At 34.4% G+C, this 279915-nt stretch overlaps 33 protein-coding genes, 4 non-coding genes and 1 pseudogene across 57 annotated transcripts; 11 read left to right on the top strand and 27 right to left on the bottom strand.

The window, feature by feature from the left end:
* Positions 1 to 6051: 6051 nt before the first annotated feature.
* On the bottom strand, positions 6052 to 12144 carry LOC100241114 (cellulose synthase-like protein G3). Its single transcript, XM_010661292.3, has 6 exons — positions 11456 to 12144; positions 8263 to 8412; positions 8009 to 8134; positions 7232 to 7660; positions 6750 to 7097; positions 6052 to 6680 (listed from the first exon to the last, which is right to left on the bottom strand). The coding sequence occupies exons 1-6, from the start codon at positions 12032 to 12034 to the stop codon at positions 6132 to 6134; spliced, it is 2181 nt and encodes a 726-aa protein (XP_010659594.1). The 5' UTR covers positions 12035 to 12144; the 3' UTR covers positions 6052 to 6131.
* Positions 12145 to 16430: 4286 nt separating this feature from the next.
* Positions 16431 to 20462, bottom strand: LOC100258251 (cellulose synthase-like protein G3). Its single transcript, XM_002265049.5, has 6 exons — positions 19685 to 20462; positions 19432 to 19581; positions 18557 to 18682; positions 18043 to 18471; positions 17228 to 17575; positions 16431 to 17128 (listed from the first exon to the last, which is right to left on the bottom strand). The coding sequence occupies exons 1-6, from the start codon at positions 20321 to 20323 to the stop codon at positions 16586 to 16588; spliced, it is 2235 nt and encodes a 744-aa protein (XP_002265085.3). The 5' UTR covers positions 20324 to 20462; the 3' UTR covers positions 16431 to 16585.
* Positions 20463 to 21042: 580 nt separating this feature from the next.
* On the bottom strand, positions 21043 to 24577 carry LOC100853540 (cellulose synthase-like protein G1). Its single transcript, XM_003631330.4, has 3 exons — positions 24047 to 24577; positions 23296 to 23426; positions 21043 to 21483 (listed from the first exon to the last, which is right to left on the bottom strand). Exons 1-3 carry the CDS (start codon positions 24162 to 24164, stop codon positions 21298 to 21300), a joined length of 435 nt encoding a protein of 144 aa, XP_003631378.2. The 5' UTR covers positions 24165 to 24577; the 3' UTR covers positions 21043 to 21297.
* A 2793-nt stretch (positions 24578 to 27370) lies between these two features.
* LOC100253121 (cellulose synthase-like protein G3) lies at positions 27371 to 31594 on the bottom strand. The gene is made up of 6 exons (XM_002265090.5): positions 30948 to 31594; positions 29448 to 29597; positions 29214 to 29339; positions 28642 to 29085; positions 28207 to 28554; positions 27371 to 28096 (listed from the first exon to the last, which is right to left on the bottom strand). The coding sequence occupies exons 1-6, from the start codon at positions 31551 to 31553 to the stop codon at positions 27545 to 27547; spliced, it is 2226 nt and encodes a 741-aa protein (XP_002265126.1). The 5' UTR covers positions 31554 to 31594; the 3' UTR covers positions 27371 to 27544.
* A 5100-nt stretch (positions 31595 to 36694) lies between these two features.
* On the bottom strand, positions 36695 to 40902 carry LOC100247833 (auxin response factor 9). Its single transcript, XM_010661218.3, has 14 exons — positions 40649 to 40902; positions 40441 to 40562; positions 40253 to 40348; positions 39797 to 39853; positions 39536 to 39688; positions 39338 to 39422; positions 39128 to 39218; positions 38880 to 39044; positions 38648 to 38761; positions 38498 to 38570; positions 38262 to 38412; positions 37569 to 38173; positions 37272 to 37459; positions 36695 to 37176 (listed from the first exon to the last, which is right to left on the bottom strand). Exons 1-14 carry the CDS (start codon positions 40662 to 40664, stop codon positions 37038 to 37040), a joined length of 2055 nt encoding a protein of 684 aa, XP_010659520.1. The 5' UTR covers positions 40665 to 40902; the 3' UTR covers positions 36695 to 37037.
* Positions 40903 to 47620: 6718 nt separating this feature from the next.
* On the bottom strand, positions 47621 to 50901 carry LOC100242694 (3-oxoacyl-[acyl-carrier-protein] synthase I, chloroplastic). The gene is made up of 8 exons (XM_002265171.4): positions 50447 to 50901; positions 49517 to 49875; positions 48992 to 49423; positions 48684 to 48857; positions 48486 to 48599; positions 48187 to 48288; positions 47989 to 48055; positions 47621 to 47908 (listed from the first exon to the last, which is right to left on the bottom strand). Exons 1-8 carry the CDS (start codon positions 50595 to 50597, stop codon positions 47841 to 47843), a joined length of 1467 nt encoding a protein of 488 aa, XP_002265207.2. The 5' UTR covers positions 50598 to 50901; the 3' UTR covers positions 47621 to 47840.
* A 2803-nt stretch (positions 50902 to 53704) lies between these two features.
* LOC100252953 (DCD domain-containing protein NRP-B) lies at positions 53705 to 56538 on the top strand. 2 transcript variants are annotated; one of them, XM_002266352.3, is made up of 5 exons: positions 53705 to 54840; positions 55267 to 55367; positions 55511 to 55594; positions 55956 to 56066; positions 56162 to 56538. In XM_002266352.3, the coding sequence occupies exons 1-5, from the start codon at positions 54009 to 54011 to the stop codon at positions 56201 to 56203; spliced, it is 1170 nt and encodes a 389-aa protein (XP_002266388.1). In that variant the 5' UTR covers positions 53705 to 54008; the 3' UTR covers positions 56204 to 56538. The 2 variants fall into 2 exon arrangements, with proteins under 2 accessions (XP_002266388.1, XP_059598545.1); XM_059742562.1 differs by having other exon boundaries at positions 55956 to 56538.
* An 8069-nt stretch (positions 56539 to 64607) lies between these two features.
* LOC100247840 (uncharacterized) lies at positions 64608 to 66045 on the bottom strand. Its single transcript, XM_002266869.5, has one exon. The coding sequence runs from the start codon at positions 65856 to 65858 to the stop codon at positions 64743 to 64745; it is 1116 nt and encodes a 371-aa protein (XP_002266905.1). The 5' UTR covers positions 65859 to 66045; the 3' UTR covers positions 64608 to 64742.
* Positions 66046 to 66522: 477 nt separating this feature from the next.
* LOC100242702 (RNA polymerase II transcriptional coactivator KELP) lies at positions 66523 to 70419 on the bottom strand. Of its 2 annotated transcripts, XM_002266962.4 has the most exons (4): positions 70108 to 70419; positions 69630 to 70008; positions 68808 to 68913; positions 66523 to 66906 (listed from the first exon to the last, which is right to left on the bottom strand). In XM_002266962.4, exons 1-4 carry the CDS (start codon positions 70134 to 70136, stop codon positions 66812 to 66814), a joined length of 609 nt encoding a protein of 202 aa, XP_002266998.2. In that variant the 5' UTR covers positions 70137 to 70419; the 3' UTR covers positions 66523 to 66811. The 2 variants fall into 2 exon arrangements, with proteins under 2 accessions (XP_002266998.2, XP_059598543.1); XM_059742560.1 differs by having other exon boundaries at positions 69630 to 70419.
* Positions 70420 to 70536: 117 nt separating this feature from the next.
* Positions 70537 to 76578, bottom strand: LOC100264984 (uncharacterized). The gene is made up of 3 exons (XM_002267007.4): positions 76261 to 76578; positions 70895 to 71137; positions 70537 to 70793 (listed from the first exon to the last, which is right to left on the bottom strand). The coding sequence occupies exons 1-3, from the start codon at positions 76488 to 76490 to the stop codon at positions 70763 to 70765; spliced, it is 504 nt and encodes a 167-aa protein (XP_002267043.1). The 5' UTR covers positions 76491 to 76578; the 3' UTR covers positions 70537 to 70762.
* TRNAQ-CUG (transfer RNA glutamine (anticodon CUG)) lies at positions 74355 to 74426 on the bottom strand. The gene has a single exon. It is a non-coding gene; the product is annotated as a tRNA-Gln (tRNA).
* Positions 75597 to 75668, bottom strand: TRNAQ-CUG (transfer RNA glutamine (anticodon CUG)). Its single transcript has one exon. It is a non-coding gene; the product is annotated as a tRNA-Gln (tRNA).
* A 6-nt stretch (positions 76579 to 76584) lies between the features above and the next one.
* Positions 76585 to 76656, bottom strand: TRNAQ-CUG (transfer RNA glutamine (anticodon CUG)). The gene has a single exon. It is a non-coding gene; the product is annotated as a tRNA-Gln (tRNA).
* A 2633-nt stretch (positions 76657 to 79289) lies between these two features.
* Positions 79290 to 83362, bottom strand: LOC100264977 (F-box protein SKIP8). Its single transcript, XM_002265210.4, has 3 exons — positions 82633 to 83362; positions 80451 to 80647; positions 79290 to 79787 (listed from the first exon to the last, which is right to left on the bottom strand). Exons 1-3 carry the CDS (start codon positions 83101 to 83103, stop codon positions 79532 to 79534), a joined length of 924 nt encoding a protein of 307 aa, XP_002265246.1. The 5' UTR covers positions 83104 to 83362; the 3' UTR covers positions 79290 to 79531.
* Positions 83363 to 84964: 1602 nt separating this feature from the next.
* On the bottom strand, positions 84965 to 89895 carry LOC100259778 (SUN domain-containing protein 5). 2 transcript variants are annotated; one of them, XM_010661140.3, is made up of 4 exons: positions 89242 to 89895; positions 87016 to 88349; positions 86847 to 86932; positions 84965 to 85328 (listed from the first exon to the last, which is right to left on the bottom strand). In XM_010661140.3, the coding sequence occupies exons 1-4, from the start codon at positions 89396 to 89398 to the stop codon at positions 85094 to 85096; spliced, it is 1812 nt and encodes a 603-aa protein (XP_010659442.1). In that variant the 5' UTR covers positions 89399 to 89895; the 3' UTR covers positions 84965 to 85093. The 2 variants fall into 2 exon arrangements, with proteins under 2 accessions (XP_010659442.1, XP_019080454.1); XM_019224909.2 differs by lacking the exon at positions 84965 to 85328 and adding an exon at positions 85341 to 85825 and having other exon boundaries at positions 89242 to 89842.
* Positions 89896 to 93718: 3823 nt separating this feature from the next.
* On the top strand, positions 93719 to 99392 carry LOC100233084 (SINA1p). Of its 2 annotated transcripts, NM_001281113.1 has the most exon segments (4): positions 93742 to 94213; positions 97924 to 98310; positions 98828 to 99082; positions 99085 to 99392. In NM_001281113.1, coding segments are annotated over 4 exon segments (945 nt in total). In that variant the 5' UTR covers positions 93742 to 94012; the 3' UTR covers positions 99187 to 99392.
* Positions 99393 to 99810: 418 nt separating this feature from the next.
* Positions 99811 to 109145, bottom strand: LOC100254675 (uncharacterized protein At4g10930). 6 transcript variants are annotated; one of them, XM_010661107.3, is made up of 15 exons: positions 108800 to 109145; positions 108572 to 108677; positions 107864 to 107949; positions 107504 to 107594; positions 107204 to 107253; positions 106708 to 106777; positions 105956 to 106065; positions 105577 to 105642; positions 104214 to 104764; positions 103960 to 104076; positions 103717 to 103789; positions 102089 to 103364; positions 101907 to 101981; positions 100415 to 101494; positions 99811 to 100289 (listed from the first exon to the last, which is right to left on the bottom strand). In XM_010661107.3, the coding sequence occupies exons 2-15, from the start codon at positions 108635 to 108637 to the stop codon at positions 100086 to 100088; spliced, it is 3915 nt and encodes a 1304-aa protein (XP_010659409.1). In that variant the 5' UTR covers positions 108638 to 108677; positions 108800 to 109145; the 3' UTR covers positions 99811 to 100085. The 6 variants fall into 6 exon arrangements, with proteins under 6 accessions (XP_010659409.1, XP_002265315.1, XP_010659436.1 ...); XM_002265279.4 differs by having other exon boundaries at positions 108572 to 108647; positions 108800 to 109111; XM_010661134.3 differs by lacking the exons at positions 106708 to 106777; positions 107204 to 107253; positions 107504 to 107594; ... (1 more) ...; positions 108572 to 108677; positions 108800 to 109145 and adding exons at positions 106158 to 106245; positions 106361 to 106448.
* Positions 109146 to 111213: 2068 nt separating this feature from the next.
* CBL08 (calcineurin B-like protein 08) lies at positions 111214 to 115197 on the top strand. Of its 3 annotated transcripts, none has more exons than XM_010659810.3 (9): positions 111214 to 111503; positions 112426 to 112520; positions 113007 to 113089; positions 113252 to 113311; positions 113746 to 113854; positions 114028 to 114080; positions 114253 to 114333; positions 114418 to 114530; positions 114924 to 115197. In XM_010659810.3, the coding sequence occupies exons 2-9, from the start codon at positions 112430 to 112432 to the stop codon at positions 114991 to 114993; spliced, it is 660 nt and encodes a 219-aa protein (XP_010658112.1). In that variant the 5' UTR covers positions 111214 to 111503; positions 112426 to 112429; the 3' UTR covers positions 114994 to 115197. The 3 variants fall into 3 exon arrangements, with proteins under 3 accessions (XP_010658112.1, XP_059596986.1, NP_001268184.1); XM_059741003.1 differs by having other exon boundaries at positions 111214 to 111504; positions 112409 to 112520; NM_001281255.1 differs by lacking the exon at positions 111214 to 111503 and having other exon boundaries at positions 112430 to 112520; positions 114924 to 114993.
* A 1509-nt stretch (positions 115198 to 116706) lies between these two features.
* On the top strand, positions 116707 to 118144 carry CBL05 (calcineurin B-like protein 05). Its single transcript, NM_001281257.1, has 8 exons — positions 116707 to 116776; positions 116926 to 117008; positions 117170 to 117229; positions 117367 to 117475; positions 117554 to 117606; positions 117703 to 117783; positions 117872 to 117984; positions 118090 to 118144. Exons 1-8 carry the CDS (start codon positions 116707 to 116709, stop codon positions 118142 to 118144), a joined length of 624 nt encoding a protein of 207 aa, NP_001268186.1.
* A 75-nt stretch (positions 118145 to 118219) lies between these two features.
* On the bottom strand, positions 118220 to 120548 carry LOC100244404 (GDSL esterase/lipase 7). Its single transcript, XM_002265368.4, has 5 exons — positions 120176 to 120548; positions 119445 to 119572; positions 119074 to 119313; positions 118706 to 118961; positions 118220 to 118625 (listed from the first exon to the last, which is right to left on the bottom strand). Exons 1-5 carry the CDS (start codon positions 120540 to 120542, stop codon positions 118393 to 118395), a joined length of 1224 nt encoding a protein of 407 aa, XP_002265404.1. The 5' UTR covers positions 120543 to 120548; the 3' UTR covers positions 118220 to 118392.
* A 10616-nt stretch (positions 120549 to 131164) lies between these two features.
* LOC100249570 (phosphatidylinositol 4-kinase gamma 2) lies at positions 131165 to 134394 on the top strand. The gene is made up of 3 exons (XM_010661095.2): positions 131165 to 131455; positions 131550 to 133278; positions 133780 to 134394. The coding sequence occupies exons 2-3, from the start codon at positions 131905 to 131907 to the stop codon at positions 134155 to 134157; spliced, it is 1752 nt and encodes a 583-aa protein (XP_010659397.1). The 5' UTR covers positions 131165 to 131455; positions 131550 to 131904; the 3' UTR covers positions 134158 to 134394.
* Positions 134395 to 143930: 9536 nt separating this feature from the next.
* Positions 143931 to 150987, bottom strand: LOC100853245 (ATPase 11, plasma membrane-type-like; annotated as a pseudogene).
* Positions 150988 to 153654: 2667 nt separating this feature from the next.
* On the top strand, positions 153655 to 154516 carry LOC100244412 (uncharacterized). The gene has a single exon (XM_002268102.4). It carries the CDS (start codon positions 153812 to 153814, stop codon positions 154394 to 154396), a length of 585 nt encoding a protein of 194 aa, XP_002268138.1. The 5' UTR covers positions 153655 to 153811; the 3' UTR covers positions 154397 to 154516.
* Positions 154517 to 158095: 3579 nt separating this feature from the next.
* LOC100266730 (GDSL esterase/lipase At4g10955) lies at positions 158096 to 161821 on the bottom strand. 3 transcript variants are annotated; one of them, XM_002268187.5, is made up of 4 exons: positions 161640 to 161821; positions 160368 to 160459; positions 159627 to 159740; positions 158096 to 159278 (listed from the first exon to the last, which is right to left on the bottom strand). In XM_002268187.5, exons 3-4 carry the CDS (start codon positions 159686 to 159688, stop codon positions 158306 to 158308), a joined length of 1035 nt encoding a protein of 344 aa, XP_002268223.1. In that variant the 5' UTR covers positions 159689 to 159740; positions 160368 to 160459; positions 161640 to 161821; the 3' UTR covers positions 158096 to 158305. The 3 variants fall into 3 exon arrangements, with proteins under 3 accessions (XP_002268223.1, XP_010659350.1, XP_010659371.1); XM_010661048.3 differs by lacking the exon at positions 160368 to 160459 and having other exon boundaries at positions 161640 to 161713; XM_010661069.3 differs by lacking the exons at positions 160368 to 160459; positions 161640 to 161821 and adding an exon at positions 161203 to 161591.
* Positions 161822 to 166241: 4420 nt separating this feature from the next.
* LOC100261533 (UDP-glucose 4-epimerase GEPI48) lies at positions 166242 to 171949 on the top strand. The gene is made up of 9 exons (XM_010661042.3): positions 166242 to 166563; positions 167229 to 167278; positions 167763 to 167898; positions 168248 to 168349; positions 168499 to 168726; positions 169300 to 169378; positions 169741 to 169823; positions 170555 to 170646; positions 171638 to 171949. Exons 1-9 carry the CDS (start codon positions 166381 to 166383, stop codon positions 171729 to 171731), a joined length of 1047 nt encoding a protein of 348 aa, XP_010659344.1. The 5' UTR covers positions 166242 to 166380; the 3' UTR covers positions 171732 to 171949.
* Positions 171950 to 175114: 3165 nt separating this feature from the next.
* On the top strand, positions 175115 to 184604 carry LOC100256446 (dynamin-related protein 5A). Its single transcript, XM_002268492.5, has 16 exons — positions 175115 to 175604; positions 176042 to 176105; positions 176201 to 176305; positions 176589 to 176690; positions 177257 to 177307; positions 177426 to 177487; positions 179989 to 180079; positions 180377 to 180441; positions 180884 to 181078; positions 181207 to 181326; positions 181528 to 181598; positions 181739 to 181964; positions 182666 to 182716; positions 183700 to 183928; positions 184041 to 184180; positions 184275 to 184604. The coding sequence occupies exons 1-16, from the start codon at positions 175476 to 175478 to the stop codon at positions 184401 to 184403; spliced, it is 1830 nt and encodes a 609-aa protein (XP_002268528.1). The 5' UTR covers positions 175115 to 175475; the 3' UTR covers positions 184404 to 184604.
* A 2967-nt stretch (positions 184605 to 187571) lies between these two features.
* Positions 187572 to 192983, bottom strand: LOC100251292 (UDP-glucose 4-epimerase GEPI48). Of its 2 annotated transcripts, none has more exons than XM_010661033.3 (9): positions 192678 to 192983; positions 192188 to 192237; positions 191592 to 191727; positions 191119 to 191220; positions 190674 to 190901; positions 189835 to 189913; positions 189467 to 189552; positions 188756 to 188847; positions 187572 to 187891 (listed from the first exon to the last, which is right to left on the bottom strand). In XM_010661033.3, the coding sequence occupies exons 1-9, from the start codon at positions 192858 to 192860 to the stop codon at positions 187798 to 187800; spliced, it is 1050 nt and encodes a 349-aa protein (XP_010659335.1). In that variant the 5' UTR covers positions 192861 to 192983; the 3' UTR covers positions 187572 to 187797. The 2 variants fall into 2 exon arrangements, with proteins under 2 accessions (XP_010659335.1, XP_010659336.1); XM_010661034.3 differs by having other exon boundaries at positions 189467 to 189549; positions 192678 to 192980.
* A 12349-nt stretch (positions 192984 to 205332) lies between these two features.
* On the bottom strand, positions 205333 to 207139 carry LOC100241034 (probable protein phosphatase 2C 8). Its single transcript, XM_019226632.2, has 3 exons — positions 206354 to 207139; positions 205942 to 206047; positions 205333 to 205846 (listed from the first exon to the last, which is right to left on the bottom strand). The coding sequence occupies exons 1-3, from the start codon at positions 207008 to 207010 to the stop codon at positions 205509 to 205511; spliced, it is 1101 nt and encodes a 366-aa protein (XP_019082177.1). The 5' UTR covers positions 207011 to 207139; the 3' UTR covers positions 205333 to 205508.
* A 3509-nt stretch (positions 207140 to 210648) lies between these two features.
* On the bottom strand, positions 210649 to 211349 carry LOC104881918 (protein phosphatase 2C 51-like). Its single transcript, XM_059741710.1, has 2 exons — positions 211229 to 211349; positions 210649 to 211108 (listed from the first exon to the last, which is right to left on the bottom strand). Exons 1-2 carry the CDS (start codon positions 211347 to 211349, stop codon positions 210690 to 210692), a joined length of 540 nt encoding a protein of 179 aa, XP_059597693.1. The 3' UTR covers positions 210649 to 210689.
* An 8219-nt stretch (positions 211350 to 219568) lies between these two features.
* On the bottom strand, positions 219569 to 221321 carry LOC100253033 (cytochrome b561 and DOMON domain-containing protein At3g61750). The gene is made up of 4 exons (XM_059741698.1): positions 221109 to 221321; positions 220568 to 221024; positions 219974 to 220269; positions 219569 to 219891 (listed from the first exon to the last, which is right to left on the bottom strand). Exons 1-4 carry the CDS (start codon positions 221319 to 221321, stop codon positions 219622 to 219624), a joined length of 1236 nt encoding a protein of 411 aa, XP_059597681.1. The 3' UTR covers positions 219569 to 219621.
* Positions 221322 to 221703: 382 nt separating this feature from the next.
* TRNAA-CGC (transfer RNA alanine (anticodon CGC)) lies at positions 221704 to 221776 on the top strand. Its single transcript has one exon. It is a non-coding gene; the product is annotated as a tRNA-Ala (tRNA).
* Positions 221777 to 221952: 176 nt separating this feature from the next.
* LOC100246151 (uncharacterized) lies at positions 221953 to 229827 on the top strand. Of its 6 annotated transcripts, XM_010661020.3 has the most exons (13): positions 221953 to 222492; positions 223120 to 223283; positions 223932 to 224009; positions 225520 to 225599; positions 225965 to 226049; positions 226993 to 227211; positions 227335 to 227412; positions 227816 to 227923; positions 228665 to 228732; positions 228881 to 228968; positions 229068 to 229139; positions 229250 to 229303; positions 229409 to 229827. In XM_010661020.3, exons 1-13 carry the CDS (start codon positions 222114 to 222116, stop codon positions 229487 to 229489), a joined length of 1554 nt encoding a protein of 517 aa, XP_010659322.1. In that variant the 5' UTR covers positions 221953 to 222113; the 3' UTR covers positions 229490 to 229827. The 6 variants fall into 6 exon arrangements, with proteins under 6 accessions (XP_010659322.1, XP_059598487.1, XP_002269028.1 ...); XM_059742504.1 differs by having other exon boundaries at positions 229250 to 229827; XM_002268992.5 differs by having other exon boundaries at positions 226993 to 227412.
* Positions 229828 to 230034: 207 nt separating this feature from the next.
* Positions 230035 to 234660, bottom strand: LOC100241044 (uncharacterized). The gene is made up of 7 exons (XM_002269242.5): positions 234390 to 234660; positions 233598 to 233664; positions 233454 to 233512; positions 233282 to 233371; positions 233033 to 233172; positions 230877 to 230925; positions 230035 to 230483 (listed from the first exon to the last, which is right to left on the bottom strand). Exons 2-7 carry the CDS (start codon positions 233662 to 233664, stop codon positions 230253 to 230255), a joined length of 636 nt encoding a protein of 211 aa, XP_002269278.1. The 5' UTR covers positions 234390 to 234660; the 3' UTR covers positions 230035 to 230252.
* Positions 234661 to 235974: 1314 nt separating this feature from the next.
* On the bottom strand, positions 235975 to 255303 carry LOC100263310 (uncharacterized). The gene is made up of 15 exons (XM_010661003.3): positions 255103 to 255303; positions 253415 to 253574; positions 253202 to 253313; positions 253045 to 253127; positions 252254 to 252317; positions 252027 to 252144; positions 251559 to 251713; positions 249515 to 249566; positions 239741 to 239806; positions 238981 to 239112; positions 237742 to 237779; positions 237582 to 237632; positions 237246 to 237413; positions 237060 to 237172; positions 235975 to 236296 (listed from the first exon to the last, which is right to left on the bottom strand). The coding sequence occupies exons 1-15, from the start codon at positions 255293 to 255295 to the stop codon at positions 236173 to 236175; spliced, it is 1629 nt and encodes a 542-aa protein (XP_010659305.2). The 5' UTR covers positions 255296 to 255303; the 3' UTR covers positions 235975 to 236172.
* LOC100258173 (26S proteasome non-ATPase regulatory subunit 7 homolog A) lies at positions 242304 to 248178 on the bottom strand. The gene is made up of 11 exons (XM_002269632.5): positions 247962 to 248178; positions 247001 to 247273; positions 246552 to 246644; positions 246388 to 246469; positions 245948 to 246044; positions 245720 to 245795; positions 245512 to 245570; positions 245238 to 245360; positions 243678 to 243735; positions 243499 to 243584; positions 242304 to 242671 (listed from the first exon to the last, which is right to left on the bottom strand). Exons 2-11 carry the CDS (start codon positions 247185 to 247187, stop codon positions 242600 to 242602), a joined length of 933 nt encoding a protein of 310 aa, XP_002269668.1. The 5' UTR covers positions 247188 to 247273; positions 247962 to 248178; the 3' UTR covers positions 242304 to 242599.
* A 2469-nt stretch (positions 255304 to 257772) lies between the features above and the next one.
* LOC100265054 (uncharacterized) lies at positions 257773 to 266167 on the bottom strand. The gene is made up of 5 exons (XM_010660986.3): positions 265029 to 266167; positions 262242 to 262941; positions 259393 to 260764; positions 259225 to 259308; positions 257773 to 258508 (listed from the first exon to the last, which is right to left on the bottom strand). The coding sequence occupies exons 1-5, from the start codon at positions 265738 to 265740 to the stop codon at positions 257840 to 257842; spliced, it is 3537 nt and encodes a 1178-aa protein (XP_010659288.1). The 5' UTR covers positions 265741 to 266167; the 3' UTR covers positions 257773 to 257839.
* A 3155-nt stretch (positions 266168 to 269322) lies between these two features.
* LOC100253040 (NAD(P)H-quinone oxidoreductase subunit S, chloroplastic) lies at positions 269323 to 270324 on the top strand. Its single transcript, XM_002269876.4, has 2 exons — positions 269323 to 269991; positions 270091 to 270324. Exons 1-2 carry the CDS (start codon positions 269517 to 269519, stop codon positions 270210 to 270212), a joined length of 597 nt encoding a protein of 198 aa, XP_002269912.1. The 5' UTR covers positions 269323 to 269516; the 3' UTR covers positions 270213 to 270324.
* Positions 270325 to 270585: 261 nt separating this feature from the next.
* Positions 270586 to 273127, bottom strand: LOC100259868 (uncharacterized). Of its 2 annotated transcripts, XM_002269949.5 has the most exons (3): positions 272926 to 273127; positions 271770 to 271936; positions 270586 to 270874 (listed from the first exon to the last, which is right to left on the bottom strand). In XM_002269949.5, exons 1-3 carry the CDS (start codon positions 272993 to 272995, stop codon positions 270857 to 270859), a joined length of 255 nt encoding a protein of 84 aa, XP_002269985.1. In that variant the 5' UTR covers positions 272996 to 273127; the 3' UTR covers positions 270586 to 270856. The 2 variants fall into 2 exon arrangements, with proteins under 2 accessions (XP_002269985.1, XP_059598475.1); XM_059742492.1 differs by having other exon boundaries at positions 270586 to 271936.
* Between the last annotated feature and the right edge of the window lie 6788 nt (positions 273128 to 279915).

The following is a 279915-nucleotide window of genomic DNA, read 5'->3' as shown; positions in this document are numbered from 1 at the left end:
ACATATACTGTAAACTCATTGAAGCTAGTGATTGTTGTCAGGGTTGAACTGTACTAGCTCATCTTATATCAGAAGCTTTGGGTGGGAGTGGCCGGCGTGATTCACCTTGGACCAAGTCATCTTCATCATTTGCCCAGCAGCTGTGAGCTTTGAGAATAGCACACCCAAAGGTGGCCATGCACTTTCATGTGGAAGTGGGACTCGGGGGGAAGACAGGCGTGTGTACTTCTTCGTCTTGGACACAGAGTCTCCTCGCGAATAGGCTCAATACCTTAGGACACAACACAATCACACTAAACCTAGAATGACTTACAGTCCAGCTTTCTTACTTGTGCCCGCCAATTCTCCGTGTTTTGATGAAATCAGGCTTTATTTTAGAGCATTCACCCAACTCCCAGCTTCTAAGTAGACCTCAACTCCTGGTGTCCACAAATTTCAAAGTAGACATTGATCCGCATGTGATCATGGTGATGTGAGATCTAGGTGAGAAAAAACTGCATCTGGAGGAGTATTCTGCCGAGATGTTGACAATGGGTCTGAGCTGGGCACAGACTTCCATGGCTCCACGCACAGGATCAGAGAGGGAAAGTTACTGATGAGGTCTTGATTAAGGGGAACACCATTATTCACTATCATCAATGCCTGTTTCCTTTTCGTGAAAAACGATCTCACTCTAAACTTCAATTTCTCATTCTGAATTTGCATCAACAACAGAAGGCTGAGTGGCTTCCATTAAAAAAAAAAAAATCAAGGCCAGTTGTGACAGCCGTTTGATCAATTAAATCATCAACCCCTGGCATTGGAGCTATCTTTAGATGCTTTTGTACAGAAGTTGGGGGTTCTGTTGTGGGCTGTCTTCTAGCTCTACAAGAGATGCTAACAGCGGTGAGAATGCTGAAAGGTTGTTTCTTGGTAATACATGCAGTGTAGGATATTCAAACTCAAAAGATTGCGATGGTCCGACATATCGGGGATGGTGGCGATCTCATAATGGATTCATCATAGGTTTAAGAGGCAAAGGACGGCTTGGTCGGCTATGGCAATGTTTCCACGCATTCTTTGACAAAATTGTAAGGCCTCCTCGCTGCAACCATTTTGAGTATGTCCTAAAATTGAAATTTCAAATATGCTTTGTCCCCTGTAGCAGTTCCTGAACCATTCGGAAGACCATAATGAATCAAACCATTCCCAATAACATCATTAGGATAACTCACCTTTGCCATACCCGTGTTCATGCTTTCCTGCGGATTAATTTTCAACTCCATGCCTCTTGGCACTTTCATCTGGTAACAGCATTCGCATTCTTTTCATCAATCTCTTAAGAACAAAGGAGCGATTGGAATCGACTCATCATCGATAGGGTCTTCTCCATCACCAAGTTTTCTTTCAAATCACCCATTGGGAGCAGGTTTCTGAAAGGTATTCAGTGAATTACTTCACTAGCATTGTGATTAGAGACTAGCTCCTATTAGGGGAATATAGGCGAACTCCAACTGATTCCTCGTACTGTGAACATGCAGAACATATAGACATCTCATGATCCTCCGAGCATACTGCTTAGAACAAATGCTTATATCCTACATCTTGATGACCCACTGGTTAGTTTGCATCATTAGGCTCCAAATAAAACTGCAAATATGTAGCAGCTCCCTTGCAGAGTACAAATAACTCTCCACTAGACTTACAAATCTTTAGCAGTAAATTGAAACACGCAGCCTCTTTCCTCGGGCATACCAAAGCACAAACGAGACATTCAGAGCAAACCCCAAAGATGTGACCCAGAAACAAAGACAAGGATTGAGATACCAAATACAGAGATGAACGACCCCAAATAGAGTACGTTCAAAATGACAAACAAACAAACAAAAGACTCAATATGTGGGAACCCATTTCATGCTGAAATCAAAGGGCTTCATGGTCGGTGGCATGACTCGAACCATATCCAAATATCTTTGAGTGAATGCCAAGAGAAGGTAACAAAGAAAACAGAGCAATAATATACCCAAGTAACAAATGAAAGCCAAAAACGACCAGATAAATGCATGAAGACTGATATAATAAGAAAGATGAATAGGAAATCCACAATGCTAATACCTGGAAGTCTCTTCCCCGTGCAAGATGTGCTCGTCTTCAAGCACTCATCTTTCCTCGGCCACCAGCCAAAGCCCCCTGTGTCTCCCTCTGCAGCACGTCCAGATGGCCCTATTCCAGTTTTATGTGTTGTGGAGATGCTCATCCCTTTCCTTTTTCCTCTCGTTTCCCTCCTGCCCAAGCCTTTTTATCACCAAAAACCAAGAACCCCTCTGATCTCTTCCCCTCCTCTCCTCATGGTGTCTGATATTATTCTTTATGATCATGCCTGCTATAGCAGAGTGGAGGCCTTCCTTTTTCATGGCACGACTGCCTTTTTTTGTGGAGACTCTAAAGGTCTCCTCTAGATGGTCCCAAATCTACCCGTTTCCAAAACTGTCTATGCTTCTTGTGTTTTCCCATATATATATATAGCATGTGGAACCTTTCCTTTCCAAAAATAATTCGTGAATCTTCCAAAAAAAAATTGCGTTCATAAAACTAGATCTCTTAGTTGTTTTAATAGTTTTCACTTGTTTTTACCAACGGTTTTAAAAAATAATCATACAAATATGAAAATTAATTAAAAATAAAATAATATATATAAATGTTGTTTTTAAAACATATTTAAAAAATATAGAAAGTAGGTTAAAAACATTTAAGATTCTCAAAAGGGTTTTTGTTTTACAAACCATCAAATAAATTTTTAAAAACTAGTTTTCATAACTGTTTTCAAAAACACTTTTCACACAATGCTGAAAAATAAAGTATTCTACTAATCCACAGTAGATAATCCAGCAGAACTCTTCCCTTCTTTTAATATTATCTAGAATTAAAATAACCAACAAGCTTACTTCAGCACCCCATTTGGTTTGCTTCTCAAAATTGCAGTCTGCAACACGGTGTGCCATTGCTAAAACTTCTTTGGAATTGATTGACTTGTTCACTAGATGATCCTGGTTCAGTTCTGGGGTTTCTAATGGCCCACCAAAGAAGACTCCACGCCAGTGGGTGATTTGATCTAAAATAAGCCTCGGGACACCTCTCCGTAACCATATTCTTCCTACAGTAAGGCAGCCAGTGGGTGGCAAACCTAGCAGCCTCCATGAAAGCGAAGAGATTTAGCTTGGACCCTCCATCATCTGATACATATACCGACAACTTCTCTATTGGATAATCATATGCCTTCACAGATACGGCAGTGTTCACCACAGACATGGGTGGCTCCTTGTATGGATCAGCAGTGCATATAAACACATCTAACCTCGGATACTCGCTCTCCTCGGCGTAATGCTGAAAGTGTTCAATGAAAACCAGACACATGCGGCAGGCCTATGAAGCCAAGCACATGAAGGCCAGTACTGCATCAACCAGAAGAAGGAAGATGGAGACCATGGAGGTGGAATGAAGTAGATGAATAAAGTGATGATACAGTAAAGCTAACATGGCACACAAGTATACAAACGCAAAAACCCTGTTTGCCCAAGCGTGGGGCATCAAAACCCTTGTGTGGAGTGGAAGACTTTGTTTGGTGGCGCCATTGCCCTTCTTCTCAATTACACTCACAGCTTCCATTCCTTTGGTGTTGGAGGTTGAGAATGGTCCTCTTCTTATATGCATGTCTTTATACGGATACATAACAAGTTCTCTTTAGTCTTTAGTAAAAATCTTTGTTCATTGTGATTTAATATACTTCCAATTCAAACTCACACATGGATTAAATTTTAGGGTCAATTTCACTCATCTTTTTTGAGTTTTAGTTAAATACAACTAATCCTCGTTGATTTGAAAATTCGTCAAATACCTCCTTTATTTTGAATTAGAGATGAGATAAATAAAAAATCAAATAAAAAATATATATAAGTCATTTGATAAAATTTTAAATCATTGAGAGTATGTGCATTTATTCAAACTCTCAAGGCTAATAAAATTAACCATCCTTTTAGACTTTGCTTCTTGTTAAATGTGAATAAAGACATCAGCTAGGTACAAATGCTCTTTCTTAAAAAGACAAAGGTCACTATAACATACAAATTAATTATCATAAATTTTTATGGTAATTTTGTGCTCTAATTTTTTTTCTATTTTGGGAAAATTTTGATTTTTTTTTTCCTTTTGCACGGTTGTAACTCAATTTAAAAGGAATTCTGGTACTAATTATTATCTAACAATCCTTATTTTTTTAATATTTCAATGCATATGTAAACCAAATTAACACATCTAACAGAATTTTGGCTATACAATACTTGTGTGTTTCCTATCGAAATACAAAGAAGAGAACCATGAAATACGCCTGCTGAGTCCTGAGCATGCAGTAATATTTCTCCTTCTGATCATGGTGGGTTGCTTCAAAACCCTTCTCGTGTATGAAAGATTGATATACTATGTAATTCGAATTAACCTGTTGTATTGTTTTTGCCTTCTAATTTGTTTTTTAACTAATCTTGATTAAATTTTTTATTGGTTATTTGTGTTAAATTGCTGTGGATTTCTACAAGTATTTTGAAGAATAATTGAAGATGAATTTCACCTAAGGGGGGTGGATAGGTGTTTTTGCAATAATTAGAGATGATATCTCACAAATGCTTATAATTCCCTTATTTTTCTTTTATAAATTAATCTTCTTTTTCAACCCTATGAACAAAAAAACAAATCACAAACAACAATAAATGCACAAATACTCTTTCAAACAAATTATTCAATACAAGTCACATACAAATGGAACAACACTATGCAAACAGATATATAAGATATACATCAAAACAAACACTCATTTTCACATGTCGAGTGACATCGATCAACAAAAACTGATATATATATATATATATATATATATATATATATATATATATATATATATATATATATATACTCCAATTAAATATCAAATTATCAATGCTTCAATTAAATATTAGATTATCAATGCTCCAATTAAATATCAGATTATCAAAGCTCCAATTATATATATCAATCAAAGCTCCAATAGAAAATATCAAATTATGCTCTATTAAATATTATTCGATATAACTTAATGAAAATATCATAAACTAATGAAATGCTAATCAAAAGAGAAGATAAAATTAAGAGACAATAACACCAATTTTTTTAACATAGAAAACCTCTAAAGATATAAAAAAAACCACTAGCTAGTTTCAAGCAATCAAATAATCTACTATGAAGAAAAATTAATTAAATATAAAGTTTTACCTAGTTCAAGCCTTCCATCCTCTTCCGAACCACTTGCCTAGAATCTTCAAACTTTAGCTTCGACTTTTCCTCTTTCAGGAAATACTTAGAATCCACTCCAAACTTTAATCTCCACCTCTTCTTTAGTCCATACAAGAAGAAACTTAGGTTTTACCCCCAATATGTTGAATATGAGAATAATATGAGAGTAAGGATGAATAACTCAATGAATCAACCCATTTGGGACAAAAATTTCTCATTCAAAAATAGATTTTCAACTCAATCTCAAATGATTTTCTCTCAAGACAAACACTTCCTAATTTGGTAAGAAAAACTTGAAGCTCAAAAACAGGGTTTCCACTCGCAATCATCCTCTACACTTTTGGAAAAAGGGCTTAAGCATTAGGGTTTTGAAACTCATCCAACAACTGAGATTTATTTAGAAAATCATGAAAATTCAGAAGTGTGATCAAAGTCTAATCAGTCAAACAAGATTGAAAAAAAAACCTGAGTGAAACATAAACTGTTACCCTTTGATTTGATCGATTAGAAATAAATCCAAATGTTTTAAACACAATGTTTTACACTTTTAAACTTCAATTTCATTTACCAATAATAATATAAAAATTTAAAATAATGTTAATCAATGTTTGTCATCATCCGCCTCAAATGTACTTACCCACTCTAGCCATCTTCAAATACGAACAATTTGGAAAAGACAAATATCCAACGGAGGATTTGAAGAGTAGAAACTAAGAGACACAATGGAAATTTTGACCCCGAATTATCAATACACAATAATTATATTTTTATATTTATGTGGGACAAAGTCAACTAAATAAATGTACTAATACATAGCAAAGCTCCGAATTATATCATATTTTTGGACTGACAGAAACAATTATGCAAAGAGCCCAAGCCAAGAATATGGAAATAATAGTAGTTCTGGTGGGCATCCTTCCTCTATCAGTTCTCAAGACCATGGCTTCATATATTGGCCAGCAGTTCACCATCACAAAACCAGCTAACAACATCTGCAAAAGCATGCCTTCCAGGTTTTTCTTCTTGAAGATTAGTACCATGCCCCATAGGAATGAGACCAAGTTCATTATGGCTGCTGTTGTTAGCGGCAAGAACAAGGGTGATGAGACTCCAAACTCGAAAATCCCTTGCTTGTACCGCTTGCTTTGTTCCTTGTCAACCACCTTGCTTGTCACATTGAATCCGAATTGGGAAATGCCAATGCATTTGAGCAAGTATTCGACTAAAGAGAATGAGAAACTTGAGACCCCCCTCATCATCCACACCCTCTGGGTGCTCCACCACCTCTGGATTGTAGCTCCAGATAATAAGAAGTCTAGACAATCTTGTGTGTATGCTCCAACGAAAAGGAATATGTATAAGAAAAACCTAGGTTCTGAGACCTGTAAATTAAACCACATTTAAGTGTATAATCTGAAACCTATAATGCTCATGGATGAATGGACACATACCTTGGGGAAGATTGAGACACCTTTGAGTAGAGCTAGCTGGGGGAGAAAGGCATAGATGGTGATTGGAATGGACCAGAGGGGCCTGAAGGCATAGTTTGCGTAACATAGACCCATGAGAGGGCCTATCTCCATTAAGCCGAAGACGATTGGGCTATGCTTGCAAAACCCAACCTCAAGGAGGCCAACCCCCCACCGCTTGGATTGATTCAGACAGACATTGAGGTTAATCGGTGCCCTCCCCAGAAATGCAGGCCTCTTAGGATTGCAAAAAATGGACTTCCATCCTTCACAATGCAGCCGATAGCCCGTGCAGTAGTCCTCACACAATGACCCATATCTGTATCCCATCTACACAATTTGGAAATACCGATAATTAGTATGTTATATTCTTGTTTAATTAATTGGATCTGGTTCGTTTTCCTTTATTCCTGATTTCATAAACTCAAACTAGTACTAACAAAAGAGCTTATACATATAATCACCTTGGTGCCCCAATTGGTTTGATTCTCATAATTCCATGCTGAAACATGATGTGCTGATGCTAAAACTTCTTTGTTCCCGATTGACTTGCTCACGAGATGATCTGAGCTCTGTCCGGGGGTTCTGGATGGGCCACCAGAGAAGACTTCTCGCCGGAAAAAACATCCAGTCCCTACATGCATGGGGCCTGCTAGGCCGTCCATTCCAATGGGATGAATTTGATACACATGTATACACTCACCAGCGTAAATATCATTCTTGTTGATCCCATGGAAGGCTTGAGGAAACTGAACGAACCCGAGATTTGGATCCATATCAGGGTCCAAGAGATAACACAGGGCGCGAAGAGGTGTTTGAGGATCATTTGAGTGCATGTCGCTGTCGAGAGTCAGGACTACTCGTGCATTGGTCATGGTGGCTGACACTCGAATCTGGAAGACAAAAACAGAATAATATCATTGAATTATTTTATCAGATATTTGGCCTCTAAGATTAAGAAAGCTTGTTATCAATCAGATAAAAAAATATTCTACCTTGTGAAGGAGAATTTTTCAATTTTTATCTCTTAGTCTCTCATGGATCCTAATAGAAGCTTTTAGACTATGAGATAATTACTTCAATAATAATCACCAACACCCTAAAAGATTGATTTTCTTTCATTTTTTGTTCTCATTTTGAAATGGGTATAAGGGGTTTGCAACGCTTCTAAAGATTCCAACATGTATAAAGTTACAAACATGGAAATTTAACAAGTCTTGAGGATGGTTGGTTTTGCTTACCAGGACATTAAGGGCACCAGCCTTGAAATGGTGGGGTGAACCGGGCCTTTTCTCTCTGGATACATAGACGAGGTTGGGCATTGTATGGCCAGTGATGTCCATGTCCTTGTTACCCTCCAACAGAACCTGATCTCAACCTACCTATTCATTAGTGGTTGCACATTTTTCCCCCAAAAATAAAAATAATAAAACGCAATGAAGAGTAATGCCAGATTTTATGGGATTAGGAGTTTAGGAGTTGCATTGAAGCAAACCTGAACCACAGCAGGGTGATTTGCTTGTGTAAACTCATCAGTCCATCTGCTGAAAGCTTGTTTTTCCTGCTCATTGGTGAAATGATCATGGGGAATGGTCCCTTTCTCAACAACGCTCTCCACCTTAATTTTCATGGTCTCGTACATCAGCTGCAACATAGCATTTGATTCAAAACATCATTCCTGTTAATATAGCCTAATTTTGGGCATACAGTACTTTGGTTACATCAAGCTTGGTGAGACTCTTGCCTTCTAATAAAATTCTAAGAAGGATGAGAAGAAGATTGTCCAAAAGAGATTTGTTAGTGTTTAATTAATATATGTTTATAGAACTTTGAACCACAATAATTTTGAGATAAAAAAATAAATAAATGTAAAATATTATGGGAAAAGTGGGATCTGATTCACTAATATGAAAATATATGATAAAAAGAATCTCAGATATTCTAAATTAGTATTATCTTCATTTATTTAAAAATAATTTAAAATATATGTACTTTTTAATGAGTTATACAATTATTTACAAAAATATCATTTTACTTACCATGTCATTCAATAAATTGACAACTAGACTACTTTACGTAAATGTTTCCATTTTTTTCAAAATATTGTATTATTATTTTATTATTTTATTATTTTATTATTTGAGATTTTTTTTTTCTCTAGAAACAAACACCATTATTTTTTTATTTCCTAAAATTTTAAGAGGAAATATTATCAAACAAATCTTATTTAATCATAATTACCAATTCAAAAGGTAATAAGGTTGTTTGTTAAATAATATATAATTATTTTAATTATCATTAATTTATTTAATATAAAATAATTATTTATTTATTTATTTATTTGTATACTATATATCAAAGTACAATCATATTGTAAAATATTTTATATCTGAAAAACTCTTACAATAAATTTTCTTTGTTATTAAATTAAACAATTATTAATATTATATAATAAATACAAATTTATTATTGGTTTATTTATTATCAAGAATATGAATTTATTTTTAACTTATTAATACTTTAATAAACTCTCTCTTTTTCAAATTCTTACTTTATAATGTTCCTAAAGAAAAAAAAAATTCTCAAATAAAATAATAATAATAAAATATCTAAAAAGAATGGAAATATCTATATGAAATAGTCTAATTGTCAATTTATTTGAATGACATGGTAAGTAAATAGACATTTTTTGGAATAATTGAATGACTCATTAAAAAATGTATATATTTCAAATTATTTTTAAATAGATGAAGATAATACTAATTTAAAATATTTGAGATTTTTTTTCTACATATTTTCATATTAGTGAATCAAAACTTACTTTTCCCAGATACTATGATACAAATAGTGACCATAATCTAACTCAAAATTTAGGTCTTTAAAGTGTAAGAATATTTTATGCAGTCATGTTCTATTGGAGAAAGGGCAAATGAAGAAAACGGCATTATGCAAATCAAGGAGTCCTAGGTTTGGATTGAGAGTTGGTTGATTCAGAATGGGACTTTTAAACTAAATGCAATCTTTGCATCCATTTGCAGGAAAAATTAAAAAAAAATGCCATATTGTACAAATTAAGCTTAATGTAATATTTCAAGTACAACTACTGTGAATTTCTTATTCAGCAAAGCATATTCTTTTTCATATCTAAGGTGGAAACTAACCACACCATGTATATTTAAAGTGAGTGGACTAATTCTCAGCATCCTCCTTGCATGGCTCTTAACCAAACTAATCATGTTAAGAAAAGGAAAAAGATTTATTTGTCAAAGACATTAGTGGATACTCATACTGGTTCCTAAGTTTGTTTCAGTGGATGAAGTCTCAGCATCCTCCACACAAAAAGTTCTTTTCAACTTTTAATTACGTGTCGTGTAAGGAAGTCTGAGTTCTTTGCACGCAACAATTAATGAGCATAGCACTTGTGGGGTATATCAAAATTCATGCATTAAGATGTGTAAGAGAGTTGAATTATATTAACTAATGGTAACAAGAAGAGGTTCACCTAATCATATATAGTGTAATAACCTTAGTGATCAGAAAACCCAAATCAATTAATTGAGTTTAGACATCATGCGTCATGTATCCAAGACATCGATGGAGTCCAAAACCTATCTAGCTATTATAAATAGGAAATACTTCTCCTCTCCAATTTTGTTACTATATAATTTACGGTTTTTATCGATCCATCACTTATAATCGTATTAAGATGATAACAAAATGGTCAAACCCACGAAAAGAATAATATTGCTCTTACAAGTAAATGTTGTTATTATTGATAAAGTGGGTGTTTGGTGTATATATATTAATTTAATGATTTAATGACTTAAATTTAAGTCAGATAAAATAACTTAATATTACATTTTAAAGTAAAAATAATTTTAAATATTAAATCAAAATAGTTAATTTATTTTTAATCTTAAATTTTTTTTTATCTTATTTATTCATATTTAGTGAGAGTATAATTTATAACTATGACTTCATATTTACAATATTCATTTTTTATAATAATTATTTTTGCAGTTATCTTATATATTTCTAATACTTTAAATACGATATTTAATAAACAAATTTATTTTTTAAGATTAGTAAAAATATAAAAATTAGTTAAAATTAATAAGATAAATATATTGATAATTTAAAATAAATTTTAAATTAATTTTATCAAATAATTTAATACTTAAATAAAAAATAAATAATAAGTTTTAAACTAATAATTTAAAAATAATTTTATTTAAAATTAACTTAAATTATAAAATAATAAATATTAAGTCATCAAACACTCAAATTACGTCTTATAAATCAACATCGAATCAAGACTTTAATCCGGGTGGAGCATGGAACAAAGGAACAAGCAAGAAGGCAAAGGGCAAAATATATACATGAGCAGATGCCTTCAACTTGACTCCAAGCAAAGGTATATATCAAAAGAGACATAGGACAAAGGGCCAAAAAGAAGTGTGAGAGAAAAGTAAGAAAAAACTTTGTAGATGTTTGACCTTTTTGACAGAAGAGAAACCACCTAGCCCACAGAAATAAACCAATACATCATTACAGTTGAAGAAATAATTCAAAAGATCAATAAGCATTTCCGAGACTCAATGTGAATGGGTGGTTAACTATTGAAATTAAAGACAAAAAAAAAATAAAAAGGAAGTAATATAGATAGATGAAGTTGGGTATTGTTTTACCTTAATCTGATCAGTCTCTGGAAACCATGATGAGGGGTTGGATCCGAAATAAGCCTCCGGACACCTCTCTACAACCTTATTCTTCCTACAAAAAGGTAGCCAGTGGGTAGCAAACCTAGCAGCCTCCATGAAAGCAAAGAGGGTGAGCTTGGAACCTCCATCATCGGATACATAGACCGACAACTTCGCTGTCGGATAATCATATGCCATCATAGATAGAGCAGTGTTCACCACACCCATAGGTGGCTCCTTGTGTAGATCAGCGGTGCATATAAGCACATCCAGCCCCGGATAATCACTCTCCTTGACATAATGCTCAAGGTGTTCGATGAAGACCCGACGATCCGTCGGACACATGTGAAAGCCCTGCGAGGATGCCCACAAGAAACTAAACAATACATCAGCCAGAAGAATGAAGAAGGAGAGTGTATTTGGGGAGTGGAGTAGATGAATGAGATGGTGATATAGCAAAGCTAAGATGGCAAACGAGTAGAAGATGGCGAACACTCGGTATGCAGAGGTTCGGCGCATGAGAACTCGGGTGTGAAGAGGAGGACGGAATTGGAATGGATTCGCCATTACTGCTCTTCTTTCTTCTCCGTATACGAAATATGAAGCTGTCTTTTGTGCTTAATATTTCCCAATTGTATGGCTCATGAGTCATGACTTATAATATGATCCAACAAAATGCTTTTATATGTATTGATTCGTTTTAATAATTGAAATACTTTTTGAAAATACTTTCATTTAAATAATAATAATAATACTTTATATAACATCAATTAAAAGTTTTTTTTTTTTACGAAGAAATAACTTCAATTTAAATATAAAAAATATCTTTTTAAAATTCAATTAAAATTATTTCTTCAAAAGATAAATATTAATTAAATTTTTTGACAATATCATAAATTTAAAAATAATTTTAAATTTTAAAATTTTAAAAGTAGAAACCCTCTACTTTTCCCACTGTGACACAATGTTAAAAGTAAATTTTATTTTATCAAAATTTTAAAAATAAAAAACTTAATATTATTTTTAATAAAAGTAATTAAAAATAATTACATAATAAAAATAAAAAATAAAAATTGCATAATAAAAATAATTACTTCCACTTCTAAAAATAGAGGTTAAAACTATGTCCAATTCCATGGACAAACAAGATAGGATATATCCAATTGTGCACCTCCTAAATTTTTTCAATGGGACCACAAAAGCATAGACTTGGAGGAAGACTTAAAGGAAGACTTGGAGGAAGACTTGGTTCAATTGGGTGTGCCTTTGTTGAGCATCTTTCTTTTGTAAAGTTGTTGGGTATTCTAAAAATATTATTACAAAGAAACTCAAGTTTATTTTAAATTCAAAATAAAGTTTAAAATTATTTTATTTTTATATTCAAACAAAATATTTTAAAATAAATTTAATTAATCAAAATTACCAACATAGTCCAAGAATGGAGTAAACAAATATATTGATAAAAACCTTTACATCTGTCCATCATATGTAAAAAAATAGGTATAATTTAAACTTTATAAAAGTTAATTTCAAGATTAATTTTTGAAAGGAAAAATGGTTTTTTTAATAGCAATAAGAATTTATATATGTGTTTAATTAGTTTTGTTTTAAAAAAAAAAAAAAAAAAACTAATCACTTAAAAAATAGTTGAACATAAAAGTTAAAAAAATATTATTTCATGTAAAACCTTTATTTTAACTTATTTTAAAAATTCCTTCATGTTTAAATAGAAGTTTACAATATCAATATTTTGTTTAAAAAAATATTGTAATTTTAACTTTATTCGTAATTTATTGATAAAGTAAAAAAATAAGAAATTATTTGCAAGATTTTTTTAAAAATTTTACTTAATGAAAGAGGAAAAAGCTTAAGAGGCAAGTAAGCATGGAATGGATTCATTTCTAAGGAGAAATAATCTAAGTGGGTCTAATGTTTTGGCTTTTTTAAAAAGGAGATCGATTGATGGCTCCCATTTTGAAGGCTTGGGAGGCCTACACTTTCATATTCCCATAATCCCCATACTATATAATTAACTATTAAAAACTAGTCATTTGACAACCGTTTTAAAACCATGAGCCCAATTCTTTATGCCTCGTTTGGTTAACTGATTTTGAAAATAGTTTTCAAAAATAATTTTTAAGAAAAGTTCTTAATAAATGTTTTTAATATTTTGTAAAATAAAATTTTATTTGAAAATTTAAATGGTTTTAACCTATTTTTAAAAATACAAGATGTTTTCTAAAAATATTTTGTCTTATATTCTTAAAGCAAAAACATAAAACAATTTTTTTGAATAGCAAACATGTTTTTTTTTATCTTTCTATTCTAAAAAAAATAAAAAATCATTCTAAAAAACAGTTGTTAAATAAGACTCAAGTTTTCATCCATCATTTTCTAATTATTCAAATGTCAAACACGATTTCTTGTTGTTCTATTTTAAAAAAACGAAAAACTATTCTAAAAACTAATTACCACAAGGCCTAAGTTTTCGTCCATCATGGATTAGGGATGGCAATGGGGCGGGTCATTTCGGGTACCCGCCCCGCCCCGCCCCTAATGGGGTGGGATATTATTTTTCTAAACGGGTATGGGACGGGTTTGGGATTTTTTTTGAAACCCGGGGCGGGTTCGGGTATTGCCCCGCCCCGCCCCGCCCCGCCCCACCCCGATTATATATAAAATTAAAATTAAATTTAAATTTAATTTAAAATTTAAAATTAATTTAATTTAATTTTTATTTTATTATTTTAATATATAGATAATAATAAATTATTTTTAATAAAATAAGTTATAAAAAATATAATTATTTAATTATTTATAAAATATATTTATTTTAATATAATTAAAAAAATTTAAAAGTAATTTTTTAAAAAAATTAAAATTAAAATTAAATAAAAAGCTAAACGGGGCGGGTATGGGAATGTAGCATACCCGCCCGCCCCGCCCCGCCCCGTTTAATTTTTTAAATGGGACGGGGATGGGAATTGATTTAAATAAACGGGGCGGGGTTGGGAGGGGGGCGCCCCGCCCCGAACCCGCCCCGTTGCCATCCCTATCGGGGATGGCACTCAACCCTCGAGTGGATCATTGGTAAAAACAAATAAATCCGAGCCTTGGAAGTACTGTCCAACCCTGAAGATGCTAAAACAAGAAGTACTATACTTTTTATATAACATTAATGCATACAACATATTTAACAGTGATGCTTGGTTTCGTTTGTTTTTTCCCTTTTGTTTTAGAACTTTAATATTGCACGTTTACTGTTTTCCCTTTGGTTGCAGCAAAAACTAGGTGGCAAAAGTTAGGAAAACTGATCAATTACACTGCTCTATGTTTTAATTAAAAAGTGACCACTAAAATACAATGAATGATCTAATAAGTACAAGAGGATATATAAGATGACAGAAAATATTGTGAATATCACAATCAGGATAAATTATTTTAATTTGGATTTTATAACTCAAATCTAATTAAATAATGATTTTTTTAATGCTTTTTTTTTTCTCCCTTGAGATTACATGCATATGCTATTTTTTTTGTTCTTCACTCACTTCTGCGAAGTAAAAACACCAAGCAAAGATTCTACTATCAAATTTTCAGGGTAAAAGAAGCCGCAGTGTAAAGAGCATAGACCAAAACTGCAGAAATAATGGTAGTTTTGGTAGGTATTCTCCCTTTATCCTTCCTCATGACCATGGCCTCATAAATTGGCAAGCAATTCACCACCACAAAACCAGCAATGAACATCTCTATGAACCACTCTTCCATACTTCTTCTACCTCTGGAAATTTTAATGATCCCTCGGAGGAATGAAATTAACAGGTTGACCAAGGCCGCCATTGTTAGTGGCACAAACATGGGCGCACGAGGCGACACCAAACTCAAAGGTGCCTTGCTCGTACCTTTTTCCTTGTTCATCGTGGACTACCTTGCTGTTCTTATTGAACCCTAATGTAGAAAACCCTAAGCACTTGAATGAAAACTCTACCAACCTGAATAATTTGCTAGGTGTTTGTATGATCTTCTACATGATTCTTGCATTCCCTAGTTGTTAATAAACCTTGATTAACAATAATTTGGTTGAAGAAGAATTTTCTAGTTGTTAATTAGTTTGAATTTTGATCCATTTTAACTTATTGAAATAAGCTTAACTTAACCAATGTATTTATACAAACTTTTGTCAACCTCAATCGATTCAACAGATTTAAGAGCAACCAATTGAGTGAACAGTAACCCATGGAACTACGTCAGTCAACCTTTGGTCAAACATATAAGAAAATATAAAAAATTAATACACAAATAAAAAAATTATGCACAAATAAGCTTTTATGGCTTGAATTGTTTTGATATAAAAACTTAAGATTGACTAAAACCCTTTTTTATGATGAAAAACTTCTAAGTTTTTATCCTCGAAATAATCTATTTCATTTTTTTTATAAAAATCATTTAAAATGTATAAATAAGCTTTGTAGTTTCTACAACTTTTACATATTTAACGCAATATCTATAAGAAAATTCACTTAGATAAACTTTTTAATCCTACATGAAGAGCACCAAGCAAATGTGTAGATTTCATTTAGAAAAATTCTTCATCTAACTTAAAAAAGAATCAAACATACTTAAGCATTTAAATAATTTCAAATACTTAAATTAAAATGTAACGCAATATGAGAGTCTAGTGCATCTGCACAATAACCTTACAAAAAGATCATAGAAAAATTAACTTGAAATATCAACTCTTCTAAGTCTTCTCCATTTTAATTTCCTTTAGGAAATTTACTTGCCTAACACAATTAATTAAATATAAAACAAATCCAAACCTTGTTTATTATCATTGAAAAACCAAGATAAATCAAACATTGGTCTTAACAATTAATCTCCCCCCTTTTTTATAATGATAAAATTAAAGTTGTTAAAATGCTTCCTTTAACATATGCTCCTTTTGAGTACTTAAGAAAATATATTAAGGGTGCGCAAAAAAAAATATTATAACCAATAAAAACGTGCAAATTAGATTACAAACGCCGAAACTTAAAACAAGACTATCAATGATATATTGCACAGGCTGCGGCACAGAAAAGATCTGACAATGAGAAAATATATAGTCATGGCCATATCTTAAAATACGACGGGGGCTACCAAGTAAAGAGCCCATGCAAGAGTAATTGAGATCAATGTGATCTTCACAGGCATCTTTCCTTCATCAGTCCTCAAGACCATGGCTTCATACAGCGGCCAGCAATTCACTATTGCAAAACTGGCCAAGAGCATCTGCATAAATAGACCTTCAAGGTCTCTTTGCTTCAAAACGTGTACTATGCCCCATAGGAATGAGACCAAGTTGATTACTGCAGCTGTTGTTATGGGCAAGAACAAGGGTGATGGGACTCCAAAATCGAAAATCCCTTGATTATATCGCTTGCTTTGTTCCTCATCAACTACCTTGCTTGTAACATTAAATCCAAATGTGGAAATGCCAATGAACTTCAGCCAGTATTCAGCCAATCCAAAAATGAAACTTGAGAGTCCCCTAATTGTCCACATCCTCTGATTGTTCCACCATCTTTGGATTGATTCTCCATCTAACATAAACTCGAGACACTCTTGCCCATAGGCACCAAGGAAAAGGAATATGTACAATAAAAACCAAGGTTCCGATGCCTGCAAAACCATACAATTTGCTTATTAAGTATCAATTATATAATAGTATTTATCATGAATTCATAATTGCGATGCTAATGAATGCTTAGATGGGCATACCTTTGGGAATATTGAGGCACAATTGAGCAGAGCTAGCTGGGGGACAAAGGCATAGATGGTAATTGGAATGGACCATATTGACCAGAAGGCGTAGTGAGCATAACATAGCCCTGTAAGAGGGTTTATGGACTTGACTCCGAAAGTGATGGGACTATATCTGCAGAAGGCCACTTCAAGGAGGCCAACAGACCATCGCATAATTTGATTCAGGATGCTGTGAAGGTTGATAGGTGAATTTCCCAGAAATGCAGGCCTTTTGGGGTTGCAGAAAATGGACTTCCAACCTTTACATTGTAGCAGATAGCCGGTGTAGAAGTCCTCAACCAATGATCCATACCTTAAGCCCATCTGCAAGGTTTCAGAAACACATATTAGACAGTACTAGACCAGGAGTAGCACTGGTAATTTATATCTATTTAGTAATTATTTTTCGAAAATAGATTTCTATTTTTCATAATAATAAAATTGGAAAACACATTTGACAAGTAAAAAATAATCCATTCTTAAAAACATAAAATAGGGTTTTTATAGATAATATCTTTTCATTGTTTCAATTGTTTTATAAAAATGGTTTTAAAAAATAATTAGACAAATATGAAATATAATTAAAAATAAAATATTATATATAAACATTGTTTTTATAACATATTTAAAAATATAAAAAACAAGCTAAAAAAATTTCCGGTTCCCAAAAGGTTTTTTGTTTTACAAACCATCACAACAATTTTCAAATTCTACTAATCCACAGTAAACAATCCAGCAGAACTCTTCCATTTTTTAATATTACCTAGTAATAAAGTAACCAACAAGCTTACTTCAGTGCCCCATTTGGTTTGCTTCTCAAAATTGCAGTCTGCAACATGGTGTGCCATTGCTAAAACTTCTTTGGAATTGATTGACTCGTTCACTAGATGATCCTGGTTCAGTTCTGGGGTTTCTGATGGACCACCAAAGAAGACTCCTCGCCTGAAAAAGCATCCAGTACCTACATATGTAGGGCCAACCAATCCATCCATTCCACTGGCATCAATTTGGAACTCTAATTTGAGTTGACCTCCATAAATATCATTCTCATTGATTCCATGGAAGATCTGAGGAAACTGAACGTACCCCAGTTTGGGATCCATGCCAGGGTCCAAGAGATAACACAGCACACGAACCGGTGTTTGAGGATCATTGGAGTACATATCAGTATCTAGTGTTAGGATTACCGGTGCGTTGGTCATGGTGGCCGATACTCGTAGCTTCAAAATATAAACAAAGTACTGATTCTTTAAGCTCTTACAAAAGAATGGCTTATCAAAAAACTATAAATTTTAGCCTGCTCACCAGGACATTAAGAGCGCCCGCCTTGAAATTGTGGGGCAAATTCATGCTTTTCCCTCTGGACACATACACAAGGTTGGGCATTGTGTGGCCAGTGACGTCCTTGTCTTTGCTGTGCTCTAACAAAACCTGCTCTCAATCAATCCACCAATATTATCAGGAATTAATGTGATTGGAGTTTTTCTTGGCACTGGACATTTTCCCACTAATTAGGGATGTCATATGACTCCTTGAATGGCCCAAAATATGCAACATTATAACCCATAAATAAGCCTCGTGATTATAATATTTTAAATTTAGCTGCATGTGTCTTATTTATGAAAGTGGTGAGATGGTGTCTGTCAAGAATTTAAGACAAGAAAGAAACACAACAAAGGGGGATCGGATGGAGAAAATGAAAGTAGAATCATGGAGGAAATCTAGGAGAGTTTCTTTTTTTTTTTTCATTTTATTTAACAGGAAATGGACTCTTTCCATAATAATGTAAAGTTGTAACCTTTACTTCAATAATAATTTATTAGAATGGAAACTACAAATGGTCTCCACTTTCTCTCGTTTTGGCTTGAGTACATGTCAATGCCACCTTGGTGGGCCTCTAATTTTAGTCATCAAAGACAGACCCTAAAACTAATCTCGAAGTACTTGGTTTCTGCAAAGAAATCGAGGTGAATGGTGTTGCAAGACAACTTTTGGTTTAGTTAGAGATTCAAGTTGAACTTGCAATAAATCTTAAGTACTGGGACTATTAATATTCATAGCTAGGTTGATGATAAGGAATGAATGTATGATGATAAGGAATGAATGTAAGGAACCTTGTAAGTTTTATGGCCCAAGCCTCGGTAATCTATCAGTACCCTAGCTAGGGTGGGGAAGCAAACCTGAACTACTGGAGGATGATTCTGAGGTGTAAATTCATCTGTCCATCTGCTGAAAGCTTCACTTTCTCCTTCATTAGTCATATAATCACGGCTAATGGTCCCTTCCTGGACAACATTCTCCACCCTAACTCTCATATTCTCATACATCATCTGCAACACAATATCTCATTTGAATGAAAGAGGAACCCTTTTCTCTTTGTTTCCCCACATAAATAAATAATGTGAACGTATTTTCTACAAAGAAATATGTTACCTTGATCCGATCAGTCTCTGGAAACCATGAGTTATTGGATTTAAAATATGCATCGGGACACCTCTCTACAATCTTGTTTTTCTTGCAGTAAGGCAGCCAGTGGGTGGCAAACCTCGCAGCCTCCATGAAAGCAAAGAGGGTCAGCTTCGAACCTCCGTCATCCGATACATACACCGACAACTTCTCTGTCGGATAATCGTATGCCATCACAGACAGAGCAGTATTCACCACACACATAGGTGGCTCCTTATACGGATCAGCAGTGCAGATAAACACATCCAACCTCGGATAATCACTCTCCTTGGCATAATGTTCAAGGTTTTCGATGAAAACCCGACGTTCCACAGGACACATGCGAAAGGCCTGTGAGGTTGCCCACATGAAAGCCAGCACTGCATCAGCCAGAAGAATGAGGAGTGAGACTATGGTGAAGGAGTGGAGTAGAGCAATGCAGTGGTGATACAGCAAAGACAAGATAGCAAAGGAGTAGACTATGGCGAATAATCGGTTTGCAGAGTTTCGACTCTTAAGCACACAAGTGTGAAGAGGGACATGGATGGTGCTGCCATGGCTCTCAGTTGAACTTCCCATTTCTTTGCTGTGTATCATACGGATGAGATTGTCCAAGATCTTGTGCATTTATAAGACTGTTTGAGGAGAGACTATACTCCACAAATTTCCAGCATTAAAAATAAAATATTTTTGTGACCAACAAAAGATTCCATTCATATTGTATCGGTTCATAACGATCCTCCCCAACTGAAAAGCATGGCCATTGTTTCAACCGATAGCTTTCTCATCACTTAATCACGTTCTATTCTTATTGTATTAGCTAAAAACAATCCTTTCTGAAGCGTCTTATATTTTTTACTGATCTTACAAGGAAAAGTTATTTAAACTGGACAGAAGAAAATTTTTATTATAAATATTTCAAATCGTTAAAACAGAGGCTCAAATGGCATCCAATAAAAAAAAAGTATTGTTTCTCGAAGTCCTGATGAGTCGTTGTCATTAAATAAAAACGGAGAGTCCTTGACCAGAGGAGAAACCCCATCAACACATGCCAAAAATGGGAGAAATCAATGATCATCTTGGACTACATTGAAAATCCAAATGGGAGTACAAAATGTCAGTTAGGCCCGTGACAGACAGCTAGGCACGAGCCTAGCTAGCTGTGAAGATCTTATCTAGCTAGGTTGGTATCTACCACATCTATGAAAACAAAATAATCATTTATGTATTCTCCAATGTGAATATTGCTTTGTTTAAAAAAAATTATTTAATAATTCAATAAGATAACATGTGGTAGTTCATATTTTGTCATTTACCGAAGAATTCAATAATTAAATAGGATATCCCATTCCTCCAATGGATTGTTTGGCTTGGAAAAAATTATAATAAAAAGGTTTTGGGTATGCTTGAAAGCTGATTGATTTCAAAATTAAGAAGCTTTTTGTGGGGTCTGGATGGTCTGAGCTCAGTCCGGGGGTCTGGATGGGCCACCGGAGAAGACTTCTCGCCCAGAAAAAACATCCAGTCCCTACATGTATAGGACCTGCTAGGCCATCCATTCCAATGGTATGAATTCGATACACATGTCTACACTCGCCACCTTAAATATCATTCTTGTTGATCCCATGGAAGGTTTGAGGAAACTGAACGAACCCGAGATTTGGATCCATATCAGGGTCCAAGAGATAACACAGTGCGCGAAGTAGTGTTTGTGGATCATTTGAGTGCATGTCGCTGTCGAGAGTCAGGACTACTGGGGCATTGGTCATGGTGGCCGATACTCGAATCTGCAAGACAAAAACAGAATAATATCATTGAATTATTTTATCAGATATTTGTCTTTTAGGAATAAGAGAGCTTGTTATCAATCACAAAAATAAATAAATAAATAAAAATAAAAAAAATTATTATTACACTTTACCCTCAACTTATACCGTGTTTTGTACATTACCCCATCGAGTTCAAAATCAAACAATGTACCCTCCGAACTTTATAATTGCATACAATGTTCATTTTCTAAGTCATGACATTACATTTTTATTATAGAATGACATGCGCTCTTTAAGTGATCAAAAGTAAAACGATCATTTTTTAATAAGTGAGGATAAAAGAATCATTTCATTTTAAAACCCCAAAACCTTAACCCAACCCTCCTCCTTCTTTTGTTTTCTAGAAACCACATTTTCTCAGCAACCAAACAAGTTTGACCAAACAAATTTGCAATGCCTTAAAAAATAAACGGATTCACAAAAAAGCATAACCAAACAAGCAATTTTACCTAACAGTAGACAGGGCAAGCAAGAAACTAGAAAGGGTTCCATTGATTGTTTAATAGAAAATAGTTTTCCGAAAACCTTTCACATTCCAAAAACGTGAGCCCTTAACCAAAAAGAAAAAGGAAAAGGAAAAATCTATGGAATGTCAAAAACATTTTCTGTCAAAACAAACACAAATCCGAATGAAACTAAGAGAAATCAAAATTGTAAGAGATTATGGAAACAATGAATGAAAAACAAATAAGTCCAACAAAAACAAAGACATAACTAAAATGAACGTCAATCATTCAATAAAATAAAATAAAAAATCATTTGATGCATGAAAAAACCTTTGAAAACTATGCAAACCTACAAAGAAATAAACTAATATCGACAAATCAAATTTCCCCTAAATTTAAAAGGAAAAAAAATTTTAAATATCATAACAAACTATTGATAAGTTTCCCCAAATTTCCTCCACATTTTCCCCAACTTTTCTGAAACATCAAAACAAAACCCTATTCTAAAACAACAAACTGAAGCAATATTATATCAAAATTTTCATCTATCTTCTTCGCCGAGTTTTAAAATATAAAATCCCCAATTTTTCTCTAACTTTTCTGAAACATCAAAATGAAACCCTAATCCTAACCCTCTTTGCCAAGATTTTTCTAACCGCTTTAGAGATTACAAGACAAAAAAAAATGAATATATATATTGTTGAACTCCCTGTACTCTTTTCAATATCAACTCTTTGATGTCTACATTAGCTTCCTTGAGATTTTAAGGCTTGAACTACTTTGGAGATTCAACAAGAGGAGAGGAATGAATAACGAGGAAGAAAAGGAGGGCTAAAGGGGTTTTGTTTTGGTTATAAAATTACATTTTTGCCCTCACTTAAACAAGTCACTTGGGGAACATAAACATCTTCTATCCAAAAATATAGCACGTCATTACAAATATGTACATTGGATGTAATTATAAAGTATAGAGGGTATATTGCTCGATTTTAAACTCGATGGAGCAATATATAAAACATGTTATAGGTTAGGGGGGTAAAGTGTAATAAACTAAAAATAAATAAAAATTCTACCCTGTGGAGAATTTTTCAATATTTATCTCTTAGTCTCTCATGGATCCTAATAGACACTTTTACACTATGAAAATCGCACAATTACTTCAATACTAAATCATCAACACCCTAAAAGATTGATTTTCTTTCTTTTTTTCATTTTGAAATGGGTATAAGGGTTTGCAACGCTTCTAAAAAGTTCAACATGTATAAAGTTAAAAACGTGGAAATTTAGCAAGTCTTGACTCTTGAGGATGGTTGGTTTTGCTTACCAGGACATTAAGGGCACCAGCCTTGAAATGGTGGGGTGAACCGGGCCTTTTCTCTCTGGATACATGGACGAGGTCGGGCATTGTATTGTATGGCCAGTGATGTCCATGTCCTTGCCACCCTCCAACAGAACCTGATCAACCTACCTTACATTAGTGGTTGCACATTTTTCCCCAAAAATAAAATAATAAAAACCAATGAAGGGTAATGCTAGATTTCATAGGACACTACAAGAAAAAAGTCTTTCGTTGACAGTTTTTCACCATCAAGGTAGGGTATATCTGTCAAGGTATGTTACTATTTATATATGTCATCTATGTCAGTGTCAAGAAAAGTTTAAATCTACCTTGACATTTACATATGTCAAGGTTGTTTCTATTTCTACCAATGATCAAATCTTTGTTACTATGACATATGTCAATGTTTCTTTCACTTTTGTCAAGGTTCTCGAACTGAAATACCATTTTTCCAAACTCCAAATCCAATCTCCACTATTAGAATGAAGATCAATGCGTCCTAAACGTGCTCCTAAAATTGCAACTCAATCGGACCACGAATTGACCTCGATAAAAGCTAATGATCAAAACAATTCGAAGAGAAAAGCCCACCAAAACAAAGGTTCTATTTTTGGCCGAAAGATGACTTTCCAAAACTCTAAATCCGATCTTCACCGTTCAAATTGAAGATTAATGAGTTGTGAACCTCTCCTCCAAATTTCAGCTCGATTAGACCATGGACAAAGTGGCATCGTACCTTTGATGAAATCTGGGCATGATGTAAAAGACCTGCGTTTTTCTCTCTTCTCCTCTTTCTCTCTAATGACTGTCCGAAACTCCAAATCCAATCTCCACCGTTCATATTGAAGATACATGAGCCACGAACCTCTCCTCCAAATTTCAACTCGATCCGACCACGAACGAAGCGAGATCGGACATTTGATGAAATCTGGGTATGATGAGAAAAACCTGTGTTTTTCTCTCTTCTCCTCTTTCTTTCTAATGACTTTCCAAAACTCCAAATCCGATCCTCACCGTTCAGATTGAAGATGAATGAGTCATGAAACTTTCCTCCAAATTTTAGCTCGATCAGACCACGGATGAAGTGGGATCAGACCTTTGATGTAATCTGGGCAAGATGAAAAAAAACCTGCATTTTTCTCTTCTCTTCTTTCTCTCTAAGAACGGTGGCTCTCCCCCTTCTTTCTCTCTTCTTTCTTGTCTTCCAAAAGTTAGGGTTTTCAATGGAGAGTGAAAATTTAGGGTTTTCAGTAAAGAAAATGGTAAAGGCTTGTTGAAGTATGAAATATGTCTTTCTGTCCCTTCCTTTCTCTTTTTATAGGACTTTATAACAAATTCCAAAATACCACGCATGTCCTTTTTCAATAAATTAAAAATAGTATTCTTTATTTCATCTTCCAATAATAATTTTTATATATTAAACTCATAATGAAAATTGATATTAACATTACTAAAAAAATTTATTAAATATTAACTTCCTTAATCAAAATTGATTGTTGTCACTTCAATTTATAATACTTAGTAAGTAAATTAGATATACACATATCAAACAAATTATTATCATTATTGCTTTTATTTAAGTACCTTGAATACATTGACTTATAAATTATCTGTCAAGATTCTATTATATAAGTCATGAAAGAATTCAACAAATTTTATATATGTCATTATTGGTTTAAACAAGTTGTATATGTCATAGTTGTTCATTAAAATAACCAACATTGACACATATCACCTTAAGTCAAGATAATATATGTCAACAATGACCTTTTTTCTTATAGTGGGATTAGGAATTTAGGAGTTGCGTTGAAGCAAACCTGAACCACAGCAGGATGATTTGTTTGTGTAAACTCATCAGTCCATCTGCTGAAAGCTTGTTTTTCTTGCTCATTGGTGATATGTTCATGGGGAATGGTCCCTTTCTCAACAACACTCTCCACCTTAATTTTCATGGTCTCGTACATCAGCTGCAACATAGCATTTGATTCAAAACATCATTCTTGTAAATATAGCCTAATTTTGGGCATACTCCACAGATGTGGGCATACATATATATTTTTCTGTTACACTTATGGCTCGATGGACTTGATGGGATTCCACACATAAAAGTTCCATTTTAAGTACGTGTTGTGTAAGAAACTAAGGATGATGGGATTCCACGAATAAAAGTTCCATTTCAATTACGTGTTGTGTAAGAAACTAAGGAAGTCTTAGTTGTTTCCACGCAACAATCAGCATATAACTCGTATTAAGGGCAAAGTACAATATTCTTTTATAAAAATGCTACAAGTACATATTAAGGACACATATGATAGTGACATTATAAAGTGTTGCTATTCTTTATAATATTTAAAAGATAAAAATTTTAAAGTATTAAATTAATTAAAATTATTTTTAAACATATTTTAAAATATATATAAAAAAATTAAATTATTTTATTTAATAGTAACAATAAGATGATACATATAAAGTATAATAAATTTAATGGTAAGAAAACACAAAGCAAACAACTAAGTTTAAAGCATGTTTAACATGTTTTTAAAAAATATTTTTAGTTTAAAAAAATGTTTTAAAAAAAAATAAGTTATTTAAAAAAATTAATAAAACATCTTTAGAAATTTGAAAAACCACTTAAAAGCATTAAATAATCATTTATAATGGTTTTTTTAAAATATATATATATTTAATTTTCTTAAAAACACTTTCATTAAAATTTTAAGTAAAAATATTATTCAACACAGCATTTAAGCTTCGAGTCATGCATCAAGATATAGATGGAGTCCAAAACCTATCTATTATAAATTGGAAATGCTTCACCTCTCCAATTTTATCACTATTTTACGGTTTTTATCAATCTGTTGCTTGCAATCACATTAAGATGATAACAAAATGGTAAAATCCACGAAAAGAATAATATAATTTTTCCTACAAATATGCTACTATTATGAATAAAGTCCAGTTATAAATGAACATCAAATCAAGATTGTAATTGGAGCAGAGCAGTGATGACTAAAATACAATGGATGGTCTAATAAGTTCAAGAAGACAAAATAACACAGAAAACGTTGTGAAGATGGCAACCAAGATGTTTGGATAAAATCTATATATAACCTATTCTTTCTTTATCTATTAGAAGAGGTGCAATCTAGACATAGTTGGCCCAACACAACCTAGATGTAACTTGATATTGTTTTTTTCGATCAAGTTCAATTTGGATTATGTTTAAACCAAGGTTCATATAATCCAGTCTAACCTAAAGCCAATTTAATGCTTTTATAATAATGTATATTTTTTAATATAAAAATATTCATTTTCTTTTTAGATTTTTAAGAAAAAACTTCCAACATATTATATCATATAAAGTTTAATTCTTTTGAAAGATATATAAATTCAAATTTATTTTTTATTGTTGTGTTGAAATTTTATCATATTTACTATTTAAATTCTGATATAAAAAAAATTATATCAAAGAAGTTTTTATAAAAAATTATGAAGGGATTTTGAATTATGCAACCTAACTAACTCGAGTCCAACTGCATCAACCCAAGCTTTTAGAAATAAAGTTAGGTTTGCTTTAGATCAAATACCTCAAGTTAGAGATCAAATTGAGTTGAAGTCAAGTTGATTAATTCTTAATTTAAGTTGTATTTGGATTAGCCATCAACCCAGCCCAACCAATATGTTTAAGTTAGTACTCTAATCTAGTACATGAAAAAGTAGAAACTCTCTAGTGTTTCTCACTCTACCAAAGTGTTAAAAGTAAATTTTATTTGATCAAATTTTTAAAAATAAAAAGCTTAATGTGATTTTTAATAAAACTAATACAATCGTAAAAGCAAAAATTCAAACAATTGCATAATAAAAATAATTACTTCTACTTCTAAAAATAGATGTTAAAAACTATCCTAAACAGAAGCTTAACATGATTTAGGAATTTATCCATCTGAACTCCTTAACCTTGTCCCTTGAATCTGTTTGCTATATGCATATCATCCTAAAACTAGGCCCAATTCCATGGACTAGCAAAAATAGGATATGTCCAATTGTGGGTCCTCCAAAAAAAATTTCAACAACCTATGGAAATTCACTTTCAATAAAAATATTTGTACACACAATACAATTCAACAAACATAACATCTAAGGAGAAATCACATAATAAATCATACCCAATAAGATTACATGCATATGCTATTATTTTTGTTCTTCACTTATTTCTGCTAAGTAAAAACTACTATCAAATTTTCAGGGTAAAAGAAGCTGCAGTGTAGAGAGCATAGACCAAAACTGCGGAAATAATTGTAGTTTTGGTATGAATTCTCCCTTTATCCTTCCTCATGACCATGGCCTCATAAATTGGCCAGCAATTCACCACCACAAAACCAGCAATGAACATCTCTATGAACCACTCTTCTATACTTCTTCTACCTCTGGAAATTTCAATAATCCCTCGGAGGAACGAAAACAAGTTGACCATGGCCACCATTGTTAGTGGCACAAACATGGGCGAGGCCACGCCAAACTCAAAGGTGCCTTGCTCGTACCTCTTCCCTTGTTCATCGTCGACTACCTTGCTGGTCAGATTGAACCCTAATGTAGAAAACCCTAAGCACTTGAATGAAAACTCAACCAACCCGAATAAGTAGGATGTTACTCCCCTTATCAACCACATTCTCTGCTCATTCCACCACCTTTGGACTGTCCCACCAGCTAATACAAAGTCTATGAAGTCTTGTGTATAGGCACCAAGGAAAAGAAATGCGTACAAGATGAACCATGGGTCAGATACCTACAAATTGACATACAATTGTGTTACTCTTAAGTTCATTTTCGATTGATATTGATGAATACTAAGCAACTTGTAGATATATGATAAGTGTATATGTATATGCCGTGTACCTTGGGGAATATAGGAAGATTAATGAGAAGGGCAAGTTGAGGGAGAAAGCCATATATGGTGATGGGGACAGACCAAATGGGCCAAAATGCATAATGGGCATAAGAAAGCGCCAGGAGAGGACCCGTGGCCATGGTGCCGAAAGTTACAGGACTATACTTCGAAAAGGCCACCTCAAGGAGGCCGATGGACCATCGTTTATTTTGGCTCAGCACGTCATTAAGGCTTATCGGTATATCGCCCAGAAACGCTTCTCTATCAGGCTGGCAGAATCTGGATCTCCATCCCTCACACTGCAGACGATAACCAGTGTAATAGTCCTCCACTAGTGACCCATATCTGAACCCCACCTGCGAATTTTCAAACCCTCCCGCAATTATCGTTTGCTACGTCATATAAAAGTACATATTATTTTATTATACCATTTTGTGTTTTACCTTGGAACCCCAATTGCTCTCGTTCTCATAATTGCAGCCTGCTACATGGTGCGCCAATGCTAGAACTTCTTGGGACCTGATGGGCTTGTCAACAACATGGCCAGGGCTCAGTTCAGGAATCTCTGGAGATACCATAGATGAATGAGCTCCAAAGAAAACCCGGCGACGGAAAAAGCACCCGGTTCCGACGTAATTAGAGCCGGCCAGTCCGTCCATCCCGGCCGGATTGGTTACAAACAAAGGTTTAAACTCAGAAGCATAGATATCATTCTTGTTGAGCCCATGAAAACGCTGAGGAAACTGGATGTACCCTAATTTCGAGTCCATGTCCGGATCGGACAGGTAACATAGCACATGTTGCAGGGTCACTGGGTTGTTCGAGTACATGTCGCAGTCCAGGGTCAGGACTATTGGCGCATTGGTCATTATAGCTGATACCCGGAGCTTTAATATGTAAAAATAATAATAATAATAATAAAACATATGGTCAATCACCTTTTTCCTTTCATTTAAATAAAGAATAAATAAATAAATAAATAAAGAGCTTTCAATTAAATTAACTAGAATCTTACCAGGGTGTTCAGGGCACCAGCCTTAAACTGGTGGGGTGAAGCCCTACTTTTCTGCCTGGACACATAGATGAGGTTTGGCATCATACGGCCAGACCTGTCTTGGTCTTGGCCACTTTCTAATAGAACCTGTCATAAGAGTAACACCATCTTGATTAATATATATACATATGTATATATATATTTCTAGATGGTATTAGGCTAATCAAAGAAGATTAATGGATCAAAATGGTGAACCTGGATTACTGTAGGATGATCTTGCCGTGTAAATTTATCGGTCCATTTACTTAAAGCTTCACGCTCTTCTTCGCTAGTGACCCACTCATAACCAACTTTGCCTTGCTCCATGGTTGTCTCTATCCTCTGTTTCATGACCTCGTATTTCATCTGTAACATAATCGAAAACGCATTTTAATGTTAGAAAGTTGGTTCCATTATCTAATCTATTAGAGTATACCTTTTTGTTACTAATCAAAAACACCCTATCGGGCAATATTATTTATATTTTCATATTTAGATTTTATTTATTTATACCTTCATCCAATAATTTAAATTCCATCACATGGTCATGGTCGAATTTTTCATTTAGTAGGTGTCACTACGATATCATAGCATTTTTCTAATTTTTCAAAACAAAATTATCTGGTATTTATCTACGTAAATTGACGAATTTGGATTATGTTAGCTTAAATTTTGGATGATATTAACTTAAATTTTGGGAAGTGGTTGTGATAGAAACAGCCAAAACAGCATGATGTAGCATCCCTTAATTTCAACTTTCTGATGGTCGTAGGACCGGAGGAAAAGTAGTTATCCATGTATTGACTAGGGTTCAAGAACAGCCAAAATTCCACGTTCAGACACTTATTGCAATTAAGGTAGACAAAGGAAATGACATACAAACCCTCACATCAATTATTGGACAAAAACAAAGAGAAATAGTATGAGATCTAAAATTTGAAATAACCCCTCGATATGAGGCTACAACCTACCTTCTACACATACCCCCTTAGTCAAAAATACCTTATCATATCATAAAAAGCATATAAAATATAATTTTATATAAAATTTTAAAAAAATTACTTGACATGTCATCATATTTGCATCAACAATCTTACTATAACAAGATTACGAGGATCATGGCTTCTAAAGTTAGGATTTAATATATAGTTTTCTCAAATATATATACGGTAAAGTGTTAGATATTTTGAGATTCTATTGATATAGAACTCAGCCTTTTGTCCCATTCTGAGGTAGGTGAGATTTGACTGACTGTTGCCAGTCCTCAATCTCCCAAAAAAGAATGGTCATTCCATGTGTATATACTATCCATTATTGAGCTAGAAGATTGGCGATAATGCATTATAATAATGCACTTCATTATTTTTAATACAAAGTATGGACAGATTTGTGACACATACATTGATTAATTTTTTAAACCAAAGTTTGATGTTGATATCATTTTTTTTTTATTACTTTATGCCAAACTTTGAATTCCACACACATGGGTATCTATAAAATATATGGATTAATGAATAGTATTATTATACAAATATTTTACGAAACTAAACTAATATCTTTTGATCATAATGAATCAGAAAATTCATGTTTTGCTACCAAATTAAAGAAAATTAAATGATAAAATCCAACTTGGAAATTTTCTAAAAATGGATCTAGAACCCTAAATGTCAAAAGAACTAAAACCCTAGCTGAGTTTGAGAGCTGAAGAAGTTGTACCTTAATATTCTGAGTTTCAGAGCAGCAAGCGTAATTGGATCTGAAATAAGCTTCAGGGCACCTCTCTTCTATCTTCTTCTTCCTACAAAAGGGCAACCAGTGGGCTGCAAACTTGGCGGCCTCCATGAAAGCAAAGAGAGTGAGCTGAGACCCTCCATCATCAGAGACATAAACCGATATCTTTTCGGTCGGATACTCGTAGGCCATCACTGAAAGGGCGGTGTTCACCACTCCAAGTGGTGGCTCCTTGTAGGGATCCGCAGTGCATATGAAGACGTCCAAACGCGGAAACTCACCGGGGTTATCGAGGACTAGTTTGAGGTTTTCCGGGAACTCACGGCGCCGGACTGGACGCATGCGGAAGGACTGGGTGGTGGACCACATGAAGGCGAGAACGATGTCAGCGATGAGAAAGGAGATGCAGATAAGGAAGGAGGAGATGGAGGTGGAGCTGACGAGTGTGAGTGCATGGTGGTAGAATAGAGCTAAGATTGCAGCCAAGTAAACGGCGGCGAAGACTCGGTTGAGAGGAGTTCTCCGGAGGACCTTTACGGTGTGAAGGGGAGGATGGCCATGGCTGGTGGTGGTCTCAGTTGAACCCTTCATTTTCTCTGTGGCTCTTTGTACGTAGAGTTCACAGTGGGAGTATTTAGTATTTATACTGTTAGAGATGGACCAGATGGTCAATAACACGAGTTTGTGGACTCTGATCACAATGAGAAATTGTGTTTGAAAGTTTAAAGAAAAATATTTTTAAAGTGTAATTTTCAGTATTTTTAATAAAGTATTTTTAATGAAAATATTTTTAAAATATCGACTACAAGTGATTTTTCAATAAAAATACATTTAAGAGTGTTTCTATTTGAAACATTTTTAATGGAAGCGTCTTTTCTAAAAAAGTATTTTTAAGAGAATCACATATCAATTATTTCCCCAAAAAAATATTATAAATGATTTTTTAATAAGAATGCATTTAAGTGTGTTTTTATTCGAAATGTTTTTAATAGAGGTATTTCCTTTAAAATTGTTTTTAGGAGAGTTAGAGTATCTTTGATTACTATTTTTGAGAATAGTATTCTATTCTTCAAAATAGAGAAAAAAAAAATCAAGAAAACATGTTTAATAATAAAAAGTCTTTTTTTTTTTTTTCTTGTTCTTAGTAATAGAAGATAGGGTGTTTTCAAATACACCTTTTAGTTATATTTTACTGTTTTCACTTTTTTTTTTAGAGTTGTTCTAAAAATTAATTATATAAACATGTAAAATGATTAAAAATAAAATATTACACGTAAAAATTATTTAAATAAAACACTACATATAAAAATTATTTTTAAAACATTATAAAATATTTTAAGTTTCCAAATAAATTTTTATTTTATAAAACATTACATAATAGTAAATTATTCGAAAAAACTATTTTCGAAAATAGTTACCAAATGAACTCTTACCTATCAAGTATTTCTCCATAAAACATTAAAAATGCTTTTTCAATATTAAAAGCGATTTTTTATATTTTTAAAAGTGTTTCTTAAATTTTGTTAAATACTAATTAGGTTAAAAGTGTATTTGATAGTGATTTTAGGAAGTGTTTTTAATATTTTTAATATTTGAAAGGTAAAAAAGTTCAAATGTTAAAAATATTAAAAACACTTCATAAAATCATTGTCAAACACACTCTAAAAATATTTCTTAAAATCACTGTCAAACAAATAAATGATTTTTCGAATTTTAAAAAAATGTTTTCTAAATTTTGCCAAATATTTAATTTTATTTTTTAAAAATATTTTTTAAAATAAAAAGGCTTTATAAAATCACTATCAAACGGTTCATAAAATATCAATTATCAAATATATTTTTAGAAACCATTATAAGTTATTTTTAAATATTTTTTAATATATATATCTTTTATGTAAATACTTTCGAACGGGTACAAGTTTCCTTGCTAAACTCAAACCGATCAAAACTATTTTTTAAAGTTAAATTTAAGTTTGACAAAGCTCAAAGTTGGTGAATATATGCTAATGAATTGGACCGATACTGCTAGTGATGATGAGGGAGCCATTGGTCTCAATTTGACCCTTCGTTTCTTTTCTTGATTCAATACGTAGAATCTCCTCCGGATTCATCAGTTTGATTGGTACAGCTTTTATTATTATATATATAAATTAAATAATTTAAAATTTTATCAATTTTAAATTAATTTTAATTATATTATATTTTCTTTCGTAATTTCCATAATGAAATCAAACATAAAAAACAAATCCGAGCCAGCGGACATACACCACCCCTGGCCCTCATCAACATCAAGGTTCGAACCATTCCACTTTCAAAAAATCAATTCAAACAAGGCACCAAACTTATTATAGTTTAATTATCAATACATTAATAAAATGAATCTCATACCTACACGACACACCATGGAATCTCATACGTACACACACAAGACAAGTCGATTCAATTATAGTCTACCATAAAGGACCGTTACATTGATTGGCGACCCATAACTTAGGACAAAGGGCTCTACATCAAGGCAACCCAACTAGTCCAATTTGAATTTTGAAGGGTTTCTACTGCACCCCTTATGGCTGGGTGTCTACTATATGACCTATCAATCACCATCCGTGCCCATATAGACGCCAAAGGGATCTCGACCTTTCTTCTATTTTCTTGGATACTACCGTTTTGCACATCACTATCAGTTTGAGAAGAACTGATGATGATCCCTAACTGTGCGCATGATGGGTGGTAGATCATTGGATATGCCTTTTTGGGAAGTGAAGGGCCCGACTCAAATTTGGATGGGCTTGGCTCCTATTGTCGGTACGGACCGGCTCAGCCCATCAAGAGCAAAACGGTTAGCCCAATCATGGTTACAATGGTCAAAATCAACATAATAGCGAGCCATTCTTCATTAAGGGTGACAAAGTTTGATATAATTCATTAATATGATTTAAATCCAACATGCTCTTTACAAGTTTAGATTAAGTATAATTAAGTTTAGGTCAAATTTATGTTGACTTGTGTAACCCGTTTAATAAATAGATAGTTTTTTGGTCCATTTGTATAACACCAATTTGACCCTAAATTAGATTATCTAATAATCCTGCTAATTAACCTAGTTATAATCTTAAACTATTTAATCAGACTCATATAAATTTGTTTTTAAATAAATAGGTCAACTAAATCATAAATATATGTAATTAATGAAATATTAATCATATAAACTTATATAAGATTTAAATCAATTTTATTCTTAAATAAAAAGACCTAATTATTTAATAGGTTAAATGAATTAAACGACAAATTACATATTTAATAATTAACTAGTCAACTTTAGATTGACTTATGTAGTATAATACCTTAACTTTGACACAATATGTGTATGATCTATTAACTGACACTTTTAAGAACATACATTACGAGTTTGAAGTCGTGTTAGTTTGAAATCCTACAAACTTATCCACGGAAGGGGAGACTCATAATTTTCTTCAAATGTCATGCAAGATACAAATTTCTACGTAATTAAAATTTTCAAAAAAATCAAAATTATTCTTATTTTTAAGTAGATGTTGAAAAATACCAGCAGTCCCTTAAGAGTCATAAATAGATGTACGGATATCATGACAGAGTGTACCATCATCCAACGATCTAAATGTCATCGTAAATATTCATCGGTGATACTCGAAAGTTGGAAAGGATTGTTCGGGTAGGTTAGCATATTCGATGAATTAATTAGCAATTATATCCAAGACCCAACATCCCTAAGGAGTTGCAGTGAGGGGTCCATGTCCAGCTGCCAGATTAAAAGGAGGGAGCCGTGGGTGAGATATACTGATGTATAAGAGGTGAGAGCAGGAAGTGAATGCCCTAAAGAGGGGGATCTGTCATCTGTGCAGTGGTGTAATTTGTTGGGGGACCAGACATAAGGATGCCTGGTTCTCGGGAAATCCTTGATGGGTTGCTGTTTTGAGACTTGAATCTTGGCCCTTGGGCCAGTCTGCCATGCTGTGGCACTTTCAAATGATGGGTACCTCAGTTTAATGGCCGCCTCTCTCATCATTCTTTCTCCACAAGCATCGCTGCTCTGTTTCTGACTTCCTGTGTTTTGTCATTTTTAAGTCTTCTTCTCACTTCAAGAAGCTGAAAAAAAAATGTTACTTGCCTATTGTTTTCAAAATTAGTTTTTCTTTTCTCTTAAAAAAAAAAAGAAAGAAAAGAAAAGAAAAAGAGAGAGAGAATCAAAATATATAAACTAATTTTTTTGTTCTTAAAAATAAAAAAGATGATATTTTTCAAAAACATCTTTTAATTATTTTTATTTATTTTTTAGGATCGATTTTTTAAAAATAATTAAAAATAAAAACATTATATATAAAAATTATTTTAAAAACATAAAAATAAAACTAAAAATATTTCAAATTCCCTAACAAACTTTTGTTTTATAATATTTTATAATAAAAAATTAAAAATTATTCTCAAAAACCATTTTTTAAATTATTTTCAAAAACATTTCCTAAACAAAGCCTAAAAAACTATCATAACATTTACAAAAAATATCACTGGAATTAGGTATATAATCTTAAGTCTTATTATTAATAATCTCATTTATTTTTGTTTTTATATCTTTGTAATTTAATCTCATTTATTTGTACCTTCATTCATCAACCTAAATTTCACTATGGATATTTGGACTTCCATCAAAAATACCCTCTTTTGTGGAATAACTTGTTATTAAAGAAACTATCAAACTTTTTGGGTTAATTTCACTTACCTCCATTAAGCTTTTAGTTAAATACAATTAACTTTCACTAGTTTAGAAATTCGTTATTTACTTCCCTTAATTTGAATTGAAAAGAAGACAAGTGAAAATAATAAATGAGAAAGGATAAGATATTTGATAAAATTTCAAATCAATAAAAACTAAATATATTTAACCAAAACCTTAAAAAACCCAAACTTTTTTTCTTAAAATACAAGTCCTATCAAGGGTTTTTTTTTTTTAATATATCAAAATCCTAAAACAATATTCCATTGTTGGAGAGTGCTAAGGAAATGGGAAGAAACATTAGAAAAAAATTATTTTCTTATAGCACCGGGAAAAAACAAATAAAAAAAAAAGCCAGAAATAATTACCAAGAAAAGACAAAAAAAAATTGTTAAAATATTTTATGCTTTATTTTATAATTCTTAAGATAGAAAGTCAAACATAATTAAATTTATTAAAATATCATATAGTTTTAAATTATTTAATTTTTATATAAAAGGGTTAAATAAGTGAAAAGAATTAGAAATAATATGTAAAAACAAATGATTGGCCTTAAATTTTATTTTTTTTACTTTCTTTTTTATTTATACTTGTCTTCCAAAACCCATGACACGTCACCAAAAACATAATGAAGTCATTTATTTGAGTAAAGCCTGGGTTGTGTCAACCGAGTTCAATTTGGGTTGGGGTTTGGACATTTGGACTTTTGGTGGCTATCCAAAACCCAGGATGAGCCCAAGTTTATGGAACATCAAATAGCTTAACTTTGGCAAAGTAACATATACGATACTTGAGCTTTGACTTGATCCTAGACCCGGGGCCATGGGCCAGGGTTCCCTGAAAAAGAGAGCTTTTAATGGCTCAAGGATAAGGTGCCTTTGAAAGGTGATTGAACGCACCTGAAGAAGAGACCCACAGAAAAGGTCTGCAGAAGTTCAAAAAGTTAAAAGGGACTAGATAAGATAGAGTACACACCAGAAAGTGACTCTTAGGTAGCCTTGGTTAAAAGCGAAGCTGGCAAAAAAACACAAATATATATTTACAAAGCAACATGAAACAAAGGCATGCTTCCCCTCCAGAAATACAATTAATATTTTACAGGTTCTAAACCTAACTCAACTTTCTTTCTTTTCTTCCACTAGCCCATTGCAACCTTCCAATCTTGCACACCTACCCAGTTAACGTTTTTCTGAGTCTTGCTTTTAAGTGGTAAGCTCTAAAAATTGGGCGGCCAATTAGCCATCCTCTGCTTTTCAACTTCAAACATCATTCTCGAACATCCCAAACAACCACCAAAAGGAAATGGAAGGAAAAATTTTTGCCATCTAATTTTCGGTTGAGTCTAAGCTTATGGTAGTCCCTTCACCTTCCATGGAAGAGATGGGAAGTTTGCTTCCTGGGCTCATCTTCTTCACATCTTGGCTTGAGCAAATGAAAATTCTTCTCACCATGTTACAGAATTCCCTGCAAAACAATTAAATTAGCAACAGAGCATTAGAGGGAAACCATGGTTGTCTTTGGTAGTGACGTTAATTTCAGATGGGAACGAGGATGCTTACGGCCATGGATCATCGCCCACAAGCATCATATCCCCTTCATCATCTGTGAAGACAATTTCCCATTTATACCGTGGCCGAAGCTCTCCCTTAATTTCAAACATCTCCTCTAGTTCATCAATAAGCTCATCATACCCTTCCAATGCAGTCAAGTCCACAGCCCGACCAACGGCAATACCCTGCATTTGGACCTTCATGGCATATTTTTCCACACCAACCCCACAAATTTTTATATTAGTGACTTTCACAAGGGCCATAGAATAAATTTATCATTTAAGAGATAGGGTTTTGCTTAAGTACCTTGGTTCGACTTCTTGTATTTGAATAGCAATTCTGCTTGCTCTGAATCTCTTTAGGGGAGACATGTGACTGTCCTTGCTTCTGCTCTTTGGAAGCCTTTGACAGGTCAGACTTTTGGTCTGAATCAGTGCCGCTCGAAACACTGATTGAATGGCCATGTGCCTTCCCCACAGGAGGTGAGCTTGAGTGATTCATCAGCTCAAAGCCAAACAGCCGGCAACTTGTAGCCATCTCAGCGACGGCTTTCTTCCCATTTCCATTTGGGTCAATGATTGTATCGCTAGTGAGCTTGGATGAGTGCAGCGTTGAATAGCCTGATAGAGCAGGCCAGGCAGACACACTTTTACTATCTTCTGTTGCATCCTGAAACTGATGCTGAGAAGCACTCACGTGGGAAGAGGATAGCCAGCTCCCCTCGGTCTGAGTCCTTGATACACAGGCGGTATTGCTATTTATGAGTGGACCACCTATATCTGCCTGCTTGTGATGCCACATAACATGGTTTTCACTTCTTTTTCCTTCAGCAGTGCTACTCATTTGAGTTAAATCATGAGACTGAGTCAATCCAAGATGCCAGACAGCTGATGCAGCTGCAGATCCTGTTTCTATAATCCAGATGAGAAGGAGAAAAGTCAGGATGTTAAGAACAAAACTAATTACCAAAGCAAAACCTGTGAAGAAATTTTCCCTGACCAGGAACTGGGCTTTCATTAGATCGTGGTCTTTTGTTCTTTAGAACTCCTGGTGGAGCTAGGCCTTGTGGCACTGAAGAAACATAATGTTCTATCTCCCATGGAGAAACCTTCTCAGGTCTAGGAATGGAAGCAGGTTCATCCCATTGAACCTAGACAACAGAAAAGAGCAATTTATATCAAAAATCTAACTTAAACAATAAGGAAAGGAAATCAAAACATCCAAGAGAAATTAACCTTCAATGATCTCCATTCAGAATCTTTCCACTCTGGAGAAAAATCTTCTCCGCCAACGATTGTGCCCGAAAACCTGATCAAGAACTTGTATTATTAAGAAACCATATGCAACAAAAAACCTGAAGTAGCCATGCTTATGCATTCTTTTACCTTCTCTCAGGAGAATCCTCGCCTTCAAATCTCATCTTGAATCGCATACCAACAGCAAACCCATTGCTAACAGCTTCTAAATATTTGTTCAAGCCTATGATGAATTGACTTGTCCTGGTATTTTAATGGGAAAAGATAAAATAAAAAATAAACAAAAATATTTAGTGGGAACTATTTGGTTCAAACATCATCTTCTAGTTCAACCCATCAAACCATATAGCATATATGGTACCTTGGTTTATAATATACAATGAAGAGGGTCTGGGTTGCAACAGCATGAGATGCAGTTGCAAGCACTCCCAGGTGCATGCTCTGGCTAGAGATCACAGACGTAGGCATCGTACTCTGTTGACGGGCAAGCCGCCTAACTCCAACCCGTAATTCTCCATTGTCCCCCCTAAGTTACCAAATCTATATAAATTAGATTTAAGCCAGAAAAATAAATAAATGCTCGAAAACAAGAAGCAAAACAAGAAATACCTCAAGAATACAAAGGAATCCCCTGCAACTAATCTCTTAGAAGTAACAAATGTACTCCATCCTGTTGTAAGTAAATGCCTCCGAGGTTGACCTGTTCATTTAGTCCATTTCACGATACAAGGATCTCATGAAGCAAACAACCTCGATTTCTCAAACCATATCTTTCATTATTGAACAACACTAAAACAAAAATAGATTAAAATAAACTACCTCTGAAAATATGCTTAAATCTCCACTCATAGCCATGAAGATCCTTAGCAACCAATTCCTGCGTTGGGGTTGCCTGGTTCATGTCCTAAAGAAATAAAACCAGTAAACCGCGTGGCGATATCAATCTTGGGGAATATCTATATATTGATATCCCAAAGAAAAAGCCAACAGAAATACGGTCCATAGAGAAAATATTACCAGTTGAGGAAGGCATTCATTAGCATGTTTTCGGAGAACAGAAAAACCACCATGAGTGCTAGTATCAGAGGCAGTTAGAACCTTGCAAAATGAGTGCACCGTGGGTCTTGGAGGCTCCGGAGTACACGGATCAGGACTTCTAGGCTCAGCTTGCTACAGAAATTTAAACACAGTCCTTGTAACGTAATAATCAGGAAAAAAATGCTTTAGATTGAATAAAGAAGGATGTTGACGTTTGAAAATAAATCAATTGGCCCTTACATCTGGTTCTGGCAGTAAAGTAATTTGCGCATAAACCTCATCTGTTTCTTGTTCAGCCTACAATTAAGGGAAATCAGCAAAAATTATTGCCTAAATCAACCATTTGGACAATATAATCAATCCTCCGCTTGGTCAATGAGAAAATGTAGGAAAAGAAAACACTTCAAATATCACGAATCTGAGGAAACTGTTGGTCAGCCTTTGAAACTTATATTGACCCTTTTCAGGGGAAGAATTTGAAACCCAAAAATTGCTTTTATAAGCAATCAAGGCAGTTCTAAAATCAACCTAATACGACTAATTGGTCCAGCCGCCCCGAGTTTCCCATATTTGGAAAACAAAACAACAGGAGAAAAAACCACAAGATCCAACACTAGTATTTTCGTTTCCCTTCCTGAGTTTTCTCAGCAACCGAGCCGAACCAGAAAAGGAAAAAATAATCAGAAGCAAGCATACCCGGAGTTGAATGTGAATAACGCGACAAAGGATCTTCGAAGGAAGATTAAACAGCGGAATCCGTTGACTCAGCTCCTGATTCGTCGACGCCTCCAACTACAAGCAACGAAAAAGGCCAAACTGCCATCAACAAAAGAAAAAGGCATGAAAAAATTTTTCCCGGGAAAGTGAAGGAAAATTACACTCACTTGCTCCACGTGTCCTTGCGGAAAATAGAACACCCTCTCTCCCCGCCGAGGAACGTCAACGAGTGGGCCCGCACACGCCTTCCAGAGCTCTGCATACAGATCATCTCCCTCTCCTCCGAAACCTACCATCATCACACTACCTCAAATCAAATTACCAGCAACATTCCACAACGCTCTTCAAAGAATCAATTCCCAATCCGATTTCAACCTTTAGGATTCGCCATTAGAACCAAAGTCCAACCATCAAATCCAAAACCTCAAACACCTCTTCTGCGCCCTCTCCCCTTCTCCAAATTCACCTCATTACGAAAACAACTCCCAACCGCTCCACTCCACCAAAACGCGGCGTTTCGAAATCCGAAACCGAAACTCAGAAGCCGATTCTGCTTCTCTGAAAATGGCCGTTAGGCTTGGAACACTTTCTCTCTCGTTTCTCTGTGGGGTGTGTTCTTCTTCTCCTCCTTCCTTCCTCTTCTATAACACTAACCGAAGTGAGTTAACCATGGTTATGATTTAACCGCGGACCACAGTTTCTCTGACGACACGCTTAACGGAAAAGCTAACTGACGACTGCTCTGCCGTCTGATCACGGCGGCGGCTTTTTAATGACAGACGGCGCATAGGGAGGCGTGTAACGAGAACCGTTAGATATTGCCGTCACCGTTAGTTGCCGTCTCTTTCCTTGTCTGCTTCGCAGCAGGCAGCAGTGTTGGCTCGAGCAAACCCGGCAGAATTTATTTATTTATTTTTTTAATTTTGTGATTTTGTGGCAAATGTTTGTCCTCTGTGTTGGAGATAATTACAAGCGTGCCATTGATAAGTGGGGCCCAGTTGCCACGTGGGAGCCTTGGGATCTCGATATGGGATCTCGATATTTTTAACGTTAGTTGCTGAGACAATGGGGTTGGGGGGTTCGGTGGTCCTCATCCGCACACGTCAGCAGCCCCCCATGTGATGGTTCCACGTGGTTAGGCTGACCTGCTTCAGTCGAGCTCCACGTGGACTATCAGCACCAAAACGGCGTCGTTTCTTCTGATACTCCGCCCACTTTTCATGGACTGACAATTTGTCATGACACATGTATTCTCGTGATTGGTGATTCCTCATTTGGCAAGTAAATTTTTTTACCGGAATCATGTATTTTTTGTCGAATTTAAATATAAAAAATGATGTCATCTTGCTAACACAACAAACTTTAAATAATATTTATAATTAAATCTGAACCGTCCATCTTAGTCCGAATAGATGGAGCAAATATCAAACAAAAATAGTAACAAATGAGATAATTATCAAGATATAAAGAAGGGTTATATCATAATTCCATTTATTTATTTATGTCTTTTTTTTTTTAACATGAAAATCCCTTTGTTTCTACTTTTATTCAAAAATTCAAAATTAATTACACATAATAATGACTCAACCCAAATATAATAATTATTTGATATTTTCATATTTTTCCTATAAAAAAAAAATACATATCCCATCACATGATTAATTTTTTTCATATTTAATTTACTATAAAAACAAAATATAATATGATTCAAATTAATTAAAAATTAAATAAACATATAAAAATAATTTATTAAATGTTTTTCCTATTTTTTTAAAAAAAATTTAAACAAATAGTATTCACGTCTGTCTTTGAATTATCTCCTATTTTTGGATTTTTGGATGATTGTGGAAATTATTTTTTCCCCTAATTTAGATTAATCCAAAATTTATTCAAATAATTAACTAATATGTGGACAAAGCTCCACCCCTAAGTCAATTTTTGTGGGAATAGTACAAGCATTAAGACAACCACATATATTTATATCAATAGAAATCAATCTTCTCACATCATTTGTACCCTTTTTTTTTTTTTTCTTTTTGGGAATTAATCATAATAATTGATGCTTTATGGTAACCCACTCCCACTCCCACTCCCACTCTCATTCAAAGTTGAATTTACCTCAAATTTAAATTCAATTCAACTTAAATTTAAAGAAAAATTATAATTGTTTACCTTTTTATTCAAACGAAATATTTAATATTAAAATTTAACTTTAAAAAAAACAAAAATAATAAATAATAAATAAATAAAAGAGGTCAATAATCATTATCATGTTTACATAGAATTGATCAAATATCACATTAATTAGCGGACCAAGTGATTGTGAAAAGTAGAATTATTGTTAGTTGGCATAGCTTTTCATAATGAAACCAATTATTGCTGAAGATGCTTAAGGCAAGCCACTTTTTTTATTTAAGTCTTAGGATGATTAGTTGACACTAAACCTAAAGGAGATTCCACATATCTTAGTCATTTTCATGGACTAAGGTCCTGAAATTTTCTTGAGAAAATCATGCTCAAAGGATAAATTAATGTTCGATTTGATATAATTCAAACAAATTTCTATTAAAAAAATCTAATCGGTCTATTTTCTACCAAGACATGTACATTTATGTATAATGTCGTGTACCTGGCCTAACGCTTCATAACAAAAAAAAAATTATTATATTTTCAAAACAAATTCTTGAAAAATTATTTTTACTTGAAGTTTTAAAAAAAAAAAAATCTTTTCTGATAAAAAAAAATTATAAAAATAGTTGTCAAACCGACCTTTTATCGTTATCTTTTCTTTCTCCTTGAAGGAAGAACAATTAAAAGGAGAAGGGATTTGTTTGAACCCCAGTTCTAGTTTATTCAAAGCACGGTTTCTATTCCAACTTTGCATCTTTTTACAGACTAAGCAACACTTTGTCCCTCTATACAAAGATGCCTTCCACATTCGCCCAGCAACATGCTATATGCTCTTCTCCCCCATTGTTTTTTGCTTTGTTTTTTCAATATATGCCCTCCGCAGTTGTTCTAAGGCCTTCTTCCCATACATCAAATCAAGAATCTTGAGTATCAGATATGACTCTGCCACTGCTAAATGCCTAGTTGCTAATAGAACAGGACACAACTGGTTCAAAGACTCCTGGATTCATACTGCAGACTCTATAGAGGAGTATGGAGTTTGGTTTATGAAGATGGGTCAATTTCAGTCGAACGAAAATCAGGTACTCAGAGAATCCGGAAGGATTTTTGGCCTCTATTAGTCCATACACAAGGTGCCTGGCTGAAAACAATGTGCACTATCTTTGTTTATACTTGTAATCTGGCCTGGTTTAGGACAAAAAATACCGGTAATTTAAGTGATAATTGTGACCCTTAAGTCATAAAATAATGCAGTGTATGTAGCTAACTTTGTCTTGGTGTGAACACATGACATTTGGGAAATGCAGTATGAGTTTGTCTGAGTCCACATCAGTATAGTTTCTTTAATAATTAACTTTTAATGGTGTGGATAAGCATCCTACACTTAGGTTTTAAACCCTTTATTAGCCTTCTTTTTTGGATGGAGAACATGGACAAGAGAAAGGGCAAGCCAATCACAGTTGGGGTTTGTGTATGTTGGTCTGTCCCTGGGAATAATTAAGCGGTAGAGAGCATTAATTATACATAGCTTTATGGCTTGACACTGGTTTATTTTGGTAACATCTGTGGTGATGAGGGATCTTAAAAATGACCCCTGCTCCCTCTGAAGAGTTAATGTCAATTCTTAATAGACATCGAGTCATGGAGATGAAAAAATTCACAGTAGAAAGGATACCCAGAAAGAGAATCAGTCATATAGAGCATAAAAGTTAAGAAAAACTTGAAAAAAAATACGAGTCAAAAAGGTATTAAAATATAACTTACTGTATTTCTCTTGAGTCCAAATGATGTATCGGCGAGGCTGGTCCCCGGACAAGTCCATCTTCTTCCACCCCACGGTTTCAAAGGGGACATGCTGCAGATTCCCCTATCAATCCTCAAAGAAGCTATGCTTTTACTGCTGTGAATGTAGACCAGAAGACAACACTTTTCTTTAGTCTTGAGGCTTGGATGATAGGCATGTTTTTACTGCATTAATTACAAGAACTTGAGACAAGAATTGTTTAATAAGAGAGAAAGAGGAGATGTATATATATTATGAATGGTAGGACTAGTGATCTTGAGTGCAGACCCCATGTGGAGACCAATTTGGCTGGTGTCTCTTGGCTGGCTTTAGCCTGCAAAAAAGGGGGTACCCCACAAATTGAAGTCCAGCCTCTCCGCTTCCCCCCTTTCTACCCACCTGGGTTTGAGCATTGCTGATGTGGGCTACCCCAAAAAAACCCCAATTTGGATTAGTTTATATGAAGTGAGTCCCTTACATACATTAAAGAAAGGAAGCATTTGGGGTTGGCATCCATGTGAAGACAATCATGGCTATTATGAATTTTTAAGTTTGTGAGTGGAGTCTACTCTTACAATTGCTTCCATGTAACCAAAATATTATAGTTAACTTAATCTATTTTAAGGGTGGGCTTAGTGGGATTTTGGTCCCCTCAGGTGGTACAAGGTATGACCCTCTTTTGACCTCACCCGACCCTTTCTCCATCGTTGGATCTGGTTACCAGGGGTTGTTTTCCAATGGATGGCTCTAAACTTGATGTCCACTTGACCTCAATTCCCCTGCTTTTGGCTGTTTCATAAGAGGAAAAGGACACAAGTCCTCTGTGGAAGTAACCCTTTGTCACATGCCAGATTCATTTGGGGACTAATCACTTCTTTCTCCTCTAGTTGTATTGAGCTCCATGTAGTTAAAGTGATTACTTAGAGGGCCATGTCCACTCCCTTAAGCAAGATTCCTCCTAGCTCATCTGCCTTAAAATAATACCCAAGAATTCATATAATGATCATAAGATTAGTCAACCTAAATAAAATAATCACTAATCTATTCACAAACACATGTTATTAGTCTCTGTTTGGTTGATTGAAACCCAATCAGTAATCAATTCAGTGCTCAAAATTAGGTCAAAACAGGACACCTGCATTGGACAATGCTGTGCATACCGTGTTTTATTCACAAATATTTTATGTGGCCAGCGGATGATTTTCAATATGTTTCTGCATAAAATTTGAATCACAATTCTGTAGTGTAGCATAAACAATATCAGCAAATCAGTAAGCATAGTCGTGGCCTATGCTATATACTTGAGAGATCATTGCATCTGGTTTGTTTTTATCGTCCTAACATGACAAGAAACCAACAAGGTATGTACCATATATTAGAAGATACCATGAAACTTAAGGCCATTGACTGTTTGGATTCCTAGAAAACCCTTATTGAGGCATAACATTAGCAAGATGTTAGTAAAGGGAGTCGCAACCAATTCTAAGGAGATTTTTCTTAATTATCTAATACTGCTTGTGTGAAGTATGATTAGTTAAAGACAAGCACTTGAGTGTTTTCTAAGTGACCTGTACAGTTTCTCGTACTGCCACATGCCTGCTTGATCAGGAGGAAATGGAGTTACCCTAATTTTCTCTGCATATTCTACTAGCTCCCAGGCTCAGATGTTAGCTCACCTACCAACAAAATAAAGAGAAAATATAATTAGTTGTTGAACCATATTAATCAGGGCAAATTTGATAACTATTTAGTCAAATTAAGATGGATGTCATTAGGAGACCAGTTGTAGATACTAAGCATTCAGCAACCGACATTGCACCTATTCTTATGATGTGCATACAAGCACAAAAATAATTAAGCCAAGACGTGACTCCAGGGGATGCCTAAGCTTTGGTTCATTTCATTCTCAATCATCAATTTTAGCTAAAACTAATGTCAAAGTTAATAGGGCCCTCATCACAAAACATAAACTATACACCTTTTAGACACACTACCGTGAGATTAGCAGAAGATAGAGAATGGAAATGAAGAAGATTCACTATGATCAGAAAAGGTCACAATCCAACAAAATTTCAACAACTAATATCATGGTTTGTGGCTTATATTGAAGTTCTAATGCCACAACCATCTTTCTTGGAAGCCATAAAATTCAAACTGTTCTACCATGTTGCTGGGGAGAGTTCAAAGACGGATCTCTCACTTTTTAAGGGAAGAGAAAATCCGATAAATGGAAGTTTTTTGTGGTAAAGGACACATCCATGGCCTCATCAACTCACAATTGGGAAGAGTGTGAATAGGAGGGAGATGTTAATTTACTGATGCGTTACTCTAGGAATCAGAGACCAAATATCTTGTTAGATTCCCATCTATCCTAAATGCTTAAGCTGCTAGAGCACAGGCCAATGAATGTATTTCAAGCTAACCTCATCAACCAATCCATACGAGCCAATATACTGATTTTAGAGGCCAGGATGCGGGATGTCTAGGACGGGCCATTGGAAGACCGATGGTTTCGATTTAGTTTCAAACCATCAGCAATTGTATGTGCAGACTCATCGAACTAAGCTTATATGTAGTTTAGTGGGTACCCCATACTGGGTGGCCATGAACCTTCCTCCTGAGGTCAAGATGTGACGGAGAAAAATCCTGCAAGTAGGGCCCTTAGGCAGGTCAGTTTGGAGATTAGGGACAGCCCTCATGGAGGAATGAGGAATCTTATTTTGGTTCATACTCTCAGGCTCAACTGGACCAAATAAAAATGAAAATCAACAGAAGCACCTTAAGCTCCTAGTGTCAACATCAAGCTAGCCATGTGGTTGGTTGTAATCAGCAACCAGTAAATTATTCAGCACTGAGCAAGTGGGCTTAATGACTTTAATGTCGGCGAAAAAGCTACATTTTCTTTAATATAGTGCTAACACTATCTACAAATTGGACCTTTAGAGTGTGATTCACTCAGCTAAATAAGCAAAATTTCTATAGACTGATTCTTCGACAGACTTTCATGACTGGCAAGTTGCAATAGTGGGCATGTCAAACGGCATCTTGCTGTGATTTCAAGGCATCTGTAAGGGAAAATTGAAACAAAGGGTTGTGGAGGAGAAAGTTGTGCACCAGATTGGCAATCCCCTTTCTGTTTCTTAATAAATTCTTTAGAAGAAGATCCTTCAGATGTCCTATTTCAGGAAATTTTCACATCCCCCAAGGCTCTGGAGAATGAGTTCCATAGTTTAACATGAAATAGAATCAAGAAAATGAAACAGGTAAAACATAACACCAACCCAACGATATACATACATACATACATATACATATGTCATTATCAGCAGGACCTTGATCCCTGATCTTCCATTGATTCTCATATTATTGGCTTTAACTCATCCATAACTGCATTCTAAGCAGTAAAACGAGATCATTGATACACAAGAACAACATAGAGACAAAGATAGGACAATTTTATTCATTCAGAAAAAACACTCATCTGACCTCCTGAAAGGATGAAAATGAAGATGGGAAAAGGCACTACATTGTCATCAAAACTCATTACACCATACATGATTCCGATACTAGTGTTCTCTCAATTATTCTTAAGACAATTATACCATCCCAAAATTACTTTTTCTTGAAGAAGAAAAGCTCATTGTTTTTGGCTATTTAGGGGTTGAAAGGAGCAAAAACAACTACAGAGTTGTGCCCACCAAAGCCAAATGAATTAGAGATACCTGCAATAAAAGGAACAATACAGTTAGTCATTGCTACACACATGCACGTGCAGACATACACACACACACAGAGCACATACCAACATGAACTTCATGCTTTTTCTTCACATTTGGAACAGTGTCAATTGTTACATCAGGCTCCAAGTTCTATGAAAAGAAAGAAATACATCAACATGAAGTCCATTAGAAAACCATAGGAAGATATCAGGAAAAAGAAATGCTAGCAATCAACTAAATCCAGCATATAAAATGGAGAAATGAGAACTGAGGTGCAATACATATTGGTTAATGGTTGGATGTATCCATCCAGTGGTGATTGCTTTTATGGTTGCTATGGCTTCCAATCCACCGGCAGCCCCAAGCCCATGTCCAATCATTGACTGAAAGAATAAGAGCAAACAATTCCAGTTATTACATGATAAGATTCACAGGTTCTCATCTTAGATTTTAAGCTAATCATATGTCAAGAAATCTCTGTCATATTCCCAAAGGTCTATAGTCATTGCATATGGAGAAATCGTATTGCAGAACTTCATTTATTTCATGCAAGCATATGTATGGGATTTAGTTCTCTTGCCTTAGTCCCGTTCATCTTTATCTCAGATGTGTCCTTGAAGACCTTCTTGATGGCATTGACCTCTGCCAAATCCCCTGCCAGAGTTGATGTTGCATGAGCATTCACATAGTTCACCTAACATAAATTTAACCGTCTCTGAGTCAGAATTCAGAAGATGGTTGTGGAAATAATTTGATTTGTCATTGTAGAGCATTTTACCTCTTCTGGTGAAACTCCAGCATCTTCCAAACTCTTGGCTATGCATGAAGAAACTCCAAGACCATCCGACCGGGGATCGGTCATATGATGAGCATCACATGTAATAGCACCTCCCAAATACTCTGCAATTATATTGGCTCCTCTTTTCATTGCATGCTCCAAGCTCTCCATAATCTTTTTGACAATGAACCGAGCTTAGTAAATATGAAGTCCCAAAATCAAATGAAAATAAGATGCAGCCTAACATAAATGAGTTGTTACAATACTAGCAAATCAAGTAATGAAGACAACATCAATTTTGTTATTACCAGCACACCAGAGCCTTCTCCCATGACAAAGCCATCACGATCTTTGTCCCATGGTCTAGAGGCTTTCTGAGGGTCCTCATTTCTTTGAGACAAAGCCCGACAAGCTATAAAGCCACCAACCCCAGTAGCCATAATGGCGGCCTCAGTCCCACCAGCTACCATGATATCTGCTTCACCTCTTCTAATGTGATTGGCAGCTGCATAAAAGCAGTAATTTGCAGTAGCACAAGCTGTTGAAATGGAGTAATTGGGCCCCATTAAGCCGGTATCTATAGCTAACAATGCTGAACCCATATTGGTGATGGAGTACGGGATGAAAAATGGAGTTATCTTCTTATATCCCTTTTGGATAAGAGCTTCTACTCCATTGCTAAATGCTGTTAAGCCTCCCATGCCTGATCCCACTAGAACACCAATTCTCGACCTGTCCATCTATAGAGACATTCAGATAGACAACTCTAGTTACATTTTGGCTTAATAAGAGCTGAACTACAAACAATTTGGAAGCAGTTAGCTATGACTTACAGTTTCAAGGACTTCGGTTCCAAGGCTGGCATTGTCAAGGGCTCTCCTGCCAGCAACTAAACAGTACCTCCAGCAATCATCAAGACGCCGATCATTTTTCCCATCAATGTAGCCTTTGGAAGAGAAATCACGAATCTGACCGCCAAACCGGACAGAAAAGTTTGAAGCATCAAACCTGTCAATTAGGCTAATCCCACTCACTCCTTGGAGGAGTTTATCATAGAATGTATCAATGTCACTGCCAAAAACTGAAACAAGGCCCATTCCTGTTATGACAATTCGCTTCTTGGGATCTTTTTCCCTCTTGGGAGCAGAAACAGTTGGAGAAGCCACTGCCCTGATTGTTCTGCATTTCCGAGCTGAGAATAGGAAACTGAATAAAAATCAAACCCCTATAAAGGAAAAGCAAAAAGAAAACAACTAAATTTCTTAACATTTAAAATAAAATCATAAGAGCCCCACAAGTATCGATGTTGAAATAAATATCTAACACAGATTCTGGAATATCTAGGAGTAGTTTCAGTGAAGAAAAAGAGTTGAAAAGGCACCAATAATACTCATTCTTGAAGAAATTCTCAGAATACCTTCTTGTGCCTATGAATAAACAGGGGAAAAGATATATCGAAGAAGGCAAAAGTACAAAAATTCAAGAATGGTTGAGCTTAACCCCACAGCAAGGAAACCAAAACCCATGAAGTTCCATTTCCATAAACACATTATCCTAGGATGTGCTTCAGAATCACATTCAAAATTTGATCCATCCTCTCTAATTTCTAGCCAGTGTTTCTAAATGGAACATGCAGAGAAAACCTCATGAACAAACTATTGACCAGAATCAACACAGAAATCTGAAACCCCGAGAAACAAACAAATAAATACCCAATGTAACATCCAGACAAGATTGAAAATGGAGGAATGAGAAAAACCCACCTGGAGATGAAATTGACCCACTTGGCCTAACCATAGCTGAAGCCATTTTCTTGCTCTCCACTGGCCTGAGCCCATGGTACTGAGCCAGAGACCCTGATTCTTTGCCTCTAAAACGCACACCAGAAGAACAAATTCCTGCAAAAGCTGCCATCCCTCCCTCCCACCGTCTACACTCTTATTTTCCTAAACAACTACACTGATTTGATAGATATAGAGAGAAATGGTGAGACTAACAGAGCTTTGGAGTATCAGTGGCAGCGGAAAAAAAAAATCAAATACAAACGGGATACTTGCAATGGAAATGGGTTGGAGAGTTCGCCCACCTATTGTGAACAAAACTGCCGATGATTCCAATGCAAAAAAAAAAATTTCTTTTCTATTCTATTTTTCCAAACAGCCATTTCCAATAATCAGCTTAACTACCCGTATCCACCTCGTGTTGTTCATCTGCTCTTGCGGCAGTTAATAACGAGAATTGCATGCCACTGCTAAGTGCCTGTTTGGGAAGCCTGTAGAGTGTGGGCCTTAACCACATGTGTCTCATGCTTTTTGAACCTGAATTTGGGTTGGTTGGCCAACCTGGCCTAAGTTTTGAATGCCAGCTTATCCTATAAGGTACGGAAATATTTTTCCTCAGATAAAAATTACATTTTTAGTGTGGTTTTAAAAATTTAGAAAATCACTAAAAGTTGTTTTCTTGACCCACGCTCAGGGCTTTCGATGTTTGACATAATTCACAAACCCAATTTGAATCCAACATGTTTTTTATGGCCTGGGCTTGGATAAGTATAAATAAATTTGAATCAAATTTACATCCACTTATATAAACTATTTAATAAATAGATAGTTTTTTTTATCAACTTGTATAATATGAATTTTATTTGAATTGACTCATCTAATAATCTCACTATCTGGATCATTTTAAATTTGTTTTAAAATAAATAAATCAATTAAGTCATAAATATATTTGATTGAAACATAAATCATATAAACATGTATAAAACCTAATTTAGTCTAATTATTAAAAAGTATGACTTGATTATTTAATAAGTTAAATTGATTATACAATTTACCTATTTTTTATAAGATTATTATTCATATTGGGTTGGTTTGAAATATGTGGTAGAAATTAAGGAATACATAGGCTTTGACACAACACCAACATAAACCACTAACACAAATTCCTACCCCCACCCATATTGATAGTGCATTTTCTACCATCTTTTTTTTTTTAAGTTACTTTTTATTTTAAGTATTTAGTCATAATAATTATTTTTTTAATCTTAAATCATTTGCTCGTACTAGTGGCAATATATTTCAGAACTATGATTTCAAATCTATTACTCATTTTTTATAATAAATATTTTACGATTATTTTATGTAACTATAATACTTTAAATATGAATGTTCTATAAATAAATTTATTGCTTAAAATTAATAAGAAAAAACTATGAGTTAAAATCAATGAGATAAATATTAGTTAATTAAAATTATCAGGGTTTCAATGTGTCATTTTGATGGTTTAAAATTAATTTTAAATTAATTTTATCAAACTTATAAGTAATATGTGTTAAACTAGCAATTTAAAAATAATTTAACTTGAAGTAAATTAAATTATTAAATAATAAATATTAAGTTTTACTAAACACCCGCTAAACCCATAACTGTCAAAAAGGTTTCAATTTTTAAAAAATTAATTAAAACAGAGTTTTAGGTTTTTAGATGTCAATCCAAACACAGAATTGAAGTGGAAAGAAAATGAAGGAAAAAGAGAATGTTAGTTAGGGAAAAGCCCAAGTTCTTTTTGGATCAGACAAAGGACAGACTAAGAGTGAAGATCTTCTCAAACTGGGTTCGGCCCAAAATCAAAAGGTTAATTGGGCCTTGAATTCAAAGCCCGTTCCTGGTTCGAGACCCAAATATGGCTTCTACTAAAGGATACATCCTAGTTTGCACTCGGATGTTGATGTGAATTTGGAGTTTGTATGGTTGAACCAAACAAAAGACCACCAAACCCAATTAATTTATGGTGGGGGTGGGGGGCGGGGAGATGTTGACTTAGCACTTGGGACTTATGTTCAACAATTATGGCCAAGTGGCAATCACACCAAAGTTGATCTAGCCCAATCTTTTACTAAATTTCTATTACTCCGTCCAACAATAGAAGTCTTCGTTGACCCCGTAAAATTAAAATTTTCTCACAATAATAATATTATAAATTTTTCATTATTGTTTTTATAAATAATTTTCATTTCATACATTAAAATATTTATTTTGTACATATTTTTAAAATTATCATCTAATCAGCTAAAGGTAGGTTACCATTTATATAAGGCAAGTTGATAAACATACTTAATTAGACCTACGTGTATGACTATCGTATCACTTATCACCACTTCAATCTATACAATAAACATGTGAGAAGTGATTTTTTTCATTATGAACATTATAATAGGTTTATTTGCCTTTTTATATAGTAGTGTGTTGACTTTTTTAGTCACAAAACACAATTTTGTCAATGCCACCCCACTGATGATCATGTAGAGATTCACGGAGATGCCATTTATTAGACGGTGGCTGAGAGATGTTTTTTTTCTTGTTGTAGGGTTGAAATGAGTTGCATCCTTCGATGATACTCGAGCGAACATTTAAAATATAAATAAATTAATAATTAAAAATATCACTATAAATAAAAGGATATACTAGCATATTTCATTTCTATTAATACACTATGTAAATGTGGTTGTATACATAGTAATATTTAACTACAAAATAATATTATTTAAATAATTTGATAATAAGGGATATTGATGGTAATTTTTTTTTTCTAATATTTAAGGTAAATTATTGTTTTTATCATATTTTTACCATTTTATACAAGAATGGTGATTGAATGCTAAAAAAAATTACATTATCACATAAATTTAATTATATTTTGAAAATAAATTCCCTTTTGATATTAAAAAATGGAAAATTAAATATGACATGATGTAAATGATAAGCTTTCATAGGCTTGTGATTAGTATAAATTAAAATAATAAAACCAAAAAGAAAAAAGGAAAAAGTAAAAGCACGTGACGGAGAAAAAAAGGCTGGGCCGAGTCAAACTCAGTACCCACGTAATGAAAACCGCTAGGACACGTGTCGGAAGGGAGTCACGCTGACTCACGTGAGTCTTCTTTCCCTTAGCATCTAAGGAAAAACCAGTGTGAACTGGATCTAGGGCCGACTGGGCCTTCTAGAAGCCTCCAGCCCACGAAAATCAAACTGGGCCCACCCACTCTCACTCTCCCCTCTCTCTGCGCTCCACGTCACTCCCTCTCTTCTCTAGAATACGCGTCTTCTGTGCCCTTCTCCCTCTCTCTATACTCTGCTTTGACAAATCTACACGCCATTGAAGAAACCAACCTCCCTTTCGGAGAAATTTCCTCAACACAAATCTACTTTTCCCTATTTATACTTTCTGCCTCTGCCCCATTTTATCCTCTCATACCATTCCTGAATTTTTCCTTTATCATTCCCTTGTTTTCCTCTGTTTTTTTTCCGAAGAATTTGTGGAGATATGGAGGGCAATCAGCAATCGTTTTGGCAGTTCAGCGATCAGCTCAGAGTGCAGACTTCGAACTTGGCGAACCTCTCGTTGAACGAATCGATTTGGAGCAGTCCGTACACGAAGAGGCAAGATGAGAGGCGGAATTTTGATATCAGGGTCGGTGGGGAGATCAATACCGGGAGCAGTTTGAAGCAGAAAGGGTTGGATTTTAATGGAGGTTACGATATGAGGGTCGGTGGGGAGATCAATTCCGGGAGCAGTTTGAAGCAGAAAGTGTTGGATTTTAATGGAGGTTACGAGATGAGGGTCGGCGGGGAGATCAATTCCGGGAGCAGTTTGAAGCAGAAAGGGTCGGATTTTAATGGGGGTTACGAGATGATGGTCGGTAGGGAGATGAATTCCGTGAATGATTTGAGGCAGAAGGGCAATGATTATAATGGGTTCAACGGTGGGTGGAAAATCGGGGTGAGTCCGTTCATGGGTGGAGCTCAGAGCAATGTTGGAGTCAATGGAGGATTCAACAAGGGCGTGTATTCAAAGCCTGGGAACTATGTCAATAGCAACATCAATGTGAAGAACGGCAACAACAAGAATGGGAATTTCAAGGGAGAGGATGAGCATGGAGTGAAGGTTGGGAAGAAGAACAAAGGCAACAAGAACAATAACAATAACAACAACAACGATGGTGATAACAATAGTAACGGTACTAAGACCGCTGCCGATAAGCGCTTCAAGACGCTTCCACCATCGGAGTCTCTCCCCAGAAATGAGACCGTTGGTGGATACATCTTTGTCTGCAACAACGATACTATGCAAGAGAATCTCAAGAGACAGCTCTTTGGTAAGCCCCCGTCTCTGTTTCTCTGATTCTATTTACCATTTTTCAGTGTCCTTCTTTGGGGTTTGATTCTGATTCTGTTTTGCGTTGGTGGGTATCTCTCAATTGCATGAGCAATCAATTCTCTGTCTTCGTCTTGTTGATACTACCACACCCCTACCCCCCACCCAAAAAAAAAAAAAAACCCATATTTAGTTGACTTTGATACAGTCATCTTCTTGATTTTCATGAGAGAAGATACCATTTCTAGTTTATTTTGATTCAGTATTTCATCAGTTTATCTACTGATGAGGAAATGATGAAACTAGTCTTGTGCAGAATTCTCTTGGAATTATCAATTTTTTTTTTTTTTGACAACAAGTTTAGATTGTTTTGACTGATTCGTGGTTTCCGATCTCTTTCTAATGTTCTCCTTTGTATCATCTCCAGGTTTGCCTCCCAGGTACCGTGATTCAGTGCGGGCTATAACCCCAGGATTACCCCTTTTCCTCTACAATTACTCCACCCACCAGCTTCATGGAGTTTTTGAGGTTTGTATTTCTTTCTAAGAATCATAAACTCTGCAGTAATTCATGTATTCTTTTGGGGTTTTCTCAAAAATATTAGATTCAATATTCAGCACTTCATGTTTTGGATTATGCACCATTACCTAATGTTATACTTGTATGTTCAGGCTGCAAGCTTTGGAGGAACAAACATTGATCCAACTGCTTGGGAGGACAAGAAGTGCCCTGGCGAATCACGCTTCCCTGCTCAGGTCTGTTCTCCAATCTTACTTGATCTGCCAAACTGTGTAGTTGGGCTACTAGTCATCAAAGGCAAATTTGGTTTGGGGTCTTTGTATATGGCCATGAATTGGTTTCCATCCACATCATGATTAGGCTTCTACGCATAAAATGAAGAAAGTTCGCTATACAAATCTGTCTAATCTAGATGACGGTCTTTCAGTTTTGGGTCTTTGTATATGGTTATGAATTGATTTCCATCTACATCAAGTTTAGGCTTCTAAGCATAAAATGAAGAAATTCCCCATACCCATCTGCTTAATCTAGATGATGGTCCATTTAATAAAAGGTCATACTGAATTGGGGTTTACCATTCTGTGGTTTTGTGAATAGGTGCGGGTGGTCACCAGGAAAATCTGTGAGCCAATGGAAGAGGATTCATTCAGGCCGGTCCTCCATCACTATGACGGCCCCAAGTTCCGCCTGGAGCTGAATGTGCCAGAGGTAAATCTCAATTCAACAAGATCAATCAATCTAGGGAGATCTCATTAAGGGAACGGCATCGGATTCTGATGTGTTTTGTTATCTGAATTTCACAGGCCCTCTCTCTGTTGGACATCTTCAATGAGAAAACCCCCTGAAGGGAACAATAGCATTGAGGCATACGGGTACACATACAAGTTAGCAAAGAAACAAGACAGAAGAAAGAAGGAATACATAAATGAAGTTCCAAAAGGTTGGGAGATAGGAAGAATAGAAGAAGGGTGTGGTATAGAAAATACAGCCTATGTGTTGTATAACCTTTTTGTTAAGGCGGTTGCTGTTGTCCCTCTAGGTTCTTTGGTTTGGGCTATATGTATAAATAATCATGAACCATGAAAACATATCCAGTTTGAACTATCTGCTCTATAAGTGTATGGAACATATATGGCAGATTGGATCCTTCATATTTAAACTAAATTTCACCTTCTTGTCACATTTTACTGGCATCAAATATCCTTAAACCCTTTCTTCTTGTGGAAAACCCTGATTATCTGATCTGCAGTTCATGAAAGTTGCTCAAGGATCAACAAAAGGGTAGTATCAATTTGACCTCTAATATGGTTTACAACCTTAATAATACCTTGTCTGACAAGGAGCCTACATGGGTAGGATTCAAACATGTGGCCTGGCCTCTCACATTCAGATGTCAAAGCTTGAGGTAACAGAATTAATGTCTCCCTACAAATGGCTATTTTATTAGAATTGGAGTCTTTGTCAAGGAAATAAATAGATAGTGAGAGGGTGGGTTAAGAATTTGGACACATCAGCCATTTTTTGATGTGGGTGGGAGAAAGGTCTGATTCCAAAGGGAACCCATTAGCGATTTGCTGGAACAGGGTGTCTTTATCGACAAAGTGGACAAAATTTAACAATAAGAGGAGTGGTTAGGAAAGGGGGGCACCCAATAAAGATCTAACCAACCATTCAAAATAGTGAGGTACATGGCATAATGGGTGGTTAGTCTTATGAGATAAAGAGCCAACAACCACTTCCAGAAATGGAGTAAAATAATGTGTTCACACCATGAAGTTACTGGCTGGTGTGCCATCTTTTTCAAGATGTATTCACCTCCTGCAAATTCTAGAGTCCTCTTGGCGTGTTGTTGACTGGGCTCACGAGAGGGCAAAGCTGATATTCTAAAAGCTTTATAGGCCTTTGATCATTAAGATGTGGACAGCCCACAGTGCCACACACGGTTTGAAGAAAGTGAAAGGACATTTGATCCCCTTGATGATAGGCTTGGATCGGTGAATTTTTCAAAGTGTTTGAATACAAAAAGGAGCGTATGAGAATGAGTCTTGTACGTGAATTTTTTAGTTCAACTAACAATCCAATCATTCATAGACATATACGAGTGTATAAGAATGAGTCTTGTATGTGAAATTTTCTGTTCAACCAACCATCCAATTATTCATTAAAACAGATAAGCTGACCATACTGTTTAGCAATATCTTAGAAAATGGTGTGAAAGCTTAAAATTAGGGTCACTTAAGACCATGATTTAGGTTTCAGCATGTATTTTGATCCACATCACTACATAGACATATAAAGTTTTTAATCTTCAAAGCATGTGTTTGTTGGGATTCATTTTGGTGGTCTTGACACTTTAGATGATCATTCTTGCCTGCCAAAATAACCCTCCACTTGGAAGGTAACTTCTTGTTTCAAAACTAATGAAATATTTGGTTAATATCGTGATAAGACTTTTATTTTATTGTAGACTCACCATCATCGTCTTTGAATAGGCCTAGAATTCTTCTTTGTCTCATGGCTTTTTTTCTTTCTCTGTTTTTTCTTTTTCTTTTTAAATTTGCATATGTAATAGATGGAAGATAAATGAATGGTTATGTTAGAAATATTATGCTAATCCAACCTATAGTAATCATCCAGGAGGGGGGGTGAATAGGGTGATGGTCTCTTTTTGTAAATTTTTATTATGTGAATGTAAGAGACAATTATATACAAGTATATAATAAACAATATAAAGACAATTGCATATAAATTAAAAGAGTAAGAAAGAGAGAATACAAACACAAGATTTTATAGTAGTTCGGCGCAACCCGGCCTACATCCACTCTTCTCTAACTTCAATCACAAACTTGAGGTTCCACTAATTCAAGCCTTCAAGCAATACAATTGGATTATAGTTCCAATTCACCCTCTTAGACTTTTGGCTCCAAGCACCCTTTACACTTCTCAAGAGATATCCCACTCTTGAACAATTTCCTTTCAAAGATTTATAAATAAATGATCTCACAAAATCCTAGTACAAAAACTTTAAGCTCGAATGATATAAGAAAACTAGGATTGAAAGGTACACTAAGGATATGCAAATTTTAGAACAATGGTGCACTCAAAAACACTCTTCCAAGGCTCAAATATATTCAAGAAAGGTTTGGGAATGTTAAACTATTTAAACAATGAAGATTGGAGCCTTTTTATAGAAGAGAAAAGTCAAACTAGCCGTTTGGGGGTTCGACCGATCGAGATAGGGGTCGACCGGTTGACTAGCCATTAGCATTTAATGCTTGGCAGGTGACCGTTGGACCTCAACCAGTTGAGGTTCAACTTTGACCGGTTGAACAACCGTTCTAGAAGAAAAAGAAATTTTTTTGCACCCTCGACCGGTTGAGCTTGCGGTCGACCGGTTCCTCATCCGGTTCAACCGGTTGAGCCGTTTTTTGGTTCAATAACCAACTTTTTCAACTTAAAACCTTTTAATGTAAGTTTGAAAAACATTTAACACAAGGTTTTAGTTGAAAACATGAAATCATCCAATTCTTAAAATATTTAAAACAAAATAACTCTTAGATGATTTTGGTGCATAAGTAAAGAATGTAATACATGGAAATCTTAGTACACCAACAACCTTACAAAGAGATCTTATGAAGCTTGGGTCTTGAAAAACGCTTCTCTTTGAGGTGGTCTTCTTCTTCATGGTTTCTCATTGGCTTGATTTGTCTTTGTGATTGCCACTTTGGAAATCGTCTTACCTAATTACACTTGAAATATAATCATTAATTCTAAACCTTATTTTGTTATTATCAAAATCAAAATTAACAAAACTTTGGTTTCACAAGTTAGATTCTCAATCGTGACCCAACAGGTTAAGATAGTTGTAACGCCCGAGTTTTTTTTTTAGGGGCAATTTAGGAAAATATTAATAATATTAAATTAATTAATTAATTAATTTAATAGAATGGAAGAGATGTGAAAATGTAATTTTACGATTAAATACCTTAGGTATAACTTAGAATTTTGTTCCTCTTATTCTTTTCTGAATCGCATTTTTATTCGTAGAGAGTTCCTGAGAATGTAAGGTTGGAGTCGGATTTCAGGGTTTGAAAAACAAATCTCTATAAGTAAGATTCTAACCTCTAGATTAATATTTTAAATTCATTAGTTAATTTCAAACACATTAGATATTTTTTGGAAAATCCAAATCTAGGTTAGGGTTTGTTTATTTAACTTTTAGATCAAAATGTTTGAAAATTTGCAAATATAGGTTGATTTATTGATGAAGATAGGAAATTTTCAAAAATTTCAATAGAATAGAAAAATAAATAAATAAATTTAAAATGAAAAAAAATATCAGAGGAAAAAAAAGAAATTTTAAATTTATATAATAAATAAATAAGTCATGTGTGGATGCGCTAGATTGAAAGGAAAATAAATAAATAATAGGAAGAATTACATGATTTTTGGATTTTGGAGGGTTGATATAGATACTTGTATTTCTTGTATTGAGGCATTGTAGTTGTGTGCACATTGCTGGAAAAATAAAAAAATAATTTAAAAAAAAACAAAAAAAATAAAAAATGTGTCAGGGTTAAAGAAAAAAAAAAGAGGCAGTGTGCATTGGATGTAAGGGTTTCCAAAAAGCCCGCGGCTCGCGGCCTGCTTTAGGCCCGGCCCGAGCCCGTTTATGGGCGGGTCGGGCCGCGGGCCTAAATTTAGGCCTGGAGGGCCGGCCCGGCCCGTAGGCCCGCCCGCCCCTTTAAAAAAAACTACAAAAATAAAAAGTATTAAAAAAAATATTCAATTAATAAGCATAAAAGGAATGTAGCTCAGTTGGTTAGAACCTTGAAATTTAAACACGAGGGGAGGGGTTCGAATCCCCCCCTCTCCCTTCCCTTTTTTGAAAGCCATTTTGGCTTATTTAAAAAAGCCCGCCCAGGCCGCGGGCCTAGCATTTTAGCATGGCCCGGCCCGGCCCGCCCGTTAGAGACCCCTAATTGGATGAAAGGAAGGCCTTGGAAAAAAAAAACAAAACAAAATATATATATATATATATATATATATATATAACGAATCATCATAATAATGACGATAGCAATGAGAAGTATTTACTTTGCTTTATTGGTTTTGTGTGTACCCAGACAAGTGGGGAATGGTTTGGGTGGCTATTGAATTTGATAATTAATAAAATAATAGTATTTAGTTTTAAATTAATAAATAAGATAATGATAATAATGGTTTATTGTAATAAATAGAATGAGAGATTTAGTAAAAAAAAAATTATATACAATTTTTATAATGAAATAAAATTGCAATTTAATTAAATTAGTAATGTGTTATTAGAAACAAATTGGGAATTTATTAATTTTATTTAAATAAGGAATAAATTAGTTAAATTAAAGATAAATAATAATAGTTACTTTTCTTATGTTATATTAGGTGGAGAGTAGATTTTCCAGAATTATTTTTCTCCTAAGTTTTCGAGGACTTTTTTGAGGTAAGGGAAATTAATGCAGTTATTTTTTTTTTTTAGAAACAAATTTTTATATACATCTTTTGAAAATATTTTGAATTAATATTCGTTTTATGCATGGATTAAATATGTTTTGTATGAAAAATATATTAAAACTTTATATTTTGTTTACAACAGAGAAATGTAGAGATATTATGTTTTGGAAATTCGAATAATTGAAATAAGTGTTTGACTCTGGTTTGTTTGGCCCTTATCAACGGGATATAATAGTTGACTTATGACTTTTTGGTCATTGTCAACGGGATATAATAGTTGACCTTTACATTTCTTGGTGGGGAATGTAATTGATTTGGACCCCAACCTCTAGGGGTTTGGTTAGAGGTTACTAGTACTAGTAGTGTTTGGTTCCGTCCACCTTAAAGGAACAATTTGAGGCTAGTCACCTATTTGAAAAGTCTCACCTAACTGGGCACTATTTGATGTTTGATGACCAAAGTAAATAAATGATTTGAATGTTATGACTGAATTTGATATGAAAATGTTTGAATCAGAAATGAAAGTATACAATTAAAAGTTTTAAGTGTGTTGGCAAAACTGACTCAAAGGTTTATGAAAATAATTAGTTATAATATCTCCTATTTTGCAAATGAACTTGAAATATTTGATCTATGGACTGCATTAATGTTCCTTATTGAGCTTTGAATTCATTCCTATTTGTTGATTACTTTTTAGGCACCCTTAACTCAAGCAAGGAGTGATGGCTAGGTCGGGGAATGGCCATCATTAGGATTTTGCTTAGGATGTTATTTGGACATTATTAGCTTATGAGTTTATGTTCCTTTGGATTATTTGGTTTTTGGAAGCTATTTAGATATTGAGCTTTTAAATTTTTTTTTTTTGATAAGTTTGAAGTTGAAATTTGGAGATTATGGAAATTTGTTAACACTTGATTTATTTGAGTTTGCAATCTATTTGGATAATGGATTTTGGTTGATGGATATTTAGTTTTAAAGTTAAGTTTAAAGATTTTAAAATTTTGTTCTGCTACTCTGAACAGGTTTTTGGTAATTGGTTACTTCCAGTTACAATATGATTGTTTGGATCAGGTACACTTTAAGCCTTCGGATTTGAGGTGTGAAATAATCGTCATGCCCTTAAAGAGGGTCTTGGGGCCACAGATAATAATTGCTTGAGTGGGGAAAATTGAAACCTGGCATTGGAACCACTAGGGTATTAGCATGCATGTCCTCTTACTCGTACACTTATTTTCATATTCAAGAATCTCATATATGGAGCACTTGCCATACTATTCTTCTTAGAAAATTAGGTCTCAAAGAGTGGAACTAAGCTAGAATCGACCAAACCCAAAACAACAAAACAGGAAGAAAAAAAAAAAAATCGAATCAAGGCTCTTATTTGCCCTCCTCAAGTATCAAACTCAGTGCAAAAGGGAACCAGCAGCTAACCTCCAGGATTCAACAGTCAACAACCTTATTTTTGGTGCACACCTTCAACAAAGAATAGTGTAATTAGGATGCAGCAAAGGGTCGGGATATGACCGGGAGGCTGCAACAAAACATAGTCAGAATGGAGAGACAAATGCAATAATAGTAGAAGAAGACTGTAAGGCTGCTATATATGGGCACTACAGCTACAATCGCAGTCAGGAAAGGATAACTTGCAGTGCTTATTAAATAGAGCAGAGGAGAGCAGTTTGGGAGAGAGATAGGCTGAGCAAGGAAAGAGCGAGAAAGCTTGATGATGAGAGGCTCAGAGGGGTTCTCAATTTATAAGCAAAAATCTCTTAAATACTCACAGGTCATTAAAGGCCAAACGGAAGCAAAAATTAAATAGGATCTGAAACGACCAAAATAATAAAGCAAAGGGGTCCGTGCGGACAAGCCACCCGAATTCCCATTTGAATAGGTTTAGGCCCCTAAGCGCACGAGGCTCCCTCTTCTCACTCCACAAGCTCATGAGACCGAGGGATTGGCCACTAAAAGTCTCTTTAAAAACACTCGCACACACACTCTTACTATATACTTCAGATTTTGAATGCAATTGCCATAGACTTCACAGCAGTTACATCCCAAGTGATAAAGGTTCCACCTTTCTAATAAAAATAAGTTTTCGTATTATATTGATTAATAGAAGTCGAAATTAAAATCATAATTTTTAAAAGACAAAATTGACATTATAAAAACTTCATTAAAAATGAAATAATATTTTATAAAAAAGAAAACAAAACTTATATAAAAAGTATATTTTCTAGACCATTATAATTTGATCTAAATGCACCAATTCGTAATGTTTTTATATCGGTTAACATCTACATCTTCACGTCTTCGATGCAACATGTCATGTTTCTTAATAAATTATCCAAATTTTATACGTCACATCCTTTTACTTAAAAGATATCCAAGATATACTCTTGAAAGAATTTCGAGAGTTACAGATTTTAAGATAAGGAAATAAGTATTATTACAATACATGCTTTATCGTAAAAGTTTGAAGATTAATGTGATGTTTATTTTTTTACTTAATTTTAAATAAAAGTTAAGAGGTATTAAATTATTTTATTTTTTTAATATTTTGTTTTTATTAAGCATTAAGGAAAAAAAATCAATAGTTTCATTTTAGTTATATTCAATTCATTTTTAGCATTAAAAAAATGACAAATATTTTAATTTTTTCTATTTAATAAAAAAAATTAAAAAATGGGACATCACCTAGGTTTCCATATGAAAATTCTAGGTAGTTTATTAAAAGCTTAGGAGAGAGAAAATTACCAAAAAGTTCATTTTAGAACCCAAGAATTACAAAACCAGGTCACAAAATGCTTGAAAGTTCAAATGGTCCATAGTGGGCATTAGAACCTTGCAATTAGAAATCAATTAGATGATCATTAATAAGACAAATCCTTTAATCAAACCATAGCAATACTAAACTATTTATATCATATATGCAAATATCATTAAGATCAGTGTTCATGTGAATAAGGGGCATCGTATTTCAATCATCCTCGAATCACTCCTCAGTATTGGGCTTAATAGTAGTAAACCAAAATCAATGAAAAGCCCATCATTTTCAAAAGCCCATTCATATGGCCCATCTACTAAGGAGACAGATGATAAAACATAGAGAATATTTAAGGGTATGTTTGGCATGTGTGTTAGAGCCTAGAGGGGACCTTACGTCAAATCCGTACACTCTGTGGACTTATCAAATTGTCTATTGTGAACGTTTCCATGGCTCAAAACCACCTCTATAATAATTCACTATGCAAAACAATTTTTTAATTTATTCTTGGCCAAGAAAATTCTAAATTTTTTTATTTATTTTCCATTCATTTATATACATATAAAGTTTTCAAAATATTTTTTTATAATTTTATTTATTTTTTCAAAAAAAAAAACTTTCAAAACACTTTGAGAGAGAGAGAGAGAGAAACGTCATCTATTTTTTTTTTTTTCCCACTTGTCTTTGTATGATATATAAAATGTTGTGATATCTGGCTGATATTGAATAAATAATATATACGAATAAAAATTGACAAATACTGGAGTGGAATTACGGCACAAACGATAGGTTCGGGGGTGCAGGGCAATGTCCTTACGATTCATGGGTATTTTTAAAATTTTAATACTTAATGATAGTATAATAAAAGTCTTTCTTTCTTATAGATAATTTGTCAAACCACGTTAAATTTATATATATTTTTTTGCTTTTCTTTGATTTCTTCACAAGGAATCGTGACAAGAAAATCAACATATAACAGTTGCAGTACCATCTCTCACAAATCATATGGAATTTCAACTACACATATTTTGATATTAGAGGCAAAAGCAACTAGGTTTCATATACTGCATACACCCATGCATCCAATTGTGTGATTGAACAAATAGGGGAGTGGGTACTGTTAAATCTCAGAGACAAGCTGGACACTGCACTAACCCATTTTCATTGCACTCGGAGCACCTCTCCTTCGTCTCCCCCACCATCACTTTACAGCTTCCTCCACATTCCAGGCATGGCACGAACCTTGCTCCTCCGCACCCTTCACACCCTTGCCTCCCTACTCCTCTCTCCACTTTCGCGCAGTTCAGCAGTTTTCCCAGTCGTCCCCACTCGTTCAGCTCCACCACCTCCTCCACGCCCCCCACGTACCTTCCCTTTACAAAGAGCCTCGGCACACTCGATTCTTCTCCCAGGAGCTCTCTCAGCTCCTTCAAGAACTCGCCGTGCAGGGACACGTCACGCTCGTCGAACACCACCCTGTGGCTCTCCAGCACCGATCTCAGGCGGTTGCAGTCCTCGTACGTCCTCCTCACGCCTCCCAACGACGTCGTGTAGAGGACGAGAGAGTCGGCGCCGCCCGGAGGGCATTTCTCCGGGTACTCGCTCAGTGGGTCCCTCCTGCTCATCATTTTATCAAAGTTCGCCGATTTTCCTTCTCTTTCTCTCTCCAGTCTGTCTCTTAGTATGAACATGTTGTCCTTCACCGGCCTCATCCCCTCAGACACTACCACCGCCGGCGCCACCTTCGCAGCTGCCGCGTCCCGTGACTCGGGTTTCTTCGAGTTAATCCTTATCGACTCGGTCTTCTTCAATTCAGTCCTCGTCGACTCTGTCGGCTTCGAAGATAGCTTGGTGTCGAGTTCTGCCACCGTGTGGAAGGAGAGGCTCTTCCGGGTAGCTTGAGGCTTGAGGGTGGGGCTATCTTGCGCCGGGGGTTGAGGCTGAGGCTGAGGGGGCTTGTCGGCATCGGTTACAGCGGGTGCAGGGGAGTGGAGCGTGGGCTTGAGGTCTTCAAGAGCTCTACTGACTTCGTCCCACGAACGAGGGCCCTCCTCCAAGGCGTTGAGCTTCTCCAGTATGAGAGGCGGCAAGTGCGTGGGCTTTTCTTGGTGGTGCTCCGGCGCATGGTCCACCTTGAGCCACGGCTCTTCGATGGTGTTGATGTCGAATACAGCGAAACTCGCCGGCGCCGGACGGTAGACATCCACTGTGGCCTCGATTCGCTTTGAAGAAGAACACCCCATATTTTTTTTCTTTTATTCTCTTTTTTTCTTTTTTCTGATTTCTGATTTGAAGATATGGGTGAGGTGTAGCCTTTTTATGAAAACGACACACGTGTGGGAAGTGCAGCACGTGTGCGAGTGGGACAGGAGGAAAATCGTGTGGCTTTGAGACGTGGGTCTATCTAATTTTAGAATTGTGGTATTTCGTTGTTAGCCTTAGATTGAAATGTGGTGTTTGGATTAACCAGGTGGAGGTCTAGCAGATTGCCACGTGGACATAGACCACTCGGGAGAAGTGGATAGAAAATTCGCACGTTGACAGCTAGTGACTTCCGAGACTATGAGAATGGTGGTATGCAGCGTTTGGGCCAAAGCCCAAAATCCTAAACAGGGTCAGGCCTCATTTGATTATTGGGCTAGAAGTATCCGAAATAATGAGGCCCTTCCATTTGTTTTCGTACGACTAAACAATTTTGGGAGTGTGTTCTCATTTTCGACGTTCGTCTGGTATATCTTATAATGCATAGATGATAGGATACAATTCGAGATATAACGCTATAATGTTCCTTTTAACTATTTTTTATATTGTTTCTTTTTAAAAATTATTATATTTACTATTTAAAATGTCGACAATTTATAAATTGAGAGAAAAATAAAATAATATATATGTTCCACAAATTATAAATTAAAAGAAAAATAAAAAATGCGTTTTTTAATTTTTTACTATATAAAAAACCTCCGATATAATATACCATACACAATACCAAATCGAAAAGCATATACTGTTTCAAGATAGTCCACATTGACTCCCGTGGGTTCGTCTGCAGTGACCAAAAAACATGGCAGCAGATCTACAGGAAAATCTGCTGACATCCAGAGATGAAATAACAAGCTGTCAGACCCAGATCAGATTGTTAAACCATGAGTCAAGGTTCAAAAGATCAGAGCTCCAGGCGGCCCCAAACATGATGTTCTCACATCAACCTTGACTCCATCTTTTGGATGGCTTCCTCTATTGCGGGTACATTCTTCTTGAAGGCTGACCACTGTTCTGCTGTCAAGCTTATTCCTGAGAACACAAAATGCCAGTTACTATTGGATAAGAAGGAAAAACTTGGAACACATACAATTAGATATGGGCTAGAGGAAGAGAAAACAAGAAGCATGTGTATGTGGTACATTTCTTCTTAGCCTTGTGCAAATGGATGCTATCGAATCAAGCATAGAGGGGATGAGCAAATGTGAAGTAGAGATAAACCCATTTAAGTATTATATACACACATAAGACTGACAGTGTAGGCAAAATGAAAGGGTTAACCAACAAGATGACCCTAACTTGCACAGACCGTTCAAAGATATTTTGATGAGGTTGACCTGGGGGAGGGCGGTTGAAGTCTCACGATTGGAGAACGTTTGCAATAGCCTAGCAGTTCTCTTCTATATGAGAGGATGAAATATGCTATTTACACATCAGGGCATATGGGCCAGATGTCTTAAAACATAAAAGTTAAAACACAACAAAGTTATTAAATATACTAGAATGGGAAGCTCACCCACTTCTTGGGTTGTTCCCTTCCCAATTGCAAAAATCTTGCAGTAATCCATTTACACAAGGAATAATCAAGTGAGAGTTATATCAGTCTCTTTAACTCACAGCCAAGGACAACTAACCCCAATTTCTCAATCACGCTTAACCATAACTACCTCTTTCCCTTTTCAGAGCTAGCTCAATCTCTATTAAGCATTCTATTAAGGTGCGAGGGGCAATCTGACTCTTGGATACACTGAGGATGTATTTTAAACGAAGTACAAAATCTCAAGGCACATGATCCAACAGGGAAAGAACCCTAAATTGAGTGCAACGCAAATGGAATATGTAGAGCCTACGTAACTAGTTGGATTTCGAGCCTTGCTGAGTTGAACCAGCGGAAAATCAAACCTGTGAAAGAAAATAGGAAAATAAAAAAGGACTCTCACACCACCATGCAGAACTAACTAGCCACGTAGAGTAAACAAAGCCATGAGAGCAGGTCAACAAAGCACCCTAGGTTCAAGTGTGAGCCTATGGAAGCAATAGCAGGCATGACTTGTCACCAACATTAAGCATAGCAATACCTCCCTCCCTTTCACACACAACCACCAAGATTCAATGCCTCAATTGAGCTAATAAGGTTTAAATTTGATTATTGCACAGACTTGGGCTCTAAATCATCAATATGTAAGCATCACAATTTCATTCATCAAGCAATACTTTGACTACTATAATAGAGGGCTAAACAAGAACACGTATGAATTCAACTAAAACATCAAGTAAAATTTCAAGGGTCCTGACATGAAAAAGTGGGATTGTATGTAAATGTTTAGAAAGCACTAGCAAACGTTAAACCAGATTAACAAAACATATAGATGTAAAATTTCACAACCAGCATATTCTTTCTAATGAATCACCAAACCAAATTTCTATTTATAGATCCAAAACCTCATCTTTCAATTCCTTTTTTCTTATTTAACTTCAAATTTTCACTTTCCCCTATCAATGAATTCATTAAGGTTATATTTGGTCCTCCAAAAATACTAAAGAAAGAAAAAAATACTAAGGAAAATAATTTTCTCATATTTGGTTATCCTATGGGAAATACCAAAGAAAATAAAATATAATTAAAACTAGTTAAAAACTTATAAATTTTTAACTTATTTAATCTTTATATCGATGAGTTAAAATAAGTAAAAGAAGTTCGAAGTGGCAAATAAAAATAATTTATTAATTTTAAATCTTTTTTTTTTTCCTTTCACTTTTTCTTTCCTTCTTTTTTTTCTCTCTATTTTCTTACCATTGCATTTTCCCTCAAATTTTCCGAGAACTAAAAATAATCTAAAATTTGTTTTACATGTGCATTGAGGCTATAAGCACAACAAAACATATACACAAGCCAACAAACATAAGGGAAGTAAAGTTTCCATATTAATTACCTTTAGAGGAAGGAAGCTCTTTGCCATCTTTTCTATAGAATTCTCTGATTGAAACCAGCGTTTTCCCTCTGAAATCTTGAATTGTCACCCTTCTCCTATCAGATAGCTGTATAACCACGTATAAATAACAGGAATCCAATCATTAGAAGATTAAAAAATAAAAATTAAAATTAAAAACAAATTTAAAATGGCTCTATTTGGTTCAAAGAAAATATAGGAAAGATAGGAACCTTGAGAACCGAGAAAAACAAACCCTCCCCTCAGCTGAACCCTATAGACCTATTGAGTCATTGATATATTACTTTTCGTTTTCTTCAGTTCTCTTAGAAACTAAACAGACCCTAACATTGAATTATATAATGTAAGATAATGCACAATAACATTTCATTTTCCATTTCCCTCAGTTTTCCCGGCAACCAATCCGAGCCTAAGGCTAAGCCTGCAGCCATGTAACATGATTAACATCACACAAACATTTCTTCAATTTTTGTTTCCTCATTTTTCTCGGAAATTAAACAGACCCTAACATCAAGTCTATAGCAATGTAAAGAAATGAACAACAAAATTTCAGTTTCCGTTGTCCTCACTTTTCTCCAAACCCAAACAAAGCCTAATCCTAAGTCCGTAGCCGTGCAAAACCACACGCAACCAGCCCAGCTCAACCCGGCTAAGCTCCACAACCTCTTAAAAACAAAATAACACGAAAAAAAATAAATCACACTACCTCAAAGGTTAGGGTTTACTCACTCTCCAAAACCAGTCCTCAAAACACAAACAAACCAAATCCATTTCAAAGAAAGCATTAAAAACTCGATAACTCACCCTACAGATAATGAGATCGCCGTCATCGTCGTACTCCTTAACACCACTACTCTTTCCTCGATCCTCCTCCACCTCCTCTTCCTCCTCCTCTTCTGTCGGTTCTCGTTCAGCTGCTTCGGTGTTTGCCTTCTTCCGATCGGGTTCCGGTTCCGGTTCCGGTTCCCGTCCAGGTTCTTCGGTGGACTGAAGGAAGGTCTCGACGACCTGGCGGACGAAGCGCTTATAGTCCGGGGCGGAGAGGTTGATTCCAAGTTTGTCGGAAGCTAGTTTTCGAACTTTGAACTCGGTCATCTCGTCCATGTCCGCGCTTTTGAGGATCTCGAGCACTGTTTTCTCGATTCTGCGTCTGGTTTCTGGTTCCATTTTCTCGCAACAGAAACTTTTATTTTTGGAAGCAAAAAACAGTGAAACTTTGTGTGTTTTCTGATTCCAGTCGAGGTCCGAGGAAAGAAAAAGAGAACAGAGAACTTCCGCATACCTTGTGAGTTCCACCTGGACAAATACCATTGGCCTTTCGAAAATCAGAGAGGCATCTTGATCGGCATCAGACGGTCATGAGACACTTCGGACAGAGATGAACGAGGCCACCCGTTAGATTTTCATTGGACCGCTAGAATTTTTCATATATATTTTTCTTCTTGGTTGCTTCTGAATTATTTCCTAAAAAATTATATTAATTTAAAACACTTTAGTTACATTTTTAAAAAAATAATTTAATAATTAAAAGAATTGAACACATATGGATTCAACAATTAAAACTTGATTTTAGCATCTGAAAAAATAGGGACATTATAAGTGGGGACAGGGCCCAAATGTACTTCCTAGTCGTAGTGATATATCAAAAATTGATATTTTTTCCCTTTTTTTTTTCCTTGGACCAGATAGGTCTTGAAGCTTCAGCAGCAAATAGAAGAAGGCAGGAAAGACTGGAGATTTTGAGAAGTATTACAGAAACATGGCACAAACCCACCTGAATACATTTGAAAGATTGAAATTCTTTCTAAATTTTTTTGGTGGATTAAAGTAGCAGATGGAGCCTATGATACATGGGTTGGATATAAATCAACCTCCATTACAGCAACTGGCTCCACACAGTCTGTGCATTGTGCATCCCAGCACAATGCACCTACCTTTTAAATCTCCTTGGGTCTTTTCTTTTTCTGCCTGGAAGAGTTGAGGAGAATGCATGAGATACTTAATATTCAAGCCAGAGAAGGGCTATGGAGTGTAAGAAATGGAATAAAAAAATGCCTCTTAAGTTCTACCTTGATTGTACATCCTCGTCGCTTGCCATGGATGCTCCTTTTCCCCCCCTTCCAAAGGCAACCTCATCCATGCTTTGCCCACGGCGTCTATACCTACCACCGGATGCCACAAACCCAGGGCAAGGCCTGTAAGCCTTTATTGGCCACCAACCAAACCCTGGAACTGTACCAATCCCACCTTGGATCCTTCCCTCACCATTACACCCCTTCTCCATTTCCTCTCTCCCACATGCCTTACAACCCCTGTAGACAAGTTGGTTAAAAGGAGCAGAAAATGAGTTTTCTTTCTCTATCATGTCAGCAATCTGATTAAAAACGAAGATAACAAACAGAGATAAAACAGTAATTATTGACACTAGTCAATGAAGAATCTCAGTTTGCTTACACAAGATTCAAGCAAAAGCATTTCAATTCCCATCAAAATTCAAAAAGGATGATGTATTTGGACTTACATTCACTCCTGAGAAATAACTCAGTGGATAAAAAGTCCACAAGATCACATGACAAAATGCCTCTTATATCCATCAGCAAAATTAGAATTTTTGTAAATTCAAAACCGACAGAAACCACATATTCTGTTAAAATATGAGAATCTAAACCCAGTTTCCACCCTTGGCCTTAATCTTCTTTATTCACCCATATTGGCTTTCTTTTCATTTTATCAAATTTTCAGTGACTCAGAATTTGCCCAAACATGCCTATCCCTAATCTGAGCTTGCCAAATCTTCTGGCTAATCTAGCACCATATAGACATCTATAATACACACTTCTTTATGAAAAATACTCTCCATAATGGTCTTTCCAGAATATTGGTTCACCGTGTTTGAATAATTCATCCTGAACAATGCTTCCAAATTGTTGGAACTTTCAATTCCATTTTTGCCTCAACCAAGTGCAGTTTGATAAACTGTAAAAGGAAAGAAGAAAGAATGATGAATAAAGTGGTTGAAACCTAGAATTGGTTCCCTTCTCTCCAGAAGTTCTTTCTATTTCTACATATGCTTCTTCCTCACTTTCCCCCCTTGATTGAAACCAAGGGATGAAGGAAAGGGCGCCTTTGGTGGAAGAGGAAAGGCCAGAACCCCCTAGTATTTGAAAGCATCTTCTTTGCCAATTACTCGACCAAAGGAGAAAGGTCACTTGGGTTTTGAGTGCCTTATGCCCCATCACCTTTTTTTTTCTCATTTCAAGGGGGCTTCTCTTTCCTTTTTAAACCAATTAAGACATAAAATTCCAGAATTTGGTAAAGTTGGTAAAATATCATAATAATTTATTAGACAATTAGACCCAAGAAAGAAGGCTTCAAATAGGAAGGGAGCAATATCAGATGGAAAAGGACCTGATTCTGCTTCTATAACAGAAACAGAAGAAGAAGAGAGAGGCTTGAGAATAAATGCTAATATGGATGAAAATCTAAGGAAAGCGGTTGATGGGTGGTGCCACCATAAGTTCCTGCTGATGTGTAGTGTTGTAACTGGGACAAGCGTTGCAGATGGAGAGAGGAGAAATGAAAACAAAACAAGGTTCCACCAAGATTTGAACTCGGGTTACTGAATTCAGAGTCCAATGTCCTGACGACTAGACCATGGAACCTTACAGTATATGATGATCTCAAATTTTCCTACTAGTCCATAGTTTATTTACAAGCCTTACAGCACCTACAGACAAATTTGTCTATGAAAGCCGAAATGAGCATTTTTCTAGTTCACACCAGCAATCCATGTGCAATGAAGGCAACAGAAAGATAAAAATTGAATCAACAAAAATATACATCAATCAATATAAAATTTACGTTAATCTCATCATACAAGTTCAAGGATATTATGAAACCTTATCCAGTAAAATGATAATTATGAGCACAATCCACAAAGAACCTCATTTTGCTTAGACAGGATTCAATCAGAAGCATTACAATTTCCACCCAAAAAAAGCATGATGTACATGTTCTTACCCTACAGTAAGTCCCTTCATTCAATCTTCAACAAGTAACACACAAAAAATCCACAACCTAGACTAGCAAAAGCCACATATTCTGCTAAAATATGGGAATAAATCTATTTTTCCCACTCATTTAAGCCTCTTCAACTTGCATAATAAACCAATTCTTCCTAGTGACTCCTGTTTCCTCACCCATATCAGTTTTCCCTTAATTTTATTGGTTGCTCACTACCTCTTAGTAATTCTCCAAACAGAGTCATCTCTAATATGATCTTTCCTACCTTCTATTGCTAATCCAACCATATGCAATCATCTCTTATATAGCATCCTTTACCATAAAAACACTCCCCAATGATGGTCTAATGAACACATTCAATCTTAAAATCTTGTCAACATTTCTAATTTTGTTTCAATTTCCAATTAGGTAGTTTAAATCCTTTCAGTTTTAGTTCAACAAATTAAAGCATTAAATTCAATAACAACCATATGCAATCATCTATTATATATTGTCCTTTACCAAAAAAAACTCCCCAATACTGGTCTAGTGAACCAATTCAATCTTAAAATCTTGTCCACATTTCCAATTTGGTTTCAATTTTCAATTAGGCAGTTTAAATCCTTTCAATTTTAGTTCATTAAAGCATTAAATCCATAAACAACATCCAGTTTTATGTGAGCTTGACCCATTCATAAGATTGCCATGAAGCATTTAAGTGCAAATCATTCAAATCCAGAAAAATAATTCATCCATTCATTCAGAAATTCATAAGCTCTTCTCCAAATCATGTTTTAAAATGGAATTGTTAAATTATAGTATCCAAGAATTTGGTAAAGTTGGTCAAATATCAGAAAATTAATTACGAACTAAATCAGATGATATCAAAATTAGGTGATGAAATGGGGAAGCATATCAGAGAAGTGGATTTCAGATTAGACTGGAAGCTGCAAAAGAACTGAGAGGCTCATCTTCTGCCTCAACAGCAGAAACAGAAGAGGAACATGGAGAAGAACAGGGAGGCCTAAGTTTAGATGCTTATAATGGTAGAAATCTGATGAGGGTTGTCCATGGGGTACCACTATAAGTTACTGCCGAGGTAAGAACAGGGAGAAGAACAGAGGCCTAAACTTAGATGCTAATAATGGTAGAAATATGATGAGGGTTGTCAATTGGGGGTGCCACTATAAGTTACTGCCAATGTAAGAACAGGAAGAAGAACAGAGAGGCCTAAACTTAGATGCTAATAATGGTAGAAATATGATGAGGGTTGTCAATGGGGGTGCCACTATAAGTTACAGCCGATGTGAGGTGTTGTCGCTGAGACAAATGTGATACTGATAATGATGGAAACCTAATAACGGTCACCGGGTCATCCATGGTAGCTGTGTTGTCAATAGGTCATCGGGTCATCCATGGTAGCTGAGTTGTCAATGGTGGTGCCACCATGAGTTACTGCTGATGTGTGGTCTTGAAATTGAGACAAGTGTGATAGTCAGAGAGGAAGAGGAAATAAAAAATAAAATGAGGTTCCACCGAGATTTGAACTCGGGTTACTGGATTCAGAGTCCAATGTCCTGACCACTAGACCATGGAACCTTACAGTATGGCCTCTCTCATTTTCCTATTTGTCGAAATTTATTCACAGGCCTTGCAAACAAGTTTGTTTATAAAAGTAGAAATAAGCATTTCTCTCATTCACAACAGAAAGAAAGATTTCAATCATCCAAATGAAGTTAACATAAAGAAAGAATGTAATCATCCATAAATATACATTAATGATACCAAATTTATATCAACCCCATTATAAAAGTTCGACGATATTACAAGAACCCATTCAGTAAAACAATAATTATGAGGACACAATTACTAATCCACAAAGAAACCCATTTTCCTCAAACAGGATTCAAACAGAAGCATTTCAAATTCCATCAAAATTCAAACAAGTCATGATGTATATGAACTTATCCTTCAACAAATCCCTTCATTCAATCCTCAAACAAATAACTCATTGACCAGCATAAAAATTCTGCAAATCCAGACCGACAAAAAGTACATAATCAGTTAAACTACGGGAATTCCAATCTTTTCTCTCCAACCCATTTTAGCCTCTTCAACTTTTACACATCTTGCCAATTCTCCTCAGTGCCACCCATAGCTTGATTTCTGTCTCCTCACCCCTATCACTTTTCCCTCAATTTTATCCAAAGATTCACTCTCTTGGAATTTTCCCAAATAGTGTACTATGTAATATGATCTTTCTAACCCTTCTATTGCTCATCCAACTTGACAACAAGAAAAAAGAAAAAAAAAAAAATCATTTATGACATACACCCACTTACCCAAAAAAAAAAAGCCCAATTAACATCTTGTTAATTCCAATTCTCTTTAATTTTATTCAGCAAATAGGAAGCATTAAATATAAATACAACACAGAATTTTATTCAGAAACTATGATTCAGCTCAGAAACTGAATAAAGGAGGTTGAATATAAGAATAGTTGAGTAGAAAAAAGGGAAGAAGGGGATACCCAAAAATAGGATCTTGGGATTGGAGAAGAGCTGCTGCACTAGAAGAAGGGGGCCTCCCCTACTTCTCCTTCTTCAACAACAGAGACAGATGTGGAAGAAGAAGAAGAAGAGAGAGGCCTGAGCTTAGATGGCGGAAACCTAATGATTGTTGATAATGGGCCACACCACCATGGGTTAGTGGCGGAGTGAGGTGGCAGAATTGCGAAGATTGTGGTGGTAGTGGTTATCAAAAAAATGAAGGTTCCACCGAGATTTGAACTCGGGTTACTGGATTCAGAGTCCAATGTCCTCACCACTAGACCATGGAACCTTACCATATGACCACCTCTCATTTTCCTATTTGTCGATATTTTATTCACAGGCCTTACAACCCCCTGCTGTCAAGCCTTGTTTATAAAAGTAGAAATAAGCATTTCTCTCATTCACATCAGCAATCCACTCAACAAAAAGAAAGAGTTTAATCATCCAAATGAAGTTAACATCAAGAAAGAATGTAATCATCCAAAAATATACATCAACGGGAATTCCAATCTTTTCTCTCCAACCCATTTTAGCCTCTTCAACTTTTGCACATCTAACCAATTCTCCTCAGTGCCACCCATAGCCTGATTTGTGTCTCCTCACCCCTATCAATTTTCCCTCAACTTGTAATCTTCTAACCCCTTCTATTGCTCATCCAAATTGACAAACAGAAGGAAAAAAAAAAAATCATCTATGACATACACCCATTTACCAAAAAAAAAAAAATTGCTAATAAAGATCTTGTTGATTCCAATTCTCTTTTAATTTTATTCAGCAAATACAAAGCATTAAATACAAATATAACATAATTTTATTCAGAAACTGAATAGAGGAGGCTGAATATAAGAATAGTTGAGTAGAAAACGGGGAAGAAGGGGTACCCGAGAGGAGGATCTTGGGATTGGAGAGGAGCTGCTGCATCAGAAGGAAGAGGAGGCGCTTCTTCTTCTCCTTCTTCAACAACAGAGACAGAAGTGGAAGGAGAAGAAGAGAGAGGCCTCAGCTTAGATGGCGGAAACCTAATGATGGTTGATGATGGGCCGCGCCACCATGGGTTAGCGGCGGAGTGAGTTGGCGGAATTGCGACGATTGTGGTGGTGGTGGTTATCATTCCCGCTCTCGTCTCTGGACTCTGGAGAAAAAGAAGCGGATAATGAAAGGAGAGAAGGGAAAGAATTATAAAAATTTAAATGACCAAAAAGCTGAGGTTCCACCGAGATTTGAACTCGGGTTACTGGATTCAGAGTCCAATGTCCTGACCACTAGACCATGGAACCCTCTGCTTGTAGAGCTCGTCACTTATTATTTTAATAAGTAAAGTTAATTTTTTGAATTCAGCTTAAATTTTAATCACTGAGTTAACTCAATTTGAAAATTGAGTTGAGACAATCTCAAAAGTTTTTCTCACATCAAAAATTATATGATAATAATTCATTGAAAAATATTATCTATTACATATAAAGAATTTTTACCTAGACAACTTTTATATTAGTTATATCAATAAGGCAAATTTTCACCTTTATCAACAAGATAGGAATTTTTTGACATAAACTATCCACAAGACAACCTTTCACTTTACTCATTCACTAGGCAATTTTTTAATTTTTTTTTAACTATTTACCATGCAAATTTTTTTCTTTAACCATCTACTTGGAAATTTTTTGGTAGCATATATCTTGGAATCATCTGAGTACACGCTAAATAATGTGATTTTGATATTTTCTTATGAAATTAGTTTTCTTATAGAACAAAGATGATTATTAAAATGCTTTATAAATATTATGGGCTATAAGGGGAAGGTTATGAAATGAAAATGAGCATGTAAGTTTTGACATAATTTATAAAAATTGAATTGATTTTTTGTTCACTTATGTGCATAAAGATGTTTTGGAAATTACACAAGATTGCATAACACAGAAGTTAATGAACTGTATATCTAGATTGAACTATAATTAATTAACCGGAGTCCTGTTGGGTTAATTAATCAATTAAGATTCTTTTTGTATTACATTAAATGACTTAAGCTCAAGATATGAATATGACTAAAGTTGTTATAGCTAAAATATGAGAAGTATATGATTTTTCTACTTAAGCCATCTATTCACTTTGTGGATTATCTGAGAAGGTTGTTTGTCCGAATTGATGCTAAACATTAAATTTCTATATTTTTCTTTTTTTTAACAAACATATGTGTTATCTCAAAAAATATTATGGTCAACTCAAAGAATATTGAGATTGACTTTGCTAACATGTTGATCATTATAAGCAAGATGGAAAGGTTTTGCACAATGTCGCATCAATACATCATTCCTTTATGACAATATCATCATATGTTGAAAGTAGATCATATGATCAATCAAAGCTTCTATTCCACGTACATTTGGAATTTAGGGAAGACAAATCCGATTGAAACTTCAAATAAAAAGATGTGATGTTCGATTCAAAAACCAATTGGTTCTCACTTCTCATACAAATTATGACATGCCTTTTGAATGACAATATTTTTTGTACGGAAAGAAGATTTATTGAATGACCCAAAAAGCTTTTAAGTAATTTACTACAAGCATGATGACAGATTATTATTCTCCAACTAAGTTAATGTATTCTTTTTTTATATAATATTCCATGTTTTTAATGTTTAGACCATTTTCAACCTATTTGTGGGCGAAGTCAAGTAATGATTTAATTTCTTAAGACCAAACTATAGGGAGTGGAAATTGTAGAATGAGTGGATTGTTTTTGAGAAAGAGTAAGATGGTGTTTATTTTTTTTAGCTTTTAACTAAAAATAATTTATTTTTAAAATTTAGGTTATTTGTTTTTCTATTTTTTCATGATTTATTATAAATTTTTTACTAAACAGAAAAAACCAAAATATGTAACTTTTTTTAAATAGAAAAAATAACATATTGATTTTTTTTATCTTTTAATACTTAATAGAAATAAAATACTATAAAAACAAACTACCTAATATTTAATATTATTAAGCATTAAGATTCTATTTAGAATTAAGTAAAAAACAAATACCTCATAATTTAATATTTTTTTTCAAAAAAAAAATAAAAAGCAAGAAATCTTTTTATTAATGTTGCCAAATAAATAGGAAATTGCTTAGCTTTTGTAACATCATGACTACGAAAGCTGACACCTAAGCGGTTTTTTTTCTATTATGAGCAAGGAACAGACAAGATAACACCTTTGATTATTTTGATTTTTGGTAATTATTAGAAATGACATAAAAAAAATAATAATAATAATACTTGCCAACATAGATTACAAAAGTGTCAAAATATCACACTGGATTCTGATTGCATGGACAACACCAATCCTCAAAAATCCAAACCACCCCATCAGTTTGGAGTAGTAACTAACACTATAGTCTCATCTGAGATAGAATTTAACTCCATATATTTGATAATAGAAAAAAATAAAAACAGAAATAATAATTACAATGATGTTCAAAAATTATATTTTAGAAATAGTTTAGTTCAAAATAAAATAATTATAATATTTTTTAATTTTAATTCATTAAAATAAAAATAATTAAATAAAAACAAAATCATTAACACTCACCCATACCATTTGTCCATTAGAAAGATGTAATTCAACAAAAATATCATTTTCCACAAAGATGGAATATCCAATGGATTGAAATTTTCGAAGGTGCTGCAATAGAGGCCCATGGGTATTTTTCCTACGGCTGTGGCCCTGCCAAAACTAAGCCCACAGTCAATCGGAGGCCTTCCGCTTCACTTTCATTGTCCCATTCACATGTATGTGTGTACTATGTACCAATGAAATGAAATAAATTATAAAAAAAAATTGAAAAAAAATTATAAAAAAGAAAAAAAAAAAAAAAAAAAAAAAAGGAGAAAAATACAAAAGACGAAAACAAAATTTACAAAAAAATCGATAAGAAAAAGGCACCCTCTTTTTACCACAAAGCAGCCAAAACTGGAGGTTGGAGGGACTACAAGGGATTCTTCCAAAGAAATGATAAGAGATATTTCTGGGTGACTCACTCCTAACAACAAATAGTACTATGCTTTTTGTAACTATTATTGTTCTTTTTAATCATCATATTGTTATTGGCTCTTTTCCTCTTCCCCCCCAACTTTTTTTCTTTTTTCTTTTTTTTCACTTTTTCTTTCTTCTACCCATTCACAATCTGTTGATCCACCTCTCCATCAATGAGCACAGAACTATGATGGTGCACCATGAACCAGCGGCCATTATGGAACTCAAAAACATTTGTTACGTTAAATGGCCCAGTTTCCATGTCAACGAAAGTTTTCATTGTGACCCAAGCCATGTCTGTAAGCACCCGAGCCCTTACATCCCGCACCTGGAAGTCGACACCTTGGTCCCAGTTGAAGGCAAGCTGCCAGCTCTCTATTACTGCATTGTACCTGAAGAAAGAGAAAGATTACTCTGAGACAACTTCAACATGGACTTAAATAGAGAATGGAGGCTTACTTTACTATAAGCATTCTCGCAATACATGTTATGTTGTGACCTTGGGCGACCCCAGAGCACAAGTACAACCTTAAATGTTAATTATATCCGCACTCTATTTTCAAAAGTTAGTCGGCTCACTTCAGAAATATTGATGCCATCTCTTCATATTCCTTATTTGACCATACACGGATGTGTGAGTGTATGTAGGAAAAGCTAACCTCTGTAGGGCGAGGGGCCTTAATCAGTGGTTGTTAAGTAAACTTCTCATCAAGTGTCAGGATAAAAACCCACCTAAGGTCTAGTAAATCAATAATTTCCGATTGATTGCACATCATGTTTAAGAGCACATGAAACACATTTGTCTGATATGGTGGCAAGTACCATGCAGTCTTGATGTATAAACTCAAAGATATAATCAGTACCCAATAATCCACTGTAACTACCCAAACAGGCCTAACCAAGAACAGTAACTGAGAAAGATGGAAAGTACTCCAGGTAAGTTTCTTTTTGATGGACTCAATCAAGTCAAGTATTTTTGCATCGTGTAATATACTTTACTACCAAGAAATAGATATAATCTGCCTCATTAAATTAATAGTATAAAAGTGTTATACCCTGTGAAAAGCTCTCCTGAGGCGTGAACACACTTCACATAATCTGCATTAAACCAAAGACGACTCATCGATGTAATTGATCTTTCTCTGATGATGTTAAAGAATTCCGCATTGATATTCACAATGGCTCTTGTAGCTGCATAGTAAGCCTTCCATCCATTGGTTGGTGTCACACTGTCTTGTTCCAATGTGAAATCCTAAAAACAAAATATAGAAAAGGTTTATACATGCACAGAAGAAAATCTAGAAGATAACTCATAATAGTGGGTCATATAGAGAAAGAACCATGAATGAAGGAAATCTAATTGCTAATCTCTCTATAAGACTAGAAATTAATTTATTTTTTTTCAAATGGATAAAACATTACACCAATTTTCTAGTAGTATGGTGGCTTGGTAAATGAATAAAGAAAATTCTATGTATAACAAAAAAATGACATGACAAGGAGTGTAAGTAGAATGACAAAGTTCTGAAGCACAACAGGATCACTTCAGAAGAAGCTCTAAATTTAAACATGTTAAATAGCCTATAAAACTAGAGAACAAGGACAAGTTAAAACCTAAACAATCCAACACCCCACAGACAGAATGAAAATCAAAACTGAAACAACACCCCTCCCTCTTTCCCCCCTTCCTTTATCAGAAAGAACACGATGAGGTACAAGACACAAAAAGAAAGATAAGACCTCATATATGAAACAGAAAAGCCCAAATTGTTTTATAGGGAATATAGAAAACAGAGGCTAAATCAGTTGGGCAGTAGCTCCAAAAGTCTTGAATCTTTTCTCCATATGAACCAGCGCAAAGCAAAGGAGAGCTGCTAAAATAATTTTCCTTAGGGACCAAAAGCCTTAAGATTTCATCCTACCAAAAGGCTGTCAAGGGAAAACCAAACAAAATACCGAACTTCATATCAAGCACAGAATGAGGATCATACCACCCAACAACAAGGAGCAACAGATGAGAAAAGAACCGCTGTCTCCAATCTGAGGCTTACCAAGAACAATATATTTTTTTTAAACAAAAAGGTTGAGCAACTTCATTTTTACTAAACTTCTATGAGGAATCTATCTTGAAAAAGCATATATATTAAGGATTTTTTTATTTTTAATGGGAATACAAAAATATTATTAACAATGCCTAACAAAAAGCACACCAAAGTAGGTAAATCGTATACAAAGGGCACCATCCCTAAGTAAAATGAAGGGAGAGAGAGAGAAAAAACTACCTCCCCTAATTAATACCTTAACACTAAGGAAATTTTAGGACAAAAATGGTTTCAGACTTGTTTGGGAAACACTGATTTACCAATGGTACTGAACTAAAAAAAGCTTTAGCATAGAAACACTCTTACATGTGGATGACTGATGACAGCAACTCACACATGGAATCCATGGACAACCTAAAGTAAATCAACCCACAATTATTTCCCAATTAATCACACCCCTACTAAAGCAACAGGTTTAAGACTACAAACTAGAAAACGGGTGAAATATTGGAGGAAAAGAGCATTTTATAAGCAGAATTGGGAACTAAATAGAGGAAAATTTTAAAATGCTCCTCCCTACATCACCAATCTATCCGAAACTACACATACTCTCTCTTCCCCCTCTACAAACACTGATCTTAAATCTAAAAGTGCAAACACAGCCCCAATTTGCCTTACAATAATCCAACCCACAAGACCAAAGAAACATATCAATAAGTCCTATATTACACTGACATACATGACAATTGACAAAATGAACCTTTCCCAAAGAATCCTGGAATGAAACTAAATCTCCAAAATTATTTTGCTAAAAAAAATTCCTTCTTATAATAAATTAAGTAAACAGATATAAGAAGTTGCTTTTGTATAATGGTTCAACCAAACCAAATTGTTGAATTAGCCTAGTTCTACAGAGGAATTTGTCTCTTCAGGCTCCAAATATTAAAAATCCGAGATTCAAAATTTCCTTTTCCACAGCCTATCAAAGCAAAAAAAGAAGGTATATGCATTCTTTTTCCTCAGTTTCTCAACAACCAAAGAAAAAAGAATCAAGATTACAAGCGCTTCAAATCTTGGAGTGAGATGATTGCAGATAAATTAGTTGAATAAAACCACAAGAAACTCGAAATTCAACAGAAACAAACATAAATAAGTTCAAAATACAAACATGCATGGCAAAGAACAAAGAAATCACCTTGTGATATAGCGCTTTCCATGCATTATCATCATTCGCAGCCTTCCGCATTAACGAATTGGTCATCGAAAGCCGGCACAGACTCGGATAATCCAAGTAACTCAGCGCATGAGTCGTAATCTCCGGCACCAACTGCTCCATCATCGAGGCCCCCGTCTGCCGCTCCGATACCACCAGGGCCCTATCTAGCATCTCCTCTGCACCACCGTTCAAGTACGCCGCCGCAGCCGCCGTCGCCGTCGCCGGTCCTGACTCCGCACTCCTACACAAACAATCACAAGAACACGCCTTTCTCAATGAACCCCCACTCCCGCCCCCGTCCGATTCCACTGATCTCGATTTCCGGCCAAACGACGCCGGAGAAAATCGGACGGCGAACAGAGCGCACACCAAACAGAGTCCGGACACCACTAGCGCTACTAAAAACTGCAAAAATGAGAAATCGCCTGCAAAGCTAGAGGCAATCTCCATTCATAAGACATCAAAACGTCGCAGAACATGAAACCCTAGGAATCTAGTGCCACGCGAGTACACGATATCAGCACTGCTCCGTCGCCGTAGAAGTAGGGCCTTGCAGTCGCTTCTCCGTTTCGAAACCCTAGAAAGACTCTCTTCTCATTCGAATTCGCATTCCACAGAGAAAGAGAGAGAGAGAGAGAGAGAGAGGGAGAGAGAGAAGGGGGGCCTAGTTGTAAAATATGAGGACTTGTTGTAACTGAATGTGCTTGTGTCGAATCTGGAAGGTGTACTGGGTCAAATTCGAAATAAACCAAAAGTTTCCGGGTAATTTCGTGATATCGTTTTCCTCAAACGACGTCGTACGGAGGGCGGCTGAGTCGACGAACATATTCAGACGACGTCGTCTTTCAACCAAATCTTCGGGGTAATTTCGTGATATCGTGTTTACGAAACGACGTCGTACAGGAGGCAAATTGTGCCGAGCTGATGAAGCATTCCAACGACGTCGTATAATGGCGCCATAGAAGGGCCTCTCCCTTTCCCTCTATTGTCATGTGTTTGAAGATGTACTTTTTATTTATTAATTATTAATTATTGATTATTGAATTTAATTTATTCCTTCCTTTATATTTTAATTTCTTTCTTATAATAAAAATAAAATAAGATTATAACTATAAAACATGAATTATTTAAAAAAAAAAATTATTTCATAACAGATAATAATAATTTTATCATAATTATAACTATCTACACTCAATCGTGTAGATATTATCCACTCTAGGCTTAAAATAAATTTTCACATATTTAAAACACGTCTATTTAAGTAAGAAAAACTCGTTATAAAGTCGTAAGAGTCCCTGTATACTCAAAACATGTAATATTTACACGAATACAAATCATTATAATAATTATCAATTTTTTTATATTAGAAATATTTTCCTATATCTATATTATTTAAATTAATACCTTATATTATAATTTTCAGAATTTTACATCCAAACCTATTAAGAAAATTAGAAAGAAAATATATTAAATTTACCATTTTTGAGTCAGACCCTTTACTCATGCACATTTTTCATGTTCATGTGCCATCACCTCTAAATCTCTCTCTCTCTCTTTTCTTTTTCTTTTTTTCAACTTTAATTTTATTATAGAGCAATTATTTCTTAGCTTTACAAAATGGTCACTTAAATATGAAATATCAATACTTAATTTAAATATTGTTCAGCATATGTATTTCTTTTAAAGATATTCATTATTCTTTTTTCATGTATAGAATAAGATTGTATTTCTTCTAAAGATATTCAATATTCCTTTTATATATATATAAAATAAGATTATGAAAAGGGAAGAATAAACTATATTTGGTAATTTTTTTTTACAATAGTTTTTTCATTACACAAAACAAAAAAATAAAAACATACATATTAAAACAAAAAAAATTGGTTTTTACTTTTAAAAACAAAAATAGTGTTTTAAGATAATATCTTTAAATTTTTTTATTTGATTTGTTTTCTTTTATTTTTTTTACAACAGTTTATAGAAAATGATTAAAAATAAGCCACAAGGAGTTAAAAATATTTCATAATAACAATCTTTAAAAACTATTTTTCAAAACAATTATCAAATTTTCAACCATTGGTATAACTGAAATATGTTTTGTGTTTTATATTTTTAAAAACTATTTTTGTTTTCCATTTGTCAAATGTGTTTTCATATTTTTTATATTTGAAAATGAAAAAATGCTTTTTCAAAAAGCAACTTCCAAAATACCCTTATTTTTTCCTTTAGATACCTATAAGCCAATAAAACTCCTTTCACATTTGAGTTTTCAAACAAAATTTAACTAAAAAGTAAAAACAATTAAAAATTATTTTTAAACAACAAATATGAATTTCTGCAAAATTTTTAATTTTCTACAAAAGCTACAATTACATATATAGGCTAGATGACAACAATGGCTCTGGTTTTCTATGGCTACAAAATGGTAAAAAGGGAGAAGCTAACTACAAAGAAAGGTGATGAATATCATCATGCTGCTGCTAACAAGTATCAAAACCCAACCTCTACTTTTCTGGCCAACCTCGCCGGACTGAGCCGCCCCAAAAAGTGTCAAAACCCGGTCTGAAACCAGCTTCAGAACTGCTACACATGCAATGGAGAAGCTTACTGCAACAACGGCCAGTTCTTTGTTCTCCAGACTACTCTGCTCGGTTACTACCTTCTTAACATCCAGCCTGTGGCAACAAAAAGGAAAAGGTAAGTGAAATGAATGAAGCCCATAAGAAACAACTATATGGGTATGGCAGAGGATTCTGTATGGTGGCATGAGAAACAACATTGCCAGAGAATGGCTCCGGGAAAAGCTGATATCAAACCCTAGTCTAGAATTTGTCGAGAAAATCATTATGAAAAAGCAGCTTTTGAGAACCGTTCTTAAAAATTGTTCTTAACTGTTTTAAAGAATAAAATTATATTTAGAAACTCAAAAATAAGAATAGTTTTCTCAACTTATCGTCCATGGAGGAACTGTGCTGTCAGCTACAATGGAAAGTCCTGGAAAAGCACTTATAATTGTCCAAAAAATACTTCAAAGAGAAAGCACTTCCAATAAAAAAACACTCCTGAACGCAGTCTTAACCCTTGCTCTTAACTTCTGCAGAAGCTCTAGTCCCTAAATGCAGAAAATGTATGGAAGTGATTTGGACCCTCAAAACTTGACAGCTAGGAAGCCCTAAATGTAAGAAGCAGCAGCATAAGTTGAATAACAAATAGGTAGAATGTAAAATCATAAAAGGTAAGAAACAGTAACGGAAAAGAACTTCCTCCAGGAAACTCAACAGTTAGATTTTCAAAATTGATAGATTACCTAAGTGAAAGAAAATCTAATGAGTATATATGTGTGAAGATCTTGAAATACCATCAAGATATACAAAAATCGAACACTCATTTCAACTCAAAAAAGCTTTAATGGAATCTCTTTAGATAACCATAACTTGAAGGAAAAGAAAAGTTAACAACAAGAAATAAATCAATTTCCTACCAAGACTTGGACTGTGTTTGTTTCAATGGAAAACAGAACCAGGATGTTGCTAGTGTGTCCATGCTGTTGAATTTTGGGACAAAGCTTCATATCTTTGAAGGATTGTAAAACATTGGATGAATAATAAAAAGGAGACCACCACCAAATACCATTTCTACATTTACTTTTCCCAAACACCAAATGAAGTATAGGACTCCTGGAATTTCCCGAATTTGAAGTTCAATTCCTTGTGTAGCAGAAGTTAGAAACATAAAATATAACAATATGATACATTCTTTTATAGCTACAAATATATTAAAACATCCACACAATATGAATGTTCCTTGATATTTTTCGAAGTTTAGGATAATTCCATTCTAACTACATGAAGTTTCCATAACAAAATGTGTTAATCCCATGACAAATGGGATTTTGATCGCCGGTCGCCTCTCGGACAAACAAAAGTCATTGGAGTATACCACCCACCAATCAGAATAATTCTTTCCCTACTTTCTACTTCTATTCTATATGTTCAACAAGCTCAACTCTCAAGGGGCTTTATTTGTCCAGTTTTGGGGCTAAACTCATCTAAAACTGGCTATTTGAACAGTCCACTCAAGTAATAGGCAGAGTAAAAAGAGCCTGGCAACTTAAACCAATCCAAAAGAGCATCCATTTGAAAAAGGAATAAGGGATAGAGGAAATTTGGTGATAAGATAGGCATAGCCCTTACCTTAACATGTCATTTTCTCTGGCCAATTCCTGCACTTGAGATGAGACAGCAGTTTTCCATGATTCAAGATCCGTAATTCCTTTCTCCTGTAAGAGAAAAAAACGCCAAAGGGTTATGTATGCATAGAAAGATCCTTTCCTTTGATAAAATTCAGCAGTCACACAAGTACCGTAATCTCCTTCCATTCCAAGAGATCCTTTATTTCTGCTCTGCTCTTCTCCAAAAGCAACGAGATTCTAGATAGCTCTTTATCAAGCTCTGGCAAAACGTTCCCCTCTCTTCGGTTCAGTTCTTTGATATACTCCTCCAACACAGACAAGTTCAGCTCAAGTGACCTCACTTTCTGCATCAAGATCTTGAGAACAGTGTCACCAGGTATTCTACCAGTTGGCATCTGTCTAACTTCCACTACAGGGTCAGGAATCTTATGCATGGCCGCTGGATCCTTCGTCATGCCTACTCTAGCAATTGGTGCATCACCAGTGTTCTCTGTACCTTTACCAACCCCAATTTGCAATTCACCTTTAATTTTCCTGTCAATTGGTTCTGAAGAAGGCATTGAACTTGAATTAGGATTCACAAATTTCCCTGGAGTGGGGTCTTCATTAGCCACAATGAGATCTTCTAGCATCCGCTCGATTGCATCAACTCCATACACCTCGAAAACACTCAGTATACAGTAAAATTCAGATCCATAATGAGTGATTAAATTCAGTTTCAAGTACCTAACCCATTTCGGTTCAGGCAACTTAAAGCTTTGAGCATGCTTGACATTTGCTGCAACAAAATTACCAAGTAGGAACCATTTTTCAGTTGGATAACTTAAACTACCAGACAACGTAAATTCCTTTACATTTGATGAATAATGTTCAAAATTCGCAATTTTGATTGCATCAACCAACGTTTCCTCAGCAAGTTCAACCACAACAAACTTCTCGCCAACAGAACAAGCATTTCTCAGGTATTTATCATGATCCTTCCCCAATATGTTACTTGCTCCTTTTGCTTCCTTGTTATGAGCCACCACCTTTGCACCTTTCGATACAGAGGCATAGTTATACTCTGTTCCATCAGGCTCAAGGTGGTGGGTAATATTCACAAGCTGACTAGGCATGCTCCAGCTTCTTTCCTGCCTTGTTGTGTTTCGAAACTCATCAAGATTTATATAAGTGGAGTGAGTTCTTTCACTGGGTATTTGTTCTGCTATATGTTTCTTCTGTTCTTCTAGTGGCTGTAGCTGTACTTCACAGACTAAAGCAGTGTAACCTAGAATACTCCAGACTAATTCCTCTAAGCTACTTGTCTCCTTAAGTGAGAACTCCAGATTTTCAGAGTCACGAGGAATGGCGGATTCATTTCTGTGCATAGAAATATTAAACTCTAGCAGTGTCCCGTTCATATGATTACTGCTTCCATTTGCAACATATGAGTATGCACTGTTGCAAAGTTCACCATTGCAAACAGTAGAATAAGGCATGCTTCTGTTGTCAGGATGTGAATTTGCTGAAAGAAAATACACAGATCAGTCCAATATAAGGAATAAATAACTAAATAAACAGCAACATTGCGTGACTAAAGCATCTTTTCTATTTAGTCATCTGAATTTCTCCAACTATTGGGCTTAGTTTTATTATCCTTTTGAACAAAATGGCCTGGCATAAGTCCAAATTGAATTTCCCTTACTTCTCACTGCATTTTCTCAGTAACCAAACACAGCAAATAAAAAAGCTGGTACACTTTTATACTCGATAGTAAATGAAATATTGCAACAAGAACAAAGGCATGGTCCCATATCATAAAAGCCTCAAACACAAGCAACTTATATTTACTGAAAAAAGAAATTTATCTTTTGGAAAATGATTAATGGCAGATTGAAGTTGAAATTCATGAATAAGATACAAAATATTGCTGTTAAAAATTAAAACCCCTTAAAGTCAACCCAAAAGTAACTAAAATGGGACTTTCTTTGTGCTCTGTTTGATTGCCTAGAAAGTCCAAATCTTACCGAATGTTCATTTCTCAAGAAAATTGAACCCTTAAAAGCGAGAAATGGTTTTGCCAGAGAAAAAAAACTAGGAATATAAGCAAGAAAAAGACAACTCGCAAAAGGGGGAAAATGGGTTTTCAAAAAATCCAAACTGAGAAATGGGCAAGAAAAAGAACTAGAAAAAACCCACAGAAACGAGAAGGGTCAGCTCAGCAGAAAAACAAAGTAGGTGTATGCAAGGGGAAAACGAACACCCCAACGAAACTCAAAAGATCAGCTCCAAATCCAGAAAAATAAAATAAAATAAAATAAAATAAAAATAGAACAAACACAGATACGAAAACCGAAAAACAAAATGGCTGAGAAAAAAATAAAAACCCAGAAAAAAATGCATAGGATTCCACTTACCTCCATTTCCATGGCTGAGGCCACGCTTAGAGTAGAACAAGAACACAAGGCACCACAGTGAGAAGATCAGAGACAAAGAGAGTTCGAAGAAGCTCTTCCTATTCTCACTGTTGCCACAAAATTTTGTATTTATGGAGCCATTTCGAGGTTTCTTCATCTCTCTTACGTAGAGTGAAGAAGAGGACGAAGAGAGAGAGAAAGAGAGGGATTGAGAATCTGAAGGGTCAGGTCAGACAAAAGCCTCACTGGTTCATCTCAGGACTTCCCTCAGAAATCGGTCTGTTTGGGTCGTTGTGTGGCCAATTACTCCCAATTACGCGGAAACCGCTTCCCACCATTTGTGAATCGCGTGGACTTCGGATTTGGATGACCAAAAATTTCTACTTCAATTCTGCCTTCTATGTGGAGAGTGTTCAACGGCTAATGCAAAAGCTATTCTCGAGAAACAAACAGCGGCTGCTTGGCTCCAAGTCTCCGTGATTAATTCCCTTTTCGGGAGTAAAATTAAAATCAGTGGCTTAAAGTCTCAGCCATTCGCAATTATGGAAAATTTTAAGCCATGAAATTGGAAACCATCCTTCCAAGACATTACTATCAGCCATGTGAATCACTTGCTGGTTTCCTATCATTTATGGAGGAAAGTACCCACCATCTTCCGCAAGGGTCCAAAAAGCCGTGCTTCATTTATGATCGAAGTAAAAAAAATTAATGTTTTGATAATGAAAAATTCAACAAAATCAAACTTATTTGATTTGATTCAATTTAGACGATGGATTATATGGGAATTGATTTAGATTTTTTTTTTTTATTGCAATGAAGTTTTAAACGGTCTAAAGTTAAAATACATTTAAAATTTTTATATATGTATTTAAAAAAAAATTTATATCAATTAATTACTTTTATAAAATTTATAAAATATCTATATGATGATAAATATAAAAAAATTATCCAATAATCAATAATTATAAATTACAAGAGATGTAAATCATAAAATATTTGTCTTTGTTTTTTGTGTTTGTTTTTATCGATGTTCCCTTAAACTATACAAACAACTATCAACCTTTGATATTTAATAGTAAATATATATTATAAACACAAGAGAAAGTGCTTCCCTTTAACTATATAGATATTGGCTCTTAGCGCTAAATGTATGTTATACATACGAGAGAAGGTAGGTCGTTATAATATTATAGTATCAAAGTTATTCGTCATTTTTATGGCATTAATTCACGCTATTTGTATTTTATTTGATGATATTTATAAATGTCCAAGTGAACTGGAGGTAAGGTTGGGGAAGAGCATAAGTTTTTTGGTTAATAAATTTGCTAGCCTAAGATTTGCCTTAGTGATATTTTGATAATTACAAAATAAGGTTAAAGTAGTTGATAATATCTATTATTTAAGAAAATTAAACAAGTCGATACTAAATTGAGGATCAAGAAGATATCACAAGGATATCGACACGATAAATACTCCTTAAGACCTTTTCATGTAAGGTGGAATTGATGTAATAGGAGTCCATAGCATTTCATTTGTGTGAAAGCACTTTATATATTCATCTATAGTGAACTTAAATTGTTTTTCTTTGTTTTTTAAAAGTTAGACGAAAATTAATTTAAGGGATAAAACATTGAACTTGATCAAAGTTATTTTTGAAAAGGTTTTTCGAAGTGTTTTATGAGTTGAATAGTTAGATAATTTCATTGTTTTTGAACTTAAACTTGTCAAAATTTTAAATCTTTTGAAGAAAAAGAGATATTGTTTAACTAATTGATCATATTTTGACACTAACCACTGACCTAGTTCAATCGATCAAGCTATCGGTCGATTGTCTAGGTTAATTGATTGAGCTTTGCAAACATTGGATTACATACTATACCTTTTTATCATCAATGGTTAGTGTAATGAGCGATCGCCTAAGTCAATCAAACAAAGGAAACTATGTCCAAACAACTATTTCCTTATGCATCTCTTACCTAAATACTTCATTTATTTTCTAGGAAAGCGTCTTGAATTTACTTTCTATAAGATTTTATTTAAAATATAAAGTCATAATTTCCTTCTATAAAAGAGGAAGAGATTAAAATCTTGGTATTATACCTTTTATTATTGCTTAACTAAAAGGCAAGTGATGTTTACTTTTGCAACATTCTATGAGATTTTATGAGTTTATTGATATTCATGAGATTTTATCAGTTTACCATTCTAAGATAACTAAGACATAATCTTTTTATTTTTAAAAGGATTTTCATTTTTATGAAAAAAAAACACACATTGAAGAAATATTATACAACGATCTTATTTTCTTTTGGGTTTTTCACTTCTTGGGCAACAATATTTTGGATAGGTTTTCCACACAGTCATAAAAGGAGACATTGTTACGAGCCAGCGATTGGAATTGTATCTTGAAGCGACTATTATTCATTAACATCGCGTATAGGAAGCATCTTGAGGACGATGTTCTACATCATCAAATTAGGTCAACTCTTCTTTAACTTTGATTCAATTGTAATTTTTTTTAATATATATTTTCTTATTTCCAAGAAAGAACTTTAGAAGAAGAAAAAAAAATGGAGAACATAGAAGAATACTCGATTTTTTATTACACTTTTATTATCCTAATCGCTATTACATTACCTTTCAAATACAGATTCAACAAAAACTTACATATTTTAGTATGAATTTGGGATCAAAATGGCATTTTCAACCAAATAAAATATATGATTTAGAAACTTTTGTTTAAATTAATTTCTTTCTCTTTCGTATTTTATTTTTTCTTTATAGTATATAAAGAAAATGACTAGTTTGAAAAGAACATTGAAATGTATATTTTGTTTGGGAAAAATGCTAATTTGACCTAAAATTCTCGTGGTGCATCATTTTCAATCTTAACTTATTATTGTATTTCTTTATCTTTTTAATCTTAACTTATTATTGTACTTTTTATTTTTATTTTAAATATAATTATTTTTAATTCATAATAGATAAATTTATATTAAATGATTCAAATGTGACGTGACTTTCAAAAATTGGATAGGCTCAATGCCATATCATGACTTGACCATTTACGCGCCCATCACCACGGCCCAACTCCATATCCAACTAAGGAAATTTGTCTCATTCCCATTTTGACCCATTTGCAAACCAATTCAAGCACCAAAAATGAATGAATAAATAAATAAATAAATAAAATAAAAATGATAATGAAAGTCTTCATCTTGCCTTATAAACATAGTGCCATGTCATCAAATTTTGCATACATTTTTTTATTAAAAAAAAATTGATTGAAGTAGGATGGAGCATCACCCATTGACCTTCATAATTGGAAGCTTATTAGCTAAGAAAACCTAGGGTCATAATGAAATTATTAAATATTTTTCATTGATTTATGTAAAAATATTCAAATAAAAAGCATATTTTTATTGATTGTAATAAAAATAATTGTAGACTCAATTTCAATTATTTTTTAACAAATAAAAAATAGAGTGGGTAGAGAAGTAAAACAAACATCAAAATTTTATTTTGACCAACTCTTTGTCACATTCTTAAATGTTAGGCCACCAATACCAATGATTGAGCTATATTATAAACTCTTAAGACTCATACCTTAAACCCCTCTCTCTCTCTCTCTCTCTCTCTAAAAAAACACAAATCTTCCCCATTATTTCTTTCTTTCTTTTTTTTTTTTCCAAAGAAAAATAGTAGCCTTATCTTTCTCTAAACCCACTCTTGGAATAAATTCTCCAACTAATTAATCATCATGAAAAGGACACTCCACCACCTATTTTAAATCATACTAATAAGGAGAAACTAAAAATGCCACAAAAAATTAGTAAAAAAAACATGATAGTTTCACTTAATAATTTATTTATTCCAATAATATGATTCAAATGATTGAATTTGTTGAAAATGTTATTATTAGAGTTCGAATTCACAAATATATTATTATTTGTGTTGAAAAATATTGATTCTATTTTTTTATTTTTTTTGTAATTCCAACGTTTCGTTTGGATCACGAAAAATATCAAGAAAATTTGAATGAATTTGCATTCATAAATTTTATAATTTCGTTGGGTTTATAAAAGTATTATATAAAAGGGTTTTTTTTTTCTATTTGTTTTATTATGAAAATAAAAAAATCAAATATTAAGAAATTAATTAAAAGTACATTTTCAAATTTGAGAAATAAATTTTGTGAAACATGTAAAAAAAAATTTAATATATATATATATATAATCAATGAAGAAAAGGAAATCCAACCCCCACCCACAAAAAACAAGAAAAAGAAAGAAAGAAAAATCAATGAAGAATAAAAAACGAAAAATTATGGATTGGATTCATTCAATTAATCTCTCTTTCTCTCTCTCTCAAAAATTATTAGGACCATTAGGATAGTCTAGAAATGAAAAAATAATTTCTAAAAATAAAAATAAAAATTCATTTTGTAGGAATATATTGAAATTTTAACATGAGGGAGGGCATATGGGGTCCTTGTAGTGAGTGGGAAGTGCCTTGGCAGAATAGGATAATGGTATTTTTGGCAACTACGACGATGACCCCTGTGTCTTTCCCAGCAAACCCAGCCAAGAAAAGCATCTTCTCTCTCTTGCTTCTTCTTCTACTCCTTCCCTATTACCACTCTTCACTTGTGGAAGGCTTCAACTAGATTACACAGAGGCCAAAAATTCATAAAAAAACAAAGCAGAAAAGGCCAATAAGGGGGAAAGGGAGCCTCAATTTGGGTCAGTTTCTGATTCAATTTTTGGCAGTGATGGAAATTGACAGCATTGAATGCGTGTCGTCTACAGATGGGATCTATGAGGAAGAGATCCACCACCACCACCATCAGTTCTCGTCGTCCTCCAAGCCCCATAGCAATGTGGTGTCTCCGGCGATCTCTCCGGCCACCAGCGTCCACGAACTCCTCGAGTGCCCAGTTTGTACTAATTCCATGTACCCTCCAATTCACCAGGTTGGTTGTTTCTTTCGTTTTCGTTGGTGGGTTCTTCGTTTTTGAGAGATTTTGTTGGTGGGTTGTTTTTTTTGGTTTTGATATATATTTATATTTTTTGCGGGATTTTGTTGGTGGGGTTCGGTTTTCTGGAACTGGGATTGGAGGGGGTTTCTTGGATTTTCATTCTCAGTGATGGGTTTGGAATTGAATTGGGATTACATAAACCCTTAAAACTGGCAGAACTTTGGCAACAAAAGAAATATGCAAGATTTCTGAATTTCATGGAATTCAAAGTCCAAATCAAGTTCAATTTTGTGGGAACAAATGAAGGATGAGGGCATTTATTGGTATGGAGTTGTTGATTTGGTGGTTTGGATTGGGATTTGTTGCTGGGTTGGGTTCAAATGTTCAGTTGTGATTATGAGTTAAAAGGATTATGTGATTGTTGCATATTTGCTAATCATGGGATGCTTATTTTTATTGAGAATTCATACGTGGTCGTGAATCATATTAACCGGGTCGATAATTGCCAATATTTTAAGTTTTGATTAGATTCATTAGTTTGGGAGATCAAAATGTTCATCGATATTTTCCAATCAAAAAAAAAAAAAATGTTCATCGATATTAATGGTCACTTTAGGTTAAGTGGCAAGTTGCCTACTTGTAGAATTGAAGTCTATGGGATTTTAAAGGCATTATCAAATTAGAATTTTATCATAATTGATTCATATTCATTGTACAGTCACCCACCCTTAAGTGTAGAGTAACTAGAATGATGGAAACAACTACAATTATAAGAGCCAATAATGAGCTTAAACTTACTCCAGTTGGGAATGTTTCAGGTTTTATTTGGAATGAAGATGACAGATTCTCTTGTTTTGTGCTTAAATTTTATAAATGCTGATCTGCTGATAGTGTTCCTGAAAACATTTTTCTTATTGAGAAACAGAGAGCACCCTCTGAACAAGAATAATCTGCCCAAAAATTGTTCTCAACATGTGTTAGTCGATGAATAATCTTAAATAAAATAGCATTGAAAGTGAACAAACTAATCCTTGAATATTGAGGTGGAGACCTTTAAGGGAAACCTAGGATGCAGAAACTAACCACTGAAGTGGAATAGACTTGTTCACAATTGGATCGAACTTCTGAGCAACATGATAGGTATAGGGAGGGCAGTGTTTTCCCCTCTTTAGCAAAGATAGAGGGTCAATAGGTTTTGCAAGGTAGATCAAAAAGGCAAATATGAATGGTTTAAGCCTTTTAGGTTTGAATTGGAACTTTCCAGGGATCTGAGTAAAAAATTTTCAGGTCATCTGCATGCCTCATTTCTATGGTTGGATTCTTATCTTCAATTGATGGATTAATTTGACTTATTCCATGCATGGACAGCACTGGAGTGAGACAGTGTCCATATCATTTTGAAACTACGAGTAAATAGAAACTTTTTCCTTGGTAATAGAATAGTTTTTCACAGTTATTCCTATATATACTATTCTATCTCATTTGAGTTTCCTTGATTTTTTTCATGTAAGGTTCATTTCACCGTAAATAGCACTTTATTCTTTAGATTGGACTATGGAGCATCATGGCAACTCCAAGGAATTTCGTATTCCTTCATAAGGGTTAGTGGTGGTCCTTACACAAATTTCTCCATTACCTTGGAAAATGAGGACATGAATTACTGTTCTGAGTATTCCCAAACTCTCATTGTCATTTGTATATCCAAACTCATTATGATCCAAAGTCTTATCAGAAAACCATAGCATTTACCTTAGCTTTACAGTGAAGATATTATTGTGGACTTTTTAAACATTAAGGTGGTTGGTTTAAGTTACATTGTTCAATATGATATCATTTGCTTCTTCTCATTACATTACATCTTTGACTTCCCCTTCTGATTTTTTGCTAGGCATCTTCTTGAAGGATGTGAACCTTTGTTTGGAGATTTTCTGCAAGGTGCACCTTTCAGAATAGTCTAAACAGTGCTTTTGTGGTTTTGATTCCCAAAAAAAAAAGGTCGAGCCAAAGATTTATAGGAGTTTAGACCTGTTAGCCTTGTGGGCAATTTGTACAAAAATTTTAGCTAAAGCTTTGGTTAATCGATTCAAGAAAGTGATTGGGAAAGTGGTGTTGGAGTCTCAAAATGTGTTTGTGGAAGGGAGACAAATCCTAGATGCGGTTGTAATTGCTAATGAAGCTACAAACTTGAGATTGAGCCTGAAAAATGGGCTAAAATTCAAATGGAATGAGCCAAAACTAAGGATAAAAGTGGGCTTGAAAATTTAAAATAAAAATGGCGCTAAGGCCAGTTTTGGGGTCCATAGATGGGTCAAGGGAGTTATGATGTTTGGTCCAATGATATTCCCGTAAAGGATGCTTTTCCATCTATGTTTTTTTTTTTTTTCTTTTTTTTCTTTTTTGATAGCTAAATGTTTGTCGCCATTGGGACTTGAACCTGAAACCTTCCATAAACCCTCCCTATCCATTTATCACTTGAGCCAAGCCTCAAGGGCCTTTTCCATCTATGTTCTCCTTGAGGGAATGATTTTCGGGAGGTAAAAAGCAAGATGATCATGGGGAACTCATGCTTCTTAAGACATTTTCAAGATTGAGAAATAGATAATGTTGAGACGTTTCTTCAGAAGTTACACGTGCCAGGAAGAAGTAGCGGAAAAGAGAATTAAAGGGTTTGGTAGGCTAGCAAAAGTGGGGAATGCTCTGTGAAGTCCTTTTAATCCGCCTTAGAATTTGAAGGTGAAGTTTTATTCCCCTCAAAGTTAGTTTGGGGCTCTTGGGCTCTTTCAAAGGGACGTGTCTTTATTTATTTCTTATTTATTTATTTATTCATGTATTTTATTTTATTTTATTTTTTTGCATGGAAAACGTCAAAAGAATCAACTTAAAAGGAGAGGATGGTTTTTGGCAAGTTATTGTTGTATGTGTAAAGATGAAGAAGAATCAGTAGACCATTTACTCATCCATTGTAGGAAAGTTAGAGAGTTATGACACTTTCTATTCTCTTTATTTGGCACTTCGTGGGTTTTTTCATATTTAGTGAAGGATTTGTTATTTGGTTGGAATGGGAGCTTTGTGGGCAAGAATAGAAGAAAAGCTTAGAGAACAAATCCTCTTTAGCTTTTTTGGACAATCTAGAAGGAACGCGATCGAAAAACCTTCAAAAGCGTGCAACACACTAACAAATCTCTAAAGGACTCCCTTATATCTAGTCAATATATATGGTCTTAGGGGTATCTTATAGTTGATAGTCAAGCTCGTCCACTATCCTTAATAGATTTTGTTAAGTGGTTGAGCTTTTCTAGATTGGGGTTGTGGTTGCAGCTTGCTTCTTTTTGTTTTCTCATATGTATGCTTCTAGTGTATTGTGCTCGCCTTTTTTTATTGGTGTTTTTAATATATATTTATTCTTATATGCCTATGAACTAGTTATCACTTTCAAAATGAAAGCCATTACAAATTTCCCTATGGTGTACCAGGGGTCCTCTCCCCTTTTTTGATTAGTGCTTGTTAATATATACTCTTTGTTTGCCAATCAGGAAAAAGAAAAAATAAATCTCTGATTTATTTCTATATAATGTCGGTGCTTCTTATATAATTTGTTATTTATTTCTATTTTTTATTTTCTTTAGTACATATAGTATATGCCTGCTAATTCCTATTTGGCTGGAAATTAATTGCTACTTGTAATAACTTGGCATTTTTTTCAGTGCCACAATGGGCACACGTTGTGTTCCACCTGCAAATCAAGGGTCCACAATCGGTGCCCCACTTGCCGCCAAGAGCTTGGAGATATCAGGTGTCTAGCATTGGAGAAGGTGGCTGAGTCTCTTGAACTTCCTTGTAAATATTGCTCCTTGGGATGCCCAGAAATCTTTCCTTACTACAGTAAACTCAAGCATGAGGCTCAATGTAACTTCAGACCATACAACTGTCCATATGCTGGATCTGAGTGTGCTGTTGTTGGGGATATACCTTTCCTGGTTTCCCATCTTAGGGATGACCACAAGGTAGACATGCACACTGGCTGCACATTCAATCACCGTTATGTCAAGTCTAATCCCCGTGAAGTAGAGAATGCAACCTGGATGCTGACAGTAAGTGTTGTCTCATTTCTTAAGTTTCGTCTTGGTCTTTCTACATTTTGCTTCCAAGAATACTCTAGGTCATTTAATGACTTTCAAGACTGTTCAATAGCATGGTGAGAACTTTCTTGTTCCTTTGATAGCTTGAAGAAATGTTCTAGGTCCTGTAGTAGCATGGTGGAATTGGGCTGCAAAGAAGCAAAGTATTTTTGGAGAATGAAGCATAAAGTTTCACTCTCAATTTATGATTTTACTATCATGCTGATGATAAATGAAGTATACAGGTTTTGTTCGGTGCTTGAAGTTATTTCCTCAAAGGAAAATGAAAAAGGAAAAAGGGCAAAAAAAGAAAAAGAAAAAGAAAAAAAGGAAAAGGACATGATACAACAGTGGCTTCAAATGAGAAGAACTGTACTGACATGCATGCACTTTAGTTGAGAAAATTTGCTATGATTGATTTATGGCTTCTATGAATTTCCTATGCTGAATATGTTTTCCTTTTTTGTTTTCTTCATTTCTAATTGGTCAGGTCTTTAACTGTTTCGGTCAGTACTTCTGCCTGCATTTTGAAGCATTCCAGCTAGGAATGGCCCCAGTTTACATGGCATTCCTTCGGTTCATGGGTGATGAGATTGAGGCCCGGAACTTCAGTTACAGCCTAGAAGTGGGTGCAAATGGTAGAAAACTAATATGGGAGGGAACCCCACGAAGTATCCGCGACAGCCACAAAAAGGTCAGGGACAGCCACGATGGCCTCATAATCCAGCGCAACATGGCACTTTTTTTCTCTGGTGGGGACAGGAAGGAGCTGAAGCTTCGGGTCACAGGACGAATATGGAAGGAACAACAAAATCCAGATGCAGGGGTGTGCATACCCAATCTTTGTAGTTGAGATATTTGGGATCGTGCATGCTCCAGTCTCTTGGCTGTTGGCTATTTTCATTTAATTTCTTCTCTCTGTGTGTTATATGCATGCCAAGTATCATTTGTGTTGTTACTGTGGATGAAGAATAGTGGGAGCCCAAAATGCATCACTAATACAGGTTTGAACCTACAAATGTCTAATAAAGTCTTTTCCTTTCTTTTCTTCTCTATGTTGTGTGGTACACAGTGCCCATCAGTGAATCTGTCTACAGTTATCCAAAAGACTTCCAGGGAATATTCCATTACTTTTTTTAGGATTTCCAACACTCCATATGTAAATCAATCTCGTGTGGATCTTAAACAGTTAATTAAGTGAATTTAATTTGTAATAAATTGGTTTTACATCCCTCAAACAATTCAGCTGTTTCCATGAGGATATGATGGGGCTGTATCAATTAGCTGCCACTGCTCATGTGGTACTTTCATGGGTAAGACTCCATCTAGCTTAGCCAGGACAAAAATTACCAGCATACACCCGGTATATATTCCAGCACTATTGTCTGGTATAGTTATCTGAATCTTTCAACTACAAATTTACTATCTGTAATCATCTTCTGTTGGTGGGTGGATCTTAAGCAGCTCTGTACATTTATGAAGCTCTCATTCATTACATTTCATGACACAGTATACAATCAGGAATACAATCACCTGGTTTTGTTACCGAATTTTGAGTCAAAACACTTCTTTAGATACCTGATCTTTACAACGATTGTATCAGTATCCATGTTGGTTTGGTTTGGATGCTACACTAAATCTACAAAAACACCAAGGTTTATATATATCTAGGGAACAAGAGGCAGCAGAAACTCTAGAGAATTGGGAAAATATCAAAAGACTGCCTTTGGGTGTAGTTGGTGCTTCTTTTACTTCTGTGCTGCCTCTACATATTGCTCTGCAAGTTTCTTCACCTTTTCACCTTCCTTGATTAGGAAATTAGCATTCTTGGCCTTGGCATGGTATTTCATAACTTTTTCAGTTGTTTTTCCCACAGCCCACCTATATTGCTCAACTGTGATCACGCCACTCTTGCACAAGGGCCTGATGTGCTCTTTGATATAGGCTTCCACCTGCAGAGAGTTTAGGACTGATCAACAGAAGTGTTTGACGATGCCATATGACAAAACAAAAATGGATTATCTTTCAAGCGAATTATGGGAAAATGTGTCATGATGAGAAATGGATCATCTAGTACCTTCCCATGCACAGAACTGCTGCTATCAGTCTGCTTATTGGTGTCAGTGTTAGATTTCTCCTTCCGGCCGTTTTCACCTGTTTGAGAAGGATTGGGTGAATTCTCTCCACCTTTTACTGCTTGATCTTCTCCATAGTTTTCATTCTTTCCAGGAACCGTGTTCTTGGCTAAAGCTTCAGTATGAAACAGTCCATATAGCTCTGTGGCCTTTTCTGGAAACCTTTGTATGAGCGGTTCTTTGTCTGGGCCGTATAATTCTTCACATTCTTCAAGAGAAGGCTCTTTTCCTCCTTCACCAAGAAAGGATTCTGGAGGAAGACATGAATGATCTGTTCCACCCTCCATGGTTGAGCTTCTGATGCATGTATCAGTATGATGCTTGAGCGAGGAAGGAGAATTCTTTGGTGCTTCAGCAATTCCCACTTTCACATGCTCTTCCAAATTCAGAACATCGTTTGATCTATCAGAGTTTAGAGTGGAGAACACCACTTTCATTTTTGACTCCCCTTCTTCCTGTACCTTAGAGGCCTTTAGAGCAGTAGCACCAATATACTCTTCGTCTTCCAAATCATACTCAAAATCACCATATATATCCAGTTCCAGGTGAGAATCCATTTCAAATACATTATCAGGTCCTTCCTCTCTGTTGTCCTTTGAGGGATCATCTTCATCATTAAGATCTTTAATTTCCTGAAGTGGGCTGTTGGGAGGGGAATCAGACAAAAGGCCTGCAGTTCTCAGAGCTTCTTCAATCTCAGGATCAGTAGAAAGTTCATTAGTAGTTGGTTCTGATCTGTCGGTAGATTCAGCAGGAGGCAAGGGATCTGATTCAATGGCTCTACTAGATTTGCTGCAATCTGAATCTGATTCCAAGGCTCTACTAGATTTGCTGCCATCTGAACGATGTAATAGCTCCTGGGAACATAGATTCACATATACTAGCTTGCTGTTTGATCTATTGGCAACCTCCCTTTCAATATTAACAGCATCTGCAACAGCTAGCTCTGTCTCTGCTGTTCTGCGAATGACAGGGAGATTTGCTTTCCTCAAGAAGTGCTCTGTCAGGCGGTAAAGCTGAGTCTGTATGACAAAAAAAATCGATGTAAAACTGATCCCAGTACATGGTAACTCAATGGCATGACAAAAAAGGAAAGAAAGAAAGAAGATAAAAGAAAGGGAAAATACACAAGCACACAGCAACAGAAGCAACAACATAACAAGTAACCTGATATTGTGCTACCAGATGTCGAGAAATTTCAAATTTCTCAACAAGAGAAGATTGTGTAGTAGAAGAATTTCAGACTCTACATTGGTGGTGGTAGTGGTGGAAGTGTGATGGTGGACATGATGATAGGAATGGATGCTGAAAGAAAAGTGGAATTCAGGGGGTTGTCTGAATTCCATTTTTGTACCTGAATTCCTTTCAATCTGCAAAACAAGCTAAAGAAAAATTACCAACACAGAAGGCGAGAGACGAGCACAGCAAACATACCTGCCTTACTGATGCAGGGATTTTATTATGCTGACTGGGTGCCAATACCGGTCTCATATCTCTTGGTAGTTGAGTCTGCTCAATATCAACCAAATAAAAGAATCAATTCAATTGCAGAATATCAAACAGAATAAGGTGATGCATTTAGGACCATTTTGAGATAAAAAAAAATCTCTACATACTAGTAAGGGGTAATTTCCTTTAAGCAGGGCATTATCCTCCTGTTTTTCCTGTGTCGTATTCTTGCTAGCAGCGGCATTTTTTCTTGCAAGAACCTCTAGGGCCCATTTCCTTTTATCAGTCTTTATATCATCAGATTTAACACCTGCCTCCTTTTGGGAATTAACCTTGGAAGCAACAGAAAGAGGAATTGATGACCCTTCTGGGCGTTTTCCTGGATGTGGTTTACCATGGGCAGTAGCATCCTTTAAGCTTGAAGCATTACTCTTATTCCCTTTATGATCATAGGGGGAAAAACCAACCTTTGATGGAATCTTACAGGTTTCTGGAGCTTTGACAGCAGGACTATGAAGAGCTGGTTTAGAAACTTTTTCCATTGAAGCATGTTCTTTATTTTGTTCAGGATTACCACTAGCTTTAAGAGCTGCCAAAGGCTTTATATCGTCTTTTCGTGGGAAAACAGATGTATCTGCCAGATACAACCGAGAAAGAATGGGATTTGTGGTCTGAGATTCAGACCCTTGCTCTGGATCTATGCACTCTGAAGTTCTTAGGAGGTCAAGAACTGACTTCAATGTCTCAATCTTTTCAGGTTTAGTAGCTCTCATGCAACGATGCTTCCAAAATTCGACTTCAAGGTCACGGTCCCATGCTCGCCTACGTTTTCCTTTGGATGTTGCATAAATTTTCTTTGTCAGATTCTCACGTATTTTTCCCTTCTGCAACATTGACTTCTTCACCTTAAGAGCTGAAGGCGATAACTTTCTGGCAGTGGTTTCAGTTATGGGTCCTGCTATGGCAGCCCTGAAGGCAGTGAGAAGTTTTGGATCAAACAGATTTGTCCCAAGCTCTATTGAGGATTTGCTTCGTACAGCTTCTCTTATTTCTTTTCTTAACTTCTGAACCAGCACAGCTGATTCCTTGTCCTCAGAAGCTCTCTTCATGATCTTTTTCACTCTCAAGCCAGTAGCATTTTCTCTCTCTCCATCGGATTTTTCAGCAAGCCCCTTCAGAGGTCTACGATCTGTCCCCTGAACTATACTCATTATATCAGAGGTGACTTCCTTTCTTTTCCGATTATGTCTTAACTCATCTCCTGTGGAAACTTCAACAGTACTGTGACCTTTTTGGGCATCAACTGAAACATGTTGTCCATTAGCTTGCTTCTCTATAGGAGCCATCTGAATCTTCCCTTCAGCTCTAACTTTCTTTGCAGAAACTTCAGTTCCAATCTCAGCTTTAACTTTCCCATTCCCAGCACTTGTTTGGACACCATCACTAATACATATCAGGAACAGAAAGAATTGGAAAAAGGTTAAGAATATATATATTTTTTCATTTCAATAAAATACTGATATTGGCTCAGGAAATTGCAACAAAGGCAAATGATCTGACTGACTAGTTTACAGGACTAATACCGTTTCTTCTATCCTAGGAGTGTAAGTAGACTACTACCCTACATACAGTGTGCATTGAGAAAATCACTGCTATTGATACTGAAAATTGTAATATCATAGTAGAGATATCAATAGCAATAACAATAGCAAAATCTGAACAAATAGTTATGAACATTAATTGCTCAAAACTAATAGAAAAATGAAACTAAAAGAGAGATTGACCGAATGGTGACCTGTAATCTGTATGCTTTCTCTTTACACCAGCAATTTTCATATCCTCATTAGCATGAGCAATGATCTTGTCAGCTGAAAAAAAAGTCCACAAACAAGTAATGAGATGAGATATGGAAATTGACTTGTCTCATCAGAACCGTGCACAACTAATACGATGAATAACATTTGCTTCTATCCTCCAGACACAGAATGGTTGATGGAAGGAGAAAAAGAAAACTGTCTTGGACCACCCATTTCCATACCTGATAATGGAGATTCTTCTGAAGGGTGTTGCTGGTGCACATCAGCAGCCACGACCTCATCAGTTCCTGTGTCTTTTGTGTTCTCGTCATCAGTTCCTCTGTCTTTCGTGCTCTCAACTAGAAACATATTATAGCGGATTATAATGAGATGAACCCGTACATGCAAAGATATAAGAATTTTTAATTGTGGCTATCATAACTATATGTCTTCAAGTTTAAGAAAATGCACAAAATATTACAACTTGCAAAATTACCAGACAAAAAGGAGCCCACAGATAAACCAAGATGAAGCCCTATACTGGATTCACTTTCAGATGGTTTGTTTTCAGAGCAAGATCCATCCAACAATTTAGTTGAAGAAATTCTTAACCCATCAAAGCCACTTGGTTCATTCACTATTTTATTGGCAGAGTTTGTCTTCAAATCATTAAGAACTGATGAATTAGAAGGTAAACTGAAGGATGTGTCTCGTGATAGAGAAAGTTCAAGTTCCTGTGCTTCCAAGTTTGGTTGCATGTTATCTCTCTCAGCAGATGGTGTTGGAGACTCCAAACAGTTAGCATCAGAAATCAAATAAGATTCAAATTTCCAGTCATTGCAGTCTTCCAGGTTTGATAAAAAGTCCTCACTTGATTCTTCCATCCATTGATTTCCTTCGACCATCGAAACAACAAGAGCCGTCTCGCCAGCATCAGCAACAGATACAGACAGCTTTCTAGAAAAACCATCTTCCAGCAAACATTCACTATTACCATCTCCTAAACCAGACACAACAGATTTTCCTGGCATTCCAGCGACTGCACATCTACACCAAAACAACATAGAAAAAAGTTAGAAAATTAACATGAAAGACCTAGAATTCTAAAAAATATGAAGGTTTTTATCAATCAAAAGCACACATCAGTTACATAGGCTGAACACATGCAAATGAGGGTATAGAAGCCACACTGATTTGGCCCCAGCTTAGTCAGAGTGTCATCCAAATGACAGGAGTAGAATAATTACGGACTTTACTTCTTTTTTTTCTTCCTTTTGCTTTTATTTTTTATTTTTTTTTGGTTGCTCAGGTACATCAGGTGGATAGCACAAAGCAGAATCCCTTGCACATAGAGCCTGTTTCGCACAACTGTAATTGCAGTGGAGTACTTTTCTGAAAAGATCAGTGCGAAAAAGAGATTGCTATTTAATATGTTTGAAAACATAAAAAAGAAAAAGAAATCACTTCCTATGAGCTCTTTGATAAAGCATCTCTTCTCTGTCTTTACTGAAATTAACTTTGAAGCCCCAAATCCCTTCCACTTTAAAGTGTGATTCGTGTAACCAGACATGTTACAAAACACATTTAACATAAAAAGGAGCTTTTAAGCAATAAAAAAAGCTGCCACACGAAGCCATAGTCTGTCTGTAAGGCATATTTCTGTTAAACAGAACTACATTAACCCTTATTCTCCTTCAATTCTCTATAGTAAGAGATCCTGAACTCTGCACATATAAGACGCATGCACATATATAGAAAAATGTCACTGCAGTTTAAAAAAAAAAATCCACAAAATTTACACAGCAAAGAAGCCAACCATACAGTACTGACCAACAAAGCGAACTTCCTTTCTAAATTACCTTGGGCATAACCATGAATCCTCAGAAGTGCCTTCAGGATCAAATCCCACACAGAACGCATGATACCTGTCTCCATACAAGTCAAGGATCAACAAGAGAAGAACTACTTCTATCGAAGAAATGAACCCTTGTTCTGGACAAGGCCAATCTGAGAATATTCAGGACAAAAACAATGCCAATAAATTCTTAATTTAGCTCAATTTGATCTATCAATTCCATGCAAATGCCGAATGCTGTATTTCAAAAACACTAGCTCACTTTCAACAAAAGGATGAGCATGATAAGTTGTTTTTGTTAACTCATGTAAACTAATCACCATTAGTATGCCTAAATCCCTACATAGCACCTTACAAGGCTAATTAAAGAAATTAAACTTTACCATATATCACATGAATCGCAAGCAATTGATGTATCAAGATTGGAATCTTCTGTAATTGTTGCAGATCCACTTCGAATTTTGCAGCCATCACCATCCAGACAGATAACTGCCTACAGAAAAAAATAAAGTAAATAATATTTAGATAGTGAAAAACATAGAAATGTAAAGATTCAGAGACCAAAATGAAATCTGGTAATAGAACCTTGGGAAATAAGAAGTATCCCCAGATTTTCTGAAAAAACATTGACCACCCCATATGTTCTTCCCTTCATTATTTTTCTTGTTTGTTTCTGTCAATAGAGGGATGATACCATCTCAAAGTATAAAACAACTGTTTCCTCTCTAATTATCATCAATTGATTGGGCAATAATTATTCTAATATTTCCCTAGTATATACAAAATACCTTGAGTATTATATCTCATCTATAGAACCAAATCTAGACCACAGCTGGAGAGGAGCATTACAGCAGAAACCACACATGGATGACCCCCCTGCATACAATAATTTTGCTACCAGTATCAACATGTGTAACCTGACTACTAGCTTTGGTGCAACGATTCTCTTCGAGAGAATGAACTCATCTCATAGAAAAAAGGATATATTTACAATTTTTTACAATTTAATTAAAACTAGCAGGGATGGTCAGCGTTTCTCCAAAAAGCTTATGAGAGCTCACTGTCCAGAAACCTCATGGACATTCAGTAATTTTCCCTAAGAACCATAGCAAGGTCAAGCATTAAATATAATTACATTTTCATCAATATAGTATGATGGAAACGAGAGAGTGTTATTCTTCCCTTCAATGGACCAATCATCGTCTCTGCATAGGTAAAAAAGAAAAGGAAAACATTAATTACCTGCTGAGGACACAAGCATAGTGAATCATTAATTTAATCACTATAATTTCTGCAGATGTAAACGTCTTGCTAGGGATATTATTTTTTCTCAATGGGCAGACTGCAGAGCTGCAGTCGTGATAAGTGGATTCTGCGGCTACATTAACTTTCATAAATGCAACAACTCTGTCCCATGCTGAAGTCAAGCAACCAACTAACAAAAAAAGGGTCTGCTATAACTACAAGAAAGCAGTGAATGAAGTAAAAGTATGAGAATTGTGAATGTTATACTAGTAAGTGTATCATAGAGAATGCCTATAAAAGGAAAAAAGTAATATCATGAAGTGGTACAAAGCCCCCAATTAGGTGGAACTAACAGCTAAAGAGACAGTACATAAACAAAGAAATACCTGGGAAATGAGTCTTCATCCACCTTGCTAGTTCCGATAGTATCATAAACCTTAATAATCAAATGAAATTCATAAATATGATTCAGTTGTGACCTTGCATTTAACGTGTTCAAGAGAATTTCAAAAACAAAGTTAGCAGAAATTTTTATCAAGAACATTCACTCAAAGTTATTGCAGGAAAGTATAAAGGCTAAGCAAAATTTTCATAGAAATGTACCAATGAAACAAGAATAACATAATACTAAAGAATTACTACAATAAAATAAAAAAATGCTGCTCCTACAGATTTGCATCACTCACTGGAACACATGTGATCAATTGAAATTCAGTCTGGCAAAGTGGGCAAAGGTTCGTGATCGTAGCCCAGTTGTCAATGCATGCAAAACAGAACCTGAAATCCACATGATTAACTCAAGTCATCTACTGAAATTTGCATTCAGCTCAAGCATTTTCTAGACATTTTTCACCGAAAATCACACCTCAACATGTGAAAAATTCATGCCTTTTCACATTAACACAGCATTGGTAGTGAAGAAACTAAACTAGAATCAAAATGATCGAATACTTCTGAATAATGTTTATGAGGAAAAAGGTGGGTGAAACAGGAAGTATTTCCAAAAGAAAGATGGCCACACTAGAAAATTTTAAAGATGTGTATACCAGTGCTGGCAGCAATCCAAAACCCCCCTATCAATGATGATATCCATGCATATCCCACATTTTTCACCCTCCAAACCCGAAGCATCCTGCATATTATAAAATATAAAGTTAAAACAGTAATAAATAGTACAATTATCTTAGTCAAATCCAAAGCCCCAAACTTCCATTGTTTTTGACAAAATTAGTTTCAGAACAAGGGCCTAGACTGGATGACAGACGATCAGTCCCTCTTGTGATTTCTCAAGCAAAGATTGAATTCACACACTCATTTCTTTGTTCACAAAACACCATTAACCCAAATGAGACTAAATTACACCCAAAAAGTTCATGGCTAGTGAAACATTTCATTCCCTAAGGTACTTCTATTGCTTTCAAGTTGCTTCCGAACGCAAGAAAGTACTCCCAAATTGCCACCAAACAAAGCCAAATTTTTCAATATTGAAAAATTCACTGAGAATCCAATTGTTGTATAAACAGAAGTTGGCAATCCAAATTCTCGCTAGACCCTCATGATACTCACACAAACATTATCAAATTAGACTAATCATAAATAACCAAAGACAGGTCCCCGTATCTCCAAACATCAAATCCAGCTTGCAAGCACTTGAAGTTTCACCATATCACCATAAATAACATCAAGATTTTGAATGCCATTATGGTTGAAAGAATACACGTCATGCTTCATGAAAAATGGGAATTAACACTTACAATATCCTCATCTACTTCATAACTATCATCCTCAGCCATGTCATTTGTAAATACTTCCACTTCCATTGTGTCAATCCTACAACCAATTCCTCCCAAAAATTAGAATCTGCAAAATAACACATACAAAACAAATTCACGTCACATTCTACACATGAGCTTATCAATCACAAAGACATCTCAAGAAAATTTATTGAACAACTGGGGTAAAAAAAAAATTCAATTTTGTACCCGGGTTTTGATTTCCAGAGATGTTTTAATTTCTGCTCCTTCACCTCTGGGAGTGTCAGAGACTCTGATTTTGAAGATTCATCTGATCAAGATCAATAAACTGAGAAATTCCAAGGGATAAATAAGGAGAAAAGAATAGGGCAATTAGGCAATTTAGAAAGGAGATTTCCCGCAACTAAGAGTGACCGCCATTTCTGTCTGTGATGGGGACAACAAAGAAGAAGAAAAAGGGCAACGTCGATTTGCAATCGCGGTTTCAGATTCATAAGGCCGTGTTTGGAAGCTTTTGTGAGAAAAAAAAAACAAACGCGTTCTCCGTGAAAAAAATTCAAGTTGTACCTTAGGTAAACATTAAAGGCTCTCCCGCTATAGCCACTTGTACATTAGATTTTATTTTTTATTTTTTAGAAAAAGGAAAAAGCAAATTCCAGAGATGTCTTATTAGTTATTAGTTATTACCATCTAATTTATAAAATCTTATCATATTCAATTTTACCGAATTATTTTCAAATTGTCTAAAAAAAAAAACCTAAAAACTAAAAAGCATGAGTTTAATTTTCGTATTTAATAAATTTTACCTATTAAATAAATAGGTAATAGCATGTTATTAATTATTAACATAGAGCAAATATTATTGTAAATTTATCAAACTTTATATTTTACACCGGCAAGTTGTTGGGCCGGATCCCAGAAGCTCTTTTAGCTCATTCCATGGACGTCCGGGGGCCCTGGGCCCGGCATAACTTGGGTCGGGCCAGGCCCAATGAACAAAATCAAGCGTGGTACTCGAGACAAGCGTTCCAAACTTGATTTAATACTTTTATAGATTTATAAATTATATTTTTATACTATAAAAGCCAGAATGCAAATTTTGTTGTAATTTTTTTACCATTTTTATCCTTATTTCTTTGAATATTTACAAAACCGTCACAACACATGTTCAAAGCATTATTCACTAGTTGACCCATTTTTGCAATTTCATCACAACTTCATGTTCCTTCCCCCGCCTCCTATCCTATCGTAGACACACGTCCTCTGCCCATACCACTTGCACCAATTTTTTATTAACCCTAATCCCAACTCTTATCATAAAAAAAAATGAGACTAGATTAAGTTTGACTTGAACACTTCAAATTAAAGTTTTAATCGAATTAAACTCAGATTGATAATTTCTTAATTCGGTTTGAACTTAAACTAGTTATCAACACACCTAAGTTAAAATCCTAAATAAGATTATTATTTTAATTTTTTAAAAAGTTTAGAAAATATTATTTTTAAGAACTTTTATTCAAACAAAATTAAGAATTTTTTGTTTCTTTATTTTTTATTTTTTACAAATATTGTCAAATAATTAATAAGGTATGTTTGTTTATTAATAATCTTAAAATTTTTGGAAATTTGAACTCATTCACTAGCTTGACAAATAATAATGTATGATTGTTTATTAAATAATAAAAAAATAAATTTAAAATAATTAATTCCTTTTAATTTGATATCTATTTTTTTTATTATAGAATAAATATATGCATATAATTGTCATGATGCTATAAAATCTTTTTAAACATAAATACCTAAAAATACTTAAAAGTAAAAAAAATTTATTTTATTTTTTATTAAATTGTTATTTTTTTAATTGAATTTTTACTTTTCGATTAAATGGGTTTCTTAAGGTTATATTAGAGGGTCATTATCAATATTTTATCATGGATGTTTTTATAAGGTGGAGACTAGAAAGTGGATCCTCTTTTGATGATCAAAGCCTCCCATAAAAAAGTGGTTACTTTGATTATATCCCATACCAAAATACCTAAATTTAGAGATTCGCACAATATTAGAAATCTTCCAACTCCACTTCACGATACTTAATTTAGGTAAGATCCAAGAAATCTCATTATAATAAAAACCACGTTTGTCCACTTAATATATATATATATATATATATATAGGGTTAATTTCATTAAAGTTTTTAAAATTGTGTGTAAATACACCTAATAATTGATTTTAAATTTCATCAATTAATACCTCTATAAATTTATTTTGTTTATAAAATTTATAATTTAGAGAGATTTTAGATTAAAAAAATTAGATAGAAATGTTTAACAATTTTCTAAAAATTAAATTTTATTTTTTTAAAAATAAAATTTATACATTTATAGGGTGTTACCTAATGGAATTTGAAAAAAGAAATGATTTAATGTATATATACTAAGCCTTATAATAATTGATTTTGGAAGAAAGACGTGGGAATATCCACTGATTCCACACAATGATTTAAAAAAATTAAAATAAGAATTTTAAATTTAATTAATTAATTAATTAATTAATTATCCAAAGGTCACGTTCCACGTGGCAGGGGAGTAATCCCCTAGATCCGGTCCGGCTGTGGTGGAGCAAAGATTCGTTGAAGAAGAGATCTGAAGACAGGGCAGCGCCGACGTTTTCAACCATTGATTCTTCGCCACGCCAAGGGTTCACGTGTCGTTATGCTGTGTCGCGATGCCAGATCAGCTGCTGTGATTGGTAGATTGCAGGGGTCGCGGAGGACGCGGCAACAGCAGAGCAAAGGGTGCCGTTGAACCGCTGTGGAAGGTGACATTGGAACAGGAAATCTATTGAAGATTTAAAAGCTGGTCATCACAGAAGAGAACAGAAGAAGAAGAAGAAGAAGAAGAAGAAGAAGAAGGAGAGTCATCAACATTCACAGGTGACTCTTCCTTTTCAGCCCATTAAGCCTGATATTTTTGCATTTGAATAAGAGTTTTTTTTTTTTTTTCTTTTTTTCTTTTTAACATGTTCATGAGTATATGGTTATGGGTTTGAGGACCCTGATTTCTTTTTGTGATTTTCATAACAATTTGAAGTGATGGAAGAAAAGGAAAATGCTGAAAATTACTTGAAATGGGTTCCCGCTTTGTTTTTTTTTTGGTAGTTGGGTTCTGATTTCATTGAAACATGTTGCTGTTAAATCGGTTGACTTTTGTTGTGGAAGCTTAACTATTGAGAAGAATCAATACCCATCTGGACGATTGAGTAATTGAAATTATGGGCTTGTACAGTTTGATTTGATCCGAACTGGGTCTTTACTAATTGATCATGAGAGAGTGACAGTTCATATGAACTGTTGGCGTCGGCATATTATCAAACAGTTTAAGCTTTTTACTAATTGGTTGTTTAACATGGTATCAGAGTTTCGGTTTTTCCTAAACTTAGTTTGAAGTTATCTTCTGTTTGTTCCCCCCACCACTCTTTTATTTTTGGGATTGGGGCAGCAAGAGAGTGAGAATGATTGTTTGATTTCAATTTCTGGTCCATTTTATAACAACTTAAGCTTTTGGGGCAAGTAGTCGTTTAATAAAAGAGATCTAGAAAGGGCATGTTAATACCGACTCGTTTCATTTTATGGAATTCAGATACGATCAAATTGTTATGCAAAACATGATTGGGGTGATGGTATTTCAAGGGGTTGTTGAAATTGAGTTGGGGAATTGTTTTGAGGAAGCTTCAAGCATATGTGTTAGTTTTTCTTTGGATGCATCCTGTTCTTTTCCATCTGATATGAGAACTGATAAGCTTTAACTTTAAATAGCATTTTTGGCATAAATGACCGGGGCATAATCTTGTATCAGAACTATGCTTGCTTTTACACGTTGCTTTTGCTTGAAGAAGGCTAAGCAGCATCCTGGGTACGAGGACCCCACTACTCTTGCTTCTGAAACACCTTGTAAGTGGACAAATTAAAAGTTGATCCAACCAGCTATTTGAATTCATTTATTTTTAATTTTTATTTTTTATAAACAATTAAATGTCTATGAATTGGACCGCTGCCAATCTCTGATAATCTTGAATTTGGGTGAGCATGGTGGGTGTGAAGTGACCATCTTGTTCAATGGTAGGCTCCAATAAAGCTGAACCTTCATATAGCTACCCAGCAGTGTGAGCATAAGAAGTTTATCAGGTCAATTGTCAACTTTTGCAAATAAAAAGCACAATTCAAGGAAAGGCAGTACTGATCCCCTAATTGATATTCCTTCACATATCCAAATATTCTAGCTTCCAAGCATCGTGTGTCCAACTGATGTCTCGCTTCTATATTTTATTCTGTTTAATTATTTTTACATTTGATTTGTGGCCGTGCAGATTTTTCGGTTTATCCTAATCTTTAGAGCTAACGTGTCAAAATCTAAGGAACTTTTCACTTGTCTTTCAGTTACTGTAAATGAGGTCGAGGCATTATACGATCTATTCAAGAAACTAAGCAGTTCCATAATTGATGATGGTTTCATACACAAGGTTGGTTTTCTTTATGAGGAGTTTAGCTTTCACGTCTCAATATGTGATCTCAACTTTAGGATCTGTTCTTAGTTTAAAGTTGATTAGGCTTTTATTTCTTTGACTGAGTTTTGAGATGTCTTATTCGCTTATGCTAATTTCTTTTAACATTTTTCCAATCAGGAAGAATTTCAGTTTGCTCTTTTCAGGAACAGAAGTAAGCAGAGTCTCTTTGCAGACAGGGTATGTATTTTTGGATTGAATTCATATGTTATGCTTAACTGTAAGTTCATGGCTATTTTTTAGATAAAACTTCCTGTATTGACCAAGAAGTTGGGTAGCTTTTATTGAATTCCTTTAAGCTGTTCAACCTTTTTCGAGATTGGCAGCCACAGTAACACAGTAAAAATTTGTACTTTGATTAAGTTGGAGTGTGTCAATCTCTGAAAGATAGATTTTGGAAATTCATTTAAAGCACAGGCAGAAAATTCTAGTCTTGTCAGGTTGATTCAGGTTTTGATAAATGATGATCAAGTCTGCAGGCCACTGACCTATAATGGCTAGTTATCTTTCATCCTCATTTTGGTTATAAATGTTTTTGGTTTAAACATTTCAAATTCTCAAGGAGCTGAGGACCAATGTCATCGTTTGTGTTATGTCATGGCAATTTATTGCAGGTGTTTGATCTTTTTGATATTAAGCATAATGGGGTCATTGAATTTGGAGAATTTGTTCGATCATTAAGCATTTTTCACCCAAATGCTCCCAACGAAGACAAAATGGAATGTAAGACCAATTTTGCAATAGTGAATAACTTCATGATCGACTTTCTCTTACAATCTCATCTATGCATTTTTCTTGTTCCAAATTAAGATGGAATTATATGTATATGATAAGCTCTTATCCACTGCAAACCAAATGCTTTTGTGAAGACTAACTTGCTGAAAATCTCTTTGCAGTTGCATTTAAATTGTATGATCTAAGGCAGACTGGCTACATTGAGCGTGAAGAGGTGAATGCCATAGCAATTTTGCTTTTGCCCTTATGTTTTCAATTTTCCATGGTATAAGTAGTCCAATTATGGATTTTTATTTATTTATTTTCCTGGAAATCTGATTCTGTTTTTTGTTTTTTGTTTTATTTTTTTTGCAACCTGCATTGTGAATTAATTATGACAACGGAAGTTGACGGAGATGGTTTCAGCTATTCTTAATGAATCGGATCTGGAAATTTCAGAAGACATTGTTGAATCAATCGTGGATAAGGTGGTGAATACAATATTCATAGCCATGTGGACTATTTCAATTGTTATTCTGTGTAGATGTTAATTTTTGTTTGTATCTATTTAGACAATGGCAGAGGCAGATTTGAAAGGAGATGGGAAGATTGATAAAGAAGAGTGGAAGGAATTTGTAGCCCGGAATCCATCAATCCTAAGAAACATGACTCTTCCATACTTAAAGTGAGTCCTGAGTTTTATCATTGACAATAGTTGGGTACATCCACCCATCGGTTTTTTTTCCTGAGTTGCCTACCATACATAGATGAATTAGAATTAGAAACATCTAGATTTGAACTGTTTAAAATACTACTCCAACTGCTATTACTACACTGAAGTACTTTTTATTTTGATTCGGGTTGGAAGGTTGAAGAGAAACAGGGGGTGCAGGTTCATGTCAAGCACTTTTCAGCCTGACATGACTCCTGAATCCACCTGTTTCAACCCTATCTTCTTCAACGAGCATATCAAACCTTCCAATTTGAAATTCTTTTGGTTCATTTCTCATCTAAAGTACAATGCCAAGTATGTGGTACTGGTTTGTTGAACTTCAACTTTGCTGCTCATTTTTTCCAGGCAGATAACTCTAGCATTTCCCAGCTTTGTGCTGAACTCTGAGGTACAAGATTCAGATATTGTAGCCTAAGAGACCTGGACTTCATCCATCTCCGTCACCGAAGGTGCTGAACACATTTAGAAGCATTCACTGTTGAGAAGTGTAACTTCAGAGTGGATCAGTGATGATAGAAGAGCCTAAAAATGTAGTTACAAATAAGATCAGGCTGATAAGTAGTGTACTTCGTCTATCAGAAAATAAATAAATAGCGTACTTCTGTTCCTTTTGTTGATCTTATATTTTCGGTGATTATGTCTTTCTATTTTCAACAATAGTACGTTTCAATGTTTCACTATGTAGGCTGCAATATACTAACAACATAAACCTGGTTTTGTAAATTGATTGTGCATTATTCGAATCCATCTCTCCACCAATCTCGCTTATTTGTGATAGTTTTCTGCATCTCCCTGCTGAATAGATCTCTTAGTTCAACCAGAATCAGGAATAAACAAAAACAGTAGCTGCCCATCTCCTTAAAATTCAATGAGATTCAACCAAACTACATTTTCTCTACGGTACCATCATCTAGAAAGTTCTGGAAAAACCCAGAAGGCAGAGCCTGCCTTTTTTCTCAATCCTCCCCTGCACTCTGATAGAACACTTCTTTTAGCTGAGTATGATATTATTCTCGAGGCTTCATCAGCTTGCAGACAGCATACATTCCTTAGATAGAACCAGTCCCAACTTTAGCTTCTTTAATTCTGAATCATGTGTACGGTATATCGTCTTTAGCCTATATTCTTTAACCAGTGATGCAATTCCCAGCCAAAAGTGAAATGCCAGAGTACCTGAAAATATTTTTTAAATCCATTAGGCAGGTCAAGAGTCACCATAGAACATGGTTGCATATCCTCCCTAGAGATTGGTTTACAACCAGAAAAATGTTAAGTTTGACTGGCTTTTCTTGTTAAAAAGCAGTGTTTCAAGAGAACTTTCCTTTCAAAGGTAAGCTCTTTGTATGGAATAATTCCCTCTCTAGCATCCTCCCATCAAAGAAGAAAGCACCAGATTCCAGACTCAAATGGACAATAATCCTCAGTTCTAAAGGAATTTGTTGTCATCTTTCATCAGGATTTATCAGGCCAAGAAGAAGCCCCATCCATTGTTGGTGGAAATGGACAACACGCTTTGCTTGTAGAACTACACTTATAGGTGATATCAAGTTTTGATACTTATGGGAAAGAATAGCATCCCCACAGCTTTGATCCTTTGTTCCACCCATTGGGTTTGGTAGCATACTAGCATCATGCCTGAATTCAAACTGAAACTACTTTAAATCCGTAAAGATCTAATATACTATGAGTTCTTCATGATCCTCTAAATCCAAAATGGGAGTGAGTACAGTTAACTTTCATATTAAAAGATTACTTTCATTTATAACAAACTCTACAAGAGAGAATGCTCTTCAAAGGGTCCAAAACCTCGGTTTAACAGGGAAAAAAAGCAAGAAAAGAAAGAAAATCAATCAAACCCAAACAAACAAAATGTTGAATTCGACCGTGCCAGTCTCTATTACAAATAGGTTATTCATTGAAGATAGAAAGCTTAGTGGTAAATCTAAAGATTCTCTGGGAAAAAAGTAACTCTCAGGAATCCTCTTTTTGGGCAGCCAACTTCACTATTAACCCTTTCCTTTTTAAATGACTCAATTTGGTTTAGATTCATACAACCCTAGTACAAATATATATATATAAAGGAAAACCATAGGATTAAGTTACTAACATATATAGAAAAGTGTTCTTGATGGGCTGTGCTTGTATGAAGCAGCGGCAGGAACGCAAAAGCGCAGTGCTTCTTGCTGCTCAAACTTGCTGTAAGCTTCATTTTCTTTGTCATTTAACTTGCTTTTTGGGTTTAAATTGGACCTTCTTTGATCCATTCTGGTTCTACTTGCATCAGTTTTGTGGTTATTTTTGGCTGCTAATTTTCTTTTATTCCATGAACTGCCTTTTGTACTTGCAGTTAAAGTGGCAGATGTGGAAGCTTTGTATGAGCTGTTCAGGAAATTAAGCAGTTCTGTGGTTGATGATGGACTTATCAGCAAAGTAACTTCCATTTTATCACTCCCATTACCCATTTAGTAAATGTATTAAACCAAGAAGTAGGATGAACCTCTAATATCAACTCAGTGGATTTGTTCACAGATTAAAGTAACTTGATATGGTTTCTGCAGTAATTATTCTGAATTTGGGTTTTGGTTTTTCAGGATGAGTTTCGGCTTGGCTTATTCAGGAACAGCAAGAAGCAGAGTCTTCTTGCAGATAGGGTCAGCATCTGTCTCTATACTTGATATTCATTTGAGAGAAAAGAACCAAAAATTGGAACACCATTAAATTAAACACTGTAATCCCATTTGATTTTTCCTTATAATAACAAGATATTGGTTTGATTCTGCTTCTAAAGATCTTCAATCTGTTCGACTTGAAACATGATGGGATGATAGAGTTTGGAGAATTCATCCGGTCTTTGAGCATTTTCCACCCAGATGCTCCCCAAGAAGAAAAAATTGCTTGTATGAAGTTCCCTTTACCCCCAGTGCAGTTCGTGTTTGTCTTATAATTGGCTTAACGCTTTGATCCTTGTATGACAGTTGCATTTCAATTATACAATACAGGACAGACAGGCTTCATCGAACATGAGGAGGTAAAGATTGCTTATTATGGACTAATCACCAAAAAGAAAGCAGATGAGTTTTACCCCAAATGAAGTGCTCATTCTTTTGAATTTACTCGGTTTTAGGTCAGGGAGATGGTTTTCGCCTTCCTGAATGAGTCAGACTTGATCCTTTCTGATGACCTTGTTGAAGCCATTATTGATAAGGTTTGCATTACTGGACGATAGGCCTTTAGAAGTTATAGTATGATCATATAATGGTTGACTGCATTACTTTTGCTTTGTATCTGTAAAGACTTTCAGTGAAGTAGATACAAAAGGAGATGGAAAGATTGATCCAGAAGAGTGGAATGAATTCATTTCTCGGAATCCATCCATACTAAAGAACATGACCATCCCATATTTGAAGTAATTCACTCTTATCCTCACTGAACTCAAAACTATCGAAAATGAAACTTTATATAGATGATTTTAGAGGTACACCACACACCTGGTGGAATTTCATTGTTGCAGGGATATCGGAACTTCATTTCCCAGTTTTGTGCTGAGATCAGACCCTGAAGATTAACAACTTGGGATAACACTGGATTACACAAGAATAAAGAGATTTATGTACCGTTATTTTATCTATGACAAAGATCAATGAACTAAACCATTGTATTTCACAATGTAAGTGATCTATCCATGAGTATTATACATTCTACTCTTGCTAATAAAAATTGCAGAGGTTCAAGTTATCAGATAGGAAAATCTGAAGATCAAATACTTAATTGGGCAATAAGCATTTGGCCCTTGCTGAGAAGCTTCTCCATCGATTCATCTGGCCTTGGCCACCAACATGTCCTGCAAGTTTGAGGGATAGCACATCCCAGTGTGCAGGCTGGACCACACATTGTCTGCCAGGATGGCGTTCACTACATCGGTTGGATGGAACTGGTCCCACCAGATATGATTTGAGGCGTTGCTGCAGGCCATTTCTGGTGAAAGGCACATGATCCAGCCCCGGTACCTGCCTAGTCCACAGCAGGCATCTGCAGTGAAATTGAAACCTGGAGGTGGAGATCAGAACTCATGGCATGAGACAAGGATCCTACCCAAAAAATGAAGGTAAAAGCTTAAATGATCTCACCATAGCGCTTGTAGTTCTTTAGTATATCCATTGAACCTTCAAACACATCACAGAAGATGATGTTGGCGTCATGGAGCTCCTCACCAAGTTCCTCAAGCATGTATCTCATCACAAAGTTGAACTCCATTATCATATCGTTTATCTCCTTCACACACTCCCCATTCTGGCTTCCATACAGCCACAGGTAGTAGGGAGAACAGCCTATAGGTGCCAACCCCATCACCACCACTTTTCGAACATTCGCATTGTACAAGTTCTGGATACCATCAACATCAATGAATTAGAGATTTTCCAGGAAAATTATCATCCTGTAGCCTGTTTTATGGATATGATTATGCTATATGAGTAAATGATATGTATATATGCACCATGATTTCTTGCTTTACTGTGGTTGCCAAGAACTGGTTGAAACTCCATGGCAGGTAAAGATTTTGAACATTCGACATATTGAGCAGATAGTAATGTATGTAGTCATTGATCCCGATTGAGATGTAGAACAACGAATTCGAGATTAGGTCGTTCGCTGCAGCCTCTCCCAGGCTCAGTATGAACTGCTGAAATGTGTCTGTAACCTGCTCAATCTGCTGTGTGAAGGAGATGTGCTGACCCTGTAGGGACAATGATATCAAAATTGCATAGACCAGAACAGCATATTTGGATTGAAAACTGACATGGTTCTAATCGGAGGTCATCAATTTCGGGATTTTTATGCAGAGTTGTTTCACATATTAAAGCCTACCAGTTCTGATCCGCTCGAGAAAATGATTCCAGCACCAGCAGAGGCATAATTCACTCCATGAATCATATCTTCTACCACTCCAGATTGCCCCAGATAACTTGGTACAAAAGGAAGACCAAGGCGTAATGCTGAGAAATGGATTCAAAACAGAAAGTGTAATGAGAAAAGGTTACACCAAATTTAATTTCATCAGAACAAAAGGTGAAGAATGTGTATGCTCTAGGTGGGAATCGAGGGTTTAGAATTGGAAAATCCCAATTCCCATTTCTCTGTTTGATCGTGTAACTGTCGGTAACTTAGAATGGAATTCAAATCCCATGTACCCCAGATTTCTAAGAATTGGGAATTCAAGCGAAATTCAAGTTTGGCTGAACAGACACAGCCCGATCAACGATTTCCATCCAAGAAGGCACAATCAAGACTAATTAAAATCAGAACAAGAAACATGTATGCTCCATTTGGTTGCTGAGAAAATGCAGGAAACCAAGGAAATTAAGATTGAATATTAAATTAAATTAAATTAAATCTCCACTTAACTGCTAATAGGAATCAAAACAAGAAGAACCATAGAAAACCCAATAGTCCATTCAGTTTTCTCGATTTTCTCAGCAGCCAAAGAAAATCAAGAAAATCACCATTATGGACCCAAGAAAACTTGAAAAAAAAAGAAGAAGCCCAAAAGCACATCCATTTTCCCAGCAACCAAACAGAATCAAGAAAGCTCAAAATACCAAGATAATCAACTGGGATTCTTCCATTGCAGAACCTCCCGGTGGGCTTGTGGGTGTCAAAATCTCTTCCATACGGAAGGTGATCCGCGCGAGCCAAGGTGCCGAGGAAGTTGTTGTTGCCGCAGTCCACAGAGGAGTCACCAATGATGAAGAAGGCTGGAACCAGAGGAGAAGAAGAAGAAGCTGAGGCTGAAGGAGAAGTCACCAATGATGAAGAAGCTGATGATCGAGGAGGCACTGGAGGGGCATTGGCATTGGAGTTTGAGAAGAGCTCTTCGGGTTCTTGAGGGTGTTGCCGAGCTTTTGGTTGAAGAAACATGGTGGAAACCAGAATGCAGTGGAGGAATATGGCAGAGTTGATCAACATTGCAGAGAGAGAACACAGAGAGAAAAAAAAAACTGAATTTGGCGGGTAAGATATACTGTTGAATTTGTGGAAAAAGTCCAAAAACACCCTTGAAAATGCAATAAGGTCAGTGTAAATTCTTTATATTACCATTATAAAAACTGTTTCGTACTTAGCCCCGATGCTACATCAAATTGGTACTACGGAAGAGTGAGACTCCTTACATTGTGTCATGTATGCATTTTTTTTTATTGCATTGATATGTATTTTAAGTTTATTTTATTCCCTTGTATTTTAATTCAATTCTTTTGTATTTGGTCCATTTATTTGCAATTGATATGACTTATTTGTATAAACTCATTATATATATTCAAAGATTAAGATACAGAATTCAATAGGTATCAATTCAACAGTGTTTTATATTTCAATTCTATTTGTTTCTGATATGATCATATCACTTAAATTTTAATATTTAAATCAAATATTAAGATTTTGATATATACGATAGTTAAGACAAGTATATCCTTATGCTACACTCCACACATGCTTGATGAAAATGGTGAGGGGGGAAATGATGCCCCTTAGGGAATAAGCGACTTTTTGGATCTCAAAAATCAATTATTTCTCTCATTTCATTTTGGTGTTAGAAATTGAAATCGACCATCTATGTTAATAACAATGTCAATGAAAACATATTAAATTGTCTTTTACCCTACCCTCGTGAGTCATCTTGTGCCACTTAGTGTTTCTCGCTCTTCTTAAGATCTTTATCTCATCTCTTTTAGAACTTTTTTCCCTTGTGACCAAGAATATTTATAAAGATATTTCCACTAACTTTCCTTATCGTATAAGAAATCTAATTATAATCACATATAAAGTTAGAAAATATTATCTATAATATTCCTTTTATAATATATATATATATATATATGACACCTTCTTAGCAATCTTCACCCTAAATCAAATTTTATTGAGATAATCTTCCATCTCTTTATAATCTATCATTTATTTGTGCGTACTGCGTATCACTCTCTTTATGTGTCACTCTTCCCTTCATGCACCATATTCTTGTCACACGCCACTATCTTCTTGTTTCATATATTATTGATAATAAAAAAATTGACTTTACTTTCAATTAAAATTCTTTATGTAATATTCTTCAATACTTTATTCCCTTTGCTTTCCATGAAATCTTCATATAAGATTCTTTGGGAGATCTTCAATCAAGGTTTCTAGGCATCTTCATCCAAGACTCTCTAGACATCTTCAACCTAGCTCTAATACCACTTAAATCGTCAATGCAAACATATTAAATGAAGAACACAAAAATAAAGCAAACCACACAAACAATACACGAAATTTTAAAGTAGTTCAATCAATCTATGTCTACCTCCAAAGATGAAAAAAAAAAAAATTCATTATATAATAGAAAATATTACAAATAATAAAAAATTAAATGTAATTATCAGATTTCTTTGTATCTCCACCATGAATCATAAACTTTTTTACTTCAAGTGTTTTTCACTTTTCTTCGTATCTACACCTTAGTGAGCCCTTTCGATTTCAGTAGTGTCTTTTGTTCTTTCTCACGTCTTTATTTTATCTCTCTCATAACTTTTTTCTCTCTAAATATAAAATATTTATAAAGATATTTCCATTAACTTTTCTTAATCCATAAATAGTATATTTTTAATAGGGGTTTGAGAAACCTTTCCAACACTCTTCACCAACCACAAAAGAAGAAGTGCTTCCCAAGTTCCCCACACCCCAGTCCAATCTAATATGGGCTTAATTCAGATGGCCGGAGAAACATCTGCTACCGGTTCTGGTCCAGCGCCCCGACAACCTCCCAAGAAGAAGTAAATGGAGGGCAACGCCGGAAGATTTGGGAAGACCCAGCTCCAGTAGAAGGGTTGGGATCTTTGAACCTCCCTTTCATGATGCTGCCAACCCCATGACACTCAATGAAAGAGAACTGCCATTAAGCAATGAAGTCGAGGTCGAGAGTTCTCCGCAAGCTGAGGGCAATGGCCGCTTTGGGGGTTGCTTTCCCCAATGTTTTAAGGCATATCATTAGAATTTTTGAATCGATTGTCGGAACGTCCTTTGAGTGTGCAGTTGCGGGCCCTTCAAGTCTCAACCCAGAAGATCGAAACAGGCTTATAGATATTCCTGTACCCGCCATGACCACTAAGGGGCTACAAATATGGTAACTTATAAGCATTTGATAGCTCCCAATTCCGCTTCTTTACTTTCAGGTCTAGTGTCCAAATTAGAAGATCGTGATTCTATTTGCCTCAACAAGGACAAGGTTATTAATGAAAAAACCCAAGAGCTTGAAAAGAAGACAGAAGCGAAGGAGGCAGAGGAAGCCTAGCTACCCTGAAAAAAAATGCAGACCTCCGAGAGAAATCTTTCGCAATAATCGGGGAAAATGAAAAGCGAAAGGAAAGAGGTCGTCTTAAAAGTGATGTCCGGAAACTTTGGGAAGGAACAATATGGCGCCCTGCCTTATCTCCGGGAAGGGTACATAGAACAACTGAAAGCACAAGTTGAGGAAGGCAAAGACGTTGGCTACGACACCGGGTATGAAGATTGCAGGGTCAAGCATGGCATTCCGTCGTCCCCGGCTACCGGAAATAGTGATAGTAAAGGGAATTTAACTCATGGCACCCTGATAAAGCAGGAAAGGATTTCTTTTTTAAACGGTAAAGGTTATGTTTGAGGAGTGGGAATGGTCATTTCGTGTCACATTGGAATTTCAATTCATCCTATTTTGATTATGTGCAAGTTATTTTTAAAAGTGATTTTAAAAAATTAAAAAATCAAAAAACATATTTGGGTAAATTATTTGTAAAAATAATGTTTCATTTGATTTTGTAAAAGACAAATTGTAAATTCAATTTATATAATATAAAATAAATTTAATTCAAGTCTTATTAAAAATAAAAATAATTTTATAATTATAAATAAATAAAAAATAGTTTTTAATAAAATATAAATAGTAATATTATAATAAAATCATAAATTATATTTTTATAGAATTATAAAAATATAAATATTAACATTTTATAAAAGCATAATTAATTATTATTTTTAAAATAATAATAATAATAATTTAAAATTATTAATTTACTATTTTTAAAAATTATTAAACTTATTACTCTATTTTTAAAAATGGTTTCTCAAAAACAACAACCAAAAAATGATATTAATTTTTAAAAATAATTTTATTTTTAAATCACAAACCCAAATAGTTTTTTTTTCTTTTTAATTTAGCAAAAGAAACTCTCAAAGATGTTATTTTTTCAAATGAAAATAACAAATTGTTTTAAAGTGTGTACAATGTCAATGTGAGAGCATTTTTTAACATAAAAATAAAATATTATTTTAAATTATATGTATAAATATTATTATCATTTTTTTTGCTTTCATTTATGTTGTTAAAATGAAAACAATTAACCATTTCAACTTTACATTCCTATATGCATATCAACGCAATAATTGAATTCATCAAATCTATTCCTATTCAAGAAGAAATAGGAGCGGAAAAAAAATTTCATTCTCATTCATCGTTCTCATGTATCAAACACGACATAAGTGTTAAGTTCTTTGTGTTAGAAAATGGGGTAAGAGATGGTGTTGGGGTTATATTTTTTGTGTCAAAACTCATATATTCAATTAAATAGATGAATTTGAATATATCGTTAATAATAATTGGGTTAAAACATCATTGAAAATATAATATAATTATTAAATAACCCATTAATTTATTTAATAATTAAGTTGAATCGGGTCTTACTTAAGTCAATATGATTTGAGAAAACAAAGGTTATGCTTAGTTAAGAAAAACACCCAAAAGAGGGGGTGAATTGGGTTTTTAAAATCTTTTCAATCACAACAAATTCAAACACAATATAAGCAAAATAAAAAAATAGAGTTTAGAGAATTCAAACTCGGGTTTATAGTGGTTCGACACTTCCTTGCCTACGTCCACTCTCTTCAATCTCCTAACCGAGTGAGGGTTCCACTAACTTGAAGTTTCAACCAAGTTTCCAATATTCTTACGCTTGGATTCCGGCTCTAATGAACTCTTACACAATCTCTTCAAGATTCAAACCTCTTGAAGGCTTTGACACTAAGATTTTTACAAGAAATGATCTCTCAACCTAACTTAAGGATAGCTCAAATACAAGACAAAGTTAGGATGACATACAAGAGTGCACTAAAGGATATGCAAGTGGTGATTTAATGCACTATGAAAGAAATGAGAGCTTTTTGATTAAGAATATGTAGGTAGGCTATTGAATGCAAGTGTTCTCTTCTCAAAAAATGAAATGGAGCTCTCAATTTATAAGTTTCTAAGCTCGGGAGTCAAAAACAGTAAAAAAGTAACCTTGTCCGGTCGAGCTATGGGTCGACCGGTTCACTAGTTGTTAGATCATTTAATGCATGATAGGTTACCGTTGGCTCAACCGGACCTCGATCAGTCCTCGACCGGAAAGAGAATCATCTCGACCGGGAAAAGAAGACTACTGGGAGAGAGAAAAAAAATTTTGTGCATCCTCAACCGATCCTCGATCGGACGAGGTCAATTGGTTGAGTCGGTTGGCCATAGCCTCGACCGGTTGAGCCTTTTTGGCCCCGAAAACCTATTTTTTTTAATTCCTTTCTTTTCTAACACTTAGGCAAGGTCTTTAGGTAAATTATTAAACCAATTATAAAACATTTTGCCTAAGGTACATTAGTTAAAAACTCGGATTTTAATGAAATCGAAGTTTTAAATAATAAACCGAGTTTTCTAAGATGCATGAAACGTGTGAAAATCCTAAGTGCACTCATGCATTCATCTTACATTAGTTTCCTATGATCACAAGTCTTCCAAGCATCTCGATCTTGTATCTATTTGGTCCTTTGATGAATTTTCGAGTTTATACTTAAGATTCTTAATCATTAAACCAATTAGTCACTTAACCATGATTTGTTATCATCAAAACCCGATTGGGAGAACCCTTGAGCTAACATGATTAATTTTAAAACTTGACATCATTACGAGTGAAATACAAGTTAAATAAGTTACTATTATAATGCAATTAATTAATATAATGGTTAAATAAGTTGGTTCAAGTCAAATTTGTATTTTATAAGTTACGACCCGAAAACGATTTGTTTATTAAACATATCATAGTAGTTAGCATGACTATGACCCAAATAAGATTTTAATTCAAACTTGTGAAAAATGTATTAAGTTCAAGTCATGTTAACGTCATAGTGGACTTTGTCACCTTTATTTAGAGTATTATTATTTGTTTTTATAAAAAATAATTATTTATTTTCTTTTTATCTTATATAAGTTGTTTGAACTTCTTAGTAGAAAACTATTCCATTCAACCTCTTTGATACATTTGAAATTAAAATAAATGAATTTGGATGACTTCCAATTTTTTTTAAAAAAATTGGGCTAATTCAAATTTTGATTATGTATATAATTAAATTAAAAAAATTAACTTAAAAATTTTATTTCCTATTGTTAAAATATATCAAAAAACTAATTATAAAAAAAAATCATAAAAGTTATGATATTTATTTATTTATGAATTTATTTAAAATTAAATGAGAAGGGTAGGGGAGTGTTTAATAAAATTTCAAATCAATGAAAAATCAGTGCATTTAGCCAAATCTAAAGGGTATATGAGGAAAATTAACTTTATTTTAAAAAATATATATTTTTAAAGTGCGAATTTTTTCAAAAGCCCCTCTTGTTGGAACTTGGAAGGACCGAACCAATTTGGTACCAATGCATCAAGACATTGAAAGTCTCATCGTTTGAATCCAATGCCTCCACGTCAAAATAAAGCTACTACACTTTCTCAAAAAATTAATCCAATAACAGATGACCACGTCAAAATATTTCAACGTGGCGATCATTTACTGGCCTGATGACCGGACGCACTGAATCCTTCCAGAGGTCGAGCGTATTTTAAAATTTCTGTAGGACCCACAGGCTGTCCCGTCTCTTTAATTTGAAAACATAGGACGGTGGACTTTTGACCATTGTGAACCAAAGCTCACGTGTCAACACCTATCAAAGAACACCACGTGTCCACTGTTTGGCCGGCCATAACGGTAATGTCTGGTAACGGCATACAAGAGCGTCCCCGATCGAGCGGACTTTTCGCCACGTGTAAAAAAGAGTTAGGAAAAGGTTCCTCCGGAGTTATGGGGGTCATGTTAATAAAGTGGATTAAATGACACTGACACGAGTGGATTTTACTCCAAATAAATTATGAAAACTAATATCAATTTTATTTTAATATTTTTTTAATTATAATTTTATTGTTTATAAAATTACATTTTTATTTTTATTTTAGAATAAAATAAAGACGTGTGTAATAATTAGACAGATATAAGTAAAAGGAAGTATTTTTTCTATTTTTTTATTTTATAATTTGGGACAAACTTTTTCATTTGACAAAGAAGAAAATTCTATGAGATCTAGTGTTAATTTTTTATTTTGAAAATTGTGTAAGGAAATTTAGGATTCAAATACTTTTAAAAATATTTTTATTTTCTATTAAAGTAAAATATTACCACTAGATACTAATATAAAATCTACAAAATTGCAAGTAATAAAATGAAATTCAAATATTAAACCTTCAATCATTACGATAAGATTCACACAAAATAGAGATTAATTGACTAATCGTTCAAACACTTGATGTTCATGAACTTATGAAACTCACGGACCTATTCTTAAAGATTAGAGACCTTTATTCCATTTCTAGAATTAATACAGTATATATGTATTCACACCTAGTAATATGTCTCACATCTTATGGTTACTTCATAAGAGATGTGACCTCATGTTTCATTTATTTTTATTTTTTTAAAATATTTTTACTTTCTATTAAAGTAAAAAATTATTACTAGACATTATTTTCAAAACCATTTTAGAATTTAATTTATAAAAATTAAAAGCTTGAAATTAGAAGTGGAACCAAATATACTCATAGTTTAGAAGTGGTGTTTGTTTGCAAAATATTTAAATTTTTATATTCAGATAAAAATAAACTATTGATATTAACCAATATAATTAAAGTAAATTTGTTGTCAATAGGTTCGATTTAATTATTTTTTTACTTAATTCTCAATAGAACTTAAAATGTTTAATAGTATTACATATTAAGTCGTTTGTTTTTTAATATTTTATTTTTATTAAGTATTAAAAAATAAAGAAAAACCAATAATTTTATAGCATTCAAAAAAAAAAATCAAATATTTTCATTTTTTTTATTTAGTAAAAAAAATTGAGAAATAAGTAATGAGTGAATAGAAGATAAAATAAATAAATTATTTGAAAGCAAATTATTTTCAACAAAAAATTAATAAATCTAAAATATTTAAAAAGACTCATAATATACTATATAAAATTTTTCTGCTAAAAAATTTTCAACATTACTTTTTAATTTCTCTCTTATGACTTGTTATGACTTATAACATAGACATGATTCCAACCATACTTTTAATTATTTGACATAAAATTCCCACAAATATAAAGTGAACAAATTCCCATAAAAATATAAGGTGGGTATACAAAAAGAATATATATATATAAATTCTTTTAAAAAGAATTTGAATCTTTAGAAAAAGTAGATATATCATATATCATGTTGACAAGACAAGCTTAGTCACTTATGACTTTGTTATTAATCAAGAACTCGACTTATGATAAGTATTTAGGCATCTTTGCAATAACAAAAGCATAGAATAAATTCAATTAGAATTTTATTTTATTTTTAATTCTATGACACTTGTGTGGTCTAAAATTCTTATCTATGTACACTTGATGATAACCCCTAATTGCATTCTATGTAAATAATAATAACAATAATAATAATGCTATCTTAAAAAAAATAAAAAAAATATTTTAGTATGTCAAAAAATATAAAAATATATATATTTAATTAAACGGGATAGGATAATCTTGAAATGGGAAATACGAAATATAAATTCACTTAAAGAAAAATATTTTTCATAAATTTTGTTATGCTCATTTCACATCAAAGAAGTAATAATAGGAAAAAGATAAAAGGAATACGGATATATAATTTATCTAGAAAAAGCAAAAAATGAATGTAGTTAAAACTACGAATTTGAAATGCTTTCGATACGAATGAATCAAGCCAACGACCTAAAACTACAATCTTGTCATCAAACCAAAAAAATCGCCGACAAGTTCAAAAATGTTTTTTCTAATTTAGAGAAAAAAATTTATAAACACATTAAAAATGGTAATCCATGTGTCAACAATGAACCCATTTTTAGACCAAGGTTGTGGGGTGTGGGAGAGGGGTGGGGAGGGGAGGGGGTCCAAACCCACATGCAAATCCCATCATAGTGGCAATGAGAATAAAGTCCCTTGTCCTTTACTCTATAATTAGAATGAATTGAATTTATCAAAAAATTTGATCCACAAAATAATGTAACCACTAAAGGGGGGAACACCTAAAGAACTTAGCCCCCACACATCACAATTCCTTTTTTCATAATGCACCTTTCCATTTAGTATATTTGGAAACTCTAACCCACCTTTGTTTTCTTTATTTGGGGTTTTCTTTTTGGGTTCTCAAGTCATTACATTTTTATCATAGAGCCTAATATTCAATGCATGTGAACCTTCCTTCCTAATTGCAAATCTCACTTGGAAATATCAATTTGTAATTAAATGATTATTTTAATCAATAAATTTTATTTAATTTTGATGAATTTAAGTTCTCAATGGGAAAGGAAGAGAGACTTGAAAGATTGTAGTGCTTTCGAGACACAATAATACACCTAAAAAAATTAGATTGAGGGGACAAGAATAACAAGTCCTCACATGGTTTTGTGAAGGCCAATACCCTTTTGCATTAGATTATTATTTTTTTAATTTTTTAATTCTAAAAAAAATATTTGAAATATAAAATTTTTAAGATGTTTGAAATACCCTTTGCATTAAATTTTAAATTAAGATGTATTGTATGAATATATAAAAATAAATAAAAAATTATTTGAAATATGAAGTCTAAATGACAATTTTTTTATTATCAATTTTTATTCATATTTCAAATAAATTTGAATCTATCATTTTGATTTTAGAAAAAAAAAAATATCATCTTAATTAGAATTAATTTTAAAAAATAAAATTTTCAATGATTTATGTCATTAATAAAAATAAGCTTGTAATATATTTTGTAGTACAAAAGGGTTTATCCATGGTGGAATGTTTCATGTAGAATATAATTAAGAATTTTTTTATATAAATTTAAATTATTTATGTAATAATTTTTACTTTAATATTTAATTACAAAAAGATTGAATTATTATTTTCAAAAAAGTTATAGTTTGACTTATAAATAAAACTTTTAAGTTATATTTCGATATTAGAAATTTTGAGGGAAAATAGGAGGGAAAGAAAATAAAGAAAAAATAAAAAATAAATTTAAAATTAATAAATTATTTTTATACCATTTTTTAAATTTATTTCATTTATTTTTTCAAAGATTAAATAATTTTAAAATTCATATATTTCTAATTAATTTTATTTATATTTCACTTTCTTTTGTATTTTTTATAGTGAAATTAAATATGAGAAAAAAAAATTTATTATTTTTTTTATTATTTTCTTAATACTTGATGAAGACCAAACATATTTCAATATTAAGAAAATGTTGGAAAAAGACAAATGGGAAAAAATGAAATTAATAAATAGGTATTTTAGGGCTATGCTAAGATCACCCCGCATGGAAGAAGAGAAATATGCGATATGTGACAATTGACGGAAACATCATCACTTACGTCCTGGCAACCTATAAACTATAAGCGCTCGGGAGAATAAAATAATAGCTTTGTACAAGGTAAATTAACCAACGGCAATATTCCTTGAAATAACCATAATACCCTTTGCCTTTTGGGAAAATCCAGGGTACTTTTTTAATAAGCCATGGTACTTTCAATTTCCACCATTGAAAGTAAACCATCAAATCTGAATCGTTAATTAATAATTTTTTTTTTTTGGTGAATATCGAAAACAAAAATCACTTTTAAAAGTTCTTGAAGAAAAAAAAGAAGAAAAAAGAGAGTATATTATTGACTTGCTTCAAATTTGTTTTATTTATTTTAATTATTAAATATAAAAATTAAATAATTTAAAAATATATAACTTTATAATAAATTTAATTTAATATTTTTATTTAATATAATTAAATATGAGAATTTTATTTTTTAAATATATATTTTTTCTTAATATTTTTAGAAAATCAAATATAACTTTGGTGAAAATGGATAAAAAAATATTTTAATTTATGAAATAGATTTTTATTCTAGGAAATATCATAGACGGTTCAAGTAAGTTTCTTATTTTATTTAATTAGTAAATTAATTTTATAACGACGTGTAATATTTCTTTTTTTTCTTTCTTTTATTCTATTTCTCCAGTAAAAAATTAAACAAAAAGTATGGTGAGGGGTATTTTCGTACATAGAATAGAAGCTTCTTGCAAGTTTCTGAGCGTACTGGTAGGAGCCTGGGAGGCAACTTCAATTTCTTTCCTTTTACTAGCAAACGGCGGTTAATTTGACCGTTAACGTCATCGTTTTTAAAATGAAATAAATTTCCGTCAGAGTAGCCAAGTCAAAGCAAATACACAGACCCAAACCAACGGCTAAAAGTCCGTCCTCGCTCAGTCACCGACGTTCAACCCGGAGGAGAAAAACTCGCCGAAGATCGCACCTGTGAATTGGTGACCAAAACGAGCCTAATTTTGGAAAAAGTGGAAAATCGGTTCGATTCATCGCCAATCAATTGCCATCTCTGCAGCACCTCTCTTTCATTTTCTTGTTCTCCAATATAAGTTCTTATCCTTCACTCTTTGGCCTCTGATTCTTCCCCTTTTGGTAAGAATCCACTCTCCATTTCCATTTCTCTAGGTTATCAAAATTTCCCAGTTCATCTCACTCTCTGAAACCCTTAATGCACATATTTTCATAGGTTTGGAAGCCCCGGGAGCTGAAATTTGTGAATTTGATATCTGGATTGTGGTTGATTTGAGTGATGCAGTTCGATTCCTGAGGCTGTTGGAGGTTTTTGAGAGTTTGAGTTGTTGAATCTTTGGAATTGTAATTCCTTTGTTGGGAATTTTAGATTTTCGCCTTTTTCCAATTTTTGATTTGTGTATAGCTTTGTATCTTTGATGTTCTGTGTATTTGGGTTTGAAGGATTCAGTGGATTTCATTGTTAATGGTCTTGTTGTATTGAATCATTCATACCTATTGATTGATGGGTACTGAAGCTTGTAATTTGAATTAGGCAAAAGAAGGTTCAGGGTTTCTGGGCTTTGAGAAAAATGTCTGTGGCTGCTGTTGCATCGAGTCCCATTCGCGGTGAATCGGTACATTCACCGGGTTTTTTCCATGGCCAACCAGAGCCTTGCTCCAGCGAATCAATCCTAGTTTATCTCACTGTCGCCGGTTCTGTGATTCCTCTGCGTGTTTTGGAGTCCGATTCGATAGCGTCAGTGAAATTTAGGATCCAGATATGTCAAGGGTTTGTAGTGAAGAAACAGAAGCTAGTTTTTGGGGGAAGAGAGTTAGCAAGAAACGATTCTCTTGTTAGGGATTACGGTGTCACCAGTGGGAATGTTCTGCATTTGGTTCTTAAGCTATCAGATCTCCTGGCCATCACCGTTAGAACCGCATGTGGGAAGGAATTCGAGTTTCATGTGGATAGATATAGTAATGTTGGGTACCTCAAGCAACGAATTGTAAAAACCAGGAAATGCTTTGTTGATCTTGAGGATCATGAATTTTTCTGCAATGGAAATAAGCTGGATGACCAGGTTCTCATTGATGATATCTGTACCAGTGATCCTATCATTCATCTGTTGGTTCAGAAATCGGCTAAGGTCAGAGCCAAGCCTGTTGACAAAGATTTTGAGCTATCAGTTGTTGCAGAAGATAGAAATGAAGGGACAAGAGATGGAGCCAATGAAGGAGAGAATCGATCTGAGGAGCAGCTTCAGGTTGTGGAGAAGGAGCCACCAGATAGAGATTTCTGGTTGGAACCTATCATTGTTAATCCGAAGCTCAAGTTCCCTTCATTTATTTGGGATTTGATCAACTCCACATTTGATGGATTGGACAGTGGGAACCACCCAATCTTATCGTCTGAGGGAACCGGAGGAACTTATTTCATGCAAGATTCGTTGGGTCTCAAGTATGTTTCTGTTTTCAAGCCCATGGATGAGGAGCCCATGGCTGTTAATAATCCTAGAGGGTTGCCTGCATCCTCAAATGGTGAAGGATTGAAAAGGGGGACAAGAGTAGGAGAAGGAGCAGTGAGGGAAGTTGCAGCATACGTACTGGATCATCCGAAGAGTGGGCCTCGATTGTTTTCAGATGAAGAGATTGGCTTTGCAGGTGTTCCACCTACTGTAATGGTTCAGTGCTTGCACAAAGGATTGAACCATCCAGAAGGGTATGAGTGCTCAGAAGAGAAGGTCAAGATTGGATCATTGCAGAAGTTCATGAACAGCCATGGAAGTTGCGAGGACATGGGCCCTGGGGCTTTCCCTGTAGAGGAGGTCCATAAGATTAGTGTTTTTGATATAAGAATGGCGAATACAGATAGGCATGCTGGGAATATTCTGGTGAACAAAGAGGGTAAAGATGGCCAGATTGTGCTTATTCCAATTGATCACGGATATTGCTTGCCTGAGAATGTGAGTCTTTTCTTCTTTCTATTCTTTATAGTTCATTCATTAACAAGCAAATATTATCTTGTTTTCACAATTATACTCGTCATGGAATGCTTCTTTTGGACCTATGGAAACTGATCTTGATTGATGAAATGCTATTAAACTGTGGCCTACTAGTTGGGAAAAGCAGAAAAAAAATATTGGGTAGTAAAAATCGACTCATGTAAGAGCTATTTGTCATATCAAGTCTTGGTACAAATCCCATATTTCAAACAACTTTTCTGTCTACAACCTGATAGGCTTTTCTGTCAAAAGGGTTGAGGTTCAATTTTTCAAAGGCATTGCATCTGTTGTGAAAACCCGGTTTTGAACTTGGATTTTGGACACCATGTCTTGCGTTGAGGCATGTTAGCCTTTAGGGCTGGAGAATGTCTTACCACACCAAAGTTTCAGTATTGGTTGCATAAGACACAACCTTTCAGATCTATTTTGACTCTTACACTCACATTGTTGCCCTCTTTGCAGTTTGAAGATTGCACTTTTGATTGGCTTTACTGGCCACAAGCCCGCCAGCCTTTCTCCCTGGACACCATTGACTACATAAACTCACTGGATGCTGAGCAAGATATCGCACTTCTGAAATTCTGTGGTTGGGAGCTTTCCCTTGAATGTGCCCGCACGCTTCGCATCTCCACCATGCTTCTGAAGAAAGGTGCACAGAGGGGTCTTACTCCTTTTGTAATTGGAAGCATCATGTGCAGAGTAACCTTGAACAAGGAATCTGTCATTGAGGAGATTGTTCAGGAAGCCCAGGATTCCTTGCTTCCTGGAATGAGTGAAGCTGCATTTCTTGAGACCATCTCCCAGCTGATTGATACCCGACTTGACAAGCTTATGAAATAATTGTCATGGGGTTTATATTATAGGTATATAACTATATATATGTATGTAGAGTTGAAATGACCAGTCCATTTTTTGGGTGGACCGCTGAGTTGTATGAAATGCCAATGGCTTCTGACCACTACACTGGTGAAGCCTTGACTTTCTTTCACTTCTGTTCTTTCCATTGTTGAGACTATTAAGAAGTTGAACAGAGGATTAAGCTTATGAATAATATCCGTTCTGTTCGGTTTTCATGTATGTAGGATTGTCTATGATATTATTGTCACGCCCCAAGAGCCACTCTAAGGGTGTGACAGTCATTTCACACCTTAAACCCGAAGGTTTAAAGTGTAACTTGACCCAAACAATCATATTGTAATTGGAAGTAACCAATTACCAAATACCTGTTTAGAGTAGCGAAACAAAATTCTAAAATCTTCAAACTTAACTTTAAAACTAAGCATCCATCAACCAAAATCCATTATCCAAATAGATTGCAAACTCAACAAATCAAGTGCTAACAAATTTTCATAATCTCCAAATCTCAACTTCAAGCTATCATAAAAAAATTGTAAGTTCAAATCTAAATAGCTTCCAAAAACCAAATAATGCAAATGAATATAACTTATAAGCTAACAATGTCCAAAATTAACTTCCTAAGCAAAAAAAAAATCCTAATGATGACCATTCCCCGACCTAACCATCACTCCTCGCCCGAACTAAGGATATTTAAAAAATTATCAACAAAATAATGAGCTCAAAGCCCAATAAGGAACATTAATGCAATCCATGAATCAAACAATAGGGGACATTATAACTAATTATTTTCATAAACCTTTGAGTCAATTTTGCCAATACATTTAAAACTTTTAATTGTACACTTTTAATTCTGATTCAAACATTTTCATATCATATTCAATCAAAATATTCAAATCATTTATTTTCTATGGTCATCAAACATCAAATAGTGCCCAGTTAGGTGAGACTTTTAAAATAGGTGGCTACCCTCAAATCGTTCATTTAAGGTGGACGGAATCAAACACTACTAGTACTAATAACCTCTAACCAAACCCTTAGAAGCTAGGGTCCAAATCAATTACATTCCCCACCAAGAAATGTAAAAGTCAACTATTATATCCTATTGACAAGGGCCAAAAATTTATAAGTCAACTATTATATCCCGTTGACAAGGACCAAACAAACCAAAACCAAACACTTATTTCAATTATTCGAATTTGCAAAACATAATATCTCCACATTTCTCTGTTGTAAACAAAATATAAAGTTCTAACATACTTTTCATACAAAACATATTTGATCTATGCATAAAACGAATATTAATTCAAAATATTTCCAAAGATGTATATAAAAATTTGTTTCAAAAAAAAAAAAATAATTGCATTAATTTCTCTTACCTCAAAAGAAGTCCTCGAAAACTTGGGAGAAAAATAATTCTAGAAAATCTACTCTTCACCTAATATAACATAAGAGAAATAACTATTACTATTTATCTTTCATTTAACTAATTTATTCCTTATTTAAATAAAATTAATAAATTCCCAATTTGTTTCTAATAACACATTACTAATTTAATTAAATTGCAATTTTATTTCATTATAAAAATTCTATATAATTTTTTTTTATACTAAATCTCTCATTCTATTTATTACAATAAACCATTATTACTATTATCTTATTTATTAATTTAAAACTAAATACTATTATTTTATTAATTATCAAATTTAATAGCCACTCAAACCATTACCCACTTCTTTCGATACACGCAAAACCAATAAAGCAAAGCAGGTACTTCCCATTGCTATCATCATTATTATGATGATTCATTAGTGAAACCAAGGTTTGGTTAATCTTGATTTCGATGATAACAAAACAAGGTTTAGAACTAATGATTATATTTCAAGTGTGATTAGGCAAGACGATTTCCAAAGTGGCAATCACAAAGACAAATTAAGGCAAGGAGAAATCATGATGAAGAAGACCACCTCAAAGAGAAGAGTTTTTCAAGATCAAAGCTTCATAAGATCTCTTTGTAAGGTTGTTGGTGCACTAGGACTTTCATGCATTTCATTCTTTACTTATGCACCAAAATCATCCAAGAATAATATTATTTTAAATATATTAAGAATTGGATGATTTCATGTTTTCAACTAAAACCTTGTGTTAAATGATTTTCAAACTTGTATTAAAAGGTTTTAAGTTGAAAAAGGCTGGGTGTTTAGCCAAAAAATGGCTCAACCGGTTCAACCGGTCAACCGGTTGTGCTCGTCCGGTCAAGGACCGATTGAAGGAGGCCAAAAAATTTATCTCTTTCCCAATGGCCTTCTCTTCCCGATCAAGGTTGAACCTCAACCGATTGAGGTCCGATCGAGGTTTGGTCAAGGTCCGGTTAAGGCCCAACGGTCACTTGCCAAACATTAAATGCTAACGGCAAGTCAACCGATCGACCCCTAGCTCGACCGATCGAACCCCCAACGGCTAGTTTAGTTTTTTTATTCTATAAAAATGCTCCAATCTTCATTGTTTCAAGAGCTTAACCTTTCCAAATCTTTCTTGATTATATTTGAGCCTTGGAAGAGTATTTTTTAGTGCACCATTATTTCAAAACTTGCATATCTTTAGTGCACCATTCAATCCTAGTTTTTCTTGTATCATTTGAGTTTAAAGTTCTTGTGTTAGGATTTTTGAGAGATCATTCATTTGTAAATCTTTGAGATGAAGTTTCTCAAGTGTGGGGTATCACTTGAGGGGTTGTTCAAGAGTGTGATATCTCTTGAGAAGTGTCAAGGGTGCTTGGAGACAAAAGTCCAAGATGGTGAATTGGAACCATAATCCAATTGTATTGTTTGAAGGCTTGGTTTGGAAGCCTTGGATTAGTGGAACCTCAAGCTCGGGATTGAAGCTAGAGAAGAATGGATGTAGGCCGGGTTACGCTGAACCACTATAAACTCTTGTGTTTGCATTCTCTCTTCCCTACTCTTTAATTTATATGCAATTGTCAATATATTGATTATTACATACTTGCATATAAGTGTCTCTTGCATTCACTTGTTTAAATTTGCGAAAAAAGACCATCAACCTATTCACCCCCCCTCTAAGGTGATTACCATAGGTTGAATTAGCCTCAAATTCCTAACAATTTATATATATATATATATATATATATATATATATATATATATATATATATATATATATATATATATATATATATATATATATTTTCCCAAGGCCTTTCTTTCATCCAATGCACACTGCCTTTTTTTTTTTTTTTCTTGACACTGACACTGTTTTTTTTTTCTTCCAGCAACATGCACACAACTACAATGTCTCAATACAATAAATACAAGTATCTATATCAGCCCTCCAAAGTCCAGAAATCATGTAATTCTTCATATTATTTATTTATTTTCCTTTCAATCTAAAGCCTCCACAAACAACTTATTTATTTATTATATAAATCTAAAATTTCTTTTCTTCCTCTGATTTTTTTTTTCATTTTAAATTTATTTATTTATTTTTCTATTCCATTGAAATTTTTGAAATTTTCCTATCTTCATCAATAAATCAACCTATACTTGCAAATTTTCAAACATTTTGATCTAAAAGTTAAATAAACAAACCCTAACCTAGATTTGGATTTTCCAAAAAATATCTAATGTGTTTGAAATTAACTAATGAATTTAAAATATTAATCTAGGGGTTAGAATCTTACCTATAGAGATCTGTTCTTCAAACCCTGAAATCCAACTCCAATTTTACGTTCTCAGGAACGCTTTATGAACAGGAACGCGATTCAGAAAAGAACAGGAAAAACAAAATTCTAATTTATACCTAGGGTATTATTCGTAAAATTACCTTTTCACCATTCTTCCATTTTATTAAATTAATTAATTACTATTATCAATTTCCTAAATTACCCCTAAAAAAACTTGGGCATTACATCCTCCCATCCTTAACAAAAGTTTAGTCCTCTAAACTTGACATACCTGAGTCTTGAAATAATTGAGGATGTTTTTATCTCATTTCTTCTTCTAACTCCCAAGTGGCATCTCGGATACTATGATTGCTCTACTAGACCTTTACCAACTTGACAATAGCATGTCGTAGTACCTTATCCATCACATTCACAATTTAGACGGGTACCTCTTCATAGGTCAAGTCCTCAGAAATTTGAATAGGCTCCAACTCCACAACATGAGAGGGATCATAAATATATTTTCTCAAGGTCAAAACATAGAATACATTATGAATCTTAGATAGACTTGGGGGCAAGGCCACTTTATAAGCCAAAGTGCCTACTCTTTCTAATACCTCAAATGGTCCCACAAAACGAGGACTGAGTTTCCCTTTTCTTCCAAATCTCATTATAGACTTCATAAGTAAAACTTTCAAGAAAACATGATCACCCACCTCAAACTCCAAATCTCATCTGCAATTATCAGCATAACTCTTCTGTCTACTTTGTGCTACTTTCAATATTTCCTTAATTAAAGAGACCTTTTCAACAATCAACTGCACAAGTTCAAGCCCCAAAAGTTTCTTCTCTCCAACATCATCCCAACAAACAGGAGATTGACATCTCCTACCATACAACGCCTCAAAAGGTGTCATCCCAATTCTAGCTTGAAAGCTATTATTATAGGCAAACTCCACTAGGGGCAAATAATCATCCCAATTACCTTTTAGGTCCAAAGCACAAGCTCTCAACAAATCTTCCAAGACTTGAATTACCCTCTCTGATTGACCATCAGTCTGCGGATGAAAAGCAATACTAAAACTCAACTTAGTACCTAATGCTTTCTGTAAACTATGCCAAAATCTGGAAGTGAAACGAGGATCTCTGTCAGATACTATAGAAATAGGTACACCATGCATTCTCACAATCTCCTTAATATAAAGAGAAGCCAAACGATCCATAGAAAAATTAACTTTCATAGGCAGAAAAATGAGCAAACTTTATCAATCAATCAACAATCACCCAAATTGCATTATTGCCCCCTAAGGTCCTTGGTAACCCAGTCACAAAATCCATAGAAATATGTTCTCATTTCCACTCGGGAATAGAAAGTGGTTGCAAAAACCTTACTGGTCATTTATGCTCAACTTTCACTTGTTGACACACCAAACACTGAGCCACAAATTGTGCAATATCTCGCTTCATACCTAACCACCAATAATTCTGTCTCAAATCTTTGTACATCTTTGTCCCTCATAGGTGGATCACAAACCTAGAATAATGAGCTTTTTCCAAAAGCTCTCTCCTTAAGTCTCCATCATTTGGGACACAAAGTCTAGTCCTAAACCTCAAAATCCCATCATCTGATAAAACAAAGTCAAGCTTACTGCCCTTTTTAACCTCTTCCACAAGTTGTACTAAATTCAAATCATTCTTTTGTAGGGCCTTAATTCTCCAAACTAAGTCTAGTTGCACTCTAAAGTTCGCCACAAGAGCTCCCGAGTCCAAAACTCTTATATGGACTTGCATACTCCTCAAATCTCCCAATAATTGCCTCTGACAACCTCTAATAATTGCTAAGGAGCCAACAGATTTCCTGGTTAAGGCGTCAACCACAACATTCGTTTTCCCTGGGTGATATTGAATAATGTAGTCATAGTCTTTAAGTAGTTCAATCCACCTCCTCTGTCTCATGTTCAACTCCTTTTGGGAAAATAAATACTTCAAGCTCTTATGATCTATGAATATCTCATAAGTTTCACTAAAAAGAAAATGTCTCCAGATCTTAAGTGCAAAAACCAATACAACTAACTCCAAATCATGAGTAGGATAATTTTGTTCATAAGGTTTCAACTACCTAGAAGCATAAGCTACAACTTTCCCATGTTGCATAAGAACACAACCCAAACCCTGATAAAAGGTATCACTATACACCACAAACCCTCCTGAGCCTGAAGGGATAGTCAAAATAAGGGTTGTCACTAATCTGTTCTTTAACTCTTGGAAACCATGTTCACAATCATTAGACCACTCAAACTTAACCCCTTTCTAAGTCAATCGGGTCAGAGGTAGGGCGATCTTAGAGAACCCCTCAATAAACCGCCTATAATAACTAACCAGTCCTAAGAAACTTCGAATTTCAGTCACAGTATTAGGTCTTCTCCAATTTGACACAACATCTACCTTTCCAAGGTCAACAGAGATGTCATCCTTGGTCACCACATGCCCAAGGAAAGAGACTTTATCTAACCAGAACTCACATTTCTTTAGTTTAGCATACAATTGCTTATCTCTGAGAGTCTGCAATACAATACTCAAATGGTGTTCATGCTCCTCCCTACTCTTCGAGTACACCAAAATATCATCTATAAAAACCACCACAAATTGATCTAGATAGGGCTTGAATACCCTATTCATTAAATCCATAAAAGCAACAGGTGTGTTAGTCAAACCAAAAGGCATAATCAAAAATTCATAATGTCCATATCTAGTTCAAAAAGCAGTCTTGGGTATATCTTCACTTCTAACCCTTACCTAATGATAACCAGACCGAAGATCAATTTTAGAGAACACATATGCACCCTGAAGTTGATCAAACAAATCATCAATCTGAGGAATGTTCCTAACCGTCACCTTATTCAACTTTCTATAATCAATGCAGAGTCTCATAGATCCATCTTTTTTCTTTACAAATAAAACAGGAGTTCCCCAAGGTGAAACACTAGGCCTAATGAAACCTTTATCTAGCAACTCCTGAAGTTGAATCTTCAACTCCTTAAGCTCCATAGGTGCCATTCTATAAGGGGCCTTAGAGATAGGAGTTGTCTTTGGTGCCAAATCAATGGTGAACTCCACCTTCTTCTCTGGTGGCAAGCCAGGTAGATCATCTGGAAAGACATCAGGATAGTCTTTTACAATGGGTATGTCTTCCAACTTTAAATCATGTTCCTCATTCACAACGTAAGCTAAAAAGCCTTGACAACCTTTCTTGAGCAAAGAACTAGCTCGCAAGGCTGAGACCATGCGTAATGGTTTGTCCACATGCTTCCCCTCAAAACTAAAATCAGGCTGACCAGGAATTCTAAACGTCACTCTTTTCCCAAAACAATCAACAAATGCATGGTATGAAGCTAACCAATCCATCCCCAAAATCACATCAAAATCCTGGAGCTCAAGAAGTACTAAATCAACTGTCATCTCTCTATACCCAATCATCACACAACAATCTCTAAGTATTTTATTAACCACAACAAAATCTCCCAAAGGAGTAGCAACAAATAAATCAAAGTTCATGTTATCAATCGATATACCTAACAAACCAACAAAAGATACAGAAACAAAAGAGTGTGTTGAACCAGGATCAATTAAGGCTCTAGCAAATAAGGTGTGAATTCGAAGAGTACCTGTCACTATATCAGACGTAGCATGAGCATCTCTATGAGTCATAGAAAATACCCGCCCTTGAGCCCTGGGCTTCTATCTATCCTTTTTATTATCCTCCTTAGGCTTTCCAAATACAAACTTCCTACTCTCTAGACAATCCCGAACCATATGTCCTTGTTTTCCACAACCAAAGCAAGTTTTTGTCTCTCTATAGCATGGTCTATCTCCATGCTTCTTGCCACAAGTAAGACAAATCCCATCTAAATTTTGTGTTGTTTTTCTTTTATTCTGATTTCTACTTGGAGTAGACCTTTTCTGTGCTTGGTTACCATGAACACCATCATTTCTATTTTTCTTCCTTTGTTGTTCCCTATACTGGTGAAGCTCTTCATTATCCTTTTCTGTAATAAGGGCTCTGTCTACCACCTCTGAATAAACACTAAGCTTCAGAATTGATATCTTATTCTTCAAATAAGGCTTTAGTCCATCCTGAAACTTTACTGTTTTTTCCTCTTCTATAGCAATCAACTGTGGGGAAAAATGTGATAGTTCGGTAAACTTAGCCTCATACTAGGCCACGATCAAATTCCCTTATTCAAAAAGAACAAACTCTCCCACCTTTTGTCGTCGAATACTGTCAGGAAAGTACTTCTTATAAAAAGCCTCCCTAAACTGACTCCAAACAATAGGTCACTAATCTTCCAAAAGCCTTTTAGTCATGCGCCACCAATGGTCTACCTCTTTGTCTAGCATAAATGCTACATAAGAGGCTTTTTGCTCCTCAGAACAATCAATGACATCAAAGAATTTCTCTATCTTCATAATCCAAGCCTCTGCCTTTGTTGGATCTGAAATACCAGAAAAGTAAAGGGGGACTAACTTCTTAAAGTCGTCAAAGGAGCTACCCCTAGTAGATGAGGATTGTCCTTGACCATTACTTCCAGTAGCTTTAGCTTAACGCTCAACCAAGCCAGTCAAAGTCCCTAAATATCTATAAAGCCCTTCAGTACTCATAGAGGGCAAAGCCTTAGGTGGAGGAGGTATATCATCATTAGCTTGACTGTTTTGGAAAGATGAAGGTCTCCTTGGTGGTATGATGTCCTATAAAGCAGCAGGTATAACTAAATTAGTCACTAAGAAGTCAAATAAGCAAATCAGAATTGTAAGGAATAAAAGGAATCAAACTAGATGAAGTTGAAACTTAAACTAATGCATCACTCATCTATTCCCAAAGGTAAACTAAACAAGTTCCCATCAAGATCACAACCTAGTGCTCTGATACCACTCTGTCACGCCCCAAGACCCACTCCAAGGGCGTGACGGTCATTTCACACCTCAAACCCAAAGGTTTAAAGTGTAACCTGACCCAAACAATCATATTGTAATTGGAAGTAACCAATTACCAAATACCTGTTCAGAGTAGCGAAACAAAATTCTAAAATCTTCAAACTTAACTTTAAAACTAAGCATCCATCAACCAAAATCCATTATCCAAATAGATTGCAAACTCAACAAATCAAGTTGTGGACCCCGCATTTCGTGCTCATGCGTTTCCCACTTGATGGCGAGCTCGAATTTTATTTGAAAAATTAATTTTATTCATTGTTTGAAAAATGACTTGGAGTCACCACTTATTTTTGTTTTATTTTTAAGAGGGTAAACAAAATAAGAAAGAAAACCCTAGGTGTGACTCCTTATTTTGGAAAAGGTGATCTACGAAAAACCGGATCAGGTTCGAGGGTTAGGTTACTTATCGGGAAGGTACGGTAAAGACCGTAGCACTCCTCTAAGTCCTTAAAGTCGGGTCTCTACTAATGAGATGAAGCAATCATGGCAATGGATGAGGGAATCAACGAATACTCAGAGTGATCATGCACATGTGAGAATCTAAACATGCATATAGAAAAACCAAAAATGGAGTGGATGCATACCTGGGCAACGATCCTCAATGCGCTATCAAGAAGTGAGGTTAGTGCACAATTAAGGAATAATTTCTAGCATGCCATAGAGTAGAATAAAATCTATCATGCATGATAATTAAATCAATCAATCAATCAATTAATCAATCGATCAGTCTCATATGTGGGGCCCCCACCAAAGCCCGTTTATTTTAGCATGAATAAATTCTGTAAATTCCATCACTCGGAATTACAGAATTCAATCCTCGCTTATTTTTAAAAACTTATTTAAAATAAAGGAGATGTAGAAATTGTTTGCCATAAGGAAAGATGGCAACAAAGTTTTATTAAAAATGGGATTCTTGAGTGATCTAAAAAAAACTCCAATGATGAAGGATGGGAAAATTGGAATTATTTGAAAATCAGAATTTGAGAAAGATATTTACAAAATAGGATTTGAGAAATCATTTTCAAAATCAAATAAGAAGGAAACCAAGAATGTCACATGGCCCAAAGGTGGCCATGCAAACCATGCATCAGGGGGTCTGGAATAGGTGGCAAATGGACTCTAGAGCCATTTTGTTTGACAAACAGCTTGCTGTTGTGGCTGCATCCATATTGACTGTACCCAAACTTGTAACGCTGACTTTGTTCTTCATCGGAATTTTCTTATTAGCATCTCTTTTACCACCAGTTATGCTCATGGACTTCAATTCAACAACCAAACAGCACTAGGCACAAGCCACAGAAGGAGATGATATTTCTCTCAACCAAACATCAAGCATGGCCTTACCAAATCGGTCAATATTCTTGTTTGTCACTTCCCATAGATTGGCAAATATAACAGGGGAACCAGCTGATAAATAGGAAAGATGAGTACCATGTGGGGTGTATTGCCCATTTAGGTTCCCGTGCTTCTTTCCCAAAATCCTTTTGTCTTGTGAAGGCGATCCTTTGCTCAATAATAAGATCCCAGGCCTTTTCACTTAAAGCATAGAGGATAATGAACTTTATGAAATCAAGTGGGATGGAGAAGATGATGTTATTGAGCCAAATTACACCAGCCCGACTCCAACCAATTCCTTCAATTACAGCAAAGCTCCAATTAGCATGGACTGCAATCAAAGTAGCAACTAGCTGAGCAACCAAGAAAGCCTCCACGAGCAACAAGCCAGGACACTCAACATAAGACCAACTTCAAGATCGGGTCACAAATATGAGAGCCTGACTGACAGTGTTCACTTGCAGGTATATTGCAGTCGCAAGCTTTCAGAAGTCCTCATGAGTTATTCTCTCAATGGTTGACACATGAAATACCCACGGGAAGAAATCTGTTTTGTATGCAACCCAAAAGAAAATGACTATCATCATTGCCAAGTAACTGCCAAGAACAATGTCAATTGTAAAAAATCTCAGCCAGCTTCTATCTGTCTGGTAGAGGAGATGGTTTCACTCTGTCCTTTGATATTGTCATAATGGTACCATCACTGAGAATCGCAATGATGAGCAGCATAAAAGGCGGGAAGTCAAACTCCCAGATGAGGACCAACAGCATGAAACCAAGCACGGTGCGAATTGTGATGGAAACCGCATATATAGTATAATTTTTCATCCTTCAGAAGATTGCTCGATCGGTCAAAACAGCACTGATGATAACACTAAGGCCAGATTCAGTGAGGGCAATATCAGAAACACTACGAGCTGCACCAGTTGCATCAGCAACAACAATACCAATGTCAGACTTCTTAAGCGCAGGAGCATCATTAATCTTGTAAATATGAGAGTCTCAATCTTCAAATTGGATGTAGAGGATTCATCACTTAGCGTTTATTTTTTATTTTTTTAAATACCAGAAATTAGTAATCCCACGTGGTCTGCCAGGCACTGAACTCTTGCTGAAGGTGATATGATACCCAACTAACAACGCCACGCAAAGCGTTGAGAAATAGACATTGCAACTGAATTTGGTACCCAGCTGGACTGAGTCGGCAGTGAAGTGGATGCCGCAACTGAGTTTGATACCCAGCTGAACTGAGTTGGCAGTGAGGTGGTGATGGTGGAGGCGTTTCGCAGCCGGCGGCTTGCCGCCGGCGTCGTTCGAGGACAACTTCTTTTTGGCTTTCTTATAAGATTTGCATCTACTACATTGGTGCTGGGGGAAACAGCATTCAGTTTTCACCTTCGCCTGATTGCATAGTCACAGAATCTCTAAGAAGCATTGATCTAAAGAATGCACCTAACGTTTCATGCCTTACAGGGAGGCCAAGCACATCAACGAAGACATCCATCACGAAGTGATCCTGATCCACCGTCTACTAGAGTGGTGACAGGGTGGAGAGGTCCACGAAGGCTACCAACGACAAGACGGTTGAAATCCTCGACTTGCTCAGCCAGATGCTCTTAAGTTGGAATCAATTTGAGCGTAAGGCAGATGAGACATATTGGTGCAGACTATGCTCGATGGATCCATGTATGAAGGGGAAGAGGGGTATGAGATAAATGTGAAGAGGTAGACAGTGGGCATGAGAATATAAAGGAAGAAGGTGTTTTAGTGGTATGATTAGATGGTAAGAAAGAAAATGGGTATGGATAGGTACAGTCCTGCATGGGATTATGGGTATGACAATATGGGGTTGATTGAAATGGGTTTAGTGGAGTGGCTTAATGGGTATGTAGAGGTGTCGACATCGTTGGTGCTATGGGTAGTGATGGGTGATGCAATCAATTAATGGAGCAATTTGCTGAGATATGTATGCGAGGGTTCATGCATGCATGTGGGAAGGGTTGAAAAGAAACCGGCCTGAAATACGTGATAGAGTAAGTGGTCCCACTCAACAATGAGATGCCTCTCTTTACTAGCTTTGAATTGGAACTTCAGCCTCAATTTGTTGCTTTAAAACCACCATCTTATTTTCAACCTTTTCCCAGCCTGCAACAGCTTCTTCAACAACTTTGGCACAATTTTCATGAACTTCATCGCCACTGGCGGCAACTTTGGATGTAACTTCTGGTGACTGAGTGCCCGGTGATGAAACCCCTTTAGGAGAAGACCCACTGAATACTTCTACACATGACTAGGCTACCAATAAATTCCAAATGGCATCCCTGAACCAACTGAGCCTTCATGGAGCTTCACGACCGAAACTCATCACCAAAACACAAACTCTTCTCCACCATATTGGCTACCTTCAAAGCTTCATCTTAGAACACATTGGCGTCACAGCATCCCAAAATCACCAACAGTCAAGTCAATCTCCAGAATGGATCAACGTGGGAGAACAGAGCCCATCAACCATTTCCCCATAATGTCAGGTCTAGCTATAACCAACTTCTTCCAAACCCGAAACCTAAAGATGATCCTCTCCAACTAGCACAACAAGAAAAATCACCAAGCCATCTTTCTTCTTCCTTTTCTGCTTGCTCTCCTCAAACCTCCAATGTCCCTCTATCACTCTCTCCGTTTCTACTTAGTTCTCCCCAGAAAAAACCCCGTCTTCTCTTCTTTTCCCTAAGAAAAACCAAACAAAAGCTCCTCCTCCCAAAAGATCTCCCCCATTGGAAAAAAAAAACTTCCTTCTCTCCAAGCTATCCCCCAGAAAACTCTCCTCCTTCTGCCAGAGAACCTCCCTGCTAAAATATCCCTCTCAATCCTCTCATATCTCTCAACAAACACGTCCCAAAAAGCAACCTCCTCCCCTGCAGCTGGCCTGCTACCGGTAACAGAATCCGCTCCCCCTGTAGAATATGCTCCTCATACGTGTCTCACCCTCATTCACTCTTCAATTCCACTACTTGATTCCTCAGCAATCAGCCCATAAACGACATGTGGCCTTATGAGATTGTGACACTTGGCAAACATAGGCTGCAAGAAAGTGAGCCCCAAATGGGGGTTTACACAAGTGCTAACAAATTTTCATAATCTCCAAATCTCAACTTCAAGCTATCATAAAAAAATTGTAAGTTCAAATCTAAATAGCTTCCAAAAACCAAATAATCCAAATGAACATAACTTATAAGCTAACAATGTCTAAAATTAACTTCCTAAGCAAAAAAAAAAAAAAAATCCTAATGATGACCATTCTCCGACCTAGCCATCACTCCTCGCCCGAACTAAGGATACCTGAAAAACTATCAACAAAAGAATGATCTCAAAGCCCAATAAGGAACATTAATGCAATCCATGGATCAAACATTTCAAAATCATTTGCAAAATAGGGAACATTATAACTAATTATTTTCATAAACCTTTAAGTCAATTTTGCCAATACATTCAAAACTTTTAACTGTATACTTTCAATTCTGATTCAAACATTTTCATATCAAATTCAATCAAAACATTCAAATCATTTATTTTCTCTGGTCATCAAACATCAAATAGTGCCCAGTTAGGTGGGACTTTCAAATAGGTGGCTAGCCTCAAATTGTTCCTTTAAGGTGGACGGAACCAAATACTACTAGTACTAATAACCTCTAACCAAACCCCTACAGGCTGGGGTCCAAATCAATTACATTTCCTACCAAGAAATGTAAAAGTCAACTATTATATCCTATTGACAAGGGCCAAATAAACCAAAGCCAAACACTTATTTCAATTATTCGAATTTGCAAAACATAATGTCTCCACATTTCTCTGTTGTAAACAAAATATAAAGTTCTAACATACTCTTCATACAAAACATATTTGATCCATGCATAAAACGAATATTAATTCAAAATATTTCCAAAGATGTATATAAAAATTTGTTTCAAAAAAAATAATAATAACTGCATTAATTTCTCTTACCTCAAAAGAAGTCCTCGAAAACTTGGGAGAAAAATAATTCTAGAAAATCTACTCTTCATCTAATATAACATAAGAGAAATAACTATTACTATTTATCTTTCATTTAACTAAATTATTCCTTATTTAAATAAAATTAATAAATTCCCAATTTGTTTCTAATAACACATTACTAATTTAATTAAATTGCAATTTTATTTCATTATAAAAATTCTATATAATTTTTTTTTTACTAAATCTCTCATTCTATTTATTACAATAAACCATTATTACTATTATCTTATTTATTAATTTAAAACTAAATATTATTATTTTATTAATTATCAAATTTAATAGCCACTCAAACCATTACCCACTTATCTCAGTACACACAAAACCAATAAAGCAAAGCAGGTACTTCTCATTGCTATCATCATTATTATGATGATTCATTATTTATTTTTATATATATTTTGTTTTTTTTTTCCAAGGCCTTCATTCCATCCGATGCACTCTGCCTCTTTTTTTTTTTCTTTCTTAACCCTGACATGGTTTTTTTTTTTTCTTCCAGCAACGTGCACACAACTACAATGTCTCAATACAATAAATACAAGTATCTATATCAGCCCTCCAAAGTCCAAAAATCATGTAATTCTTCCTATTATTTATTTATTTTCCTTTCAGTCTAAAGCCTCCACAAACGACTTATTTATTTATTATATAAATCTAAAATTTCTTTTCTTCCTCTCATTTTTTTTCATTTTAAATTTATTTATTTATTTTTCTATTCCATTGAAATTTTTAAAATTTTCCTATCTTCATCAATAAATCAACCTATACTTGCAAATTTTCAAACATTTTGATCTAAAAGTTAAATAAACAAACTCTAACCTAGATTTGGATTTTCCAAAAAATATTTAATGTGTTTGAAATTAACTAATGAATTTAAAATATTAATCTAAGAGTTAGGATCTTACCTCTAGAGATTTATTCTTCAAACTCTGAAATCCAACTCTCGGAAAAGAAAATAACAAAAAGAATAAAATTCTAATTTATACCTAAGGTATTATTCGTAAAATTATATTTTCACCCTTCTTCTATTTTATTAAAATAATTAATTATTATTAGCAATTTCTTAAATTACCCCTAAAAAAACTTGGGCGTTACAATTATAGAGCTCAAAGAGAAGCTGTGGACCCCGCATTTCGGCTCAATGCGTTTCCCACTCGATGGCGAGCTCGACTTTTGTTTGAAAAATTGATTTTATTGATTAGGAAAAATGACTTGGAGTCGCCACTTATTTTTGTTTTATTTTTAAAGGATAAACAAAATAAGAAAGAAAAACCCTAAGTGTGACTCCTTATTTTGGAAAAGGTGATCTGCGAAAAACCGGATCGGGTTCGGGGGTCAGGTTACTCATCGGGAAGGTACGGTGAAAACCGTAGCACCCCTCTAAGCCCCTAAAGTCGGGTCTCTACTAATAAAATGAAGCAATCATGACAATGGACGAGTAAGACAGTGAATACCCAGAACTATCATGCACATATGAAAATCAAAACATGCATATAAAAATACCAGAATGGGAATAGATACGTACTTGGGTGACGAGCCACAATGCGCTATCAAGAAGTGAGGTTAGCGCACAACTAAGGAATAATTTCGAGCATGTCATAGAGCAAAATAAAATCGATCATGCATGGCAATTGAATCAAATAAACAATCAATCAATCATAAGGAAATCACATATGTTGGGCCCCCACCAAAGCCCGATCGATCTTGCATGAATTAATCTCACAAATTCCATTATTCTGAAATTATGAAAGTGACATTCACGCTTATATAAAACCAAGAGGAACATGAGATTATTTGAAAACCGGAATGAAATTAAAATTGTTCGAGTGAAGACTGGATTTTTGAAATTTGTTTGAAAATTGGAGTATCGAAAATTATTTGGAAATTGGAGTTTTGGAAATTAAATTTAAGAATTGAAATTTTAGGGATTAAATTCGAATGAAAACATAATTTTGAAAATTATTTGGGAAGTAGAAACTATGAAAGTTAAATTATGAAAATTGGGACTTTAGAAATTAAATTTTGAAAGAAATTAGAATTGGAAATTATTTAAGAATTAGAAATCATGAAAATTAAATTACATATATTGGAATTTTGGAAATTATTTGAAGGTGGAATTTTTTTAAAGATAAATAACTAAAATGATGATGATAATAATATTAATAACAATAATAATAATAATAATAATAATAAATAAACGTGAATAGTGAAATTTTTGAAATTGAAAATTAAATTTGGGAGTTGGAATTTTGAAGGATTATTAAAAGATGAAATTTTAAAATGAACTTGAAAATTAGAATTTTAAAAAAATATTTGAGGAATGAGATTTCTTAAAGAATTAGATTTTGATATTGGAAGTTTTTAGGAAATTACGTGAGAATGGAAGTGAGAATATGACCATTAGAAAGTGTTAAATTAATTGAGAAAGAAACTAGATTATGCGTGGAGGATAAAATAATAACAAAATAAAAAAGAAAAAGAAAATGGGCATGCTTAGGATTGAGTGCATAGGTGGCTGCCCATTTTCTTTGATGATGGCCCTGTTATTCCTCTGACTTGCACTTTGTCCCATGATGAAATTGAATTCACCCATGGATTATATGACCAGCATGCCGACCCTTCCACCAGCATGAACCCAGATAATCACTTAGGGCTTTAAGCTTTGGCGTCGGCGTCAGTGTTGGCGGAGCGCAGCCGCGCGAGCAGGTCCTCCAGTCGGTGAGTCGACGCTGGCGTAGGCATGGTTGCCGGCGGTGTGACATGCGAACTCCACACGTGTGTCGGAAGACAAAGAGAAATGGGTATGGAGATGACGTGCTTAGTGTGATGAATGAGTTGGAATGATATCTAGAAAGCTCTCCTCAAGCCCCAAGAGTTGCTCCCCTGCCTTTTTTTTTCCTAGCTGCTGCCCCCTTTTTTAGCCGTTCCTCTCTCTCTCCTCATCTTTCCCAGATTTTTCCCCCTTAAATCTCCCGCTACTTCCCGTCCTCTCCATCACTTCCAATCTCACCCACTCCCCTAAAAAAAATAATATTTTTCCCCTCCCTCTCCCTGCCAACAAGGGGGTCTACAGAAGCCTAAAGATATCATGTACATATTTCAAAAATGGTTTTGAAGCAGATTTGATTTTCCTATCACGAATGCACTTTCGGAAAAAATACAGGAAAGGTTGTGACTGCACTCACTGGTAAAGGAAAAGATGAAGCCAAACTTGAAGAGGTAGAAAAAGTAGGGGAAAAAAAAGAAAGGGCTTGTTTTTCAAGAAGATTTAGAAAACATGTTTGACAGATTTTTTTTATTTATTTATTATTATTATTAAAAAAAAAGGTTTTATCTGCCAAAACAAGTGATTTTATCACCTGTCAGGTGTTTTGTTTGAGACACATTACAAATAAACAGACTTTATTAAAAATTATTTGTAATGTTTATTTATTTATTTATTTATTTATTTATTTTGTTTAAACAAGTTTGTCAGATAAGTGATTTATCAAAATTTTAAAAATTGATTTCTAAAATTACTGTCCAACAAACTTTAATATGAGACCTGAAGTCAAATTTAAAAAAAAAAAATCCCTTCGGAAATTGATATTAAAATAGTTTGGCTTGGAAAATATGAGGAAAGGAATTTTATTTTTATGTTTGATTTATCATGAAAACTATGAAAGTTATAAATTATTTAATTATTATATATGGGAGGAAAAATAATTTAAATAAGTTTAAAGAAATATATAAAAATAATTAATTTACTTTAATTTATATATATATATATATATATATATATATATATATATATATATATTCCTTGTATTTTTCAAAACTAGCCCCTACGCTTTGCTGAAAAATATGCTAGAAAACTATTTATAATATTTGAGTTCTCAAACATAAAAAACTAAAATTCTTTTTAACAACTATTTTGGAAAGCTAATATTTGAGAAAAATGTTGCTAAGCATATGTCTTAGATTTTCTTATTTTGGTTTCTTATAGAAATAAAATCATCTATGCATTTTTTTTAATACTTCTTTTATATATATATATAGAAGAAAAAAAATAGAAAAATAAATTTTAAAAAGTATGCAAGAAAATTCCCGAAATTAAACATATTTTTTTACTTTTCTATTTTTTTTATTTTTTTTTTATTTTAAGGGTTTGGGCCCTCCCAGCCTTTAACTTTTACTTTTCAGGTGAATAAGCAATCATTGATTTTATGTTTGCGAAAATGTTACTTACATATATTTTTCATATTTTAAAATATTTTAATTAAATAAAAATATAAGTACCATGAATTCTTGCACAATGCTTGTTTACCTTATAACTTAAGAATATTCAAAATTCCCAGATTTTAAATGATGCTCTTTTTTTTTATTAAAAATTAATTAGTTAAAAGAGATGAAATAATTTTTATATTTATAAATTTAAATTTTTGATATTTTTATTTAAAAAGCAATTTTTTTTAACAAGAATGTCCATAATTATTTCAAGTATTTATTAAAAGAAATTATTGTTTTTACGATAAAAAATAAGAGTAAAAGTTTGAATTAATTTCCTAACACTTGTGTTTCTTCTTTATCTTTTTTTTTTTTTCTTTAGAATAGCTTTCACAGATAATTTGAAAAATAAAAAATAAAAATTGGCGTTTTTCTTCTCAATCTTTTCTTTATTTTTTTTTTCTTTAGAAAAGCTTTCACAAGTAATTTGAAAAAAAAAATAGAAAATTGGAAAATGTAGACCATAGTATTAGAATTCTATTTAAAATAACTTTAAAAATTATTTTTAACTTTTAAAGATTATTTTGTCTTTGAATTTAACACACATGTTGTAATTATTATTGTTATTATTATTATAGCAAAAAATGACAAATTGAGGAGTCGATGGATGGAGTTCAATTATGTATTAATTAGTTATTATTTAATGTGAAAATAGCAAAAATGGAAATATGGATTGTAACTATTTTTTAAAATAGTTTTTTTGAAAATTGTTTTGAAAAATAAAAATATATTTGAAAATTTAAAATATTTTTTAACCTATTTTTAATATGTTTTAAAAATAATTTTTAGGTCTTATATTTTATTTTTAATTATTTTATATGTTTGTATAATTATTTTTAAAAATAAATAAAAAAAATGTTTTATAAAAACATAGAACATAAAATAGGAATTTTTTTTTTATTTGGGTAAATTTCATTTTTCTATTTCCATGGGTGGACCCACCACCTTATGAGTTATGAGTGGTGGAACTATAGAAGCATAGATCCTTTTTCCAAAACAAGCTGTCCCACCAAGTGCCCTCATAATCAAAAACCAAAATAAATAAAGGAATTTGGAAAAAAAAAAAAAACAAAAACAAAATAAAGGAAAGAAAAAAATAAAAAATAAGACAGAAAAAAGGAAAATGGCCATCAGGCCCATCACTTTCAAACCTTTGTCCCCAAAACACCTCCTTTCGCTTTCTCTTTTCCTTCCCTTTTCCGGTTTTCCCCCCTATATGCCCCACATCCCGGCATCCAAACGCTCCAATTATTAACCCCTTACTCTTACTCTTATCTATCTTCTCAGTCTCCTCTCTCTGCTCAGTCGAGCAGCTCAGCAATGGTCAAACCACAGAGGCCACCCTCTGGCCGTACGAATCTAGCTTCATGCGTTGTGGCCACAATATTCTTGATTTTCATCATCATCGTTGTGTTGATCGTCTTCTTCTCTGTGTTCAAGCCCAAAGAACCCATAATTTCAGTGAATGCAGTGCAGCTTCCGAGCTTCGCAATCTCCAATGGCACCGTCAACTTCACATTCTCGCAGTACGTGTCGGTGAAGAACCCTAACAAGGCGGAGTTCTCGCATTACGACAGCACGCTTCAGCTGCTCTACGGTGGGAATCAAGTGGGCTTCATGTTCATTCCCGCCGGGAAGATCGGCTCCGGCCGGACCCAGTACATGGCTGCCACCTTCGCGGTGGAGTCGTTCCCATTGGGGGCGGTGCCGGAGTCCGTGGGACCCACGATCACCGACGGCCTCGGAGGGTTCAGAATCGGACCCAATTTGGAGATTGAGTCGAGGATGGAAATGGCGGGCAGGGTTAGGGTTTTGCACTTCTTCACGCACCATGTGGATGCGAGAGCTGTTTGTAGGGTTTCCATTGCTGTGAGTGATGGATCTGTTTTAGGGTTTCACTGCTAGTTTAATTTTTTTTTTTTTTTTTTTTTTTTTTTTTTGTGATTTGGGTGTGGAATTCTGATGCCCAATTTGGATCCACAAGTGTAAAAATTAATTTTTGAATTAATTATTAATGTTGTGTTCCATTTTTTTTTCCCAAACTGAGATTCACTTTCTACCCTCACATGCATTTTGGGCATTGAAGTTCATCCATTTGGGTACTTGGAAAAAGACACCAAAAGTTTTCAAAAGCATTCAAAAAGCCATGAATTCAGATAGATAATTAGACGCCGCGGTGGAAAAGTACAATTAAAAAAATAATTTTTTTAAAAAGGCGGGGTTTAATTTCATGTGTCATGGTCCAAAACGACACCGTTTAGTGGAGAGTGGAAGGCAATGGAATCTGGATCATGTGGGATCTGACACGAGGTGGAACATGGCGTCTGTCTTCTTCAATGTCCATCTTCTTCCTCTTCACTCCCGCTCTGTGTGTGGGGGTCTTGAGTGGAGATGGGGCCAATGCCCTTGGGATTGGAGCTAACTTTATTGACTTGGTGGGAATGGGAAAGCTCCATTTGACACTTTTTACACTCTAATTTACCCCCGCTACTTGACCTCTCTTATTTCATTTCACACTCTACCATTCTCCCTAAGAAACAGCCACTGGTGAAGAGGGTAATTTTATTTTTTTTATTTTTTTGGGCATATTTGTAAATAGAAGAAGAGGAGTTAAAATCTTTAAATTGGTTCGTCTTCCTTGAAGAAACACATGTGACCTTGTGTGTTATTTAGGGGTGACGTTTCAAATAGGTGAGACAAGTTTGAAAATTTGTGGGGTTCGATGAAATCAAAATGGACGACATCTATACTTGAAAGTGTGGTCCTAATGTGTTACATGATGGATATTTGTGGTGGTGGTGACATGACATCGGAGTCGATTAACATTATGCAACTCAATTGAATGGGCTTTGATTTTGTGCAAGTACAACAAATTTTAAATATTTTATAAAAAAAATAATTATAATTTATGTCCAATTGAGTTTTACATGGAACTCATCCTTTCAAAATACGAGTTTATGATATATAAAGCATGGATTCATTAAAATGGTGCATTTGTTTTTTTTTAAATGGGTTTAATATAAGAAAAATGCACAAATTGTTATGGTATATAAGTTGCTCCTAATGGATGTGACTTCAAGTGATGATATCAAAAAAGCATCGTTCATTAGCTTAGTCAAACCTAAAAGAGTTAATTTCATTGACCATCTTTGTGATTTTGATTAAATATACTTAATTTTCATTAATTTAAAATTTCATTAACTATTTTTTTATTTTTTTATATGATATTTTCATTTATCTCCCCTTTAATTTAAAATAAGAGATGAAGGAATTTTTAAACTAATAAAAACTAGTTATATTTTGCTAAAATCTTAAGAGAGGTGAGTAAAATTAATCCAACTTAAAAAATAAGCTTATTTTCTTTGAAAGAGAAATTTAGAGTTCGTTTATAACTGTTTTCAAAATAATTCTAAAAAATAGTTTTTAAAAATTATTCTCTATTTTTTTTTATAACAAAAATACATTTGAAAACCTAAAATGTTTTTAACTTATTTTTAATATTTTTAAATATATTTTAAAAATAATTTTTTTATCCAATGTTTTTTTAAAATTATTCTATATATTTGTGTAATTATTTCTTAAATCACTCATAAGAGAATAATAAAAAAATAATTAAAAGATATAATCTAAAAAAATTATTTTTTATTATTTTGTTTTTAAAAATAAAAAACGAAATACAATTTTTAGTTACTAAATAAATTTTTCATGTTTTCTTGTTCTAAAAAATAAAAAATAATTCTAAAAGAACAGCTTCAAACCTCTTAAAATTAATAGGAGAGAGTAATAACTAATCAAAAGAGTTACATTTTTTATATTTATTTTTAAATGATTTTTTAGAAAAATCCCAACAATATCCGCCCCAAACAGCGGGTCATGACAAGATATGAAGGTCAATTTCTAATAAAAAAAATTTAAGAGTTTAACTTTTTCCAAAGTTTTAATCGATCAATGTCACTGTCTAGAACAGATCAGAGTCTATGAAAATGGAGCTCTTAGAGCCTGAGGAATGATTCCTGACTCACTGTAGACTGAATTTTCTCATCCACCCACCCTACCTACCTTTCAGGTTTTTCTTCCTTCCTTTTTTTTTTTTTTTTTGGGGGGTGGGGGGTTGGGTATCAGTAAAAAAATGTCATATGATATGACAAGCAAATTTTATTTCTCTGTGTTTTAGATTAAGTAGTATTCATTTTTTTTTATCATTTGATATGATTTTTTATATTTTATTTTAGTTTTACTTTTTTATATCCTGATTTATTTATTTTTTTATTTACATTGTATTTTTTTTACTAAATAAAAAAATAAAAAATTTAAATTTTTCTATTAAGTCAAAAGTAAAATATTGATATTTGACAATATAACTAAATTGAATCTATTGATAAGTTGAATAGAAAAAGTCAAATTCTCAATCAAAAAACAAATACGTCGTATATATTCTTTGTAAAAATATGTACTCTTATAAAATTAGAAAATCATTTTTTGAAAATAATGATTTTAAGAGTGTTATATTTTTTTAAAATATTTTATAAAATGGTGTTTATAAAAATATTTTTTAAAACTAATATTATTTAAATCAAAAATCCCCAAATGGGTATAGAATTTTCCTACTTTTTTAGATGAAGCTACAAAACCCAATCAGATGGTACTAACTGCAAACTGTGATTATTCCTCTTGTTTACAGAAAGAGAGTATTTGAAACTAAATTATTCCACATGGCCTATAGGATTCTGGGAACAAGATGAATATCCAATATGTAATCCACTTTTGGTAAACTATATAATAATATTTGGGATTTTGGTATGAAAAGGCAGAAGATTCAACAAGCAAAGCAAATATGTTTTGTAGTTGTTGAAAAGCAAGTGGAAGTGGGGTGTTGGTGGCAACAGGCAAAAGTGCTTTTGTTGATTGGTGGGGTAAGCGTAGAGGAATAAGTATAGAAAAGCATTCAGCTTATGAGCTGTTTAGATTCCTAGTTTTAAGCACTTTTGCAACATCATCTCAACCAATATTGAACGAGCAAACCATTTCTCCTACAGGATAAGGGTCTGTTCCTTAGCCTCACACCTCTAAAATACAAGAGAGAGAAAAAAAAAACTCAAATTCAGACCTCTAGTCCATTGCTAAATGAGATGAATCACACCAAAAGGGCTTTGGAGATTGAAACTATAGACCATTGAATTACAATAGGATGCCATATATGAAAAATAGTTTTTGGCTCTCTTAGAGAGGGCATCATATACTTACGTAAAATACAAAATTTCCCAAAATATTCTTCACATTTTTAATTATTTCCGACAACGCTACAAAAACGTCGAAAAACATTTCAAATTTGAACAAATTCTATAAAATAAAAAAATAAAAATAAAAATAAATAAAAAAAAAAAGAAAGAAAGAAAGAAAGAAAGAAAACAGTTTTCAGTCAAAAATTTGTCAAACATGCTTCATAAGTTAAAGAACTGTTTTCTGTTCTCTAGAGCAAAAAAGCAATTCTACCAATCTCCAATCTGAAAGCTACAAGAAATAGGGTACTAGTACTCCTTTAATCAATACATGGATTCCAACAGCTGAGAGATCAATGCTAGTTTTGGAGTCAATACGCAAATATACAAGCTAACAACCAGCAAAATGACATTTCCTTCTGCAAACTAAATGGAAGAAGTGTTTGGTTGGTTGGAAAATACATTGATCATATGCTAATACTATAATATCATCCTTCACATGGAGAACCAAAAAAAAAAAAAAAAAGCATTTTTCCAATGACAAACAGAAAAAAAAAAAAAAAAAAAAAAAAGTCTCAGTAGCTGTACCAAAAATTTAACTGTATTTGTAAAGTTTGGATTTCAAGTACAGTTCAGGTCCCCACCACTGGTGAATTCCATGGGCATGTTTGAAATCTGGGGAAGGAATTGAATTAATTGTTAGAACTGCTGAAGGAATGAGGTGAAGTGGTGGTTCTGACTCCTTTCCTATTGCAGTCATAAATAGACCATGGATTGAGTTCTGGGTAGCCAACCTCTCAATGCCTCCTGCTCCAATGTCCTTCATTTTTTTCCTGTGTTTGAAATACCCGATATATTCGGAGCAGATGTGATCAGCTGGATTAACAAACAAAGATGGAACCCAAGTAGACAAAGCCACAAATTGATCTTCAAACTGGTTCCTTTGGTGGGTACCTTTCACAGCAACAGCTAGCCCTGCTGTGATCAAACTGCTCGCAATTCTGATCCCTTGTTTCACTTTTTTATCCTTAATTCTCTCAATTGGGGCTGAGACGTATGGTGGATTAAAGAGAAAAGCTTCAAGAAAAATGCCCATCTTAGCCATATTCTTTCCAGCAAGCATTGCCATGGCTGAACCCAGGGAATGGCCAGCTAACCAGATATTATTTTCTTGGGTTGCAGCCACCATGTTCCGGACAGCCTGCATTGCAATCTCAAAACGAGATGTCCGGTGAAGTCCATTTTGGAGGAGCTGGAGGTCCAACTTCAAGTCCTGTGAGACAGAATGTGGCTTCCTAATGGTGCCACGGAAGGCAATGACATAATGTGGACTTTCATTTGTTGAGAGAGTACCAGGTGACGCTTGGGGTGTGAATTTATAGATGGCACCAAAAATACAGGAATCAGCATCATCCACAAGCTGGAGAACTATCTGAAATTGAAAGAACTCCCACCAAGGAGGGGCAAGAGCTTGGGACCCTTGACGTTTTTCCTGGCGGTCCCGCTCTAGAATGTAGACACCCTGAACCAAACTCGCAGCCACAGATCTTTGATGGTGCGTATTCTTCCTACATTGGGTAACATATAAGGTTTATTATGTCATCCTCTTGTCAATACGAAAGTAAAACATAAAGCACCCTTCGGAAAAGCTCAAATATAAATCATTTATACAAGGATTAGTTATTATTCCAAGATACAAGTCTTAATTTCCTAGCACAAGTTCAACATTTAACAAAGATTCTTTACAGGCATTTTTATAATTGGTGGATACATGGAACTGAACCTAGAACCTCCACGTCCCCACCTCCAAAGGGCTTGCTGCCTGAGGAAAATTAAATACATACATGCCCTACATTCTATCTTGATGAAACTCTCCTTCAGCATGGAAAGGGAAAGAATGGGGTAGAAGATCTTACCAGTCAACAGTAGTCAGGTGTAATGGTCCTGAAAGGTTGAAATTTTCCCTCTCAGATGGCATTACACCATATATTTCCTTAATTTCTTTCTTCTTGATATATTTGGAAACCGTTCTGCAAAGAAGGATAATGAAAAGCCAGTAAGTGGTTAGTAGTAAACCAACTCGATTTTACCCCCAAAAAAAAAAAAATTTGTGATTATAAAAAAAAATTCCAGAAACATAAAAACAACCGTTCTTTTTCTTAGGTTTCAGACCTTTATAAAAATAATTTAACTGCATTTATTAAATCTAATTGTTCCTTTTCTTTTATTGAAATTAAAATCTAACACCATCATTATTATTTAAGAGGTCCAACCCCCAAATCACTTTTCAGAGTGCACTCCCAACACTTGCTAGCTCTCATGCTTCATGCTTGAATAGCTTAAAAAAGAAAGCAAAATGAAGAGAGATTTGTGCATTGTTCAATACCATGGCTATTCTCTGGTGCACTTTTGTCCTCCAGGGAGGTTTTACTATGACTTGTTATAAAAACAGAACTCTCCAAAGTATAGTCATTATAAGAGCATTACACTCCCAGTACCAAGAAAAGAAAGAAAAAATGAAAGCAAAATAAAGAGATTCTAGATGCAGGATAATCCAAGAAAGAGGCAAATACACAAATTTTCGATGTTGACACCAAGTTACCAAGATTATTTAGATGAAAAATAAAACTATAAATGCACCTATATTGAAACTGTACCATATCTTCATCAGAAAATGATGACAATGGCGTGACATATACCATCTGCAACCCACTGAGAATGCCTGATACTATGTTGCTTTGCCAACTACCTAAATGTGGATTAAGTTATGACAAAACAAGTGATGGCAGCTCATAAACAAATGTGCATACAAGGCCAGGTGAATAATCCAAGTGATGCTATGCAGAACTAAACTAAAATGCATAAAAGATTCATACATGCTCTCATAAAGCTCAGTTTTGATTACATCGAATTAAAATTGACATAGCAGATGCAATTGAAGAACTACTAGAGGACTATGTGACCTGGTTCCCAAACATATTCAGAGTATACCAATAGAATGGAGCTTAGCTCATTTTGGGTTTTTCAAAAAATCTGGTTGTTCCGATATTGGAACAAATATATGCTTATCCACATCTACCAACACAAAATCATGATTAGTGCCAATTTTGCAGTTTCCCAAACTGCCCTGATCCGTAAACTTAGAACCTGATAGCTGGATCATTCGACCACCATACAGACCCACTGATCAAACACCTCTAGCATTTGGACTCGTGTCATTGAATTAAAGTAGCACTTTGAACCAAACATGAAGGAATTTGACAAGAGATACCTAGTTCCAAAACAACCCATCCTTTTTTCCCCTTTATTCCCCGTTTAATTACTGAAAAATCACACAAAAAGACAAATAAAAGCGTGGAATCTCACCAAGAATAGCCAATCCAACTTCAACCCATTACAAGATTCCAAGTCTTCTTCTCATTTCACACAATTTCTCATCAATCCAACAAAAGATTAAAAAAACAAAAAACAAATTCACAGTGAAAAATCTACCTTAGTTCGGCAAAGTAGATAAAGGATATGCACCAAAGACAAAAATCAAAATCAAACCTCCCAAAGAACAACACAAATCGTTTGATCTATTCTTCACAGAAAAAAAAAATGATGATAAAAAAAAGCGCAAAGACTTGTTTGGTAGAAGCCTCTTGAAGGTTGGTGGGCATTATTTTATGAATTTTCTATTTACAATAATTAAAAATACTCTAATCCAAAAGCTAATGGACAAACTCCAAAACAACACAGTCAAGTCAACAGTTTCAAGATCCTAATCGTAGAAGGGTTCGGATCAAGACATAGAATGACAACCCAGAATCCGCCATTTTACTGATTATAATCACCAGTTTATGGGTTTATGAACTGGGTTGGATTCGAAACAAAATAAAATAAAATTCGAATATATATATATATAAACAAAATTGAAATAAATGTACCTTGGGGAAACTACGTGAAGAACAGATCTGAGATGTTTGTTAAAGCTTTTCAGAATCAATTTGGAGTGGAAGATGAAAAATCAAAATTGTTGTTTTCATTTTCAATCTAAACCACGAAAGCTTCGTTCGTTTCGAAAGAGAAAAAGTTCGTGAAACGTCACAAAGTGACGTCGTTTTGGTTTTATCTGATGTTCGGGTGTTTCTCTCCTCTCACGTTGTTCTCGAAGGAGGACCCAAGGTAGCCAGGCCGGGCCGTTTGGGTTTGGTGGAAGTTGCAGAAACTGGGCCTATCGGTCAACTGGCCCAGAAGAGGGCGACCCTCTTTGAATCTGTTTGTGATGTGTAAAAATGGGCCAAACCCAGGGTTTGGGTCTAGTGGTTTTGGGCCAGTAGTTACATCCCTATCGAGAAAGACGACTACTATGAGGGCAAAAGTTTGGTATCGGTACCATAGTCTTTTCAATACCCTAAAGTTCCATCCAATCCAAAACATCACGTGGTGAAAAAACTCCTATCATTTTGTATCTTCATAAATGCTATCTTTTTTTTTTTTTTTTCTTAATTTCACGTATTTTATTTCAAGGGTTCAAATTTATAGCATGATATGTATATTGAGTCTGAATCATAAATTTGAATTTTTAGAAAAATTGATAATTCGATATGATATCAAAGTACGATTTTACAGAAGGTCATAAACAAAACCGCTCTTTCACGATTTGCATGTTATTTTTTCCTTTTGTTGCTCGTTATTAAATAAAAAAAATATAAAAACAATCTAATTGCAAAATAGAGAAACCCTTGCATTGTCCAAAATTAGCTTGTATTTCTCCTCATCGTTTCACTCTCTGCATTCCTTCTCCGTCTTCAAAGTTATTCTTGCTTATGCCAACACACCATCATTAACATATTTATTTTTCATTCTTCTCCCACCTTTTTCCTTCTCCTCTTTCCTTCTCTTTCACATCCTTTCCCAAGCCAAGAATCAAGAATCCCTCTCATTTTCATATTCTCCCTTTCCCATCTCTCCCTAATCCCCTTCCTCCTCAATCCTCTTCATTTCACTTCCACATAGCACTGCAGCTGCATGGCTTCTTCGAGCCTCAACCATTCCTCTCAACTTTGTCTTTGTGGTGAGTACACGAGAGTTTGAAAGAATGAAAGCTTTTAATTTTTGGGTTTCTGTTTTTTTTACTGAAGATGTTTGATTATTATTTTCTTAATGGTGAAAGCAGGGCGATTTCTCATTTCGTTCACGGAATGCTTGACTGGGTTCATGGAGTGTCTGAGGAAGCTTTTCCAGTGTCCCCAGCATAAGCCACCCATGAGAGAGGAGAATAAGGTAATTTTATTTCAGGTTTTTTCTTAATTATTATGATATATTTTCCCAACATCTTATTTGTTGTGATAATCCTAGAATGAGTTCAACACTATGTTTGGAATTGAAAGATTTAGAGAAAAGAAAAAAAAAAAAATACAAATTTTGAGACATGAATTTGTAAATGGAAATAGTCTTAGAGCCCAATCTTTGATATAGAAAAAATGGAGGAAAGCCTTAAGCTATATTTGACAACTATTTTAGTAAGTTTAGTAACTATAAAATCATTTTTTGTTTTTTGTTTTAAAAACAAAAAACAAAAGTTCTATTTATTAACTGTTTTTAAAAATTGTTATATAATATTTTATAGAACAAGAATTTGTTTGGAACCTGAAATGTTTTTAGTAAGTTTTTAATATTTTTAAATAAATTTTAAAAATAAGTTTATATTTAGAGTTTTATTTTTAATCATTATGCATATCTTTATAATAATTATTTTAAAATAATTTTTAAAAAATAAGTGAAAACAACTAAAAAATGTTATCTAAAAATACTATATTTTCTTTTTTAATAATATAAAACAATTTATGATTGTCAAACGTATTTTTCAAATTTTCTTGTTTGTTTTAAAAAGTAGTTGTCAAATAAGCTCATATTGTTTTCAAATAATATTTTTTTAGTTGTTTTCACTTTTTTTTAGATTTATTTTTTAAAATGATTAAGCAAACATTAAAAATTATTAAAAATAAAACACTAGATGTAAAAATTTATTTTTAAAAACATAAAAATTATTTTTAAAACATTATAAAAATATTAAAAATACGATAAAAATATTTTAAATTTTCAAATAAATTTTTGTTTTACAAAATATTAGAGAACAATTTTAAAAAATTGTTATTGAAAACTGTTTTCCAAAACCAATTTTGAAAATAATTACCAAATAAAACCTTATATTTTCTTAGGAAATCCAAAGATTTTATTTATGTTTATATGATTCGTGTAAAAATACATAATCACATTGTATACTTTGAAGGAAAATGAGGTTTAATTAAAACTTTTAGCTTATTGATTTGGATTAACCTTTAAAAAATCAATTTTTTTTAAAACTTAATAATAGCTTTTTCATATATACGTATAACTTTATCAAAATATTTTTTATTTTAAAGAATAGTTTAATATGAAGATTATAATAATATGTATTTTCTAGAACCTCTTTTTAGTTTATGTAGAACATTTTTTTCATATAAAATACAAAATTTTATCATACCAAAATTACCATTTTAAAATTATGAATTTAATTTTAATTTTGATTACTAACAAAAAAACCGAAAAAAAATATTTTAAATGATACCTTAATAACTTGTTTAGGATATTTTTAATTATAAATTAAGAAAATAAATTACTTTCTTTTTAATCTTCTCTAATTTATATCATAGGCCATTAGGTTATAAGGGAAGTATGTGTAGATCCTGCTCAAACCAAAGCAGGGCATGCCTAGCCTAAAATCATGCCAAATATTTTGTCTTTCAATTCTATATTTGGTGTTGTTTCTAAATTTGAATCATAAATTTGAAAGTAGTTTTTGTTTTTGTTTTTTTGGTTTTAAGAATAAAAACATTTTTTTTATTTATTGTGAAACGCTTTTTGAAAGCAAAAGATTGAATTACAAAACAGCCATCAAACAAACCCTGATATTTCACGAAGCGGCTAAAGGAGTCCCGTGATGTCAGAACTCAGAAGTGCATTCCCGAGGATAGTTGAGTACTTGAGATTTTTGGGCCCAAATTTCAGCCATATGGCAATTAGATGTCGCTCACGTGACCAGTGTTTATAGAAGCAATCCAAAACGGAGTAGGCCCAAGATCAAGTTTAGGATTCATAGTCATATAATTGGCTTTGGCCCATGGAATCATGGTCACTGACACATTCGCATCACGGCTCTGTCCTATCATGCCCTCATGCCCCATATTCTCTTCCTATTCTCCTCCACCATAGTCGTGAATTTAATTATTAAATATTCACGTCGAATAACTTTTTTGGTTTTTGATTTTTTCCTTCTTTTGGTGCGTTGTTGCAGTGAAATATTCTATTCGAATGTCCCCTTTCATTACTAAGATCACCTGAATTCACTCCATTTATAATCAGAAATTATGTATTATTAGAGATTGAGAGTAAATTTGAGAGTGATTTTTAAAAATATTTTTAATATTTAAATGATAAAAATTTTCAAATATTAAAAGTGTTTCTTAACATTATTAACAAACGTGTTATTAATAATTTTAAAAATAACTAAAAAATAAATTTTAATATCATTTTTGTATAAAAACTTAAAATCTAATAAATCTTTTAAAACTATTTTTAAAATAAAAAATCATTTAAATTGATTTAAACACTATAAAAAAAATCATTTTTTGTTATATGATTATTACATCGAAAACATTATAAAAATAAGTTTTCACGTTTTCAATACGAATCTACTAATAAAAGCACTGTAGCTTTATTTGAAATTCTTCATAATTTTAAATGCTTCACGTAACTTCTTTATCAATCTTTTTTTATTTAGTCGCTATATAAATATTCCAAGGCCCACACTAACTTTTAGCCTACTTTTCATTGAATTGATTTTATATGCCTAATTAGCTAATGATGCATTAAAATCACTACTTGCTTTTTTAAAAAGTATATAAAATTATTAAAAAATAAAAACACTAAATATAAATTTGATTTTTTTAAAATGTTAAAAACAAATTTAAATATTTTAGGTTTTCAAATATATTTTTATTCTATATAAATCAAAAAAATATTTAAAAAAATTATTTTTGAATCCAGATACTGATAATGCTTTTAGGTGCTTTTGGTAAATTAATAATATAGTCTAAGATGTTGCAATTTTTTTTGGTAGGGGTGGGGGTGGGGTGGAGTGGGGGAGTAGTTTGTTTTTAAAGAAACAAGATGAACGACAGAGGTTCTACCTAAACCACCTAACCAAACAGTTCCTAAGTAGCTGAAGACAAGTGTAAAACACTCATTACAAAGCCCAAAGCGTTCAAAGTCGTAAGTTCGTAACAGCTCTTCCTCACCAATAAGGCAATAACACCAAACTTTCTTCCGTTATCATCCAAAAATAAACCCTTTTTCGTGGTTCCACGTAACCTTCTTCCACCGCCCCTTTTTGAAAAAGCCAACAGAATATTCCACGTGATCTCGATTAAAATCAACGGCTTTGATCTCACCAATCTCGTGACCTGGCGCTAATCAGGGTTAGTTCTGTCAATTCACCATATCCGAATCTTTAAATATCAGCGGAGAGGAAGGCTTCTATAAGTGCCCTATTTTCCCTCTTCCATTCCAACTTTGTTTTGTTTTTATAATATTTATTATTTCTGGAGTTTTCTCTGTTTCTCTCAGTGTTCGGACTCGGCGATAATGGCGAAAACCATTCTGATCACCGGCGGTGCCGGATACATTGGCAGCCACACCGTTCTTCAGCTTCTGTTGGGCGGATTCAGGGCGGTCGTCGTTGACAACCTCGACAACTCCTCCGAAATCGCCATTCACCGCGTTAAAGAACTGGCTGCTGAGTTCGGCGACAACCTCGTCTTCCACAAGGTTCAGCCCTCATGAAATTTTATTTTGCCTCAATTCGAGCTTTGTTGAGTGTGTTGCGTCAATTTGAAGTTTTTGAGCCTTGGGCGTTAGTGAGTTTGTTCATCAATTTGAAAATTTTGATCGCCTTTTGGGTTTCCTTTTTGTTTCTGATTTTGTGTGCGCTTACAATTTGAGTTTTGTTGAGTGTGCCGCGGCAATTTTAAGAGTGAATATGTTACCTGTCAAAAAGAAAAAGTTGAAAAGTGAAAATGTTCATCATTTTGAAATTTTTGGGTATTAGGTGCTTTTTGAGGGGTTTTTTTTGCGGGTTTTCTTTCTTTTCTTGTCTTTTTTTTTTTTTTTTTTCATTTTCATTTTCATTTTCTGCCCCCCTCTGATTTCGTTGATTCAATTGGTGCTTCAAGGCGTGGGTTTTTGTTCTTCTTAGTTGATATAAGTGTTATTTTGTTTAGTGTATTAAAACGACGTTTCTTTCATTTGAGTAGTCTGTTGGAAAATTATCGATGAAGTTGAGCTTTTGAAATATGGCATGCTTTTAATACAATTTTCACTTTTGAAGTTTCGATGTAGAGGCAAATTGTGTTGTATAAGCGATTCATTGAACTAGAATCAGAATTTGTTTGTTGTTTGATGGCCTTATCTGGAAATTGTGCTTTCACATGCAGTTGGATCTAAGGGACAAACAAGCGCTTGAACAACTTTTTGCCTCAACAAAGTAAGCATTTTTTTTTTTTTGGTAGAAGCTCCTGCTTTGCACCATATACAGTAGAGATTAAATTGGATATACCCTCCAAGTTGTTCATCCCTGAATGTTTTGAATAGGTTTTCTTTGAGGATGGGATCGATCTTAATGCTTAGGTCCTCTCATGCTTGGGAAATCTTTTAGCTGTGACATTTTTGCTATCTGTGACATCAAAATCTTTTAGCTGGATATGCTGATCTTTATGGCATGCGAACCATCAAGTGCAAATGTCTAATGCATTGCTTGTATATCCATCGAACTCTCCATTTTTTATTCAAAATATTAAGATGGGAGGACAGAGGTTTTATTGATGATCCAGTATGGATGAGATTACGCCACAAGAACAAGTATACAGACTGAAGAATAGATTTGATGTTACATGTAGAAATTTATGCTTCTTGCTCAACTTTATGTTTTATAACTCTTTCTTACTTTGTCCACCTTGTTTCCACTGCAGTTTTGATGCTGTCATTCACTTTGCTGGGTTGAAGGCAGTTGGTGAAAGTGTGCAAAAACCATTGCTTTACTATGATAACAACCTTATTGGCACAATTACTCTATTGGAAGTCATGGCTGCCCATGGATGCAAAAAGGTATTATCTCTGGCACTGCTGCTCTATTCATATTCATAATGCATTGTTTTCATAACTCTTGCTTCTTGTTGAGTAGACACATGTAATGTCTCAGCTATTTTTCTAATTTACAGAACTTATACTCTGCCTTCTAATAGACCATGCACACTATCAATGAACTGTTTTTTTGCAACTAACAATTGATATCAGTATGAGATTATTCATTTACCAACATAAAAGCCCTCCGACTATTATGTGAAGCTGATTGAGAGATGCATGCCTTTTTTTTAGCATGTTTCTTGTGATGTTACTGTTTATATGCAACTCTGTTCAAATGTCTTCACTGATTTCTAATTTCTCAATATTTCAGCTTGTTTTTTCATCATCAGCTACTGTTTATGGTTGGCCAAAGGAGGTTCCATGTACAGAAGAGTTCCCGCTATGTGCTGCAAATCCATATGGACGAACCAAGGTATGCTTTGGGCAATGAACAGAGGCAATAGTTTCGGTTCAGGCATACTAAAGAAACAGATTGCACATAAAGGAATGGTTAGAACCTTTACAATCTGTTTCTTCTTTATTAGCATCTGTTCTAACAACTGATGAGGTTGATCCTTTCAGCTTGTTATTGAAGATATATGCCGTGATATTTACGGTTCAGATTCTGAATGGAAAATAGTGTTGCTGAGATACTTCAACCCGGTTGGTGCACATTCTAGTGGCCATATTGGTGAGGATCCTCGTGGAATCCCAAACAACCTTATGCCCTTTGTGCAGCAAGTTGCTGTTGGCAGGCGACCTGCACTTACAGTTTTTGGAAGTGACTATTCAACAAAGGATGGTACCGGGGTATGTTTTGCATTGTCAGCATATTACGTTATTCATCTCTTTGGTTATTTGCATGTGTGTCTAGATTTGCTTATGTAGTAAATATTGTGAACTATTAAATGTGATGTGGAAATGTGCTTTGAATGTTTGGACAAGGGGAAGCGTTATTCAAAGAGCCAGTGTGAAAATGATGAGAAGTATTCAGGAATCGGAATCACCTGGTTGTATTGAGTAATGGATTTTTTCCCAAGTCCTAGACAATGTGTAATATAAAAATAGTAACTGAACGCAAACATGGCTGTGGTTTCCTTTTCTGCTCTCTCTCTCTCTCTATTCACACACACACACACACACACACACAAATATATGTCTTTTCTTCATTGCCTTCTGTTCTCTGTTGTCATTATGTATCAGGTCTTATACACAGTTTTCTATGTGGTTTATGGTAGTGTCAACAGTGTGTATTGATCACCCTCTTAGAATGGAAGTTGGAGGCTTAGGTGATATAGGAATTATATTGCATTCTAGTTTTCTGCTTGTGACCTAGGTTTTGATGTCAATAATGTGTTGATGTTTACCTATTTTCACTTTCAGGTCCGTGATTACATCCATGTTGTTGATTTGGCAGATGGGCACATTGCAGCTTTGTGCAAGCTATTCAACTCAGAAATAGGTCAGTATTCTGAAATTGTTCTTTGTCCATGATTGGTTTCATGTGAAAATATCAAATTTGCTTCTTTGATTTGCTTCCAATTTGCTAAATGGTTGCATATATGAGAGTTATGCAATCCCATAAAGGACCATGTCTGTGAAAAGGACAATTGTGAGAAAGTCACTGCAAAAGTGAAAATAATTTAACTCATTTAGAGGTAAGAATTTTTATTAATAGCAGATGCAGGAGACACAGTCTTAAGTGACAACACTGCTATAAATTACTCGAGCAAATGGAAGTAAAACTTGTCGACATTGATTTTCATTTGATACCTAACTGCTAAAACTTGTAAACATTGATTTTCATTTGATATCTAACTGCAGGCTGTGAAGTGTACAACTTGGGAACAGGAAAAGGAACATCGGTTTTGGAGATGGTTGCAGCATTTGAGAAGGCATCTGGAAAGGTGTTGAACAGTTTAACATTTCCTACTTTAATTCCTCTCTTCTGGTTTTCCAACTCCCAAAGAAAAGATTGAACCTTTTTCTAAGAACTTTTTATTTCTAAGTTGAATATATGTTGTGGTTCTCCAGATTACTAAATGTTGTCCGTTATTATAATTATTCAGAACCCTGTTTTCCTCAATTGTGTGATTGCTTGGAGTACTCCATTCACTACCCCAGATTGAAAGATAAGACATGTAACTATTATAATCACTTGAGATGTCCCTTGTTTGGCGAATTAGACTGGCATGTGGGTTTGGGCCTTGAATCCCAAATACTATGTCTGGAGTTTGACTATCAGGAGAAGTAGTGTATGGGTTCTTCCCAATCCTAAATTTTATATGCTTATTCAATTGAGTTTCGCTAAGCTCAGGAGAGGGAATGTTTATTGTGCACCCAAATATGCAGTACTGAGAAGATGGGAAACCTGGCACAAAGTAAAATGAAATTCTGGTACAAAGTGCCACCTATTCCATTACCACTTCCATCACCAACCAAAGAAATTCCATAGCAGCAGAATATTCCAATTCTGCAATTTTGAAATTATCAGATATATTTGTTTCTTAATATATGAGTGCTGACCAATCTTCTGAACCTCAATCCCTAGGAAAAATACTATGCCAAGTTTCTTCTGAATATCATTAAATTGGCACTGAGGCTTTCTTCTCACCTATCCTGATGTTCCTTGTTCCAGAAAATTCCTCTAGTCATGGCCGGACGAAGACCTGGTGATGCTGAGATTGTTTATGCATCGACAGCCAAAGCAGAAAAAGAGTTAAACTGGAAGTAAGTGCTAACCTACATGCTAATGATAGAATTTTATTTATTTATTTTTTAATGCAAAATTTCAGATACCTATATGATTGTCACTTAACAAATAAATTAAATGGGTGATCACATAAGCTAGTTCCCATAAAGTTTGAGGGAAAATGTGAGGGAAAGAAAGTAAAGAGGAAAAGTAGAAGGAAATAAAAAATAGATTTAAAGTCAATATATTATTTTTATTACTTCAATCTTATTTGAAGTTATTTCACTTATTTAACTCCTTTATATAAAGATTAAATAACTTAAAAATATATAAGTTTCTTACTAATTTTAATTATATTTTGAATTTTTTTAACATTTTTTTTTCCTTAGTACTTTTCGGGATCCAAACATAGCTATAAAGTTTCCCAAACACATAATTAGAAGAGTTATTTTTTATATTACTGGTTGAGAGGATCTAATTGAATTGCACCATGATCACAACTTGAGAAATAATGGTTTAGAAATTTTCACACGCTTAGCATCCACGTCTCTTTTAATAATGGAAAGTGATGCTAGTAATAAATGTAATGGCCAGTATTATGTTCATCTCAGATGCAACTGCTCAGTTCAATGAAATTCTGACCATCAATCAGAATGTTTTACAGATCCCAAAACCACTAGAGTAGCTGAACTAATAAGATAGCAATTTCAACTAGTAATAAGTACTTGAGTATGGACTTGGAAACCTCCTATTTGCCAATTGAAAAGTTGGCCAACTTCCACTCCAGATATATTCTATTGCCCTTTCACGTTGTTGATGGAATATGATAGAACCCTCTAACAGTAGCAGGACTTCAAAAGGAATATAGTTTATAACCTCTCTCAAATTGAGCATTTGGATCTTACACACAAAAAAAAAAAAAAAAAAAGAATTAGAACATAAGTGGGAAGATTTGGTTTGAAAATCTTGGTTGTAACCATACATGAAAATGAGTCTTATGTCACTTCAATTTGTGTGATGTCCCTGCAGGGCCAAGTATGGCATCAGCGAGATGTGTCGGGACCAATGGAATTGGGCCAGCAAGAACCCCTATGGCTACGAATCGTCCCCAACACAAGACTAAAGGCTGGACACCTCTAATCCATGTATTTTTATTCATGCTTAGATTAGGGCTCTTCAACCATGTCAAACAACTTATAATGTGATGATATACTTCTGGATATAGAAGCCCGGTAATGTTGCGCTGAGTTCTCCAATTCAAGTGGCATTTAAGGGCTGGTCTCCTGTAAAGCCTGTTACCCACCACCCATTTACTTTTATGACAACTTCTTTTCAAGTGCACCAGGCTGTGTTGTGGTGTGTGATGGAGCAATGATGCTTCAATCTGATCCGTACCCATAATAAAACTGGGCTTTTATTCTTCTGGCTGAAGTAGACAAAAGGAGATAAAAAAAAAACAGCAGCCGGAAACCTTTTTTCAAGACAATTCTTAAAAAGCAGTTTTCGGAGGAACAAACTTCTATTTAAGAACAATTTTCTAGGTTTATTCTTTGTGAATATGCTATTATGCTCCTACGGACAAACATAAAAGTTGTCAAAGCATTCTTCATATTTTAGAATGCTTTACAAAAAAATGTTAAAGACATATCTTGAATTTGTTCTTAAAAATGTGTTTTAAGGATTTTTATTTTATTTTTAGTTACAAAACTATTTGTTTATATACTGAATAAATTTTGAATCGAAAATGTTTTTCCCTTTTTCTGTTTTTTATTTCGAAGTTTTTTCCTATAGAATTAAGGAAACATCTAAAAACACAAAGAATGAGTGGTGAACGTTTGCATCTCATGTAAATACAAAGTGCTCTCATAGAAAAAAGATCCTGTTTTTAAGTTTTAAATTCCATAGCTGCTGAACTTGCCATTTTTAACGTTGGATTACAAATATACGAGATAGGGATCAAAACAAATGAGAGTAGAGTTCAAACAAATGAAACCAAAGTATAAAAGAATAAGATTGAGATACAAACCAACAAGATGTAAGTACAAAGTGATACCCTAAAATTGTATATTTAGGGTTTTGACAAAAAAATAATCTTTACATGGGAAAAAAAATATAAATTATAAGTATTTTGACAAAATAATGTTCAAAGTAATCTTTTTGCAGGCGGAGTTACTTTATTTATTTATTATTATTTTATGTTGAAACCACATTTAACAAATGCAACTTCATTTTTTAATTAAATCCGTATTTACCAAATACAGTCCCATTTTTTGATTGAAATCACATTTAACAAATGGAGTTTCACTTTTGATTTTTTTTGCATTTTTAGCTTTACACTTTTACATGTTTTTTCATGATTTGGTTTTTATATTGCCTTATTTTATTCATATAACTTTATTATTTTAAAATTATTAATTTATTAATAAATAAAATAATAATTAATTGATATTTTTTCAAAATTTATTTATTTGAAGTAATACTACATTAAGTTTAAATATATAGATTTTCTTATTATTAAAACCTGTATTTTTAATTTCACTTGAGAAATAATCTTTAAGATACGCATTGAGATTTTTTTTGTCATATCTTAATTTTAGGTCTTTCCCTTTCAAAATATGCGGTCATGAAACTTCCAAAATAGGATTCAGAGGCAGTGGCGACCATGGATGGAAATCAGTCGTGACAAGAAGTCGGTCCATCAAGCTCTTTGAAAATTAGAAGAAATATTTAATATATAACTTTTACGATTAAATAAACTTTACCCCTCAATCTTTAACATGTTTTACGCTTTGTTTTCTCATATTTAAAACCTGATATTTTATCCCAAAAATTTATTAAATATCAACACTTTACCTCTAATTACAAATCCTTCATAAAAGTTATAAATGAGATTGATCTTTTTCGGCACTTTAATTCCATCATCAAGTATGAAATTTGATAAAATCAAATTTGAATCGAAAGGTCAAAGTGCCTAATATTGAATTTTTTTTTTCCTTATTGGAGGGCTATTTTAGCCCAAAACCAGTATATATGATTGGTCTACTTTCATAGTTACCAATTTTTAGTAATGTAATGGTGAAGATTCTAGTAGAGAATAATTGTTCAAAATTAATTATGAATGCTACTTTCAAAACCGGTATCAAACTTACCCCAACCTTTGTCGGTGCCCGCATTCTTAAGCCCATGGTGGGGCTGAGCCCTATGGGTGGTGCCGGGACTGAGGCCCTTGAATGTGTGGACCCTGTTAGAATTTGAGCCACAGTACTAGCACTTTGCAACTTGTATAATTAAATTAAATGCAAAAACTCCAAATCCAGGAAGACATGCCAGGAGTGTTGAGAGAAGTGGTGAACGCATCTCTATTCCAATGCTAAAACCACAAGAATGGTTTAAACCATAAAGACCCAATAAAGCTTTTGAGGTAAATGATGAAAGTTGAATTTGGCTTTGACAAATTCCCCTGCCCATCCCACACTCTTATAATTTTAAAGCTTTAGTGCCTTTATTCCACATTCTCAAGATAGTGGTCCCTGAATGATTAGAGTCTTAAATTCAAAATTTGAAGGCCCTAGACCCGTAAACCTCAAGGCTCCGTTTGGATACTTGCATATGTAGAATTAGAGACATTAATAAATGGAAGACTGAATTTTAAGAGCATATTCAAATGTCTGGGGCATGTTTGAAAACCGTTTGGATTTTTGTTTTCTGAAAAAAAGAAAAATAAAAAAGTATGTTTAATAATTAAAAAATTATTTTTAAAATAGAAAATATGATGTTTTTAAATGACATTTTCGAATTATTTTTATTTGTTTTTTAATAACTAATTTTAAAAAATAATTATATAAAAACATTTAGATATAAAATTTATTTAAAATATTAAAAATAAAATAAAAAAGATTTAGTTTTTTAAACAAAATTTTATTTTATTAAATATGGGTAACATATTTAAAAAAAAAAATATTTTATTTAAGAGTGTAAAAATTTATTGACCTATTCAAAATTTGTTCTGAAATTGAAAATCATTATCCATGTTTTAACTTTCTTCATTTTTGTCTGAACTAAAATTTATGAAGGGTTCCTTTTTCTTCGAACAAACACAAGACTAATGGACTCTGCATGTGTTAAGAATGTTGTCATCAAAACAAAGCTTCCGTAATGTTACAAAACCCCACATTTAACGTTAAAAACTAAGCCGTTGCAGGCCCCACACTATTAATTATCCAAATAAACTTGATTTTTTAAAAATTAATTTCAAAATTTAAAAATCCTATACGTCCAAAATATTTAGATACGTTTGATTGAAATTTTATTCTTTAAATTTTGTTTTTATTATAATTAAAAATTTTGAAAATCATGTTTGATAACTTTTTATTTTTATTTTTATTTTTATTTTTTGTTTTATGGTAAAAAAAAATTAAAGTTAAAAATGTTTTTTCGATTCCCAAAAATTTTTTAAATAAAATTTCAAAAGTGCATAAATTTTAAAAAATTTCCCCCTTGTTTGACCTTTCCGAGCAAATTTTCTAAAAACGTAGAATTGCAAATTTTTCCCACAGGCCAAACAGGTCCTTAGTGCTGGAAAGTGACTTTTGAACTCGAAAGTCTGGATCACATCCTCATCGCTAGAAAAAACACCGGCGTTGCAGTCTTTGTTATTTACTTATTTGTTGAGATCTCTTTGTCCAAAGCTTAAGCCACAAATATAATAAAACCCAATAAGCGGTTTGCTTCACCCACCGCCTTTCTCTCTCTCTCTTTTCTCTCACCTCAACTCTCTCTATCTCTTGTCGGCACCGCAGATCTCCGATCTTCGGCGAGAGGTGGTCGGAGCTCGACCTGAGGACGTTTTCGCCGTTACCGATCGGAGATGGAGAATTTGATCTCTTTGGTGAACAAGATACAGAGAGCTTGTACGGCTCTTGGTGACCACGGCGATGAGAGCGCATTGCCGACTCTGTGGGACTCGTTGCCGGCGATCGCGGTGGTCGGAGGCCAGGTCAGCTCGTTTTCTCTTCTCTTGTTGTGGATTTGTTTTTTTTGATCTGTTTGGTTGCTCAGAAACGGAAGGAAAGTATTGAATCAGCAAATCGCGTGAGTCTTGGACAGTGACTTAGTTGAGTCGTGCTGAGTTTGATTTTTGAGATAGGGAAAAATAAGGCCGTCGATTCCTTTACCTGTGTTTATCTTGGCAACCGAACATAGTTGATGTGATTTCAACTAATGCTTTCGTGTAGATTGGAGTTATAATATGTGTTCTATTAGGTGATCGAAGTGGATTAAGAATCAAGTTGTAAACCTAGGTTTATGCTTTTCTTTTGTGCTTTGTAGATCTTCGGTGGAACTTAGATGATCAAAATCTTGAGGATCTGTTGAGTACATTTCATTTCAATATGTTTTTCCTCAATCCTCATGCGTCTCTGTCGTGTATTGTAGAGCTCAGGAAAGTCTTCAGTGTTGGAGAGCATTGTTGGAAAGGATTTCTTGCCTCGTGGATCTGGTAATCAAGGGCAATATATGGTTCTGGCTTTACTTGTTCACTGCAATTTTTATTCTCAAAAGTTGAGAAAATGATAAATGCACATATATATGCAGGGATTGTCACTCGGCGCCCTCTTGTCTTGCAGCTTCATAAGATTGATGAAGGCAGAGAATATGCTGAGTTCCTTCACCTCCCAAGGAGAAGGTTCACTGATTTTGGTAGAGTTACTTGTCTTTATCCCAATTTTTGATTTGTTTGGATTCTTTATAGTTTGAAAAAGTGCTATATTGCCATGCAACCTTCTCTTATGTGCATGACATTATTGAACAGATTTTACCTTAACATTTTTTCCACCATATATTATTGCATCTTTTAGTCACATGATATTTTGTGTGTTATCATGATTTCTAGATAAGATGATGCTCTGGTGTGTTTTACTTACTAGTGCACGAATCCATATTAGTTCTAATACACACTTTGATCTGAACTATATTTGTGTAGCTGCTGTGAGGAAAGAGATTTCGGATGAAACTGATAGAGAGACTGGTCGCACCAAGCAAATCTCTAGCGTTCCGATTCATCTTAGTATATATTCTCCTAATGGTAAGAATTTATGGATGTGGATCTTGTGTAGCTAATGCCCTATTGATCTCACTTTTATAACAATGATGTGTTTTACTTCATGTCTTTATCCTATTTAGCATTCTATTTTTCTTTTTAGTAGGAAAGAGGCCATGGATTGATAGCAGGGGGTAAATTTTAGAAATGAATTTGTATTTTTGTGAATTTATGAATTTGGATTTTCTTGACAGTTACTGGCCCCCATTTTTGAAGCATTGTCTTTATTTTTCCACAGTGCAATCTCAACATTTGAATAAAATGCTATTATGCTCTGCTAATGGGGAAGACATTTAATTAACTCACACAGCCTTATGCACCACACATACCCTTTTCCCCATTCAAATTTTCCTTGGCCTGCATCTTCAATTTAAAATCATTCCCCTCGTGTCAAACAGTTCTTCATTTTAAAATCTTCATGTCAAATTTTGACAAACATTTCTTCATTTTAAAATCTGCATCTCACACATATACTATTGTAGTTGTTAAATTTGTTATTCTTTTCTTATGATTTCTCAATTTTCTCATGATTTACCTTTTTTACGTGGCAGTTGTCAACTTGACACTAATTGATCTTCCTGGGCTTACTAAAGTTGCTGTTGGTAAGCTATAAGTCTTCCAGTGGTTTGGCATGTCATTCATATTTCACACTCTGTCTCTTTGTGATTTTGTATTCATATCATTTAACATGACACTGACGACTTACCTTGGGCAATGTAGAGGGTCAACCTGACAGTATTGTGCAGGATATTGAGAACATGGTTCGCTCATTCATTGAAAAGGTAATTCAAAATTTAATGCTTTGGGAATGATCTATTTATTTGACAAGTTATTTTCCACCATCTGAATTCCCATAGATGGGAAACTTTACCCTCTAGGCGTCCAAAACTATGAATAAATAAGTAGATATGTCTCAAAGGATTTCTCCTCCTCCCTTCCCTTGCCTTAATTTTCTTTTCTCCCCTTATGTATCTGTTTTCCTCATTCTCAGATGCTGTTGAAAATGGAATGTTATTGTTTATTTTAACATCATATTACTTATGTAAGCATGGAGAGTGGATAGGGCTGCAACTTAGGTGGGTTAGAAGTCTAACACGTGTCAAATCCACTATCATTATGTTCAACTGTGTCAAACTTGTGGGCCACTCAATAAAATAATTATTTTAAAGTTTATTCCGTATAAACTATATTATAGAATAAAAGGTTAAAAGTTAAATGTCTCAAAACCTGAAATTATGTTTGTTAGTTATTATTTTGTCATAAATGACAATGCGCAAACTCAAATTTCAACATTCTAAAATATTTTAACAATTAAACAAAAATGATAAACCAATTAGATAATTAAAGAGTGATAAACCATAGCCTTGGATAATTAAAAGGTGAAAAATGTTAGAGTTTATTCCTTATCTTTTTTATATTTTTCATTTTGTGGTTGACCTATCTTAGCTAATGGATAAGGATGGATTGGGACATTGTGGGTACTAGGATTTTTTTCTCTGTAGGTAATGGGCGGAGGGTGAGATTTTGGAGGGATAGGTGGTGTGGGGATTCTCCTTTGAGTGTGTCATTCCCAACCTTGTTTGATTTAGCTATTGATAAGGAGGCGTGGGTGGTGGATTTTTGGGACCCCTTGGCTGAGGGAGGTTGGAACCTTTGTTTCTCAATATCCTTTAATGATTGGGAGGTTGAGGAGGCGGAAAGCTTCTTGAGGCGGCTGCATGGGAAGAAAGTATGTGATGATGTGGTGTTTTGGACTGAAACAAAGAGTGGGAAATTCTCGGTCAAATCCCTTTACAATGCTCTAGAGCTGGGCAGCTTTTCTTTGTTTCCTTCAAATTGCATTTGGAACTTGTGGGTGCAACCTAAGATTAGCTTCTTTGCTTGGGAGGCTATGTGGGGCAAAGCTTTAACTTTGGACTTAATTCAAAAAAGAGGGTGGGCCTTGGCAAATAGATGCTTTTTGTGCCATGAGAAGGAAGAGATTATAAACCACCTGCTTCTTCACTATACTAAAACAAGGGTCTTGTGGAATTTGTTCTTTACATTGGTTGGGGTGTCTTGGGTGCTACCTTCTTCAGTTAGAGGGATTCTCCTTAGTTAGCATGGTTCTTTTGTGGGCAAAAAGCAAAGAAGGCGTGGAGAGCAACTCCTCTATACATCTTTTGGACAGTTTGGAAGGCGAGAAATAGATTGACCTTCAATGATGATGTGCTTTCAATCCAGAGACTCAAATACCTTTTTGTTTTTTCTCTTTGGTCAGAGACAAAGTTATTTATAGCCGATCACCCTTTAACTTTAGTTAGTTTTTGTTATTGGGTGGGCTCTGGTTAAGGTTGTTTTTTGACCCAATTGGGTGTTTATTTTCTTGTTCTTTTTGGCTGGTTTGGCGGTGGGTGTATAGGTATTGTAGACCTTGAGTCGCTCTTTTGGCATCTCTTTTCAATAGATCTTTTCTTTACCTATAAAAAAAAAAAAAACTTTGTAAATAAAATAATAGATAATAATCATAATATAATTTAAAAATAATAGATAAATAATAATATGCAGGTTTTCAAGGTTGCCAAAAATTCAAACCCACATCCCCGCCTGACCCTACCCTATTCAAACCTTGCTCATGCCAACCCAAACCTCAGGTTGGACCGACCCAAGTTGCAGCTCTAACAGTGGAGACAATTAAATTTTCTGGTATAGCAATTTTACCAAGAGATGGAAAATTGTTGACTTCATTTTTAAAATTTTTTAGGGAAGTAACAGTTCATATTCTTTTGGAATGCACCACTTATTTTAAGATAACTAGGAACACAATGAGAGATTAATTCCAAAGAAAACCCCAAATGTTAAGGGCTCGTGATGAGGATGAATTTCCAATTAGTTGGAATTAAGAATTAAGTTAGGATTAGTATTCTTTGGAGTTGAATTTGGAGCAATTAATTATTTGAATCATAAAGGTTATAGGAGGTTAGAAGCATAAAGCTTGTTTTTAGCCTTTCTAGCACTTGAAAACAATTCTTTTTGATAAAACTTTTCAAGTGTTAGAAAGGTTAGAAGCATTTCCTAAAATCATTGTCAAATGGACTCTTAATGTTGCACAAAATATTCTTTTCTATATATAAAACAATTATTCTAGTCAATGTGGTGTAATGACTTTCTTTTCTGCTGGTCCATTTTTCAGGTAACTTAGTTTCCTACTGAATTTCAGTCTATAGTTTTCTATTATTTATACATAGATGAAAATTTTTAATTTTGCATTCTTTTATTTGCTCAAGTAAGCTTTTTTGTGCAGCCTAACTGTATTATTCTAGCAATATCACCGGCCAATCAAGATCTTGCCACGTCAGATGCCATTAAAATTTCCCGTGAAGTAGATCCTAAAGGTAACATTTGGTATCTCTTCTTCTAGGCACGACAGATGCATATCCTATTGTCTACCTTGCATTTTTTTTTTTCCTGGGCTTTAATCTTGGTTATTATCTTTTTTCCAAGAAGAGATTTCCTCTTGATGAAAGTCTCAAATTCAACCACTGGTTGTTATTACATGTTACATATTTTGAAAGTAATTTTCAACTTTTGAACTTAACGAGTGCACTCTGACAATATTGTTTTTCCCAGTTATGAGCATATTTGATGTTTTAGTTGTTTGATTCTCGGTTCAATTGGTATTGACTTTTCAGGGGAGAGGACATTTGGGGTCCTGACAAAGATTGATCTTATGGATAAGGGTACTGATGCAGTTGATGTAAGCCCACTTACTTTCTTGTTTTGATAGTGAACAAATAATAAATTTTCAGAAAACTGCTTTTCAACCAAATGTTGAGAAGATTGCTTTGGTTTCCCTAGGAAATGTTTTTGTGAGAGAAAAACTGCTCTCTGGCATTTTATTTGAGAACTAAATTCCTTCTGATTCTTCTCTCCAATGAGCTGTTCTTGTTTTTTCATATTTCCCTATATATATGTGTGTATGTGTGTGTATGTATGTATATATATTATGCCAAGTTTTAAAAACTAAAGTGAAAAGAAATCTGCCACTCTCTTGCTCCTCTGTAGGAATATGACAGCATACGGTTCATGTATTTCCTTATATTGCATTAATACATAGAGGGTTTAGATAAAAGTTGGTACATCAAAAGTGTTCAGTATTGGTACACACTTTTCTGAATCATATTTTTTGGATTGGGTAGATACTGGAAGGAAAATCTTATCGGCTTCAATTTCCTTGGATTGGTGTTGTGAACCGTTCCCAAGCAGATATTAACAAGAGTGTTGACATGATTGCTGCTCGGCGTAGAGAGCGTGAGTATTTTGCTAATACCCCAGAATATAAGCATCTTGCTCACAGAATGGGTTCTGAGCATCTAGGAAAGATGCTTTCAAAGGTATGCAAACAAATATGTGGCACTATTTGTATATATTTTTTTCAATTAGCGTGGATCAAAATCGTAATTTGCTATTTTCTGTTGTTCCTATTGCTATTATTACTTACATATAATGATAAATTTTTCAGCATCTGGAAAATGTAATCAAGTCAAGGATCCCAAGCATCCAATCCCTTATCAACAAAACAATAGTTGAACTTGAAGCTGAACTGAGTCGCCTTGGAAAGCCTATTGCTGCTGATGCTGGAGTAAGCGTACTCTTTTTGTGTTTTCCTTTTTAAGCATAGTTCATCACTCACAACCTGTAATTGCCTTGTAAGGATCAAACTGACCAAATATGCCTCCATTTTTTTTTTTAATTTCTTTTTTGTGGGGCACTTTGTTATCTGATTACCCTCAATTAATAATTCTACAAGAATTATTAATGATAGATTGCTAATTACATGCAGGGAAAGTTATACATGATCATGGAAATTTCTCGTGTCTTCGATCAGATATACAAAGAGCATCTCGATGGCGTGTATGTATCACACTTTGGTTTCCTTTCATAATTATGCAAAATGTCTCTGCCCAGCTGAGTTCAATTTTACCTCTCAGGTCTAAATCTATCCTATTAGTTTGAAAAGAATCCCTCTTTAATATGTGCATTTCCATCCACAGGCGCGCAGGTGGTGATAAAATTTACCATGTCTTTGATAACCAACTTCCTGCTGCTCTGAAAAGGTTGCAATTTGATAAGCAACTCTCAATGGAGAATGTACGAAAGCTCATTACTGAAGCTGATGGATATCAACCCCATTTAATAGCTCCTGAACAAGGATACCGTCGACTCATTGAATCTTCAATAGTTAGCATCAGAGGTCCTGCTGAGGCAGCTGTTGATGCGGTATGTTTTAAAATTTGTAAGAAATTCCTTTAGAAATTACTTTCGAACCATGTGAAGGTTGTTTGACACATTTGATGCCCCCCATAATATCTCTCGTCCTTTTATCTTCTTGTGTGTTTTGTATGTACATGGATTTTTCAAGATGGTTCCACCTTTTGTCCAACCAACAACTTGGTTTAAACCCTATGGAAGATAGATTGCAAGCAATCTGCAGATGCCAACTTTAACAGTTTTCAAGGATTTTCCTTGATCCAAAGAACCATGTTACCCCTTTCTATACCATGTTTTTGGCATCAGTTTTCTGAAATCGAGCAGTCAGTTCAAATGTTCTCACCAATGGCCAGACCTGCATGCTTATATTTTTTTCCCTTCAGTACTTGAATCAATTTTTTGCATGGACCCCAGGTAGAGAATAATGGCAGGAAATGTTGGTCTGGGCACTCAATTTCCAGCTTGAGAAAACCTGAACTCTGCTTGCTGGCTAACAGCCCTCCACCTCAACCCAGATCAATTCTGATGGTTTGGTGGATTAAGTATAGTAGTGCTACCCTTAATATTGTTTTCTCAAATTTTAGGCATCGCTTTATTTGAAAATCTTCATTTTTTTCATGGATCACACTACTTTGTGCTCACTTCTTTTGTAATGCAAAGCAAAGACCACTATTTGATCATTCTTCTCTCTCTCACTCACATGATTCCAGGTTCACGCCATATTGAAGGAGATGGTTAACAAGGCTATCAGTGAGACTGCAGTACGTTACTGACCATGCAAAATTTTTATTTTTTCTATTTTTTCCTTTTGGTTTTTTGTTTATTTGTTTTGGGCCAACACTTGTGATTTTCATTTTAACCACTGACTATTCTTGATGGCTATGGAGAAAATCTTTAGTCATTTAGGCTATGTTTGATTCTTGGAAAATTTGAGGGAAAATGAGAGAGGAAATGGAGAGGAAAAGTAGAAGGAAAGAAAAAGTGAAGAAAAAAAAAAATTGAAGTTTATAAATTATTTTTATATGTTTTTTTAAACTTATTTTACTTATTTGAACTTTTCTATTGTTTTTTATGTCGTCGTTTTGTATTTATTTATTGGGTTTGTGCTCTAGTGTTCTTCTAAATTTTGAGTGTGAAGTATTTGGTGGAAGTTTAGGGAAACAACTAAAAGTTGTAGGCAGCCATCATAAAAGCACTCTATGGACATTAGGAATGTGGATTGCATACTACTTCGGACTTGAACACCATGGGAATATTTGGAATCCAAGAAGTAACCAATAGATGATGTGAATTCTCACCCATATCCATACTTTAGAAGTCAAAACTTTACCCAATAAATAATAAAATAAAATGTTGAACTCAAGGGATGAAATCTTCTGGCACCTTGTCTTTTCTGCGAGTTCGGCTAGTAAAGTTTGTCAGTGATTGTACCATAAACCTAGGTTCAAATTTTGTCCAACTTTGGCTACCTTCTTCACTTGGCTGTCCATTTACGAAGATGACAAAACACACACAGACATGCACAAACAGAAGACCTGCATGCATTATGTTCTGCAGATCAATACCGTTTGCCCATCTTTTGGTTAGGGTTGTCATGCAATCGCTTTTTGGCTAATGAAAATCACAAACTTCTGCTGCTTTTGTTGGAAGTTAGAACTGGGTTTCTTTTGCTTCCCATTCAATTGGATATTGTTCCTCAGTTTTTTGAGCTGGTAAGATAAATTATCTCTTACTTGATTTACAGGAATTCAAGCAATACCCTGCTCTCAGAATTGAGGTTGCAAATGCAGCTTGTGATTCACTTGATAGGATGAGGGATGAAAGCAAGAAAGCAACACTTAAGCTAGTCGACATGGAGTGCAGCTACCTGACAGTTGATTTCTTCAGGAAGCTTCCTCAAGATATTGAGAAAGGCGGCAACCCGACGCATTCAATTTTTGATAGATACAATGACTCATATCTTAGGCGAATAGGTAAGTAATAGATACGCCCCATTTATAGCCTTGGAATATGTATCGAGCTTTTGCAGTGACTTAGCCTTGGTATATATATTGAGCTTTTCTTTTTCTCCCATTATTCAAACAGGAACGACAGTTTTGTCTTACGTCAATATGGTGTGTGCCACTCTTCGGAACTCCATTCCAAAGTCCATTGTTTATTGTCAAGTGCGTGAGGCCAAACGCAGCCTACTCGACCATTTCTTTACTGAGTTGGGTAAACTGGAGGTTAGAATGGATCTCCCTTTCCTATCTTTATAATTTATATTTCTGGTGAAACTTAAATCTTTGTCCTTTAAAAAAAAAAAAAAAACACTTGCAGCCCAAGCAGTTGGCATCATTATTGAACGAGGATCCAGCAGTCATGGCAAGACGCACTGCCCTGGCAAAGAGGCTCGAGTTATACAGAAGCGCTCAAGCTGAAATTGACGCAGTTGCTTGGTCTAAGTAGAAAGCCACGTATCTTACTTGGAATTTGGCTTTAGTTGGTGGCGTGATTCTTTATAATCGGTTTACCTTTATTTTGTGTACCAAATTCCAATAGCTGATTTGTCATTTTTTTCCTACCACCCGAGTGACATTTTTCATTGTCATCACATGTCACAGTTTATATATATATATTGAAGATGATATAGAAGTGTATTATTTCTGACGGTGTTCTCTTCGATCGCTCAGTGGAAGCTTGTCATATGACAAATCGATGATCCTAAACATCAGATACATGATGCATTGTGACTTTCTGAACTTTGGAGCGAGTATGAAGCCCGTATATTGAGGTATGAGGCCCGGTTTACCAACTTTTCTAAAAGTTGTGGTATAGTTGATTTAGCTTCCTTGCTGAACAATCGATTCTATAAACCTAAACTCCTAGGATTTAGGATCGCACCCATTACAGAAAAACAGAGAACACTGGTTTTTTTTTTCTCTATTTTTTTTCCTCCTCTTTTTGGCAACCAAATATGTTTCTTTAAAGAGTCCAACTGTTAAATAGGTGAAATAATCAAATCTATTCCTAATTGACGAATTGTTGAATTGGTATTGATCCAATACAATTAAGTTCTAGTGAGAGAATCAGGGCCCTCTGCCAAATCAGTTCAAAAGAAGTCTATAGATTAGAGAATTCAGGTGGGTAAAGGGTAATATAGGAAAGGAACAAACCTGGAGGGACGTCAACTTCCATGATTATTTGATCGGTACGCTAGTTCTGAAGGTTTTAAATAGGATTACCAGTCCCCCAGAGCTGAAGAGCGGCAAACTTGGACTCGAAATCCCATATAAAAGGAACCATTATTATTAGGGAGAATTGGGTTTTATACCCATTTTACTTTGATAATTAATAAAAACTCCTTCAAACACCTATAATTAATTATAAGAATATAAGATAAGAATAAACAAAAATACCCTTTTGAGTTACACCCATCATTCTTGTCTTTATATCACCACTCTTTATATATCATTTTCATAAAATTCTCCATTATTTATTTATTTTATTGTTTTTTTAAACTCCTTTAAAAATAATTGAAAATCAACATTATTTTTTTAAAAAAAATTATATTAATGATTCAAAAACTATTTTGGAAAATACTTTTGAAAAAAATAAGAATTTAAATGAATAAAAATTATCTTTTACATTTTAGAAGTAAATAGTTTAATGATTAAAACACTATTTAAAATAAATATATTTACTATTTTTTTCTTTTATACTAAAAAAGTATTTTAAAGTTTATTTTTTTACTATTATAAAATTAAAATTTTTTTTTTTTTTAATCTTCTTCATTCTTTATTTTAATAATTTTTTGAACATAGACTTTTGGTAATAAGTTATATGAAATGTTACAAATTTGTTTATTAAGGAATTTTCTTAATAATTTGACTTAATTGAAAATTTATTGAAATAAAAAAAAATGATGGATGAAGAGTTTTTATTTTAAATGTTCAATTAAAATATTATTGTATTTAGAAATAGATTATATTAATAAATAGTATAATAAATATTGAATTTTTATCATAGTTGAATGGTATATTAACCAATTTTAAATGAAAACAAGTTAAAAATTGTATATAAAGATTATGTTTGAGTTTGGTTTTAAAATATTTTTTTAGTTTTTACTTCTTTTATTTTTAAAAATAATTTTTATTTTCTATATTGTCTTTTTTTAAAATATGTTTAATTAAAAAAATAAAATTATTTTTAAAAATGAAAATTGAATACCTTGTTTAATACTATTTTTTTGTATAAAAATAATAAAAAGAATTAAATTTTATTTATTGATTATTCTTTTTTTTATTTTTTCTATTAGTTATTTTAATAATAAAATAAAAAATATAATATAATCACAATGAAATAAATGAATCAATCAATTGTATATTTTTTCACAAAAATATAATATGTTCACAAAAAAAATTGGATTTAAGTTTTCGCACTAAATGTATAAGGGGTGTAAAAGATTACCATTTGTAAAAGATTTTAATCGATTCTAAACCACTCATTTATATAGAAATTTCGATACTTTCCCCAGTAATGATGTTTGGGGAAAAAAATTTAACTCCAATTCATCCACCATTTTCTCAATTAAATCATTAGAAATATGGTTAACACATGTACGTAGACACATTACTTAAGAGGGATATATTGCGTCATTGTACAATGATATTACACTAACTGTACAAGGGAAATGTACTAAGTATATAAGGGTGTACAAAGCTACAATTTGTGAAAGATTTTAATCAATTTTGAATCATTTCTTTATTTTATTTGTTACCTACGAATTGTATATGAAATTTGCACTACTGTATAAGGGTGTTATACTTACTATACAAAGCAAATGTATAAGGAGTGTACCTCTTAACCATTTTTTTTCTTGTCACTTAAGGATTAGAGACTTTCCCCCCACACATTCCTTCACCTAAAAATTGTTATAATTTGAATTTTTAAATTTCATCATCCAAAATTTGTAATGTATGAGAAAAAAAAAATTATAATATATTTGCTTGACTTGATGACATCGTATTTTAATAATTTAAACCATGTCAAGTCCACATATATTCCATATTTAAAAGAGTATTTTAATATTTTTCAAATTATTAAATTATAATACATTATTCAATTAAAAATTAATTATCACCATTAGTTAAAAGTGACCATATTACAAAATAATATATTAAGACAATATCTATGTATTATCCATAAAATAGAGAAAATATTCAAATAATTGTTATCTTAAAGATATTTATATAAAAAATAACTTTTATATATATATATATATATATATTAGATAAAAAAAAAGAATAATACTTTTTTTAAGGTGTTTAAAAAATATTTACTTAAAAAAGGTAGTAATAATAATTTTTAACCATTGATTTGTAATATTTTTTTGAGAGACAAATAATTTGTGGAAATAGTGACATTTCCTTAACTAGGAATTAATTTATATGGTCTCATCAATTAATATTTGAGAGAAAGGTAAAGTGAATAAAGAGAGAACGAGAGAGAAGTGGGTAAGCCCATTGTTTTTTTTTTTATTTTTGACAACAAAGGGCATTTAAGAAAATTTTGAAAAATAATGTCCTTCAACTTAATTTTCATATGTCGTGGACTTAAATATAAAAGATATAATGATCTTGGCTCAATTTTCAAGCCAATTGGGTGCCTTATTATTATTATTACGATTAACAAAAGGTGGAACATCAAGGAATTCCAATGTACCCTACTACAGTACGACTGTTTATTTTCCCTGTAACAACTAACAACCACATTTGTATCCCAGATTCTTCCACCTTTCTACCGATCCATCCCTAATCTTAGAATACAACATAAGCATGAATAGAAATACATAAGAGATGTTTTAGTCTGTTGTTGGGGATGATTCGTAGCCATATGGGTTCTTGCTGGCCCAGTTCCACTGGTCCCGACACATCTCACTGATCCCGTACTTTGCCCTGCAGGGACATCACAAAAAGAATGATTTCCATGTTCATTGATATTTTTCCCACATCTTACATGGTTACACGTACAACCAAGACTTTCCAAACAAAATCATTCCACTCACGTACTAATTTTTTGTGAATGTAAGATCTAAATGATTAATTTGAAAAAGGTAACACAATATTCCTTTTGAACTTCTATTCCTGTCAGAGGGTAAATATGAATGTTCTATATCTGGTGTGGTTACTTCATTGGTTGTAACTTGTAAGTGCTACCTTATTTGGTTCAGCTACTGTATGGTTCGGGATCCATAAAAACTATTTTTTTTTCTTTTTTTTATAACCGTGGATGTTTGGGCCAGCTTACGCACACCTCAACTAATCCCATGGGACCCTGAAGTTAACGACCAGGTAAACCTCCAATGGCCTTGAGGGGACTCGAACTGGTGACCATTGGGGAGCAAACCTAAGGCTGGATCAACTGAGTTACCCCTCAGGGTTGGATCCATAAAAACTTAAGACTTAAGGATCAGAATTTCTCTGAACCGAGTAGTTGTATCTGAAATAAACATAATAATGGATATTATGATGAATTTTCCTTAATACTGGCCATTACATTTCTAGCAACACATTCCATTATAGGACATAGACATGGATGCCAAACCTCTGGAAATTTATAAACCAGGATTTCGTGAGTTGTAATTATAGTGCAACTCAATTAGACTCAATCGACCAGAGATATCCAAAATCAGACTGTTCTGATCATGAGTTTTGAGAAATTTTATGTGATCATTATTGCTCAGTGATAATCATATAGGTATCTGAAATTTTGCATTAAAAAAAAAAAATTTCAATTATTAGGGTTTAGGTAGCACTTACTTCCAGTTCAACTCCTTTTCTGCTTTGGTTGTTGATGCATAAACAATCTCAGCATCACCAGGTCTCCGTCCATCCATGACCAGAGGAATTTTCTGGAGCAAGAATATAACAAAGGGCATCCATCAGGATAATAGAGGAGAAAACCTCAGTGCCAATAAAATGATATCCAGTAAGGGAGCTGGCATAATATTTTTCCCGTGGATCGTGAGGTTCAGAAGATTGGTCAGCAGTAATCTATCCAGTTTTAAGAAACGTATATATCTGATAATTTAAAATTGCAGAATTAGAATTCAGCTGCTTGGATGGGTCTATGGCATTTCTTAGGATGGTGATGGAGGTGGTTACAGAATAGGTGCCACTTTGCACCAGAAACTCATTTTACTCTATGCCAGGTTTCCCATCTTCTCAGTAAAGCTTAGTTGAATATGCATATAACTATAGGATTGGCAAGAACCTGTACTCGACTCCCGATAGTCGAATTCCAGACATAGTATTTGGGGTTTAAGGTCCAAATGCACATGCCACTCTAATTTGCCAAACCAAGCACATCTCATCTAATTATAATAACTACATGTCTTGTCTTCCAATCTGGGGTAGTGAATGGAATACTCCAAGTAATTGTTCAAACGAAGAAAACAAAGTTTTGAATAATGACAAATGCAGATACATTCAGTAATCTGGGGAACCAAAACAGACATTCAAATATGATACCTTTCCAGATGCCTTCTCAAATGCTGCAACCATCTCCAAAACTGAAGTTCCTTTCCCAGTTCCCAAGTTGTACACTTCACACCCTGCTGTTCATAAAAATCAATACTGACAAGTTTCCTTCCCATTTACTCAAGTGATTTATGACAGTGTTGGCCTTTAAGACTGTTCTGAAACTTAAGTTCTTATTTTTTCTGCAACCACTACTAACAACAATTCTGATCTCTGGATGACTTCAATTTTTTTCACATTTCTTGCAGTTTTGCCTCACACACTTGGTCATTTTTGGGATAGTATAACTAATATATCCAGTCATTTAGCAATTTGAAAGCAGACGGATCATAAACAAAGGACAATTTCAAAACACTAACCTATTTCTGAGTTGAGTAGCTTGTGCAAGGCTGCAATGTGCCCATCTGCTAAATCCACAACATGAATGTAATCCCGTACCTGATGTGAATAGGTAAGTAAGCATCAATACATCATTGACATCAAACCTTTGATCAAAAGTGGAAAACTGGAATGCAGTATAATGCCTATATTACCAAGGCCTTCGATTTCCTTTCTAAGAGAGTGACTAGTACACACTGTTTAACATAAACTACATAAATCTGTGTAAGGCCAGTCACATAATCACAATGGAAAAAAGAAAGCAATGAGGAAAAAAGGAGAGAGAAGATTCTCCAAAGAAACAAATTTAGATCATGTAAATGAAAAAAGCGAGAAGCTATAAAGCCCATTTGCTGAATGAAGCTAGAAGGACACTACTGTAAAAACTTCTTGTTGACTAAATGGCATAATTCAAGCACTAACAAATACAAAGGCAAGAAAAGGAATCGAGTCATAAACATGGTGGCTGGGAAGCACAGCCATGTTTATGTTCAGTTACTTTTTTACCCATGCATTGGTTATGAAAAAATCCATTATTCACATCAACCATGTTCTTCGAATTCCCGATTACTTTTCATGCAATTTCACACTGGCTCTTTTTTTTTGATAGATCAATTTCAAACTGGCTCTTTGACCAACACTTCTCTCGTCTCAATATTCGGCATATTTCCACATCAAATTTCATAGTTGAAACTACTTCATATAAAAATTTGGACATAAATGCAATTATATATCAATGTGACATCTAAAAACAGACTAAAAACAGCCAACAAACAAGTAGAAGTTGAATAGAGTAACTTTCTAACAATGGAAAACATACCCCAGTACCATCCTTTGTTGAATAGTCACTTCCAAAAACTGTAAGTGCAGGTCGCCTGCCAACAGCAACTTGCTGCACAAAGGGCATAAGGTTGTTTGGGATTCCGCGAGGATCCTCACCAATATAGCCACTAGGATGTGCCCCAACTGGGTTGAAATATCTCAGCAACACAATTTTCCATTCAGAATCAGAGCGGTGGATATCACGGCATATATCTTCAATGAAAAGCTGAAAGAATCAACCTCATCAGTTGCTAGAACAGATGCTAATAAAGAGGATCCTAATCAAGAAAGTTCAAAATGAAAAGGAAGGAGTACTTTGCTAACTAAATAAAAAAAAAGAAGATATTAAAGGTTCTAGTCATTCCTTTATGTGCAATCCAACATCTGTTTCTTTAGTATGCCTGAACAGAAAATATTGCCTCTGTTCATTTCCCAAAACATACCTTAGTTCGTCCATATGGATTTGTTGCACATAGTGGGAACTCTTCTGTACATGGAACCTCCTTTGGCCAACCATAAACAGTAGCTGATGATGAAAAAACAAGCTGAAATGTTGAGAATTTAGAAGTCAGTGGAGACATTAGAACAGAGTTGCACATAAACAGTAATATCACAAGAAACGTGGTAAAAACAAAAAATAAAGGAAAGAAAGAAAGCATGCACCACTTAATCAGCTTCATATTACAATCGGAGGGCTTTTATTTTGGTAAAACAAATAATCTCATAATAATATCAAACATTAGTTGCAAAGAAACAGTTCATTGATAGTGTGCATGGTCGATTAGAAGGCAGTGTACAAGTTCTGTAAAGAAGAAAAATAGCTGAGACATTACATATGTCTACTCAACTAGAAGCAACAGTTATGGAAAACAACACATTATGAGTAATAATAGAGCAGCAGTGTAAGAGGCAATACCTTTTTGCATCCATGGGCAGCCATGACTTCCAATAGAGTAATTGTGCCAATAAGGTTGTTATCAAAGTAAAGCAAGGGTTTTTGCACACTTTCACCAACTGCCTTCAACCCAGCAAAGTGAATGACAGCATCAAAACTGCAGTGGAAACAAGGTGGACAAAGTAAGTTATAAAACATAAAGTTGAGCAAGATGCACAAATTTCTACGTGTAACATCAAATCTATTCTTCAGTCTGTATACTTGTTCTTGTGGCGTAAATCTCACTCATACTGGATTATCAATAAAACCTCTGTCCTCCCATCTTAATATTTTGAATAAAAAATGGAGAGTTAGATGGATGTGCAAGCAATGCATTAGACATTTGTACTTGATGGTTCGCATGCCATAAAGATTAGCATATCCTGCTAAAAGATTTTGATGTCACAGATGAATAAAATGACTAAGAATAAGAACACCAAGGCATTAAGATTGATCCCATCATTGAAGAAAACATATTTAATACATTCAAGATAAGCAACTTGGACGGTTTATCCTCTTCAATCTCTACTGTATACAGAGCAAAAAGGAACTTCTACCAAAGAAAAGGAAATGCTTACTTTGTTGAGGCAAAAAGTTGTTCAAGCGCTGGTTTGTCCCGTAGATCCAACTGCATGTGAAAGCACAATTACCAGATGAGGCCATCATACAACAAGCAAATTCTGACTCTAGTTAAATGCATCAACCATACAATACAATTTTCCACGACATTGAAACTTCAAAAATTGAAATTCTTACGAGATGTTTCGCTATGATTCAACGAATTCAAAGTTACAAAACCAAAAAATTTCAAATTGATGAACACACTGACGCAAAGAAACTTCAATTCGACGCAGTAAACTCAGCAAAACTCAAATTTTAACAGAAGAAAAGAATTAAAAAGAAACCTAAAAACCTAAAAACCGATCAAACACTTGAATTTGACTCTCACACTAACGCACGCCACAGCTTATTAACTTCAAACTAACGCAACACACTCAACAAAACGGAAAATTGAGATCACACAAAAAGCAAGGAAGAAAACCTAAAAAGCAACGGTGAGGTTTGAACCTTGTGGAAAAGGAGGTTGTCGCCGAACTCAGCAGCAAGTTTTTTAACACGGTGAATGGAGATTTCGGAGGAGTTGTCCAGGTTGTCGACGACTACCGCCCTGAATCCGCCCAACAGCAGCTGAAGAACGGTGTGGCTGCCAATGTATCCGGCACCGCCGGTGACCAATATGGTCTGCGCCATTATCGCCGAGCCTGAACAGTGAACAGAAACGGAGAAAACTCTACAAATAATAACAATTAAAAAAAAAAACAGGAGTTCAAATGTAACGGAGAAAATAGGACACTTTACAGAAGCCTCCACTCTCCCCTGCAATTTAAAGATATGGAGAATTGACAGAAATACCCTCCACTCAGCCACGGGTCAAAAGTCTGGTGAGATCTGAGCCGTATATTTTAATCTGGTATCACGTGGGAATCGTGGGATAACCTGTTGGCGTTTTTCAAAAGAAAGCGGCTGAAAAAGGTTAGGTGAAAAGACAAAAAGGGATTTGCTTCTAGATGATAATGAAGAAAGTTTAGTGCTTTTGGTGAGGAAGTGCCGTTTCAACTTTCAACCATTAAGGCTGTTGGTGTGCTTTGCACTTGCCTTCATCTACTGAAAGGACTGTTTGGTTCGGTGGTTTAGGTGGAAATATTTGTCATTTATTGATTCTCTTTTATTTATTAGAAACAAACTATTCATAAAACAAATAAATAACATTTATTTTATAATAAATTATATTTAATTCTATTAATTTCCCCAAAACTTCTTTCTTAATTTAAATTTTACCTGGAATTTGGGCATGAAGGCGTGATAGAAGAATATCTATACAAATAGAAGAATATCCTAAAAGAATAATTGGGCCTACTTATTTTGCTTCCTTTATTTTGTTAATCTATACAAATAGAAGAATATCCTAAAAGAATAATTAAATTAAACATTAAAAAAACATAAGAAAATATCTCAAAGGATAATGAAATATCAGAGTTTATTTGGGAATTATTTTTAAAAATATTTTTTTTAGAGTGAAGAACTTGTTTTGAAAACAGTGTCTATTTTTTACAAATATTTTAAATGTTGTTTTAAATTGTTTTTGAATATTTTAAAAAATAATTATATTAACTTGAAAAATAATTAAAAAAAAAATTATGTATAAGAGTTATTTTTATAAAATATTTAAAAATATAAAAATAAGTAAAAATGATTTCAAATTTTCAATATAACAAGTACATTTCGACGGGATAATAGTTTTGATTAAAAAATATGTTGAACAATAAGGTGTTTTTTGAAAATATATATAGTAATTGTTTTAACTTGCTTTTAAGATTGTTGTAAAATTTAATTGTATAAATTAGAAAAATGATGAAAAATGAAAAACTGTGTATAAAAGTTAATTTTAAAACAATTATCAGAAATCATTAAAAAGATTAAAAATCATGTATAAATATACAATTTCTCTAAGACTTTTATTTTAAGAAAAATAAACATCGAAAATGACTTAGGTGGTATTTGTTTTTTAAATTTTTTGCTCAAAGCAATTTACTTTCAGAATTTTGATTATTTGTTTTTTTACTTTTTTTATGACTTATTATAAATTTTTTACTAAATAAAAAAAACCAAAATATATAACTTTTTCTAAATAGAAAAAATAATAAAGCGATTTTTCTTTTCTTTTTAATACTTAATAGAAATAAAATACTACAAAAATAAACAACTTAATATTTAATATTATTAAGTATTAAAGTTCTATTTAAAATTAAGTAAAAAAACAAACATCATCTTAGAGTACGTTTTAGAGCGATTTTTTAATACTTAAATGATAAAAAAATTTAAATATTAAAAATGTTTCATAAAATTATTATCTATTTGGAACTTTCTATCCAAATTTTGTTTAATATCTTTTCCAATTCAAACTTCAATTTTACATCATAAGAAAAATGAGCCTATGAAGTGGTGGGTGATTCAGTATTTGTAAGTTTGTAACCAGGTTGCATCAACCACACTGTGTCACCTTCGCTCCACAGTCCACTCCAACTCTACACTCGTTTATTTTGCACTCTTCTGGTGTGTTTGGTGAGGGGAAAATTAGAAAGGAAGTTGAAGATCTTGTGTTTTCCAGGAATATAAACTTCCAGGGTGGTGCTACTTTTCCATGAAGTAAATGACTAACACCACAACAACTAGTGATCAGGAGAAGGTTGCACCGCAACACCGCGGCGGCATTGAACGGCTCTCAAATCGCCACAATTGGCCACCACAAGCTTCTCTGCGTCGACCACGACCACCGCTCTCGACCCCATCCACCTCACTGGCTTCGCCGTTAATCTCTCTCCCGTCTTCGATCTCCTTAGCGAGTAACTTGTGCAGCCGATAAGGCACGTGTACGCTACCTTAGCCCTGCCGTGCCCATCTTACCAGGTGAGATTTCCCGGCGTCACTGTCAGGGAGTCTTCCATCTCCCTCCTCCGGCCGAACACCGGCGCTGATCCATGTGGTAAACACGTCGAGCTCCGCTTCTCCCCTTCCTCTCCTCCCTAGCCCTCACCTACGGAGACCACTACTCCGTCCGGTGCCCCCACCGCCCTGAGACGCCTGTTTCGAAGATTCCAATGCAAAAGAATCCGATGTCGAAAGCTCTGAATTTAGCCTCTTGTCACTGTCGTCGATTTTTCGACTGTTCTTCAACAGCCTTTGAGGACGCCCAAGTGGTCACTTCTTTGATACCTGTGCGGCTCCTCTCATGCCAAGTAAGGATCTATTTCAGGCTTGATCGTCTCTATTAAACGTACCGATTCCACCAACCACCACTCATCACCGTAGCAAGCTATACGATTTCCTTCACTTTCTCGGTAATTTTCTCAGGAAACAATCAAAACACGAAAATGTCTGTGAGAGTTGGATTGCGGCCACGTGGTCCTGGATGACCAGGATCTGCGTGTGACCAAGCTTGGCCGTGTGGGAGACGTGGACCAATCTCGTCGGTTGACGTAGATGTGCCTAGTTTTGGCTAGAGTTATTAATTTTTTTTTAGTAAAATACAGGGATTGTGTAGTGCACCGCCCATCGGTATCTTTTTGCTTAGACGACAAAAAATGATAGATATTCTTATTTTGATCACCCCTCTTCGATCTAAAATACTATATCAAATATCAAGGGTTATCCTTTTCTTGATAAGGTCTATCTCTAGACTTTATTTTTTTTTAAAAAAAGTTATAATTATCAATAATTCTTTATCTATTAAATTTTGAACTTTCAATTATTTCAACCCTTTGAGAATTTTTATGCGTTTGAAAAGGTTTATCAATTACTACTATAGCTTTTTTTGTTTTTGCACTATCTTAAACTTGCTTACCTAACCTCCTTTGTGAAAAAGTAAAAAAATACTTTGTTTTCCATTATCTTAAACTTGATAACATAACCTCCTTTTTAAAAGAGTTGATAACCCTATAAAATACCCTTGTTGGCCTATTATCACTTTGAAATAATCTATCAAGTGTTATAGTAACTTTTTTACTATGGTTTTATTGTCATTTCAAGTCTCTAATATTGTCCTCTTTTTGAGAGGATGTATCAAAGATTTTTTTTTTTCTTCTCAAAGAAAGAGCCTTTGTTTACTTAAGATTAAATTTTCAAGAAAAGAATCCTATGCATCAATTTTTTCTACAATTTCAATTTTTAAGGATTCTTTCGTGGTATGGTTTCAAGTCTCAAGGATTGTCTTTTCTTTCAATGCCTCAAGGATTCTCCCGCGGCATAGTTTCAAGTCTCAAGGATTGTCTTTTCTTTCAACACCTCAAGGATTCTCGGTATAGTTTCAAGTTTCAAGGATTGTCTTTTCTTTGAAATTTCAAGGATTGTCTTTTTTTTGAAATGGTTATCCGTAACTTTTTTTTCGATAGATACAATTATCAAAGATTCTTTGTTAACTTTTTTTTTTTTTTTACTGTAGTTACAATTATCAAGGATTTTTTGTGTTAACCTTGGTTGCTTATCCTCCCTATAGAAGGGTTTGTCAAGGATTCTTTGCCTTAACCTTAGTTGTTTATCCTCCCCATGGAAGGTTTTGTCAAATACCCTTCTATAGGGTCTATCAAAGTGTCTTATCCCTGTTTTGAAAAGGTGTCTAGTGTTATTGTAATTTTTTTTTCTTTTTTAACTATAGTTTTGTAGTTATTTCAAGTCTTAAGATTGTCCTAAGAGGATTTACAATAGTTTTTTTATTATTATAGTTTCTTTCTCAAAGAAAAAATCTCTCTTTACTAAAGTTTCAAAACTTAAAAGAGAAGGGTCTCTCAAGCCGTGCATTTCAAGCATTGAAATGTGGTTTTTACTACAAGTTACTTATCAAGAATTTTCTTCTAATGGAGCTTTAATTTTTACTATAAGTTATTATCAAGAATTCTCTTTTAATAAAGTTTTCGAATGATTGTCTCCACATTAAAAGATCATTGTTGTCCATCACAAATCTCTTTAAATGATAGTTTCAATTCTCTCTTTACCATAGTTTTAGTTCTCAAGTATTCTTTCTTCACAATTTATTAGTCATATATTGCTAAGAATCCCAATCTACATTCATGAATACTTATACCTCCCTATCCGGTCTTGCCAAAATGTGAATTAGGAATATGATTATGATAAATATTAATGCTTCTCAATAAAAATAATAATATGATTTTTTTTATCCACTTTCATACTTGTTTAATGCGGAGAAACCAATATCATGAATGTGATTATTAATATTATATAAGACTAGTTCAACTAAAGAGAAGAAATCCTAGGGGTGGTAAATAATAATGTATAAATTAATTATGTTGTGATTATGGGTCTTGTTTATCTTGGGGAGTAGTTGGAATAAAAATTGTATTACTTTGAGAAATCCACATCATAATTATTAGCACATTAAAAATAATTGTTGGATTTAATATTCCATATTTAATTTGTTAGGGTTTGAAATCAGGGATGATTATATGCAATTTTAAATTACCAGGTGGTTATTAATTATAAATATTATTTTGTTAATTTGAAATGCATTACCTATTAAACATTTTCTTATTTTTGAAATAAATTATTATACTTCACAAACATTGGTTTAAACTTCGACTTTATTTGATACTGATTTTAGAAAGTATTTCTATCCCTTTTAATACTTAAAAGATAAAACTTTTTAAGTGATAGAAATATTAGAAACACAGGTTTTTAAAGTACATTTAGAAGTGATTTTGAGAGGTATTTTTAATTTTTTTTAATACTTAAAAATAAAAATTTTCAAATATTAGAAAAACTAAAAACACGTCATCAAATCACTATCCTACGCACTTTTCATTAAATTAGACAAATATTTTTCTACATCAAAATATAACATTTTGTAGAAGTGTTTGGTAATGAATTTCCAATTAATCAAACATCCTTTTCATGCAAAGGGACACCTTCTCGAGCGTCATTACTCATTTTCACGTTTATTATCTTAAAATAATTAATATTTACATAGTTATTAGTGTGATAAATGATATTGAATGTAGGAGTAAATCACTTCAAATGAAAAAAAAATCATCTCGAGGTCAGATTATAAGTGAAAATTTTCATGCAAGTTTTTTCTTAAGTATGAGTGTTATCTTCTCTTTTTAATTTAATATTTTATTTATATAATCTTTAAATAATAAATTCGAGAGCTGTCCTTCTATATTGGCCGTCAAAGCATCTCATGGGCATTATAATTTAAACCTCTATAAAAATGACTGCCTGCAACATCTGAAAACTTGATGAAGAACGAAGATATTAAAATCAAATGACTGTTCTATGACAATCGTATCTCTTCCAATAGCACAGCCGGAAGCATATCTAATTTTTTGGCATTAAAAAACAGAATGGCCAACTCAAAGATGGGAATCGGAGATTATTTCAAAACTTTTATTAGCGGGTGTTTTACAGACAATTTTTTAGACCAAAAATACAAAAACAAAAAAACAAAAACCAACGTTGAAGGAGTTGTTTGAGAACAGTGTTGTTTGAAAATATTTTAACTGAATTTTATAAGTACTAAGAAAAACATTTCAAAGCATGTGAAAAACTGCAGGCTTATTTTTGAAAGAATGTAGATATGTTTTTGAAAATATTACCGAAAAGGACTTGATTAAGAACTTTCTTTCCAAATTTCGTTGAAGATCTTTTCCAATTCAAACTTCAATTTTACATCATAAGAAAAATGAGCCCATCAAGGGCTGGGTGATTCAGTGTTTGTAACCAGGTTGCATCAACCACTGTGTCACCTTCGCTCTCAGTCCACTCCAACTCTTTATGTTGCACTTTTCAGGTGTGCTTGGTGAGAGGGAAATTAGAAAGGGAATTGAAGATCTTGTGTTTTCCAGGAATATAAACTCCCAGGGTGGTGCAACTTTTCCATGAAGAAAATGAGTAACAACACAACACCTAATGGCACCACTGGCGGGACGTCTTCCATCGCCTTCCTCTGCCCGATCAATGGCGCTGATTCATGTGGTATACACGTCCAGCTCCGCTTCTCCCTTTCCTCTCCTCCCTCGCCCTCACCTCCGGCGATCCCTTCTCCGTCCGGTGCCCCAACCGCTCTGAGATGCCTCTTTCGAAGACTCCAGTGCAAAAGAATCCGACGTTGAAAGCTCTGTATTTAGCCTCTCGGCACTGCCGTCGATTTTCGACTGTTCTTCAACAGCCTTTGAGGACTCCCAAGTGGTCACTTCTTTGATACCTGTGCGGCTCGTTTTCTGCCAAGTAAGGATCTATGTCAGGCTTAATCGTCTCTATTAAACGTACCGATTCCACCTACCACCGCTCATCACCGTTGCAAACTACACACTTTCCTTCAGTTTCTTCGTAATTTTCTCAGGAAACAATCAAAACATGAAAACCATGGCCTGCGGCCACGTGGTCCTGGATAACCATGATCTCCGAGTGACCAAGCTTGGCCGTGTGGGAGACGTGGACAAATCTCGTCGGTTGAGGTATATGTGCGCAGTTTTGGCTAGAGTTATTAATTTATTAATAAATACAGGGATTATGTAGTGCACCATCCCATCTACGGAACTTGTTGCGCATACGTATCTTTTTGCTTAGATGATAAAAATGATACACGTTCTTATTTTGATCAACCATCTCCAACCTAAAAGATTATATCAAATATAAATTATCATCCTTTCCCCTATTTCTAAAATTTATTTATTTTTACACTAAAGTTATATTTATCAAAGATTATCCATTGCTAAATTTTCAATTCTCAATGATTTCAACTCTTGAAGACTTTTATGTTTTCAAAAAGATTTATCAATTACTACCACAATTTTTCTGTTTGCCATCATCTTAAACTTGATGGCCTAATCGATCTCCTTTTGAAGAGCCAATAAGTTGGTAAAATACTCTTAGTGACCCGTTGTCCCTATGAAAAAAATCTGTCAACCGAGTTATAGTAATTTTTTTATTATGGCTTTATTGTCATTTGAGGCCTTGAGTATTGTCCTCTTCATAAAGAGGGTCTATCAAAGATTTTTTTTCTTTTCTCAATTGGGAAAAGTTCTCTATTTATTGAAGATTAAATTATCAAGAAAAGGATCTCAAGGCATCAATGTTTTCTCCAATTTAAACTATCAAGGATTCTCTTATTCATGTCTCAATGATCGTCTTTTCCTTGAAAGAATTTGAGATAATATATATATATAACTGATAGTTACAATTATCAAGTATTCTTTGTCTTAACGATGATGTCTTATCCTCCATATAAAAGGGTCTGTCAAGTACCCTTGGTAGTCCATCGTCACTTTGAAAGGTTATCTAAGAGTTTTTAGTGTTAGTGTAACATCTTTTTTTTATAATAGTTTTGCGGTCATTTCAAGTTTCAAGAATTGTCCTCTGCCCGAGAGGATTCAATAGGTTTTTATTATTATAGTTTCATTTCTCAAAGAAAGGATCTCTTTTTATTGAAGTTTAAATTCAAGGAAAGGGTCTCTCAAGCTAATGCAGTTTTTATTGCAATTTTTTCTACAAATTAATTGTCAAGAATTCTCTTTTAATAAAGTTTGATTATCATTAAGGATTCTCTTTTACTAAGTTTCATTTGTTAAGTATAGTCTCATTTTGAAAGTTCAATAATGTGCAAACTTCTTTACCATAATTTTAGTTCTCAAGGATCCTCTTTTCACAATAGTTTTAATTCCCAAGTATCCTCTCTTCATGGTTTATTGGTGGTATGTTGCTAAGAATCCCAATCTACATTCATGAATATTTTTGTCTTCATTTCAATTTTAATATACCAAAGCTTTGAAAAATGTCCACTTTTGCCATATGGTTATGATAAATATCAATTCTTTTCCAAAAATAAAAAATAAAAAATGAATGATATGTTTTTATCCACTTTCACACTTATTTAATATGAATGTGATTATTTGAGAAATCCACATCATAATTAATAATGCACTAAAAATAATTATAGGATAATGATTCAAGTATTTGAGAAATCCACATCATAATTAATAGTACACTAAAAATAGTTGTACGAATTAATGATTCTCGTTTTTAATATATTAGTATTAGGATTTGAAATTAGGGATGAAATTTACAAAATATTAATATAATGTTAGTATGGTTTAAACTTTATTCTATTAATAGAAAATATTATATTATTTTTGAAAAATAGATGATGATTTTGTAGAAGTCTTTGCTAATGAATTGGGACATCTCTTCCTATGAGTAGTGTCATTCCTTATTTTCACATTTATTATCTTATTTTAATTATATAATTAATATTGTTTTAAAAATTAATTATATAAATAGAAGAATGATAGAAAATAAAGAAGTATGTACAAAAAATTACTTTTAAAAAATATTTGAGACTCAAGTAACAAGTTCCTTAAGAGACTTCTATATTCAAAAGAATGCAGATCTGTCTTTTGAAAATATTATCGAAAAGGACTTAATTAAGAACTTTCTTTCCAAATTTTGTTTAACATCTTTTCCAATTCAAATTTAAAGTTTACATCATAAGAAAAATGGGCCCATCAAGTGGTGGGTGATTCAGTGTTTGTTACCAGGTTGCATCAACTACACTGTGTCACCTTCGCTCCACAGTCCACTCCAACTCTGCATTGCACTTTTCAGGTGTGTTTGGTGAGAGGGAAATTAGAAAGGAAGTTGAAGATCTCGTGTTTTCCAGGAAAATAAACTCCCAGGGTGGTGCAACTTTTCCATGAAGTAAAGAGTAACACCACAACACCTAATGATCACAAGACGGTTGCACCGCAACGCCGCAGCGGCACTGAACGGCTCTCAAATCGCCACAATTGGCCAACACAACCTTCTCTGCGCCGACCTCGAGCACCGCTGTCGACCCCATCCACCTCAGCAAGGAAGATGCCGACATGTCATCCACCTCACTGGCTTCGCCGCTAATCGCTCTCCCGTTTTCGATCTCCTTTGCGAGTAACTTGTGCGGCCGATAAAGACACGTGTACGCTACCTTGGCCCCGCTGCGCCCATCTTACGAGGTGAGATTTCCCGGCGCCACCGTCAGGGAGTCTTCCATCGCCCTCCTCCGGCCGATCACCGGCGCTGATCCATGTGGTATACACGTTGACCTCCGGTTCTCCCCTTGCTCTCCTCCCTCGCCGTCACCTTTGGCGACCACTTCTCCGTCCGGTGCCCCAACCGCTCTGAGACTCCTGTTTCGACGATTCCAATGCAAAAGAATCCAACGTCGAAAGCTCAGAATTTAGCCTCCCGTCACTGTCGTCGATTTTCGATTGTTTTTCAACAGCATTTGAGGACTCCCAATTCTTTGATACCTGTGCAGCTTGTCTCCTGCCAAGTAAGGATCTATTTCAGGTTTGATCTTCTGTATTTTAACGTACCAATTCCACCAACCACCACTCAACACCGTAGCAAGCTATACACTTTCCTTCACTTTCTCGGAAATTTTCTCAGGAAACAATCAAAACATGAAAACCATCGTCTGTGAGCGTTGGATTGAGGCCACGTGGCCCTGGATAACCATGACCTCCGGTTGACCAAGCTTGGCCGAGTGGGAGACGTGGACAAATCTCGTCGGTTGAGGTATATGTGCCTAGTTTTGGCTACAGTTATTAATTTATTGGTATATACAGCTATTATATAGTGCACCATGTCATCTACGTACAGCTTGTTGTGCATTGATATCTTTTTGCTTAAATGACAAAAAATGATAGATGTTCTTATTTTGATCACCCATCTTCCACCTAAAAGATTATCCTTTCCTTGATAAGTTCTATCTATAAATTTTAATTTTTTTAAATTGAAGTTATAATTATCAACAATTCCCTACCAATTGAAAAGAATATTTATGCTTTTGAAAAGGTTTATCAATTATTATCATAGATTTTTTTGTTTTCCACTATCTTAGACTTGTTGACCTAATCTTCATTTTGAAAGAGTCAAAAATACTTTATTTTCCATTATCTTAAACTTGATAATCTAACCTCTTTTTCAAAAGAGTCGATGAGTTTATAAAATACCCTTATTGGCTTGTTGTTGCTTTGAAATGGTCTATCTAGTGCTATGGTAACTTTTTTACCATGGTTTTATTGTCATTTCAAGTTTCAAGTTTCAAGTATTGTTCTCTTCCGAAGAGGATCTACCAACGATTTTTATTTATTTATTTTTTTCTCTCAAAGAAAGAGTCTCTCTTTACTTAAGATTAAATTTTCAAAAAAAGGATCTCATGCATCAATTTTTTCTGCAATTTCAACTTTCAAGGATTCTCTCGTGGTATGATTTCAAGTCTCAAGGATTGTCTTTTCCTTGAAAGGGTTTCCGATAACTTTTTTTATTTATTATATTTACGATTATCAAGGATTCTTTGTCTTAACCTTGGTTGTTTATCCTCCTTATCGAAGGGTCTGTCAAGGATTCTTTGTCTTAACGCTAGTTGCTTATCCTCCCTTTGGAAAGATCTGTGAATTGTCATTTGTAACCCATCCTCGCTTTGAAAAGGTATCTAGTGTTACTTTAACTTTTTTTTTTTTTTAATATTTAGTGTTACTTTAACTTCTTTTTTTAATTATAGTTTTGTAGTCATTTCAAGTCTCAAGATTGTCCTTAACTCGAGAGGGTTAGCATTAGTTTTTTATTATTATAGTTTCATTTCTCAAAAAAAAAAAAGAAAAATCTTTGTTTACTAAAGTGTCAAAACTCAAGAGAAAGGTCTCTCAAGCCCTACATCTCAAGCACTGAGATTTAGTTTTTACTACAATTTTTACTTCAAGTTACTCATCAAGAATTCTCTTTTAGTAAAGCTTCAATTCTTAAGGATTGTCATTTAAAATTTCAATTCTTAATGATTGACTCCACCTTAAAAGGTCAATGTTATTACTAATCTCTTTACGATAGTTTCAATTCTCTCTTTACTATAGTTTCAATTCTCAAGAATTCTCTCTTTACAGTATATTGGCTATATGTTGCTGAGGATTCTAATCTACTTTCATGATCTTCATTTCAATTTTGATATACCGAAGCTTTGAAAAATATCCACTCTTGCCAAAATGTGAATTAGGAATATGATTATGATAAATATTAATACTTCACAATAAAATGAATGATATGTTTTTATACTTTTTCACACTTGTTTAGTATGAAGATTTAATATCATGAAGGATGGCTTAAATATCTTCCGCTTTATATCTTTATCAATCAAGAAGTTTTGGTATATCATCATCTTCTGCTTTATATCTTTATCAATCAAGAAGTTTTGGTATGTCATCTCGCTTTATATATTTATCAATCAAGAAGTTTTGGTATGTCATCTCCTACCATTGGTGGGATGACAACAAGTTTTGGTATGTTGAAAGATATTATAGATATCCTTAAATGTGATTATCTGTGATTATTAATATCATATAAGTCTAGTCCACCTAAAGAAGAAATCCTACTTAAGTCAATTATTTTGTAATTATGAGTCTTGTTTATGTCGGGGAATAGTTGGAATAGAAATTATAGTACTTTAAGAAATCCGCATCATAATTAATATAGTGCATTAAATATAATCTTAGGATAATGATTCTGGTAATTTAGAAATCCGCATATTTGATATATTAATGATGATAGATGCATTTTTAAATTACCTTATTAATTGTAAATGTTATTTTTTTAATTTAAAATGCATTGCCTGTTAAACATTTTGTTATTTTTGAAATAAATCGTTATGCTTGAGTACGATTTATAATTTTTTTTTTTACTAGTATGATTTGCATCATTTAGACTTTATTTGATTAATAGAAGATATTAATTATTTTGAAAAATAGATAATGACTTAAATCCTTAAAAAATATATAAATAATGGCTAAAATAAAACAAATGATTTATTAATTTACTAGAAGATGTAAGATTTTGAGAAGAAGATTAAGATAAATAAAAATTTGATTTATATTTGTTTATTTAAAAATATTATCTCTTAGAAAGTTTTAGAGAAGCAATAAAAGATTAGAGATCGATGAGATAGATATTGAAGATATAAGTTGATCATTTTTCTCTCTAATCTTAATCTTCTCATTTACTATCAACATTTAATGGAACCTTACTTGGGCAAAGATTAGTTTGGAGAAGTCTTTGCCAATGAATTTCCAACTAAACGTCCTTTCATGCATTATGTTAGACATCAAAGGGACAACTCTTCCATGAGTAGTGCAAAACTTATCCCCTTAGATTACTAGTAGGATAGGAAGACAACATGGTTTTGACCTAGAGGTCTACAAAAAGGGGTGTGTATTGCCGCCCATGAGGCATGGAATAAGAAAAAGATCTAAGGGCTGGGAGCTTGGAGCACTGGTTTTCTTGATGATGAAATAAGAAAATGATCTAAGGGCTTGACCTATTGGGTTTCTTGAGACTGCCATGGCAGTGATGTTTCTTCAGCTGGACTACTATCACGCTGATATTGTCTTTGCTTCCTCGAGCCATAGCCAGTTCAGTTAGTATGGAAGCTGCCTCCATAGCACAACTCGCATTTGTTCCCTCTGAGAATCTCCTCCGAATTTTGCCACTGAGGTACCTCTTCACCAACTTGCAGGCAAGCTCGTTAGTAACCACATCCCATAGCCCATCAGTTGCTATTACAAGGAACTCGTCCGACTCTTTTCGTTCCCAAACTGTCACTTCTGGTTCGGAGATCACATATGGCCTGAGAAAGTAATCTCCTACACGATATATTAAAATATGTCTTTGATCAGAACACGTATTGAAAATTAATGGAGTGAAAAACAGAGAATATTCAATTACACTCTAAAAATACCTATTGATCGTGAGATAGAAAGCACTCCTAGGACGCGAAAACCATCCCAATTTATGACGTTTCCTCCGGCAGCTTCCACCCTTTCCCTTTCATCAGGTCTATCAGGCTGTTCAAAGAAGTTGAAAAAATTCATGAGATCAAGGTCCCTTTGCAAAAAATAAATAAATAAATAAATGTAAATAGTGTACTTCATTTACCATGACAGTTTCATATTCCATTTCATAGTATTGTTTGGCATAAAATGAACTCATCAACCTGTGGGTCTTCAATATTCTCTTTTACGTTGCCCTTCTCAAGTGTGTTTGGCTAGGGAGAAATTAGAAAGGAAAATGGATATCTTGTGTTTTTCAACTTTTGGTGAGCTCCATGGAGTGCAAAAAGTAATGAAGTGAATGAGTAAGAGACACATCACCTTATGATCACGAGATAATGGCACGGCAACGCCGTTGCAGCATAGGACAGCTCTCGAATCGCCACAATTGGCTATCACAAGCTTCTCTGCGCCGACCACCACCACCACGGCCGTCGACCCCATCGACCTCAGCAATGAAGATGCCGACCTGTCAGCCATCTCGCTGGCTTCGACGTTAATTTCTTCATCCATCTTCGAAAAGCTCGCCGCCATCACGTTCTCCCAATGGATTCCTCCCTCGCCATCTCTCCTGTGCTCGACCTCCTTGGCAACTAACTTGTGCAGCCGGTTACGGCACGCGTGCGCCACCTGATCCCCGCCGTGGCCGTCGTACACGGCGTAGAAATCGTACAACTCGAGCTCTCCCGGTGCCACAGTCAGGGTGTCTTCCATCGCTCTCCTACGCCCGATTACCGACACCGACCCATGAGGTATGCATGTCGAGCTCCGCTTGTCCGCCTCATCTCCCCCCTTGCTGTTACTTCCGTGGAACACTAATCCGTCCGCCTGTTTCGAGAACTCCATGGAAAAAGAATCCGACGGCGAAAGCTCTGAATTGAGCTTCACGGCACCGCTATCTATTTTAGACCGTCCTTCAGCACCGTTTGAGGAGTCGGAGTAGGTCACTTTATTCATATTTGTGTGACTCTTCTGCATCGTCTCTATCAAACATACCAATTTCCTTCACTTTCTCGGTAACTACTCGAACAACAACCTTAGCATGGAAACCATCTTCCACCGAGATGGTATAAATAGAGAGCGATATGAGCATTGGATGGCCACCATGTGATTCTGGAAACCCTGGTCTCTGTGTGACTGCTCTTGGCCCCGTGGGACACGTGGACCAATCTCATTGGTTGAGGTCCACATGTGAGGTATGCGTACCACTGGTTTTGAACAAGATTTATTAGTATAGATAGAAGCAAAACACGCTAGTCGGTCACGTTTCCACGGAGGTCAAAATAATACTAAACCAATGCTTTTACATTTTCTACCCATTAGACTAATATATTTCTATTTGCTAATCATTAGACTTTCCTCCCATGTCCCTGATTTTGGTGGCCATCATCAAATCCTAATGCAACCTTCCTTTGTTTTTTTTTTCTAAAAAGAGTTTCCCAGAGTTCAGGTGGATTGTCTCGTCCTCTTCTGCGAAAGGTGTCTCCTCACTTTTTTATTATTGTAATTTCAAGTCTCAAGAATTGTCCTTTCCTTCTCTGGATCCGCCGCAATCTTCTTTCTTTACTTTCCATTACAAAAGATTCCTCACAAATCTCTTTTTTTACGGGGCTTTGAGTATCTTTTGAAGGGTTATCAAAATTTTTATAAAGGACTTTTTTTATAAAGTGCAATCGATAGTGATTGATAGTGAAAAAAAAATGAAAATTAGAGCACGATTTTATAAAATGTTTTTAATCATTTTACTACCTATTATGTTTATCTTTTAAGTACTAAAAAATGTCAAAAATATTTTTTTAAATCATTATTTAAACACATCTTTAATTTATCTAATTTTTATTTTATATTTGATATGATATATATGATTTTAAAATATAAAATTAAAAAAATATATGAATACTATTATTAATTATATTAAATATTTTCTTAATTTTTAAATAAATGATTATATTTGACAAACAAGGTTTTGATTTATATATTTTTTTCATATAAAATAGAAGTATAATTTATATTATATTATATTCAAAAAACAAAGATTAAAAGAGACATCGATATTTGAAAAATAAAAATAATTAATAATTAAAAGAAATAAGTAATTTATTGGATTAATAGTGATAAAGAATAAAGATTACTCTATTAGTGTCGGCCAAGGGTGATGCGGGGGGTCTGCAAGTAACATCTACAAAAGAAGGCTGCTTTGCCCCATGGGCAGTAACATAGAATTAACAAAGAGATGATCAAGGCTTTGGACTAATTGTTTTAGAACAACTTTAGTTATATTCTACTGAAAAACCGAAGAAGAATCCATAGTGGAAAAATTACACATTAACGTAATTATTACTGATTCTACCATCTCCCTTTCTCTGTCAGCCTATTCAAAGTTCAAAAAACAAAAAATTCGTAAGATCAAGGTCCTTCACAAAAATATGTCAATGCCTTCAAGAATTGGAATGAAATATGTGAAACAGGGAAAGATGTTTCTCATGTGTATGAACTAATTTTAATTATGTAGATGATTTTTAAATTCGTGAAAGTTTATTAGATTTATAGTCCACAATATCAATGTGGTTGAGAGTGGTCGTTACATGTAATGACTAATTCATTTAAGATGAACATTTCATGTGATATTTTATATTAAATAAGATAAAAAAATTCTCACATTTAATCGTGTAGATGCATGTTAAAGAGCAAACATTATTCATATGGGAAGAAGCAAGTTGTTATAAAGGACATTAAAATTGATCATCTTTCTCATTGTTATAAACTATTATAAATTATATTAAAATCGATCTTTAATTTTACTATTATAAATAATATTAGAGTCGATCTCTAACTTCAATGTTATAATTTGTTATAAATGATATTAAACTAGATTTCTAATCTCCATATGTTATCTAGAAAAGAACGGGTTGTTACCATTCATATCTCATTTCATAGTATTTTTTTTGGCATAAATCCATGTTACAAGCATATCCATTTCATAGAAGAGAACTCAAACTTGAGGGTGGAGAAATTGAAGACAACAATGAAATATGCTTCAAAGTCACGTACTCTCAGTTACACTTAGAGAGAGTATAGAGAAGGTTTTTTCCAATTTTTCTTTAGGATTTTTGTCCCTGTTAACAATGACAAAACCGTAAACTCAACAAAAATGAAAGTGCTGAGACTTTGTAAACAGCATGTAGAAAGTATTTAACATTTTCTAAATAGAAAATCGCTTAAGTTTACCACAACATAGGAAAATTGAGCTCATAAACTAGTGGGTCTCGAATATCCATTTTATTTTTACTAAAAATATATTTATTTTTGTAAATGGTATATGGAATAATATGGAATTAAGGATTAACACATTTTTAAAACTAATTAATTTATTTTTCTTGGTTGTAATTCACTTTTAAATGCATTTTTATTATTACATAAATTTCTAAGTTTTTTCTTTGAATGATTGATTATGAATTCAATTTTTTTTTTGAAAAAAAATTAATCAATGAAAATTTTGAATCAATAAACCTTTTATCCAAATCATCAATTTTCTTACTTTTTCAAAATCCAATAAGTGGTGGATTTTATGATTGGAAATTATATTAAAATAAGAAAATAAACAATAAAATGAAACTGTTCTCATTTTTCAAAAGTCAAGTTAAGTTCGGATTAAACTTGAATTAATTGAGTCAAACTCAAGTTAGATGAGCGGGTTCTATGATTTAAATTCGGAATGTGCATATGAATTGAATCCACTCTTAATAACCTTTTTATTTTTATATTCTGTGTATTTATACTAAAATTTAAAAAGTAATATATAATTTTGAAATAATAAAAAGTTAACTTTATTAAAAAAAATAAAATAATAAATGATAGAATTAATTTTGACATTTATCATTTGAAAGACATGAGTGGAATAATAAGAATAATAATATCACATCATCCACCATGTTTCCCTTTTTTTCATCCTCCCCAATCCAAATTTAGCAAATTAAACGATAACCAAAAAAATTGTTTTATTATGATTAATTTGATAAACAAATTAAATATAATTGAAATTTTATATATTTTTAAATTATTAATCTACAAATAAAAGAATTAAATAAATAAAATGAGTTTGAAATAATTAATTTTAAATCTATTTTTGATTTTTTTTTCTTAAATTTTTCTATAATCAAAGATAGCTTTTTAATCAAATTAAATTTTGGTAATGTAATCACGTGAAGTGGATATGCTCAACCGTGAAGCCCCAAGATAAAAAGACAAGAATCTCTGACGGTAAGAAATACTTTGTGTAGCCTCTGATGCGCAAAGCCCAAGAGAGAAGAAAATTTTATAAGGATTCTATAAGTTTCCAGACTGAAAAAAAATCCTTTGAAACACAATATTGTACCTGCTTGAATGAAACAAAAATCTCTGTCAACTTTTCAGTCTTCGAAGAGGCAAAAGTTACTGAGAGAAGTCCTGTCCAGCTGCTCAAAGGGTCACAAGTTAAGAGGATAAAGTCCCTTTGGGAGAGGTGAAGTTTGGGAATTCTGGGAGAGATTATTTATAAAAAATTCCTATAAACATAAAAGAAGTTTTAAAAGGATAAAAAATAGCTTCAATTTATCACAACATGGAAAATGAGGTCATCAAAATTCGGTTTTTATCAGTGTGTTTGGCAAGGGAAAAATCAGAGGAAAATTGAATATCTAGTTTTACGATGCTGCGAATTCTCGTGCGAGGAGAAGCAATCGAGTAAAAGACACATCACGGCAACGCCACTGCGGCATAGAACGGCCCTCGAATGGTCACAATTGGCCACCACAAGCTTCTCTTCATCGACCACCACCACCGTCGCCGTCGATCCTATCCACCTCAACAAGGAAGATTCCGAACTGTCTTCCTCCTCACTGGCTTCGTCTTTAGTCTCTTCATCCATCTTTGAAAAGCCCGCCACCATCATATTCTCCCAATTGGTTCCTTCTACGCCATCTCTCCCGTTTTCAATCTCCTCCGCGAGTAGCTTGTGCAGCCGGTCACGGCACGCGTGCGCCACCTTAGCCCCGCCTTGGCCGTCGTACACGGCGTAGAAGTGGTACAAAGCGAGCTCTCCCGGCGCCACAGTCTAGGCGTCTTCCATCGCCCTCCTGCGCCCAATCGCCGACGCTGATCCATGAGGTATACATGTCGAGCTCCGCTTCTCCCCTTCTTCTCCCCCCTTGCTGTCACTTCCGGCGAACACTAATCCCTCCGGTGCCCCACCGCTCTGGGACGCATGTTTCGACGACTCCAGTGGAAAAGAATCCGACGTCGAAAGCTCTGAGTTCATTTTCACAGCACCGTCGTCCATTTTAGATTGTCCTTTCAACACCCTTTGAGGACTCGCAAGGTCACTTCATTCATACCTGTGTGATTACTCTTCATCGTCTCTACCTTTCTTCTTCCGTACACGGCAGGGAATCGCACCAGGCGAGCCCTCCCAGCGCCACCGTCATGGCGTCTCCCATCGCCCACCTCCACCCGATCACCGGCGCTGATCCATGTGGTATACACGTCGAGCTCCGCCTCTCCCTTGCTCTCACCTCCAGCGAACACTACTCCGCCCGGTGCCCCACCGCTCTGCGACGCCAGTTTCGACCTCTCCAGTGCAGAAGATTCGCTCGTCGAAGGCTTTGAATTCAGCTTCACGGCATCGATCTTCGACTTTTCTTCAACACTGTTTGATGTATCGCAAGAGGTCACTTCATTCATGTAAACCTCTGCGACTATTCTTCACACGGGGACCTCCTGCCAAGGAAGGATCCAGTCATCGTCTCTACTACGTACCGACTCCTCCCAAATCACAAATCGATCCACTCATCCTTGTAGCAAATCCTCAAAGGAGAGGACAACTACTGAGACTTAGAAATCCTTACAACCCTCAAGGATTTCTAAGTCTCAATAGTTTTCCTCTCAAGCTTCTCCTCTCTACGAAAGGGTAGTAGCAAATTTTTGTTTTTACCAGTTTCAACTTTCAAGGACTTTCTTTTCGGAAGTTTAAATTATTGAGAATTTTCGTATTTTTAAAAACATATCAAGCATCACTACAATTTTTATTGTAGTTTCAATTATGAATCTAGAACAATCTTAATGGATGGATTGGAATTCCTATGTAATTTGTAATTAAACCCCACTTTTTCAATCTACATTTATGAATAATTGTTTTATTTTATTTCAATTTTGAAGTACCATAGTAAATGTCTACATTTCACAAGGAATGAAAATGGGAATGAAAATAAAAAATAAATAAGTAAATTGTCAATAGTTTCCATATATCTGGTTTGAAATATTTTTTTATTAAAAAAAAATCTCGTTTGAAATAATTTTTCATTTTCATTTAAAAAAAAATCCTTGAAAGTCCTTTTTTTTTTTTTTTTTTAACTAAATACTAAAAACGTAGTTTGACATGTGGTTTAAAAACAACATTTTTTTTAAAAAAAAATTGTACCATTATTTGGTTGTTATTTTTTTAAAATAAAATAAAATAGGGAATTTTTTTCTGTGAAAAAATGAATTTAAAATTAAGTGGGATTTTGTATTGAATTTATTAATAAGTTTAACAATTTTTAAAAATAATTTAAAATTCAAATATATATAATGATGTTGTAAAACAAGGACAAATATAATGCAAATCAAAGTAGTAGAGATAAAATATATCTTACTTTGATATATAATATGGAAGAAGGAATCAAATAAGAGAATTGAGAAAGTGAAAGAGAGAGAGAGAGAATGAGAGGAAGAGCTTTCTTTCTTTCTCGGGATGCTCTTACATGGGAGGGGTAAGAAGCCTTTTATAGGCTTCACATTATGAACTCCCATTACTCATCTTTAAGATGAGTAAATGGAGTTCATAATAACCATCAATGTGGTCATTCATTACTCTTAATTTACAACACTCCCCCTTGGATGACCACCATATTAAAAGAATATGCCTCATTAAAACCTTGCTAGTAAAAAACCCTATAGGAAAAACCTAGCGAAGGAAAAAGAGTACAATATTCTTTTCTTGGTATATTAGGACTGCCTCGTTAAAAACCTTGCCAGTAAAACCCAGTAGGACAAAACCTGGACGAAGGAAAAAAAGAGTACAGTACACTAACACCCTTTTACAAGCATACTCCCCCTCATGTCAATATCCTTGAGTTGACGCATTCCAATCCTGTGTATTAACTTCTTGAATGTTGAGGTTGGCAATGATTTTGTGAATAAATCTGCTAGATTATCACTTGAGCGTATTTGTTGCACATCAATTTCACCACTCTTCTGGAGTTCATGTGTATAAAAGAATTTTGGTGAAATGTGTTTAGTTCTATCTCCTTTAATATAACCCCCTGTTATTTGTGCAATGCATGCAGCATTATCTTCAAATAATGTTGTCGGACCACCTTTGATAGAGGAGAGTCCACATGATTCCCGAATATGCTGGATCATAGATCTTAGCCATATACATTCACGACTTGCTTCATGAATTGCCAGTATTTCTGAATGATTTGATGATGTGGCTACCATTGTTTGTTTGACAGATCTCCATGAAATAGCAGTACCATTGCAATTAAACACATACCCTGTTTGTGACCTGCCTTTATGTGGATCTGAAAGATATCCTGCATCTGCATATCCAAGCAATTGTTGCTTTGATTCCCTTGACTAAAATAAACCCATATCAGTAGTTCCGCGAAGATAACGCAATATATGTTTGATACCATTCCAATGTCTTCGAGTTGGAGCGGAACTGTATCTTGCCAATAAATTGACAGAAAAAGCAATGTCTGGACGTGTACAATTGGCAAGATACATAAGTGCACCAATAGCACTAAGATATGGTACTTCAGGACTAAGTAACTCTTCATCCTTTTCGCAAGGACGAAATGGGTCTTTTTTCACATCAAGTGATCGGACAACCATTGGAGAACTTAAAGGATGCGCTTTATCCATATAAAAACGCTTCAAAACTTTCTTAATGTATGTTGATTGATGTACTAAAACTCCATTTGGAAAATGCTCGATCTGCAAGCCGAGACAAAATTTTGTTTTTCCAAGATCTTTCATCTCAAATTCCTTTTTCAAGTAATTTGTTGTTCTTGTGAGCCCTTTAGGAGTTCCAACAAGATTTAAGTCATCAACATACACTGCAATAATTGCAAATCCGGTTTCTGATTTCTTAATGAAAATGCATGGGCATATAGGGTTATTAACATACCCTTCTTTTAGCAAGTATTCGCTAAGGCGATTGTACCACATGCGTCCAGATTGCTTTAATCCATACAAGGATCGTTGTAACTTGATTGAGTACATGCTACAAGGCTTTGTATTATTTGCATCAGACAATTTAAATCCTTCGGGGATTTTCATGTATATATCATTATCCATGGGTCCGTATAAATATGCTGTAATAACATCCATGAGACGCATATCCAGTCCTTCTGAGACTGCCAAACTAATTAAGAAACGAAATGTGATTGCGTCCATGACGGGAGAATATGTTTCCTCGTAGTCAATACCAGGTCTCTGCGAGAAACCTTGTGCTACTAATCGCGTTTTATATCTTATGATCTCATTATTCTCATTGCGCTTTCGTACAAATACCCATTTGTACCCAACAGGCTTTACATCTTCAGGTGTTTGGACTACAGGTCCAAAAACTTCTCGTTTTTTTAATGAGTTTAATTCTGCCTGTATAGTTTCTTTTCATTTTGGCCAATCATTTCTATGTCAACATTCTTCCATATTTCGTGGTTCAGGATCTTCATCATTTCTTATGATATCAGAGGCCACTTGGAAAGCAAAAATATTGTTAATAACAATATTATTTCGATCCCATTTTTCTCCATTTTGTACATAACTTACTGAGATCTCACAATTTTCAGGTACCTGTGCCTCTTCAGGGGCTTCTCGTTCAATATGTGGATCTTCAGGGGTTTCTTGTTCAATATGTGCCTCTTCGGGGGCTTCTTGTTCAATATGTACCTCTTCAGGGGCTTTCTGCATTATTTGTGCCTCTTCTAGGGCTATAGATTTATCAATTTTAAACTGATCAGTCATTTTGATGGCCTCTTCTAGAGTGCCAAGTTTTTCTTGGGTTCTCCTCTTCCGGGGAGTTACATCCTTTGAGCCGACAAGTCTACCACGCTTCAGGCGTATCTTAGATTCATTTGTTAAATGTCCTATAGGGACATCAATCCGTGCTGGAGTATTTGCAGCCGGGATATGTGACTTTGTCACTTTCTTTGTATCAATGAATGCATCTGGTAATTGATTTGCAAGATTTTGCAAATGAATGATCCTTTGAACTTCTAGTTCACATTGATTTGTACAAGGATCAAGATGGGTCATAGTAGATGTCTTCCAACTAATTTCTCGTCGTTCTTCAGGAATCGACTTTTCTCTCCCTAATAATGGGAAAACACTCTCATTAAAATGACAATCCGCAAAGCGGGCTGTAAAAACATCGCCTGTCAAAGGTTCAAGATATCTTATGATAGATGGAGAATCAAAACCTACATAAACCCCCAAGTCTTCGTTGGGGACCCATTTTAGTGCGTTGTGTAGGTGCAATTGGTACATATACTGCACAACCAAAGATTCGTAAGTGAGAGATATTTGGTTGTTTTCCAAGCACAAGTTGTGAAGGGGAGTATTCATGGTAAGTTGTAGGTCGAATACGGACTAAAGCTGCAGCATGCATAATAGCATGTCCCCAGGCGGAAGTAGGTAATTTGGTTTTCATTAGTAATGGTTGAGCTATTAATTGGAGACGTTTGATGAAGGATTCTGCTAAACCATTCTGGGTATGGGTATGAGCAACAGGATGCTCAATATTTATCCCTACTGACATGCAATAGTCAATGAATGTTTGAGAAGTAAATTCACCAGCATTATCAAGACGTATTGTCTTAATTGGATAATCTGGAAATTGTGCTCGTAATCTGATTATTTGTGCAAGGAGTCTAGAAAGGAGACAAACATGTGACCACCTAGTAGAAGCATCTATTAAGATCATAAAATAACGGAATGGTCCACATGGTGGATGGATAGGCCCACATATGTCCCCATGTATTCTTTCTAAAAAGATTGGTGACTCAGATATGACTTTAGTAAAAGATAGTCTGATTATCAATTTACCTTGTGAGCAGGCAGCACATGAGTATTCATTGGGCGAAAGAATCTTCTGGTTCTTTAGTGGATGCCCATGTGAGTGTTCGATTATTCGACGCATCATTGAAGACCCTGGGTGACCTAGCCTGTCATGCCAAAGGACAAAAACTTTTGGGTCGTTGAACTTCTGGTTCACGACAACATATGATTCAATAGGCTTTATAGTTGTATGATACAACCCAGAGGAAAAGGCCGGGAGTTTTTCCATTATAAGCTTCTGGCCAGATATAATGGAAGTAATATAAAGATATTCTACATTATCTTCATTCATAGTTTCAATATGATATCCATTTCTGCGGATATCTTTAAAACTGAGCAAATTTCTTTTGGATTTGCTAGAATATAACGCGTCATTTATATGGAATCTAGTTCCATTTGGCAATGTTATGTTTGCTCTTCCAGAGCCTTCAACTAAGTTTGTAGTACCAGATATGGTACTTACATTAGCTTTTATTAATGTCAATTCGAGGAAATATCTTTTATCTCGAAGAATTGTGTGTGTGGTCGCACAGTCTGCGAGACATACATCATCCTCATTCATCTTGAGACCAAATAACACATGGATTTCAGATATAACAAAAAAAAACAAGGCATAATGTAAATAACAAAGTAAATAAGATGTAAATATAAGACATAATAATATATTATTTTATATATAGAGTAACATCAATCAATGCTAATTTTTTCATCATTTATCAAATGGTCTGTTTTTTCATTAGGACCTCCAAAGAAATCAATGTCATAGTAGGTTAGGTCCAATCCATCACCATCGGTAAAGTTCATCTCTATCTCTTTTCCTTTAGCTTTTATTGATGCTTGGTAAAGGTCGACCAAATGTTTGGGCGTACGACAGGTACGCGACCAATGCCCCTTCATACCACATCTATAACAATTATTCTCATGGTTCTTAGGAGGTTTATCTTGTAAACGCTTCCCATTTTCTTGTATTGTCTCAGTATTGTTCCACTTCTGGTGGTGCAATGAGGCTTTCATTTTCTGAGAATTATTACTATAAGAACCATGGTATCGAGGATTTCTTCCATGACCACGACCACGACCACGTCCTCGTCCACGTCCACGAGTTTGGGACGATATTGCATTCACTTCAGGGAATGGTTCAGATCCAGTTGGACGAGACTGGTGATTTCTTATCAAAAGCTCATTATTTTGTTCAGCAACAAGAAGACATGATATTAATTCAGAATATTTTGTAAATCTACGCTCTCGATATTGCTGCTGCAGGAGCACATTCGAGGCATGAAACGTAGTAAAAGTTTTCTCTAACATGTCTTCCTCTGTGATTTTTTCTCCACACAGCTTTAATTGAGAGCTGATTTTGAAAAGTGGAGAGTTGTATTCACTAACAGTTTTAAAATCTTGCAATCTTAGGTGCATCCAATCATATCGAGCTTTTGGGAGAATCACAGTTTTCTGGTGGTCATATCTTTCCTTCAAATTACTCCATAGAGTAAAAGGGTCCTTTACCGTAAGATACTCATTTTTTAAACCTTCATGGAGGTGATGACGAAGGAAAATCAATGCTTTTGCGCGATCCTGCAGGGATGCTTGATTTCCTTGTTTGATCGTAGCTCCAAGGTTCATTGCATCAAGATGTAATTCAGCATCAAGGATCCAAGATAGATAGTTCTTTCCCGAAATGTCAAGTGCCACAAATTCGAGTTTTGTGATATTCGACATTGTCAAATAACTTCATATATATGACAAAACAATATTATTAAAATCAGTTATAATAACTTGATAGCATTGGTATAACTTTGATTATAAACAAAATCAAATAATTTGTTTATAACTTTTAACAATATGTAACAAAACAAATCAACAATAATATAAATATGTAAAATTTTATTCTATATAAATAACTTCAAGTTTAAGATACGGGAATTACCTTCAGAGCAATTCGTGCTGATAACGTGTTGTAAAACAAAGACAAATATAATGCAAATCAAAGTAGTAGAGATAAAATATATCTTACTTTGATATATAATATGGAAGAAGGAATCAAATAAGAGAATTGAGAAAGTGAAAGAGAGAGAGAGAGAGAGAGAGAATGAGAGGAAGAGCTTTCTTTCTTTCTCGGGATGCTCTTACATGGGAGGGGTAAAAAGCCTTTTATAGGCTTCACATTATGAACTCCCATTACTCATCTTAAAGATGAGTAAATGGAGTTCATAATGACCATCAATGTAGTCATTCATTACTCTTAATTTACAACAAATGATTATAAAAAATAATAGTCATAATTAATGAATTAAATTCTTTAAAAAAATCTTGTATTTTTAAAAATAATTTAAAATTCAAAATACTAATTAATTAATTATAGATTAAATATAATAATTGAATGTTGCCTTTATAATTGAGTAATAAATGTATGCATATAATAAAAAAAATTGGTTCATTTATATTTTAAAAAATTAAATTTTATTTGTTTTTATATTCATTTAAAATAGAATAGTATTAGCAATTATAAATTTTGAATAATTATTCTTTACTTTTAACAAAATAAATCAATTAATGTTAATATCTATATTTTTATAATATTTATAAAAAAATATATCATTTATGATTTTATTATATTATTAATATTCATATTTTATTAAAAACTATCCATTTTTAAATTTATTTGCAATGAAAAATTTGTTTATATTTTGAATGAGACAAGAATGAAATTTAGTTTATATTATATAAATTAAGTTTACAATTTGTGTTTTTTATGAAATCAAAATAAAAAATTATTTTTAAAAACAAATTATCTAAAAAAGATAAAAATATTTTTAAAATTAACTTACACCAAAAAATCAAAATAACTCCTAATTGAAGAGAATTAAAATCTCACTTATAAATGAGATTTTATTTTCATTAAAATCACTTTTAATTTCATTATCATTACAATATAAATTATTCATCGAATGCAGAGGAAAAGGAATGAGATATTTATTCTCAATCAACGTTTTCACCTAAACAAACATGCCCTAAAATAACTATGGTACAATTTAATGATGTCTTCTCTTACAAATCAATTTGTTTCCTCTATACAACTAAAATATGATTGTTAATTTTCATTTGATTACCTATTTATTTTACAAAAGTCAATAATTTTATAAAAAAAATTAGTACAAAACTTTTAAAAAAATTATTATAAAATTAGACTAAATGAAGTAGTTCTGTTTGATATCTTCATCTTCTCATGGAGGTACTTGTTCTTCTTAACAAAAATATAAGGTTTGTCACCCATTTCAGAAGAAAGTAAATAAGGAAAAACTCATAGTTAGTGCTGATAAGCATCCAAAAAAATGTGATTTCAACAGTTATGGGAATTATCACTCTCAACAATCTATTAAAAAAAAATGTAAAGATCACATGTTAGGGTCCTAATAAAGGTGCAGTCTGCAGACACATGAACAAAAAACCTAATTGGATCCAAAAACAGGACTCGCATCTGCCTTCTTGGATCTCCCCAGCCCCAAGGACGCTTCCAAAACGGCGACTGTCAGAAGAATGAAGGTTACAAAAAACCCATATGTTATCTTCCACGAAGACCCTGCTTCTGCAACCCAAATTCCAATCACAATATTCAGACCTCCCAAGAAGAGAGCAAGTCTCCCTGCCCAGTGATGGTACAAGTTCCAGTACTTGCGCCATTTGGATGCCTTGTCCGGCCTTAGAATCAATGCCATTACCTGCGAAGAAGAAGCACTTAGTTTTCAGTATGCTTGAAGAAATATATTTAGAGGAAAGGCCCAGGCCCGAGCGAAAACAAACCTGAAGAATGCTAAGGAAAAACGCCAAGGATCCGATGGGTCTGTGAATCTTTAATCTGGGAGTGCGGTTGGAATCCAGTCCACTGTAGAGTATCGTTCCTACGAGGACAGTAGCAAGACCCAGAAGAAAACCCACTATTTGGATCGAGATATGAAGATAAAACCATTGAGGATCATGATGCTTGAAGTATCTTGGGATGATTGCCCCAAATGGAAGAAGCACGCCCCATGCAATTAGCCCCATGGCTCCATGACTCGCTTTCAAATCTCTATGTCTCTTAACACGAGAGTTATGTCCTGTGAAACACGGAACAGAAAGTTTCCGTATCAAACTTAACCCAAAAGTGAAAAATATATTCAGGAAAATGATTTTTTTGATGCTATCATTTAGTTGTTGTATACAAATATAATTAAAATTTATCATTTTTAAAAATTATTTAAATTTTATATAAATGAATTAAAATAAGGGAAATGAGTTTAAAATAATAAATAAAAATAATTTATTTATCTTTTTTCTGTTATTTTCTGGAACCAAGAAGCTCCCACTTTAGTTTCCTAGATATAAGCTGGATTAGCATGCAGGTGGGGAACAAACCTGAAGAGAAATCAACTTGCATGACTGCTTGATCGGTATGCTTTGTCAGCCGCACGAGGCGATCGGAGGGCTCTTTAGAATGAGGTGTTAGAGTAGGTTGATCACTCCCAATAGCTAATATCATATATTGTTGACCAAGAGGGGCATCAAACTTGGCTTGAAATCCCATATAAAACGAATTATTATTCCAAATAACAAAAGGAGGAGTATCAGTGAAATTAAGTTCTCCCTTAAACGATGTGACGCTTTCAATATTCTTCCCCTCCAAAAGGAATTTCGCTATCCCAGGTTCAACCTCCTCCTTGTCATTGTCGATATTCTTAACTCCGCCGGTCCATCCCACCACTGCACTTGAACCCACCATTCCCCCATCCTTCGAAAATCCAATTCCAATCCATCCCAAAAATTTGTCTTTCGATAAAACAATGGTGGTGACATTATCACCATCTTGAAAGTACTGCACCAAAAAATATATTACCACAGCGCAACAATGGAGCTTAAATCAAATAGAAAACCATTACAGGCTTACTTTAAAAGATACAGAACCCCAAGGTTGAGAACATGCGAAACCTTTCTGACGGCGGTATGGCGGTGGGAGAAAGCTAAGGATGGTGTCATGGCAAAAGGATGACTGAACCAGGGAATCATCTTCATGGATATAGGATGCGATCTTTGCCTCAGATAAGAAAATGAGAAATGGGAATATGCAGAGAAAGTTTACAGCTAGGAGCTTCAGGTTCAAAGCAGCCGCCATTGATACTGAACCTGCAAGCCAAGCCGTTCCCAATAGGATGGATGATCGGCTATGAAGAAGAAGAGGGCGAGAACTTGGAAAAAAGAAATGGATTGATGATACCTTCTGAATTTTCAAAATTGGAAAAGTGGTGAAGGGAAATATTGGGTGGAAAACTGTGTCAAACCATGTCCGCTCCTTCCTCTAACGACTATTTTTAACATTTAGAAATCTGTAATCAAAATTTTCTGATAGTTATGTAACAGTGATGGTGGAAATGAGATCCATATATGGCAAACAAGCTGTTCAAAAAAGGCTAGCGGTATCTAAGTACGGACAATCCATGTAACAAACCAGGAAAATATATTGTTTGTATAAAATTATGTTTCGGTCTTGAGTATTCGGGGGTGTAGCTCATATGGTAGAGCGCTCGCTTCGCATGCGAGAGGCACGGGGTTCGATTCCCCGCACCTCCAGGCTCTTTTTCATTTTTAGTTTCTCGACTCATCGAATGGCTGAGGATTCACAATTCCCATACGTGACATGCCATGTTGACAAAATCCCGACGGACAAATTAAGACCACCCAGGCCACTCCTCTTTTAAACTCATCCGACGGCTCACATTTCATATCCTGACACTTTTCCACGGCTCACAATTCACATCATTCCCGTACATGACAGTGCACATTATCAAAACTCCACTCCAATCCGTTTCGTACCCACAGCCTCTCATTCCTAATCCTAATCCTTTCATTCCAGTTCATCCCAGCTCTGAAAGCTCCTGGTTTCAGAGAGTGAGGGACAAGGAAAGAGATGACTCTGAACTTGACTTCGCCATGGCTCTCTCGCTTCTCTCGCCCCTCGCCTCACGTCTCCGTTCCCGAAATCTCCACCTTCAGAACCCTCACCTTCTTCGTTTCTCCCACTTCCAAGTCCTTCAGAACCAAAGCTTCCGAAAACGACGTCGCACGCGCCTCCGCTTCGAAGCTCTTGGACGATGAGCTGCTGAGTCGTGTTTCCCGTGCCAGAGACGCCGATGAAGCGCTGGAGATGATCGCGGAGAGGTGGGAGAGAAGTGGTGGCGTTGTGGACACTGCCGATTGCTGTTCCATCATATCCGCCGCCCTTGATCGGAACAATGCCGACCTGGCCTTGTCGGTTTTCTACTCCATGCGTTCGAGCTTCGATCAAGGTACCTTCTGTATTCAAAATTGATTCGTGCCGCCAACCGCATCGGAGAAACCTTCGGAGATGCTGTTAGCATCATTCTTTCAAAATTGAGATGAATTTTGGACTTTGAACTGTTTTATTTAATGAATCACTAATGCTGAATCATACTGAGTAGTTCGATGTTCACGCCATTATGCCTATTTGAAGAAGCAATTAGGAGAATTCCTTCATGTGATTTTGCAATTTCCTTACCCTTCCGATTTTGCAACTATTTACTAATCAGGCTGTGACTCTATAGTGGAACCAATTCGTGAAATCCATTTGTGATATGAAACATTTTTCTTGATTGTGATGTGTCTATGTTCTAAGAAATCTATAGGTTTTTTGTAATTTATCCATTTTTGTTGTTGCAGGTGTTATATGGGGTTTTTACATAATTGTATTGTAAGACTTAATAGATTTCATATTTTGATTTTGTCCATTGCTGCTGTTGTTAGTTAGCTATTACTTTTTTATTTGAATGTATTGTAAGAAAGTAAAAGAATTCATGTTTAGATTATGTCCGTTGCTGTTGTTGAAAGTTAACTGCTCTTGTAACATATATGGCATATTGATGTGCTGACACCGTTGCGGATTAATGCATGCACAGTTGCTAGTGGAAGTAGTGCCCTCATTGAGAGATGGAAGTGGTCTAGGCCGGATGTGCGTGTCTACACTTCATTAGTTAGGGGTCTTGCAGCGTCATTGAGAGTTTCAGAAGCTCTTAGGATGATTGCTGATGTATGTAGAGTAGGAGTATCCCCTGGCGAAGAGGTATGAAAACTTATACTTGGCCTTTTTCTGCTTGGTTCCTGACAAAAATTAGAGCACTTTTCATGATGGTTTATAGACGTTAATGGAAATTTAAACAATACATGGAACCTAGACAAATAAATACGTTGGTCATTGACTGCCTTAAACTCTTCAAGAGTAAATCATAAAGTATCATTGAAATATCAGGAACATTTATTGGATTTTGCATCACATTCCATGTTTTCTCCTAGCTACTAATGCATGCCACCTGGTCATGCATACATCTTCACAAGGTATTTTTTTAATCAGACATATTCAAAATGTTGATGGATTGTTTCATGTTGGCCATCCTCAAAGTGCAACCCTGCAACTCTTGTCCTTGAGTTGGCTTTGGATAAAGCGGAAAACCACTGACTCACACGCTTATTGTCTAATTCTGACAAGAAAGTTGAAACAGTTAATTGTAACTTGTTCAGAAGTCTAGTCGTGGTGAACCTTTACCACTTATTCTATTGCAAACTCATCTTAATTATTACTACAACCTCCTTCCAACCCCCACTGTCTAATATTCCCTTGGGTGTGGCCATTATAGTATGTCCAGGTTTAAAATTTGATATGCCTTTATGCTTGTAAAAGTCACAAATGAAACCCATCTTGGATGTTTTGCAGGTCCCTTTTGGTAAACTTGTGAGATGTCCAAGTTGTATGATTGCTGTTGCTGTTGCACAACCTCAACATGGCATTCAGGTATTCACTTTGCTAGTAATTTAGTGCTTACTCCATCTTCGGTAAAGATATAGAATTGGATATTTGAAGAGAGTAGCTATTAGTAGCACAAAATTTGGTGCACATGCTCCAAGTTGAGAGTTAGATCCACCAATTATTTTTGTTTGCTGGGAACAATTTATTTATCATACCAATTTTTATTTTTTATTTTTATAGGTAAATAAGAATTGTATTAAAAGAAAGAAAGTATACACATCGCATACGAAAAAAAGGGGCAAAAAGGTGCGAAGACACAAAAACCTGCTACTGCACCTTATCGTGAGCCTACCCAATCCACAAAATCTAACAATGATAAAGATCCATCCTCAATGTACAATCTAACTCAATCCCAAAATAAATACAAATTTGATCCATGCTTTCAAAGTTGTCAAAAGCCCTCCTATTTCTCTCCCGCCATAAAGCCCAAAACATACACAACGAAGCAGCTTTCCGAGCCTTCTTCCTCCTTTTACCCACAAAGGACCCGTGCCAACTTAGAAGGACCTCTCTAACTGAACAACTCAACACCCATTGAATACCAAAATGTGCAAGGATCAATTGCCACAACAAACGAGCTTTCGAACAATGCATGAGAATATGATCACTAGTTTCTTCCCCTCTTTTTGAATTGATCCAAAGTCAAAATTTTGGCCCAAGTTGTTTCCCAAGCAAAGAAGCTAATTCTTGAGGGCACCCGAGAATTCCAAACAATACCATGGGGGAACGGTTCCACTGAACAGAGAAAGCACCATCCTTCGTAGGCAACCATACCATGGCATCATCAGTCTCCACAGACAAGGGGTGTGTTGACAATCTCCCCAAGAAGGCTTGCACCTCCTCTAGCTCCCAATCATGCAGTTGCCTCGTACCAATCTTACATTGTAAACTTAAATTTCTTTCTTTTTGGTTTGTGGCTGTCAAAAATAATGCTCCATCAAAGGGACAGCATGAGCATAGCTTTGTTATTGACTGGCGGGCACCCTGCTAGAGATAGAACCCATTAGATGATTATGTTTCTCAACTTAACTAGGAATTTTGCTAATTCGAACTAGGTTCCCAAAGCTCACCATTCTAGGCACATGCTAACTGCCAACAAATTGGCATGCCAATTGGATTCTTTCTTTATTTTAACTCTTATGTTGATGAGAAAAAATAAGTTGGTTGATTGATTCCAGCTAGCTCATAATTAGATTGAGTTCAGATGTAAACTTGTACCTGTATACTTCTCATAATTGTGAGTTCACAATAAATTTAACTTATTGGATAGAAGTGATCTTTAGGCTTATCAAATTTCTAGAACTGTTTTGTCAAAAATTTTGACATGGGTCTGTTGAGTCATGTCTACATGTTATAGTGTCTGATTAGTTTCTTCAAATTTTAAGTTAGGGTCGCATGTTGGATTCAAGGTAACCTCATTAAAATTAACATTTTAGTATTTTTATTTTTTCTTATTTTTATTCTATTTAAGAATGCCTGCACAATACTTTTGCAGATAGTATCTTGTTCGAAGTGCCGCTACCAATATGAGCTTGTTTCTGGTGACATAGCTAGTATTGAGTCAGAGGAAATCAGGTTGGTTTACTTCCATCTCATTTGTTCTCAATCAGGCAATTAACACCTCACATTATTTTTAGTTGGTTTAGTATTAGATCCGGTTGAGGGTTTTCAACTAGTGCTTAGAATTGCTGCAAATGCACAAATTCTAGTATTTTCTACAGTTAATTCCTTCTAGATGAAAAGACCATCAGTTAAAGGTCACACAATGCCTTTCAAATCCACGTCTACAGAATTAATATTTTGGATAAAGTTAACTTGAAACATTGATGCTTTTCTTCCCCTTATTTTTAGTCTAATCTGTTCAAACAAGAATCTATTTGTGTATGGTGTTGATCCTGGGATATTCACTTTTTCTAAGGATATCCTCCTGCCGAACGCAGCATGGATGTTCCAGCATGGAAAAGGGGGCTAAGATTCCTGCAAATAATGAAGGAAAGCATTCCTGCTGCTGTTCACTCCATTGTGGTAGGTTTTATCTGTTTTGTGCATTTCTCAGTTTATCTTTTTCTTTGAAAGGATCATTTTACAAAAATCACACACCAAATCTGGTTGTGTGTGTGCCTTACATTCAATAGGACTTGTGAAAATTGTATGTGCATTATGAACATCAAAACTGGGTCTCATCTTGATTGGGGTTTAACTTTATGGTAAGTTCTCTTGGATATGATCCTCCGCATGAAAAAACACCATCTCATTGGTATGATATGGATGAATCGTTCTTTGGATTTTCTTTACAATGACCACATCAGCATCAGTATTTTTTTCCCCTGATTTTTGTTTCAATAGTAATTGCTGTAGTATAAGAGGGCAAAGGTGTAATCATTTTTCTTTAATTTTTTTGGTAATAATAACTTAAGAGCTTTATTTCAACTAATATGTTTCTAATTGCCATTTGAATGGAGATTTCACCCATGATTAACCCATCCATGATCTCTGCCAAAATATGTGGATTTTCATCATAACCACCTGGGGAACTTTAAAAACTCTCCTCATCCTTGCCCAAAGTTTTCCCAATTTTCTTAATAATTGTTGTGGGTGCTCTGAAGCTAATGTCAGAAATATTCATTCAGATATAAAATATAATCTTTCATTCTTTCTGTGTTTTCTTAACTTTTTTTTTTGTAATTGGCATAGTCCTTGTCATTTTGTTTGTAGATGTTACTCAGACATGATGTATTAATTTGGGTATCAAGTTTGTTGTTTCAATTAGTTCTTTGAACATCCAGGGATGTGGCCTCTCTCATCAATTATACTGAAATAGATTCCCATATCAACCAAAAAAAGGGTACCTAACTGATGTGACCTTTCAATCATATAATGAGGTGCCACTGTTTTTGCTTTATGCATGCAAAGATTTTTTATATACCACTTCTATTAATTAGCCAATTCTTTACAATTCCACATTCAGGTCCAGACACCTTCTGGAATGGCACGTACACACAGGTTTGCTACTAAAACAGTTGATCTCCCTGCCCAAGAAGGAGAAAGAGTTACCATTGCTCTAGCAGCTCCATCAAATGTTTATCGAGAGATAGGTCCTTTTAAAGTTAGTCCAAAAGCACCCAACTTCTACCCTGGAGAGCCTATGTGCCTAACAAACCACAAAGATGGTCGGGAATCACTACTAGTAAGAGCCCCCAGAAAAGATGGAAGCTCATCCTTACTTAATCCCTCTATTCTCTTTCCGCTTCTTGTTGTGCTGGCCGCTGGAGATGCTGCCTCTGGAATTATTGATCCCAGTTTGCCTCAGTTCCTTTCAGTTGCTGCTGTTGGATCTCTTGCTGTTGGAACTACTTTAAACACTCTGGTTTTCCCTCAAATGAATCGGGTAAGTTGATCTTTTACATTTTTCAAGGACTACTTTGGCCCACAAACTCTCTCTGCTACTGAGATTCCAAGCTATTTATTTCAAGACTATTAGTCGGCTTCTCCAAATTATTCATGGCATTGAGGTTCCAACTGTCTGACCAGTATTTATGCTATGTAGTCATGCACATTCCTAAATTTTACCTTTTTCTGTGTTGGGTATTTGGGTAAAGTGAGTTTCAGTGATTCATAAATTCTTAAATTCTTATGATATTTGATTTTCCTTCCTACTTTCCATGCTAAATCAAATAAAATAATTTAGATTCCTTCCTACTATTTCCTTTTCCAATATGGTTTTACAATCTATTAATGACTTTCATGAGGCAATACATAAATTTATTACCCTTTTTTTTCTATGGTATCAGCTTCCTCAGAGGACGGTGGATACAATCGCTATCAAGCAGCAACTTTTATCTCAATATGATATGCTTCAGTCTCGCATCAAGGACCTCAAAGGAGCTGCTGAAAAAGAGGTATGCTCACGTCAAAGTTGCTCTAGTGTGATCAACTACTTTCCAATTTAACTTTTTGGGTTGATTCACTTGATATGTGGAGGATGGCTTGAAAAGTTATCAACTTGGACCCTCTTCTGCAAGTTCAGAAAAGATATGAAGCATTTGTGCACATGGGCAGGCCTGCTAAGGGAATCTCCTCAAATTTAATTTTAATTTAAATTCTCGGTGGTAAATAGTAGTTCATTAAAGGACATAAACAAGGAACTTAACAAGGGGATATGCTTTTTCATTTGTTAAGCAAGCTGAGTAAAACTCTTTTGACTATGAATAATAACCAAAACACACATGCGCACACACAGGTTTAGATTTATTTTACAGAGTCTACCCTGATGCTTCGTTCACAAGTATTGACTGAGAGAAAATTATTTGGATTCTTTTTACAATGTCTCCTATGATGCTTTCTTCATGTATTGTATGAGATAGTTTTCTATTGGCAAATTGGCTTTACTGATCTTATTTCTTGCATATATGCTGGAAACTTTAACAATGCCGCAGGTGATTTAGTTTATATCATCTGGTGATCTCCTAAAAAGGATCAATCAGAATATATTTAGGATTTAATCAACATACCTTGCTTATATATAAAGATTATTAATATTAATTTTGTAGTCCAAAGAATGTGTGTTTTTCTTCTTCCTCTTAATCAAGGAACAGAGAGGCTTAAAGATTTATGCTAGAAGTTGCTTGTTTCTTCTGTAGGTGTGGATGTTAGCTCGGATGTGCCAATTGGAGAACAAAATTCTTGCTATTGGAGAGCCTTCTTATCGGTGAAACTCTCTTATCATTTTTATTGCTTTTTTAATGTACAGTAAATCCTGAATTATTATCAATTTATGTAGTAATTTGTAATGAAAATGTGCTTTCAAGGTCTGGTTCAAAGTTCAAATGTCTGAAAAAGCATTCCTTTGTGTTCAGTGCTCGGAAAAGTAGAGTGAAGAAGGTGCGTGAAGGCTTGGAAAATTCCCTCAAGGGGCGGATTGAATTGATCGACAGTTACGCTAGAGTACGTTTTCTATTCAAGAAGAACACCCACCATCACACAAGAAAAAGAAATAAAAAAACAAAAAAGTTAACACCATTTCTGACACCATTCATTTGCCAGATTTCTTCAATGATTGAGATTGAAGTAGAAATGGCTTCTGATGTTCTTGCTGCCGAAGCAGCAAGCAATGTGGTACGAAACAATTGATGATAAATACATATCTACCCTGGCTTTCTTTTGAAACTAGGAATGTTACAGCCCTTTTGGTGTTATTTCTTGAAACTAGTGATTCTTGTATGTAGGAGAGTATTGCTGAACAGATACAGCAAATCATGGAGCTTGAAAATCTTGAAGAGGCATGCACTTGGGACTTTTTTTTTCCTACACCGAATATAGATCTTTTTTATTCTATTTATCAAAGGAAGGTTGTTATTGATAATCATCATTCATTTATCATGCAGAGATGGAGACAAGTAGCAGAGGCAAACGATGAGGTGGAAAGGCTTCTTAGTTCTGAACTCATTCCCACGGAGCAGGTGTAGACGTGTAAATTTGGTAATTTACTTGTACAGAGAATCCCTTTTCACATAGTTTGGCATTACAATATTGGGCAGTGCATGCCAATTCCTTTTATCCTTTGATTTTTCTAATCATTGCTGTTCCCAGAGGACCCTTAATTTATCATTAAAGAGGGTAATGAGGGCTTCAAAAGTCAACGAGTCATGTCTCATTTGAAGATTGCCCTAGTGTAAACAAAGAAAGCTACCATGTAAATCAAACACAATTTTTGTTTTCGCGAGTATTCAAGTGTTAAAAAGTGCCCAAGAATTGCTTTTGAAGAATCCTCAAATGAAGTTGTATTCTTGGTCTTGGCCTACTATCTAAATTTCTTTTTTTTTTTTTTTTTTTGGAGTAAAAAGCAAAAAAGCAATCAATACAGACGTACGTTTGAAGTATTGAATCTCTCTAAAGTCGCAAAGCAAAGCACTCTATAGGGCAAAGAACAGCGATTGTTAAGGTCCCGTCTCAAGACTAGACTCAAGTAGGCCCGTAGAAATCAAATCAACTAACTGCAGCTAAAAAGGCAGAAACAAACATGTGGCGAGTAATGGTATAATCGAAGAGAGAGGCTGTACAAATGCAAAGTGCAAATGAACTCAGAATTATCCTATCAGTTCACCCATTAGACAAAGATGGGGGGGGTAAGGAAAGAAATAGAAAAGCACAAACTTAAGGAGATTAAAAGGAAAATCCCAAATTTTGCATTCCCACAAGCTAGTGCATGATCAGTTATGTAGACTAGGCCTAGTTGCCAAATCGGCCTCTTCCCCGGGGCAACCTTTGCACCCCAAATCCATTCTGACGCCCAGCATTGTTCTGGCGTGATGAAACCCTCATCCTCTGCTCCTTCATGTCTGCAAACAGTGAGTCCAGAGTCTGAGGCCTCTGCTTAGGCACTGGCTTCACCTGCTTATGTTGTTGCTGTTGCTGTTGCTGATGCTGATGCTGCTGCTGTTGCTGCTGCTGCTGTTGATACTGCCCACCATCACAAGCATTGTCAAGATTTGATTCTTTTGCAATACCTCATCATTTCAAAACGTAGCCCAAGAACAAATAATATCCAGAAAGCAAATGAATTGTTCAAAATATTTCACAAGATCAAAACTAATGGACATCTAAAAAGGTCCCCACTATGACCGATAAGTGTAAATGCTAGCTAAAGAAGTTATGCATTAAAGAAGTTGATCCCCATTATGACCAATATGGTAAACGCTAGCCAAAGATGTTGGGCAAAATAATATCAGGACCTATCCACATTACTCACTGTAGACCTTAAATCAATTAACATCCTAATTAATTTATACTATCTACAGGATTACTCTAAATTCCAGTTTTTGTTATTCAAAGGGGTAGCAAGTTAAACATTACCTTTACAGTGAAACCCCCATTTGCAACATTCCTATGAAGAGCTCCAACCCTGCATCCACAAAAGTAAAGCCATGATTGGACAGCCAGAAAAAATATTTCTTCAAAGGAATGAATCCATCCAGAATGCTTGATCCAAATTCCGTGACTTAAACATTGATGAGTCGCTGTGAAGCAAAACTGACAGTTCAGAGTACTCACCATTGAACATTCAATTTTTTTCCAAGTTAACAGAAAGACAAAACAAACCATATCAGGATGAGAAAGTCACTTGAGAAAAATGAAGATCAGCTGCATGCAGTAAAAGTTCAGCTGTTTTTTACAAGACTGGAGAAGAAAAAAGCAGCTCCTCTGATTCTTTCAGGTTCTTTTGAATCAAAACATGATCCGAATCTAAAACCTCACACGGACATGTGCCCCTTGTGCCAAGTATCAGAGAAAAGAGCATGCAGTGTAGCAGTTCTTCATCCAGTCCATTAAACCCGAGATCTTGCCTGAGCAACTTCCAAGCTTGACCTCAACCACTATGTTATAACCTCAACTCAAGCACTAAGTTAAGACTCCCAAGCAGGATACCATGAAAGCTTCAGCAAGATAATAGGTGTGCAACTTCCCAGCCATATGTGACTCAACAAATATAACAGAACTTAACAAACCGAGGATACAGCTTCCACCACTACAAAATAGCTTGAAATAAGATAATAGAAGCAAAACTTAAAATGTTGTGCTTTTATTTGACAATCTAGCATCAAAATTTCTTCTGGTTTGATTATAATAGCACAAATATTTAGTGAGGCTCTGAACGCAAACATTTTCAAGGACCAACTTTGTTTCAAATCCATCCCATGGTGCCTTAAAGCAAATGATGACACAACCATCTATGTGGTGACTGGTGAGAATGGGGAAAGTAGAAATGCTGAGAAATGCTGAATATTTCTTAGAAGGGAGCAGAGGCCATAAAAGTTCCTACAGAAATGTAACACGGTGAAAGGAGATACTCCACAGCATCATTTCCCCGATCGGAAAATAAAGTTAGGAATTCAACATCAGAAGCTTAGAGGCCAGAATGATTGAATGAATGGAAGGTCAAATCAGAATTTAAGGTCCAAACCCATCTCACTCCATGAATAATTGAGCTAACAGCTCAACCAAAAAGTAGCAGATATCACCGCACCAGATCTAAGAGTGTGTGGAAGCACAGTATGAGAATTAACACCAACCCACCCTTCAGAAAATAAAGTTTGGAATTCAACAACAGGAGCTTAAAGCCTGGAACGATTGAATGAATTTAAGGTTGGATAAAAATGGATGGTCTGAAAGAACCCATCTCATTCCAGGAGTAGTTGACCTAACAGCTCAACCAAAAAGCAGCAGATATCACCACCAGATTTAAGTGTGTGGTAGCACACCATCAGAATTAACCACCCACCTTTCAGAAAACATAAGCTCAAACCCAGGGAATTTGCATGACAATACTACACCTTCTTGCTAGCCATGACTGCAAAACAAGACGAAAATCCAAATGCATAGCAGCCACTAAAGAACTGCAAGGGAAAAGCCATCTCTTTGCAAGACCTTGGTGCTAAACACTCCAGTATAGTGATACACCTAATGCATAGTTCAATGACCATTCGCCTTAAAAATAATTCTCTTTTATCCCCAAAAAATCCAGTGCTTTCAACCAACCGATGCGATTAAAACTTCAATTCCAAAAGTGACCAACAGCTATATTTGTCACTCTGTAGTGTTTAACCAACTTGACACACCATAGTTATCAAGGCAAAAGGTGCAGTTTTCGATTCTATTTTGGATGCCATGAACTGAAACAGTTAAACACTTGGACTACTGCAAATAGGCAAGCTTTCAACTCAAAACCAATCAGACAGGGGAGTTCCACCAACACCATGGTAGTAAATATATATTAACCACAACCATATGGCATATGTCATCATTAATAGGGGAGAACCATGATTTACCTGCAACAAATACATAACCACACTTTCTATAAAAAAATGATGATAACAATAGAACTAATCAAAACAACAACAATAATAAATACTAACATCAACATAAACAAGCACTATTATTAAAAAAACAAAAACAAAAAATAGGATTTATTTTTGGAAAGAGAAATAACAAGAAATCATATTATAGAATACCTTGGCCTATTCCAATTAGGCACCCTGTTACGATTAAAAGCTCGATTTCGAATAGGAACAGCTGCAGCCTTTCTTGCAACCTCATTTGCCAAGGGAAATTGATTTGCCTGAAAATTTGACCTTCTCTGAGCAAGAACACCCTGCAAGTTGAAGAACTTACTAATATGATACCAGGTTCAATATACATAAATTGAATTGTGTTCATATTAATAGAAAACTGATTTGCTCATGTGTTGTTTGACAACAAACCTGTCTAAGTGAAGATCTGGAGTCCATAAATCGGCGCATCTTTGCTGATTTGTCTTGGGCAATACCGCTCAAAAATTTCTGACTCCTACTCTATAACCCAAAAAAGTAAAACATTTTCAGCTAAGATGTACACCAACATAATGCAGATGGTTTAGAAGTGAAGGATCATTACCACAGTCCTTGGCTTCTTATCCTTAACTGTAGTACTCTTAGACATTTTAATGATATCATCTGCAATAAGAACAACAACAAAACCATCATAATCTGTCAAGAAAAAATATTATTAACATAAAGCATGAGTAGCTCATAAGGAAACCTAATGTCATGTCCATTTTTTTCTCTGTGAGTGCAATTGCCTCGCTTGTAAGAGGTTTAGCTGCCATCTGAAAAGACAATACAATGGTAAGAATCGTGGAATATCAACACCAAATCAACAAAAACACAACAGTGGAAAAAATGACAGAAAGCAGTTGAATAGGAAACACACAAATGGTGTACTACGACAATCAAGAAATCACCACAGCGCTGGAACTATCATTTGCATAAAGCAAAAAACCAAACAAAAGAATGATTCCTCATTCTCTGAAAGCAAATATTCTGTAAATTTAAAGTCAAAGTAATGATATGCATGATTTGATATCAATCACTTAACATCTCAAAATCGCTTTCCATGTTATGCCACAAATAAACGGTATTAGCAGGAAAATAAAGAGAGTAAACAAAATAACTGAATTCAAAAGGCATTAAAAGTATGATCCTTACAGTAAACGGGGAAATTCCAAAGAAAACACATGGAAAATAAATCTTACAAACCAAGATCTGGAGAGGAAAAAAAAAACACAACTAATGGAATCTGAAACCCTAGAAAACCAAAGCCCTCATCTCAAACCGTCCTAAAATGAATCTCAGATTCGAAAACTATAAACACAAAAAAAAAAACCACAAAACCACCCAAATATTCTTTCTCTTCCTCTCGTTTTTCCTCCTCACGCATCTCCTCCGTTTTCCATAGCATACACAAGACAAACAAAAGATTCCACACAAGATCGACGCAGCAGCACTTCCTACGAAAAGAAAACAATCATCGAAGATCGGGCATAGAACTCACCGATTCAAAAAGATAATTGGAAGGGACACAGACGAGAAGGCGAATCGAAGAGATATCTCGTCGTACAATCTAGAGTTAGGGTTTCGAACGTCCGCGGTTATAAGAGAACACAAAAGGGGGCCAAAAAAATTAGCTCTCCGCGAAACACAAAGGGCTGCTTCCTTCGCACGCAACGGGAGAACGTGTGAAAAAAGAGTGGTAAGTGGTTATATTTATATGGAGCGCATGTGATCGGCGGACTTCAATCCCCAATCAAAAGCAATTTATAATATCTTTTATGATTGGGCTTGGAGTCCGACCTGGAAATAACGCGGGTGCTGCGTTTGCTGACGTGGGCTTTCCCAATCTGACACGGTTTTCGTGTTGTCCAGTTAGAGTGCGCCACGTAACCCAATTCAGGGTCTATTTGGTAAATTTATCCTAAGCGAAGTTGAACAAGGATTACACGCGTAAATAGGTGTAGTGCGATAGGCTCTATACGGCCCTCCGTATCATAACACTATCGGAATTTTATCCTCCAAACCTTTGGAGAAAGCAACCAATAACAATAAGAAACGAGGATATTAAATTTAAGGAAATAAAAACATATGAATGTTCAATAATAATTTTATAAAAAGATTTTTAAAATAAAAATTTATTTAAAAAAAAAAATTTAATAATTTTCTCAACTATTTTTCATCAATGCAATATACATTTATAAATATTCTTAAAATATTCATAATGTATTTAATTATTTCTCATTATAAACGTCCTACAGATAATAGTTTAAGCTTCTTATAAAGTGAATAATAGTTGTATAAGGATATTACATTGATTACTCACAGGCATTAGCTCTAACTCTGTGTAATATGAAAGTTTGTTTCATTGATGTTAAGAAGCTTCCAAAATAATATTTATTTTATAACATTTTGTTGAAAAGGATCAATGAATTAAAAATTAAAAAATAAAAATTTTAGAATATATATTTTGTGTACAAGTTGGTGTTTGTTTTTTTTACATTTTTTACTAAAAGTAATCCATTTTCGGACTTTAAATTATTTATTTTTTATTTTTTATATTTTTTTGTTAGATAAAAATATTTAGTTTTTTTTTAAATGAGAAAAGTTACGCATTAATTTTTCTTTACTTTCTAATTTTTATCTTTATTTTTTATAATATTAAATATTTTTTATAATTATAATTTTATAAATAAAACATAAAAATATAGTATATTAATATATAATAAAAAGGAAAAAAATATTTTAATGATATTTTGATAACAAATTTAGTAAATTTATACGATTTTTCGGTATTTATATAGTAACAATGTTTTTGGTTTAATAAATAGGTAAATATGGATGCTGAGCATTAGATCTTGTTTGGTAACAAATTTCTAACTTGAAAAACAAAAAAATAATGAAAAAATAGAAGCCACATTGGAAAATAGGAAGTAGTTGCTTAGCATAACCCCTTTAGTGAGCCCATCCAAAGAAGGGTTTGAATATCTAAAATCTCTCGAATAAATAAACAAAAATCAAAAAGGGCCAAAGTCGAGAACTTCCAAGTAATAATGAAAGATGATATGCTAGAAAAAAAATCTCCAAAATTTAGAAGGAAGATGCCACATAAATTATTGATTGGAGTTTGTGACAAGGAGGTTAAATAATAGATTATTTGGTCGCAATTGTTTGAGGCAATGTGATATTTTCTCATCCAGAGCCTCGACCAAAAACAATTTTTATTCCGATGATTTGATTAAGCCTCTAATTTCAACCCCAGCTCCTCGTATGGGGCCTCTAAAAACTCAGTTGACTCCATAGATCCATTTCTCTGCATTGCTACTGTAATTAACCAACTCCTCTGGTTTAAACCATAAGTTAATTTCATCCTTTGCAGTCTCTGGGCCATCGCTCCCATGGATGATATTTCTACATGGCAAAACAATAACCAAGGACTGATTAGAGAACACAAAACCATCAAAGCAAGCAAACATTGCAAAGAACTTGAACAGTATGTTTAGCTCCAAGAAAGTACTGAACCAAGAAAATACCAAGGAAAGAAAAAAATATTAAGAAAAATAATTTTATAATATTTGGTTTTATTATTAAAAAAATCAGAAATAAATCAAATATAATTAACTTAGAAATTTATACAATTTTTTTAATATAGGTAAAAGAGTTCTAAATTAATAGGTGTCAAAGAAGGACACACAAAGTACATAGAGAGTATACAAATGCCCTTGGAAGCAAAAAATGAAAAATGAAAAACCAAAAACAAAAAGAGAAAAGAAAAAGACACCCTCCTAAAAAGAAAGAGAGAAAAAAAAGGAACCCTCCCCTTACCGGTGGCCTGACCAATAATAAAATCAATCATGGACAAGGACCAACCCCATACCCCCTTTGGTACACTCTAAAAAGTTAATACAAAAAAAGGAAAAAAGAACTTAAGCTCTTAATCTACTAACTCAATATTTTCAAAAAGCCCTTCTATTTTCTATTATACTATTCTAAATTATTTAATATTTAAGTAGAAGATTTAAATTGAATTAAATGAGTTTCAAGTAGCATTTACATTTTTTTTTCTTCTACTTTTTGCTCTATTTTCTTTCCCTCACATTTTTGGGAACCCAACATCTGAAAATAGGGGGAAGCAATGAGCAAGGATAAAAGCTTATCAGGATGTGAAGTGTACCTTCCTACAACAACAGCTAGGTCACCTCTGATAGTTCCTGGCTCAGATTTCTGTGGATCCGTTGCTCCAATTAGTTTTCGGCCATATTTTATCACACCCTCGCCTTCCCAGACCTGTAGGAGTCAAAGTATAAGTAAGTCACAAATTGATGTGAAACAAGGAGACGAGAGTTTGAGTTCTTCTAACCATTGCAACAACAGGGCCAGAGCTGAGGAAGTCGCACAGACCATTGAAGAAAGGTCTTTCCTTGAGATCATGATAATGCTTCTGGGCAAAGTCCTTTGAGGGAACCACTATTTTAATAGCCACGAGTTTAAATCCCTTTCGCTCAAACCGTGATAAGATTTCTGCAATCTAAGAATGCATAGAAACAAACAATATCAGAAGATTAACCACCTTAATATCAAGGAAATAAGAAAAAAATCATGATTCTTTGATAAATTTGAGCAATCTATGTTCAACAAGCTGCCAGCCATGGTGGATGCTCAAGGATAAGAAGCACAAGTCTGGTTGTTATCTTACCAGCCCTCTCTGGACTCCATCAGGCTTGATTGCAATGAAAGTGCGCTCCATCTGAAAGAAGAACAAAAGATGCATAAATTGTTACCAAATGAACAAAAGGAAACCAAGAAAGACAATGTGGACATTGAGATGAAATGTAGAATCAAAATGAAAAGAGTACCTCTGTTGCATGCAACTCCTGCTCCTGCATCATGTAGGCTACAATCATAAAAGAAAAGTTATCAAGGAGAAGTGAGAATTCAGAGATAGAAGGCAAAATTCAGTGCCATACAATCATTCAGTTAAAAAATATCATAAAGATACTCTCCTCATCTTAAGTTATTTTTCTAGTCTATAGATTAAATATAAGACATTTGATTGTTCCTATGAACAACTAAGAAAATCTGCAAATGTTTGAACAAAAATTTATTTGTGAAATAGCTAATAGTAGAGGGAAGTCAGAGATCGAGGATACAAATACACAAATACTGTTAAGGATCAGTATGTTACTTGATAATTGCAAAAAATATGATGGCAGCTGACAGATGCCTACATTTTGGAAATAATTCAGACATAATGTTGGGGAAATTTGGGAAAGAATTCAAGTCTACAATAAACCTCCAAACCTATAATTTCATCCCAGCACCATGACTAGGCATGGTATCATTGCTGTAGAAGAGGTCCTGGATGCCACAATGCTTTCAACAAAGGACAAGGCCCCTCTCCACTCTCATTCCAATTCATGATCACATACCCAAGCCCAGACCTTTCACATTTTCCCACCTTGGAGAAATTTAATTATTTGGATACAACTTGTGAAGTGACTAGTAGAGAAAATAACCAGTTAAAACACATTTCATATAAACAAATATTCAAACCTAACAAACCTGCATTTTAAGAAAATTCCCAACCCATCTTGTGAAGCTAATTGTAAAGAAATCAAGCAGGTTTATGGATTACAAAAATTAAACCCATTTCCTACTTCATGCATTAAGCAAAGTCACATAAAAACAAAATAAAAATAAAAATAAAAATGAGGAATTTAAACTTACTATAGCAAGGTAAACTAGAAGAAACCTAGCTTGTTATTCCAAATAATTCTTTACCCAACTCCCAGAATAAGCGCTGGAATCTCTAGCAGTCAATATGCAAATATATAACAAACTTGCAAACAGTTTCAGAACAAAAACAAATCTTAAAAGGGAAATTATCTGGTTTTATTATTACTAAGACAAATGAGCATACACATGCGAAGATATGAACTTAATCTTCTCATTCAGATGGAGAAAAACTTGTGTTCTTGTTGTAATTTCATCTGTAAAGGCATATTGCCAGAGAGTCAAATTGGAAAATACATACAACATCCCAGTAGAAAAAGCTAGGAAGGGAAAAGTAGAAAGTAGAATTTTGCGTTACGCACCTGCTGCAGGAAGGGCAAGGACACTTGAAAGCCATCCCCTGTATGCATTTCCCGAACCAGCATTCCCAAATGATGATAGAAATGGTTTTCCTCTAGATGAAAGTGCTGCCACTGCTGCTACAGCTCGCCCTTCTGCAATTCACAAACCAATACAATTAAAACAAAAATGAACAAAAAGTAAATAACATCAAATCAATGTCAATCTTTCAACCACATTACAGAATCAGAAAACAAAAGTTCCGCTGGTCCCGATTCCGTAAAATTGTTCAGAGGGAAAAAAAGGAATTCCTCTCTTTGAAAAAAGGAGAACGTCTTACAATCCGAAATTTTTATTGGCTCAACAATTGTTATAGAAATATTCTCCATCAAAACAAACAGATTCGCAGCATGATCTCAAGATCTACGACCGAGCTCCAACGTTGACTAAACATTCCAGTCAACAGTGCATCGAGAAAACTAGGCTCCCTTTGGATCATGGAAAGTGCTAAAGTAGTAATTTATAGCAAAAGAAAATCATATATAATAAAACTTATTTAGAGATTTATACACTTTCAAATTATGTATAGAAGGGAAAAAGGAGAAATAAAGTAAGAGAAGGACGTAACAAAAACAGTGTAAACGTATGATTTATTTTCCTCACTTTTCCTTCCCGCACATTTTCCTACAAACTTTCCGTCGTCCAAACGCACCCCAATTATCACGTAAATTAAAACGTAGACAGTCAATAAGAGTGAGAAAATGAGCAAAACTGCGAACTCACCAGCCAAGAGATTCGAGCTCTTCGAAGCCGAAAGCAGAGACCTAGCAGCCCTGGAAGCCGACCTGCAGATCTGAGAGCTCATCTCCGGTAGCTGAAACTGTCTCTCGGGAAACAAACAGAAAGCGGAGGAAGGGAAGCTACGAGTGTTGTGGTCTGAGGAAGAGTGATAAGAAGTATATGATATATGTTATCTTCATGAGATTGGTGAAAAGGTTAGCAAGCGAGATTTTTGAGATGGTCAAACCCTAACCAAGCAAGCACGATCTCGTCCGTCAAACAACCTAACGGTTTTGATCGAACCCATCCCGTCAAGAGATCACCAGTAAAATCAGATAACCTCTCTGATATTGACACGTGTTCTGTTCACGTTAAATAGTAGGCCATCGATGCTTTCATTATTCTACACTTTTCCCTTCTATGATTTTAATTAATTATTAAAAAGGAAGATTTATATTGGAAGATGATGAGTCACGAGTCTAATGACAAACGAGTCAAATCAACGATCCTATTTGATTGCTGAATGGTAAGTCTGTTGGGAGACATTTGGCAATTTTTTTTGTCATTCCCCCTTTCTCATATGTTTCACTGAAGATTTTAAGTTTCTTATTTCCTTTAAGACATTTTTCAGGATCCAAACATAATTGGGACACGCCTAAATGAGGGAAAAATTAAGAAAAAAAAGTTGAAAAAAAGTTAGCGTGCTTCTTGAGCTAACCTTCTGAGATGGGCCGCTAAAATTTCTCCAACGTTACCTTCAATCCTTTTAAAATGGCCATTTGCCTATTTCTAATAGGGGGAAGGCATCAACTTTTCTTTTTATCTTTTTGCTAATAAAGGGGAGTGAATAGGGAAAGGCTTGGAGCACTTGTTCATTACTTGATAGAGACTTGAGCATATGTTCTCACTTTTGCTAGGATATCTTTCTTGTTGGTTAGATCACTCTACCTTGTGAAGTCCCCCGACGTGAAAAAACATGATGGGGTTCATCCCCAAAAGAAAAATTCATATGCTTTTTTGACATGTAACCTCCTAACTATCTGTATTTGTGGAATTTTGGCTCAAACTGGTCTTCTTTTCTAATAAATGGTAACCCATGGGCATCTTGTAGAACCAAGGCTCAAACTTCTTCTACTCAGCTGCTTGTTGAACTTTTAAAAAAGGTGTGTTTGGATGTTTGTCTAATCAAACCCCTCCGATAAGGCGATAACTAAGTTAGTTTTGGGGAATTTTTAATCGAGTTTTTGTATGAGTTAAAATGCATACATTTTCTTAATGTGTTTTCATAGTGGGTGGTCTATAACGTCGCTTGTGTCTCTACGATTATCATTTACTATAATTTTAATGTGTAACGCTTAATTATTGGTTGTCAATAATGATCAATTATTTGTATGCTACAACGATTGTCTGCCTTGCACCAAATGGGTTATGATTGCATTTATGATATTAGTGATTAGGTGTGTATTATTTAGTTAATGAGTTATGGGCAGGTACTATGTTGGATGGATGATCCATTCAGGTGAGACTATTTGGCTGGATGCCAGCTTCTAGTGCCCACAAGATACAATTTCTAAATTTACATCAAAATTCTATTTTCAAAATGCTATTTCTAGCAAATTTAAACAATATATATAAAAGATAAGGTATATAATAATAATTGAGCATTTTGAATATTTGCTTCAAAAGTGACATTTTAATGACTATGCGTCATTTAAGCCCAAATTCCTTTTTGTATGTGGAAAATGGTTTTTGCCCATTAACCAAAGAAAACAATCTCAAAATAAAATTAAACTAAATGGAGATGGAGGTTTAAAGTTGCTTAATTTAGGGGTATTAACTTGAATTGATCAATCGTGTTCATGTCATGTCAATTTACTCGACAAAGTAAGTTAATCCAAATATGACATGAAAAATAATCGAGCTAGAAAATATAAATCAAAATATGATTTAATTATTCAAGACGCAATACACCACTTAACCAAATTAATGATAAGGTCAAGTTAAGCATTTTTCAAATGGATATAATTAATCTTCCAACTTGAAATATTTCTAACTCAATTAATCTATTTATAAATTTTAAATGAATCAAAATATGAGTAAGATAACTCACAATCATAAGCAAATTAATAAACACAATCACTAAATAGAGTGATTTGAATCAAATTCATGTTCTACAAATAAACCAAAATAATACTTATTTATTAAACAAATTATCTTCGAGTTTGATCCATATTTGATTATAATCGATTCGAACATGTGAAAAATATGTTGAATTTAAATTAATTTAAATTTACAAATCGTATCTAAACTAAAAGTCTATTTAGTAATGAATCTATAAAACACTTTTAATATTTTTAATACTTAAAAATTTTCATCATTTAAGTGTTAAAAATATTAGACACGCTTTATAGAATAACTCCCGAACGCACTCTAAACCACTTATTTACAAAAGAAATTTCAGAAGTTGAAGTTAGAATTTAAAATTAAAACCGTTTAGGAGATAGTTTTTTAACTTTTATGTTTAGAAATTAGAAGTGAAAAAAGGGGAAAACAAATACCGTTACAATGCAGTTCAATTGTTTGCTTGCCAACTGTATTTTGAAATTGCATCTATCTGAGTTCAGATGCTGGATGAATAGTAACATATTATATACCAACTGACAATCTGAGATATAACGTAAAATAGGAACCAACTGGGATGATAAATATCAAGTTTAGAGCTCTGCCCTCTTTTTCCAAACAGGAGAACACAAAAGATTCTCAAGACTCAGAACCTCAGCAGTCACATTTAAAACTGGTTCCCTCCACTACCGAAAGTCTCTCTCGTGGCTGGAACTCTAGAGACCACCGAAAAGGTCATGTTCAGCTTCCAGCAATGGCTGGGACGGCTGCTGGCTTTGCATCCTCTGCTTTCTCATGTTCTTTGTTAAGCATCTGAAAACAAAATTTGAGTGTGTAAAAATGATCTAAAAAAATAAAAATAAAAAAGCATCAAAACATATATTACATAACGGGGAAAATACCAAACTACAAAACCATGACAAAATAATATGAAAACTTTAGGATTATGTTTGGTTCTCGGAAAGTATTAAGAAAAGAAGAAAAAATGCCAAGACTATGTTTGGTCACAGAAAGTATTAAAGAAAGAAAAAGAAAATATCAAGGAAAATGACTTTCTCATATTTGAGATTCCCATAAAAAATTAAATATAATTAAAATTACTTAAAAACTTGTACATTTTCAAATTGTTTAATATTTATATAAAAAAGTTAAAATAAGTAAAATGACTTTAAAGTAATATATAAAAACAATTTATTCACTTTTAAGTTTATATTTTATTTTTCTTCTAGTTTTCCTCCCTATTTTTTTATTTTTTTTTTGGCATTTTCCTTCAAATTTTTTGAGAACCAAACATAAAACGCCCACAGTTACAACTTGAGGCAATGTGTTCCATAAATTCAATGGCAAGTTCATGCAAAATGGATTAAGTGTCAGCTATTGTATGAAATGATAATATCCCTAACAAATTTCAAGTTTGACCATCACATCATTCGGGTGTTCATGGTAGTAAGGTGGTATTAACCTCACATTTTTCCTTCCAAAATGCTAGTGACTAAGCCTAAGAAACAACTTAGGTATTGGAACCGACATCATAAATTCTGATAACATTGATTTAGATATCCAACTTAAAGTCAGATAACTACAGGCCAATATGCCACTCAAGCATGAAAATACTTCTTTGTTCAAGGAGGGTATATTACCTTGTTATTGATCAAGTTGTGGAGCGCTATAACGCTTCGGGTGAGAGATGAAAGATAAATAACCAACATCATATCATTTGTTTTCACTGCAGAGAAACGGGCACATATAGATCAGAGAACTGAAAGGTTAGCCAACATGCTCAAGATACAGAAGGCAGAATATACTATCTTTGGCCTACCTGCAAAAGCCTTGATTAACTCGGCTACATTGAGATTTGGAAGCAAGTTGAATACATCCTACAATTTTGAAGAAAATGAAAACATTGGATAGAAGAACATGAAAGGACAAGGTAGGAAGAAAAAACACAAGCACATGTAAGAAGCAATATACAATTACCATTGTCCAAGACTAATCACAACCTTTAGTTTATTATGGTATTGATTTACATAAACAAAGCATTTTCTTAAGAAATTGTGTAAAATTATCATTGAACACATTCGAAGCGTAACATTTTCTTTTTTTGGTGACAAGAAACTATACTTTGCATTAAGTAATAGAAAGATTTACACATACACACGCACACAGAGGAGAGCCCATGTGTCATATAGAAAAAAAAAAAGAAACTAGGCTTGTATTACTTGTGCTTGTATACAAGGGAAGAGAGAGAAAGAGAGAGAAAAGGAGATCTCCTCACAAAACCACATCAGGGATTCCCAACCAAATGCAATGGAAAAGTAAGCTTTCTACTTTGCCAATATGGACTTCCAAGAAAAACAAAAATTGCCCAAAACTCACCCAGATCCAAAATCCTCATCCCTCCTAGACCCTCTTCAACCATGAGCCACACAAGAAAGGAGTGTCATTGAATGATCTCTCCACCATAAGATTAGAGGTACTCCATCATACTTGTACTCAAGTTGTCTAAGATGGAAACCTCTAAACAAAGTGAGCTGCTCCAAGAGTTAGTTCAAAATCTACATCTAATATACATGCTAGCTGCTGAGTCTAACACAACCTAAAAAGAAAAATGCAAAAATGCAAAAAAAAACAAAAGGATATGGAAACATGGTGGTGTAATTTGACATGATAAAAAAGAAAACATGGTACATAGGTTTATCATTGTTTTACACCTTATGGAAACACATAATAAACTAAAATACATCTTCCTCTATAATTTACACAAAAAAAAAAAAAGAACTCCCAAAAAAATGGAAAAGAAAAAGCAGTGTAGCTTTTCTTTGATATCCTCATTTACTTAAAAGTATCGAGGACACCTTCCAATCCACCCTTCCACACAAATAAATCACTAGGCCTTTGTTTAAAAAAAAAAAACTAAAAATAATGAAAAGAAATATGAGACCACACATAATCTCTTCCAGAAAGAGTACAATCTATGTAGAACTGTAGGAGCAAGGGATCCTATTTAGACCAATTGGAGAGGATGTTAATGCTTAGGAAATGCTTCTAAATTACCAATGCAGTATTGTGAGCTTTCAATCAAAAAGGAGAAAAAAAAATTAAATTAAACACTCAATTTGTGCTTCTAAACTCCCTCTTTCCCAAAACCCAAACTACACAAACCACCCCCAGGAAGGGAGGGAAAAGGAAAAAACAGCCCAATTGCTTCCAGAAAAATATACACTCACATGCAAAGGCGAAAGGGAAGCATACACAACATAAGTGGCAGGCATATACCATACTGAGAAAGCAAGATACATGATCAAGGGAGCTCTAAAGCAGAAAACTAGGGGCATCAGAAGGGACACAAATGTGCAAAAGAAAATGAAGCAAACTCTACCTGTAGATGGTAAAGAATCTCATGATTTAGGGGAAGCTTCTCATCAACCACAACATCAAGATAACCACGTATTTCTCGTAGTCGTGCATCCAAACCCTTCAAGGCTGCTAGTTTTCCAGTGACCTGTATGGGACAAAAGAGAAATAGTGATCGTTGCTTCCCTTTTCTTCATATAGTTGTGACACTCATGAAACAAGCTTCAACTTTCAGCTATTTCTATTATCAATAAAAAATTGTCAACAAATTAAAATAAGAAACTTCAAACAGACAGGACCTCAGTTGCAAGAGTGCTAATGGTTGTATCCTTCACATCCCTTAGCAAGTGCTCCACTCCTATTGGCAGGTGATGTAGGAAGTTTATCATTAAAGATTCAAAGTTAAACAATCCATATATAAATTCAATTGTGTCTTTGAGTTCAGAATAGGAAAAGGGAAAGGAACACTTCTAAGAGGAAAATAAGTAGTTTTTCAGCTTGACATACCAATTTCCTCAACTTCATGAGCAGCAATTTCAGAAGGTATGTGGACAAAAACTTTCTGGCTTTTCTGAGTGGCATTCTGTAACCATAAGCAAGCATTAGAGTAAACCACTAAGTAATATCAGTGGAGCTTCTTAAACAGTAAACTGGCCATATTCAAGCTTGGTATGATGTAACTGATCAATCATGCACCAGCTAAATGAAAAAACATTATGATATTCTTAGTTGTACCTCTTTCACCTCCTCAACAGCATAGTAAGCCTTCGTGGGAATTCCTAGCTCTTTTGGTTGGACATCAATTATGACCAAAACAGGATTGGGGACATACCTGCAATATTACGGAGAACAGACCAATCATACAGACCAGAAGAAAGGGAAACCAATTCATTAGACCAAAGCATTAAAAATGCCAGTATTTAATTGATCTGAGTTCATGCAATCGTTTATTCAATTTTATCTTTTTTACAGATGATTATTTATTCATTAACTTATAAATCCCAATAATGCTTCTCAAGAAGAAGATATAGTTTCACTAACACATAAATTGAAACAATGTTTCTCTAGAATAAGATGAAGCTTCACAAACATATCAGTTGAAAAACAGTTTTTTCCAGAATAAGATTAAGTTTCATTAACACATCATTTATAAGAATAAAAATTAATGAGCTCACTCATGGAATAGTCTGTGAATATCTAGATCATTCTCCCGCAGTTTTGGTCCTGTGCTATACCAACCAACAACATGCTCCTTGGCTGAAACAATTATTGTAAATTCCCATAAAACATTGTCCATAAAAATTGTAAAAGATACCTCATCACTTACAACCAATAATACCATTTATTCTCTTGAACATGGAAAACATTGATTCGTGGTAGTTGTGGTCAAGAAAACATATACTTGGGTCCTTGTCATCTTCTTCAAAGGGCACTGCAAACACAGCACTCTACCATTTAGCAAAAGCCATAAGAATTGACAATTTTTTTTGTCCCCTCTTAACAATGCCAGTATTATAAACCCTAATCTGTTTGATACTCAAGAAACCCAAAGAATAGAAAGGAAAATCATAAATATACCTTTCTGTGGCTGTGGTTCCAAATTAAAAATAAAATAAGAAAATCATGAAATGAAGACAAACAAGTATATAATGCACTCAACAATTCTCTGCTACATAATAAAAATCTCCACTTCTTTTATTTTCATACATTTTCTGAGCAACCAAAGGGATTATACAATGTCAGATCTAAACAGAATAAATAAGGGCAGCTGAAGATTTAGGATTATACCTGCATAACTGTTAGTCACATCAACAGTTCCTTTGAAAGAACTACCAAGTAGAACTCCAATGACTCGTTTATGAGTGTCTTTAGCAACTCGATTGTAGTTGTCAACAATGCTCAGAAGCACCAGAGGATGGACTATTACCTTCTCAATCGGCCTTGATGATATCTGTTGTGTCTTGATCACGTCCATCAGTGTTCTGAATTAACAGTGGAGATTTGTTGACGCCCAATTCTTATGTCTCTCTTTCTTCTCCTCCTCTTTCAAAAGCTCTCATGCTTTTCACCAAGACCAACACCAAATTAACAAACGCATAGCAGTGTACAAAAGAATGTAATGTAGTGGAATAGGAAATTTGCACATACTGACTAGAACTATCAAGCAACTCAGCAGAGCACTGGAACTATTATTTGCAAGAAGGAAAAAACTGAGCACAAAATGATTTTGTTTAAAGAGCCTCTTATCTGAGAATTGAAGCAAAATTGCTAGCCAAAAAAAGAAGAAATCTCTGAAAGAACCTTCTTCTACAAATTTATAGCCAGAGTAGTGACATACATGGTTTGATATTAACAGTAAATTCAACAACCCTTTCACGTCTCAAAATTGGATTCTCGAGGGCTATTAGAATTATGCCACAACCAAACAGCATTCTCAAGAAAATATTGAGAGCAAACAAAATAATCGAATTCAAAGGCCACTAAACACTAAATGGGAAAACCAATTCCACATAAAAACATGCAAAATGAATTTTACAAAATAACTATCATGATCAAACCGTTCTAAACACAAATATTTTTCTCTCCTCTCTCTCTTTTTTCCTCAACATATTTCTACTTCAATTTCCTTAGCACGCGTAAAGCAAACAAAATTAGCCAGAGATTTTAGACAAAATCAACTCAGATGCACTTTCTTAGAAACAAAAACGAAAGCAAAAGCAAAACATTCCAGATCCAGAAAAGAACTCACCGCTTCACGGAAAAAATGGATAGAAACCGATACGAGAAAGCGAATGGAGAAGAGACCTTCGAACAAGCTAGGGTTAGGTTTTCGAACACGCGCGTTTAAAGGAAGACGCAAAAAAGAACTTTCAGCATTGTACTTGGGGCTTCGAGTCCGACGTCGATAACAGAGGAAGTTGCCGACAACGGTACAGAAAATTAAATTTATAAAACAACCTAAAATTCACATACAAAGAATAGAAATTACTTAAAACTTTATAAAATTTTATTTTCATATTAGAGTTAAATTAAAAACAAAAAATTATACACAAAAAGTTAAACTTGACATTTCTTTAAATTTCACTTTTACTTATTCTTCACTACTTCTCCTCTTTTATGGTGTATATAAAATGAATTAAATAGAAAAAATCAAATATTTTTATTTTTTTTATTAAATTAAGAAAACGACATACCACTTAAATTTTTTTAATTTAAAAAAAAATATGATTAACATGAAAAAAATAAAATAAATATTTAAAATTAGTTGAAAATTTATATTTTTTTCAAAATTATTTAACCATTTTTCTATTTTTTTTTCTCCTTATTTTCGTTTTATGGTAAAAGATTTCCATAATAACCTTTTATTGGAACTAAAAACTTTTTCTTTAAAGTGAAACTAAGAAATAATTTTAAAAGAGTTGTTAATTCAAAATATTATTAACCATGACTTGTGAAGCAATTTTGAATCAAGAACAATATTTTTCTTATTTTGGTATTGAAATGATTTTAAAGTAGAATATGTTTTTTTTTTTATTTATTATAATTGCTCGCATGCTAAAATAAGCAATTTTTTATTTTTTAAAAACCAAATGATATTAAAGTTTTATTTAATAATCGTTTTCCAAAACAATTTTTTGTTTTACAAAATAAAAAACATGACAATATTTCTTATTTCATAATGAATGTTTTAAAAAATAATTGTACAAATATAAAGAATGACTAAAAATAAAAACACAACATATAAAAGTTATTTTTAAAAAAGCAAATCTAAAACCCTTCAAAAAAATTTGACAGAAATCATGTTTGGATACCTTTAAAAAAAATTGATGGTTAGCATACTTGTTTTTAAGCCATATTCAATTTCTAAAAGCCAGTTTTTTTTTTTTTTTAAAAAAAAAAAAGAGTTTACAAAAGTTAAAAAATATTATTTTAATTTTTTTTTAATATTTAATGAAAATTTTACAACATGAATATTATTATCCTTTAAAAATTGTAACTTTCGCTGCGGATAAAGCTAAAATCAGAAAGCATTCGAATTAAGTCGTTCGTCGCACTGTAAAAGGTCTGATAACGATTGTAACACGGAAAATCAGAAAGGCAAGATTTATTGCTATTCAATTACAATGCTGCCAGGTTATGTACAGAAACAAAATGAACAAATAGTCTATCAGATTTAATGTGGGGCTAAATGCAAGGTTCAGTTCTTGACCTTCAAGGCTATGTACAGCTTGCTGGTAAGTATAGATAATGTTACATGCTACTTAAATTATTGAGGGGCTATGTTCTCGGGTTCGGGTTTGGGTTCGGGTTCGATTTTGCAGTCGAGTCTTAATGCCGTCAGCCAAGAGTCCACCTGAGAAAAGAAGAAATCAGGACTTTTACCATCAATCACAAAACCTAAGAAGCCAATGAACAGAAATACAAAATGAAGAGGAATTGTTATTGAGTGGATGTTTCTTTTTTGTATTGTCTCAGGCTACAACACAACTATTTCAAGAGCTTCAGGCTGCTTGCAAACTCTTATTAAAAACACTTTCCTTTTTTGTAGTTGAAAACAGGATACGGTTTTCCAACTTAAAAAACAAGCTTGAGAGGTTTTGAATTAAAAGCAATTTTTTGAAAATTTTGTTATAGAAAAAAGAGGGTTTTTCAGAACAAAGTTGAAGTGCTAGTGTTCCAAGAAACAATTGAAAACATATAAAACAATTTTTATATTTGAGTTTATAAATAGAATTTTATCCTTGAAAATAACCTATGATAGCTTTGAAGGATTGTTTTGAAAACTATAGGTATTTTTTATAACCTTTTTGAAAACAATTCTCAAATGTAAAAAACAGTTTTCTCAACTTCTTTTTCCTTAAAGTTACTAAGAGTGTGTTTAGTAGTGATTCAAAGAAACGTTTTTAACTTTTTTAACACTTAAATGATAAATATTTTCAAATGTTAAAAATGTTAGAAACACTTTCTATAATCACTACCAAACAGACTCTAATACTATATAGTTAATACTATATAGTTATGTACAATACAAAAGTTAACAAAGTGTTTTTAATCTTTTCAATTGTTGGTCAGAATACTTTACAAAAAACAACTAGAAACACCTCAAATTATTATAAAAAATAACCTGTTTTTAGAAAAAAATTCTCAAAAAATGTTTTATAAGGAAAGTTTGTTCAACGTTCAAAAACAATTTTCAAGAACAGTTACCAAATAATCCCTAATTTTTTAGAATTGTTTTACAAAATGTTAGCAAATAGGTCCTCTCAGATTCCATATAAAAGATTTTGAAATAATTTCTCAAGGTCATAGAAACCAACTCCCAAATAAGTTTTATGGATTCTGGTAATGGTTTAGAGTACATTTGGTAGTGATTCTAAGAAGTGTTTCCAACATTTGTAATACTTGAAAATTTTTATTTTTCAAGTATTAAAAATGATAGAAACACTTCCTATAATTATTGTCAAACACAATCTTAATCTACTAGAATGGTTTACAGAATAGATGAAACCAAAGGCTCAATTTTGTACTGTCATGGTACGAATCAAATGGCAACAAAACAAAAATGAAGGGCTTGTGCATTGTCAGACACGTGTAGCCTAATTAGATAACATTCAAACTCAAACCCCCAGTTATTATTCAGCATGAAAAGGCCAAAGGTTATAAATATAGAATGTAAAATTATCAGTCAGCTTAGCTGTTGCAGGAGGCAGTCACCCGGATTTGGTTCAAGTCCCTACCAAAGCTCAATCACCTTCTTCACCCGTTCGCTTACTAAGAAACTATAAGGACTCGTTTGGCAACATTTGTGAAAACTGTATTTAAAAAACATTTTTTAAGAACAAGTCTGAAAAACAGTTCTTAATTGTTTTTAGTAACAGAATTCTTTTCAGGGGCTCAAATATAAAAAATAATTTTCTCGGCTTATTTTCCATGAAAGGTACTATATACTTATGTACAATGCAAAACTTCCAAGAATATGCTCAATTTTTTCAGTTGTTGTTCAAAAAGTTCTACGAAAAAATGCTAAAAATACCTCTAATTTGTTCCATGAAAAATCCATTTTTAGAGCAAATTCTAAAAAAAAAAACCATTTTCTAACAAAAGTCAACCAAACAAAAAACTATTTTTAAGAACCATTTCCAAACAGGTCCACATTTAATGTGTCCAAACGGGTCCTCACTTTCAGAATAAACACTCTAAAGCCATGCTGTGCATTTTAATGTGTGAACTATATTTTGAAAAATTTATGTTGCCAGCTATGGATTTTGAGATTCAAGGGAGGACAGAACCATTTATAGAAGGTTTTCTAGAGGACTTTGAGTAAACATCAAATTATAGGACATACCTGTACTTTTGAAACACTTGAGCACTCATATCGCAATCCATGAGAAGTTAAGATATAAAAGCAATATCGAATCTCCTTGTCTTCTCGTGTCAAGTTTGGCAGAGGACCGACTTCAGTAACATCAGAAAGTAGGGTAGAGTCCTGAGGACTCAAATCTGCATGACATTCTTTGAGTTCATCAGCAAGCAACTTTGTAACGATTTTATACAGTTTTGTATTAGCATGTCCTTAATCCTTATGTAACAGGAAGGCTGAGTGTGGACAGAGTATCATAAATTTGATAGACAGATCCCTTTCTGCATGAGGTGCAGACCTCCAAATTGAGATTCTACCTAACGGAAAAGGCCTGGTAAAAGAAGGTCCTTCACCTCCAAATACTGTAAGGCTGCTGACTAATGGACATAATCTAGATTCCAACAATGACAATAAGGATCAAATGTGAGAAGCCTAAAATAAAAAATCTATTACCTGTAGACAGCATATAGAAGAATAAACATGAGCCATGAAGCACAACAAAGCGGGGAAGCCAGTCGTCAACTTCAGTATCATCAATGGGAGGAGGTTCTCCTGGTAAAGCTGCCCACCTCTATAAGAAAAGATACAAGAAAACCATCAATTGGCTAGTAATGCGTGTAAAAGAGTGCATCCAAAAACTAGTACTAAGTGAGAGCAAGAGAGGTAGAGGAGGTCAGTACAGTTCGAATGTACAAGTAGCCAGATAGACGTGCGGACCGCAAAATTTCATCAACATGTTCCAACCTGTGTGGGAAAAGAGAATTTCAGCACTGGCATGCACAAAATGAAATTTGTCATCTGAAAATGCATTCTCATGGTCAATGCACAGTGAAAAATGCACACAAATGCAAGTTCAAAAAATTCCAAAACAGATTTGAGTATAACAGATTTCATGGTCTATACACAAAGTGACCAGGAACCCATTTATAGTCTTTAAATTGGCAGAGGTAAAACAAAATTGAAGAATTTTGTATTAAATACTTTTTCCATTCATTTAGGTTTTCTAAAGAGTTTAGAGTTGGCTTTCCTTGTGGAAAAGCTCAAGGAAATAAAAAATGAAAAATAATTGAGGGGCTAGAAAAGTAGAATTCGCACCCATTCCACATTTCATATGAACATTCTCAACTTATAGAAGGCTTCATGGATGTGACTTTCAAGGCCAAGAAATTTCAACGTTGGATAAGATTTACAAACACTTGAACAGGAATAGACAAATTTGATCAATAAAAAAGAAAAAGAAATAGACCATGTCAAATAAGTAAGACAACATGGTCCTAATGTTAGCATATATCAATGATAATCTTCTGATTTTACTAGTTAACCCAAGCATAACATTATTTTCATATTGCCCTGAGATCTATGACATAATCGAATAAGAAAAACAAGAATGAGAAAATGATACATGCATAAAATGTATAATAGGAGAAACGGTAAATCATAGTATCAAAGTAAAGAATCAAGTCCCCCTTACTGAGCTTTAAAGTGAGCTTCTCTCTCTTCCAAACTAGCAAGTTCTGTTCGAAGAGATTCTAATTCTGCAACAGTTAACTCAACCTGAAAAGCCAAAGTCATTGCGATGGTCAGACAAAATAGGAATTTTCCTGCTTGATAGAAACTATGCAATCAACCTTTTCCTGATCATCACTGCTTGATCCCCATGGCAACCCCCGTAGGCTAAACAAGTTCAACATTGATGCAGCACTTCTCAATTTTCTTCGAGCCCACGAGCGACTATGGGAACTATACTAATGCAGAAGAAAGAAACAAAACAGAAAATCAACCCAAAGTTATGCGGTTCATCTTTTTTTTCTTTTTTTTTTCCCTTGTCCAAGGATAAATACCTAAAAGAGTTATCAGTTCTTGAATGAGAAAAAGATTGATTTTTCTTTTCAACAGACTCTGCAATGGGCATCGAAGCATGAAAATGATCGGGGAAAACCTCTATCTTTCCAAGACCATCATCCATGAAGTTAACTTTCACTTCTAGAAGCAGGTTCAAACCTAAAATCACAATATAATGAAAATGAGAAACTTGTCAATAATTTGTTGAAACACTAATAAGATAAATGTGCATCATACAATAATTAATTTACCAAATCATAGAATCAGTTTTTATAAAAGCTAGATAAATATCTCTCCAAATTTCGATCAGTGTTTAGAAGAAAGGGAATAGAGCAAGAAGCAAGTGAGTTTTATCCTTTACCACAGGCATTAGTAGAAATTAATTTTGTCATGCTAACAACCCTGATTGTCCATCTAACAGGACAGTTCATTCTGTAATGACCATTTTTGGATTGCCAAAGAAAATATACTAGAAGTGCCTAACAAAATACGAAGGAAAAAACCAAAACTGAGAGATGAACACAAAACAACCCTGCCACCTCACCTAGAGCTCAACCAATCAATGAAGTCTAACAATAAAGAGCTATCTCCTATGTACACTCTAACCCACCCACAAAACACATACACGAAGGATTGCTTGATAGCTTGGTCCCGTTTCTCAATATTTTCAAAAGCTCTCATATTTTTTTCTTTTCAAATGGTCCAAAATAAACACAAAGGAGCAGCTTTCCAGTCTTTTTTCCTCTTCTTGATAGAAGATCCATGCCAGCCCAAAAGGGACTCTCTTCCTGTGAAGTGCATCACACATTAGGTCCCAAATAGAGCAAAAAGGAGCTGCCACAACATTCTGTAATGACTATGAAGCATTAAATTTTTCTACAAGACATAAGGCTTTTTTGCAGAGAAGAATGCTATCAGTATTCTGCAAGTATCTTCAGGAAACCCAATAACATGACCTAGTGATATAAAACAAAAACTAATCAGAAACACTTCTAGATGGGAATGAACTTATCCACAAACTGAAACTTTAAAATGGAAAATCTTCTCACCCAAATGGCAGAGAATGTCAATGCAAGGGATTAAACCCGGTAATACTGATGGATTAAGAAATTTGGGGCCAATTGCCAAAAGAAGCAGTTCTTAAATGAGTAACAATGTAGCATGAAGCAGTATCTTACAGAACATCAGTATCAGCTTTCCTTTCTCTTCACCATTTTTCTTGAAAACCAGAATCAAGAAGGGAAAAACCCATCATTCATGAGCAAATACTTTAAATTGAATAATTAAATTTCCATAGTATGGATCAGAACGCAAACTAAAATAAATAAATAAATAAATCCCATGACAAAAATTTAGAACTAGCAAATTCAAAATGCAACAACCCCATGATTCTCTGCGAAAACCCTTAAAAACCCATACGCAACCTCCCAAACAAACAACAAAAAAAGCAACCAAAAACCCAAAACAAAAACCAAAATAAAAAATAAAAAAATCAGTTGATTTAATGAAAGGCCACAAACCCCACAAAAACCCACAAACCAAAATCAGTTATCATCCCAACAAGATTGGAGAAAACAAATTCAGAACCCACAAATCTAGGAAACAAGGTGGATTTCATTCACTACAACTCCTATATAAGAATAAAACTTAGGATAAAAATATCTGAATTGAAGCATCCACAACGAACCTGTAGCGAAGAAACGGATGATAACTCCAACACAACAACTGTAAATAGCAAGGGAGCAAAATCGTACGTGAGAGAGATGGAGATTCAAGGAAGAAAAGCTGAAGGAGTTCCTTGTATTCCCTGAATAGTCTTTGACCCCATGAACACAATGATATGACTGGTTGGTGATGAAGTTTATACTTTTTATTCGCATGGCATCAAAATGACCGTTTTACCCCTCTGGTTATAAACTATGCTTATAAAATTTTCATATTTCTTTATAATATTAATAAAATTATTATTATTATTTCAAATATTCGTAATTTGTATATAATTTATTAAAAAGGCAAAATATTTGATACGATGGCATGAACGTAATTTTTAATAAAATTAAGCATTTTTATATTATATTACTGGAAGCATAATATTATTTTATCGTCAGTTTTATCATGATAATCGGGCTAGGCATCTCAAGGTCTTTTTATAATCTGAGTCCGAAAGTGGTGGGCCTCGTGCCAATTATGAATGCTCTGTTGGGTGTTTTCCTTTTTCATTTTCTAATTTTTAATTTTTAATTTTATTCTATCCTTTATAATCTGCACCACGGTTCTTCAAATATTATGAAATTAAAAATAAAAGAAAATATAAAAATTAAAAATTATATCCAAAATCAATAAACTATTTTTATTAAACTTTTTACAAATATATAAATTTCTAATTAATTTCAATTATATTTTTAAATATTTTTATTTATATAAAAATTTAAAAACTTATTTTTCTTTGATATTTTTTCCCTTCTTTTTTTTATAAAATCAAACGTAACCTTAAAATTTTTTTTAATCAGATGCAAATGCAATTATTTAATGTATAATTTAAAAAAATCGAAAATACTATAAAATATAAATAGTTGAGAAATTAGAGGATTATTTGATGCGGGGTATGTATATAAAAGAATATTTTTTTAATAATTATAAAAAAATTAATTTCTAGATTTTAAAAAATAATTTTTAAAATTTTCTCAAATATCTAATTAAAAAATTAGAGAAGGCTTTCAACATTATTAAAATGGCTCTTGAACCTTAAAATTACGGGTTAAAGTTAATCGAGCACTCTAGCTCATTGACATGTGGATTACGTCTTGGGAATAATAACCCCCTAAATCTAGTTTTATTTTCCTTCACGTAAATTATAGTAATGCTTTGGGAAGGCTGACTTAGCCCGTACGGAATGATTTGGCCAGCATGACAACACAGGGGAGAAGGATCTGCTCTATTCTCCAAATCATATAATTTTATTTTATTTTTTTATATTTTTTTTAAATTTCAGATTAAATTCTTTAAGTAAAAAACAAAAAAAATATTATTATTAAATTAAAAATCAGTCTTGCCCAACAAAAAGGCGCAAATCAAGAGGAAGGTGATTGGGAGCTGGGAATTGCAAGGATTATTGTGAGAAAATAAAAAATTGGAGAAGCAGTATTTGATTTGGCGATTTGGAGACACGAAACTTCCACCGACTTTCCTGAGCCCTTGGATGGGTTGTACAAAACAAAGGGCAACTCCCCCACAGCATAATCAATTGCGGGCGAATCCGAGTCAGTGAGCTTCGGTTTAAAATAGAATAAATTGCATAATAATGTTTTTGTAGAATTTAATCTAGATTTTAGGTGCATATTTTCAATGGTTAGGACTCATTTAGATGCATTTCCTATTTCTCAATTTTAAACACAAATATTTTTTTTTTTTTTAAAAAAAAATTGATTTATTAAACCTAACCTTTTAAATAATTTTTTAAGTGTTCCAATATTTAAAATAAAATTTATTGTTATTTTTTGTTTTTAAGAATAAAAATAAAAATATATAACCAAGATCTTAATTTACATTCTTTTTATTTTTATTTTAAAAAAAAACTCAGAGACCTTAATTTTAAATTTCTAAATTTCTAAATGTTCAAAATTCCTTTATCTTTTTCCCTTCAAACCTTAGGGAAAAATAAATAAATATATAAAATTCTGAGATCATCCATGTAACCTCCTGAATTTATATTTTGCTTGCAAAGATAACTGGGCCCATATATAGCTGGGCTCGTTTTGTGTTTTAATCCCATCTTTACACCTTTCTACCTTTCTGACTTTTCCAAATTAAAAATTTTAACATTTATATAAGGGTTGGATGATTTTCTTGTATTTTATTCAATTTTTCTATATCTTATAAAACTAAACAAGAGAATCGCCTGTACTTCCTTTTTTTTCTTTTTTCTTTTTTCTTTTTTCTTTTTTTTCTTCTTACTTATATCCTATTTCCTACTTTATCTGATCCAATAATTTTGGTGTCAGAAGAACACACTTACCACAGTGGTGTAATCCGTCACACATGACATGACACAGACCACGTCACATTCAGCATCAGCTCTACCAAAAGATGGAGCTTCCTCAAAGATCACAGCAGGTTTCAGCCTAAACAGTAAAACCATGAAGAGATGAGGGGTTTGAAAACAAAAACCTGATCTTCTAGGAAAGGTCTTCAATGGAATTGGCAGAGCAGAAACCCAAACCCCAGCAGCTGCAGACACACAAACAAGAAGAGTGGACGGTCCGAGAAATCCCGTTTATTGGGAATTGAAGACCGCATTTTGATACTTGAAACAGAAAACATCAGTAGGGGGCAATGAAGAGCAAAAGACAAGTTAATATGATAAAGGCGGCAAGATTTTCAAATATGAAAGGCAGTTAAAAAGGCTCATGGAAATAAAAATTGTCTCAATGTGTACTTTCAGGAGAATGATGTATCCGGCTTAAATTTACTGAACCAGACTCAATCAACTCCGGCATCACTGACTCACAACCCTCAGAAGGCCTATCTGAAAAAAACAAGGGATCAGACTTGGTGTCAACTAACTTCTTGTCAATGGTATCCACCGTGTCAGTAGCAGCTTGGTTTTCAACTGGACCCTTGGATGTTTCCTGATTGATTTCTGGGTCTACCTCCATTTTTGAGGTGATTGGAGCTGAAGTTGGAAGAGTCTCATCGAATATCTCAGGATCCACCTCCATTTTCACCTTGTCTGGAGAGGGAACTGGCTCCTCTAGCATCTCCAGACTGTCAGCTGCTGCAACTGGTTCGTTCACCTTTTCATTAGGGGATTCAAGGGGCACTTCAAGCTTCTGAGGGGGAATCGACATCTCCACTTTCTCCTGATCAGAGCTTGCTATAACCTCTACCTGTTGCTGGTCACAAGTTGAAACCTGCGCCACTAGCTTATCTTCATCTGGAGATGGGATTGGCATCACCGCTATGTCCTGATCCGAGGTTGGAATGTACTTAGTGTCCTCTGCATTAGTAGATGGAATTTCATCTCCATTTGGCACTGAGGGTAGAAGGATAGTTCTCGTCTCTTCTCTCTGCTTCTTGTAAAGAGACATGGCTCTCTGTATGGATAATATCAAGTATGAACTCATTAATTGATAAGAGATGAATAATAATAATAAAAGCATCAAATTTTCATGACTACAAAGAAATAACCCTAGTAAGGAAAAGAATACTCAGCACCCAAGAGAAAAAAATCAGAAATTGCAGAGCAAAGTGAACAAGATATCCAGAATTGACTTCCTTGGAAAATAACATTTTCTGGACATTGTTAACTTTAGACCTAGAAAAATTAAGAACTTCCTATATAGCTACAAACTTTTAGACTTCTTAACCAGCAATGCGAAAGGAAAAACATGAATCTTACAAATGATATTGGATAAAACAATGTTTTTTAGGACATTGTTAAGGATCATTGGATGTAAACTTATAAGCATACTTAAGAAGCTAGGACTATCACGTCACAAGAATGCACTTTAACCACTCTTGATAGGCCCTAGAAAGAACCTTACAGTCAGGAATACTAGGGAATCTAGGAGCACCTCATGAACATTGCATCAACCAAGACTATCACACTTAACAAAGAGGAGGATGCAGAATACATTTCCATGGTTAGAACTTGGTAAACCCACAAGTAATGATAGGGCAGAGATGATGTAAGGATAACTACATGGATATGAGCAAATGCAGCAATGGAATTTTCTGCATTGTTATCTATACAGGGCGGGAAGTATTTGATACATGAATTAGTGCATATGCCTCCTGACATGCATATTACCTGAAAAACAGAATCATTTATGGCAGCAAAAAGTGAAGTGCTTGACTTTCCATTCGAAATCTTTATTTTGGCTTCAATAACCTCCTGCCATACAAGATGGAAAATTATTATTAAAGCTGAAAATTTGATATGAGAGTAAGATACATTAAAATCATCAAATGCTTATACCTCTGCATATAAAACCTTGGAAGCATCTTCATCAACAGCCTTGCTTTGTTCTTTGTCCATCAAGCTCGTGCACTGATTATATAATTCAGGATAAGTAAGATCTGCTGACACATCAAGCTTTGAAAGATAAACATGCCAAAGATGGTGGTTGTCTTTTGATGTCTCAGGATTATTGGGTTTTTTCTCAGGGATGGTTTCTGGAGCTTTAGATCTCTCCTTTTCCTTGATAGTGTTCAACTGAATAGTTTCAATGTTTGCCACCTGAAGATCAGGTTGGTTCTGTTCATACCCAAACTGCTGCTGACCAGACCGACCAGCCCAAGCTTCATCTGCTGGTGTACGCATGGAATTATCATCTTTATGGGGGGCAGAAGGCAACTCCATGCTCATGCTCACACCATCATTTTGCCCCTTCCACATGTCTCCACTGGTCTCCCACCCACGACCACTTGCCAAGTTTCTATTATGGTCCCAATCTAGTCTCCCATACATGTGGGATTCATCCCCATAGATACCATTACTTGGATCCCACCCATGTAAGGGAGGGCAAGAGTCATCCACTGGATTTCTCCACCCAAATGGACGCCCATGGCTAGGAAACCTATCAGCATCAGCAATATGGTAAGGAACCCCAGCATGGTTTAATTCCATTGAAGGTCTAACACCAAACATAGGTGGAGCTGGAAACTGCTGCATCATGGGATGGAAACCAACAGGATGTGGACCATGTTGGAAAGGAATAAATCCATTAGCTACTGGGGAAGGCCAGTTTTGAACACCTTTCCAAGAATTAACTTGCATTCTTCCCATGTTAGTGTCACCAGTACGCTTATAACGATTATTAGACTTACTTCTATCTTCTTCCAAAGGGCCAGAAACTGCAGAGCTGTCAACTCCAGTTCTGAAGGGAGGTGGAGGAAGACTCTTGGAATTGCCAGGCAAGTGAATACTTTTGGCATAAGGAGAAGAAACAGAGAAATTGTCTCCATCTGCTTGGGGAAGATCATCTCCTAAAAGTGTCTCCATAGGGAACTGGCCACTTGCTTTGCCTTCGACACCAGAATAATCCTTTGCATCCTTGGACACACTGCTTGGTCCTGATTCTTCAACGTCAAGACTCTGCCTAACATCTGCTCTATTCACACGTCTTCGGTCAATACTAGTTGATGATGGAGATTTCTCCGTCATCTGCAAGGGTGAAGTCTGGGCATCTGAATTTGGACGTCTTTCAGCTGATAACACACGACTGTCATCCTTTTGAATGGCTTTCTCCATGGAACGAGACACAGAAACTTTTTCTGGTGCTCCAGAATGCCGTACTCTTTCTTCAGGCACTGAGTCCTGGTACCTTGATTCTTCATGCTTTGAATGTCTGGAATACGTCCATAAACACAAGCAATGATTAGTAGGACAATTTTGTAGTTTACTGAAATGGAATGTCATCAATCCATTGAAACATAGTTATTAAGCACCCCAACAAAGGACCCAATCTGTTAGAAAACCAAAATCCAAAATACTGGATACAGCTAATTTATATTCCCCATAAAATACTGATTTGAGGAAAATTTATAACATGAGGGTTGAAATACAAATAATACGACAGAAGGGATTATTAGGACATATAGCAAATTGATTTATTAAGTTGTGAAAATCTTGAAAAAAGGACAACTTGTGAAAAAATTGTAAACATTACAACAGAAGTCATGATCAGATGCAAAACCCTTCTTGCAGGTGCCATAGAAAGCCCACATAGCCAGACTGTAAATCATCTGACAACCTACTGTCAACATTTGTTACTACTGACAACCTGCTGCAACTCCAATAACATAAAAATGTGTGTGTTTTTTAAATTAACTTTTCCCCCCAGTTTTTCTTCGCTTCATCTTCTCCACCTCCTCATTTAATAAGACATGGAAGCTGTGTTTGTGCCCCATAGCCATACCCAGAATAATATCCCATTTCCATAGCAATGTCATGTAATCCATACAGCAGAGGCAATAAGCATAAATATACAGAAACAACTGGTGGCACCCAGGCAGTGAAGCCCAACCTAGTTAATTGGAAACTCCCTTCCTAAGAAAGAACATAATTTCCTTAAAGCCCGTTTCTTGGACCAACAAGAAACTTCTCAAAAATTAAGGGGAGCTTGATTTTTATATCCCAGGAATATTTTCTGGAAAATTGGAGAAATGGAGTACCTTCTAATAAGAAATATTCATAGAACTTCTGAAAAAAAATCCCATTGTTTTGTACAATTAAAGTCTCTTCATCATCGATTCTTCCATCATTTCCTATGTGTCTGAACCTTGTTTTTAGTGGGTTCCTCAATCATCTCATATCATCATTTGGTATTTTCTACAATTTTGTTTTTAAATTGATAACACAAGGCATAAAAGGGTACATCCACAAATCTATGTCTCAAGGTGTTGGCACATAATTTGGTGCACACAATGACGCAAGGTATCCATACTTTTTGTGTTGGGTCTTCCCAAACTGGAAAAATGTTGGTACAACACAATCAATTGTCCAAACCAATGTAAAGGGTGTTGGGTCTTTCCAAATTGGAAAACTGTGGGCATAATGCAATTCATTCCCCAACACAAGTAAAGCTAAATAACATAAATGTTGGTATCTCGGCACTGTTAAAAGATGTCCAGCAGTTTGAGACAAAATGAACTATAACATAGGTAATGGTGGATCATGAGGTCCAGTGTGCCCAACAAAGCAAAAATAAAAAATAAAAAAAAATGCTGAACTAAGAGTGTCATTAATATCTAACTGCACCTGGGTAACAATAAAACTGCATTGTCTAATATTTTACTGTATCAAGGAGATTTAAAGATAAATACCTATATTGTTCTTTAGCAACATGAGAGCTGGAGCTGGGAGAACTCCTTCTCCTGTTGTGGCCGAAAGTAGAGTCCACATCACCATGGCGTGAATGAGACCTTCCCCTATCAGTCCCTGAGTCTATTTTAGCACCACTTGTTGATTTCTTCTCCACATCAGTGCGTTGCTCCTTGGTGCTTCGGGGTCTCGTATCACTATGATCCTCTTTATCATCAGATCTTCTTTTCCCCTTATCATCTTTGTATCTGGTACTTCTATCATCATAAATTGGACTACCATCATGATTATTACTTTGAGTTCTTGATTTCCTACGACGAATTTCTGCAGCATGATTTTCATCCCTCAAGCGCTTAGTATCAGACTTATCAGTTGTGCGATCTCTTGAGGTGTATTCATCTCTGTACTTCTCATCCCGATGTCTCTTGTCCTTGTCAGCGTCTTCTCTTTGCTTGCCATCCCTGTGTCTATTTTCTCTGTCAACATCTTCCCGGTATTTATCTCCATAACTCCCATCCTTGAGCCTTTCATCCTTGTATCTTTCATCCTTGGCATGCTCACCCCTTGAAGACATTCGCCTATCATCACTTTCTCTTAAATCCTGATATTTATCCTTGTCACTAGAGCCATCTCTTCTTCGAATCCGTTTCTCAAGTTCTTTCTCTAACTCAGGATTTCGCAGCTCATCTTGTAAAGGCCACTCTGCAAAAGAGTATTGTTAATCATGATGTGAGCTAAATTTTGGTAGGAAAAGGGAACGTGAAACAACAAACCTTTACTACAAAGTAAACACAAACAATAATTAAATAGATAAATTTTCAATAAACCAAATAGCATGTTATTTTCATGTGTTAAGCCCATGTACCAAATCTGTCAGCCATAGTTTTAAAAGGCGCACCTAGGCTCAAGGCCCAACCACTCCATAGTTACAACAACTCACTTACAAAGACACATGCCTTATTGATGAGGCACACCTTATCAACTTTACACTTCCGTTTTAAACATTTTTATTCTTGAAATTTCTAATTGTATATCAAAATTTATATGATTTCATTATTTTTTTTATTGAATGCTTCCTTTATCTGTTTGGAATCTTAAATTTTTTATTGTTGGATTAAATTTTGAATCATATTTTATAAAATTGATATGCACCCCGAGTCACATTTCACTTCACTCAAGCTATGCCTTATATTGCACCTTGTGCCTAAGCTATAGGAGACTTTTATGCCTTAGGCACACCTCATGCCTTTTAAAACTATGCTGTCAGCACAGGCAAACTCAATTAGAAGTTCCCCTCAGGAAAATTTGTCACACAACACCACCAATAATGAGAAAAGGGTACATCACCTCCACAATCTGACAGGTGACCATACCACAAATGTGATCCAAATAGGAACTTAACTCCATATGAAAACACCACACCACATATGTACATATTCAAAAATTGCACTACTAAATGATGCATAACTTAAGGTACTCCAAGTGGATCAAAGCTTTTTAGCAGCACTGCATACAGGACTCGTCTTTTTTTTTTCTTTTTTTGCACCACGAACTCATATTGCAACTGAACAATTTAACAAAAGCAAACAAGTGAAACAACCTACAATTATAGTAAATAACAATGAAGTAAAATAACTGGGGGGACAAGCAAAAAAATATTTAGTAGGAGAGGAAAGCATAGCCATCCAAAATAAGTTCTAGCTACACCTGATTTTCAATGAGCATATTAGTTCTGAGAGCATACTTCTCCTGAGACTATAAATCAATCAACTTCTCATCTATATGGAAGGTATGTGGTATAATTTGCTCTGCACACATGTGGATTTTGTTGACAAGGGTAGAGAGAAAAAGTTCAAACCACATAGCAGGATAATCGAAAAGGATCAAGTACATGACATAGACAATGTACTAGAATTCCACAAAATGAAGCTTTGTTCCATATTGATGCTTAGATACAGCCCATAGATAACAAGTTGGCATGATGCCCGTAGTAAAATATTAAGATGACCCCAAGCTAAAAATTCTTGCCTCCTCCCCGACAGCATTCATGAGCCTTCATTCCACGGATGTTGAAACCATCTTCAATACCTTTACTCATCTTAACCAATGATACCTCTAGCTTCTCATGAATGCACTCTTTTCTAGCAACACCAGTCATCCATCTCAACATCATTGTTTTGGTTATACCCAATTTCTAAACACGGTTCTTCACTGCCCAGATGTTGAACACTGGGAAATAAACCGGTCAATTTCTAGGGAAAGACATTCTAAACTAAATTAATCAAGCAAAAAGCATGTAAAACAGGGTTGACAAAATATTAAACATACAACATTAAAAGAACCCTCCTAAATTTTGTCTGATTTGACACAGAATGAAACAAGCAATACAGCTTCCTAGGTCCAATATTTAACACTAAATGCTAGGAAAAAAAAAAAAAAAAACATCTTTGTCAATCCTTTAATTGACATTTAGTGAGATTCTCGTGCCTGAAATTCCACCAATCACAGTGCATTTATATAATTGCTGGCTATTTTCCTGTGCATTTAACTTTGACTTTCCATCAAACTTGCTCAAAAAGTAAAACAATCATAGAAAATAAATTAGCTGAGCCCCCGTAATTAATGACTAAGACGAATAGCCCCTCATGTTTGAGATTAACAAACATAAGATCAAACTCGAGACCATACAAAAAACTACCAATCTATAGTAACTACAGAAAAACAAAGAAAACAGTATATATCACCAGAAACAGAAAATATCACCACACCAAAACTATCCGTTACCTTACCAGTATTTTCCGTTCCCTTTTTCACTGGTCGCTCCACTCCAACATCCACCGATTCAGATTCTCGCTTCCTTTTCACTTCGCTATCCCGCACCCTTGTCTCTGAATCACGCTTGCTATCCTGAACCTTCCTATCCTTCTCCGAGCCACGCTCCTTCTCCTTCTCTTTCGCATCCTTGTACTGACTCGCCTCCTTCTGACTTGAATCCTTCTCCCCCTTCCTCTTTGCTTCAACCTTACCACTCTTACTCTCCTCTTTCTCAGCTACCAAACCCACATTGTCCTCCTTTCTCTCACTCTCATGCCTTCTACTACTTTTACTTTTGGAATCAATTGAAACCTTCGATTTGGAACCTTTCTCCGAATCCATCCGTGAACTCTTCATGCCCTTATCCACCACAGAACCATCGGCTCGCTCATCACCTCCGTCCCACCTGTCACTGCCGGCCACGTCAACCCTATCCTTTCGTCTCTTAGAAGAGACATACTCCTCCGACGCTTCACCATTGCCGTGACCAGACAGATCTTTGCCGTCCCTCAACTGCGAAGCGAGCTTTCTCTTCTCACCAGAAGACGAATCCTTTGAAACCCTAACTGAACCCTCCTCTCTCCCGTTCTTCGTCTTTACATCTTCCTCCGAGTCCGACCGCTCTCTCACGTCTCTCGAACTGTGCTTGCTCTGCTTGTGCGATTTGTGTCGTGAACTTCGCGGCATGATTACCACTCAAAAAGGCCAAAAAGAATCAACAGCAGATGTAAAATCTCAAAGAACTCGAAAACCTCGTAGTTTGAAACCCTAGGCTTAGAGTTTCAAACCAAAAACCTCAAACAACACAGACTTTGCCGCAACAACACTAACGGATTCTTCAAGATTCCGGCGCCGGCGAAGTCGCCGAGATTCGGAAACATAAACTTCAGACGTAAGAAACCAACGGATGTTTTCTAGGATTTGGAAAGATCTGATCGCCGGATGCTCGCCAGAGCAGCGAGATCGGGGTCGGTTAACTGTAGAGAGAAGCAGTTGTGGCTGAAATGTAGAGAAGACGATGAAATCTCTTTTAATAATAAGGGAGAGAAAAAGGAGAGAGAGATCGGAGGCGCGGCTGAGTTTGGTTATTGGAATTAAATTGTAAAATGTGATTGTTCTGAGACTCGGAGGATAATTTGTACTTTAAATGACAGAAACACCCTTGTTGTTTTAAGGAAACTACGGTTTGTTGTCGTGGCAGTCGTTGATTTGCCGGTTGATAGAAATAGTAGGAATGGATTAGGAATTATCTGAGAAATAAAAATGGCATGTTTTTCCAAAATAGATTTTAAATTATTTTCTTTTTAGCATATTTGGTAAGTTCTTTTAATTAAGATTTTCACAACCTTATTTAGGAAGTATAAAAAAATTCAACAAATGTGAAAATTGTCCAAATGTCTTTCAGCAAATGATTATAAAATTATATATATATATATATATATATATATATATATAATATAATTTTTATTTATGGATAATTGGGAATAATTACAAATTATTATAACAAATATAATAATGGATTGATTCAACAAAATTGCATGATGTTTTGTTGAAAAGTAAGTCTAAGGTCTAAGGTCTGTTTAATAATTATTTTTTAAAATAATTTAAAAAAATGGTTTTTGAAATCAGTTTTTAAAAATTGTTCTCTAAATTTTTATAAAACAAAAGTATGTTTAAAAACCTAAAATATTTTCAATATTTTTTTAATATTTTTAAATATGTTTTAAAAATAAATTTTATATTTAATATTTTATTTTTTACAATAATCATCAAATTGAAAACAACTTAAAGGTTTTTTCTAAAAAATATCATATTTTTTGTTTTTAAAGATATAAAATAAAAAACAATTTTTAATTATCATGTTTTTTTGTTATGAAAAACAAAAGGTTATCCTAAAAACATTTCTCAAACATACCCTACATTTTTTAATATAATATAAATGAAAATAATTTCTTTTGAAGTGTTTACTAACATGAATTGAATGTACAATTTTGTCATAATAGTTTTGTCCATTTTATTTTGAATTCTATGATTGTAATCATATTTTCTATTACTTTTAAAATAGATTTCAAGAAGAGAATTTTCATATTATTTAAAATAAAATTAAATATGTAAATATTTATTATAATTTTAATTATAGATATTTTATTTTTAAACATTCCAATATTAATATTTATTATAATATTTAATCATCTAATAATTATTTTAAAGCATTATTTTCAAACTAAAATCGATTCCAATAATTACAATCCTCGCATATTTAATCAAATTATTAAACTCTTCTTAATCAAGTAAATATTACTTAGAATCAAAAGGGTTTATTAGTTTCGAAAATCAACCCTATTTCTAATCCATTTCATCTCATTGTAAGGCAAGATTCAAGATTTAGAGTTTATCTAAAAATTAAAGTTTTTTAAACAAAATTTTTAATTTAGATTTATTTTCAAAATATCAATTAAATTAAAAGTTTGTTTGATAATGTTTTTGAAAAATAATTAGATATTTAACAAAATCTAAGAAAAACTTTTAGAATTTTTAAAATTATTGATAATCTTGAAAAAACACCATTATAAGATTTGTATTTATTTTTTTATCGACTTATTTTAAATTATTTGATTAAAAGGGATGAAATAATCTCCATTTTACAAATTCACCCCTCCACTTTGTTTAACCCCAAAATATACTTGTCTTGGATAAAAATGCTTTCATTTTTTTTTACAAAAATACCATTTTATTTTAGATACACTTAAATAATCAATATATTGAAGGACAATTAGGTAAAAAAAAACTGTTTTTAGGAAAGAAAAAAAAAGACAGGGAATGTTAGATTTATAATTATCCAATATTTTTATCTATTTTAATTAATTATTTATTTCAATTTCATGGTAATTATAGAAATTATTGACATAAAAAGACAAAAAAAAAAAAGAGGAAAAGAAACCACAGTTCCCTTTCTACAACGGAATCTAAATATGAATATGTATGGTTATTTGCGCATATTGACTCCATTCATGAAAAGCAAAGATGGCAGTCATGAAAACTCAGTAATTTCACTTCAAGGACATGATTGCAGCAGGAATCGGGGAGCCGAGAATTTGTGAGTACATCGCAAGGGCACAAAAGAAAGGTCACAAAAGACTACTAAGGAATCAATATCGTCTTGTTTGGATATGGATATGCTTATCCAACTTTTTATTTTTATATTATTTATGGTGGGTTTCCAATTTCGTACCTGCATTTCGATTCTTGTTCTTAGTTAATTTAATTTTTCATATAACTTTAAACTTAATATCATTTTTTTTATTTCCCTTTAAACAAACAAATAAACATTTTCAGTATTTACAATGATCTGAGAAGATCTTTAAACTATGTTTGAAAAGTATCACAAAAAGAAAAAAATTATTAAAAAAATAATTTTTTATATTTAATTTCACTATAAAAAAATATAAAAGAAAATAAAATATAATTAAAATCAATTAAAAAATTTTAATCAAAGGGAAATAAATAAAATAAAATTTGAAAAAATATAAAAATAATTTATTGACTTTAAATTTATTTTTTATTTTCATTCTCTTATTCTTTTATTTCACTTTTTCTTTTTATTTTATTTTCTTCACATTTTACCTCAAATTTTCCGATTTGAATTCTTAAGCTTTCATTGAAATTATCACTTTAAGAATTCCACACATCACTTTAAGGTTTCATTCAAACAAGTTAAAAATATTTCAATTTTTCAAACAAGCATTTTTCAAAAACAATCATCAAAAAATATTTTTAAAAATACATTCAAACAAAAATAATGTTTTTCCTAAGGGCATCTCTTAGTTATTTTATATTATTTTTATTTGTTTTTTAAGAATTACTTTAAAAAATAATTATAACAATTTTCAAAACTGTTTTAAAAACCATATTAAAAAACACTTCCCAAATAAACCTAACCAGTCTTGTCTTTCATGGTTGAGTCCCCTAATAGAATTCCACTTTTAAAAATGATTGAGAACTAATTTTAATTGAGCACTTGTCAAACAACCCTAACTTTCTTGAATGGATAGCATTAGATTTTCATCAGAGCCGATCAGTTTAGACATTTGTGTTGTATGGGGCACAGGACAAGACCCACGGGCACAGGCCACTTATTGTAGCAACCAGGCTCCTGAGGCCACACTCCAATTCAAGGAATCCACACTAAGTTTTTCTGCTGGCCAGATTTGCAGCAACACACTCCAGACAGCATCCAATGTCTTGAAAATGGACCCACTTCATATCCAGATAAATTTTTTTTTGATAGACACTTCATATCCAGATAAATGTGAATCACACTTCACTAATGAAAAGGTGACAGAAAGAAACTTAGGATAAAGCCCTTATATGTGGTCAGGATTTATAGCAAGGTTTTTCTCTTTCCTCTTCTCTCTTCTCTCTGCTCTCTTTTCTCTCTCCCCCAGGCTGGCCTCTGCAGAACCATGGCTTATTCCTTCACTGTCCCCAGCCTTCAACGCCCTCTGCCTCACAAATCTCACTTTCTAGGCCAAGGCCATTTCCCCAACAATATCCAGAAGGCCTCTCTCTCAAGAACCAGAACACCCTTACCTGTAAAAGCCAGTGCCAAGTTCGACCTCTTTGGAATCATGGGAGGAAGAGGTCTCTGTAATGGCGAAGAAGGCCTTCAACAAGAACTCAAGAGGAACATAGAACCAGCCCCATCTCCAGATAGTGTCAAAGATGAAGAAAAACCAGCATTGGCGGCTGTTGATGATGTTCCAGAAGATGGTTTTGATAAGGAGTTGCTAGGTTTAACCGGCGGTTTTCCTGGTGGCGAAAAGGGTTTGAAACAATTCCTAGAGAAGAACCCACCTCCGGAGAAAACTTCAGGAAACATAATTGAGAATGCAAGATTAAGGAAGCCAAAACCACCTGAATTGCCACTACTGATGCCTGGTATGATTGCCATTGTGAAGAACCCTAATAATCCTTTTTACATGTATTGTGGCATTGTACAGAGAATAACTGATGGCAAGGCTGGTGTTCTGTTTGAAGGAGGGAATTGGGACAGGTTAATTACTTTCCGGCTTGAAGAGCTCCAACGTAGGGACAAGGGACCTCCAATGAAAAATCCCAAGTCTGCTATCCTTGAAACTCTACTTGAACAGGAGGCATGACCATTCACTGTTTTTTCATCTCTCAGTTGTATGTAAGAATATTTGTAAGCCTCTTACTTTGATAACTGCAACTTAGACAGCCGATTGGTTGATTATAAACAGTTTTGTAATATCCCATGTTGCATAGAAGAAAAAATTGCTGATCCTACATATATACATAGACACGTTTAATGTCATAAGAACCATTAGACCTATTAGGATTAGAATAGACAATATCTACAAAACTTCAATGTCCAACAACCAGAGCTTTAGTAGATTCTATATTAGGATCAGAAAAGGCATACCTCATGCAGAAGCTTAACTTCAGTCTCTTATCCTTGTCCTGTGTGTTTGGTCATCAAAGATATCAATTAGTTTTTCCACTAGGGAAAGATTTCAGAAACCTGGATCTTTGCATATAACCTTCTCCAGATATAATTAGTTTTTCCACTTGGGAAGATTTCAGAAAGCTGATCATTACATTATAATCTCCTCAAGATACACTGTTTATGTAGAAGATTTCAGAAAGCTGATCGTTGCATTATAACCTTCTCTGTTTACGTAGAAAGTAAAAAAATTTGATTTCTACAAAATAAAGAAAGAAATTCAAAAGACAAAGAACAGCCCAATACATCGACTTCCTGTCTCAGAGCTCCATCAAAAGATCAGAAGCAGCCTCCCAACTGCAAATGTTTAAAAAAAAAAAAACACATGAAGAAGCCATTACCAATTCAAGAAGGCGACAAGAGGATACAAGCCACAGTCATATGAGGCAGTGCATACACACAGCAAGGCAGGGCTCCTTGTCAGGGTCCCCGCCTTGTATGCATTGCAAGTTGCAACCCGGAAGGAAAATCTCAACCATCATACCAAACAACTAATTTTCAAGCCATGGTTATGACAACTGTAAAATGGTTTAATCATTCGCTCATGCTGATTCTGAGCCATGGTCCATGCCAATTATTTAGGCTATGTTTGGTTCCCGGGAAATTTGAGGAAAAATACGAGACAAACAAAATAGAGAGGAAAAGTAAAAGAAAAGAAATTTTTTTTAAAAAGATTTGAAGTTAATAAATTATTTTATATGCTACTTCAAACTTATCTTACTTATTTGAAGTCTTGTACATAAATTATTAAGTACATTATATTTAATATTATTTCGTGTTTTTCATAGTAAAACTTTTCCTTAATATTTTTTTCTTCCTACTTTCTTGAAACCAAACATTGCACTATTTTTCTCAATTATTAAAAATAGATGAAACTAGCCAACCAAATGAATGGGCCATGCAGCAATCCCATACAGAGGATTCTTTCATATTTAATACTTCACAAAAACAACAATAAATTATCCTTGTAAGGAGAATGGCATATATTTTATATGGACTCGAATATTCACTGGCTAATGGTATATTCCATAATCGACAATGACCCGTTATAGTGGATTGGCCTTTGTCCACAACTTCAACAATCCTCGTTCGATTAACAAAAAGACAAAGGTGATTTTTGGTAACACAGATAAAGGTGGAAGAACAAAAGAGAGACTAGAGCAGTAAATGTTAGAATTCTCATTTTACATACCAAAATAGCCTCAATTTCCTCATTAGAAACTGGAGTTCGTTTTGGCTGGAGAGAAGCCTTCCCTCCTGAACCAACATTTGAAGGGGCAACAGGAACCTTCATCCTAGTAAAGGAACTCTGCTGAGCATTCCCATCTGCAGACACTGCCTGGGATGCAGATGCAGAACCTGCAAAGCAATCACCTTAACACTCAAACTGCAATGATCACATAAAATCACTTCACAGTTTCACACAATGCAGACCCAATTTGCAATAATCATGGGGCATTGAATTCAAGCTCCTGATTGAGGACAAAATAAAAATTATTCTTGGGAAAGAAAATGAAAGAAAAATACTAAGAAAGGAAAAAGGTAATGAAAATCTATAAAAATTTTCTATTATTGATTGTCTATGGAAAATTTGAGGGGAAAAAAAAATTAAATTATTAAAAAATAGGCTTTTTCCTACGTTTCTTTATTTTTATTTAGACAAACATTTGATTGTTTGGTTGGTTAGATGGGATTGGAAATGTATACCCTGATATGATATGCAATTGGATGGGAACAAGGATATCATTTCAGAGATAATACATTATGTAGTTGATTTGTATTTGATAAAAGGAATAATATATCATATACCATTAAATGAAAAATATTTTTTATTTTGATATTTATTTAAAATAAATTTTATATTGCATCTTTTCCCTCTTTTTTTCCCCTATCTTTCCAAATAACCAAACATTAGAAAAAAAAAAAAAAAAAAAAAACCAACCTATAAACATCCTCATTTTTCAAATTACTTGCATTTCTAAAGCACCCGACAACATTTTAGCCTTTTTCTCAGAATTATTCATTTTCAGATTTTTTTTTTTCTTGGGAAAATGTCTTGCCAAACATATTTTCTTATAACATTTCAGTTTTCCTGTGCCAAATATCTTTCTTTTTTCTTTTTTTCCCAAATAAAACAGAAAACAGTTCTCATTACCAGACAACTTACAAGCTTTTCCAAATTGAACTATCTTGGGCTAAAATTCACATAACCAACCCAAAACAAATATATGGAGAATTGACAATCTAATAAAGAAATTTATGGAAATGGAAAAAAGAAAAAGAAATCATTAATGAAAGATGAAAAAAGCCCCAAAATAACATTGAAGATTGCGAGAAACTGTACCAACCGGAGGGTTTGCGGTGCCTCTGAGGAAACTTGATAAGCGGAATTCTCTTCATCGCTTGTGTTGCGCCCATCTCGAGCTCTGGCTCTGTGTTTCTGCGAAAATGGAGAAGGGTTTGTGGGGTTGACGGTGGAGATCTAGGTGGCCGAGGTGTGGGGTAGTGTAGGCTGTATGGGGTGTGTCAGCCATCTGGAGCGTAAATCTAGGTCTGGAGGTTCCTTGGGCTTGGGCCATGATTTTAGGCTCAAAAGGCCCAAAATGGGAGGGTACATATGAAATTGTTATGAAATTTTGGCATCTTGGGTATGAATTCAAATCAACATATGAGAAAAAGAAAAAGACAGAGAAAGTATGGGGAAACAACGTTATTTGGGCTTGGACTTTACTCCTGGACGGGCCGATTAATATTTTTGTAATGGGCCATGTCCAAGATATAAAAGCCTGTGTGACAAGTGGCCCATATTGGGCCTATCATGCATTTAACTCTTAAAGACTAGCGTTTGGGTCCATATCAGAGTATTTTGAATATTTTCTTTCTTTTTTTCCTTCAAATTTAGAATTTGATTGAAAATAATTGTTGAACATAGTTTTTTTTTTTTTTTAGAATACTAATTAATTTTTTTAAATTAAAAAAAATGTTTGATGAACTTTTGATTCAAAACATTTTTTTTGAAAATGTATTATTTTGTAAAATAAATTTAAGGTATTATCAAGTATTTTTTAAAACCATATTTTACAAAACAATCAAATAGAGAATAAGGGTCTGTTGAGGAGCTATTTTTTATAATAGTTTTTTTCTATAAAATAAAAAATACAGAAAACACATTAAGCAACCAAAAGTTATTTTTTGTTTTTAAGAATATAAAACAAAGTGTTTATAGATAACATCTCTTAGTTATTTTTATTATTTTTACTTGTTTTTTGAGAACTATTCTAATAAATAATTATTACAAACATGTATAATAATTAAAAATAAAACATTAAATATAAAAAATATTTTTAAAACATATTTTAAAATATCAAATACATTTTAGGTTTTTAAATAGATTTTTATTCTATAAAATTTAAAAATAATTTTTAAAAACTGTTTTCTAAAATTATTTTACATAATTAATTAAAAAAAAGTTACCAAACAAACTCTATGTTGGCGTGAGCTGTCTAATTAGATAAATTAGAAAAAATTGTTTTAATGTAAATCCCATACTTCAAGGGTCATCCACATTTTTAGCCACAAACTGTGTATAAGCTAGAATAGGTTCCTAAAATTCCTCTATTTTGTATTTATATATGATTGTATTCAACTCTAAAGAAAACATGAGAAATAGAAAAACACTTCCAAATTGACATGGTATCAGAGCAAGTCCCTAGGACCTCTGCTTAAACCACCGTGTGACCAGAAAAACCCCAGACCCAATAGAATCCATGGCGGAATCCGGAGACCTAACACAACCTCTCATTCCCTAGACCAACTCCATCGTTAACGATCTGACGACAAAAATGACAAAGGTCTTGACTAGAGCCCAAACCTCCCCCCAACCTCTGCTTGTCGATTCTGCTCCGATCAGTATCAAGTGGGAAGGATCCAACTATGCCTTATGGTCTCAGATTGTCGAGATGTATATCTCTGGCAAGGACAAGTTGGGATATATCAATGGAGATTTCCCTCAGCCTCCAGAAATTGATCCTTCATTCAGGAGATGACGAGCTGAAAATGCCATTGTCAAGGAATGGTTGATCAATTCGATGGACCCTTCCTTGATTGCCAACTTTATCCGCTTTCCAACTACAAAACAGGTTTGGGATTCTACTGCTACAACCTATTTTGATGGGACATATACGTCTCAAGTCTATGATCATCGGTGTCGTGTTACTCGTATGAAGTAGGCGGGTGGATCCATTGAAAAATACTACAACGATCTTCAAGGGTTGTGGCGAGAAATCGATTTTCATCATCCTAACCCGATGGAGTGTGCTATTGACATACAGAAATACAACTCGATTCTATAGGAAGATCATGTTTATACTTTCCTTAATGAACTAGATGACAGACTGGATAAAACTCGAAGTGATGTGCTCCAATTAAAACCATTCCCTACTGTGGAACACGCCTACGCTTTTGTTCGTAGGGGAGATGTTAGACAAACGGTGATGATCTCAGGTGCAGATACCACTCCTGGAGCAGTTATGGCATCCAGAGGGATCAAGGGAAGTCACTACCAGACGCCACTGAAACCAGGGGCTCTTTCTATGAGCAGTGGAAAATCCAACTCATCATCCAAAACCAAAACACCATCTGATGGCATGAAGTGTACACATTGTGGCAACTCCATACATACCCGTGACACCTACTTCAAACTACATGGGTATCTAGATTGGTGGAACGACTTTCAAGCACGAAAAAAACGTGAAACCTCTACTAATGATGACCACACTAGGAAAGTTGTCGTGGTTACTTGTGATCCTTCATTATCCCTCATCCCTCAAGTAGAATCTCCACATGATCTAGGTACTTCTGGTAAGACACCTTATATCTCTACTCACAATGATGATGATGATTGGATTCTCGACTCTGGAGCTACAAACTACATGACATTTGATTCAAATGATTTTTCTAATGCAACTCAACCGAGACGGAGCTGTGTTACAAACGCCAATGGGGTCACTTATTCAGTTATAGGGGCTGGAACAGTGACTTTATATCTTTCCTTTTCATTATCTAATACATTACTTGTGTCTTCTCTTTCAAATAGACTGACGTCTGTGAGTCAAGTTACTGCAGATCTTAATTGTGTGGTAGTGATGTATTCTACATTTTGCCTTCTTCAGGATATTCTCACCAAGAAGATAATTGGGCATGGTACTAAGAGGGGGGGATTATACTACGTGGATGACTTCAGTTCGAGAAGAGCAAATCACATGCACCACACACTTAATAACAAGGAAAGACAGGTTTGGTTATGGCACCATCGACTTGGGCATCCATCATTTGGGTATTTGAAGCACTTACTACCTGGTTTATTTTCCAAAGTAACACACTTAAATTTTAAATGTGATACTTGTATCTTAGCCAAAAGTCATAGGGCTTCTTATCCCTTGAGTATGAATAAAAGTATGATTCCTTTTTATTTAATCCATTCTGATGTATAGGGATCTTCCCCAATAACTACGTCTTCTAGTCATCATTGGTTTGAAATTTTTGTTGATGGCTGCACAAGAATGACATGGCTTTACCTCCTAAAACACAAAGATGAAGTATTTTCTGTTTTTCAATCGTTTCAGACCATGGTCCATACACAATTTTCTGCCAAAATTAAGATCCTTTGTTCTGACAATGGAGAGGAATATGTTAATCAACAATTCCAGACATACTTCAACAGTCATGGTATTCTCCATGAAACCTCTTGTTCTCAAACCCCACAACAGAATGGTACTGCTGAAAAAAAAGAATGTGCATATCTTAGAAACTATTCGTGCTTTATTGATCAATGCACATGTGCCGAATAGATACTGGAGTGATGCTGTTGCCACAGCTATGCATCTACTGAACCGTATGCCCACCAAAGTCTTCCAATTTCAGACTCCATTAAAGGTGATTTCCGATCATGTCTCATTACCTACTATTTTGATGATTCCTCCCCGAATTTTTGGTTGTATTGCTTTTGTTCACCTCCATAAGAATCAACGAACTAAGTTGGATCCATGTGTTGTCCGGTGTCTATTTTTGGGGTATGGAGTACACAAAAAGGGATATAGATGCTACGATCCCATTTGCAAAAGAACCTACATCACCATGGATGTCACTTTCCTAGAATCTGAAAAAAAATTTCCATCACTGGTATCCAATTCCCCTCTTCAGGGGGAGATCCATGGTGAATAATGAAATTGGTTGGATGTTGAAGTGCTGAACGTTGGTGACAATCTAGCACATCCGAATGATGGCAATGACATGGTTGAACCTCCAAGAATTGAAGCTGAACCTATACCTGAATCATCGGAAAATGCAAAATCTGATGAATCCCTTCACTCTTTAGTACCCGATGACCCTCATCCTAAAAATATCCCTGAGGTAAGCTCTTCTATCACACCTTTACAAACTAATGCTATAGATACATCTGTGGGTTATGTTCTACCTTTTAGACACAATCGAGGCAAACCACCATATCAATACTCCCTAGACATAGAAGAACAACGATCCAAGTATCCGATAGCCAAATATGTGTCCACTCAAAGATTATTTGAACCTCTCAGAGCCTTTGCACATACACTCTCCTTATGTCAAATTCCGAGTAGTGTTGAAGAAGCTTTATTAGATTCGAAATGGGCTCAAGCTATAAAAGAAGAATTGGTGGCGTTGCAGAAAAATAACACATGGTTTTTGAGTGTATTGGCTGAAGGAAGGAAGATAATGGGGTACAAGTGGATTTTTTTCCATTAAATATAAAGCAGATGGGTCTATTGATCGATATAAGGCGAAGTTGGTAGCAAAGGGTTATACACATAAATATGGTATAGATTATTAGTAAACTTTCTCACCTGTAGCCAAACTAAAAATTGTTAGAGTTCTATTATCTCTTGCAGCAAACTTAGATTGGCCATTGCACCAACTGGACGTGAAAAATGTCTTCCTCCATGGTGATCTTGAGGAGGAAATTTTCATGGATATTCCACCAGGTTATACTGCTACCTCAGAGGCAAAGATCGCATGTAGTTTACAACGAGCATTGTATGGACTAAAACAATCACCTCGAGCATGGTTTGGTAGGTTTAGTTCGACAATGAGGAAATATGGGTTTCAACAAAGCAATTATGATCATACACTCTTCCTAAAACATCAAGTGGGAAAAATAACAACCCTCATAGTCTATGTAGACGACATGATCATTACAGGGGATGACGTAGAAGAAATCTCTAGGCTTCAAGAGCAATTGTCAACTGAGTTTGAGATGAAAAACTTATGAGGGCTTAAGTATTTTTTAGGCATTGAAGTAACAAGGTCAAGACAAGACATATTTCTTTCCCAAAGAAAATATATACTAGACTTGCTGGCAGAGGTATGATTACTAGAGTGTAAGCCTGTTGATATTCCAATTGTCCAGAATCACAAACTTGGAGAATATGTAGACCAGGTGCTAGTAGACAAACAGAGGTATCAACGGTTAGTGGGTAAACTCATCTATTTATTTCATGCTCGGCCAGATATTGCTTATGCTGTGAGTGTAGTGAGTCAGTTCATGCACTGCCCGAGTGAAGACCATATGGACGTTGTAATGCGGATCCTTCGTTATTTGAAGTCCTCTCCTGGGAAATGGCTTATGTTCTCAAAGAATGGTCATTTGAATGTTGCTGGCTACATAGATGCTGACTGGGCAGGGAGCATCACGGACAGGAAATCTACTTTAGGGTACTTTACTTCTGTGGGAGGCAACCTAGTTACATGGAGGAGCAAGAAAAAGAAGGTAGTTGCATTGTCTAGTGCTGAAGCTGAATTTCGGGGAATGGTCAAAGGAATATGTGAGCTTCTTTGGCTGAAAAAGCTGCTAGCTGAGATTGGCGTTGCTCCTAGCTCTGAAATGAACTTGTTATGTGATAACAAGGCAGCCATTGCTATCTCCCACATTCCGGTCCAACATGATCACACTAATCACGTTGAGGTGGATCGAAACTTCATCAAACAAAACCTTGAAGAAAAGATTATTTAGCTTCCATTTGTTAAATCAGAATACCAGTTAGCTGATATACTCACAAAAGCAGTGTCTGCAAGGAACTTCTATAACTCACTTGACAAGTTGGGCATAAGAGATATCTATGCTCCGACTTGAGGGGGAGTGTTGGTGAGCTGTCTAATTAGATAAATTAGAGAAATATGTTTCCCATACTTCAAAGGCCATCCACATTTTTAGCCACAAACCATGTATAAGTTAGAATAGGTTCCTAAAATTCCTCTGTTTTGTATCTACATATGATTGTATTCAACTCTAAAGAAAACATGAGAAATAAAAAAATACTTCCAAATTGACACTCTAAAAATCTATTTGGTAGTGACATAGAAAACACCAATAATTTAAAAAATGATTTTGAAAATAAAAATTAAACAAAATTTATAAAACACTTTTAAAAATTTTAAAAATCAATTATTATACTTACTGAATAAAGACTTCAATAAATAATTATTTAAAGAGTGTTTTCAAAGAAACCGTGTTCAAATGGAAACGCTATGAAACGACTTTGAATTAAAACAACTTTGAATTGAAAAACTATTTTTCATATTTGATTTTTAAGATAAAAATTACTCAGTATAATATTTTTTGACAACTATTTTCAAAAAACATCTTCAAAGACTTTTATCTTTTTTCTTAAATAAATGTATTAAAACCCAATATGACTTTTCATTTACCTTTTGGAGCTTTGAATTTTCAAACCGAATCACTACATGGTCATTCACAACTTAAGAAGACGTTAAAAATTGCAACTCACATCATTTGTAACATCACTTTGCATTTACCTTTGGAGCTTTGAATTTTCAAACCGAATCACTACATTGCCATTCGCAACTTAAGAAGATGTTAAAAATTGCAATTCACATCATTCAATTCACGTTATCGTGAGAAATACGTCTAACCATATCTCGACAAGAATTGTCAATTATGTATTCGACCCAAGTTGCTTCCATCCACCTGTATTTTATCCAAAGCTCCTACAATTAATTGTTCCTGACAAGCTTAGTTGTGTTCCATCGTTGAAATTGTCAATGACACCACCCTTAAATTAGATAAGCGTCTTACTTGGGCTTGACTCAATATTATTATCTATAATTTATTTTAAAATCTTGAGGGAAACTGCTCGAGAAAAAAATCAGACAAAAAAGTAAAAAATAATTTTAAAGTTGGTAAATTATTTTTATAAATTATTTCAAATTTTTATTATTTATTTTCAATTTTTTTATATAAAGATTTAACGACCTTAAAACAATTTTTTTATAATAAAGTCAAATAT

The sequence above is a fragment of the Vitis vinifera genome, chromosome 2, assembly GCF_030704535.1.
Source record: "Vitis vinifera cultivar Pinot Noir 40024 chromosome 2, ASM3070453v1".
Classification (NCBI taxonomy): Eukaryota; Viridiplantae; Streptophyta; class Magnoliopsida; order Vitales; family Vitaceae; genus Vitis; species Vitis vinifera.
This window is presented reverse-complemented; position numbering and strand designations above follow the sequence as displayed.

Coding starts and splice junctions, on each gene's coding strand:
- LOC100241114 (XM_010661292.3), bottom strand. CDS start 12,034: ATGGCGAATCCATTCCAATTCCGTCCTCCTCTTCACACCCGAGTTCTC. Junction 8,413..11,455: donor CAGAGACTGATCAGATTAAG/GTAAAACAATAC, acceptor GCTATGTTGCAG/CTGATGTACGAGACCATGAA. Junction 7,661..8,008: donor CTGGTGCCCTTAATGTCCTG/GTAAGCAAAACC, acceptor TTTGTCTTCCAG/ATTCGAGTGTCAGCCACCAT.
- LOC100258251 (XM_002265049.5), bottom strand. CDS start 20,323: ATGCACAAGATCTTGGACAATCTCATCCGTATGATACACAGCAAAGAA. Junction 18,683..19,431: donor ATCATCCTCCAGTAGTTCAG/GTTTGCTTCCCC, acceptor GATTGAGAGCAG/GTTTTGTTAGAGCACAGCAA. Junction 18,472..18,556: donor CGGGCGCTCTTAATGTCCTG/GTGAGCAGGCTA, acceptor TATATTTTGAAG/CTACGAGTATCGGCCACCAT.
- LOC100853540 (XM_003631330.4), bottom strand. CDS start 24,164: ATGTATCTTCAATATGAACGGTGGAGATTGGATTTGGAGTTTCGGACA. Junction 23,427..24,046: donor ATGCCCAGATTTCATCAAAG/GTACGATGCCAC, acceptor TAGGTTGATCAG/GTTCTGTTGGAGGGTGGCAA. Junction 21,484..23,295: donor CTGGTGCCCTTAATGTCCTG/GTAAGCAAAACC, acceptor TTTGTCTTGCAG/ATTCGAGTATCGGCCACCAT.
- LOC100253121 (XM_002265090.5), bottom strand. CDS start 31,553: ATGAAGGGTTCAACTGAGACCACCACCAGCCATGGCCATCCTCCCCTT. Junction 29,598..30,947: donor CTGAAACTCAGAATATTAAG/GTACAACTTCTT, acceptor ATTATGTTACAG/ATGAAATACGAGGTCATGAA. Junction 29,340..29,447: donor ATCATCCTACAGTAATCCAG/GTTCACCATTTT, acceptor CTCTTATGACAG/GTTCTATTAGAAAGTGGCCA.
- LOC100247833 (XM_010661218.3), bottom strand. Junction 39,854..40,252: donor TTATTCACATTCAACTCCGG/GTATGCTTGCTT, acceptor CCTTAATTGTAG/GCTGAACAAGAAACAGATGA. Junction 39,423..39,535: donor ATGAATGCCTTCCTCAACTG/GTAATATTTTCT, acceptor TTATTTCTTTAG/GACATGAACCAGGCAACCCC.
- LOC100242694 (XM_002265171.4), bottom strand. CDS start 50,597: ATGGCAGCTTTTGCAGGAATTTGTTCTTCTGGTGTGCGTTTTAGAGGC. Junction 48,289..48,485: donor TAAAGATGAACGGGACTAAG/GCAAGAGAACTA, acceptor TTATTCTTTCAG/TCAATGATTGGACATGGGCT. Junction 47,909..47,988: donor AAAGCATGAAGTTCATGTTG/GTATGTGCTCTG, acceptor CTTTTATTGCAG/GTATCTCTAATTCATTTGGC.
- LOC100252953 (XM_059742562.1), top strand. CDS start 54,009: ATGGAGGGCAATCAGCAATCGTTTTGGCAGTTCAGCGATCAGCTCAGA. Junction 54,841..55,266: donor TCTCAAGAGACAGCTCTTTG/GTAAGCCCCCGT, acceptor TATCATCTCCAG/GTTTGCCTCCCAGGTACCGT. Junction 55,368..55,510: donor AGCTTCATGGAGTTTTTGAG/GTTTGTATTTCT, acceptor TTGTATGTTCAG/GCTGCAAGCTTTGGAGGAAC.
- LOC100247840 (XM_002266869.5), bottom strand. CDS start 65,858: ATGGGGTGTTCTTCTTCAAAGCGAATCGAGGCCACAGTGGATGTCTAC.
- LOC100242702 (XM_059742560.1), bottom strand. CDS start 70,136: ATGGTATTTGTCCAGGTGGAACTCACAAGGTATGCGGAAGTTCTCTGT. Junction 68,914..69,629: donor GCGATCTCATTATCTGTAGG/GTGAGTTATCGA, acceptor GTGGTTATACAG/CTATCTGATAGGAGAAGGGT. Junction 66,907..68,807: donor AGAGCTTCCTTCCTCTAAAG/GTAATTAATATG, acceptor TTGTGTTCTCAG/GAATAAGCTTGACAGCAGAA.
- LOC100264984 (XM_002267007.4), bottom strand. CDS start 76,490: ATGATAACCACCACCACCACAATCGTCGCAATTCCGCCAACTCACTCC. Junction 71,138..76,260: donor TCCCAAGATCCTCCTCTCGG/GTACCCCTTCTT, acceptor ACTTGTCTACAG/GGGTTGTAAGGCATGTGGGA. Junction 70,794..70,894: donor GACGAGGATGTACAATCAAG/GTAGAACTTAAG, acceptor CAACTCTTCCAG/GCAGAAAAAGAAAAGACCCA.
- LOC100264977 (XM_002265210.4), bottom strand. CDS start 83,103: ATGGAGATTGCCTCTAGCTTTGCAGGCGATTTCTCATTTTTGCAGTTT. Junction 80,648..82,632: donor GGAAAGCGCTATATCACAAG/GTGATTTCTTTG, acceptor TTTTGTTTTTAG/GATTTCACATTGGAACAAGA. Junction 79,788..80,450: donor TCAGGAGAGCTTTTCACAGG/GTATAACACTTT, acceptor CTCTTTCTTCAG/GTACAATGCAGTAATAGAGA.
- LOC100259778 (XM_010661140.3), bottom strand. CDS start 89,398: ATGAAGAAACCTCGAAATGGCTCCATAAATACAAAATTTTGTGGCAAC. Junction 88,350..89,241: donor CCTCAGCCATGGAAATGGAG/GTAAGTGGAATC, acceptor ATTTTCTTTCAG/CAAATTCACATCCTGACAAC. Junction 85,329..86,846: donor AGAGAAAATGACATGTTAAG/GTAAGGGCTATG, acceptor TTGTTGCCACAG/GCTGGATGTTAAGAAGGTAG.
- LOC100233084 (XM_010659761.3), top strand. CDS start 94,013: ATGGAAATTGACAGCATTGAATGCGTGTCGTCTACAGATGGGATCTAT. Junction 94,214..97,923: donor TGTACCCTCCAATTCACCAG/GTTGGTTGTTTC, acceptor CATTTTTTTCAG/TGCCACAATGGGCACACGTT. Junction 98,311..98,827: donor ATGCAACCTGGATGCTGACA/GTAAGTGTTGTC, acceptor CTAATTGGTCAG/GTCTTTAACTGTTTCGGTCA.
- LOC100254675 (XM_010661107.3), bottom strand. CDS start 108,637: ATGGAAGTGGAAGTATTTACAAATGACATGGCTGAGGATGATAGTTAT. Junction 107,595..107,863: donor TTGGATTGCTGCCAGCACTG/GTATACACATCT, acceptor TGTGGATTTCAG/GTTCTGTTTTGCATGCATTG. Junction 106,778..107,203: donor GATGAAGACTCATTTCCCAG/GTATTTCTTTGT, acceptor TTACCTATGCAG/AGACGATGATTGGTCCATTG.
- CBL08 (XM_010659810.3), top strand. CDS start 112,430: ATGCTTGCTTTTACACGTTGCTTTTGCTTGAAGAAGGCTAAGCAGCAT. Junction 112,521..113,006: donor TCTTGCTTCTGAAACACCTT/GTAAGTGGACAA, acceptor CTTGTCTTTCAG/TTACTGTAAATGAGGTCGAG. Junction 113,855..114,027: donor CAACGAAGACAAAATGGAAT/GTAAGACCAATT, acceptor ATCTCTTTGCAG/TTGCATTTAAATTGTATGAT.
- CBL05 (NM_001281257.1), top strand. CDS start 116,707: ATGGGCTGTGCTTGTATGAAGCAGCGGCAGGAACGCAAAAGCGCAGTG. Junction 117,607..117,702: donor GCTTCATCGAACATGAGGAG/GTAAAGATTGCT, acceptor ACTCGGTTTTAG/GTCAGGGAGATGGTTTTCGC. Junction 117,985..118,089: donor ATGACCATCCCATATTTGAA/GTAATTCACTCT, acceptor TCATTGTTGCAG/GGATATCGGAACTTCATTTC.
- LOC100244404 (XM_002265368.4), bottom strand. CDS start 120,542: ATGTTGATCAACTCTGCCATATTCCTCCACTGCATTCTGGTTTCCACC. Junction 119,573..120,175: donor AATCCCAGTTGATTATCTTG/GTATTTTGAGCT, acceptor TCCATTTCTCAG/CATTACGCCTTGGTCTTCCT. Junction 118,962..119,073: donor CAGTAAAGCAAGAAATCATG/GTGCATATATAC, acceptor GATGGTATCCAG/AACTTGTACAATGCGAATGT.
- LOC100249570 (XM_010661095.2), top strand. CDS start 131,905: ATGTCTGTGGCTGCTGTTGCATCGAGTCCCATTCGCGGTGAATCGGTA. Junction 133,279..133,779: donor GATATTGCTTGCCTGAGAAT/GTGAGTCTTTTC, acceptor CCCTCTTTGCAG/TTTGAAGATTGCACTTTTGA.
- LOC100244412 (XM_002268102.4), top strand. CDS start 153,812: ATGGTCAAACCACAGAGGCCACCCTCTGGCCGTACGAATCTAGCTTCA.
- LOC100266730 (XM_002268187.5), bottom strand. CDS start 159,688: ATGCCATCTGAGAGGGAAAATTTCAACCTTTCAGGACCATTACACCTG. Junction 159,279..159,626: donor CACCTGACTACTGTTGACTG/GTAAGATCTTCT, acceptor TACCCAATGTAG/GAAGAATACGCACCATCAAA.
- LOC100261533 (XM_010661042.3), top strand. CDS start 166,381: ATGGCGAAAACCATTCTGATCACCGGCGGTGCCGGATACATTGGCAGC. Junction 169,379..169,740: donor GCTATTCAACTCAGAAATAG/GTCAGTATTCTG, acceptor ATCTAACTGCAG/GCTGTGAAGTGTACAACTTG. Junction 169,824..170,554: donor TTGAGAAGGCATCTGGAAAG/GTGTTGAACAGT, acceptor TCCTTGTTCCAG/AAAATTCCTCTAGTCATGGC.
- LOC100256446 (XM_002268492.5), top strand. CDS start 175,476: ATGGAGAATTTGATCTCTTTGGTGAACAAGATACAGAGAGCTTGTACG. Junction 176,106..176,200: donor TTTCTTGCCTCGTGGATCTG/GTAATCAAGGGC, acceptor ATATATATGCAG/GGATTGTCACTCGGCGCCCT. Junction 181,599..181,738: donor AAAGAGCATCTCGATGGCGT/GTATGTATCACA, acceptor TTCCATCCACAG/GCGCGCAGGTGGTGATAAAA.
- LOC100251292 (XM_010661033.3), bottom strand. CDS start 192,860: ATGGCGCAGACCATATTGGTCACCGGCGGTGCCGGATACATTGGCAGC. Junction 189,914..190,673: donor CAACAAAGGATGGTACTGGG/GTATGTTTTCCA, acceptor TATTCACATCAG/GTACGGGATTACATTCATGT. Junction 187,892..188,755: donor GAAAAGGAGTTGAACTGGAA/GTAAGTGCTACC, acceptor ATGTCCCTGCAG/GGCAAAGTACGGGATCAGTG.
- LOC100241034 (XM_019226632.2), bottom strand. CDS start 207,010: ATGCAGAAGAGTCACACAAATATGAATAAAGTGACCTACTCCGACTCC. Junction 206,048..206,353: donor CATTATCTCGTGATCATAAG/GTGATGTGTCTC, acceptor TTCTTTGAACAG/CCTGATAGACCTGATGAAAG. Junction 205,847..205,941: donor TTCTATCTCACGATCAATAG/GTATTTTTAGAG, acceptor TATATCGTGTAG/GAGATTACTTTCTCAGGCCA.
- LOC104881918 (XM_059741710.1), bottom strand. CDS start 211,349: ATGGACGACGGTGCTGTGAAAATGAACTCAGAGCTTTCGACGTCGGAT. Junction 211,109..211,228: donor GGGATTAGTGTTCGCCGGAA/GTGACAGCAAGG, acceptor TGGCGCCGGGAG/AGCTCGCTTTGTACCACTTC.
- LOC100253033 (XM_059741698.1), bottom strand. CDS start 221,321: ATGGCGGCTGCTTTGAACCTGAAGCTCCTAGCTGTAAACTTTCTCTGC. Junction 221,025..221,108: donor GTTCTCAACCTTGGGGTTCT/GTATCTTTTAAA, acceptor TTTTTGGTGCAG/TACTTTCAAGATGGTGATAA. Junction 220,270..220,567: donor GCAAGTTGATTTCTCTTCAG/GTTTGTTCCCCA, acceptor CGTGTTTCACAG/GACATAACTCTCGTGTTAAG.
- LOC100246151 (XM_059742501.1), top strand. CDS start 222,114: ATGACTCTGAACTTGACTTCGCCATGGCTCTCTCGCTTCTCTCGCCCC. Junction 223,284..223,931: donor GAGTATCCCCTGGCGAAGAG/GTATGAAAACTT, acceptor GATGTTTTGCAG/GTCCCTTTTGGTAAACTTGT. Junction 227,413..227,815: donor TTTTCCCTCAAATGAATCGG/GTAAGTTGATCT, acceptor CTATGGTATCAG/CTTCCTCAGAGGACGGTGGA.
- LOC100241044 (XM_002269242.5), bottom strand. CDS start 233,664: ATGGCAGCTAAACCTCTTACAAGCGAGGCAATTGCACTCACAGAGAAA. Junction 233,372..233,453: donor ATAAGAAGCCAAGGACTGTG/GTAATGATCCTT, acceptor TTTGGGTTATAG/AGTAGGAGTCAGAAATTTTT. Junction 233,173..233,281: donor CCAGATCTTCACTTAGACAG/GTTTGTTGTCAA, acceptor TTCAACTTGCAG/GGTGTTCTTGCTCAGAGAAG.
- LOC100258173 (XM_002269632.5), bottom strand. CDS start 247,187: ATGGACGTGATCAAGACACAACAGATATCATCAAGGCCGATTGAGAAG. Junction 246,470..246,551: donor CATGTTCAAGAGAATAAATG/GTATTATTGGTT, acceptor TAATTGTTTCAG/CCAAGGAGCATGTTGTTGGT. Junction 246,045..246,387: donor ATTCACAGACTATTCCATGA/GTGAGCTCATTA, acceptor GTAATATTGCAG/GTATGTCCCCAATCCTGTTT.
- LOC100263310 (XM_010661003.3), bottom strand. CDS start 255,295: ATGCGAATAAAAAGTATAAACTTCATCACCAACCAGTCATATCATTGT. Junction 253,314..253,414: donor AGAACTGATAACTCTTTTAG/GTATTTATCCTT, acceptor GCATTAGTATAG/TTCCCATAGTCGCTCGTGGG. Junction 251,714..252,026: donor CTTCTATATGCTGTCTACAG/GTAATAGATTTT, acceptor AATGTCATGCAG/ATTTGAGTCCTCAGGACTCT.
- LOC100265054 (XM_010660986.3), bottom strand. CDS start 265,740: ATGCCGCGAAGTTCACGACACAAATCGCACAAGCAGAGCAAGCACAGT. Junction 262,942..265,028: donor AAAGGGAACGGAAAATACTG/GTAAGGTAACGG, acceptor ACTCTTTTGCAG/AGTGGCCTTTACAAGATGAG. Junction 258,509..259,224: donor TAAATGATTCTGTTTTTCAG/GTAATATGCATG, acceptor TTATCCATACAG/AGAGCCATGTCTCTTTACAA.
- LOC100253040 (XM_002269876.4), top strand. CDS start 269,517: ATGGCTTATTCCTTCACTGTCCCCAGCCTTCAACGCCCTCTGCCTCAC. Junction 269,992..270,090: donor ATTGCCACTACTGATGCCTG/GTATGATTGCCA, acceptor TTCTGTTTGAAG/GAGGGAATTGGGACAGGTTA.
- LOC100259868 (XM_059742492.1), bottom strand. CDS start 272,995: ATGGGCGCAACACAAGCGATGAAGAGAATTCCGCTTATCAAGTTTCCT. Junction 271,937..272,925: donor GAGGCACCGCAAACCCTCCG/GTTGGTACAGTT, acceptor ATTGCTTTGCAG/GTTCTGCATCTGCATCCCAG.